We start from the raw sequence: 226,804 nt of genomic DNA on the forward strand, positions 1-226,804 counted from the left end.
TGGAGGACTTCTAAGCACAGTGGCTGGTTGATGGAGAGGCCTTCCAGGGGCTCCTGAGAATCCACTGTTTACCAAGTATCTATTGAGCACCCACTCTGTGACAGGCCCCGTGCTACGTGCTGCAGGGTGCCTGGTGATGAATGAAGCCCCCCTTTTCTTTAGATTCCAGGGATGGAGGGCAGATCGGGAAGGGACGTGGGAGCCATCCACTCCGGCCCATCGCTGCCTCCTCCTTGCCCCACACAGTGGCCTCGGCTCAGGAAGCCTGGTAGAAGTCCGAGGAAACGAGTCACCGGAAGTGTTAGCGGTTGTAGCCCGTGGCTGCCGAGGGGCGAACTTGACGTGATAATTTATTATGCCCATTCTCATAAACACATGACACTGGTCACAGTACATTTACTAGGACTAGGTCTACCGTGAGGAAAAGCTGACACCTGGTGACGTTGTTTTGCAGACGTCAAACGCTCCTGGAGCTGTCGTGACGGGCTAAGTGGCTCAGAGACGGTCATCGTCTTCCCCTTCTGGGACACCTGTGCAGTGGTGTGCGGACCACAGATCTGTGAGCCCCTCCCCCGCCCGCTTCGCGTCCCTTGTGAGCAAACAGGCTGGTGGAAATGGAGGGCCTGGTCCAAGGTCACAAGGGGCCGGGCCAGGACTCACACTCACACGTTCCCTCCCTGCAGGGTGTGGCCTGTGCTGCCGGAGGGACCGGACGGATGGCAACCAGACCTAGTGAGAGCTCACCTGCCAGGAGGGGCTTAGTCTGGGATCATGCTGCCTGTGGGAGGAGATCAGATGCCAGCAAAGGATAACGCTGAATCCTCAGGGGTTGCTCCGGAAATGACCTGCGGAAGGAAAAGGGGTATAGCCTGAAGACAAGGCAGTGCCCTCACCACCCTGCCCCCAGAGGCCTGGGGGTTGCTGGAGCCCAAGGTCTTGTCTGAATGTCTTTAGGACGGGGGGGTGGCTATCTCAGCATTATAGTGGGTTAAAATGGGCAGGAGCCCTAACTGGCAATTTTGAAACCCAGGTCAACAGCCACAAATGTTCCCTCAAACAGCTTTATATTAATGATGCGATCCAAAAGGTAATAACAGTGCAAATGGTGGCTTCCAATTTTAACTCATTCTACTTTTAAAATGTATGAAATATTTCAGTTGTACGAAAAAGGCCTGGAGGATAATGTAAAGACTGCCCGAACTACCAGCCAGCTTACAAGCGAAACATTACAGGCTCCTCAAAGAAGCTAAAATAGAATTAGCACAATCAAAACAAAAATTATAGGGGCACCCGGACGGCTCAGTTGGTTAAGCGTCGGACTTCGGCTCAGGTCATGATCTCAAGGTCTGTGAGTTCGAGCCCCGGGTCGGGCTCTGTGCTGACAGCTCGGAGCCTGGAGCCTGCTTCGGATTCTGTGTCTCCCCTCTCTCTCTGCCCTTCCCTTGCTTGTCCTCACTCTGTCTCTCTCTCTCCCTCGAAAATAAATGAACATTAAAAAAAAATTACAGATGCATTTGAAATGCCCCGATAGTCCTCCTCGATCCTGCTGCTCTCTCCAGAGGCAGTCACTATCTGGAATTCGATAATCATCGCCCCATGCACACATTTTTACCTTTACTAAAGACATATGCATCCGTAAACAATACGTGGTATTGTTTTACATGTTTTAAAACTTCAGGGGCGCCTGGGTGGCTCAGTCGGTTAAGCGTCTGACTTCAGCTCAGGTCGTGATCTCACGGTCTGTGAGTTCGAGCCCTGCATCGGGCTCTGTGCTGACAGCTCAGAGCCTGGAGCCTGCTTCGGATTCTGTGTTACCTCGCTCTCTGCCCCTCCCCCGCTTGCTCTCTCTCAAAAATAAACATTAAAAAAATTTTAAAAACTTCATATAAATGGATCATATGGTATGTATCCTCATTCAACTGATTTTATCATGTGCCATTGTTTGTGAGATTTAGTCCTGCCGATGCATGTGGCTGTCTATACTTAATTTTCATCACAGTGCAATATTCCACTCTGTGAACACACCACAACTTGTTTCTCTGTTTTCCTATTGCTGGACATTTAGGTGGAATCCCATGCTTTGCTATTACTCTACACCTGTTATGGTGGCTATTCTTGTCTCCTGGCCCACCTGTGACAGTGTCGTTAACCGTTTCCTGGAGAGGGAATTGCTGGGCAGAAGCACATACGTATCCCTGGCTTGACCAAGTAGTACAAAGTGGCCATCTCCGTTTCCACCCGCTGTGTGTGAGAGTTCTGCTTCCCCTGCATCCGCAACAACACTCGGTGTTGCCAGACTCGAGTTTTTGTTGGTCTGACTGGTGAGAGAGGGCATCTGATTGTATTTAATTTCTTCTTCTGGCTTTTACTGTTGAACCTTTGCTATGAAGGGTGGGTGTGTGTTGTCAACAGATAAATGGAGCAAATTGAAAATTGAAGAGTTTTTTCTTTAACGTTTAAAAAGTTTATTCACGCATTTTGAGAAAGAGAGAGAATGAGTGGGACGGGGGGGGGAAGGGCAGAGAGGGAGAGAGACTCCAAGCAGGCTCTGCACTGTCTGTGCAGAGCCCGACATGGGGCTCGAACTGTGAGATGGTGACCTGAGCTGAGATCAAGAGTCAGATGCTTGGGGTGCCTGGGTGGCTCCGTCCGTTAAGCCTCCGACTCCGTCTGGCTCAGGTCCCGATCTCGTGGCTCTTGAGTTCCAGCCCCGCGTCGGGCTCTGTGCTGACAGCTCGGAGCCTGGAGCCTGTTTCCGATTCTGTGTCTCCCTCTCTCTCTGCCCCTCTACCTGCTCATGCTCTCTCTCTCCTTCAAACTAAATAAATATTAAAAATTTAAAAAAAGAGAGATGCTTAACTGACTGAACCACGCAGGTGTCCCCAGAATTGAACAGTTTCCATCAATAGCAGGGTAGGTTGAATGCAGAATGGGTCCCCCATATGGTGGGATAATGTACAGCCATCAAGAAGGACAGGGCAGCTGTGTGCACACTGATATGGGAGCTATATTGATATTCTGATGTGCTAGAAAACTTTACATCTCAGAAGTATGGTTAAATAAAAAGAGGCATAAACAGCATGCAAATAAAAGGATATATAACACATGTATATTTTCATATATGCCTAAGATACCCCCGAAAGAGCAAAGAAATTGATAAAATAGTTCATCTGGGAAGGGAACTGGGGGGCAGGGAAACTTTTCTGCTCTGTGCATTTTTGCTACCTACATGCATTACTAATTCCCCCCCCCCCCAAAAAAAAAATCGGCCTGAAATAGGTGAATTGAGAGAGACAGAAAGTAGATAGAAGTTACCAGAGGCTCGGGGGGTTATTATTTAATGAGTATGGAGCTTCTCTTTGGGAAGACGAAACAGTTCTAGAAATAGTTACAACATTGTGAATATATACTTAAGCCACCGATCATACACTTAACAATGGTGAAAATGGTAAGCGTGATGTTACGTATATTTTACCACAACAAAAAACGTAGGAAAAAAATAAGCCCACAATGTAAACTTTTTTTTAATGGCACCATTAAAAAATAATGATGCTAAGAGAGATCTTAAAAGTTCTCATCACAAGAAAAAAAATCCTTTTTCTTTTTGAAAAAAAATTCTAACTATATGTTAACTAGATTTCCTGTGGTGATCATCTCACAATATATACAAATAGCAAATCATGACATTGTACCCCTGCATGAATATATGTCAATTACACCTCAATAAACCAATTATAATTATTGAAAACATCACTGCCTGTGTCTCCATCCCCTGAGACAAATCCTGATCCTGGCTCCATGGCCGGACAGTGGGAGACTGGAGCTGGCACCAGGACCAACCGAGGCAAGACTCGCCACAGGAGGGCACTGTGACTTCCGGGGCAGGGGGTGGGGGGAAGGGGCTCTTCTGGGCAGAGGCCACGGCTCCTGAGGCCTTGGCTGAGTACCGCCTAACTCCCCAGCGGGACTGTCCCCATCGGCCTGGGGCCTGGGTGCTCAAGCATCTCTGAGCTTCCCTAGCCCCAGGCTCCCTCCCACTGCTGGCTTCCCTCTCAGCCCTGTCCCTGTGTCTCAAAGATTCTTGCTTTTCTCTAAACAAGACTTCGGATGACCGGGCCTCCCCAACCATTTCACCGCCCTCTTCCATCCCTTGGCAGTGGAGTCCCCCAAATCCTTCTGAGGCTCCTGCCAACAGGCTGCATCCCAGCCTCCACTGATACACACACTGCCCTCCCTCGTCATTCTGATGGCTCCTGATGCCCTTGCCTGGCAACACAATGGACCCAGTCCTGGACCCCTCGACGGCCAACCACCTTCCCGGTGGCTTCATTTCGGCCACACTCCCCCATGGCCACACCCTGGGCCCTGCCATGCCCTGTGGCCACGTCAGTTCCTAAATCACACGTGCAGCCCAGGGATCAGACACCAGAGGCGGGGGCGCTGGTCCTGTCCTCACAGGACACAGTAGCATCCTCCACGCTCCCCTGCTGCTCCTGACTACTCTGTCACCTGACAGGCCATGCATCTCCACCTGTCCCAGCCTTCTGGGGTCTCCGGGTCTGAAGAACAGTTTGAAAACCCTTGGTGCCCTGTGAGAGTCCCACACAGAGCCAAGCGGTCCCCTAAACTGGCGTTCCCTAAGCTCTGTCACCTGTGAGGCAGCTTCTCAGCTGGGGCCTGCGTTGTTTACACTTTTCTTTAAACACCAACTTGCTTCGGGGCACCTGGGTGGCTCAGTCAGTTAAGAGTCCGACTCTCGGTTTCAGCTCAGGTCCTGATCTCACAGGTTGTGGGACTGAGCCCTGAGTCAGGCTCTAGGATGACAGCGTGGAGCCTGCTTGGGATTCTCTCTCCCCGCCCCCCCCACCCCACCCCTCCCATACTTGTGAACACGATCTCTCTCTCAAAATAAATAAATAAACATTAAAAAAATCAATTTGCTTAAAAAGTGCTTTAAATATTCAGCCGTGCTTTGTCCTCACAACAGTGTCTGTGATGGAAATTGATGTGCTGGTTACATTTCTCTACTGCGCATCGAAATAAACATATAATTACTACAATAAAATACTTCTCATTAAGCATATGAGGTTAAGTCAATTGCCCAAGGTCTCACAGCTAAAAAGAGGCAGGACCAACAGTTGAGCCCAGGCTGGTTTGGCTCCAGAATCCATGCCCTTGACCATCACCAGCCCCTATGTGTTCAGCCCTGTCACCCCGGGCTGTGACAGTTACAACACCCATCGACAGGCCAAATTTGCCACACATATTTAAGCTGAAGATAACCCAGCTCTTTGCACGTGTTGGGGGGGGTCTCGAGTCGGAATGAGGTTTGTTTCACATCCTCCATATGGTATCTACCAGCTCTGGGTCCATCCTCCCCTTTCGTGGGACAACTGCCCTGGGGCGCGCACTACTGTAGGGCAGGCCTTGGGGCTCACCCAGAGAACCCAGGGTCTGAGTGGGGGAGTGGGGTCGGCAGCGGCCGCCCCGCCTCCCCTGCCCCCACCTGCTGGGTCCCTGAAACCCAAGGCTGAGAAAGAGTTCAGCAAAGGGGGTGGAGGAAGCAGAAGTTTGTCTTCGCAGGAGGCCCGGTCTGCACTAACGTCGTCGCTGTGGGAGAGTGTGGCTGTTTGCACAACTGTTTGTGGTTGAGTCGGCTGGAGCTTGGGGTGTGCAGGGGGGCCCTACAGGGGTGGATGCCCTGCTGAGTGTCACACTGCCCCTGGATGCTGCTGACCCGCCAGTTCCGCCTGCTTCTGGGCAAGTGTGGGGAGCACTTCCCGGCACATGTATGTAGAGCCAGAGTCTGGGACAAATGAAGTGCTTCTTCCGGCTCGCCCAGCGCCTCTCCCGCTGCACGGTCTGGCGCCCAAACATACCCATCGGCGGGGCTGCCGTGCCTCTGCCCGCTGCCCTCACCCCTCCCCGATCACTCGGCACGCTCCTATGCTGCCTTCAATGCCCTGCTCAGGTGTTGTTCATCCCTGAAGCCGACGCAGGTGTTCTTTCCACGATACCCCCTTGTGGCCGTGCCTGTGACATGTTACCGGGCTTATCACACATCGCGTGATTTGGGTTTAAGCCAGTTCCTCTTCCAAAATATCCTTGCACCAAATCACTTCATGGGGGCGGGGGGGGCTCATTCTCACCTTTTAGATCTCGGCTCAAGACGGTCTCCTAGAGAGCCTCTACCAAAGCCTCTGTGGTCCGGTCCTGTTGTTTATTGTCAGGGAGCTCCTTGTAGGCAGGCACCTAGCACTGTGCCTGGCCCCTGGCTGGTGGAGTTCGCAGTGGCTGAAGGGAGGGGTCTGAGCACATAGGTGGCCCTGGCCGAACGGGCCCAGATCCGCCTGTGGGTGACACCTTGGGGTTCCAGGCAGGGCAGCTGAGCGGAAGGAGGCAGGAAGACCAGCAGAGGCCCCGCCAGCCAGCCGGCCCAGCTCCTCCCTGCCTGCGTGCCCTCCCACTCTGGGCAGGCAGCCTTGGAGACAGCAGCATTTAGAGAGAGGAGAGAGGAAAAGCACAGGTCATCCATCAGCAGGGAGACGTGGAGAGCCTGGTAAATCAGGGAGGCTGTCTGAGGCCCTTTTGCCAACTGTCTGCCAGCACCCAGGGCGTCTGGGAGCCTGGGGGACAGGCTGAGGGGCCCCTTCGTCCCAGCTGCCCCCATGGGGACTGAGGACAGCCAAGACAACCACAGGACCTCCCTGGTTGAGGAGAGAGGACCAAGGGATGCTCCATGCCCTGCCCCCCTCCTGCATGCTTCAGTGTGTTGACCACCCCCAGCCTAATTACTTATACAACCCTCAGTATTTAGAATTTCAATACATAAGAGTGTAGAGATTAACATAACAAACCCCAAAACCATCCTCAACAAAATGAACTTTTCTTTTCTTTTTTTTTTTTTTTTTTTTTGGAGAGGGTTTTTAACTTAAAGTGAACTATAAGGGCCACCTGGGTGGCTCAGTCCGTTAAAGTGTTGACACTTGGTTTCAGCTCAGGTCGTGATCCCAGGGTTGCGGGACGGAGCCCCCAGTCCGGTTCTGCACTGAGCAGGCAGCCAGCTTGAGTCTCTCTCTCTCTCTCTCTCTCTCTCTCTCTCTCTCTCCCCCTCTGCCATTCTCCCCAGCCTGCACTCTCTCTCTCCAAAATAAGATAAAAAGTAAAATAAATAAAAATATCAACACTGTAAAATATCACAGATATAACTTCCCCTTCCTGGGTCCCATGAGCGCCCCAGGGGCAAGCTTAATTATGCAGCTGATGTGGGTCTGCCTGGGGCTGCCTTTGATATTTTTATTATGCATATTTATATTCAAGAAGTATTGTTTTATAGAGTTTAAAACTTTTATAAATGGCACCAATACGGCATGTATTATTCTGCAACTTGGCTCTAAATGCTTTATTAAAAAAACAGCTTTATTGAGGTATAATTTATACACTCTAAAACGACCATGGTAAGTGTACGATTTAATGATTTTGAGTAAATTTACAGGGTTGTGCAACCATCAGCACAATCCAATTTTAGAACAGTTCCGTGCCTCCTAAAAAGTCTAAGTGTTTTTTTTTGTTTTCTCTTTTTCTCTAAATGCTTCTCGATACACATTTTAAGAACTGCCGTCACAAAGCTCCTACTGCGTGCCTAGCGCTGTTCTGACAGCATTCCGTACACGCACGGCTCACTTAACCCTCATAGCCCCTGCATAAGTTGAGCTCTCTTAGAGACAATGACACTGGGCACAGAGAGGGTGAGAAACCACCCGAGGTCACCTTGCTAGAAACTTACAGAATGCGCTGCGAACCCGGCCTCCTGACCCCAGAGCCTGCGATGCTTCGGTCCCACCACCTGAATGCACGAATCTGCCTGTGGCGCGCGGTGTCAGGCAAACACCCGTATCCCGTGATGGGACACTGAGGCTTGGTGTCCCTGGGATGGGAAATGGCGGAGCTGGGATTCAGTCCCAGGTCTGTGTGACCCCCAGGTCCCCCGGCCCTCTTCTAGTCCCCTCTGTGGCTTTTCTTTTTTTATTCCAGCAAAGGGAGAAGGGGAAAAAAAGGAAGGGAAGAATGAGTGGAAAGGGAGAGAGAGAGAGAGAGAGACAGGTCAGAACCAACTTTTAAGTTCTTTTGTGCTCATGCAGGTCTCCACAAACACACTTCTATACCAGCACCTGTGCATGCGCAGCCACACTTGCACCCGTGACCACACGCACGCACACGCGTGTACACACATCTGCACACACCTGTGCAGGTGCACACATTCATGTTTGTGCCCTCGTGTGCAGTGCACGCATGCTCAAAGGACCGGAGTCAGTGTTCAGAGGTCCTTTGTTGCTCAGAGGACAGAGAATGTCAGTGTGTGTGTGCGGGGGGAGGGGTTTTAGCCCCCCCACCCCTACCCACACTCCTCTCTTCTGTCCAGGTGCCGGCTGAGGGCCTTTGTTAAGTCAGGTTTCAGCGCAGGGGAAACGGGCTGGGTATGATTTCTGGGGACTTCGCTGGGCTGCTGGAGCCGTAGGGTCAGCCCGACCTTGCGCTGCCAGGAGTCCCGTCCACTATGTCTCTGCTCCCCGGCCTGGATGCTTCCCGTCCCCAAGGTCATTCCTGGCCCCGGACTTATTTGAACATACACAGACCTGCAAGGAACGGTGGGGAGCCAGTTTGCTCACTGAGTGAGCAAGCTCTGGGTGCCGGGTACACGTCCTCATGACAGACCCACGAGGGGTGCGTGTGGTGGTCCCTGCCATTTTAGGTGGGAGAGACTGAGGCACGTGGGCCTTCTGCAGGACCCTACAACTAGTGAGAGGCGGGCTCTGGATGCAAAGCCAGGCTGTGTCTCTGCCCCAGCTGGCCCGGGGATCCCCAGCCCCATCCCATGCAACAGCAGCTGCTCCAAACCCGAACCTGAACCCAGGAGTTCTGACATCTAGCTCCTGAGTCTGGATCCTGGCTGGTGCTTTACACGGGCTGGTAAGCTGACAGGTTCGTGACGAAGCCTTTACCCAGCCATGGCAGAATAGGAAAAGCAGAGGACAACACGGTGAGTTTTATACAAAGTTAAATCCACTTAATTGGAAAAAGATGGCCTTTTTTGTGATCTTTTTTCTGAAATGAGAATGGTCTTATATGGTGGTTCTGATTTAAAAAAAGATTTTTTTTAATGTTTAAAAAATGATAGAGAGTGAGAGAGAGAGAGAGAGAGAGAGCAGGGGAGGGGCAGAGAGAGAGGGAGACACAGAATCAGAAACAGGCTCCAGGCTCTGAGCTGTAAGCACAGAGCCCAACGCGAGGCTCAAACTCATGACCTGAGCAGAAGTCGGACACTTAACCTACTGAGCCATTGAGCTGTCCCTGGTGGTTCTGATTTTTTAAAAAAAATTTTAAATGTTTATTTATTTTTGAGAGAGACAGAGACAGAGAATGAGTGGGGGAGGGGCAGAGAGAGAGGGAGACACAGAATCCAAAACAGGCTCCAAGCTCTGTCAACACAGAGCCTGATGTGGGGCTCGAACTCGCAAACCATTAGATCATGATCTGATCCAAAGTCGGACCCTCAACTGAGTAAGCCACCCAGGTGCCCCAGATTTTATATTCTTACTTGGCAAAATAAAAATGTGGGTAACTGCACACCAGCCCCCAAATCCAGGGGAGATGTTTCTGGTTTGTGGCCCCCCTAAAGTTTGGGCCTCTTCTGGGTGCCCACCATTCGACACACCTCGAGCCTGGAATCGGGACTTCTTCGGTAGCTGTCCTCCCCAGTTTCATGTTTGTATTTACAAAAACAATCTAGTTGAGGAAATCCTATCCAGGATGTTTGAAATCTTTATGCCACCAGCTCAGACTCTGGATTGAGTTGACAACAAAATGGACAGAAACTCCCTTTCTCCTTCAGCAGTCAGACTTCAAGGCAACTTCAACCCTGGGAACTCAGCCAGTTCTGGGGAAGAGAAAGAATCAAAGGCCTCTGAACAGTAAAAAAAAAAAAAAAAAAAACAACCAACAAAAAAAACCTGCCTTTAGAACAGAGTTCAGTTGGGAGCCCAAGCTTTGGCCTTACTGCAAATTAAGAACAATGACTTGGTAAAGCTTGTTTATCTCCCGTGCACCATCCCTGGAGGGGGCAGCAGGCAGCAGATTCCGGCTGTCGACTGTCAGGGGTTGGGGGCGCAGGGCTGACCTGTTAACAAGAACATTTAGGGGGAAGGCAGCCGTCCCAGTGACCCAGGGCCATTCAGTGTGGGGACGAAGAGGTCTTATGTCTCTAGTCCAGCAAAATTGACAGGGCACTTACATGCTGATCTGGAGAAAAAGGGCGTTCCTAATACATTGCAGGAAGATTGCCATAAAAGTGGCTAAAAAGCAATCATAAAACCAAAACAAAACCCCAACAGCTAGGGGACCGGATGAACTTCAGTTATCCGGAAGCTTAAGAGAGTGGCATTCACAGCATGAAGGCCTTGGCTGGCAGGAGGTGGAGGGTCAGTCTGGGCAGCCCCCTCCCCCTCGAATTATCGGTGTCGGGCATGGGCACGAGTTTCCCTCTGCGAGCTGGCCCTTGGGGTGGGCCTGGTACCCCAGGGTCATGGGTCCAATTGCACTCTGTGTCCTCCCCTGCTGGATCTTGCACCCAGAGCCTGGTAGCTATTCTGTGCCCCCTCTGATCTTGGGAGTGGGCATAACCTGAAAGAGTGGCTAAGCCAGGGCATTTGCTGCTCTTACCACGAACCAGGCAACGTTTGAAGCACGCACCGTGCATTATTTCATGTAATCCTGTTGTTATCTCCAGGAGACAGTCTCAGAGAGGTTAAGCTATTTGCCTAAGGTCACACAGCCAGCTAGTGCCAGAGCTAAGAAGAGAACACAGCGTTGTCTAACTCCGGGGCCTGGGCTTTCTGCCCTGAACTCCCCAGCCTCTTCAGCCAGCTGGTGGCCAGGTTCTGCTGCCTGGGGCTTCAACGGAGACCGCGCCTGCTCAGGGCAGCCGTGTGCCGGGCCTGGGATTGACCTCGCATTCTTTCTCACCCCTGGGGCTGCACTGACAGCAGAAAGCAGAATGTTTTCATTTCTCTTTCCCCAGATGCCAGCTCTGACACCTCCAATTTCTACTGTGATCATAGTGTTTTCTGAGTCAAGCAGAGTAGAAGGAAAATCGCTCTTTCCCTGGAATAATTTATCATCTTGTTATTTCCATTAGCAGACTCTGTTTGAGCCTATTCCTTGCTGAGCTGTTTGAATTCCTAGCTTGGAAATCCCTGGGCTGGGCGGGGCGTGGGGGGGGGGGGACGGGAAATGCTGCTTCCCACTTTGGGAGTGGAGGAGAGAGGGGTTCTGCCGTCAGCTAGGGGACAGGGCATGGAATACAGTGGGGACAGGGCTAGGGATAAAAGCCAAGCCAGGAAGCAGGGGGCATTCTTGTTGCTTCTGACTCCATAGGTGTGAGTGTGTTGGAGCTCCACGGGGCCCTGCTGGGCTGATGGCTGGGGGTGGCAGAGGGCTGCTGGGATCCACAGCTAGGGGCCCGAGGAAGGCAAAGCCACTGGCAGGAATGGGGATCGTTCCAGAGGAGACCCAGGCCCTGGACCACAGCATGGGGTGAGGCGGCTTGAGGCTGCTTGAAGATGCTGATTTCCATTTGCCACAAGTCGAGCATCCTCAGGAGACCATGGACATGAGCACACAGCTTAAGAGCAGGGGCCATGGGTTCACATCCTCGCTCAGCCACTTGCTGGCTGTGTTATCTTGTGTAAACCACTTAAGCTCTCCCAGCCTCGGTCTCCTCCTCTGTCAAGTGGGAGGAATGATGTCTCTCTCCCAGTGTTGTCAGGACTAATGGAGGGAACGGTGTGAAGAGCCGTCTAGCAGCCAGCCGTGGCTCATGTGAGCCACATGTCAGCTGTTTACAGAGATGGGCTCTTCCCAACTTGCCTGGGAACTTTGCTGGTTTTGGCATTTTCATCTTGCGTCCTGGGAAACCCCTTAGTTGTGGGGAGACTGGGACGGGTGGTCACGCTGGCCCGTAGCCTCTACACTCCTCAGATCCCGGACAGGAGCCCCCGGAGCCCACTTTGGTACCTTAGCGGCACCGACGCAAAATCCTGAGCGTCGGTATCCCTCTGGCTCTGAGGTCTTGCTTTGGCTGAGTCAACGCCCCGTTGCGGGGCGGCCTTAAGTTTCCATATTCAGGATTCTGAACCACGGAGATTCCGATGTGAAATTCAGGCCCTTCTTCACCCAAATCCATCTCCATAAGCATCTGGGCATGCAGGTGACACGGGGGACGTTCAGGGTGAGGTGAGGAGTGGCTTTTATCCCTGTGGCACCAACAGCATCGAACGGAACATGCACACTAGTGATTCAGCCACCCCTGTGGGTGGGGTCATGTGGCCGAGTGGGGGGCAGGGGGAGCTGTACCCAGGCATCCCCCCTCCCCGCCTCACCCCACTGCTCTGGTTTCAGTCTCTGACCTCTCTCCCTACTCGAAATACCTGTTTGCTTCTTCTCTTTATTTTTAGTGTTTATTTATTTATTTTTGACAGAGAGAGAGAGAGCGAGAGAGAGCGAGCAAGCACACACAAGCAGGGGAGGGGCAGAGAGAGAGGGAGACACAGAATCTGAAACAGGCTCCAGGCTCTGAGCTGTCAGCGCAGAGTCCGACGGCGGGGCTTGAACTCACGGACCGCGAGATCATGACCTGAGCCGAAGTCGGCCGCTTAACCGACGGAGCCACCCAGGCGTCCCAATACCTGTTCACTTCCGATATCTCTTTTGTGGCCTTGGTCCCCTGGTGGAGTGTATTCTTGGGATCATCCGCAGTCATCCTTTAAAAGTATTTTCCGAAACCGAAACAGTTTTTTCCCAAGAGGAATTGTGGGGCCGACCGTTCAGATAATAGCAGCTGTGCCTCACAGGGAACTGTGTTGGGTCATCTGTTTAGACTTGGAAAGCCCTAAGCATTGGGAAAGGCCACGTTTGGGATCTGTTCCATTCCTCTCTCCATCCCTCCCTCCCTCCACCCGTCTGCCCACTCATCCACCTGCCCGGCTACCCATCCAGCAATCCGGCAATATTTCCTGACAGCTAACCAAAGCTGAATAAGCCACAGCTCCTGCCTGTAAGGACGGACTCCAGGGAACCCAGCCCTGCCACCCCTCATCTGGCAGCAGAGCCCAGGCAGCGGGCACAGGGCACCGGTCTGAGCAGGCCCTGCACGGGGAGGAGGGGCGCAGGATGAGAACACCCAGCCCTCCGTTTCCCCGCCAGCAATGAGCCTGGGCAGAGGGGTGGAGGGACAGCAGTCGGGAAGGAGGGAGGCAGAGCGAGCGAGAGGCTTCATTTGTCAGCTGCTCAGCAGGTACAGTCAGACTTAAAATGTCCCCAAAGAGTGTGTGCTGAGAGGCAGGGGGTGAGCACGCTGAATTATTTCTGCAGTAATTGGCACTGAAGGAGCTGCAGACATCCTGGGGTCTGCTCTCACACTCGCCTGCCTGGGTGAAGACGAAAGGGGCAGCTTGTCGGGGCCTCCTGGGGTTCTCCCCTCCCACCGGCCCACCCTCCCTCCTCCCCCTCTCCTGGGCCTGGGTACTGATGGGTCCGCAGGCTCCTTGACTCTGCACAGGTGGCCTGGGGGCGGGGCTGGTGCGAGCAGGTCAGAGGCCCACAGTCTGCAGAGCCTCGAGCCAGTTGCATCGGGGCCCTTCTCTGCAGGGAACAGCCTTGCCAGGGGCTCTGCCAACGCCTGCCTGGCGGGGTCCTTGTCCCCAAACGGTCTTGGCAAGGCCAGTGCTGGGTTTTCCTTTGGTCTCATCCCTCCCCTGTGCAGAAGAGCCTTTGGTGGTGCTTAGGATGAGCAATTTGAAACAACTGGTCAGTTTGTAAACAATTGAATTTTTCCATGTGTGTACGCACGTGTGTGTGTGTGTGTGTGTGTGTGTGTGTGTGTGTGTGTGTATTCATGATGTTTGGTGTCTATCTTCCCTGGTAAGTGTTTCTGGCTGGTACCTGGGGCACCCCTCCCACAGCTGGGCCCTCCACCTGGCAGCCTTATGCTGGAGGCTTCTCCTTCCTCCCCAGGGGCAGAGTGCGAGCGTGGGCAGCCTGGGGTGGGCGATCCAGACAGGTCACTTTCTAGCCGACCCTCATTCCTTTCTGCTGTGGAACCAAGCAGAGAGAACAGGTAAGAGGGGAGTCCCTATGTTGGCAGTAGGGGTGGGCATGGGTCCCAAACTGCCCCCTGGGACTTCCTATGCCCCAGCTCCCACCCCCACCCCAGGCTGGTCTGGGGAGCACCGTTAGAAAACTCTATTTAGGGCACCTGGGTGGGCTCAGTTGGTTAAACGTCTGTCTTCAGCTCAGGTCATGATCGCACGGTCTATGAGCTTGAGCCCTGCGTCGGGCTCTGTGCTGATAGCTCAGAGCCTGGAGCCTGCTTGGGATTCTGTGTCTCCCTCTCTCTCTGCCCCTCCCCCACTCATACTCTGTCTTTCTGTGTCTCTCAAAAATGAATAAATGCTAAAAAAATTTTTTTGATTAAAAAAAGAAAACTATTCAGTTCTCCTATCTCGTAGACGGGGAGTGACAAAGGCAGAAGGCTGGCAGCAGGGACAGGATGAAGACCTGTGTCCCACATTCCCAGTCAGGGGCTCTGGCCTCCAGCCCAGGTGGAGAGTCTAAGTATTCGCTTCATCAGGCCTTGACTGAGGACCTGGCTATACTTATGGTCTGCACCCAGAAAGAAGAGCCAGGCCAGTCAGGACCAGCTACATAATTTGCAGGGCCCAGTGCAGAATGAGAATGTGGGGGTGGGGTGCCTCGGTCGGTTAAGTGTCTGACTTTGGCTCAGGTCATGGTCCCACGGTTCCTGAGATCAAGCCCTGTGTCGGGCTCTGTGCTGACAGCTGAGAGCCTGGGGCCTGCTTTGGATTCTGTGTCTCCCTCTCTCTCTGCCCCTCCCCATTTGTGCTCTGTCTCTCTCTCTCTCAAAAATAAATAAACATTAAAAAAAGTTAAAAAAAAAAAAAAGAATGAGAGTGTGGTCCCTTGTTCAAAATTATTTTTTTAAATTTGTTTAAAGAATGTTTACTTTTGAGAGAGAGAGAGAGAGAGAGAGAGTGAGCGGGGGAGTGGCAGAGAGAGAGAGAGAGAGAGAGAACGAGAGAGAGAGAGAGAGACAGACAGACAGACAGACACAGAATCTGAAGCAGGCTCCAGGCTCTGAGCTGTCAGCACAGAGCCCGACATGAGGCTGGAAGCCATGAACTGAGACATCATGACTTGAGCCGAACTTAGACACTTAACCAACGGAATCACCCAGGCGCCCCATTGTTCAAAATTACTTTGAATTTGAAGACAGTGACAGCAGCGTATTACACTGAGCGTGGGGCTCTGTGTGACCATGCAGGTCGTGTGACCACGGTCGTGAGGCCAGCACCGTGCCCTTCGGGAGCAGCCGGGGTCTCTGGGTGACTGCCATTCCCCATGCCAGGAGCCAGAGGGGGCAGAGAGATGCTGGAGGAGAGCATACTGCCTTCGAAGGAAAGGCAGCCCCTCGTGTTCCCCTGGTGGGAACGGAAAACGGTGCAGCTGCTGTGGAAAACAGACGGGTGGTTCCTCAAAGACCTACACAGAGGACCACCACGTACTCTGGCAATGCCACTTCTGGGAGCATGCCCCGAACAATTAAAACAGGGTCTCGAACACACACCTGGCCACCAATGTTCCTAGCAGCATCATTCACAATAGCCACAAGGTGGAAATAACCCAAGTGTCCTTCCCCAGATAAATGGATAAGCCATGTGATACAGCTATACAATGGACTTATTGTATAATTGGAATTATTTATTCAGCCACAAAAATGGAAGGATATTCTGACATATGCTACAACGTGGATGGACCTTGACAACATTACATTAAGTAAAATGAGCCAGATGCAAAAGAATAAATACCGTATAATTCCCTTTATATGAGGTACCTGGAACAGTTAAGTTCATAAAGACAGAGGGGAGAATGCTGGCTAGCGGGGCCTGGGGGAGGGGAATGGGGAACAGGTGTTTAATGGGTATACAGTTCAATTTGGAAAGATGAAAAAGTCTGGAGATGGATGGTGGTGATGGTTGTACAACAGTGTGAAGGTAGTTAGCGTTGCTAAACTGTGCACTTCAAAATGGCTAAAATGGTCACAGAGCTAGAACAAACAATCCTAAAATTTGTATGGAACCAGAAAAGACCCCGAATAGCCAAAGCAATCTTGAAAAAGAAAACCAAAGCAGGAGGCATCACAATCCTGGACTTCAAGCTATACTACAATGCTGTAATCATCAAGACAGTATGGTAATGGCACAAAAACAGACACTCAGATCAATGGAACAGAATAGAGAACCCAGAAATGGACCCACAAACATATGGCCAACTGATCTTTGACAGAGCAGGAAAGAACATCCAATGGAATACAGACAGTCTCTTCAGCAAGTGGTGCTGGGAAAACGGGACAGTGACATGCAGGAGAATGAACCTGGGCCACTTTCTTACACCATACACAGAAAATAAGTTCAAAATGGATGAAGGACCTAAATTTAAGACAGGAAGCCATCAAAATCTTCGAGGAGAAAGCAGGCAAAAACTGCTTTGACCTTGGCCGCAGCAACTTCTTTTTTTTTTTTTTTTTTTTTTTTTTCAACGTTTTTTTTTTTATTTTTATTTTTGGGACAGAGAGAGACAGAGCATGAACGGGGGAGGGGCAGAGAGAGAGGGAGACACAGAATCGGAAATAGGCTCCAGGCTCCGAGCCATCAGCCCAGAGCCCGACGCGGGGCTCGAACTCACGGACCGCAAGATCGTGACCTGGCTGAAGTCGGACGCTTAACCGACTGCGCCACCCAGGCGCCCCATGGCCGCAGCAACTTCTTACTCAACACATCTCCAGAGGCAAGGGAAGCAAAAGCAAAAATGAAGTATTGGGACCTTAATAAAATAAAAAGCTCCTGAACAGCAAAGGAAACAATCAGCAAAACTAAAAGGCAACTGACGGAATGGGAGAAGATATTTGCAAACAACGTATCACATAAAGGGTTAGTATCCAAAATCTATAAAGAACGTATCAAACTCAACACCCCCAAAATAAATAACCCAGTGAAGAAATGGGCAAAAGACATGAATAGACACTTCTACAAAGAAGACATCCAGATGCCCAACTGACACATGAAATGATGCTCAACATCACTCATCATCAGGGAAATCCAAATCAAAACCACAATGAGATACCACCTTACACCTATCAGAATGGCTCACATTAACAACTCAGGCAACAACAGATGTTGGCCAGGATGTGGAAAGAGGATCTCTTTTGCACTGCTGGTGGGAATGCAGAGTGGTGGGAATGCCACTCTGGAAAACAGTATGGAGGTGCCTCAAAAAATTAAAAATAGAATTACCCTATGACCCAGCCATTGCACTACTAGGCATTTATCCAAGGGATACAGGTGTGCTGTTTCGAAGGGACACATGCACCCCCATGTTTATAGCAGCACCATCAACAATAGCTAAAGTATGGAAAGAGCCCAAATGTCCATCAGTGGATGAATGGATAAAGATGTGGTATATATATACAATGGAGTATTACTCAGCAATCAAAAAGAATGAAATCTTGCCATTTGCAACTACGTGGATGGAACTGGAGGGCATTATGCTAAGTGAAATTAGTCAGAGAAAGACAAAAATCATATGAGGACTTTAAGAGACAAAACAGATGAACATAAGGGAAGGGAAGCAAAAATAATATAAAAACGGGGAGGGGGACAAAAACATAAGAGACTCTTCAATATGGAGAACAAACAGAGGGTTACTGGAGGGGTTGTGGGAAGGGGGATGGGCTAAATGGGTAAGGAGCATTAAGGATTCTACTCCTGAAATCACTGTTGCACTATATGCTAACTAACTTGGATGTAAATTAAAAAAAAATAAATTAAATTTAAAAAATGGCTAAAATGGTAAACTTCTGTGTATTTTGCCACGATAAGAAAAAACAAAGAAAAAAAGGAAGGGAAGGCAGGTGGCATGGGAAGACAAGACAGTTGTAGGGGTGGTGAGATGTGCTGGGGGCTGCGGAATGGCAGCCTCCCCTTCCGGAGGTCAGGGGCCAAGTTCAGGGTTAGCTCCCAAAGCCCTTGGAGGAGCTGCAGGTCAGCCCAGAGCCAGGCCCTGGTTCCAAAGGCCCTGAGAGGCTACTTGATTGATAAGTAGGAGCTCTTGGAAACCTTCTAAGCCAAACCCACCCCTGCCATTGCCTATATCTTGTGGCCTGAAAAGACAGCCACCTCACCGAACCCACCCTGGGTGTCCCTGTGAGGGAAGATCCATGAAAGCACCCGGAGTTCTCAACCACCCTGGACCGTGGGCACGAGACAGTGTCCAACATGGGGGCAAAATCTCCGGGCAGTGACTGAGATTTGCTCTCATTTATTACATTAGCAGTGGGGGAAAGCCCCAGAGGGACAAGGGGCTGGCTTTACCCTATTCATCTAGAAGTTTGGATCTGTGCTGCTGACATAGCCTGGCTGCCCTTCTACCTGTGTCTGGATCGCTTGACCCTCGGCACCCTGATTCACCAGCAAACCCCCACCCTGCATCCAATGGCCCCACATTCAAATATGGGCTCTTTTGACCCTTCTGGGTCTTAGTTTCCTCTTCTGTAAAATGGGCACAATAGAAGTATCTGCCTCATAGGTGGGTGAAGATCCCTAAAGCTGATAGCAGGTGATTGACTCAAGAAATGGTATCCACGATGGTTATTATGCAGCAAAATGCTTCCTTTCTCCCTGGTCGGGGCTCAGTGGAACTGGGGGCTCTGCTTGTTGTCAGCAAACAAAATGGTGTGAGGAGGCGGGGTCAGTGAGGGAAGCGAGAGGGTCCTTGCTGGGCCTCTCTCCAGAGCCTGAGTCTGCCCTGCCGCTTCCCTGTCCCAGGCTTGCAGCACCCTGCACTCAGGCAGAACACAGAGATGGTCCACGGGAGAAGGAGAAACAGGCAGAGACAGACACAGGCTTCTGGGAGCCTTGAGATGCAAGGCCAGGAAGTGGGTGTTTTCTCATTTGGGAAAGATCCGGTCTCCACTTTGTTGTGCATTGGCTCTCACCTGCTGGGCCGTGGATGCTTTTGCCTCCAGGGCTAAAGAGGCGCATCTGTCCAGGAGCTGATGTGGCAGCAGGATTCTGTCTGAGGTTTGTCTCCTCGGCCTGTGGGGGGCTGTGTTTTTTCTGCCAGCCCCGTCCTCATTGTGGCTTCCCAGCCTGGGTCAGTCTAGGGATGGAAGTCCAAGGAAATGCGGGTAAACTGGTTCCACTACATCAGTCGTTCTTTCTCTTTTTCTTTTTCAATGTTTATGTGTTCTTGAGAGAGAGAGAGAGAGAGAGTGGGGAGGGGCAGAAAGAGAGGGAGACACAGAACCCGAAGGAGGCTCTAGGCTCTGAGCTGTCAGCACAGAGCCCGACGTGGGGCTCGAACTCACGGACCGCGAGATCGTGACCTGAGCCGAAGTTGGACGCTTAACCGACTGAGCCACCCAGGTGCTCCAGCTCCTTATCTTTTTGCATATCCTTGTATACCTCCTCTGTGCTCATGCTCCAATCTGGGCTGGCTGGCCTTGGCCTCTAGCCCAGCCACACAGCCACCGCCATTGTCCTAGGGACTCTCTTTGCCCCTTTCCCGTGCCGGCTCTCCAGTTTCCTGTGTCCCCGGCAGTCTGCTTTTCTCCCTTGTTTGGTTGGAGCACATCTTCTAGCAGCTGCCTGAGAAAGAATGTATGGGAGGTCAGTTTTTTCAAAACTCACAATGTCTGAAAATATCTTCATTCTACTATCATTGAGATTTGGCTGGGTACACATCTAGATTAGAAACCATTTCTGGGGGGCTTGGGTGGCTCTGTTGGTCAAGCGTCCAACTCCTGATTCCGGCTCAGGTCGTGCTCTCACAGTTCTTGAGATTGAGCCCTGAGTTGGGCTCTGCGCTTGGCAGAGTGGAGCCTGCTTGGGATTGTCTCTCCCTCTCTCTCATGCTCCTCCCCTGCTCATGTGTGCACGCTCGCTCTCAAAATAAAGAAATAAACATTAAAGAAATCATTGCCTATCAGAATTCAGAAAGATGTTCCTTCAAAATCTGCTTTGAGAATTTCAATGCCATCTAAAATTCCTGCTCCTTAGTATGTGACTTTTTTCTTTTCCCTCTTTGGAAAGTTTGAGGATTTAAAAAAAAAAAAAAATTTTTTTTAACGTTTATTTATTTTTGAGACAGAGAGACACAGAGCATGAACGGGGGAGGGGCAGAGAGAGAGGGAGACACAGAATCGGGAGCAGGCTCCAGGCTCTGAGCCGTCAGCCCAGAGCCCGACGCGGGGCTCGAACTCACGGACCGCGAGATCGTGACCTGAGCTGAAGTCGGACGCTTAACCGACTGCGCCACCCAGGCGCCCCGAGGATGTTTTTTATTTAGGATTTTTAATCCTGATGTCCTGAAACTTCATGATAAGAACGCTTGCTATAGTTCCTTAAATTGTTTTATTTTGAAAGATTTAAGATGTATAAAAACAATGAAAATATAATATCTAATGAAATATTATGATATAAATATTGCAAACCTGTCTATTCATCAGGGACATTAAAATATTATCAATAGGGGTGCCTGGGTGGCTCAGTAGGTTAAGCGGTTGACTCTCGATTTTGGTTCAGATCACGATCTCATAGTTCGTGAGATTGAGCCCTGCGTCGGGCTCTGTGCTGTCAGTGCGGAGCCTGCTTGGGATTCTCTCTCTCTCCCTCTCTCTCTGCCATTGCCCCGCTCACACTGTCTCTCTCAAAATAAATAAATTAAACAACAACAACAACAACATTACCAATATGTTGAAACCCTTCCTTAGCTAGCCCCTTCTTCTTGAGACGTACCTTGAGATCTGTTGTTTATCCTTCCTGTGCATTTCTTTATTCTTCTGCTGCATAAAATATATGTTAATATATGTCATTTCTCCATGTTTTACAATCTATATATAGATGGTGTCGTAACGTACACATTTTCCTGCCATCTGCTTCTTTGCTCAGGTTGTTCATGAGAGTCATCTGTGCTCAGAGTGCTGGCTTTCACTATTGCACGATATGCCATTGACTCCACCGTATCCCAGCTTCTGTATCTATTTGTCTGTTGATGTTATTTGGGGCGCTTCCAATTTTTGGCTGATAAAAAGGTACAGCTCTAAACATTCTGTACACGTCTCCTGGAGCCCACTGGGAAGAGCGTCTGTATGGAAAGGGTTCTCCGTTCTGCCAGCACCTTGGAGTCACGTGGGGGAGGTTTCCAAAATCATAACGTCGAGGCTGTGCCCCAAGCTGACGAAATCTCCCGGGGTGGGGGCCGGTCCAGTGTGATGTGCTTCTAAAACTCCGCAGGTAATTCCAATGAGTTCAGCCAGTGGTGACCAACAACGCCCTACACCAGCGCTACTCAGAGCGTGGTCCTCCAGCCGGGAGATCGCTCTATGTACGCTCTCAGCGCCCGACCCAGGCTGGGTGAACGAGAACCTGTTTTAGCGAGACCTCAGGGGGTGGACAGAATTTCAACAGTTCTCTCCCCTTTGTTTCTTGCTTTGAAATTCCTATCAGTTGGAAGTTGGACCTCCCGCATGGATCTTACTTTGGGTTGTCCAATGTTCTTGACTTTTCCCCTATACTTTTACATGTCTTTTTTTGTGTTTTACTTCCTGGGAGATTTTCCTCTCATCTTCTGTCCCTTCTAATGCATTTTTAAATTCTTTACAAAATTTTTTGAATGTACATTTATTTTTGAGAGAGAGAGACAGCAAGCAGGGGAAGGGCAGAGAGAGAGAGGGAGACACAGAATCCAAAGCAGGCTCCAGCTGAGCTGTCAGCACAGAGCTGCATGCAGGGCTGGAACCCACGAACTGTGAGATCATGACCTGAGCGGAAGTCAGACGTTTAACCAACTGAGCCACTCAGGCACCCCACATTTTTAAATTCTATTATATTAAAAATTTTTTTTTTAACATTTGTTTTTGAGAGACAGAGAAACAGAGCATGAGCAGGGGAAGGGCAGAGAGATAGAGAGAGAGGGAGACACAGAATTGGAAGCAGGCTCCAGGCTCTGAGCCATCAGCCCAGAGCCTGACGCGGGGCTCGAACTCACGGACCGCGAGATCGTGACCTGAGCTGAAGTCGGACGCTCAACCGACTGAGCCACCCAGGCGCCCCTATATTTTTAATTTTCAAGAGCTTTAACACTTCCTTTTTAAAAAATAACATTCTTTCCCTGTTTCATGGGTGAATATCTTCAGAGGGTTAGTCCCTGTCCCCTTTCTCCTATGTATTGGAGTCTCTGTATTTTCGGTTGTTGGTTTTGGTCAACTGTTGGTGCCTTTGGCGGTTCCAGCTGAGTGTGACACAGCCAAACTACTAGGAAACCGTACGTGTGGGTGGTGCTTGTGGACAGGGGCCTCCCGGTGGTGACTGGGAAGAGGATGGGAGATCGCCAACATTAGGATCTGTCCATCCTTTCTCTTTAGTGACTTTCCCAGTGATGAATTCAATCACATCTTGCCTTCAGGGTGGGTGGATGGAGAAAAAACCAGCTGTTAGTTAGGGAAGGGGACTGTGGATCTCTCCATTCATTGCTGTCTCACTCCAGCCTTTGGCTGGGCTTGGGCCCCTGGTCCCAAATCTTTCTAGTTCAATCTTGGCCCGCAGTAAACCCGTCTTCTGCCAGGGTCAGGGAAGGGCCACATAGGCTGGGAGAAGGAACCTGGCGGTCTAGCTTCTTCCAACCAATACTATTCTCATATGCATCCCAACTTCCACCTGAGGGACACCTGGTCCCTCCAAGTTCTGAGCACCTGGGGGACTCTGCAAAGCAAATGGGGCTTATTCATGGTTGGCTTTCTCCCTTGTAGACATCTGGGGGAGCTGGGAAGCTGGCACTCGACAGTCACCCTCTTCCATCTTCCAAAGTCTGCAGACCTCTCACCTGCTGCCATCCCTCTCCTCTCCTTTTTGGCTTTGCAATCTATGCCATTTTTAGTCCTTTAGGTCATTTTGGTGGAGTTTTGGGGGCAGAGGAAATACAAATGTGTTCGGTCCACTGTATTTAACCACAAGTCCTTGTCCATTTTACATATGTGCATATAAATTTGTACAAGTCAGGGCGCCTGGGTGGCTCAGTCAGTTGAGCGGCCGACTTCGGCGCAGGTCATGATCTTGTGATTCATAGGTTGGAGCCCCACATCAGGCTCTGTGCTGACAGCTCAGAGCCTGGAACCTGCTTTGGATTCTGTGTCTCCCTCTCTCTCCATTCTTCCTCCACTCACACTCTGTCTCTCTCTCAGAAATAAAAATAAAAATTAAAAAAAGTTTACACAGCTCATTTTGATTATATGTATACTTAATTTTTTTTTTAAACATCAATGGCCTTGTTTTTCCATTCAACATGAGGTTTGTGAGCTCTCCTAACACACATAGATCTAGCTCATTCCTTTTACTGTGGCTTAGGGAGTGCTCCAGTGACCAACATACTATGTTCCTTTCCATCCATTTCTCGATCAATGCATCTCAGAAACATAAACGACTGTGCTCTGTTGATCAACACACTGGCTCAATGCAAATTCTAATCTTTATTGAATTCTGAAGCATGATTTGTCACACAGAAACAGTCTTTTTATGTCTGCCAGCAGCAAGGGCAAAAAAGCTAACGGTGGGGGCCTGAGAGCCCAGAGAGAAGGCCCTTCCAGAACCAGGTATGGGGGCCAGTGGGAGAGTGGCAGGAAGGATGAGAGAAGTGGACGCACGCACGCACACGCACACACACACACACACACACGCACTCTCTCTCTCTCTCTCTCTCTCAATCTCCTTCTGTCTTCAGGGAAGGGTTTTCCAGAAGCAGTTGCTCACACTCTGAATTACTTATTTTTCATGCCAAACTGAACCTACTGAAGAGAAGTGAATTAAAGGCTCAGGGGAGCCTCGCACCCCAGCTGGGGACTCCACTGAAGGCTGGTCTTCAATGAGTGAATTCACAGTATCCACCGGAACCCTTCCCAGCTCCACCAGCTGGAGAGAGGCTGAGCAAGACTTGGGGAGGCCAACAGAGGGTTCCAGGAAACCTAAGCAAGAACCAGGTTTTAACCATAGTGTCTGGGCCAGCCCCGAATGAAGGGAGGATGTTGCTCCCACCTTCCAGAGTCACAGGCAAAGGGAGGGTGGGCAAGCCTCTCATCCCACACTCTCTGGACCCACTGCTCGTCTCTAGGGGCCAAGCTCAGCTCTGAAGGGCAACGTTGGGCTCTGCTTCCATTAATACAAATATGGAGAAAGCCCAGCCCAGTGCCCTCCAAAGCCACAGTGCACGTGGGAGGGCCTGAAGGCCCTTGCACCCCAACACAAGACAAGAACAAACTTAAAATGAACATGGAGGTAGGCCGAGGGAGGGTGCAGGCAAAGGACAATAAATAAAGGTCATGGTGAGCGGAATGGCTGGGGGGTGGGGGTGGGTGAGGAGGGCTCCCAGGAGAGAAGGGTGCAGAAAGGCACTGAGTGAGGGGGGAAGCAGACCCAGCCCCACAAACACTGGTTTGTTGAGTCAGAGGTCATATCCAACAGGGCTGGCCAGCTGAGGGCTCCGAGACCGGTCAGGAAGGAGCCGGGAGGGGTCTGGGGACCCTTCCAGCTTTCTCTCGCTCTCAAACTCTTCCACTGGAAAATCTGCTCCACGCACCAATCACGCCTCTGCCAGGGCAGACAGAGAGGAACTTCAGAGGTCATGTCAGCAGCGGGGACTCGCCCAGGTGTGCCTTTTGCCTTTAGGGGAGAGGAAAAAAAAAGGCCGCTCTAGGGTAAGTGGAGGCGGAGTCCGTCCCCAGTGACAGCTTGACCTTTGGGAATGAGATGGAGGTGACCGCAGGGAAGACAGGCTCCTTGCTGGAGTGACCCCACACCTGAAGCAGCTTCCCTTTCTGAAACTAAACAGGGATCTGCCAGGGAGGACTGGGGGCTGGTGCCCCGGCCAGAGCTTTGCTCCGTTTCATTGCATCGTTGCTGGCAAATCATCTACTCCCTGTGCTTCAGTGTGTCCATCGACACCCAGGGTAATCAACACAGGTGATCTTAGATGCCAGAAAGAGCAAATGGGCATGGCAATATAAAGCTTCTCTGTCGGGGCGTCTGGGGTGGTTTAGTCGGTTGAGCATCCGACTTTGGCTCAGGTCATGATCTCGCAGTTCGTGAGTTTAAGCTCCACATCGGGCTCACAGCTGTCAGCGCAGAGCCCACATCAGATCCTCTGTCCCCTTCTCTCTGCCCCTCCCCCGATTGTGCTCTCTCAAAAAAACAAAAAACCCCAAAACTTCCCTGTAGACCAATCCTCTTTGGGTTGTAGCATAAGCCCTGGAGGCTCTCTACGCTCTGGGCCACATGGCCTCCTCCATTGCTAGGTTTGTGTCAAAGACCTACTTAGGGCAGGCACTCCACACGGACACTGCATTTCACCCTCCCTGCAACCCCATGAGGAGCACAGGGGGTCCCCCCCCCCCCCCCCGTAGCAATAATGGAATTGGGCACAGAGAGATCAAATATTAGGTTGAGTCACATGATTGCCGATATCTGGCTCTTTCTCATCTATAAAAATGCAATTTCATATGGTTGAATTTTATGGTCTGGCCAAGTTCACATGTCTGGGAGCGGCAGGGCTAGGACTAAAATATGGCTGATTCCAAACTGTCCTCTGTGGAGGGTTTCAGGAGGCGGGAAGGAGGGGAGAGGGTCCACTCCACAGCCACGGCCACAGGGCCTCCCTCTCCCAGAGACCCGCCCACCCGCCACCTCTCTTACATGCCCTGCCCTGTAGCTTCCTGGCACCATCAAGGCAGGAGAAAGGGGAGGAGGGGAGACAGGGAGTGGGTGGGAGCTTCCACGAGGTTTCCTGGAGGGTGGCTGTCAGCACACATGGGCTCCCGCACCCCTAAATGCAGACTCCTGCATGGAGCTAACCGCGGACCGCAGACCCACACACGCACTGCGTGCCCACAGGTCTGCTGATCCAGAGGTGCCAGGTCTGGCTGGGGCTTCTTTCTTTCCTTTTTAAAAAGATTTTACTTAAAAAAAAATTTTTTTTTTAATGTTTATTTCTTTTTGAGAGAGAGCGTAAGCAGGGGAGGGGCAGGAGAAAGGGAGACACAGAATCCCAAGCAGGCTCCAGGCTCCAAGCTGTCAGCACAGAGCCGGATGTGAGGCTCGAACCCACAAACTGTAAGATCAGGACCTGAGCCAAAGCCGGACACTTAACCAACTGAGTCACCCAGGCACCCCAAGATTTTTATTTTTTAAGTAATCTCTATATCCAACATGGGGCTCGAACTTACAACCCCGAGACAGAGTCACATGTTCCACTGACTGAGCCAGCCAGGCAACCCTGGGTGCGGGGGCAGAACTGAGGACTCTCACCACGTGCCCCCCCACCCCCCCCATTGCATGGTGATCCCTAGTTGGTCAGACAGGGACAGTGGGCACGGCAGGGTGGAGCTTGGGTTCTTACCCTTGGTTTCCACACCTATCAAATGGGGGTAATAAGCCTGCCATCCACTACTCCAGTAGAATGCAAGGGGATCTTAGGGGCATCTGGATGTCTCAGTCAACTGAGCGTCTGCCTCTTGATTTCAGTTCAGGTTTGCGGGATTGAGGCACGTGTTGGGGTCCACACTGAGCATGGACCCTGCTTAAGATTTTCTCTCTCTCCCTTTGCCCCTCCCTGGCTCTTGTGCAAAAAAAAAAAAAAAAACAAAAAAAAAAAAAACCAAAAAATAATGCAAGGGGACCTTAGGGGTGCAAGGGCAGGCTAGGCTCTATGCCACCAGCTCCAGGGGTCCTGAATTCTCCCTCTGATTTAGGTCTGGACTGATTTGGGTGAGTTGATTCAGCTTCCTCAGCCACATGCTAGGTTTCTGGAGGTCAAGGACTGTCTCCCATCTGCCCACACTGGGCACACAATTGGGCTTGGTGAGGACTGGGGTGCCTGGCACACAGTAGGTGCTCTTGAAATGGGAGTTACTAAGGCCTCTGTGGAGATGGGGAAATGCTTTGAAAGATTACATGTACAAAGCAGTGGATGGTAACAACCATTGTTATGATTACTAAGAAGGGAGGGGGTGGTTGTCCTTATTTTGGGTCCCTCTCTGTTCATTGCAGGCAGGTGTGGGGTCTGGCTCACCTCTGTTCCCCCCAGTGCCTGGCATGGTGCTCAATAAACACAGAATTGCAAATGTCGTGTAGTACTCTCCAGTTTGGGCAGGTTGAGTCAGGGAGGAGGACCACGGGGAGCGGAAGAGGGAGAGGAGGAGGCTGGGTTAGAAGGAGCGGCTTGGTACTCACCGGGGCCCTTGGGGTCTGGCCAGGGTGGGGTGCCCAGCTGCGGGTCTGCAGAACCAGTCCCGGTCTCACTGGCCAGGTTTCTCTGGCTCTCCGAGAGGTGGCTGGGCTGGCAGGTGGGTCTCATCTTGGGGGACCCTGTGCTGCCACCTGGAAGAGACCACGGGTGGGCTCTTTGGACCTTGAACTGAGACCGGGATGATGTCAGCCTGATAAGGAGCTGACGTAAAAGCTTCTCATTTGAAACTGTGATGGGTATCTATGGGATTGTCTGCCCGGAGCCCCTTACCTGCCGCCCCCACGTGCCTGTCACGTTCTGGCGTGACCCCACCTCTGGCCAGTGCTGAATGGTCCAGGATATATAAAGGCCACTGCATGGGCCCTTAGGTCAGCTCAGTAAGGAACAAGCCACCCACATGAAAACTGGCAACAAGGAGGAGTCCTTCCTGACTTCATAGAATGAGGAGGGGGAAGGGCGTATACCTCCGTTAACCCGATGGGGTTATTATTTTTAAGTTTATGTATCTATTTCAGTAATCTCTACACCCAATGTGGGGCTTGAACTCACGACCTGGAGATCAAGAGTTGCATGCTCGACCGACTTAACCGACTGAGTCACCCAGGCGCCCCTCCTTCACACTTTTAAAAGATAGAATCTTTAGCCTGAGGGGCCTAAGAGATCATCCAGTCCAGCACCGGTTGTCTCCTGTGCTGCCTCTACCTACTGATACTGAACACTTGGATAACTGTGCCAAGGAGGATTCTGACGCCATGTCAGGCTCTGTGGGAAAGAGTATCATGATCCACTAGTAATGTCTGCCATGGGCACAGGCGTGGGAGTAGAAGTGCATGTGCCAGGCACCTGCCATCTCTGATCTAGCTTGAACTGCTGTCCCCACCGGGAGTTCCTTCCCTATCAGCCCTGGCAGATCACCCAGCCTTGGCCCCAGGACAGCACCGGAGGCATGTCATTCCAGTTTGGGGCAGTTATTATAAAGCTCTTTGCTTATGCCCTAAAACCAGCCTTCCTGAAATGTCTTTCAAATATCCCACTTCTAACCTCTGGAGTAACTCTGAATGACGTTGGTCCCCAGAAGGCCTTTTATGTGTTTAAAGGAAAGAAAAATATGCCCGAGGCCTTCTCTGCACCAGCCTCAAGACGCCGTTAAGGCTCTTTCACATGACAAGGTCACAGAGGAGAGCTCCAAGATGTTAAACTCAGAAGAAATTTTGGGGACGACCTGCTAAATAGATGGAAACAGAGGGGGCACCTGGATGGCTCAGTCAGTTAAGAGGCCGACTCTTGACTTTGGGTCAGGTCATGATCTCATGGTTTGTGAGTTTGAGCCCTGCATCTGGCTCTGAGCTGACAGGGTGGAGCCTGTTTGGGATTCTCTCCCTCCCCCCTCCCCCCTCCCCTCCCCCCACCCCTGTGCTCTCTCTCTCAGAATAAATAAACTTCAAGAAAAAAATAAAAAGAAGGAAACACAGGCCCAAAAGGTCAAGGTATGTGCTTAGGGCCCCACTGTAGTTTCACGGCAGAGCTGAGCCCAAAGAACTTCGTACCTGATTTTTGCAACCGTCATCACTCACAAGGCACAGTCTCATCTTGGGAAAGCTTGCAGTGAGCTTGGGGAGAAATTCTGGGTGTGCAGGCAGGTTGGCTAGATCCGCCCTCCTTGCCCCGCCCCTGCACATACACCTGGGGCTCTTTTTCCTCCTGCTCTGCAGTGGTGCTAGCGCTTCAGCTTGAAGCATCCCAGCCCCAGGCCCACTTCTCCTCCCTGATCTAGAACAACTCCATAGACACCTGCTGGGGAGCCATAGCCTGAGGAAGCAGCGAAGGCACTTGCACCCGGGGCCTTGGAAAGGAGCAGTGTACTGGCTATGCTTACCTGATTCCCTCTGGGGTTTGTCACCTTTGGGGGCCCTTGCCCCAGTCGCAAGGAGTCTGTCCTCCAGGCTGGAGGAGCTGAGATCCGAGTCACTGTCACTGTCACTGGAAACCACTGGAAAGAACAGACAGCAGCATAGGAAGTTACCAATACTGGTCACTACCAGCAGGCATGCAGGTTGGAGGGGCCAGGGCAGGCCTCCCCTCTGCCAGCACTTTCACATATGCTAACTCACGGATGCTTCACAACAACCCCTGGAAGACAGGGTTACCTTCGTTTCACACGTGAGGAAACCGAGGCCCTCGCTCAAGGCAGTAAGTGGGAGAGCTGGGATTAGTTCCCTAGCAGGCTGGCTCCACACCCTGTGTTTGTGACCACTCTGATTTTACTGGAAGAAATGAACTGGAAGTCAGCAGGCCTCGGCTCTCATCCCAGTTCATCCAGTAACTCGCACTGGGGCCCTGTGAGTGCAGAAGGGAGCCAGGCTGATGGGATTGGAGTCCCAGGAGAGGGGAGGAGAGGGAGCTCTCATGGCGGACACCTACTGTGTCCAGAAATCTTTTCTGGACTAAATGGGACCATATTTGGCTGGTTAATCAACAGTGGGAGTCATAATACAGGATACATTCAGAGGCTGAACATTCTATTTTAATTTTTTTAAAGTTGATTTTGAGAGAGCGTGTGCACATGCACACAGGGTAGAAAGAGAGGAGAGAGCGAGAATCCCAAGCAGGCTATGCGCTGCCAGTGTAGAGCCTGATGCAGGACTCGATCCCGCGAACTGCCAGATCGTGACCTGAGCCGAAATCAAGAGTCAGACGCCTAAGCGACTGAGCCACCCAGGCACCCCTCCATTTTCATTTTAAGCACAGAAACGTACGTCCATCCGCCAATGTTTTGATGTAGGGGTGGGTGCTTCTTTGAGATGGGCCCACACAATCTTCCATGTCTAAGCTGCATCCATACTGCACTGTGATCCCCGGGTTCAGTTTCTTTAAACTGGAGCACAGCTTAAAGACACTGGCAAAGCAGGAGGAGTGCAGAATCCGTCTCTGTTTTTTCCATTTCTTTCTCCTGCCTTTTACAGTCGTCCTGCCCACACCTGATTCAATAGCTTTTTTAAGCAAGTAGTTTCTATCAAGACTTTCCAAAGTCCTGGTTTTAATGAAATGACTGTCTTTTCTGGCTCTTTTCATCAGTTTATGTAACATTTAATTAAATGATGTAATTCTAATACCAAGTACAACAGCACAGAAAGGTTTGGGATCACAGGTAAGTAGCTCTCACAGGTGACTGACTCTGTGGATGGGGTAAGAGTCAGTGTGCCTTGGGGCGCCTGGGTGGCTCAGTCGGTTGAACGTCCGACTTCGGCTCAGGTCATGATCTTGCCGTGCAGAGTTCGAGCCCAGGGTCGGGCTCTGTGCTGACAGCTCAGAGCCTGGAGCCTGCTTCGGATTCTGTGTCTCCCTGTCTCTGCCCCTCCCCCCTCTCCCCCCGCCCCGGTCAAAAATAAATAAACATTAAAGAGTCAGTGTGCCTGGCCAGAGAGTACAAGATACCTGGTTCCAGAGGGAGGGTTGGAGGGGCTGGGCGTCCTCTGCCCGGCACTATGCCAGGTGCCTAGACAGCATTATCCGCCCATCAGCCCCGTGCCATTGGGACTTGTCTGGCGGGACACGGGACTGGAAATAAAACCAGTCTATGCCAGCGGTGGCTCATAGGTTGCGTCTGACCAGCTGGGCTGCTTGAGGAGCAACTTGCAGAGGGGGATCCTGAGGTGGCACCAAGAGCCCGCAGGAAGACCAGCCTGGTCACGCAGGGAAACCCAGAGCGGGCACAGGGGCGGGGCAGCAGCGGCAGGACCTAAGCCATGTAGCTTCTAGCCAGATCTCAGGCCTTCTGGAAAGCCTCTGTGCCTTCAGCCTGGGTCACCTTTCAGCAAAGGGAGTCACGGGTCCACAGAATTCGGCAACCAGAGGGATGGAGCTGGCCAACCATAATCAAGAGATTCTCAACCCTGCAGCTTCCATAGCAGAGCTCTTCTCTCCCCCTCATCGCCACATTCTGCCAGTTTCACCTCCTAAATGGTTCTCCAATCAGTGGCCTTCTCGCCATCGGTCACGGCCCCTGCCTAGCTCAGGGCCTCAGGGTCTCCGGTCTGGTCTCCCTCAATAACTTCCCACCCGGGCCCCTCCTTCAGGCACGTCCGTCTGCGCAGAGGGGAACGCTCCAGCTAACACACAGATCCTAGCTCGTCCGTCTTTAGGCGTTCCCTGTAACCCGCAAGCCCATGCTCCTGATCTTTGTCTACTTCTCTAGCTGCATCCTGCACAATCTGCTCTCTTGCCCAGGCTTCTCCACACTGCTCAGAGTTCCTACCAAACTGCCAGTTGGTACCTCCTGTGGTTACTCACTTCCCGCTGCCCAGAACGCCCTGCCCATGGCTCTTCTCCTGGCTCCTTTTTGTTTATTTAGTTAGTAATCTCTACCCCCAATGTGGGGCTCGAACTCACAATCTCGAGATCAAGACTCACATGTTCTACTGACTGCGCCAGCCGGACACCCCTCTCCCGGCTCCTTTTGGACACCATCTCCCCCAATCACCCGCGCCTGACTGGCTGAATACCTGACGCATTTTGGTATAGCCACTCTCGGCTTTCGGTGTGCGTGTGTCTTTCCCCCAGCGGACCCCCAGGCTCCTGGAGGGCAGGGGCCAAAGTGCACCCCTGATTGAGGCTGGTGAACTTCTCCTGCACAGCCTGACCCGTGTGGGTGGGGCGAGAGTGACGTCAACGTGGCAGTTCCCAGCTTTTCCTTCCTTTATCTGCTCAAGGAGTTTCCTTTTTCTGCTCTCTTTCCCTCCTGGCCTTCAAGAAAGAGTTCTGCCTTGGCTCTTTGGGCTTTTGTGACGTAGACTCAAAAGGAGCTGGGAACTCAGAGGGGTTGTGGTCCATATGCCCCTTCATAGTATTTGAGAAATGCAACGGCCTAATTGAGTTTGCCATTGCTTTGCAGGTCCCGGACTGGGTTTCTCTGATCACGACTCCACTGACCGAACCTCATGGGCGTTGGATTTATAAGCATTGACGTATTTTTGACTCAGTCAGCCTGACTAAAGTGACTAAACACCAACCCTGCGGGTCTCCAGACAAAGGGAGTGGGAAGTGGGCAGGAAGCAGCCAGCAGCCCCCTGTGTCTCCCTGTCTCCCCTGGGGCAGCTGCAAAGGAATCAGGGAGGATTCTGCCCCTCCGTGGCAGGGGGTCTGGCAGCCTGTTGAGCAGAGAGGAAGTCCCTGAGGGGAGCGGGGACTGATCTCCACATTGGCTTCCCCAAGTCTCTGGCAGAGATGCTTATGGGTAATCTCATTCTTCTTGACCTGGAACGTTCCATCTCTCTGATGTTTCATATGCACGATCTTCATAATTCTGGGCCAGCAGGGAGGGGGCATGGGGCTGGGGCAGCGGGGGCCTGGGGGACTTGTGGCTCCCTGATCTTGAAACAGTGCCTCAATCCAATGCACAGATGACAAAGGGCACAAAATACCGAGAGCTCCAAAGGAGACGATGGGAAAGGGTGTCCAGGACTCAGGTTATGGTGGTGAGTTTTTTGTTTTTTTAATTAAAAAAAAAATGTTTATTCATTTTTGAGAGGCAGAGAGAGGCAGAGCGTGAGCGGGGGAGGAGCAGAGAGAGAAGGAGACACAGAGTCCGAAGCAGGCTCCAGGTTCTGAGCTGTCAGCACAGAGCCCGATGTGGGGCTCGAACCCATGAATCGCAAGATCATGTATGGTGGTGAGCTCTTTATCCCACTTCTTTACCCTCCTCCCTGGTGTGTCGTCTGTCATACGTGCACAGTGTTGGGTCACATGAGTCCCGGAGTGAGCCTGAACTGTAAGAAGGACTATGCCGTGGTACATTGAGAGAGCAGCTTTTGTGGGGAGGGGTATGTCTTGTCCAAAGCATCCAATCTTTGGAGGCAGAGTTCGGGAGGCACCATGCTACGCAGTTCCCATGTGCCTGTGCTGTGCAGGGTTTAGAAAATACTAAATGTTTCCCAAGTTAGTCCGTTGACTTGTTCTTCGTCTCCTTTTATGGACCCCCGATGCCCACAGCCATGGAAAGGGGGGAATGGTTCCAGATGACAGGTGAATTTACGAAGGTGTCACAGAGCAGAGAACCGGCCAGCTGACAAGACTCCTTCCCTCAGGCTGTGTCTCCCTTGGCTGGCGCATCTTTGCTCATTGCATCTGGGATTTTGAGCCGGGGCCAGGCCTCAGCTTAGAAGAGGTCTCTGCAGTGCAAACCCGATCCCATTCTAATCCACTGTAATAAACTTTACTTGAAAGAAAGAAACCAAAAGAAGCCAGCAGCGTCCACGCCTGGCCTTGGCATTTCCTGTCAGTAGGAAAGAAACACACCAAAAGGACACTGCTGAGAATGTCCCTGGACAGGGTCCAACGCAAACGCCATTTGCCCAAATATTCCTCCAGCAGCAAGGGATGAAGTTTTTCTTCTTCCTCCCTCTCCGACTGTCACCATAAAACCCAAACCTTGGCTAATTTGCCATTCGATTGCCGTTGCCACCCTTCTCGCTGCGTAGCAGCTGTGATCGTAAATCTTCCAGGTCTATTAACGACGCTTTTAGGCTCATAAATCTTTTGGCCCTCGCTCTTCCATCCTCAACAAAACACTGTGTCTGAAGGCTGATTTTTTTCCCTTCGAATTCCCCAAAGACAGTCTAGGATGGCTTGGCGATGAGTGCTTGTATTCAGCCTACGCCTCGTTTTTCAGATTGAAGATGGGAAAACACCAGAGAGAAGACTGTCCCGCTAGTCTCCCAAGGAGGAGGAGTCGCCAAATGGATTCACTTGGGCTCTGCCAGGAGGCAGGGAGGAGGGAGGGCCTCCTGCCCCACGGTGGCCTGAGACCCCGGACCACTTGCTCGGGGAACTGGCATCCCTGAGATTTTCCCAGCATGCCCCAGAAGGGTGTCCCACTCTGCTCGGCTCTCATCCTCAGCAGCGGCTAGCCCCAGCGCCAGCCATGCCCACTTCTCTGGGGATAGGCCAGCTTTTTTTTTTTTTTTTTTTTTTTTTTTTTTTCCTGGCTCACTCTTAGATGGATTTGCAATTTGACTGTCACCATGGAAACTTAGAGTTTGGGTACATGGAGGTGGGGGAAGTCTTCCCTTTTGGAAAGTCTTTCCTGATTGCCTCAAAGGACATGTGTGGCAGCTGCCGTCCTGTGAAGCCATCCTGCCCGGGATGGTCCAGGGCACAGGCAGGATGCTGGCCGCTTGACCTCACAGCACTGCATTGGGTGGGGGCACCTGGCTCCTGGCTCTTCTCTGCCACCACCTTTCCTTGTGACTGTGGGCATCTCTCAGGACTTCATCACACAGAGACCAACCCAGGCAGCTACTGGGTCTGAATCCTAGGATTCAACTTCAGATCAGCTCTGTATCATCAGGGGAGAGACCCCAGGGTCCCTCTCTGGTTGAGAGGTGGGGAGATGGGACTTCTGGGCCACAACACCCGCCTGCCTGGCACAAGGACAGCCCGTGAGCTTGGGAGGCACTTGTGAGCTGCTGCTCTATTGGAGGCTCCCAAAGCCCCCAGAAACTACGGGGAATTAGAGAGGAAGAGAGATATTTTCAGCAAACATTCTGCCAAGGCAAAGCAGATGGTGGAAAATTTTGCCTACTAAAAACACAATAATTTTTTTTAACGTAAAGGAAAGATGCTAAGGCCCTGGGGAATGCACAGACATCCCCAATTAGCCTTACCCAGCCTACCAGGCTGCAGAGGGCGGTCGCAGAACTGTCCCTCCTGGGACAGGCGAGGGCTGCCTCACCTGCAAACAAGGCCAGGCTGCTGAAATCCCCCTGAGATGCCCCCCCCACCCCACCAAGTCTGGGGCTCTGTTTGGTGGTACCAGGAGGAAGGTACGGGCTGGTGGAGACGCACTCTGATGGGCTCCGATGGGTCCTTTTCTGAGCTGTGAGCATTAGCAAAGTAACACAGGCAGTGCCTGGAACATGGTAGGAGCTTTTATTTGAGGGGGTCATCCTGAACTCATGGCCCGCACCACCTGGTGCAGGGCTGGCCTCCAGGGTCACCGTATTTGGTGCCCCGGCCAACCTCACAGGGGTGGCCTGGCCTCTTCCAAGGGGCTGAGCTTCCTAGGTTGTGATGTACAGGTCACTGGGAACACTAGACGCCTTCAGGGGCCCTTTGCAGGCCAAGCTGGGATTTGAGCCCAGGCCTACCTACTGCTGAGATCTCTGTTCTTTCCTCCCCACCCTGCAGGCAGGGCACCCCACAGTCTGGCCTCACCCTAAGGGCTCTGCTCCCTCAGGAGTCCTGCCCTCCAGGCAGGCCAGGTCTCCCCTTATCTCCCCAACATGCCCGCTGTAATGTGAGAGACTTCTAGTTCACTCCTGACATCTAGGGTTGAGTTTTGGCCCTGCCTTGGACACTCCTGGGCAATGACCTTCATCCCTCTGAACCCCAATCTTCTCATTTGTAAAATGGAGACAATAATAACTCCCAAAAAAAGATCAAGGAGGACAAAAGGCATTGTAAGTTTAAAGAGCTATACACGTGCCTGGGTGGCTCAGTCGGTTAAGCGTCTGACTTCGGCTCAGGTCATGATCTCACGGTTCACGGGTATGAGCCCCGCGTCGGGCTCTGTGCTGACAGCTCGGAGCCTGGAGCCTGCTTCAGATTCTGTGTCTTCCTCTCTCTCTACCCCTCCCCCACTTGCCCTCTGTTTCTTTCTCTCTCAAAAATAAATATTAAAAAAAAAAAGCCATTCGAGACCATACATATTTTTAAAAATTAGATTCCACTTCATCCTCCAGGAACTCATCTAAATTGTGCCTCTACCGGAAAAGTCTTTCCAGCCCCGGAGAAGGAGAGATGGAATACAGGCCTTTGCTCACTCTCCCCACCACGGCTGGCGCGGCTCTTCTGGCCCCTCTCGGACCCCGCCTGGCATTGCATTTCTTTTCCTACAAGTGCCTGCCTTGATTTCCCCACCTGTACCAGGAAACACTTGAGGGTGGGGCCACGTCTTAATCTGCATCTGGCTCCTTCCCTCAGCCCCCAACACTGAGCTTTGAGTCAAGCAGGCACAAAGTGAGTAGCTGAGTGCTTTCTGAAAACACCCCCCCAGGAGAGGGTACAGCACCGTACAGAGACTGCAGAACCAACCGGTGGTCAGCAAGGTGGTGGCGAGCCAACTCCGGCTCCAGAAGGGGAGCACTTTCCCGAGAGCAGGTGCCTCCTCACAGCCTCCTCCCCCTTGAAGGACACTCAAGTGGGACAAGCTAGGCTGCTGGCGGCCTCAGCCGGAGCCAGGGACAGACTAATGAGGGGAGGAGCTGTCGGAGGCTGGTTGTCATGGGCAAGGGGTGAGCGGGGGCCTGGGTGGGGGTGGGGGTGGGGGGTGGGATGCCCTGTTCACACAGACTCTGTTCTTCTTTCAAATCCAAGGCCAGGCCACAGGAACAGGTTCTTCCTTTGTTTGGAAAACTCCCTCTAGGACTCCAGAGAGTCAGAGCCTGGACAAGGAGAAAGGGAGCCTCAAGGCTGGGGAGCCTGTCCTCATAGGAATGGGTCCTGTGAAGTCACAGAGGTATAGAGCCTGCCTCCCTCCCTCCTGGACCCCAGAGTCCAGGAGATCTCGGTGACCTGACCACCCCGAGCTTCATTTCCTCATCTGTGAGGTGGGGATATCACAGGACAACCTCAGAGGGCGGGGTGAGTGTGCGGCCCCCCGGGGGCTTCCTTCCTTCCTTGGTCTCCTTTCCGAGCTGCCACCAGGGACATCAGCAGGGACGGCCCAAACCAGGCTGGGAATTGACCACTGGGGAGTGGAGGGTTTCCTGTGCTTCTTTATTCATTCGCCATTGATTTTAATTAACTCCCTCCTTTGGACTCACAGACAGACAGGAGGCACTGGATAATGAAGACGAGTCTTCAAATCGATAGTGATGTGGTCGCCAGCACCGAAATCCTGTAGTCCTGCCCTTGCTGGAGGAGCTCCAGGTAGAACAGGAGATGGATGGATGATAAGGACAGCTTCCTCCAGCGAGAACATGATACTCTCTAGGGGAGGCAGACAGTGTTCAGGGAGAAGGGAAGTCAGGGAGGGCATCTCGGAAGAGGTGGCACTTAAAAATGGGCACAACTTAGACAGAAATGCTAGGGCTGGTGTGTCCCACGGGCAGGGCAAAGGCCAAGTGGTGGGCTTCTCTGGGGCCTGGACAGCCCCGCTGGCTCAAAGAAAGGCTCCAGGCTCAGGCACCTAGGGCACGAGGTCCGCACTGTTTCTCTGCGGCAGGTTATTGTTGCTGATTTACGGCAGAGAAGAAACAAAGTGAGTGCATATCTCCTGCCTTTGATGGGATGCAAAGTACGGCTTTGCTCTGTCCCTGACCACAGCTCTCTCTCTCCTTCTGTCTCTGTGGATCTCTGGGCCTTTGTCTTTACTTTGTCTCTTTGTGCCTCCTTTTTGCCGATGTTTTAAAAAAATCTCTGTCTGCCTTTGCTCCCCTTATCTTTCTTTCCCCGTCTTGTCTGTGTCGTATGTCTTTGTGTTCTGGGTCTTCCTGGGGTTTTCTCTCGTTTCCTTTTTCTGTTTTTGTCAGTTTCTCTCTCTCCAGTCTCATCTCTCAGCATCTTTGTCTGTCTGTCTCTGGGTCTGCATCTCTCTCTCTCTCTCTCTCTCCCCCCCCCACCCCTTCTCTCTCCCCAGGCCTCTCAGTCCCATTCTCTCAGGCTCCAGCCTTCTCAGCTTCTGGGTTTGTCCTTCTGGTTCCCTCACCTGAGCAGAAGCTCAGGGACATGGGGTCTGCGCTCAGAGCCTGGGTGTGGGGGATGGGCTGCCAGGTCTACCTGAGCCCCAGGGGGACCCAGAGGCAAGTGAGGCAGGAGAGGCCTGGTCTTGTTGTCCTGTATGGAGATCCGGGCAGACAGACTCTCCTAGCTTTGCTGTGACTCCCAGACCAGCACTCAGGAATCAACTCGTCCTGCCTGCGAGGCTGGCCTTGACCTATGATGGACAGGCGGCCCCAGGAGAGAGCTTCCGAACTGAGCGGAGCCGTGATGCCATCTCCTTGGACTTTACTAGAGTCTGACAGGGCAGGCGGGCCCAGGGTAATTCACTTTACCCAGGTCCCCAAAGGCTGAGAAATCTAGAGTGGGCAGAATTGAGTTGTAGGTGTTTATATGGTGAGACAGGTGAGCGGCTGGGGAGGGTGTGCATCACTGCGTGAGGTGGAGCCCAGCCCTGGCCTGGCCCACGGCGGCAGGAGCTCTGCGCACGTCATTCGAGCTGAAGCCAGAGGCTGGCTCGGGGGACAGGGCCCTGCTTTCCTGTCGGCTCGGATGCCATGGGAGTGGGGGCTGGGAGTCCCCAGCACCTTACAGCTGGAATCACCCGATCAGCTGAGACCGTCACTGGGTTTGGGCAAATGAGAAGCGACAGCCACGGCCCTGACCTCTGTGGTGTGGCTAATGAGGGCCTTCTGCTCTTGGGAAATCAATCCTCAAGCCAATGAGGATGCCCAGGACAGGCAGGAGGGTTGCTGGGGCAGGAGTGGCGCGTGGGAGTGGGGGCGACACAGCTTGCCGAAGCTTGGGGCTTCTGTCCTGGGGATGCCCCGCCCCCATTCACCCACACTGGCATCGGACTAGAGTTTGGCTTCACCAAGGGCTCTGAAGGTCAAGACAAATCAGTATGCATGGGCTTGTCTTTCAAAACACAGCCACATAAGAGGTGGCCAGGTCTCCACTTCCCTGGGAAAGGGCAGAGTTTCCCGGAAGGCCGAGGGGATCTTTCTGCCCACACCGAGGTTATGATGCAAGTTATTTGACCTCTCCGTGCCCTACTATAAAATGGGACAGCAGTCCAGCCCCCCACCCCCGCCCCCCTGTGTCAGAGGAATGCACGGTGCCCAGCACAGCCTGCAGTGAGCAACCACGCAATCCACGCGGCTACAATAGCTGCTGGTTTTATTTGGCCACTCGCCACTGAGGCCCAACGCATGCCTCTTTCACTGCACAGACCTACGGGCAGACGGTACCCCGGCCCTCAGAGCACGGAGCGCTGGCGGCCACGTGGGAAGCCCAACGACTGGCTGGCCGTTGGGTGTCTGCCCCAGTGGGGCCCACATGGGCTCGGGCAACTGGGCACCCTCCCCACTGCCTCCTCCTGCCTTTGGAGAAGGATGGCATTCAGTTCCCCAAATGGCTGGTGGAAGCCCCAGACAGCACTGTCTGTGCCTCTTTCTGGTTTACTTATTTCCTGGACCCGAACAGCAGACCGACCCCATGCAGACCTGAGTCAAGGGGTTCAGTGAGGGACCCACAGTGCCCTTCTCAGGTGGTGGGAAGACGGCTTCTCCCACCCTCCTCTCTAAACAGTCCTTCCCGGCTCGTGTGCACGCGTGCGTGTGCGTGCAGGGGCAGGGCCAGTGCTGAAACGGGGCTCACCACCTGCCAGACATTTCTCCAGAAAGTTTCATTCCCTTGGATTTGGAGCTCTAAGATAAAAGCTGGAAGAGAACAGACTCTGTCCAGGCCCCCTAGTCTCTCCATCCCACTCATGGGGCAACCAGGGCTCAGAGAGGAAGAGGAGCCGGCATTCCTAGCCTGGGGTCAGGGTCAGGAGTGGGAACACGCAGATGTGACACGCTCAGGCTCTGTCTTCCACTGGTGAGCTGGAGGGGCCAGTGGGTGAGGCGAGCCGGACATGATATTTGCTCTGCTCCATTTACGACGTTTCTGGATACGAGTATCGATTTCCACAGAGAGGTATGCTCACTTTTCTTGCAACAGATGTTCCTGTTGGTCTAAGTCCTATTCTCTCTCTTTTCATAGGGATGTGGAAACCAGAACTATTTCACTTTCTTCTTAATAACCCTGTAAGCGTGATGATCATAGCATCAAGAGACAACAGGGAGGGGTGGGGACTGTGGCAAACCAGAGACCACGCGGCCAGGGTGAAGGGGAAGCTGCGACTCAGCTTGTCCGATTTTTCCAGGGAGGGGGGCAGTACTGGCAGACTTCCTGATTTTCAAAAAAGAAGTCAGAATTTCACTTTTTTTTTTTTTTTTTTTTTTCGAGAGAGTGAGACAGAGCGTGAGTGGAGGAGGGACAGAAAGACAGGCAGACAGAGAATCGGAAGCGGGCTCCAGGCTCTGGGCTGTCAGCACAGAGCCCAACGTGGGGCTTGAACTCACGAGCCGTAAGATCGTGACCTGAGCCGAAGTTGGACGCTTAACCGACTAAACCACCCAGGCACCCCCCACGTTCTTTTTAATGAGGATTTTCCATGTTTAAAAAAGTTATCGGTGAGCATAAAGCAGGGAGCCAGATCGAGTCACTGCTTCACCAGTTTGCGACCTCTAACACCGGCGCGTGTCCAACCCTTGGCGGACAGATGGCATCCCGTTTCCCAACACGGACGCCCTCCTGCTCTGCTGTCCTCTGCCTCCTCCACGCCTCAGCCAGCCTGACCCCTCTGCCCATAGCACACACTCCCAGCTGCTCCGAAGGCTGCAGGGAGTTCACGCACTACGTCCAGGCCAACGTGACAGAAATGCCAAGGCCAGAGTCTGCTGGGGAAACACTGGGGGGTGAGCAGGAGGTGGGAGAGGGCAGCTGAGCGCTCTGAGGAGCTTCCAAAATGCCAATTTCTTAGGAACGGGGAAAGAAGGAAGGTGGCATAGCAACAGCTGGCTCTGGGCAGTGAGCAATCCTGTATGAAAATAAAACATTTTACAATCCACAACCGTGGCTCATTAAGAATGAATGGATCTACTGGTATAAATAGCACGCTGCGTTAAGAAGTCAGGAAACAGCATATGCGTTTGATGGAAAAAAGGCTGCCACGGAACTGCTTATTAGCCCCGTCGGCTGCAGCTCTGCACTAACAAGACAGAGGTCTCTGGTTCAACGCTTTGGAGGGTCATGTGGATTTCTTGACCTTGGGCCGTAGAATGCATCCCCATCTCCCCAGCCCCGGTCACAATATGGGGGCAGATTCTGGACACACAGTAACGAGCCCCTAGTGAGTTTCCCCCAGTTTCTAAAGCACAGTATCCTCTATAATATAAAGTATCCAATATGCTCTACTATAATATCCAGCCTCTGCTTGAATGCTCCCGGTGACAGGGAACTTGCTACCATGTCAGACACAAAACACCCCATTCTGGGGTTCAGTGGCTCCTGAGCAAGAGACCCAAACCCCCTGCTCTGTCCCAGCTCTGCTTTGCGGGAGGGCAGTCCTAGCTAGCCACGCCACCTATTATATCTGATGGGGTACAGGCTAGGTGCAACAGGGACAGCCCAGGTAGGAGTGAGTCGGGCCAATCACCTCTGCGCTGAGTGTGGACGCGGGGTCCCGAGAGCGGGGCCAGAGGAAGGGCGTGCAGATGTGAGGCTAGGGGACGCAGCTGATCCAAGGGCTCCCTGGGAAGGAGGAGCGGCCGCTGCCACACTCCTCCACCTCACAGGTCTTGCAAGCCTTGTCTCCTTCCCTGCTTCTGGGAGACAGACCTTCCCAGCAGCCTGGTGGCTATGCCTGTACAGGGGCTGCCTTTGGTGGTGGGCTCTGTTCCCGGTGACCAAAATCCTCTTGCCAAGTGACAGCTGGTGCGTGTGGTGATTTGGGCAACGGTTTATTCTGTGTTGAACTCAGAGGGGAGGGGGATGGGCTGGGACTCAGACACCTCTGGGCTGTAGCCTATACAGGTCGGATCGTCCATCACGAAGAACCACTTTTGCTGTCCGCAGCTGCCCCACAGGCTGTCTGAGCATCAGATGAGATAATGACCGTGAGCCACAGAACTCTGGCTGTGGCCAACACAGCACCCAGTATACTGGACGTGGTGGCACGGGCGGGTCAGCCGGGGTCATTCCGGAAGGGTGGCCCAGGGTAAACATGTGTAGCCTGATCTGAACCAGACTGTTCAACCCAAACAATCCTGAAGCTTGCTTTCGCTAAACTGCCAACAGAACCACAGTTGAGGATTTTTTAAAAAATCGTTTAAAATTTAGTGAACCAATGAAGTAGCAATGAAACCCCTCTGTTTTTCTCAAAACTGTCCAACTGGAACAAATCCAAAACCTTGAAGTACTTTTCTGGAACAGACCTTGAAGTTAACCTGTGTGTAAATCTGTTCAAATCCATCTAGGAAGCTTGTGCTCTGTTCGTAGGGGATGCCAGGGGGCTGGAGGTAGGAGGACCCTGGAGAGGGACGGTGACCCTGGCCTCAGCGGAGACGGGAAAGTGAACTTGCCTCACGGCCATGGGAGCTGTAGAGGTCTGCTTGTGCCTCAGCCAGGGGCCTTTTGGCCCATCGAGGTTTCTCTGCCATCTCTGGGGGGATGGAGTATGGAGGAAATGGCTGTTTATACCCCGTGGGTAAGGCTTTATGGTGACTAGGGTGGAAGTGAAATATGAAAAGTCCTCCAGAGTCTGGCCAGGCCACAGGGCAGTGATGAAGGCTTCACACAAGGGGTGCTCTCCCACCTTCCCAGCCCCAGGCTCCCAGGCAGAGGCAGGTAAGCAAAGCCTTACCAATCCGGGGGTCGGTCTCCCAGGAACCCTAGCTCTCTGGCTCCCATCTGAGAAAAGTGCACATATCCTAGAAAGCCCTTTGACCAATGCATGGACTCTAGACTCAGGGCTTCAGGTCCCCAATTTCAGGGGCTCAGCCCCAGAGGGGCAAGCTGGTGTAGACCAACCATTAAGCAGGTCCAGGGCAATGTTGCCTCAGTCAGAGCACTGCGGGCTGAAGAAAATAAGAAGCTTCATCATATTAAGGATTCTTGCCATTGGAGGCAGAGAAGCACAAAATCCTATCAGAATAATTTCCACAGGTAATGACTTCAGTCAGATCAGTTCGGCTCTCTGTCTAGGTCTTAAACGGAATTAGGCTCATCCAATGCCCAGTCTCCCTTTGACCTTTCTTCCATTCTTTGTAGAGAGTGACTAATGGCTAGAACCGCAGCAACCATCTTGTGACCACGAGGGAAAGAGCAAGAATTATAAAGACATCTGTCCTGATATCACCGAGCTGCTGAACCAAAGCGACAGGTGCCTTCCCTAAATTTTCTAGCATGTGGCAAAAAAAAAAAAAAAAAAAAAAAAAGGAAGCTCTTATTACCCAGATATGCCAGGTTAATATGGCACCCACCACCCCTACCACCAGCAAATATCTTTGCACTTGGCCCAACGGTGGGAATCCAGCTCAAAGGAAAGAAGTCTACGGAAGACGTGGGCCCGGCTCTAAAGGGATTAAGACCCAAGAACCCATAGTACTGGTTCCACATCTTACACCTTCCATTTCACAGGGGAACAGAGAGACCCAGGAGGGTGCCAAAGCTGGCTGTATTCATTGCTGCCGTCAACTTGGAGCAGTGGCCTGCCCGGGGAAGCAGCATGGAGCGCTCTCCATTTAGGCTGAGCAGGTGGGACTGCGCAGTCTCCCAGAGGCACGCAGATCGCAGCCGGGGCCACTCAGGCCGCACCATTCCCCGCCCCATCCTGGGGAAACAACGGATGTCCTGCCATAAACGAGCTGGGAGAGGGCTTACCAAGGGGTCTGTGGGCAAGTTCTTGGCCCAGATCAACAGCCCGTGTCAAGAAGAGGGAGAGGGCAGCCAGTCAGGTAGTCAGTCAACCGGCTGCAGGCCCCACAGCCTCAGCCTCGCCGGCTCTCTTTGAGATAACATAGCGGCAAAACCGCTTCTGATCTTTCTCTAATACATTCTCTGTGTTATTTTTAACATTTAGATCTTTAATCTACCTGCAGCGTGTTTCTGAATACACATGGAACGGGGTGGAAATCTAATTATGCTAATTTCAGTTGTGACATAAACCTGTTATTTTCCCAGTGAATTGAAAAACTACCTATGTTCAGCTTCCATACGTCCTTAGATCTCTTATTTCTCTATTCTGTTCTACTAATCTATTTATTTTTTCTATAAGTAAATATTCTATTTATTCTGGTGACAATGCTATACAATTGTATTGATTATAGTACCTTCAGAATAAGCTTTATTTGGTCAGGCAGCTCCTTCTACAACTTGCCATTCTTGGGGCGCCTGGGTGGTTCAGTTGGTGAAGCATCCGACTTTTGCTTTCAGCTCAGGTCATGATCTCACAGTTCGTGGGTTCAAGCCCAGCTTCGGGCTCTCTGTGCTGACAGTGCAGAGCCCGCTTGGGATTCTTTTTCTCTCCGTCCCTGCTCCTCCCCCATTCTCTCTCTCCCTCCCTCCCTCCCCCCACCTCAAAAATGAATATACTAGGCATTTATCCACGGGATACAGGTGTGCTGTTTCGAAGGTACACCGGCACCCCGATGTTTATAGCAGCACTATCAACAATAGCCAAAGTATGGAAAGAGCCCAAATGTCCCATCGATGGATGAATGGATAAAGAAGATAATGGAGTATTACTCGGCAATCAGAAAGAATGAAATCTTGCCATTTGCAACTACGTGGATGGAACTGGAGGGTATTATGCTAAATGAAATTAGTCAATCAGAGAAAGAAAAATCATATGACTTCACTCATATGAGGACTTTAAGAAACAAAACAGATGAACATAAGGAAAGGAAAACAAAAATAATATAAAAATGGGGAGGGGGACAAAGCATAAGAGACTCATAAATATGGAGAACTGGAGGGAGTGTGGGAGGGGGATGGGCTAAATGGGTAAGGGGCACTAAGGAATCTACTCCTGAAATCATTGTTGCACTATATGCTAATTTGGATGTAAATTTTAAAAAATAAAAAATAAAATTAAAAAAAGAATAAAGTAAAAAAAAAAGTTTATGCAAAAAAATGAATAAACTACCTTGCCATTCTTTAAAAAAAAAAAAACATTCTGGGGCACCTGGGTGGCTTAGTCAGTTGAGTGTCCCAACTCTTGATTTCGGCTCAGGTCATGATCCCAGGGTCGTTGGATGGAGCCCCACATCGGGCTTTGCGCTGAGCATGGGGCCTGCTTAACATTCTCTCTGTCTCCCTTTGTCCCTCTTCCCTGATCACCTGAGCTGTCTCTCTCTCTCTCTCAAAATAAAATAATTCTTAAAAAAGAAAAACACATTTTTGGGGCACCCGGGTGGCTCAGTTGAGTAAGCTTCTGACTCTACCCTCGATTTCGGCTCAGGTAATGATCTCACGGTTTGTGAGTTCAAGCCCCGTGTCAGGCCGTGGGCTAACAGTGTGGAGCCTGCTTGGGATTCTCTTTCTCTGCTCCTCCCCTGCTCATGCTCTCCCTCATCTCTCTCCCTCTCTCAAAATAAATAAATAAAGTTAAAAAAATATAAAATAAAAAAACCACATTTTGTTAAATTGAAATATAACTCACATACCATAAAATTCACCCTTTGAAAGCATATGATTCTGTGGTTTTTAGAATATTCATTAAGTCGTGCAATTATCACCACTGTCCATTTCCAGAACATCTTCATCACATGTTCTCTGTACCCATCAGCAATCACTCCGTTTCCCCTCTCCCCAGCCCCTGGCAGTCACGAATCTACTTTCTGTCTCCATGGATTTGCCTGTTCCGAACATTTCATGTAATTACAATAATATACTACATAGCCTTTGTCTCTAGCTTCTTTCACTTAGCATAAAGTCTGCAAGGTTCATCTGTATTGTAACTGGTGTCAGTATTTCAACCCTTTTTAAGGCTGACTAATATTTCTTTAAAAAAAATTTTTTTAAACGTTTCTTCATTTTTGAGAGACACACAGAGAGACAGAGAGTGAGTGGGAGAGGGGCAGAGAGCGAGGGAGACACAGAATCTGAAGGAGGCTCCAGGCTCCAAGCTGTCAGCACGGAGCCAGACTCAGGGCCCAAACTCACTAATCGAGAGATCATGACCTGAGCCGAAGTCAGACGGACACTTAACCCACTGAGCCACTCTGGTGCCCCAAGGCCGACTGATATGTCACTACATGACTATGCCACATTTTGTTTCTCCAATGGATAACGGAACATTTGAGTCCATTCCTTTCTAAAGACTCCACTGGGAATCAGATAGGAATTGTTACACTTAACTAATTTGGAGGGACCAAAATCTTTGTCTGCCTCTCTGTGTCTTACTTTTTGTTCTTTGGTAAGATTCTATAATTGTCTTCATGTTGGACCTGTAATTCTCTTTCAAAATTTGCTTCTAGGCATTTTGTAATTTTTGCTGCAATTATGAGTGAATTTTCCCATTTTTCCTTCTAATTAGTCAGCACAGAGTAAACTATTGATTTGTACTTGTGTACTTTTACTTTGCATCCTGTCAGTTCCCAAATTCTCTTATTAATCCTAGTGGGTGTTTTAGCAGGCTTTCTTGGGTTTTCTTGACATATAAGCATATCATCTGTAAGTAAGAAAATTTCTCTTTTCTAATAGTAACAGATTATTTTATTTTCTTGCCTTATTGCATTAGTTAAATACTACAAAATACTGTCAAATGATGGTGGTGATGGGGGTATTCTTGACTTGCATTTCGATAGAACACGGCTTTGGTGCTTTATCAGTGAATATAATATTTGGTGTTGGGTTTTGTTTCTTCTTTGGTAATTTCCTCATATGTAAGTAATTTCCTTATTCTCATTAGGTTTTTTATTTAGCGTATCTTTTTTTAACTTTGGAGAGGAAGGCATTTCAAAGCAACATGGGAAACATAGACACCATGAAACAATGAAAGACATACTTGACTTGACAAAAATGAAGAGAAGTCATTTTTGAATGGCAGAATAGTGTGAGTAAAGGCTGGGGTCGAAAGAAACGGAAAGTCAAGGAGGAAAACATTTGCAAGCCATCTAACATCCCTAACTTATAAGCAGCATCTATAAATCAAGGAGAAAATAAACCACTTAATACAAAATGAGCAATGGATTCAAACAGGCAGAGGAGTCCACACCCCAATGCTGGCCACTCCATTTCTGCCTGGCCCTGAGCTCAGCTGTGGCTGAATGGGGTGCTATAAGGGCTGGGCTTCCCAGATAGGCTCTAAACTAGACCTCAGACTATAGTTCTAACCCCAGCCAGCTGCCTAGCACCTGGGCACTGCTGATGGTCGGGCTGGGGAGGGGAGGCGACTCTTGGAGCTCAAGAAATGCTCAATGGTTGCCCAATCATCAGTGGTCTGGAAGGAAAGGTCCAGTGACGTCCCTATGCCAGATTTGCAAGGCTGCTGACTGGGGGCTGTCTGCGGCTAGGAGTCTGACAGCCTCGAGCCCAGCTTGAGAAGGAACCAGGACTGAGGCAGCGGCCCCCTGGCAGGTTGGGGGGCTTCCCAGACAGGTAAGGCAGACCTTTCCCCCGAGGTTGCTGCAGACTTGACTTCCAGGCCATGTATACCGACCAGGAGGAAGCCAAAGAAGGGCTGGCGTGGGGCTGACCTCCCCTTGCCCCCAGGCTCTGGACCAGCTGTGCGGATGGCTGCGTCTGGCTCGGGCCTCTGATCTCCCACAACTATCCCGTAGCCACCCGAGTGCCTCGGTGAGTACACAGCCGTTTCTGGGATGGCCAGGGGACCCAAACTCAGCCAGAAAGCACAGATCCTGGCTTCTGCATAGGCTAATCGGCGAGGACAACCATGGGATCAGGCTCGGAAGCAGTTCAGGGACAGTCGGCTTGTTTGTGGCCCCTGCTTACAAACCCCTGTGACGCAGAACCTCTCAGCTTTCCTCCTACGTCCCCAGCTGTTCCTCCTTTGCCTCCTCCACCAGCTCCTATTCTTCCTTCCTCGCAGGACTGTGGGTTTCCTCAAGTTCAGTCTGCCCACCACATGTACCCCATGCACTCCCGATGTACGCCTTCCCTGCATATATGCAGACACCTCCTGGGCCTCCCCAACCAGCTTGGGGCCATCAGCCCTCACCTTTCTGGTGCCCACGGTGAGACACAGAAGTCATCTGTCTGGGCCACCTCTCCCTGCCTGGGACTAAAATGTGGATCATCACAGGGCTGCAATGCACTGGCCCGGAGCCTTGGCGTGAAGGATGTGCTGCCTCGTGCTCTGGGAGCCTGGAGGCTTGTGACCCAGTCTTCGGAGGGACACCAAGCTCACATGGGGGCCTCTACATGGCGTGGCCTGGCCGCAGCACAAAGGCAGTTAATAAGCCGTGCCAACGGCAAGCGTGTGGGCCACTGGCCGCCTCGCCCACGTAATTAAAAGGCCATCTGTGTCTGCGTGGCTGAGGAATGGGGGCTCTGCCCTTCCCAGGGGTGTGTGTGTGCACACGTGTGCGTGTGAACATGTGTGCCGTGCGGATGCTGAGCAGACAGGGCGGGGAGGGCCCTCGGGGCCTCCCCTCCCCAACCCCTCAAAGCAACATTCTGTTTCCGGGCTGCAACTCCTCCCTGGGCCAGAGGGGCACAGAGGTACCCTGACAGGGCCCAGAGCACAAGACCCTGCCTTTTGGTCCCAGCTCTGCCATACAGCAGCTCAGGAAGTCCATCCTTCCCTCTGGGCCTCAGGCTACACGTCTATCAAACAGGGCTACTAAATGGCTGCCCGGACTGCCTCTGCAACTTTGAAACAAAATCACGAACGTAGAAGTGCTGTGTGAGCGAGCCATGGAGGGCCACCTACCGCAGCAGGTGCCATTATCACCAGTGGGGCCGAGCACCCCTTCTGATGCTGGCCACGGCAGCACGGCCTCCACAAATACCAAAGTGCCCTGGGCGCAAAGTCATTTTGCTCATTAGGACCAAGGACGTCCCGGGACGCCCTTCCCGGGACGCGAGACGGGTCCGAGAAGAGAGGGTACAGGCCAGCTTCGGAAAGACACATTTCGATACTTTGCCAAAAACCCCAACGGCTGTCACATTTCCGCAAAGATCCGAGGGCTCGTGGCATCCCCACCCCCAAACTGGTGCCTGTTTGGGAATCAGCCTCTGGCGGACCCTCCCCCTGCAAGCCGTCACTGTGCTAAGGTGCCCACGTGGGTGCAGGCGGGGGAGCTGGAGGCACTCGGGGACAGAGCACCAGCATGAGCTACACGGAGGGTGTGGCAGACGCTGGCCTGGTGCCTGTGGCACTGGCGGCTGGCTGACAGCTGGACTGTGACAGCTGCTCTCCTGGGAGAGGGAGCGAGGGGGACTTACCTCTCCCTCGGGCCCACGTGTAGACGCGGCTCGTCTCGGTGCTTCTGGGCTTTTGCTCGGTGGGCTCCATGGGCAACGGTCGGAAGTGGGGGTCATCGGCCCGGCCGGGGGTCTTCAGTGGCAGGATGTACTTAGGGAGCCCTCGGTAGAACCAGGCCCCTGACCTCTTCCAGACCTGGCAGGGGTGATATTTGCTTAGAGCGAGGGACACAGAGCAGCTCCCTGCACCATGCTCCCGCACGGGCCCGCCTGCCTCTCCTGTTGCAAAGTTGGAAAGTGCTCAGCCTGGTGGGCATCTAGAGGGTGCTCAAGGGGTGCCACCTGCCTCCCTGTCACCTGCCCCTTCCCTTGAGGCTCTGGGGCAGAGCAAGTGACAAGAGGCTAGAAGACATGGGGGGCGGGGGGCTGGGTGACAGCACAGTACTGGACCCAGAGCTTCCCAGGGATGAGTCTAGCTCTGTGAAGGCTCAGGGAGGGCCCAGGCCCCAGAGGGCCCCAGATTAGAATTCAGAGCAGCAAGTGAGATTCCTGAACCCTTAATGCCTACTTCACAAAACACCAAGCGCTCTATAACCTCTTTGCCATTGAAGGAAATACTTTCAGGGTATTTAGTAAGAGGAGTGGGAGAGTGTGAAGGAATGTGACCTTCTCAGAGAAGAGCGAGCCTTAGCGGTTCAGAGCAGACGGCCCTGGGTTTGAACCCTGGATCCGTCATCCCTCAGCTGTGAGATTTGGACACGTCAACCTTCCAGATCCCCAGTTTCATCACCAGTAGGTGGAATGCAGGAACAGCATCCATCTCACGGAGCAGCCATGAGGACTAGACTCTCAAACGAATGTTAAGGCTCCGCTGGCCAGTGTATGGCGGGGCGCAGTCACTCAACAGACCTGATGTGCACAACCATCATTGTCACCGCCACCCCCCCTCCCCCCATCTGACAAACGTGGAAGCTTTACAACCAGTGGACCAAGTTCCCTACTCAAAAAAGAGAATCAGAAGGCCAGGATGGCTCAGTTGGAAGAGGATGCGACTCTTGATCTCAGGGTCTTGAGTTCGAGCCCCACGTTGGGTGTAGAGATTGATTAAATAAATAAATAAATAAATAAATAAATAAATAAATAAATAAATAAATAAATAAAATGTAAAACAATATACATAGAATCTCAAGGTTTGTCCCTGACCTTCTGAGGCAGAATCTGCACTTCATCAATAAAATCAGAAGGCCAGAGTCTGCCCTGATTCTCTCTAGGACAGATTTTCCTAATCCTCAAACTTCCTCTGTATATTAGTTCTGTGGGATATTGACATGGCCGAACCAAAAAAATAAAATAAAATAAGGTTTCTGATCATGTACACTTGGGAAGCACTAGGTTAAACCAGGCATCACTGCAGGACTTCTCAGAGCCTTTAATACACCGATGTACTCAGGATTCTTCAACAGGGCCAAAGAATGTGGAGTACTTTCTGCTTCGGATCTACTCAGCAGGTTTTCCCAGAGAAGCTCAACCCTAGTAATTGATCTGCATAGACTCAGCACTTAACTGCAACAGTTACATCACTCAACTATCGTATGTCATCTCTCCATGCTTCAAAGTGCCAGGCATGGGGGGACTGAGTCCGAACCCTGTCCCTGGCTTGAATCACTCCCCCTCCCTCCCAGCTACCCTATGCAGAAGGGCCTGCTTTTGAGTGGCTCTTTAATAACATAGCACCCATCTGGTGGGATGAATGCCTCATGGATCCTTCTTTTAAAAACCCTTTCTGATCCTTTCACGGAGCCTCCTACAATAAATATTTATGTGAATTGGTAGCAGGTACACGGGGTCAAAAATCCATTGGGTGCGAAATTAAAGTCTCCTCCCCATTCCCAAAGGCATCTATCTGGGGATATAGTTCTTTGAGGAGTTTTGCTATTATCCCCACTTTCCAGATGGGAAAATTGAGGCTCCGACAACTTAAGCAACTTGCCCAAGGCTAGTCCACCGTTCTATTGGCCTCAGACACTGAAGGCCTCAGGGTCTCATCCCCACAGTTTACGGATGCAAAGGGGATGCTCAGGAAATGTGGCCGAGTGCTGAATAAATCCTCAGCAGGTCAGACATCATCATGGACTCTGCAGAGCTGCTGCATGGTTCCTGAGAACAGACGCCCAAGCCCAAGAGGCCATGGGGGGGCTGGCGAGGGGCTCATTCGGCCTCCCTGTGCTAAGTGAAGCCTGTGCACCCCACTGGTGCCGGCTTTGCCTGCCCTCCCCTGAGCACACCAGCCTCCTGCCTCCCAACACGGACTGGGCCTCAGGGGGACCAAATGAAGCAAGCCCTCAAGAGCCATCTGTATACCCTGCCATATACACAATTTTTTTTTTGAACGATCATATACATGCAACCCCATGTTTGTGCCACCCCACCCCCCGTCACTCAACTATAGATCATGGCAACTGTCCACCGTCACTTTTTAATGGCTTCATAGTTTGGATTTATTAAACTTAATCAAACCAGCCTTCCACTGATAGGCATTTATTTTATTATTATTAGTTTTTGATGTTTATGTATTTTTGAGAGAGAGAGAGAAACAGAGCATGAGCTGGGGAGGGGCAGGGAGAGAGGGAGACACAGAACCCGAAGCAGGCCCCAGGCTCCGAGCTGTCAGTACAGAGCCCGACGCGGGGCTCGAACTCACGAACTGCAAGATCATGACCTGAGCTGAAGTTGGACGCTCCACCGACTGAGCCTCCCAGGCGCTCCCACTGATAGACATTTAAATGGTTTCCGGATTTTCACTCTTGTGAGCAGTGCCACAACCATCACCTCTGCACCCACGTCAGACAGATGTCGTTTACTGCCTTAGAAAATACTCTGAGGGGTGGATCTGCTGGGTCAAGGGATGTGTATACATTTACACGATGGTACATATCGTCAGACCACCCTCCAGGAAGAAAAGTTGAGTCTGGAGTGGGGTGCTAAGTGTCTTCAGGGTGGGAACCCTGCACTGTACCTCCTGCTGGGATCTAGGGTCTGGTCTAGGGACCCAGCTCGGGAGCAGTTCCCATGGGGTGTGGGGGAGGTGCTTGTCAGGACCTGGGGCCACCAGTTAGGTGCCACAGGAGGGAAGACGGGGACCTCACTGTCACCCCTGGGGCACACCGTCACAGGTGGAGAGCACACCCCTTCAGGTGCCCTGTTTGAAGGGGAGTGGAGAGGACAACACTGTGGGTGATTCACTGTTGTGTGGCTCTCAGTGGGAGAGACCCAGAAACACTACAGAGATGCGTTCGGGACTTTCACAGGGCCAGACCCATTCCCAATCCTCATGGGGCCTCATCTTGGAGGAGCTGGGCCTACGGTTCTGGCCCCTGCGTGTGCATGCTCCTTTCTCTCCTTTTTTGTTTTAAATGAAAACAAATTTTAATTGTGGAAGGTATCCATAACATAAAATTTACCATCTTAGCCGTTTTTTTTTTTTAACTACTTTTTAAGTTTATTTATTCACTCTGAGACAGCACAAGTGGGGGAGGGGCAGAGAGAACACTTTACCGATCAGAGAGAATCCCAAGCAGGCTCTGCACTATCAGCGCAAAGCCCAATGCGGGGCTCGAACTCACAAACGGTGAGATCGTGACCCGAGTCGAAGTCAGAGGCTTAACAGACAGAGCCACCCAGGCGCCCCACATCTTAGCCATTTCTAAGTGTATAGTTCAGTAGTGTTAAGTGCGTGCACATTGTGTAGCCAATCTCCAGAACTTTATCTCGTAAAATAGAAACTCTGCACCCATGAAACAGCAACTCCCATTCCCCTGTCTCCCCAGCCGCTGACAGCCACCATTCTACTTCCCGAGAATTTGATTACTCTGGGTACTTCATACGAATGGAATAGTATTGATCTTTTTGTAACTGGCTTCTTTCGCTTCGCATAATAGCCTCAGGTTCATTTCTGTTGCTACATGTGTCAGAACCTCCTTCCTTTTTGAGGCTGAACAGTATTCTATCATGGGTACGTACTGCCTCTTATCTAGTCGTTCATCCCCTGCTGGCCACTTCGGTTGTGTCTACCTTATGGCTGGCCCTTTCGTTGGTAGAGACCATGAGGCTCTACCATCCAGGAGGGAGGGCCGGGGCACTTGGCTCACCATTGTGTCTTCAAGTTCCTAACACGTGCCTGACACATAGTAGGTGCTCAATAAACACTGGCTGACTGGCTGGATTGGCAGCTACGGGTAGTTTGCTGGAAAGTGTCCCAATCCATAGAGTTGTCACCTTCCTGCAGAAGTGGCCTGAGGGTTTCACCCAAGTTCTTGTAATTAATCAAGTAGATTTACTGTTTCAGATTAAAAGAGGGATCAAGCAAAGGAGCCTAGAAGGGCGTGCCGGTGCAGAGCAAGCTCCAGCGAACCTCCCCGACCTAACCTCCCAGCCCCTCCTCAGGCACCAGTGAAACCGAAAGCCCCGGCTGCCCCTGACTCCCCCGGAACATCATGGCCAGAGGGCCCCAGGCCCTCAGCCTCACCTCCTGCCGCAAGGATCCACCTCCGCCCTTATCCCAGGCTTAAACAAATACCGATCAATAAAGTGCTTTTGGGAAATAGGATAAACAGCCCAAGATCCAAAGTATGAGTCTGAAATGCACAAACATGCAAAGTTTTTTGGTATTCAATCATTTTTGACCTATAAATCCCCCCATTAATTTCTTATAATTCACCCTGATATTTATGCTCAGCAGGGCAATGACCCCACGGGACTGCCAGGCCTGCAGCATCTCCCTGGGGTCCAGTGGGTCCACTGTCACGGGGCCTGGGGTCTGTCTGCTTCTCTCATGTTGGTCCTGCAACCCAGGCGGCAGGCTTGATGTTGCCGCAGTGGACAGAGGTCAGAAGACCAGGAAGTCCGGTGATCCTCCAGACCGAGGAGCTGCCGTTCCTGAGGCCCCACGGGGGTGGGGTGGGGACCAGAGCACACAGGTGCCTTGCCCAATGTGGAGGGCACACCTGGGCAGGGGTGCATGAAACACACTATTTTGGAAAATGCCTTCCACATGGGAGAGCAGGACCGCCGAGGCGAGGAATGAGGGATCCCAGCTGGGCTGACTTCTGAGCTGCCCCCCTCCTCCCCTCCATGCCAATCCATGCACATCCTCAGACCTTCTCTCGCCTCGGTGCCTGCCCCCACTCTGCAAAATGCACCCCAGTAGCTTTTAATCGTGCGATTCTGCTCTGTGCATCCAGGCCCGACACCCCCTGCCTGGCCCAACACCCTCCCCAAGAACGGCAGCGGGAAAAGCCCTCCACAAATTGGAAAACCTTCACTTTCTAGAGAAGCTGTGGGATTCTGCAAAGCCCCACTCTGTTCCCCATGTGTGGTTTGCCGTGATAAGGCCAGCAAAGCAGCCAGCCTTGAAAATGCCATTAAATAAGAAAAGGCCCACACGGCCACCGTGGCCCTTACAGGGGTGGCCAGCGGCATTCAATCCTCCCCGTGGCACTGCTTTGTGCTCTGCTTCGAGGTTTTCATTAGGATTGCAGCTCACGGCCGACCCGACTGCAGACACTGATGGATATTAGCCAAGCTGTTCCCAGGGAATTTTAATTACCACGATAACAATCGCTAATCACTGCCATTTCCTAAATGGCTGTGGCTGGACAAGGTAGTGACTGCCAGGCCCTTCTGGAAAGAGGAGGATCCTAGGGAGGCCACTGGGGAGGATGCAAAGGGACGCCTTCCAAGACCTCTGTCCCTGCCCCTTGCCCCACCCCGTCCGCGTGTTACCGCCTCTCCCTGTCTCCCAAGCAACTCCGGAGTGTACCTCCATGAATGCAAGTGAGGCGTCCACACCCGGATCGGAGCAGGGATACAGTCTGTGGCATGTGCTGTGCCTTCCACCTGAGGTGTCCTTCATCCTTGTCTCCCACCAGGCAGTGACACTGACCATAGGAAGCTTTCTGTGCCACCTCGTGCAGAACCAGAGCCCCTCTGCTGTGCTCCTGGAGGCCATTTGGACCTGCTGCCCCGGCATCTTACCCGGTCAGGAAGCTGTGAGCCCAAGGGCAAGGCTGTGCCCGAGCCACCCCCGCGAGCCATCGCCGCCTTCCCAGGCCCAGTGGGGAGCCTTCGCGCAGCAAGAACGTTGCTGGCTGACAGAGTGAATGAACAGACGAAGAAGGCAAAGCAAAGGAATCATTCTCAGGGGACAGAACTCGGACTCTGTCTTCAGGGAGACTGTGTTCTGTCTGCTTAACAAGCTGGCCCAACCTTGAAAAAGCCACAGGAAATGGACTGTTATAGAGATGTCTTCTTGCTAACACTTTGGCCATTTTGTTTTTATTTATTTGTTTTCTTAAAAGTTTATTTACTTATTTTGAGAGAGAGAGGGGGAGAGAGAGAGTAAGCAGGGGAGGGGCAGAGAGAGAGGGAGAGAGAGAAACCCAAGCAGGCTGTGCACTGTCAGCACAGAGACTGACATGGGACTTGATCTCACGAACCGTGAGCTCATGACCAAAGTCGGATGCTTAGCCAACCGAGCCACCCAGGCGCCCCCACTTTGGCTCTTTTAAAAAGGGTCTCTTAAAGGGCCAACCCACCTGGCAGGCCACACAGCCTTCCCTAACCCGTTCCCCGAACACACACACATGCACACTCACAGAGTGGCCTCCCAGAGCTCCATCATCAAAGCCAAATTGCACAGCATGGCCAACAAGACCCCAGAACTCTGCCAGCTCCTGCCTCCCTCACCAGCCTCCTCTCTTGTCTCCTCCCACCCCAGGCTCAGGATCCGCCCGACACAGCCACGCTCAACTCCCCGACCACACAAAGCTGTCTCTTGCTTCCAGGCCTTTGTACATGCTGTTCCTTCTTCCCTCCCTAGGCTAGGACAAAGAAATGCAACCTTTAGGAAATTACTTTCATCCAGGGGCTTCTACAGAACCACGCGCGTCTCCCACTGCACGGCACACACTGTGAAGATTGCCTATTTACATGTCTGTTTCCTGCACCAGATCTGGCCTCCATTATTCCCACAGCCAAATTAATGGCCAAAGATGTGTCTTCTGGTGCCTCATGCTGGGTGCAGAGATTACTTAAAAAATGAAAAACCAAACATAAAATCGTTTTTTAAGTTTATTTTTTAACATTTAAAAAAAAGTTTCATTTATTTATTTTGAGAGAGAGAGAGCGCGCGCGCTCGAGCAGGGGAGGGACGGTGGGGGGGGGGGGGAGAGAGAATCCCAAGTAGGCTCCACACCATCATCATGGAGCCTGATGTGGGGCTCGATCTCATGAACTGTAAGATCGTGACCTGAGCCAAAATCAAGAGTCGGATGCTTAACCGACTGAACCACCTGGGTGTCCCCCCAAAAATAAAATCTTAAACCTCCATTCAATCCCAAGTCCACACTACCAATCACCTCCTTATGTAACTCTCACTCACCAAGCCAATATTCTTCTGCCTAAATCACCCAGGGAAGGCCCCTATGCCCCAGTGCTTGCCTAAATTACTTAAACTAGCCAATCCTCAGATATTTACCCTGCCCTGCCTTGTCTTTCCCATAGAAACGCCAATAAAGGCCTGGCCTCGGCTTTTCCTTCACTCCTTTCTGCCCCCTGACCACATGTGACCCTGTGTGGCATGGCATGCCCCTCTGTCTCAGAACTGTAGGCAATATATTGTTCTTTAATGGCATTCACTCTCCATGTTGCCACTTAGTCACTTTTAGAAATTAAGAAGTGGCACAAGTCACAGAGCATGGGAAAATCAATTATGGCTAAAGAACATCTTTTTTTTTTTTTTTTTTTTTTTAAGAGAGATAGAGGCAGAAGGAGAGGGAGAGGGAATCTTAAGCAGGCTCCATGGTCAGTGCAGAGCCTGATGCAGGGTTCGATCCCACAACCCAGGGATCGTGACCTGAGCCAAAATCAAGAGTTGGACATTTAGCTGACCGAGCTACCCAGGCACCCCTAAAGAACAATCTCAATGTACAATTCTGGCAATCTAGTCAGTAAAGGTATAATCTAGAAAAGGAAGGAGGTGAGAGCAGGCGAGGGAAGAACAAGGGCATTCGTGCCCACAGCTCACACGAAAGGTTGATGGAAGAAGGAAGAGGCAAATATTACATACAGTTACAAATTCCGTCAAACTCCAACACGTTTTCAGTTGCAAATAATAAAAGTATCAAAAATTAGGAGTGGGGGGAATCAGAGTGGCCCAGGTTAGCCAGCTCATCACCCTTCAGAGCTTGCAGTCAATAGACAGTGCCCGAAGTTCTCACCTGGTGGAAGTCGAGGCAGTGGTGAGCATGTGAACTACAACAGGAGGTCTGTACAGGGTGGGCTGGGTGAGGGAGAGGCTGGGCAGGTGGCTGCCCTTCTCCAGGGTAAGCTCTTCAGAATGAGTGAATTTTTCTTTCAACTAACTACATGTATCACTTTGATTAAGATCAAAGGATAACAGATTGGTAACTGGATGTCAACGTTATTCAAGTCCTGGGCTGCATGACAGGCAGGTGGATACATGCAGAGTCGGGCAATCTATGGCTGGTATATTGACCCTGGATGTGACTTAAGAGAGAAAAACTGGTAGCTCAGGAAAGGAAAAGAAAGCAGTAATTAAACATTCTGTAGTAGGGGCGCCTGGGTGGCTCAGTCGGTTGAGTGTCTGGCTTCGGCTCAGGTCATGATCTCACAGTTTGTGGGTTCGAGCCCCGCATCGGGCTCTGTGCTGACAGCTTAGAGCCTGGAGCCTGCTTTGGATTCTGTGTCTCCCTCTCTCTCTGCTCCTCCCCTGCTCATGCTCTGTCTCTCTGTCCTTCAAAAATAAATAAAAACATTAAAAAAAAATTTTTTTTTAAATTCTGTAGTAGAGCAAGATAGGAAAAGAACCAAGTTATGGTTAGCTTAAAAACACCTGCACAAGTTCATAATACTGAGATTTCTGTCCCTGAAGAAAGCCATGCTGCCCCTTGGATGTCAGTGTACCCACCTAACGTCCAAGAGTCAGAATTTTGACAATGGGAGAAACTTGGACAGTTTTTCAAAGGGAACCAGGGCTTCCAAGCATAAAGGCCGGCAGAGCTGGGTCCCCCAGAAAACAGGAAGTGCCTGGGGCCTCCTGCTGCTGGAGGGAGGCTGCCCTCAAATACTGCTGGGCAGTACCCTTGACCAGGTTTCCGTGGTGACCAGCTGAGTATGAAAAGCCCTAATTACAGCCAAGGGCGACAAGCTGATACTGAGCAAGGCAAGTTGACATGAGATGTGCTAATGTAACGAACACAGTCGTTTTTTAGTTCTAGTTCATGCCAGAAATGCTGCTGCTCAAACCAGATTGGGACCATCCTATCTGGAAGTTGTGGCTAACAGCTTGATTGCCTGCTGCCCTACTCAAGGAGAAAGGAGACTCAGCATTTATCCTGTGTGTGGGACTGTGGCATGGATTTGACCGTGTGTGTTTGTTCATCGGGAGCAGTGAGTGAGGGCAGGAAGCAAGTCACAGGGCCTGTTCCCACATGGAGGCAGCCCAGGAAGGCTGTCAGCCTTAATGCTTAGAACGGCAATCTCTATTTGCCTCAGTAATCAGGAGAATGGCCTCAGTTCTCATCTAGAAAAAGGTACTGTGGACCACATCAGCAAAAAAATATGAACGATGAATCCAGTCGTCTTAAAATATTGCCCGAAAGTAGAGTGCACTTGATCAACAGATGGATTAAAATAAAAAACTCCTGAAGGGGTGGGGCAGCTGGGTGGCTCAGTCGGTTAAGCGTCCGACTTATGCTCAGGTCACGATCTCCTGGTCTCGGAGTTCAAGCCCGCATGGGGCTCTCTGCCTGCTTCAGATCCTCTGTCTCCCTGCCCCCCCCCCCCCCCCCCCCCCCCCCCCCCCCCCTCCCCGCCCCTCCCCTACTTGCACTCTCTCTCTCTCTCTCTCTCTCAAAAATAAATAAACATTAAAAAAAAAAAAAAAAAGCTCCTGAATGGGGAACCCGTGGTACCAAAAATTAACAGTTATCAATGAAATAAAGACAGAAGTTAGTCTAAATAACCAGTGTAAATAGGAAATGATGCTTAAAATGTAGATATAAAATACTTAGTTAACAAAAATAATCTGACCCCAAATTCCAGATTGTCTCAACAAAAGCAAAAAGTGAGTGGGGGCGGGACGGGGCGGGGGCGGGAAGCATTGGGCTCCTCATTCTCAGTGGCCAGGGCAGTTAATGGACACTATTTCTACTGTAGTGTAAGCAATTGGACAAATATTGCGTTAAATATTTTAAAAAGTTATATATGCATTTACACACTCATCTGTCCATTTAAGACAACCAGCAGAATTAAAACTACAGGAAAAGTTTATCCTACCAAAATACATGATTTTCTGAGTATTCTTTTTCTTTTTCTTCTTCCTTCCTCCCTCCCTCACTCACTCCTTGTCTCTCTCTTTCTTGTTTTGTTTTGAAATTTTTCTCCCTGGAACGCCTGGGTGGCTCTGTCAGTTAAGCAGCCTATGCTTGATTTCAGCTCGGGTCATGATCTCACGGTTTGTGAGTTCGAGCCCCACATCGGGTTCCGTGCTGGCAGTGCAGGGCCTTCTTGGGATTCTCTCTCTCTCTCTCTTTCTCTCTCTCTCTCTCTCTTGAAATAAATAAACTTAAAAAAAAGGGAAAGAGAAATTTCTCCTTGTTCTTGTCGTTTTTTCTTTAGAGCAGCCATCTTTGCTCCTGGCTTGTTTCCCCTACCTCAGAAAGAAGAAGCTTACAACCAGCCTCTGAAGAGGAAGTGAGTAGATATTAATTCACTTAAATAACATTTCTTCAGTACCTCTACTTGTTAAGACTGAGGGAAGGAAAGAAAAGATCAAATGATTTTGCAAATGAGTGGCCCGTGGCAGAAATCCCCACCAGGCTGAGGTCCTCGGCTCCGTTTTTTTCTAGCACCAGAGACTGTGTTCCCACTCTGCCTTCGAGAGCTATTCTGTATGGCTTCCCTATATCCACCTCCCCACCCCCCGCCCCCCCCAGCACCTGGGGAGAAACCTTCAGTCTGCGGTATGGAGGTAAGTAAGCAATCCTGAGCCCACAAAGGGCTCTGAGAGGCTCCCCTCCTGCCCTGGGCTCTCCACTTACCCTCCTAACCAAGGTGTTAGCAGAAAGCTAAGGGAGACCTCTTCCAGAGTATTTTTGCATGTTTCCATTTTAAAATACTTTAAAACCTCCAGACGGGGGAGAGAGAGAGAGAGAGAGAGAGAGAGAGAGAGACAGACAGACAGACACACTCTGTGTGTGTGTGTATGTTGGTGAGCCAGGGAGAAAGTCTCCCCTCGCCCCCATCCTCTAGGCCCCAGCTCCTCCTGCCTGGAAAGCCTCCTGCTTCCAGGTTCTGCTGAAGGCCGGCTGGCTCCCCACACTGGGGCCGGGCCTGCCCTACCCCGGAGATGGGCTGGAAATTAAGCCCCAGCGAAGACAGAGCACCCACCTGACCCTTCCTCCGACCCCACCGCAGGCAGCTCCTCCCTGGGCCCAGGGAGCCCTTGCGGATTTTCTTTTTCATTTCAAGTGGGTTTTGAGCAACCAGGTCAGTCGGGGAGGAGAGCAATTGCCAGCACAGTAGAATGGAAAAAAGGCAGCGAGAAGAAATATTCTGAGGGTGCTATCTGTTTTCTTGACAGATAATTTAAACACCTTGGCTGGATTATTTCAGAACCAAAGGAAATGCTTTGGCTTCCATTAACCCCTGGCGAGGGGCTCGCTCCCGTGAGGCTTCCGCACAATTACCGGGGAGCGGCGTCTGCCAGCTTCAGAGAGACGTGGCTCCCGACAGTGGTGCTCTATGGCTGCGGGGCTGTGTGCCTCACCCCTTCCTGACGGCCTAAGCTCAGGCCTGGGTGCCCCCCTCCCCCATTACCTGTGATGTGGAGAGGCCCCTGCACGCCAGTGAGAACAGGGACCCCTGTCTTCCCTCTCCCTTGGGTCCCACAGGCCATCTTCTCCTGTATTCCAAATGGTCTCGAGAGTTCAACAAATCCATGTAGGCTAATGATGCTTGTACTATTGTCCTTAATTACTTGATTTGCCAACATTGCATGCAGGCCTCCTCTTACGCTTCATTTGCATGCAGCATGAAATCCCTCTGAATCCCAAATATTTAACTATCTTCCCTGTTCCAAGACAGATTTGAGAGGGCAAACGTGTTACGGTGGTGTTTGGCTGTGTCCCTGCCTCTGTCCCCAGATGGAGTGGGCCACACATAGGGAATGAATAGAGCTGGAATCAGAAAATTGGACAGGCCAATTATACCCAGCCAGGTCTTTTCAGAGGACCTTTGTGATTCTGATTCAATTCCCAGAACAACAAACATGCCTATGTTTAAACACAGTCTCAGAAACATATTCCAAATCCAACGTGAAATCGTTTCTGGGCTGACTGCGACCTGGCAGGGCTCATGGGCCTTGCAGGAATGCTTTCCTGGGTTATGGATTTGATTATTGCTTCACTTCCAATTGGTCTTGTTCCTTCTTGGGGAAAACCTGTAATTCTGAGGTTCTGTTGCCTTGTCTGTCTTCCAGATTCACCAATGTTTCTCTTATTGTTTTCAGCTCTCCCTGCCCCCCTTTCCCCCGGCATTCTGGGAGATTCCTGAAGTTTCTGTTCCTACCACTGATTCAAGCTTTTCTGGGTCTGATTTTAGTGATCCCTTGTTATCTCTAAGGTGTGTGCCTGTGAAATCTAGCATGTATACGAAAGTACATGAAAACAAAGTACATTTCAAAGAACCATAGTTGGGGCACCTGGGTGGCTCAGTCGGTTAAGCATCCAACTCTTGATTTCTTTTTTTAAAATATTTTTTTTTTTAACGTTTTTTATTTATTTTTTGGGACAGAGAGAGACAGACAGAGCATGAACGGGGGAGGGGCAGAGAGAGAGGGAGACACAGAATCGGAAGCAAGCTCCAGGCTCTGAGCCATCAGCCCAGAGCCCGACGCGGGGCTCGAACTCACGGACCGCGAGATCGTGACCTGGCTGAAGTCGGACGCTCAACCGACTGCGCCACCCAGGCGCCCCTCCAACTCTTGATTTCAGCTCAGGTCATGATCTCATGGTTGTGGGATCAAGTCCCACGTAGGGCTCCAAGCTGGGTGTGGAACCTGCTTAACATTCTCTCACTCCCTCTGGCCCTTTGCCCTGCTTGCATGTGTTCTCTCTCTCTCTCTCTCTCTCTCTCTCTCTCTCTCTCTCTCTCTCTCCGTCTGTCTTTCTCTAAAACAAAACAAAACAAAAAAACAAACCGAACCATAGAACCATAGTTAAGTAAACACCTGTGAACTCATGGAGAAATGAAATATTACCCAATCTGAGAAGCCTCTATAAACCCTTCCTATCTTCCAGAGGTCACCATTGGGAATCTTGTGTTAAATAATCCCTTCCTTTTCTATTAAAAACAAAACAAAACAAAACAAAACAAAAAAACTTATGTGTGCATTTCCAAAAAGTAAATATTTACTATTACCTGTTTTTGAACATCATATTTTTGAATCACTGTATATTCTTTGGTGACTTGCTTTTTTCCCCTTTGATCACTGTGTTTTTAAAAATATTTTTTTGCAATCGCCATCAAAATAACACCAGCATTCTTCACAGAGCTAAAACAAACAATCCTAAAATTTGTATGGAACCAGAAAAGACCCCAAATAGCTAAAGCAATCCTGAAAAAGAAAACCAAAGCAGGAGGCATCACAATCCCAGTCTTCAAGCTATACTACAAAGCTGTAACCATCAAGACAGTATGGTACTGGCACAAGAACAGACACTCAGATCAATGGAACAGAATAGAGAACCCAGAAATGGACCCACAAACGTATGGCCAACTGATCTTTGACAAAGCAGGAAAGAATATCCAATGGAATAAAGACAGTCTCTTCAGCAAGTGGTGCTGGGAAAACTGGACAGTGACATGCAGGAGAATGAACCTGGACCACTTCTTACACCATACACAAAAAGAAACTCAAAATGGATGAAAGACCTAAATTTAAGACAGGAAGCCATCAAAATCCTCAAGGAGAAAGCAGGCAAAAACCTCTCTGATCTTGGCCACAGCAACTTCTTACTCAACAAGTCTCCGGAGGCGAGGGAAACAAAAGCAAAAATGAACTACTAGGACCTCATCAAAATAAAAAGCTTCTGCACATCAAAGGAAACAATCAGCAAAACTGTAAGGTAACCAATAGAATGGGAGAAGATATATGCAAACGACATATCAGATAAAGGGTTAGTATCCAAAATCTATAAAGAACTTATCAAAGTCAACACCCAAAAAACAAATAATCCAGTGAAGAAATGGGCAAAAGACATGAATAGACACTTCTACAAAGAAGACATCCAGATGGCCAACTGACACATGAAAACATGCTCCACATCACTCATCATCAGGGAAGTACAAGTCAAAACACAATGAGATACCACCTCACACCTGTCAGAATGGCTCACATTAACAACTCAGGCAACAACAGATGTTGGCGAGGATGCAGAGAAAGAGGATCTCTTTTGCACTGCCGGTGGGAATGCAAACTGGTGCAGTCACTCTGGAAAACAGTATGGAGGTGCCTCAAAAATTTAAAAATAGAACTACCCTACGACCCAGCAATTGCACTACTTAGGTATTTATCCAAGGTATACAGGTGTGTTGTTTTGAAGGGGCACATGCACTCCAATGTTTATAGCGGCACTATCAACAATAGCCAAAGTATGGAAAGAGTCCAAATATCCATTGATGGATGAATGGATAAAGAAGATGTGGTGTGTATGTATATATATATATATGTGTGTATATATATATATATATATATATATATATATATACACACACACATACACACACACACAAGATGTGGTATATATATAAATATATATATATATATTTATACATATATATTTATATATATATATATTTATATACACACACACACACACACACACACACACACACACACACACACACAAGGGAGTATTACTCGGCAATCAAAAAGAAGCAAATCTTGCCATTTGCAACTATGTGGATGGAACTAGAGGGTATTATGCTAAGCGAAATTAGCCAGTCAGAGAAAGACAAATATCATATGACTTCACTCATATGAGGACTTTAAGAGACAAAACAGATGAACAGAAGGGAAGGGAAGCAAAAATAATATAAAAACAGGGAGGGGGACAAAGCATAAGAGATTCATAAATATGGAGAACAAACTGAGGATTACTGGAGGGGTTGTGGGAGGGGGATGAGCTAAATGGGTAAGGGGCATTAAGGAATCTACTCCTGAAATCATTGTTGTACTATATGCCAACTAACTTGGATGTAAATTAAAAAATTAAAAAAATTAACGTTCATTTATTTTTGAGAGCGGGGAGGGACACAGAGAGAGGGAGACACAGAATCCAAATCAGGCTCCAGGCTCTAAGCATCAGCACAGAGCCTGACATGGGGCTCAAACTCATGAACTGTGAGATCATAACCTGAGCCAGACACTTAACCGACTGAGCCACCCAGGAGCCTTGCTCATTGTGTTTTTAATTCACCCTTTGATGACTTTAGGTATAGTTCTTTTTTTCGCTGCTATATATTATTCCACAGCCATGATTTACCTATCCATTGTACCATGAAAGACCATTTGGGTTGTCCCCAGGTTTTTTTTGCCATCACAAAATATGCTGCTATAGGCACTCTTGGCCATGTCTCCTGGGGAGCCTTGTGAGAGTTTCTCCAGGTCGTATGGCTAGGAGTAGGGTGTGAGGTCGAGCATCGTGCACAGGAGATGACACTCATGAGGTGCCAGGTGCAGCATGGAAATGAACCAGCCAGGACTCCTACTGAAGGGGCTGTTCTGATTTAGTTTGTAGATAGGGAGCATCAGGACCTGACCCATGACATGACATGACCTTAAGTTGATGCAGGTTTAAGAGTCAAGGGGACAACCAGGTGCTGGGACCCCAAGCCAGGTTCAGACCGACAAACTGTTATTAGAAAATGGTCAGGGCCAGGAGGGCTTTGTTGTGGGTACATGGGCCCAGTCTGGGATGTAATGACTTACAAAGTCAAAGCAAGAAGAAGGGGGTCAGGGAGCCAGGAGTCCCCCAGAGCATGGGGGATGACTACTTTGGCAACGAAGGGGAGGGAGGCTGAGGGCCACCCCTATTCATCCATCCTGTCTTCCTCCAGCCCTCGAGCTGTCCTGGATTAGGAAGGAGTGAGGGCCTATTCTGGAGAACAGTGGTCACAGGTTTGGTAGAAAATTGGGAGCGGGAAGCTGGTCTAGTGGCAAGGTTCAGACAGCCCAGGTTCAAATCCCAGCTCTTCATGCGCTTGCTGTGTCACCTTAGACTTGTTACTTAAGGTCCTGGAGCTTCCATTTGGGTGGAAAATGGAGACACAGAGCCCCGCGCCTGGCCTAGAGGAGGAGCCCAACAAAACAAGTTGTTTTCTGGTTCCTTTTTTTTTTTTTTTTTTATAAGAGGGATTTTCTGGCACTGTAATAGGTCACGTGTCTTGAGTTATTTCCTTAGGAGAGGAGATGGGTGTGTTTTTCCAGGGCTGGGCACCACCTAGGAGTTTAATAAATATTTCCTGAAGGATGGAGTCACACTCTACTCCCTAGTCTCCATCCGCAAGACAGCTGGCTAGGGGGAAGGGCACAACTGTGCCAGCCAATGTCACTTGGCATCTGGAAAACGGGCAGGAAAATCCGATTATCCAAATTTTTATTCAAATTAATGCAGGAAACTGACCAAATTGTATGCTTTCTCCCTAGCTCACCTCCCTGGGACACATAGAGGAGGGTACCATAGCAGGAAAAACCAGGTCACAGAGGGGACCCATATGGGAGGAGGGGTGGGGTGAGCTGGGCTGTGGTGTCATGACACTGTTATACCAACACATCCACAGGGACAGTGAAGTGGTTCTGCACCTCGTCATACTCAAAATTGGTCACACAGATCACAGAGTCCCTAACCCCACAGACTACTGAGCACCCTGGGGTGGCTGAGTAAGTGGGGGGGGGAGGGAACACCCAGTGGTGTAACAGAGCCAAACACTAGAAGCTGTGGGCCACGTTCCTGGTAGGGCTTCACATCAGGCCACGTCAACCCATCTCCCTAGTCTCTACGGCCAAAGAGCCTCCTGCCCCCCGCCTCAGGGGAACCCAGGACCTTGAACGTGGAAGGTGGGGAATCTCATCGGCTCTATGCCGCTCTGTGAACACGACAGCACAGCGTGTCGCCATCCTGGACAGCCCCTCTCCGAGAGGGCCGCCGGCCTCTCTGCTGTACCCTTTCTACTTCATCTTCTCAAGAGGTCCACCCTGGCCAGTCGCCACTGGCCACATTTTAAACTGTGGTAAAATGTGCGTAATGTAAAACTCACCTTTCCACCCATTTTTAGCTGAACAGTCCAGGACCATCCAGAACATTCACATTATTGTGCGACTGCTACACCATCCGCCAGAACTCTTCCATCTTCCCAAACTGAAACTGTGTGCCCGTTAATGAACAATCCCTCATCCCCCCACCTCCAGCCCCTGGCAACCATCATTCTACTTTCTATGAATCTGACTATTCTAGGGACCCCGTGTAAGTGGAATCCTATAATGTTTGCCCTTTCGTGTCTAGCTTATTATTTAGCCTCACGTCCTCGAGGTTCTTCCATGTTGTAGCGTGTGGGGAATTTCCATCCCCCTCCCCCCCCCCCCCCGCCCTTTAAAGTAGGCTTCACGCCCAGCATGGAGCCCAACGCGGTACTGAAACTCATGACCCTGAGATAAGGACCCGAGCTGAGATCAAGAGTCAGATGCTCAACCAACAGAGCCACCCAGGCGCCCCATCCATTTCTTTTTAAGACTGGATAATATGAATAATAATCGGAAAGTACAACATATCGTTTATCCATTCATCCAACAGTAGACGCTTGGGTTGCTTCCACCTTTAGGCTGATGTGAGTAATGCCACAAGGAACACTGACGTGCGAGGTCTGCTTGAATCCCTGCTTCCAATTCTTTAGGGGATATACCCAGAAGTAGAACTGGTAGGTCATTAATTTGTGGAGCTCCCACCAAGCTGTCTTCCAGAGTGGCTGCATGATTGTACGTTCCCCCCAGCAGTGCGCAAGGTTCGAATCCCTCTATCTCCTCACCAACACTTATTACTTTCTGCTTTTTAAATATCAGCCATCCTGACTAGCGTGTGATGTGGGGACTGGTCTACTTTTAACCCTGTAGCCTCCCTCCCCACCCTGCACCCAACACTCCTGATCCCTCTGCCCTGTTCTACTCTCTTCCCCATTCAGAATCTGACATCCTATATGATTTGCTTATTGATCAGTTTGATCATTTTTATTGTCTGTTCCCTCTCTCCTCTTCCTGCCCCTGCTAGAACATAAACTCAAGGTAGAGGTATTTGGCTTTTTGTTCAGTGCTATTTGCCAAGGACCTAAAACAGTGCCTGGCACATAGTAAATACTCAATGACCACTGAATGAATGAATGAATGAATGAGTGAACGAATGAATGAACAGCAAGTAGAGCTGTTAGAAGTTTTCGAGGCAGACACACCTGGCTCCATCAATTACCACCTGGTGTCTCTGGGCAAGTGACTTCCTTTCCCTAAGCCTCAGTTTCCCCATCTGTCACATAAGGGCAAAAATGAGTACTGCACTGGGCTCCTGAGAGGATGATGATTAATATTCCCTGTCTGGTCCACAGTGGGTGCTCGGTTAACATCCACTGCTCAACGCCAGGCTGGACTCCTGTGGAGTGCATGGGCAGGACCACTGGCCCAGTGGACTGGAGCGCAGTGGTGAGGAAGTCCTCTCGGACTGGGCAGCGTCTCGGAGAGGAAAGTTCTTTCTCCGGTGCGCAGATACAGGCGCAGATAGGCACCCCAAATAAGTGGCAGAAAAGTGAGCGGGAGACTACTCTGCCAGCCCCCACAGGAGGAAGGCGTGCTGGAGGGCCCCACGATCCCACTCCCCCTGCCACTTCCACATGCGTGGGAGGCCAGGAGCCTACGCTGATGGTCCGCTTGGCAGAGCCACGGAGTGTGGGAGGTGACCTACACACTGAGGAAGTAGGACCACCCGGGTCCCCCAGGGACGCTGTGACAGCAGCCCAGAGCCAGACACAGATGATGGGGCGCTCAGGCAGCTGCCCGCCCGCCTGCTCCGGTGCCAGCCACCCACTCCTGAGTGCACTCATGGGCCTCCAGAAGGGCCCTCTGGCAAAGCTGTTTGCAGCAAAAATCAAAACTGTAAGTAACAGCAGGAGCAGGAGAGGACCAGCGTGGGGAGGCAGATGGCAGCCTGCAGTGAGCACAGGCTGCCCGCCTGGAAGGCAGGTGCCACGAGGCCTCCGGGCTAGGCTGGCGAGGCTGCTTCCTGTTGGTGCTGGCTTGCAGCGAAGGGGCCCCTGCTTCTCCTGGCCTCCTGTAGGTCTGTGCCAAGGTGGACCCTTCCCAGGGGCCCCACTGGGTCATACTGGTCACCCTCCGGGTTAGGCAATTTGGAGATGAGTTAAAGACCATCATGTGAAGCTACTTTCCTACTTCAAAAATTGCTCTTTTCAGTCAATCATCAAATGGGAGGGAGGGGCCAAGAGATGAGAATACAGACCCAGCATCGATGGGCATCAATGTGGGACCCCAGCCAGGGCCAGCTGTGAGGAGACTTCAGGGAAATCAAAAGCCCCCTGCTGGGGAAAGGGTCTAAAGTGGTCTGAACAAGGAACCGGCTTTCCTTTTTTTGCAAATGTCTCTTTCAATCAGCAAACGTTTCCTGAGCACCTTTTATATGCAAAGCACTGCAGGAAACACAGTAAGTGTTGGTGCAGCCCCAGACTCCGCTGAGTTATAATCAGGATGCGGCATGAAACTGGGAAGGCAAAGTGAACGCTCTAATTGTATTAATCAGCTTTCAATTGCTTACAAATTGGTCTTCTCCCCTTTCTAGCTCAGCCCCCTCAGAGAACGCCTGCGTCCTCAAAGAAGCCTTCTTATTCCAAAGGTACAGCCTCTACAAAGAGGCTCGAGGAATGGTTTCTGGAATCCTGGGGAATTTAGATTCTAATTAACTTTTCTACAGATTACAGTAGAACTTTGAGTGAGTCACTCTTTCTTTAAATGAATTGGGATTAAAGGCTAAACAAGCAGTGAAATAGTTTCCGGCTTGCAACATCATGTGCTGAGAAGCCCCCATGCAGCCCCTCCTGACCTTGCACTAACACAGTCATGAAAGCACATGAAGAAAGGGCACAAGGACACCAGCACAGGAGGGATCTGACAGTCAGCCTACAGGTGGTTGGTCTCCCCTCCGACAACAGAGTGGGCCAGATAGAAAGTGTGCGTCCCTGGGCCACCAGGGCCTTTCCTGCCTGGTAGGGATCAGGGGGCAGGGTGCAAAGCCCCCTGGGCAGCCTTCCTGGTGTGGCATGTCTGTGGGTTTCTAGCGCTGCACAGGAGCACATCACTCCCCCAGCCCTGCCTTTATACATGGGAGACAGGCTCCCAGAAGAGAACCAGGTGTGAGTGGGAAGGAGCTGCCATGGTGAATTGCATCTGGAAAGGTGCGTTTCCCTGAGGGAGGCTCAGCAGTGGGAGCAGGGACAGGCAGAAAGAACCAAACCAGGCCTGTAGATGTCTCCACCCTTCCTGGTCCCGATGGCCGCAAGGCTGGGTCCCAGGAGCGCCATGGTGCGTCCTCCGTGGAGCAAGATCTCAGACCCAGGAAAGGGGTTATGAGCAGCGTGCATGCTGCCTGGGGTAAATCCTAGTCTGCAGAGTTCACAGCACCTGAAGGTGGATGTTGCACATTTGTACGCACAAAGACAAACACAGGAAACCACCAGAGTCATACAAATAACAACAACAATAAAAAACCCCAAAAAACCAGGATCGGTGATGTGGAAGGAAAGCTTTAAGATTCTTCAGAATGGAGGAGTTGGAAATGATTTGGTAGAAGATCATGAATACAGAAGACAGGATGGAAATGCACCCTTCAAATCAGAAGTGCCCCCAAGAAGAAACCAGAAGAGCTGGGAACAAAGCAATCAGCAAACACATAACTGAAACCCTTTTTGGAACGGAAGACCCAAATATGCCTCTTCTAGAAAAATAATCAATGAAAATGACCTAAGCATATCCAGACAAAAATGTTAATTTCCAAATACATACATATACACACCACCGGGTTATTTAAAGAAGAATAAAATGAGCCAAGTCTGGCTTCAGACTTCTCCCCCATGTCTCTGAGCTTGCCTTGAAAACTGTCTGTTGTGCATTGGATCCTGTCATCCCGCCTTCTCTTTTTCTCAGTTTTGTCTTCACGGGCTCCTCGGGCTTGTAGCCTAAGCTGTCTCCCCGAGTCCCCGAAACTGTCTTCTGGCTCACGATGTCCTTCCTGGAGTTCTGTGGTGGTGCCTGATGTGCTATTTCACCAGTCCACCCAGCTCTTTCATCCCCCTTTCTTTATATCTTGAACACATGTCAGAGGCTATTAATTTGCCCACAAGGAAATCGGGAAAGTGACTGCAGACGGTGGCTGCTCACAGAGGGAATGGGAACGGTGTGGGGCGGGGAGTCCGGGGAGCAAATGCTTCCATGGCAGCAAGTTGAAAAAAGGCTAATTGGGTAAGGGCTGTAGTTTTGTGTGGTCACAAAAACATCATATTCACGACAGCTGGCACAGTAGAAATAGGGACTCAGTGCTCCAGGCTGTTGGGAGTTTTAACCAGGGATCAAAAATTTAAAAACAATCAATAAGAACCAAAAAATAAGGAAACATACGTGGCTGTTAATGGGAATGACAAGGTTCATTGTTCTAAAAAATTACTGAAGTAGAGCACAATTGAGTTTTAAAATTTATTAATAACATTTTTCATTTTTAGAAATGAAAATGGTTCCGTGGTTCTTTTTCAAATTTGCTGATTCTTTCTTCAAAGGTCCTATTTGTTCAATTTGGTTTCTGATCTTTCTCTTATCTCTTTTACTTAACTAATGAAAAAAAACCCCATATTTATATCTCTTTTAGCTTCTCTATTATCTCTAGTTCCCTGGACACCAACCCTAGTTGTCACCTTTGCTGACCCTCCCTCATGGTGATTCTTTTCATATGCGGTTGGCAGACAACAGGGCAAACTCACAGAACTGTGAATGGGAAAGAGTATGATCAGTCCTATTACCAGTGAAGTTGTCTCTATGGTATAAAGGCAAGAGCTAGTATTGGATAACAAAAGATTCCGAAAGCATACCATCCACGGGCCCATATTTAAGATGACCTAAAATTACACACAAGCTAATTATGATATAAATCAAAAGTAGTAACTCAAAAGTGTATAAGAGGGAATATAAATGCTGGTGTTTATTCTTCTCTTCCAAGAATCCATTCTGAAAATATAATTAAAAAAAAAAAACTTTTTAACATTTATTTATTTTTTGAGAGACAGAGACAGAGTGTGAGCAGGGGAGGGACAGAGACAGAGGGGAGTCACAGGATCTGCAGCAGGCCAGGCTCTAAGCTGTCACCACAGATCTCGACGTGAGGCTCGAACTCACAAACTGCGAGATCATGACCTGAGTTGAAGTCGGATGCTTAACCAACTAAGCCACCCAGGTGTCCCACCTGAGGATATAATTTTAAATGTAGGCAGAGAGTTATGCACAGATATTCTGTGGTTAGTAAGAAGGAAAAAAAGGAAATAACTTAGACATCCTAAATTAGAAGTAGCCATATGACAGAATGTTTATAAGGAGTTACCGATTATGCTGAAAACAACTTACTATACGTTAATTTTGAAATGTAGGTTAGTAATATAAAGAAAAAAGATCAGAAGAAAACATGTCAAAATGTTAGCAGTGATTGTTTCTGGATGACAAGATTATGGATTTGCGGGTGTATGTATTTCTTTGTGCTTTTTGATAACACTGTAAATGTCAATGATCCATATTGATTTCATAATCAGAAAAGAGTAAAATGTATGTAGCATTTAAAAAAAAGAAAATGAAAACTTGGGGCGCCTGGGTGGCTCAGTCGGTTAAGCGTCTGACTTCGGCTCAGGTCATGATCTCACGGTCTGTGAGTTCGAGCCCCACGTCAGGCTCTGGGCTGACAGCTCAGAGCCTGGAGCCTGTTTCAGATTCTGTGTCTCCCTCTCTCTGACCCTCCCCCATTCATGCTCTGTCTCTCTCTGTCTCAAAAATAAATAAACGTTAAAAAAAAAAAAATTAAAAAAAAAAAAAAAGAAAACTTCGGGGCACCTGGGTGGTTCATTTGGTTAAGCATCCGACTCTTGCTTTCGGCTCAGGTCATGAGCTTGCAGTTTGTGGGTTCGAGCCCCGCGTTGGGCTCTGTGCTGACGGCGCGGAGCCTCCTTGGGATTCTCTCTCTCTGCCCCTCCCATGCTCCTGCTCACTCCTGTTCCCTCTCAAAATAAATAAATAAACCTTAAAAAAAATTAAAAAATGAAAACTTCTAAGAGTAACAACAGTTAAGGACTTAAATATCTGGGTAACGTTAAATGCGAGAGCTGAAATGCCATCACCCTGACGCGGACATTATAGTGCACCATTCTCAAAACAACAGCCGGAGCATCCTTTAAAAAGAGGGAGAGGATTCAGGTCCTGTCTCTCCGCTACTCAAGACCCCCCAGGGGCTCTGCATTTCACTCAGGGTAAAAGCCGAAGTCCTTACAAGAGTCCACAAGGGCCAACACGGTGTAACCCTCTGCCATGTCTCTGAGCTCCTCTTCCAACTCTGGCTAAAGCCAGTCACACTGGTCTCCTTGCCGTTCCTCAAGCGGTTGCAGTCACTGTACCCTCCTTGTGGAGTGCTTTCCAATCACATATCCATATAGCGTGCGTCAGACCTCTGCTCAAGTGTCATTTCATCAGTGAGCCCTTCCCTGACCCCCATACAAAATGGCAGCTGCCCCCAATGTTTGCAGCCCCCTCCCCTTCACCCTGAGCACGTTTTCACCATCTGTGACACGGCAGAATTCACTTTGCTGTGTTTGTGGTCTCCCTGTCCCACGAGAAGATGCTCAATAGATGTGTGCTGAATGCTCGGATGAATAAATGCGTTAGACTAAGGGCTGAAGCTCACACTGCCGTACCGCTGAAGCGCACAGACCAGGCAGTGACACCAGCCCGAGAGCCCCAGGGACACAGAACCAGCGTTCCGCTCACTCCAGAGAAAATACTTACAATTACAGCCAGAGAGGACAGAAGGGAAGTGTCAAAAGGAAAGAAAGATGGAAGTGTTAGGGCACAGCGGTATGAAAGTTTCCGTCAGAGAATTCAAGTGCTTCCATCAGGATGTGGCTTCGCCGCAGGACAGAGCTCCCGATTTTTGTCACAGACTCCGAACCAGCTCTCTGTGTCACTTAAAATGACATTTTAAATGCTCTTTCTATTTAACTATCTCTTTGTTGTGATTAGATAATTTTTCTAAGACACAAAGGTACGAGGAAACCAATTACCCTGTCACTCTCACACCCCCAAAACAGGCAGGAAAATGTAGCACCTGGGTATGGTACACACTGGCACCCGATGCACCCACATGTGCGCTTTCATGGCCAGTCTGCACCTCCTAAATGTCCACAGTAGGCCTAGAGGGAATGTGGACTTTTTTTTTTTTTTTTAATATTTCTTATTCATTTTTGAGAGAGAGACAGAGAGACTGAGCGTGAGCAGGGGAGGGGCAGAGAGAGAGAGGGAGACAGAATCTGAAGCAGGCTCCAGGCTCTGAGCCGTCAACACAGAGCCCAGCACAGGGCTCGAACCCACGAACCACGAGATCATGACTTGAGCCGAAGTCGGATGCTCAACCGACTGAGCCACCCAGGCGCCCCGGGGAATGCGGCCTCCTCTCGCTAAGTTTTACTGGCCTCTAGAAATTCAAGGACAAACTGATAGCATAATGCACAGCCTCATATTCTTTGCCTTAGAAGAGATAAGAAAATTCATCCTAAGCTATTTCAGACTTTTCTGGGCACCAGAGCGCTCTGGAGATTAGGACGGGCCGGTGGAGGGCCCCGCACGTGGCAGCTCAGGATGGTTAGGGAGTGTGAGGGTGACCTGCGGGGGGCTGGGCAGGGGCAGCTGCCTCCGGAGCGCCCAGCTAAATCATTACGTTTGCTAAATTCGTCTTCCACCTCCTCTTCCCTGACAGCTCCTTCCTCTCTGTCCTCTCATAGCTGACCACCATTTCATCCTGCTAAGAATCTGCCACCAGACACTTAGCAGGAATTTCCTCTCTCTCTCTCTCTCTCTCTCTCTCTCTCTCTCTCTCTCTCTCTCTCAGCAGTGGATTTCTGCATCTTAAAAGGGAACCCTGAAGACACCTGAAGGACTTCGGGTTCAAAGTGAGAATTTCTGGCTGGGTGAGAGAGAGGCCTCTGATATGATGAAGTACCTATTCTAAGCCAGACGTCTTGTGCACTTTGCATACTTTAATGACCTTGCTGAATTCCCACAGCACCTCTAGGCAACAGGTGGTATCATCTCCATTTCAGGGTGAGAAATCAGGGACCTCCAGACAAGACAGAATGTTAGCTCATACTTTGAGTATCTTCCCTGTTCTTTTTTTTTTTTTTAATTTTTTTTTTAACATTTATTTATTTTTGAGACAGAGAGAGACAGAGCATGAATGGGGGAGGGGCAGAGAGAGGGAGACACAGAATCCGAAACAGGCTCCAGGCTCTGAGCTGTCAGCACAGAGCCCGACACGGGGCTCGAACTTACGGACCATGAGATCGTGACCTGAGCCGAAGTCGGACGCTCAACCGACTGAGCCACCCAGGCGCCCCTATCTTCCCTGTTCTAAAACACAGCAGTGACCGATGAAAATATTCTAAAAACAAAACATAAACTTATCCATATTTAAAAATAAAATGTATATGGGGGCGCCTGGGTGGCTCAGTCGGTTAAGCATCCAACCTCAGCTCAGGCCATGCTCTCAAGGCTTCTGAGTTCAAGACCCACATCAGGTTCACATCTGTCAACACAGAGCCTGCTTCAGATCCTCTGTCCCTCTCTCTTTCTGCCCCTCCCCCACTCATGCTATCTCTCTCTCTCTCTCTCTTTGTCTCTCAAAAATAAATATTACAGGGGCGCCTGGGTGGCTTGGTCGGTTAAGCGTCTGACTTCAGCTCAGGTCATGATCTCACGGTCCGTGAGTTCGAGCCCCGCGTCGGGCTCTGTGCTGACAGCTCAGAGCCTGGAGCCTGTTTCAGATTCTGTGTCTCCCTCTCTCTCTGCTCCTTCCCTGTTCATGCTCTGTCTCTCTCTGTCTCAAAAATAAATAAACGTTAAAAAAAATAAAAAAATAAATAAATAAAATAAATATTACAAAATGTTTAGGGGTGCCTGGGTGGCTCAGTCAGTTAAGCGTCTGACTTCAGCTCAGGTCATGAACTTGCAGTCCCCACATCAGACCCCACGTCAGGCTCTGTGCTGACAGCTTGGAGCCTGGAGCCTGCTTTGGATTCTGTGTCTCCCTCTCTCTCTGTTCCTCCCCTGCTCGTACTCTGTCTCTCTCTCTCTCTCTCTCTCTCTCTCTCAAAAATAAATATTAAAACAATTTTTAAATGTTTATAAAACATTATGTATACATATGTATATGTATACATTATATACAAAACATGTATATATATATTTGGAGTTTCTGATACATATATATATGTAATATATATATATATCAGATATGTATATCTCAATGGATCAGAAACTCCAAATAGTTACTATTTTGAGGGGCTGAAGTTACTATTTTGAAGCCTGCTGAGCTCTGGGTCCAGAAGCAGGTGGAGGCAGCTGGGAGCTTAGCCTTCCAGGGTACAGGAAGAGGTGGGGCACTAGAGTCAGAGTCACTGAAGATGGGGGTTGGTGAAGGGACTTCCCGCCTGGGAAAGGAGGCTGAAAAAAGTGGAGACTGTCCCCTTGTCCAAGACTAAGAATGTGAACACTGAGGGAAGCTGGAAGTAGCACACACACAGCCAGGGCCTGGCCACGCTGCCCATGGCAGTAATGATCAGCTCTGGACATAATCCCATCATCATTGGGGTCACATAGCCCATCGCTAACCCAGGACATCTGGCTCTGCACTGGGGTGGGGGGGGACCCAGGACCTGTGGAGGAAACAGAATCTCAGCTGGGTGGAGGTGGGGGCAGGGGGAGAAATGGACTCCCACTCAAGACGAGCGTACAAACCCAAATGCCAAAATGCCTGAGGAAAGCGGACATTAGGGAAGACAACTAACAAAACCAACAGTTGGGAGACAGTCTCAAAGATTTAGTGAAATGGAAGGCAGTACTAAAGACTCTACCCAGAAAGTATGCCTGAAAGATAAAGAAAAAAAACAGGAAAGAGCAGTTGGGAGCTATGGGAGGATGACCGAGGCTCTATAATGTGTCCCACAGGACCTCCAGAAGAGAAGACACGGACTAGCAGGATAGCAACGTTCAAGGACAGCATGGCTGAAAATTCCCCGTAACTGAAGATGTTTTATGGATCCATAGATTGAAAGTGTGTATCATTATCGAACTCAACACCCAAGAAACAAATAATCCAGTGAAGAAATGGGCAAAAGACATGAATAGACACTTCTCCAAAGAAGACATCCAGATGGCCAACCGACACATGAAAACATGCTCCACATCACTCATCATCAGGGAAATCCAAATCAAAACCACAATGAGATACCACCTTCACCTGTCAGAATGGCTCACGTTAACAACTCAGGCAACAACAGATGTTGGCGAGGATGCGGAGAAAGAGGATCTCTTTTGCATTGTTGGTGGCAGTGCAAGCTGGTGCAGCCACTCTGGAAAACGGTATGGAGGTGCCTCAAAAAACTAAAAATAGAACTACCCTACGACCCAGCAACTGCACTACTTAGGTATTTATCCAAGGGATACAGGTGTGCTGTTTCAAAGGGGCACGTGCCCCCCAATGTTTACAGCAGCACCATCAACAACAGCCAAAGTATGGAAAGAGCCCAAATGTCCATCGACAGATGAATGGATAAAGGAGATGTGGTATACACACACACACACACACACACACACACACACACACACACACACACACCAGAGTATTACTAGTCAATCAAAAAGAACAACATCTTGCCATTTGCAACTACGTGGATGGAACTGGAGGGTGTTATGCTAAGTGAAATTAGTCAGAGAAAGACAAATTTCATATGACTTCACTCCTATGAGGACTTTAAGAGACAAAACAGATGAACATAAGGGAAGGGAAACAAAAATAATATAAAAACAGGGAGGGGGATGAAATAGAAGAGACTCTTAAATATGGAAAACAAACAGAGGCTTACTGGAGGGGGTGTGGGAGGGGAGATGGGCTAAATGGGTAAGGGGCACTAAGGAATCTACTCCTGAAATCATTGTTGCACTAAATGCTAACTAACCTGGATATAAATTAATAAATAAATAATTTTTTTTTTTAAACTGTGTATCAGTTGCAAAGTGAAATAAGTGAAAAAATAAATCCACATCTGGAAAACCAGGGGTGTGCTCCCTTGTGCCTGGCTCATTCGGTTACCACGATCCCTGTCCCGTGACCCTCCACAGAGAGGAGCTGCCTGCCGATGTCCTCCTGCCTTGACCCTGATCCTGGTACCGTGAAGAAAGTCCTGGGTTTGGGGTTAGGAGATATGGTTTGAGCCCCCTCAGAAAGTTCACTGAGCCTCGATTTCTTCTCCTAAAACGGGGTCAGCACCAGAATTATAGAAACTTAGCACCGGAAGGGACTTTGGGGTGGCTCATCACAGCAGACCATGGCTGTGTTCGATTTCCAGCTCTCCCACTAACTGGCAGCTGTGCCCATAAATTACTTAATCTCTAGTGTCTCCATTTCCCCATCGGCAAAAGGGGATAATAAGAGCACCCGCCTATGGGGTTGTGTAAGGACGAAACGAACTTGTATCTATAAAGAACTTAGCGCAGTGTCAGGTGCACAGTAAACATTCAACCTAGGACGGCCATTGCTATCACTGTAATACAAGCCTCACAAAAATGCTATGCGTACCTACACTCCGTGAGGGACTTCCCACTGAAACCACAGATCCCAGGCAAGGCATGCCACCACTGCACTGTGGAACAGGCGAGCTTTCCACCCTTCTCCCTGGCCGCCCGTGGTAGGTCCTCCTTGGCCTCTAGGGAAGCCCCTCCCGGCGACCAACCATGAATTTCCCCAAATGCAAGTGTGCTCAGACCCGCCCCAGCCCACCCCCACCTGCTGCCCTGGGCATCCTACCTCTCTCTGCTCACTGCAGATCTTACACAGCCACAGAGGCCGCTTCTGGCCGGGGGAGGCCTCGATCCCACATTTGGTGCACACTTTCTACAAGAGAGAGGACACGAGAATGTAAATACTTCAGCCACTTCCTCCTCAGCTGAGGGGCTGTGAAAACGAACCAAGGAACGCTTTGGCACCTTCCAAGGGGATGGTGTTTGCTTCAGACCGTCAGGGTACATGACTCAAAGGGCACAGATCATCTGAAACCCATAGCGGGCTCTGGGGCACAATGGACGTACCCAGCCACGGATCGCCATGGTATAAATTCACCCCACCCCTCATTACATTCTGTTAGGATCACATAAAAAAACTAAGCTTGCTGGTATTCACAGCTGCATCATTTTCCACCGCAAAAAACTGGAAACAACCCAAACGCCCGATGCCAGCAGAAGATCCAGGCAAACGTAACAGAGTACGTTGTGGCCTTAACTCATCAGCAGATTGTGTCGATACCTGGTAATGTGGGCAGGAAGTGATGTTAGTCAACAGAGAAAACACGCATTTGTATACAACCTCACAAAAAACTCACCTGTGTGCCTGACAAGGTGAGAAGATGGTCTGGTGAGAAAGACCAGTGACGGCTTTATGCCATGTTGCTCACGGAATGACTCCAGGAACCCCATTATGGAAGTATTAGGCCCATTTCACCGGTGAGCAACCTGGGGTTCAGAGCAGTTTGAAAATCTGCCCAAGTTCATGCAGCAGGTAAGTAATGGACTCAGGTCTGACTCTAGAGCTATTACATAATTTTCCCCAGACGCGGAAGTGGCCAGAAGCTAGTTTCTGTGTGCTTTTCCTTCTATAGTGTTGCTTAAGAGTATAACTTCTGCTGATGCATAGGGGCACCTGCACCCCAATGTTTATAGCGGCACTCTCAACAATAGCCAAATTATGGAAAGAGCCTAAATGTCCATCAACTGATGAATGGATAAAGAAATTGTGGTTTATATACACAATGGAATACTACGTGGCAATGAGAAAGAATGAAATATGGCCTTTTGTAGCAACGTGGATGGAACTGGAGAGTGTGATGCTAAGTGAAATAAGCCATACAGAGAAAGACAGATACCATATGGTTTCACTCTTATGTGGATCCTGAGAAACATAACAGAAACCCATGGGGGAGGGGAAGGAAAAAAAAAAAAAAAAAAAGAGGTTAGAGTGGGAGAGAGCCAAAGCATAAGAGACTGTTAAAAACTGAGAACAAACTGAGGGTTGATGGGGGGTGGGAGGGAGGGCAGGGTGGGTGATGGGTATTGAGGAGGGCACCTTTTGGGATGAGCACTGGGTGTTGTATGGAAACCAATCTGACAGAAAATTTCATATATTAAAAAATAAAAAAAATAAAAAAATAAAATAAAAAAATAAAAAAAAAAAAACTAAAACAAAAGGAAAAATCAGTAATACCAACCCTAAAAAAAAAAAAAAAAAAAAAAAAAAGAGTATAACTTCTGTTAAGTTTCTCAAAAGCCACATATGAATGAAAACATATGGTATCTGTCTTTCTCTGCCTGGCTTATTTCACTTAGCATAATACCCTCCAGTTCCATCCGCATTGCTGCAGATGGCCAGATTTCATTCTTTCTCATTGCCAAGTAGTATTCCATTGTGTATATAAACCACATCTTCTTTATTCATTCACCAGTTGATAGGCATTTAGGCTCTTCCCATAATTTGGCTATTGTTGAAAGCACTGCTATAAACATTGGGGTACAAGTGTCCCTATGTATCAGCACCTCATGTCCCTTGGGTAGATTCTAGCAGTGCTATTGCTGGGTCATAGGGTAGGTCTATTTTTAATTTTTTGAGGAGCCTCCACACTGTTTTCCAGAGAGGCTGCACCAGTTTGCATTCCCACCAGCAGTGCAAGAGGGTTCCCGTTTCTCCACATCCTCACCAGCACCTGTAGCCTCCTGGTTTGCCCATTTTAGCCACTCTGACCAAGGGGGAGGGGAAGGGGGAAAAAAAGTTACAGAGAGGGAGGAAGGCAAACCATAAGAGACTCTTAAGGACTGAGAACAAACTGAGGGTAGATGGAGGGTGGGGGAGAGGGGAAAGTGGGTGATGGGCAGGGAGGAGGGCCCTTGTTGGGATGAGCACTGGCTGTTGTATGGAAACCAATTTGACAATAAATTATATTTAAAAAAAAGAGTATAACTTCTACACATATATTTGGCTTCTCTGAAACACACAGCAACAGGCCGGGGCGGGCAACGCCAGAAGAAATTCCCGGGGAGGCACGGGGGACTTCGTGGGGCTGAGACGGGTCTCCAGCTAACCCAGGCAGAGTATGATTCAGCGACAGCACAGCGGATCCTCCTCCAGAGGAGTGTCCCACCGGCTAATCAATCTTTCTGCCAGGAGGAAGCTACTTGGTCCTTGCTGGGCCGGGGGCTCTCTCCTGCCTCCCGCCGCTGAGGGAAGGCTGGATCTGTAGCTTGGCCTTTTCCGCAGGCTGCCAACTGAGCAAGGAACACACTCTCCTCAGAGAGGAAAATGTCACCGACTTGGCTTCCCAGAGCATGTCGTCACCACCCGGTCAGGTGGCTGAGCCCAGCACCGCGGGGAGGAGGGAGCCAGCTCTCAGCAAAGGGAAAGCTGTGATACATTGGTGGGGGGTATACATTTGCTACCATTCAATGCTCAGGGACGAGAAACGTCATTTTTATTTATTATAAAATGTAATCTGCTTCAAGCTCTTGTCTGTCTGGGCTGGCAGAAAGTCCATCCCAGCCACAACTGGGGCTCCTCCCTGGCTCTTATGAAGGTCCTAAGCTTGGGGTCTTTGGTGGTGCAGTCCAGCTGGGAAGGGGTCAGTGAGTGCCATCTGGGGTGCTCACTGCTGTGCTGCTCTCCCTCTGGGTGCCCACGATCCCTTGGAGGGGCAAGGGGTCTAGCTACTTCTGTACCAGGTCTGGGTTTGGGATCTGTAACAGGCTGGGGCTTAGTGTCACCAGGGGCCAGCAGCCTGTCTCCCAGGAGCCCTGAGCTGCCATCCCTGACCTGGTCTGGAGATTCCCCTTCCCCTCCCAGTACTCACCCTCAACCCTTCTATCCCTAGGACAGGGGGCCCCATAAGTCCAGACGGTGGGCCTCAAAACAACAACATGGGCCTCTCTTGCTGAGGGTAAAGAGACAGAAAGGAAGCACTGAAGCCAGCTGGCTGCTTCCCTTGCTAATTCCCACCATCCTGTATAAATGGCACATGTGTGGCCCTCTCAGAGAGGTGAGATTTTCCTAATGCTTATAGTGCTGGATGACAACTCACCTCAAAGCACCCTCTGCCCTCCCAACGAGATGAAGGTGCTAGGCATAAGGAGAGAATAGAAGACCAGTTGCTACCATTTCCTGAGCAATTGCATGTGCCAGGCACTGGGACCCTGGTGACAAAGTATGAAGGAGGCAGGTGTTATGATCTCCATTATAAGGATAAGGAAACTGAGGCTCAGAGGCGTTCAAGACTGCTCAAGGCCCCACAGCCAGCTAGGGACTATCAGGATCTGTGAGCATCCCTTCTCCCAGACCTCAGGAGAGCTGGATAACGCCCTCCCTTGCCTGCGTGCCAAGCTGGTATCCTGCTCTCCAGGGAGCTGGTTCATATCCCTGGGAGTGTGGCTGATACCTCTCAAATAGACAAAGAAGGCAACAAGGGTGACCCTGGGACGAGGCTTTGCTGGGATTGGGGTGCAGCCACACTGCTTACCAGCTGCATGACACTGGTTCTAGGAGCAAACACTTGGACTTGAAGTGAGCCTTGAAGGATGGGCACGCACATGCCCTCGAGACCTATCGTCCGGTTGAATGAACATCCGTGCCATCGGGGGATAGGCATAACAGCTGTGTTGTCTTCTACCCGCGGACCTCGGGACACAGAAGCACCCAGCCTGGGGACAGGAGCAGCATGGGCCCGTTGCCCTCCAGAGGCTGGGCCAAAGGCTGTTCATCAATTACCAGTCTGGAGGGCAGGAAGAGGGATGGGTTGCACGTCCCAAATGTCCCCTTTGCTTCTTGTCCTGTGGAATGCTGTGTGTGTGTGTCGGGAGGGCGGGGCGGCGATCAGGAGTGGCACGACAGGACACACAAGCCTGTTTTCAGGCTACCACAGGCCATCACTGGTGGAGCCCACAGTCCGTTCTTGCCATCTCTCGGTCACCTTCCTGCGCCTGCAGTGTCTCTGGCTGGGGAATCCGGGCCAGCAAAAGGATAACGTGCTTCAGTTCAAATCATACATAATTGCTGCTCCATTAAATCTCGGATCAGTAAGAAAATAATGCACCTTTTCTCCTTATGGGCTTGGTCTTTGTTCTGGGGTTCCAATAAGGGAAATTAGGCAGGTGGTGTTTGAAAAAGCCAGTGACAGAGAGGGTGAGCCAGCCATGACATCAACCCAATGCAAAAGGCATAGGGCACCCTTATGTCAGGGACAGTCTCGGGGCCTGGAGATGGGCTTCCACTGAGTGGAATTGCCCCGGGGGTGCGACCACCAGCTTCCTGGGCTCGGCTGTCCCTTGCTTCCTGCAGCTTGGACCTCAGAGCATTAAACAAAACACGCCTAGCTCCTGGGCCTGCCTCAGAGCAGAAGCAACAAAGCTCCAAGCCTTCAGCCGCACCTGCTCTCTCTCCTTTCCCTCCATGCCTGCCTTTTGCAAATATGTATTCCAGCCCAGACGGGGTGGCTCAGGGCACAGTCCACAGGCTGTGGGGGCAAGAAGGCACAGCCTGCCATTAAGACGCAACCTTGGACTTGTTTCTAAGTTTCTCTGAGCCTCGTTTCTTCGCCCGTAAAATGGTGGTACCGGGCGGATTCCTGCCACAGTTGGGAGATGGAGGGAGATGATTCATGAAAGTGCTTAGAACACCACGTGGTCAAGAGCAGCAACACCGCAGTTCTTTCCTGTACACCTGCCTCAGTGAAGGGTGCCAGCACCCATCAGTCACACAGCCCAAATGCAAATCATCCCTGATCCTCACTCTCCCTCATTCCCACCAAACAATCCACCTCCAAGAATGCTACATCTCACTGGACGCCGTTGCCTCGCCTCCACCGCCCGCCACCCCCCCGACCCCGCCATGATCCACACCGTGGCTGTCTTCACTGCCCGGACTGCACCGTGGCCTCCCAGCAGATCTCCTCACCCCCACTTTGGCCAGCCTCCAGTTGGTTCCTGGCACAGCAGCAGGAGTGATCTTTTCAAGATGCAAATCTAATCATGTCATTTCTCCTGTCCCTGCCAGCTTAAAAGCCTCCGAAGACTTCCTGTTGTTCTCTGGATGAAGACCGCCTGCCTTCACGTGGTATGCGGTGCCTGTTGAGGCTGGACTCTCCTTGTCTGCCTCAGTTCACTCTCCCCGGCTTTACTACCTCACTCTCCATGCTCTGAGACCCAAAGGACCTGCCTTTAATCCCTGGTCCTCACTTGCTTCTTCTGCCACAGGACCTTTGCATATGCTGCCCCCTCTGTCTGGGATGCACTTGGCCACACACTCTCATTGTTAACCTATGCATTCTTCAGACCTCAGCAAAAGTACCACTTCTTCAAGGAAGCCTTCCCTGCCTTCTCACCTCATTGGAGCTTCCATAACAGGCTCTTGCCTCTGTTTCTTCCACTGTCAGAGTCAAGATTTTTACCCTCAGTTATGTGGTGACTGTCACTTCCTCTACTAAGCTGTCAGATCCCTAAGTGCAGAGGCCATGTCTACGTCTGTTCACCTTCCTGTTTTCAGTGACTGGCACAATGAATATTTGTGGAATGAATGAATGAATGAACAAATACATAGGTATAACTTTTAGTATTATAATTGGGAAGACAAAACATAGTCCTTTCTAGAATGTGCCAATCTGCTGGGGACACAAGACACACACAGACAGGAAACAGCAGCACAAGCCAGGGTGTGCTCCCATCCACACCAAGTGATGCTAACCAGCAGGGCAATGGGAGAGCCCATACATGGGGTAGAGTGCCTGGGGTAGGACTGCTGGACGGGTGGGCCTCACTCTCAGGGTATGGGGCACGAATCCAGGCCTCCCTGGCCACAGAGAAAATGACGCAGAGGGTCCTTTGTTAAGGATGGGGGGAAGGGATGTGTACCCTGCCCTCCACGTGACCGCTTCCGCCTGCTTTCCCAAGGGTACATCCTGCCGGCCACCTGTGTTTGCAGACCCATTCCAAGGTCTGATCAGGGGCCCTCTTTGACATCCTCACAATCCAGGCCACTTTGGTTACCCCTTCTACTCCCTGGAGCCCCCACACTGCAATCCAAACCTTTACCTTCCCACACCGCAGTCAAGAAACAGAAAGTACAAGAAAGTCTGTGAGGCCACGTGCGCCAGAGCTCAAGCACTTTACTCCCAGGTCAGGCCTTCTCATCCTCACTGTGAACCCCCGACCCCTTTCAGGCAGAATCCGTGCTTCTCGGGGGTCCCCAAGCTGCTGCCAGTTAGAAGACGGGAGGGACACAGTGCCAGCGCAGGGCGGGAACGACACTGTTGGGCACGCTCTCCAACCCTTCCCAGGAACAGAGGTCTGGGGGCGTCCGCCAAGCAGGAAACAGCCACACTCCCCAAGATGGGTCCTGAGGGCTTTGTGGTATGATCAGATGTCACACAGAAAGCCACTTTTGTGATGCTCAGTCAAGGAAAAAAAAGACGGAAAGGGACCCAAATGTTCCATGCAAGGAGCCAGAGAATGCACACTGTGCTGCGGAAATGAATATCGAAGACAGTTCACTTTAAAATATTTGGTGCTTCAATTCAACGAACGTTCAATACTGGGTATAAGGCTCTGTTCTAGGGAGGAAGAGGATGAACACGGCAGGACCCTTTGTCCTCAATGACTCAGTGAGTGTCCCCCTGAACCGAGGAGTTTACGAACTGGTAAAACTCATCTGGAAAAGGACCTTCTGGACAGTTCCAATCATCACCTGAAGGTGGTTTGGAGGTGAAGCTGCCCCCATCAGGACCCACACTGCCGTGATGCTCACGGAGCGGCAGAGCTAACCCCGGGGAGCAGGGGCAGGAGTGGTTCCGCACGAATGACTATAGCACCTGCACGAAGCAACGTAAAGAAGAAAGCCCGCAAGTGTGCCCCTCACCACACAACGTGCTCCCGGGGCTAGAGCCCCAGTCTGCAACAAGGAGCGATCTGCTTGTGTTCTGTGGAAAGCTATAGCGATAGAAATGCTGACAATGCAAACCAGAAGAAGTGAAGACAATCACAGCGAAGCTGTTATTTGTACTGAAATGGAACAACATTCACAAGAAGTTAAATTTAAAAAGCATGTTATAAACAGCATGCATAGTGTGATGCTCTACCATATAAATATGTATAAGTGCCTACGTGTGTTTAGAAGCCAATATATGCACAGAAAAATATATGGAACGATAGCGCCCAAAATGTAAATCAAATTGTGCTAAGTCAAAATCTATTTTAAATGGATAAGCAGAGCTCCTATTTAAAGGAAGCCTGTGCTAAATGCTTAGGGAAATCACTAGCCCCAAGTTCGTTTTTTGACCAGATCTCTATTTTGTGGGTCAGGATGGATTCAAGAAGCCAAAAGCACATGTACAAATAGGCAGGAGACAGGGCTTTTTGGTTGACTACGGCTCAACTGGAGACAGTCAGCCTTGTCCCCCAGCCTCTCCCAGATGGTGTCACTCAGTCACTGAGTGACTGATCATACGCTCAGCCGGGCTAAACCCCAGAGACATCATCAACCAGGTTTGGAGGTGCATCAGCAGCCCCCATGGGCCAGGAGTACAGGGGCTAGAAACGGCCTTGTTGCCATGGATTCAGTATCTGGAACCCAGGTCCTGCTGCCAGATGACTTTAAATAGCTTAGATACTGATGTACATATTATAAATACTTACACGCTTTACTGAGCACTCATGCCACACCAGACACCAAGCTAGATGTCTTACGTGGAATCTTATTAATTTGCGTAATAGCCTAGGAGGTGGACGTTATTGTCCCTGTTCCATACACGAGAGATCTGAGGCTCGAGGTTAAGTAACTTGATCGCAGGGAGCTGGGATGTGAACCCCATGCTATATGAGCCCTAAGTGGCTGGCCAGACAGACACTTATCCCCTACCTCACCCCCAACCCCCAGTGACGGCAGAGCTGGTCCCTCCTCCAGAGTTACAGACTAGGTCAAACCTCAAGTAGGAGAGGCCATTGCCGGGCGCCACCTCCTTCCTGCTCACCAGGACACGGCCTGGGAGTCAGTGGGGCTGAGGGCACACTGACCTTAGCCCTGACTGCCTGCAAATCCCGAGTCACTGGGCCCAAAGATGTGCAGCCTTAAGAATGCCAGCCATCTGCTGCTCTGTCTGACACAGAAGCCAGGAAGCGACTGGAGAAAAATTTCAGAAGGAAGGCAGCTTTCTCTGTGCTTTCCACCCTAATGCCGGGCCAGGGAAACACCAGCAGTCTCCAGCCCGGCTGTGGGTAGCAGGCTCGTGACCACGCGGGGCCGGGTCTCTGCTCTTCACACAGGCTTCCGGAAGGCTGCATGGCCGGCTTTGGGCAGGCCCACCCCCACCAGATGAGCCACTGACCCCCGGCCCCCAGCTAAAAGGAAGCACCGCAAATTTCAGGACTAGCTTCCAAAACACCTCACTCCAGCCAGACAGCATGGAGCGCTGAGTGGAGAGCGGGGGTTGAAGAAAACACCAGAGAAAGCTATGGATTATTAACACTCACAAGCACATGATAAGACATCATGCTCGGATGTGGCTCGGGATCATCTCTGTGCCCGTGCCCCACAGAGCGCGTCTGATGGGGGAATGGGCTACTTCGGGCAAGATAAAGCTGCCAGGCTGGCTGCGAGGGCCCAGATGCTGCCCCACCTGCCCCTCATCCCCACTGACTCTTCCTGGTCCTGCTTATCCTCAGCATCACCTCTCAGGCCCCAGACGGAGTGCCCAATTTGTATCTCTTTTCCAGACAAACGTGGGAAGCAGCGTGCGTAAGACCTCCACTCCTCTGAGAGCGGTTTTGTCAGGGTCCTTGAACACAACCCTCCGAAAATCTCCAGGGCCTGGTGTGCACCTCAGAGCTCGCTCGGCACTGAGCCAACCTCCCGAGGGAAAAGGAGGACACGTATGGTCGATGGAGTTCTACCATCAAGCTTTTCGTAAGCTCTGAACACAGCCTGCTCCCCGCTGCCTGGCTCTGACAAGTCCTGCAACTTCAATCCCTGAGCCCTCATTCGCTCCTTCCAGCCTAGGGGAAGACCTCCTTGCTTCTGTGCCCTGCTTGCCAGCCTGGGTTCCCGGAACTGACGGCGCCTGAGCCATGCCTGAGCGTATCTTGTCCCCCAGGCTCCGAGCCACGGGTCCACTGTGCTCCACCTGAATCCCCGGGAGGGAAGGGGCTCTGGCCAAGGGTCTCTCAGGACTGCCATGTCACACGGTGGCCTGCAGCCTCCAGCTCCCCTCTGTCAGGAGGGAGTCAGGGCAGGGAAAGGCCCAGGTGGTAGAGGGAGCCGACTTACATCCAACTTGCTCCCTGCTGCGTGGTTACTTAGAATTACGACTCATAATAACGATAATAGCCACCATTTATTGGGCACTTTATTCCATGCCTGGCTCCACGCTCAGTGCTCAACACGCATTATCGTTATCATATTCAATCTCGTTTACGTTCAACACAGTCCTGTGAGGGTGGTTTTATGATCTGAATGTCATGGATGAGGAATCGAGGGCCCAGAGACGTTGGGTAGCTCGGCCAGGTTGATGCTACAAGGAAGTGGCAAAGCCAGGGTACGGACCCAGGTCCGTCATAATAAAAGCAAGAGCTTATATAATATGCACTGCATGCTGGGCACGGCATGAGTGCTTTACCTGGATTATTCATTTAACGACGACGGGAGCGGGGCGGACGGCTTAGGTAACTGGTCTGGGGTCACACACTTGTCTCAGTCTGGACTGGGGTCCTGCTCCCAGCCCCACCGCTCGCCCGTGCCCTCTGCGACCCCCTACTTACAGGGCCCAGGAAATGGACGTCACCGGGAAAGAGCAAGTGGACAGAGTGGTCCTATGAACCACGGTGTCCTGAAAACAAACGGCAGCTCACTTTCTGAGATACACAGCATCCATGCCAGGAACAAACACGAGGAACTGGAAGTCCCAAAGCCAGTCCTGGCCTCCCTCGGCCCAGCCATGGCTGCAGAATCCACCTCTGCTGCCCAGAAGCCCTGGGCCCAGGCCTCTCACAGACAGTTTCTGACTGGGGGGCATGCCTGCCACCTGGTAGAAATTTGGCTCGGGTTCTGTTAAAGGAACATGGCTGAGGAAGAGACTGGACCTTTTTTTTTCCCTTTTTGTCCTCACCTCCAGCACCTTGAAAATGCCCTGCGCCTCTCAGCAGCCCCTGAACTAATGGCTGCAAATAGGCTTGGCTCCTTGGGGGCTGCCACAAAGCCACACCTTACAGGAGGGTACCCGCGGTGATCAGCACTGGCCACGCTAGGAGCCCTTGGCCAGGTCTGCCCCACAGATCCTAGCTCGGAAACTCTGTGGTCCCAGGGCACGTGACCAGTGTGGGCCTGACCCCAAAGATGCTGAAGTCACAGCCCCGCTTGCGGAAGGCTTGAAATCTCCGTGGGAAGGCGAGGCAAGAGGCTCCTGCTAAGACTCCACCAGCCCTTTCCCTCGAATCTGGTGGGCAGCAACGTTAGCTACAGGCCAGGAGCATTCAGCAAGCACTTCCCAAGGCCCCGCTACCACCAGGTCCCGGACCAGGCTGCCCGCACAGCGAGGCTTCCAGGTGAGGGGCGGAAAGAAAGGAAAACACCCGCACATGCACCTGACAACCCCGCTCCTCGGCCCCCACCTAACCCTCCAGCTCCTCCAAGCCCACCCCCATGCCTCAGTGTCTGCTCCTAACACCCTGGATACTTCCACGCCTCCATGCTTTTTCCCAGGCTCCCTTTGTGCCTAGAGAACTTCTGTGTATCCTTCAGGCACAATGCAAACGCCTCCTCCCTCAAGGCTCCTTCCTGGATTTAGCCCCGAGGGGAGCACTGGTTACTCCCTCCTGTGCACAATGAGCTGACATTTCTAGACTGATGACTGCATCATACTGAAATTGTCTCTCCCGTGATTGTGCCCCCCTCCTCCGACCATGAGTCCTTGGAGAAAAAGGACCTCGTTCCCATTCAGATGCCCAACTTTAGCAGGTAGCTGGCATGAATGAAGTTGGCCGGGAAAGGAGGGAGGGCCTGAATGACAAAGCACAGTGTGCCCCAAGGCTGGGATGCCACTGCTTTCAAAGAGGGGACAGATCAGATCTGGGTTTCAGAAAAAGTACCTCTACCGAATGGTTCAGTCACCTTCCTGGTCCATCTGTCCTCTGAAGTCTCAGCAAAGGTTCTTTTTCCAGACCATTCCCGGATGACTATGGAATTCCGGCTCCTAGCTGGATAAGGGAGGTGAGGCAAGGAAGGGCTCCAGGGTCATTCTGAGGCTGCTGGTGGGCAGTGGTGACGTTAACGGGGCGTGGTGAGAGGCGGGGTGCGGGGGGGGCTGGTAACTGGCTTTGGACACGCTGATCTTTGCAGTGTGAGCGGACTCCCTTGGAAGAGCTGCCCAGAGGTACTTGATACACAGAACCAAGGCTGGGGAGGAAGGCCAGGCAACCTACAGAAGAGGGAGGGCTGGAGCTTAGGAACTCAAGGGGAGTGGAGAGGTCTCACAGACCAGCGAACTTTCCATATTGATCTGTGTGCTGTCTACTGTCGATTTCACCACCCCTGGAAGGTGCTTCAGGAGGCCGAGGCTTTGCCTGCCTCGTTCCCTGTGGGAGCTCCAGAACCCGGACTGTGCCCAACGTGCTCAATAAATGTTTGTTCAATCTGAAGGGGACTTGAACACCTGGATTCTCAGTGATGGAGCTGGTGGAAAGGGAGAGCAGGGTAGGGGAAAAGGCTGCCACTGAGGCCAGTACCTGGGGAAGGCACAAGATGACCCGGAGCACTGCCATGGGGCCCGAAGCTGGATGCAACCGCCAGCCGTCCCACAAACTCGTTGCTCAGCCAAAGAGACCAGGGTAGGAAGCAGGGAAGGCTGGGGGAGGTTGGGGAAGGCTGGTGGGGGTCCGCCAGAAGCCAAGTCAGCACCAACTGCCTCCTGGTTAAAGTCGGGAGACCCCACCCATCCCCCAGCCCTGCCCCCACTAACTCAGCATGGCACATTTCAGCCCCTCAGGAGCCCCACCTGTCCCTGGGGTCTGCACTGCCTTCTCTGACTTTACGGGATTATCTTAAAGGTCAGTTTGTGTGAAAATACCCTCTCCCTCCAGTGCCTGGGACACAGCAAATATCTTTGAAGCCAAAAAATACCTGTTATTGGGACTGATTTTTTTTTTTTTCCTTGAAAAATACAGCAGACTAGACAAACATCCTAGGGCTTCAAGGAACAGCAGCAGTAATGATCAAGGAGGGGCCCTGGCGATGCGCAGGAACAGAGCGCCAAGGAGAGTGGTCACCGGTCTGGGCCAGGTGGAGTCAGGCCCAATCCCTGGGTATTTCACTTATGCTGCTAAAGGCAGCAGCTTGTGCCCAGGGAATGGACTGAGAGCCCTGGACATCATGTGGGGGCGGTGAGACTTCATTCCACAGGCAGTAGGGAGCCACGGAAGGCACAGGGAGGAAGGAGCACACCGATCACACTTGAGCAAGACGAACGAGCAGAGAAGCAGAGCATGATCTGGAAAGCAAATGAGATGCTAGGGCAGGCCGTCAGGAGCTGGGTGGGGAGGCTCCGTAGTGCCAGGCGCTCAGGCCTCTCTCCCTGGCAGGCCCCATCCACACTCCTGTCTGCACCTGGAAACTCAGCAAGGCAGATGTGGTTCCTGCACCTTGAAGGAAGGGGTCTCTGGAAGGCCTCCCAGGCTCAGTTTGCCCATCTGTAACCTGGGAGACCATCCCTCCCACAGAGGGTGGGATGACAGGGTGAGGGAAGGGTTTGGAAGGGAAGTCACAGAGCCTCCCAGCCCCCCTGTGACAAAGGCCCGATTCTTGGTTCAGAAGCCCAGCCTAATGGGAACCACAGGAGGAGAGTCAGCTCCCCACTCTCTCCTCAGCTGCTCCCATCAGCACGAGAGGCGCCCTGGGCTCCCCCCGTGGGGGAACAGAGGACTGGCTAAATCCACCTCGAGTTAAGGTCAGTGAATACCAAATAGCCGTGAGGGAAATGTCGCAGGAGGAAAACAGAGGCCATTTGAGAGCGATGAAGAATCACAGGCCGTCTTAAGTGTGGCAGCTTGCAGGGTGCAGCCGGAGAGGTGAGGGCCACACCACTGCCTGGAAATGTCATTATCTGTTATTTACCACAACAGAGGACAAGAGGCTGCACAAAATTACTGTTCCTGGTAACAGCCGCCGAACAGATTTGCCAACACGGCTTCCTGCTGCCAGCGTTCTCTCAAAGCTAGGCTGACCAGACCCGGGCCAAAGAGCCACTGAGCTCGGATGGCAAGGGGCCCACGGGGTTGCTGGACGTGTGTCCTTGGGGAAGAGGCCTGGCCAGGGGGTCCCCAACACCCCAACCCAAACCTGCAGAAGCTTTCACCCACTCGATGAGGAGCTGACCTCACAGTGACTCTGGTCCATACCCCCGGCAGACCCCCTACATACGTCCTGCCACCCAGATACCTCAGAGGTGTGACAAAGCAGGTTGAGGCCTCAGGCTCACTCTGCGATGGGTATGCTTCGGGGGGGGGGGGCAGGTCTGGGGATGGGTGCTACACCCTACTATGGATGGCCCACTCTAAGGGCTACACACTTAGTCAATACCCTTGGTACCCCATTGGCAAGCTGGCACCAGGCAGCACCTTCCTTTGGGGGTCTCCTACATGTCTTTAGCTCTCTCTACTTCCCACAGGATATGTGGGCAAAGTTCTGAACCAAGCAGTGAGAGCAGCTCTCTCTTGGCCTATTTCTCTATCTGGAAAATGGGTATAATCACTGTCTTTTGTGTACCTACTTCTGGCGGGGGTGGGGGGCTTGCCGTGAGGGGCATATGGCGTCAGAGAAACATCAGAGGCAGAGGGGCTCTCAGAAGCACATGCCAACCCCCACACTGGCTTCCCCCTGCTAAGAGGACACGGATGCAATCATAGTCTGAGCCAAAGCAGACCGGGAAAGAAACTGATGACGGCTTTAAAGCAACAAGCCGAACTGCATTCGGGAGGCTTGAGAAATGAGGTTTAGCTCTCGGCTGCCGCTCCCTGATCTGTGAGGCCAGCGCAGCCCCTGGGGACCAGGTTCTGGGGTGGCAACACGACAAGGGCTGACTAAGCCTGGGCTTCACAGGAGGAAACTGCTGGAAGGGCCCGAGAGACTCTTTCATCCAACGGTTTCCTTTCACAAGGGAGGACAGAGGCCCAGAGGGGGAAGGGAATTTTACCCGGGATCCCAGCAGGGATCAGAACAGAGCTGTGGCTGTGGCTGGGTCTCCGATGCGGGGTCCACTCGCTGCAGGTGAGCGAACAGTAGGCGGGTAGCGCCAAATGTACTTCACCTACAGATTTAGGCCCCACGGTCCCACCCCAGCCCACGAGCCGTGTCCATCCTCTGATTCCCTTCTGGGAAAGAACCTGACCTAAGGCCTTGACTGGATTTCAGGCACAGGGGAGGGGGGGGGAGCCTGAGCAGAGGAAAGCCAAAGGAGCTAACCGGCAAAGCCGCAAAGCAAGCGGCACGTGGCCCTGGGAGAGGTGGGATGGACAGAAGATGCCAGAACTAACGGGGAGCTGGGGGAGAGATGTCCAGAGTGAGGGGTGGGCCCAGCGTCCTGCCCGGTCATGATCCCCAGTGGGTGTGTGAGCAGCCCCAGAGGGGCCACAGGGAAGTGTGAAAAATTCCCTTAAATCATACAGCTCCTAAAGATGGAATTAGATTGCCAGGTATAGACCTGAAGCGGGTGGAGGGGGTGGGGGGGGGGGTAATCTTTGATGTTATTAAGTGGGAAAAAAAAAGGGAAAATTACAGAGTAAAGAGCCTATTACGGTCCCATTTAAAGTTACGTATGTAGGGGTGCCTGGGTGGCTCGGTCGGTTAAGTGTCCGACTTCAAGTCAGGTCATGAGCTCACAGATCGTGAGTTTGAACCCCCCACATTGGGCTCGCTGCTGTCAGCGCAGAGCCTGGAGCCTGCTTCGGATCCTCTGTCCCCCTCTCTCTCTGCCCCTCCCCTGCTCACGCTCGCGTGCTCTCTCTCTCCCTCAAAAACAAAGAAGCATTAAAAAAATAAAGTTATGTGCCTACGTACACCTGTGTGTGCTTGCATGCATGTGGACACAGAAGGGTCCAGAACACAAACACCCAGCTGCTTAAGGATGGGGCTGGGCAGAGGTGAATTTTGCAGGCTCTATACCGTCTGAGTTTTAGAACATGGCCAGGCATTGCTTTTTTTTTTTTTTTAATTTTTTTTTTTTAACATTTATTTATTTTTGAGACAGAGAGAGACAGAGCATGAACAGGGGAGGGTCAGAGAGAGGGAAACACAGAATTGGAAGCAGGCTCCAGGCTCTGAGCTGTCAGCACAGAGCCCGACGCGGGGCTCGAACCCACGGACCGTGAGATCATGACCTGAGCCGAAGTCGGCCGCTCAACCGACTGAGCCACCCAGGCGCCCCAGCCAGGCATTGCTTCTAAGAGCTAACCATATACTTCACTCATTCCAACCCTCTCACCACCTCGTGAGGCAGGGGCCCTTGTTATTCTCAATTTCCAGGGGAGGAAACGGAGGCAGAGAGGAAACTTGCCCAAGCCAGGCAGCCCAAAGTCAGGGCCCTTAACCTCTATGCCACGAAAGTAGGACCAATGCAAGTCAGGGGATACCATCTTACTGAATATTCTTTAGGGCTCTGGAGCCCCAGCAACAACTCTGGCCCCCACCAACACGTAACAGGGAGGGGAAGGAAATCACACCCCTTCTCACGCCAGTGGCCTGGTGCCCTGGGTCGGGGCTAACGGGTTAGGACAAGGGTTGGCATACATTTTCGGTAAAAGGTGAGAAAGCAAAGATTTTACGCTCTCTGTCACAACCACTCAACCGTGCCACGGTCAAGCCAAAGTAGCCATATGTAAATGAGTGGGCGTGGCTTGTCCAACAGACTTCACGGACACCGAAACTGAAATTTCGCATGATTTTCACGCGTCACGAGATATTCTTCTTCTGATTGTTTCCCAACCATTTGCAAATGTGAAAACCATTTTAGCTCAAAGATTATACAAAAAAATAGGTCATCAAGTGCCACCCAGCGCTCGGGGCCCTGGTGCAGGAGAGGAACAGGGCAAAGGCAGGGGCCCCAGGATGTTTGGAGTAGGGCTCCAAGGTGCACAGCCCGGGACAGGACAGGAGTCGTGAATTCTGGAAACACAGTCGGGGTAAAGCCGGAGGTGCCGGTACTGGCAGTCAGGGCTCAGGGTAAAGCCCGAGTTGAGGCACCAAATTTCAGCTCTCAGATGGAGCACTCAGATGAAAAGCCCTGAGCTCTTGTGGCCCTTCGAAGGCGGCCCCACAAGGGCCAGTAAGGAGGATGGGGTGGTGCCTCCCTCACAGCTTAAGGGGCTGGGCAGGGGAGAACCACCCCTCCTGGAGGCCCAGCTCTCTCCAACCTTCTAGGCCCCCAACACCCTACTGGGCAGCTTCCCTGCCATTTATATGGATCAATCCTTCTCAGTGTAAGTCCGCTCACTCCTGGGTGACCTGACTGTATGTAGCAGGTGCCCAGTGACCCTGGTTCACTTGCTGTATAGACAGGCCCTGACATTTCACAAGCATGACACCCACGTAGGAACAAGAAGTTGCAGAAATGTCTCCAGAAGGTCATTTAGGCAGGTTCAGGGGGAGAATACAGCCGCCCCCCCTACCCTCCCGCCGCGCACGTCTTCTCAACCCAGGCCTTCACTTTCTCCCATACGAATTTGGTTGCCCCCCACTTCCCACCCCCGACATCCACCTCTGGACTGCCCATCTCCCTCCAGGGACCCTCTTCAGATCCACGGCCCGGGATCCTGCCCACAGACCACGAGGTCCCCATGGCTTCCCCAAGTGACCTCAGTCCCCTCTGCATCAACAAGCCCCCCGGCCCGTCCCCATGCCTGCTGCCGCCCCAGCCACACCCTGCACGGCAGGCTACCTGAGCACAGGCACAGCACATGGGGCAAGGCCATCAGACCCTGCCACTGACCCTCATGTGGCCAGGCAAGGGACTAACCTCCACACACTTGTTTCCTCACCTGCAGGGTGGGGATCATGACCTCCCAGGGTGGCTGGTAATTAAGCCAGCTCTCAATCACTGGCAGCTTTTGTTATTTGTAATTCATTAACTGTCTTTCAAGTCTCCATCCTGGTTGTCCCTCTCTGAATTCAGGCCCTTGCTATTGCTACTTGAGTAATGCAGCATCCAGCAGGCTCTCCAACCCACTACATCTTCCCTCCTCCAAATCTGCCCCTGGATGTCATCCCCAAAGACCTGCCTGGGTGTCATCCCCTGCTGTGCACACTTTGATGGCTTTGCTGCCTACAAGATCCTCAGCAGCCTGGCCCCGTTCTTTCCCTCCCCCCTCTTCCTCCTTCCTCCACCACCCTCCCCTGACCCACCGCCCCCCACCAGCTACAGCCACCAGCCCCAGCTCTTCCTCTCACCCTGCCCCTGCAGAGCTCCCCGGCTCCTCAGTGCCCACCCTCCCAGGTCTAGGCCTGGCTGAGAACCCACTGCACTCGGCAGCCTCTCCCGGGGCCCTGTGCTCCTGATCACCCCACACCTCTGCCTACACGCTTCTCTGGGTGCTGCACTATCTGTCGCCGGCGGTGAGCGGGGCTCGGCAGGAAGGTAGACTAAGTGGGAGAGTCTCCGGAGGGCTGCAGGAAGGCACCCAATGGCCATAACCCCGGTGTCTCTCTGGGAAGCTCTGGGCTTTGACGTCAGGAGGCTGCGTGGTTCCCAGGGGCCACCCTCGCTCGCTCTCTCGCTCGGCAGCTCTTCTGCTGCCTTTGTCCTGACGACCCTGAAGGTCAGTGGCAAGACAGGGTGAACAGGATGGGCTCTGAACTGCACAAAACGGCAAGGAAGGAGCTAGGCTTGGGGAAGAAAAGTCGTGGCGCAGCCTCCAGGACGGCCAGAGAGAAGTGTGCCTTAATGGAGATATTCTGTTCCTTAGATTGCGGAGCAAGGCAGATGTTCCAAGATGCTGCGTGGTGTCTGGTCCAATCCTCCGATCTTGGCAACGGCAGCCAAGTCGATTCCTGCCAAGCAGCCTGGGTGACGCATCGGCAGCCAGAGCAGGCCCGCGGGGCAGACGAATGAAGTGACTTTCCCCGGGAATTTAGGAAACATGAGTAGTTGAATGAAAAAATCCATCTTTGTAATGAGGCACACAAACGCACGTCTTCCACATCTGAACTGGGTCGAGGAGGAGAGAGGACACGGGGAGGCCAGTCTGGAGGCAGCTCGGATGGAATGAAACGGTTGCTGCTTTTGTGGCCGCACCGCGGGACGGAGCCGCTGGGGGCTGGGTTTGGAAAGGGAGTCGGGGACGGGGACACGTGGACGTGGACGACCTTCACTGGGAGTCCACACGGGAGGCAGGCTCTGCGAAAAACCGCCCCCTCCTAAACCTCACGCACCTCTGGTGGGATTTGCGAAAATGGTGCAGCCACCATGGAGAACGGTTTGCCAGCTCCTCAGGAAATCGAACATAGAACTATCACGTGATCCAGCAATTCCACTTCTGGAAAGAACTGAAAGCAAAGCCTCGAAGAGAGAGTCGCACACCCATATTCATAGCAGCACTATTAACAACAGCCACAATGCGGAAGCAACCCACGTGTCCGTCGACCTAACGGATCAACAAAATGGGTTACGTGCACATGGCAGAATATTATTTGATCTTAAAATGGCAGGAAATTCTTTTTTTTGGCGGGGGGGGAGGGAGAGAGCATGTGCATGTACATGAATGCAAGTGGGGGAGGATCAGAGAGGGAGAGAGAGAGAGAAAGAGAGAGAGAGAGAGAGAGAGAGAGAATCTTAAACAGGTTCCATGATCAGCATGGAGTCCAACATGGGGCTCCATCGCACAAACCATGAGATCATGACCTGAGCTGAAATCAACAGTCAGACATTTAACCAATTGAGCCCCCAAGGCACCCCAGAAAGGCAGGAAATTCTTACACATGCTACCACATGCATGGACTTTGAAGACAGTATGCTCAGCGAAAGAAGCCAGTCAGAAAAAGACACGCACTGTACGATTCCGCTTACACGAGGTACCTAGAGTAGCCAAACTCATAGAGACAGAAAGTAGGTTGGTGGATGCCAGGGACAGGGCAGAGGGGTGGGGGGGGGGGGCATAGGAGTTAGTGATTAATGGTACAGACTTTCAGTTTTTCAAGATGAGAAAGTTCTGGAGATAGTGGCGGTGATGGTAGGACAACAATGTGAATGTACTTAACGCCCCTGAACCATACACTTAAAAAGGGTTAGGGGCCCCTGAGTGGCTCAGTCGGTTAAACACCTGACTCTTGATATCAGCTCAGGTCCTGATCTCGTGGTCATCTGATTAAGCCTCAGGTCAAGCTCTGTGTTGCCCGTGGAGCCTGTTTGGAATTCTCTCCCTCCCTCCCTTCCTCCCTCCCTCTCTCTCTCTCTCTCTCTGCCCCTTCCCTGCTCACGCACTCTCTCTCAAAATAAATAAACATTTTTAAAAAAACGATTAAAATTAGGGTGCTTGGGTAGCTCAGCTGGGTAAGCATCCAACTCTTGATTTCATCTCAGGTCATGATCTCATGGTTTGTGAGTTCGAGCTCCACATTGGGCTCTGTGAGCTGACAGCAAGGAGCCTGCCTGGGATTCTCTCTCTCCCCGCCTCTCTCTGCCCCTCCCCCACTGGCACGTGTGTGTGCTCTCTCTCTCTCTTTCTAAATAAACATTTTTAAAAAACCTGTTAAAATCATCAATTTTATGTTACGTACATTCTACCACAAATTAAAAAACATGTTTTTTAATTGCCCCCTATTTTGAGGGACTCAAGTTAATTCAAGGACCGGGGGGGGGCAGCCCCCCACTATGTGGGCCCAACGAGGGCCAGACTAGAGATTTGAAGGGTCATTTGTGAGGCCCTCTGCCTCCCCAGATCCCTGGCCTTTTTCCTTCCGTTTCTCACTTGTGCCCTGCACTTCCTCCCACAGCACCTCGTCCCCGCACCCTCTTGGCCTGGGACACTTTCTTTAGATCCGACTTCAATTTCTCGTCATGGTCCCAGTGCAAATGTCATCTCATAGAGGCCCACGCTGTGCATCCAAAACAAAGTCGCTCCTTCTTACTCCCTCCCTCTGCGCTCTCCGTTTCTGCCTGCAGCTTTCTGAAATTATTGTATTTAGTCGTTCCCATCCATCTCACCTGTCCAGGTCATACACTCCACGGAGGAGATGTAGGACCGCAGTTCACAGCCAGGATGCTCAGAACCAGCCTGCTTGGTTTCAAATCCTGTCTCCGCATCTAACTAGCTCTCAGCTAGTTAGACCCTGCCCTGACCCTGGGCAGGGTTTAACCGCTCAGTGCCTCAGTTTCCCCACCTGTAAAAGGGTGACGATAACAGTGCTGCCCCACAGGGTTGTTAGGAGGACTGAATAAGCTAATGCGTGAAAAGCCCTCAGAACCGTGTCCGGCACGGGAAAGTGAGGCAAGTACTGATGCTCAGTGTTACCAGCAGGGCTCACAAGGGGCAGGCTGCCTCCTGCCTCGTTCATCGCAGGTACCGCCAACCCAAGACACACGGCAGGATGAATGAGGGACAGAGTTCTGCAGAGAGGCAGCGCTTCATGCAAGTCCATTTTCATTCGCAAGGACAGGCCTAGGGCGCTGAGCTGGCTCCAAAAGAGGGGAGGGTCCCCGAGAGGACCGCTCTTCTCTTGCTCGCACGGGCCCTTGGCCGAGGTGGGCCCAGCTCAGCCGCAGGTATTTAGCTTTTGCCCTGGGAACATCCTGAGAGCATTCAGGCTGCCCCTGAAGGTCCTGGGGAAGTGGCTCAAAAAGGTGTTTCCCCCAGTGGTGGTCGGGGCAGCCAGCCAGCCACACTGCTGGCACCGGGCAGAGTCCAGGTGGGAGGGCGGCCCCCAGACAGGGCCATCCGGGTGTACGCAGGGTCCCCACAGGCATCTTCCATGCTAACACAGGCACCCCCTCTTTGACTTTAAGCGACTTCCCCTGTATCCTTTTTTGCCTATCTTTCCTCCAAAGCGTTTATTTTTAATATTTTTATTTTATTTTTGAGAGAGAGAGAGAAAGCAGGGGAGGGGCAGAGAGAGAGCGGGACAGGGGAGCCAAAGCAGGATCGCTCTCAGCACAGAGCCCGACGTGGGGCTCGAACTCACAAACCGTGAGATCACGACCTAAGCTGAAGTCCGACACTGAAGTGACTGAGCCACCCGGGCGCCCCTCCTCCCAAGTATTTGTAATTTTACCCTTTACATTTAAATCTATATTCAATCTAGAATTGACTTTTGTGCCTACTATGAGGTAAAAGTCAAGATACATTTTTTTCCATATGCATATCCCAATAGCTTTGCATCATTCATTCAAAAGACCATTCTTTTCCCTCTTGCATCTCAGCGTCTATTGTCATAAATTGGACTTTGTATTTTCTCTCATTTTTGCCTCAGATGTATGGAAATACTGATTTTTTTACATGTATATTAAACTTGTATGCAATAGCCTTGCTAATAAATTCACCTACTAATTGTAACCATTTGTATTTATTTACTTTTTAAAATTTCATTTATTTTTGAGAGGGAGAGAGAGAGAGAGAGAGACAGAGCATGAGCAGGGGAGGGGCAGAGAGAGAGGGAGACAGAATCCGAAGCAGGCTCCAGGCCCTGAACTGTCTGCACAGAGCCCGACGCGGGACTCGAACCCGTGAACCATGAGATCATGACCTGAGCTGAAGTTGGACGCTTAACCAACTGAGCCACCCAGGCGCCCCGTAACCATTTGTATTTAGATTCTTTCAGATTTTTCTAGTTGCATAATCATGTTATTCAGAGATAATGACGGTTTTAGCTATTCTTTTCCAGTCCTTGTACCATACGTTTCTTCCCTTGCCTGATTGCACTGGCCAGGCTTCTAGCACAATGTTGGATAAAGATACACAGCACTTGTTTTATTCCTGATTTCAGAGAAAGTTTCTGATATTTAACCACTGAGTATGTTTCTTCTTCTGTGTTCGCTACAAAGATAGCCCTGCTTCTCCAAGGAAGGGAGACGATGTGGCTGCTTTGGTCTGAAGAAATGAAGGAGCGGCAAAGCACGGTGCAGCGAACACCCCCCGGGGAACCCAGCTCCCCACTGCCTGGCTGGGTCACCCAACTGGGCCGCATGACCTCAGACGAAGCCCCCTGCTCTCCTTACGGCTTTGTCCTGAGGCTCAAAAAGGTTTGCGAAACAGCTTTATAAACCCTAAAGGATGTCACAAAGTGAGAAAGACACGGCCTTGGGGCCCACGGTTTGCGAGAGCGAGGATGGCCTGAGGGAGGGTGCGGGAGACCCTGAGCTGGGGCGTGTGGTGTGTGGGTGAGGAGGTATGGGGGGGAGGTGTGGGGGGATGTGGGGACTGGGAGGTGTGGGGGAGGGCAAGGAGAGGGAGACAGGCAGAGGTCCTGGGCCGGGCCTGGGGCTGGGACCTTAGAGCAGAGGTTTTCAAACCCAAAGAGAATGAGCATCCCCTGGAGCCCTTGTTACACACAGGTCAGTGCCCCCACCCCCCAGGGTTTCTGTTCAGCAGGTACCAGGGGCTGAATGTGCCCCCTCAAAATTCATGCATCACCGTCCTAACCCCCACGGTGATGGTGTCTGGAGGGGGCCCTTTGGGAGGTGATCAGGGTTGGATGAGGTCATGGGGACTAGTGCAGGGGGTGGGGGTCACTGCCAGCTCCCCCGAAGGACACACCTCCTCAGGGCCCTGAGCAGGGGCGGGGGGGGGCAGGAATGGGGTTCAGGGCGTGGCCCCTTCCTGCCGGGCTTCCCTATCCTGTGCAGGATGCCTGACCCCCAAGAAACTGGACTGTCCCTAAGGGCTTGAAGCAAAGTAGAAAGAGTCCCTCTTTCACATGGACTCAGAGAACACATTACAGAGACCTCTGTTTCATGCGCAAGCCCCTCTGGGTCCGCATTTTGGCCGAGACCAGACAAACCGTGACTGCTTCCCCTGCACAGTGACAACGCCGTCCTGGGCTCAGGTGGGTTCTCCCGCAGCCCTGTCCGCCCCCGCTCCGCCATGGTTGGTGAAGACTCTCCATCAAACCGAAAGCGGGCTGACTCAGCGCCTAAGCAATCAGAAGCACCAGGGCTCTCTAATTAACCAGCCAGCCCCTTTCCCTTCCCACCACAGCCCTCTGGTAATGAGGGCTGGCAGCCTGGGCGTGCAGACCCAATTACGGAGGGGACATTGCACCAAGGACCGGCATGGGTTCTACCAGCACACTCATTAGCTTGTGACTGCTGAATGCGTCAGGGCTCTTGCTGGGGACAGCTCCGTGTGGCCAGGAGCGCCTGCGCATGTGCCCCCCAGGCTTGGATCTGAACACTTCCCGTGTCGGAGGTCTCCCCAGCATCCCCTCTCTGCAGCCTGCCCACGGTCGCACACCTCCCAGCACCCAGGGCTGCAGGCAAAAGGCGAGAGGGTGGCCAGTGGATGTGGAAATAAACAGGGGAAGCTCCCTAGAAATTGGTGAGCCCAGAAGGGAGGGCTCCTGATGCCCCTCATTAGGTCCAGTGCCCTGTTAGAGCTCTCTCAGTCCCCCAGGGTCGCCTCAGTAACCCCAACCACAACTGTAATTAATTATCCATAATCCTTTAACACCCCCTCCAGAGGGTAGGGTCTGTGTGTCTTTACACTGTATCCCCAGTGCCTGTACGCACAGACCTACAATAAATATTTGATGGATAAGTGAAAGGAGGACACCGTCCCTCCCCTCCCAGACACTGTAGAGCCCCTGCAAAGCTTTAACTAAACCCTTAACTAGAACAGGGGCTCTAAGGTTAAGTCTGAACCTCCCTCCTGATTCTCTTGGGACTTGGCTGTAAGTGACCACCACCTGGCAGAGTGGCCCCACCCTGGCAGGGGGTCTGCACCTCTGTGGCCATTTCCCGGGGGACCCAGGGCCATATAGACCTGCCTACTCTGCTCAAATACAGCTTGGCCCTCAAGACACCTCTTCCTTCTAATGAGCCCCATCTCCTTCCAAAGATGTCGGCCCTGCCCCCACGTCTTCAAGTCCCCAGGATCTTGTCTTGTCCCTCCCCCAAGGCTCCCGTTCCCCAGTCAAATCTGATGGCTTCTCCTACGTCCTTCCTTCTTTCAGCCCACTTCTCCTCGTCCTCGGGGCTTGCACCCTTATCATCAAGTCCTTGCCCAGCCTGTTTCCAGCTATGTGCCTCTGCTGTGCTGTTCTCCCCTCCTCGAAATGCCCTTCACTCTGCTCTCAGCCTCTCAGAAGCCCAGTCAGCTTCCAGGAACCAGCTCCTACACGCAGACCTCCCCACTGCTCTCCTCCTGGAACCCTGGTCCAGCCGTATTGAGCATCACTCTAGACAATACAGTCTGCCCACCTTGACTGTCAGGACCTGAGGGAAGTCACTGTTCTAGACACCTCTCCTTTTGGATTCCTCTAATCCCAAATTAGCCCACACCAGTTGTGTAAGTGATTGAGTGTTAACATTTATATGAAGTACTTGACAGAAACCAAGGCATCTCCCTGCTGACTCAGGACATCCAACGCTGAAGAGCTACAAAGACATCTGGAAACTTTTATATGAATTATCAAAACTATACGACTAATTGTGGGAGCTCCAATTTTAAGTACAAGAAAACATGAGTTCTAATAAAGAAAATGTGGGGTGCTATGGACTGAATTGTATCCCCTAAAAATTCAAATACTGATGGAGAGTATCATCAGTTAGCTCTCCTAACCCCCAATATGACTGTCCTGGAGACAAGGGGTCTTTAGGAGGTAATTAGGGTTAAATGAGGTCATAAGGGTGGGGTCCTGATCCAGTAGGATTGGTGTCCTTATGAGAAAAGAGAGGCCAGAGCTCGCTCTCTGCCAGGTAGGACCCAGTGAGAAGCCAGGAGTGTTCGAGCCAGGAAGAGAGTCTGTACTAGAAAGTGAATCAGCCGGCACCTTGATCTTGGACTTCCAGCCTCCAGAACTGTGAGAAACAAATTTCTCTTAGGGCAGCTGCATAGTCTGTGGCATTTGGTTTTGGCAGCCTGAGCTGAGACATAGGGTGTCACTAAATCTATCTGAGATATGTGGAAGGTCAGCTCCATCCTGGGTCTGAACAGCCAGGACCCCGAAGTGGATGAATAACAGCAACAGGTATCCTTTACTGGGTCTTTGAAATGGATCCTGCACTCTGCTAAGGGCTTCCGCCGCCTTAGCTCACCTCCTCCTCACACCCACCCGATGATGACGTAAGAAGCTTTATTACCCCATTTACAGGTGAAGAAACAGAAGCCCAGAGGTTAAGTTCTAGAGACCTTGTACAAGGTCCCGGTGCTGTGGTCGGGCTGGGACGGCAACCCACGACCATGTGCACAGGAACGGCACTCACTGGCAAGCCCAGGAGGACCACTGCCCCTTTATCACACAGGGCAGACGGAGTGGCCTCTTGCTCCGGCCCATCTGCAGCCTAGGACCTGCTTTCCCTCCCGGGACCCTAGATCACCCTCTGTAACCCGTCCCCACCTGCTTAGATACAGTGAAAATATGTGACCCCCAGGCTGCGTTGCCTCATCTCCAACCCCACTGTCTCATCCCTAATGACAGGCAGTGCCTAACAGGTCTCCCACTGTCACTTTATCTCCCCCTGCAACCCACTCGCCAGACGGATTAGGATGAGCCGCCAGCAGCTGGGCTCATCACGTACAAAGACAAATCAGATCACGTCACACCCTTGCTTAAAACACTCCACTGGCATCCTATTAAACTTAGAACCAAATCTCAACTCCTGACCTTGACTTTCGAAGCTCTTGTGGGATCGGCACGCCCGCCTCTGCCCCAGGTGTCTTCGTCAGTTCCTTGAACATGCCCCAGCTGGTTTCCACCTCAGGAACTTCATGCTTGCTGCTCCCTCTGCCTGGAACACTTTTCCACCCGGATCTTCCCAGGGCTGGCTCCTTCAGCTCTGAGCTCAGAGAGGCCTTCATGGTCATACTCCACCACACTGCCCTGCTCTAATTCACGGTGTGTTTGTCTGTTGTCTCTCTTCTCCCACCCCTGGAAAAAATCTCCACGGGGGCAAGGGGTTTGTTTGCCTTTCTCGTTCATGGTATTGTCAGCACCTAGGACGTAGCACGTAGGAGGCCCGCTACTGTTTGCAGAATGAATGGATGGATGAATGAGCGAATGACACAATCTTCTCAAGGATGGATGAAGAAAACCTCCAAATGCCCATCGTTCGTCTGTGGCCCCAACTAGCACCCTCTCCTCCACTTCTACCCAGGAGCAACTCCCCTCAGAAACTCAAAGGCCTCCCACCTCACCACCCAAGCCAAAACCAGGTCATCAGCCTGCTGCAAAATAAGAACAATTTCAAATGGAAATGTCTCTGGACCAGCCCAGTGCTCCAGGATACCATGGGGCGGGGCATCTAGAAGAATATTTTGTACCCTGTCCACCCCCATGCAGCTGAGGTCATTCCCCGGGAACACCACTGTTGCCTAGGAAATGGCTCTCCAAGGACTCTTCAGCAGTCAGGGCAGGAGCCGGCCTCTATAGCAGAGGTCCCAGACTTTTCCAGGGGAAGAGACAAGGCTCTGCCCCCTCGTCAGGGCCCCACAAACCTGGACATTTATAGCAGTTGTGGGGGTAGAGGGGCAGAAAGAGGAAATAGGCTGCTGGGCCCCGTTGTCCCAGGCAGAAGTCACAGAATATAACCGAACCTGCCCAAGGGCTGGGAACAAGGCGTTCTGAGTCCCTCTGCCTACTACCTATGTTGGTATCTGGTCCAAGGCCACGAAGGGCTTAAGGGGGAGCTGACACACAAGTGCACCCCACCCCCTGCCCTGCCGCATCTCCACTGTTCTTGGGACCTTTCACCAGCGAATCCACACTCCTTAGCCCAGTTCACCACATGTCACAGACAGGGGAAAAGTGACCTTATCTGAAATCCTGGCTTTCCCACTTATTAGTTTGGTATATTGACCTTTTTGCATCTTGGTTCTCTCGTCCAGCTTTTGAATGCGACTCAAAATGATCTTATCAAGGCTGCCGATGGCCTCCATGTGGCCAAGTCCATGTTTACTTCTTTGACTTCTCTATATTCTACAGTCCTCTTGTTCTAACCACCCCACCCCACCCCTTCCCCGATCTTCTATCCCGTTACAATACATTCCCAGAATGTATTATGTCCTGAAATATTCTTATTTGATCATTACTTGCTTTCGGTTCCCTTACCCAGTGTAATCTCAAGAGAGAAGTTTCTATCTTTGTCTTGTTGACCAAAATAACTCTAGGCTTAAAACACATGGAAGATGGGTGCCAGTAAAACTAGAGTGAAAAAAACAAAAGAAAGAGGAAGATATAGTAACTTGGGAAAAGTGTCTCTAACCTAGGAAGGCAGTCAAGGGAAGTCCCGTGATGACAGCTATGCAGCAACTAGTCTGGCCTGGAGTTAAGACTAAGTGTCTCGAAGGAAAAAAATGTAGGCTCCATGCCATAGAGAGTAAAATTGAGATGCTAAATAATCCTGAGGATTGGAAGGCACATTATTCTTGGGTCAATAAGAAAAGAAAGGTAATTAGAAACTCCAGGAAAAACAGTTACTTTAAGAAGTTCTAGGGGCGCCTGGGTGGCGCAGTCGGTTAAGCGTCCGACTTCGGCCAGGTCACGATCTCGCGGTCCGTGAGTTCGAGCCCCGCGTCAGGCTCTGGGCTGATGGCTCAGAGCCTGGAGCCTGTTTCCGATTCTGTGTCTCCCTCTCTCTCTGCCCCTCCCCCGTTCATGCTCTGTCTCTCTCTGTCCCAAAAATAAATAAAAAACGTTGAAAAAAAAAATTAAAAAAAAAGAAGTTCTGGACTTAAGGCGCCTGGGTGATTCAGTCGGTTAAGCGTCCGACTTCGGCTCAGGTCATGATCTCGCAGTTCATGAGTTCGAGACCCTCATCTGTCTCTGTGCCGACAACTCAGAGCCTGGAGCCTGCTTTGGATTCTGTGTCTCCCTCTCTCTGCCCCTCCCCAACTCACACTCTGTGTGTGTGTGTGTGTGTGTGTGTGTGTGTGTGTGTGTCTCTCTCTCTCTCTCAAAACTAAACATTAAAAAAATTAAAAAACAAAAAAAGAAGTCCTGGACTCAATAGGAACCAATTTAATATGTGGCACAATTTAGAGTAATCTGTGGAGTATAAGATAAGGGAAAAATCCATTTGACTTTGCAGCAAAAATCATTCTCATTTGAGGGGCCAGGGATTGAGAGCAGATCAACAGAATAAGAAGTATTATCCTAGCACACTGGCCCTGAGGTGGATTTTATTTATTTAAAATGACTAATAAAATTTATTGAGTACTTATGTGCCAAATAAGGTTTTAAAGAGCTTTGCATGTAATAAATAATCCTCACAACTTTCTAGGGTACATATTATCGTTATCCCTATTTTACAGATGAGGAAGACGAGACTCAACATATTAAACAAGTTTTCTGGGGTCATCCAGCTGGTGGAAGAACTGAATTCATACCCAGGCCTGAGAAATCCAGAGGTCCACTCCCCACAGGTGGCCCTAGAAGACAGGCCATTTGACCTAAGGCCTCAGTTCTTCTTGCCAACCAGCACAGGATACTGTGTGCACGCAAAGACACACACAGACACACGCAGTAGACACTCCCGCAGAGCAGGGCCAGACTGGGTAGGCAGAGCAGGGCCTTACCTTCCTGCAGTCTTTGCAGAACACCGAGGAGCTGCCCAGGAAGCCCAGCATCTCCCCACACAGCAGACACTGGGAGAGGCCATTCCCCATCACGTTCCGCCTCATGGTCTCCAGCCGCTCCACCAGCCGCCTGCAGCACAGGACAGAGTCAGATGGAATGTGACCAGAGTCAGATGGGATGTTTCCTGTGCCCAACCTGACCACTGCCCGGGTGTGGCTGCCACGGGGCCCCAGCGCTATATCCTGCCCCTTGTGCTACTCCCTCACCTGGGGTACTGTTCCCTGCCCCACCCCTTTCCCAGGCCAGCTCCTAGTCATTCATTTGCTCGCCAACTATTGAGTACCTACGATGTGCCAGGGACTGGGAATATTGAAGCAAACAAGCCAGAGACAGACACGGTCCCTGCTCTCACAGAACTTATGTTCGGTAAAGCGAGGAAGTCCATGAGGAAGTCAACGTGCAAACTGATTTCAGACAGAGGGCGTGCTATAAAATCAACTAAGTGTGTGGGGAGAAGTCTAAGGGGGACTGTATGCCCAGGCATGTCCAATGGTGATCAGTGACGGCCTCTCCGAGAACGAGAACGTGTGAACTGACAAGGCCAAACCACGTGAAGAGCGGGGGAGGGGCACTCCAGGAGGAGGGCAAAGGCAAAGGCCTTGGCACCTTAGAACAGCAGGGTGGCTGGTAGGACCACCTCCCTGTGAGCCAGCAGGAGCCTGGGATAAAGGGGGCTGGAGGGGCGAGGAGGGGACAGATGACAAGGGTTTTGTAGGTCACAAAATAGAGTTTGGATTATATTCTAAGATCAATATGAAGCCTCTGAAGAGTTTTAAGGAGAGGGGCGATTTGATCCAAGTGACATTTTTAAAAGCTCACTCCAGCTGTGGGTGGAGAGCCAGGACTGGGGTTGGCAGGTGGGGGGGGGGGGGAGGGGGGAGGGTAGTGCAGGTGAGGAAGCCAGCAGGAGGCAGTGGGAGGTCCAGTGAGGGGGGACCAAGACTGGCATTACTGGAAATGGGGCGTGAGGGTGGGGGTAAGAGGGAGATCCGGGATGATGTAGAGGTTTTGGTTTGAGCAAGTGGGTGCATGAAGAAACTGGAGGAAGAAAGAAAAAGTGATCTCTGAACCTCTGATGCCGAGTGTCCGGGAGCCTCCCCTGAGCCCTGCTAGGATAGGTCACTCTCCTCAGGGCCCCAGGCCCCTCAGCCCACTGTGACTCCCTCCCTTCATGGCAATCCTACAACACCCACGAGGCTGGTGGCCACTTCGGTCTTATCGGCCACTGTATCTCTAGTACCCAGGGGACACTCAGTGGAAACTCCTGAACGAACAAATGGAGGACAGATTGCAGATACGTTGTCTCAGCCCCCTCCCCCAGTGAGGAGGATGCTATTTTCCCTCACTTTAAAGAGGAGAAGATTGGGGCACCTGGGTGGCTTAGTCAGTTAAACATTGGACTTCAGCTCAGGTCATGATCTCACGGCTCCATGAGTTCGAGCCCCGGGTCAGGCTCTGTGCTGACAGCTCAGAGCCTGGAGCCTGCTTCGGACTCTGTGTCTCCCTCTCTCTGCCTCTCCCCCACTCATGCTCTGTCTCTCTGTGTCTCTCAAAAGTACATAAACGTTAAAAAAATTTTTTTTAATAAAGAGGAAAAGATTGAGGCTCAGAAATATAAAGTCACTTTCCACGAGAGTTATACAGTTCCTAACAGGTGGAGCCCAGAACCAAACACCTAGGCCTCTCTCTCATGGCAACCCTACATTCTCCCCTGAGGTGATCAGGCTCTGCCTGGGACCAAGGGGGAGCAGACTGCACAGAAGCTGCCTCTACCTACGCGCCCTCCAGAGAGCACTTCTGCTCACATGTGCCTGGGCTCACGTGTCCAGAGAGCACTTCTTACAGAGGGGCCTTCTGAGGCTTTGCTGGGCTGGGTTATGCATCTATATCCCGGGGGCACTGGGGCAGAGCAGACTCACTCTGCATGGTGACAGCCAGCACGAGGACCCAGAGTGTTGATCTGACACTGAATGCCTCTGCTTCCCTCTCCTGGATCCCGTCCCAGCTCAGAAGCGGCCCTTACCCAATTCTCTGCTGCTCCAGGACGTCCAGCCGCTCTGCTCTCTGGATCACCTGCAGGATGGCCTCCACCTCGGCGGGGCTGAGGCACTGGTTCTTCCTCTGCTTCTCCGTCTGATAGGTGTGCACAGACCAGCCCGTCTGCAGCCTGGAGAGAGAACACAGCCGGCCTTGAGGCCACCACAGTGCAACCCCAGGCAGCCCTGCCAGGTCACGAAGCCCCCCTGGAAACAGTCTGGGGACGGCCCAGGAGCCGTGTGTCAGGAGGAAGGATTCAGGGAACAGGGCAGACGCTTTGAAAGCTGGCTCTGACACCTGCCAGCCACTGGGTCCCGCACAGACGGCAGTGCTGGCTTAGCACCGTGGGAGGCAGGAGCACGGAGTGTGGCCTCCGGACGGATGGAGAAAGGCCACGGCCACGGCATGTGAGGCTTCCGAGGGAGGAACACGGAAGATCATCGAGACTGAGATCTGAGGCGTATAAGTGAAACGGAACTTGACCACGGGATAGGAAAGAGTGGCAATTAGGTTAAAAACAAACCCTGAAGAGAAAAGGAGATGCACACAGCAGTTTGAAAACTAGAGGGTTCGAGGGCAGGAGGGTAACACAGCAGTGTACCAGGAGAGGCGGCGAGGGCAGGCCGGGTGGTGGGGCAGAGCTGGGGCACAGCCGGGGGACCCTAGAGTCTCCACGGCCATGGGCTGCGAGAGCGCCGCCTCCTGAAGCTGTGACCAGGGGCTGAGGGCAAGAATTCACACCCGTCCCATCTTTCTGGATGGAAAGGGAGTGGCGGCAGCAGACCGAGCCCCAAGTCTCTGCCCAGGGTCCCAGCGTCTCTGAGACATTCTGAGCCAAGTGCTGGGGACACAGAGACAGGCAAGATGGCAAGTGGCCACCTCGAAGAACTGTAACGTGCTTGGGGACACCGATGCCCAGTCAGTTACACCAGTATTTACTTAATGAAAACCAAGAAGAGCTATGCAGTCAGCACATATTTGTTGGGTGTCCACTGGGGCTCGTTAGGTGTTAGGGATGTGCTGCTGGGTGGGACATGCAGGCGGGCATTAGGAGGACGTATAAATAAGAGAACTAACCTAGTCGGGCTATGTTCTGGAAGGGCTTCCCTAAAGAAGTGACAGCAGGGGTGCCTGGGTGGCTCAGTCGGTTAAGCATTCGACTCTCGGTTTCAGCTCAGGTCACGATCTCACAATTCATGGGTTCGAGCCCTGCACAGGGCTCGGCAATGGCAGCGCGGAGCCTGCTTGCAATTCTCTCTCCCTCCTCTCTCTCTCTCTCTACCCTTCCCCCACTCTGCCCCCCACCCCCCGTCTCTCCCTCTCTCCCTCTTCCTCCCCCCACACTCACTCTCAAAACAAACACACTTAAAAAAAAAAGAAGTGACAGCAGGCAAGAGTCTTAGATGCAGGACACAGAGAAGGAGGGTGAGGATATAGACGCCTTCCGGGTGGTTCCCTGACACAAGGTGGACACCGGTGGTCTCATATCACTGCCCCACTCAGGCTGCTACAACCAACAGTTCTTGCACGGTGGGCACAGTGAGTGTCAGGAGGGCGAAAGAGCGCGTCCTCCCTCCGCAAGTAGAGCAGGCTGGTTAAGGTGAAGGACTCAGACTGGAGTCTGCTGGTTTTTACCTTCTGGCTCCCTCCCTTCCCAGCGGTGAGAATGCAGGCAGCTGTTCACAGCCGGATCTCCCGATCTGCCTCTATAAAGGGCGCCATGCAGATTAAACGAGGCAGGGTAGACAGGGCGCTCTGCATACAGCAGATGCCCAATTGCTTAATCAGTGGTGGTTACTGATGATTACTATAATCACCACGGGTAGGACCATCAGGAATGGCTTGACCAAAGAGGCAGGGCTTGTGCAGGATGAACGGGCGCTTCCCCAAACGGAAAGAGGGGGACGGCGTTCAGGCAGAGGACCCATGCGTGCAAAGGCTCAAAGACATAAAATAAAACAATATGCTGTACTGAGGGTCTCCAGACTTCTAGACTGCTTATGTCTCCAATTCAAAAAGAAGCACAGCCCTAGACCAACACTTTCTCAAGCTGTCCTCACGGGGCTGGGGGAAGCGAACAATAGGAAAGGGGCAGGACTGGGGGGCAGAGGAAGGGAGTCCAGTCCTTGGAGTGGGCAAGGGCACGCACCCGCCTTTCCTCTGTGCACTGGGCAGACTCAGGCCCTGAAAGGCAACACTCTCTCACCCCAACCTGCAGGCTTTCTCCACCTGAGCATTTCAAGGACTCAAGTGACTGGCCAGTCAAGTCACTGTCAAGTGACAGGCCTCCCACCGCATGGGAAAAAGAAAAGCCAAGCAACACAGAAGCGGGAGGGCACAGCACCAGCAACTGCCATCCATCCTGGCGGGTGCAAATCCTACCCAGCTAGCTCTGGGCCTGGCTCCGCCCAGGGCACGGCAGACCTCTTCGCGCCGGACCCTCCTGCCATTCTATAAGGCAGTCTCCCCATTTCTCAGTGGAGTAAAGAGACCGAGTGTAGTTAGATAGCTTTCTAAAGGCAAGTCAGAGGTGCCCGAGTGGCTCAGTCGGTTAAGCCTCCGACTCTTGATTTCAGCTCAGGTCATGATCTCACAGTTTGTGAGTTTGAGCCCCGCATCAGGCTCTGCGCTGACAGCCTGCAGCCTGCTTGGGATTCTCTCTTTCTCCCTCTCTCTGCCCCTCCCCTACTTGTGCACGCACACACACGTGCACGCACACACACGTGCATGCACACACACACACACACACACACTCTCTCTCTCTCAAAATAAATACATAAACATTAAAATAATAATAATAAAATACACCATAAAGGTGATCAGAGGTTGGTTGGCCTCCAGATCCAAGGAGCCCATGGCCAGCCGCTGCTGACAGCCCCCTGCCAGGCTTCCCTAGGGCATCCTTCAGGCCTCCATTTCTGCCTCCATCTGGTCACCTACCAAGCCCTGACAAGCTGTTCTCTCAATCAACCTCCTCCCTGGGCCCCTGCCTCTGTCCAGTCAGGATGCAGCTCGTGCCTATGGCCCTGGCTGCCTCTGAGTATCTTGTTCCCCGGAATGGCCCTCCACACCACCAAAGGTGGCCAACTCGTGGCTGCCAGATAATAGGCATGGTTGTAAGCCCCGAGGAAGACTCTTCAGTGGCGACCAGCGCCCATCTGTACATCCCCCCCATACGGTGGCCTCAGCTCTCGGCTGGCCTGGCCTCACACGGTGCACCAACAACTGTTCCTAGTTCCTTGCGTTCTAGGCTGCACGCTGTGTCCAGGCCTTTGCTCACACTGTGCCCTCCACCTGCAGCGCCTGCCCCTCTCCCTAAACCCCCTTTTCCACTGGGTCGCTCCTATTCTTTTTAAAGTCTTCTTTTATTTTTTATTTTTTAATGTTTATTTAATTTTGAGAAAGACGGTGGGGGAGGGGCAGAGAGGGAGGGAGACAGAGGATCCAAAGTAGGCTCCATGCTAATAGCAGAGAGCCTGACGTGGGGCTCAAACTCACAACCTGTGAGATCATGACCTGAACCAAAGTCGGATGCTTAACCAACTGAACCACCCAGGTGCCTCAAGACTTCTTTTAGATGCATGGTGAAGATTCGCTCCAAGGTGGGTCAAGAGTCCATTCTCAGAGTTCCCAGAAGGCCCAGGCATAGCTCCATCACAGGGCTTAAACATTACCTCAAGGCCGGGTGGGAGACCCTCTGTCTCCCCGTCCAGAATGTGAGTCTAGGGGACCAGCCCTGCCCCATCTGGCCCCTGAACACTTCCCCAACTTCCTTTCCCCCCTTTTAGCACCTCACTCTGCATTCAAGCCACAGTGGCCTCCTATCAGGCCCTCTACATGGCATGTTCCTTCTACCTCAGGGCCTTTGCTCATGCTATTCCTTCTGCCTAGAAGCTCCTTCCCCCTATTTCCATCTAACATGTACCCCTCCTCCAGGACTCAAATTAAACATCACCATTCTCAGGGAAGCCTCTCCAAATCCCTGGATTAAGTTAGCACCTGCCTTCTTCACCCCACTGCCTGCTTCCACTGTCAAAGTAGCTACACATGGGTAATTTCATGTATAATGTTCACCTCTCCCTATCAGTGCCTTAAGACCAAGCACCATATTGGTCTTGTTCACTGCTGTGCAACCAGTGCCTGGCACCTGGTAGGGGTTAGAAAATGTCTGATGTCTCAGGACAGACCTGAGCTGATGCCCGGGTGGTAACTTCCCCGGGCCTCCCAGAGGAACCGTCAGGGCACAGTGCCCAGTTGCAGGATTTGTGGTATTCTTCTTTACGGAGCCTGGCATTACAAGGAGCCTGGTATTACAAGGCAGCACACCCTGGGGAGGAGATAAAAGCATTTGCTCTTCTAAAAGACGCTACAACAGCTTCTGGCTGCTGCTGAGCACAAGACAAGGTCAGGGAAAACTCAAAGAAATGCCAGAGGGGTCATCAGGGGTCACACCAGGCCCTGGTACAAGAGCACAGCTCTCTTCATATGCTGCCAAGGAGGACACATCGTCTTGCCTGGCATCGAAGCAGAGAGGGACAGGGGCTGGCTTCATCCCGGGTCTCTCCCCTGTGGGGGGGCTGTGCAGGGGCTGAAAGGAGCTGAGCCACCCCAGTGAGAGGGACAAATTAACTACTGCACGGAGATTCCTGCAAATCATGCAGGGCTCCACTCTTCTCGGGCGTTTTGGATTAATTTTTCTATCCCTCTTTGATGTTTCAGCTCTGTCTCCCTGCAGGCCTGTAACATCTAATTGCAAATTTCTTGAACTTGGTCCCGTTGGGGAAATGCCGGCTCCCATAACTGACACTGTTTGACAGATCGAAGGGGCATTCTTGGGCTTATCAGGCACTGGGGACCGCAAAATCCTCAGATGGATAGGGAAGACTGGAAGGCAGGACAGGCATCCGGGAGCCTCTGGTCTCCAGCCACAAGGGGACATTGAGGAGAGATGGCCCAATCTAACTGGATCTGAGGGATCACCAGGCTGAGGGTAACAGGAAAACTGGGGCTCTCAGGGGATAAACCAGCATCAGAGAGGCCCTGTTAAGGGCAGGGAGGAGACCGGGGATGCCTTGAGGCTGGCTGTGTGTTTCAGCCTGGGCAGGGAGGTGACGGGGGCAGGGGCTCAGGGACTGAAGGCTCAGTGACAGGGGGATTTATATTCTTAACCGAGAAGGCAGAGGAAGCAGTTTGACACCCGCACTCCCAGCCTGCTGTGATAGAAAGAACACAGGCATGGGAGTCAGGGGAGCCTGGGTGCGGGTCCCAGGCCTGCCACTCACAAGGTGAGTGCCTTGGGCAAGGAGCCCAGCCTCGTTTTCCTCATCCAAGAAATGAGGGTAAGTCCGACGTGGCAGTTAAATGAGTGAATGGCTGTTAAGTGCCCAGCTCGGGCCTGGTGTGCCTTAGTCACGCACTTGTCTCCAAACTTCTCTTTCTGGGTCCCCGATAATGAGTCTTGTCCAAAAATGGAGGGAAGCAGGGTTGGAGGAGGAAGGGAAGGCCTGGCGGGGCCTTGGGGGACTCACTTGGCTCGCAGGGCAAGCTGCCGATCATTGGGGCAAACCCACTGGTCGTTCCCGCTGCCGAAGATGGTGTCGGCCATGGCCTGGAGTGCCCAGCCGGGGCAGGGAGTCACATCTGAGATGAGAAGAGGGAAAGACAAGGAGCGTGTCATCAGCTGGGGGGGAGATGGCGCACCAAGCGCTGGCACTTCCGGCGCGTCCCCGTGCCAGGCCACCTGCGGACGCATCGCCCACAGAATCCCTTCTCCGGCTAAATACCGTTCCCTCAAAGCTCCTCTTTCTCCTAATTCTGGGAGGGATAACTACGTGGCTCATGGAGCTAAGTGATAAGATTGGACATGACTGGCCGGACATCCTGGGTTAGAAGCAGAAAAGGGAGGAGAGGCACATCTCAGTAATCTTCAACTTGGCTGGCAGGCCCTGAGGGCATTTGACTCCCGCCCCTCCCAAGTACAGCCCCTACTGGACTGAGCACAGTGCCTAGCAGGAGGGTCTGGGGCCAGGGGGGCACACAGCCAGATAGCCCGGGCAAGCTTTACACCACCCCCAAACCTGGGGGTCCCATCGCAGCAGCCCAAGGCCCATGGGTGCAGTGAAAGTTGGCCACCCTCACGGGCTCTGCTCCCCACCACGTTCTGCTGACCATCACAGTGCTCCCCAGAGCAGGAAGGAGGGCAGAGAGCAGCGGCTGCAGCCGGACTGCCATCCTGCACAACTGTAGGGGGCACGGTCCACCAGGACTACAATGACAACGGCAACCTCGGGCATCCTGCAGGGAGGCACCCTGGCTCCAGAACTTCCTGGTGGTTTAACTGGTGCAGCCCAACTTAGCTACCTTTCTCCTTGCCACCAAGGATAGACCAGCTCCTTGATTATCTAGCATGAGGATTATCTAGCTCATGTATTCTGAAGGGTGTGTGTGTGTGTGTGTGTGTGTGTGTGTGTGTGTGTGTGTGTGTGTTGAGGGGAGGGAATGGAAAAGAGAGTAACTCAATCCCAGAGCAAAGATGAGGGATTGCACTGAGTTATCCACACCCCCCTGAGCCAATCCCATCTAGACCAGTAGATCTCAAACATAGGAATCTTTCATACTCCTAAAAATTACTGAGGTTGGGGGCGCCTGGGTGGCTCAGTCGGTTGGGTGTCTGACTCTTGATCTCGGCTCAGGTCATGATCTCACGGTTCATGAGATGGAGCCCCACACGGGGCTCTGTGCTAACAGCAAGGAGCCTGCTTGGGATTCTGTCTCCCTCGCTCTCTGCCCCTCCCCCACTCATGCTCATTCTCTCCCTCTCTCTCAAAATTAATAAGCATTTTTAAAAAAAAGTTACTGAGGTTGGAAATTAGTCTAGCAGTGCTTTCAATGTTAAACAGAGTTACCATGTGACCCAGAAACTCCTTCGAGGTATATACCCAAGAGAACTGAACATATATGTCCATACAAAACCTTTTATATGGGTGTTCATAGCAGCATTATTCACAACAGCCAAAAAGAGGGAACAATTTAAATGTCCACCAACTGAGAAATGGATAAAATATGCCATATCCATGCACACTGGAATATTATTTGGCCATAAAAGAATAAAGTACTGACACAGGCTATAACACGGCTGAACCCTGGAAGCATTATCCTAAGTTTCAAGAGTCAGTCACAAAAGACCACATATTGTACGATTCCATTTACAAGAAATGTCCAGAACAGGCAAATCCAGAGAGGCAAAAAGTAGATTCATGGCTGTCAGGGTCTGGAGTGCGGGTGGCCAGAGGAGAATGAGGAGTTTCTACTACTCAGTTCAGGGTTTCTTTTGGGGGGTCATGAAAATGTTCTGGAATTAGGTCACGATGATGGTTGCACAACTTTGAGAGTAAACTAAAACCAATGAATTGTAACCTTCAAGAGTGTGAATTTTATGGTATAGGAACTATACCTCATTAAACTCATAAAAAATTCTTTCCAATGGCAAATGATGTGAGCTTTATCTCTTCATATTTACATTAGAAATTAAAACTAAAAAAATTTTTCATTGTAATTCATCAAAAAACAATAAACCCATTAGATGTTCACATATTTTATGTATGTATGTACGTATGTATGTGTGTGTGTTTATATTTAGGGGCGCCTGGATGGCTCAGTGAGTTAAGCATCTGACTTCAGCTCAGGTCATGATCTCACGGTCCATGAGTTCGAGCCCCGCCTCAGGCTCTGTGCTGACAGCTCGAAGCCTGGAGCCTGCTTCGGATTCTGTGTCTCCCTCTCTGCCCCTCCCGTTTGTGCTCTGTCGCTCGCTCTCTCTTTCTCTTGCTCTCAAACATGTTACCTTTCTTTTTGAGAGAGAGAGCACGAGAGGGGGAAGTGTAGAGGGAGGGGGACAAGGGATCCAAAGCAGGCACTGCACTGACAGCAGAGAGCCCAATGTGGGGCTCTAATTCACAAACTATGAGATCATGACCTGAGCCAAAGTCAGCCACTCAACCAACTGAGCCACCCAGGCTCCTTCTCTATATTTTATTTAAAAATATATTTTTTCAGAACAATTAGTGAGAATGGTATTGCTTTACATTTTAAAAAATCTGCAGGTGTGCCTGGGTGGCTTGGTCGGTTAAGCGTCCAGCTTCGGCACAGGTCATGGTCTCGTGGTCTCATGGTTTGTGGGTTCAAGCCCCACGTCGGGCTCTGTGCTGACAGCTCAGAGGCTGAAGCCTGCTTCGGATTCTGTGTCTCCCTCCCTCTCTCTGTCCCTCCCCCGCTCGTGATGTGTCTCTCTCTCTCAAAAATAAATGTGAAAAAAATTTTTAAATAAAAATAAAAATCTGTGTAATATTTGGTTTAACAAAAGTCAGCTGGGTGTTCATATCCGATTTTTTTGTTCAATCTTTTGTAATTATGTGGTTTTGTTAAACTGTAGGAAGGATATCCAGATCCTCACAGATATGTACTACATGTGGAAAAGGGAGGAATATCTTAATCTATGTACCTACCTACCTATCTGTTTAGTAGGCTTCATGTCCAGCACAAAGCCCAAGGTAGGGCTTGAACTCACGACCCTGAGATCAAGACCTGAACCGAGATCAAGAGTCGGATGCTCAACCTACTGAGGCACCCAGGCGTCCCAAGGGAGGAGTACTTCAATAGTCTTCCTAGATAATTGTGGATACTCTTTCATACTGTACCAGAACTCAACAGATGGTAGTTTCCTAAAGATTAGTTTCAATTGTGGCTTCTGGAACCGCATTAATGAACTTTTCATTTTCAGTACATTTGTGAGAGAACAGGATGCAGTATCTTATTACTATCGGGAAAACAGTTTTGACCTTGTGAATTTCCTGAAAGGTACGGGGATCCCCAGGGATCCTTGGATCATGGTTTGAGAACTACTGTTCCAGACCAATGTCACCGATTTCTATGATGACCAGCAGGGGGCAGCGGGTGGACTGTAGCTAACTGACCCACATAGAGACCAGGCCCATGACCTAGAATGCAGTGGTCTCCCTATCCCACGCAGCACATCCAAGTACCTGTGTTCCACTGTGGGCCACCTGGGGAGAGAGACCTGAGCACCTCCAGACCCTAACGGGACCCCATGGCCAGGCCCAGCACTGGGAGGCCACCATCACCAAAGTCCTCCTCAAATCGAAAGCCTTGATCTTCTCCCAAATGAGGCGAATATATGATCCAGGAAAACACAGACAGGGTCAAGATGACACTCATCAAATAAGTATAAACCAGTGTCCCACCTCCGGCCTTCAGTGCTCTATGGTTTGTTGTTTTTTTGAAATTTCTGTTATCTTGTGATTAGCACAATCACACTGCCACGTGGGTGTGAAAAGCATTACCCTGTTCCAAGTAAACATTTAGAACATACTACAATTCATTAGCCTGCTCATTATTTTTTTTAAAAAATACTTTGAGGGGATGCCTGGGTGGCTCAGTCGGTTAAGCGTTCCACTTCAGCTCAGGTCATGATCTCACGGTTTGGGAGTTTGAGCCCCACACTGGGCTCCTTGCTGGAGGTGTACCTGTAGCACTTGTAGAGTGCTGTAGAGTACCTGTAGTACTCTGTAGAGCTTGCTTGGGATTCTCTCTCTCTCTTCCTCTCTCTCTGCTCCTCCCCTGCTTGCTCGAGCTCGTTCTCTCTCTCTCTCTGTCTCTCTCAAAATAAATAAATACGAACTTTAAAAAAAAAATACTTTGGGAGCTGCAAGAAATGGAAACGATGGGGGTCTCCCTGACCCAGAGGGACCGGACTGTGTCTGGGCAAACAGGGTGTCGAGGAGCCACCGCTCCTGCCACAGCCTGCAGGGGGCGCCACGTCCCCGGCCACTGCTCCCAGGGCTGGAGGGTCCTGAGCCTCTCCTTCCGCTCTACCACAGACACCCCCACAGAAGCGGGGGCACACGAGGGGTGACCCCCAGAGGGGGTGGAGCCAGCCAGGGAACCTCAGGGTGGCTATTCCATCTTCTGGACCAAAACTGTGTGGAGCTGGGCAGGGGGAGGTGAGGAGAAGGAAGGGGTCCCAGGCTCTCACGTGCCCACCTTCACCTCCTTTAGTGGTGGGGACAGGTGGGGACAACCCAGGAGAAGACCGCAGAGGTCAAGATTTCAACAACAGTTCCTCACAGGCTGAAATCAGCCTTTAGGGGATGAAGCCCTTTTGTCTCCTGTGGGTCACTCCCTAGGGGTGCCAGAGTTTGGGGATCACTTGCAAGAGAGCCCCAAGCTAACATTTCTCTCTCCTCTGACCCGTCTGAGTTCTGTTCCTCTTCTTTTTTTTTTTTTTTTTTCCTGTTTTTTGGTTTTTTACTCTTCTCTTCTTTTCAAAACTTTGGCAGAAATAACTCTGCCGTCGCCACAGGTACTGTTCTGTTCTCCCTAAATCTAATCAGGACAGAAGAGAAACAAGAGAGGTTAAGAGAAAAGGTCACACAGCTAACTGCGCTGGTCTACTAACCCTTACTTCAATGTTAATTTCTCTGCACTGGGTCACCTTCTGCCGTAGGGCGGAGGGAAGCGTTTTGGGTGGTGAGGAAGGGGGAAAGAAGACTCAGCTGGACAGAAACGCCCAGTCAAAGTCTGGCTTTTATGCACACGTCCTGAAAGCCCGGGAACAAGTCAGTTGTCTTCTTTGGGCCCGTTTTCTCAGAGGAACCCGAAGGGGCGGAGACAGGCTGGAGGGACTGCCCTGGGCAATTCCGACACCTGAGTCCACCCTGCCGAGTTGCGGGAGGGAGGCACAGGTGGCAGATGGGGGACTGGAGAAGGGTCCTGGGGCAGGAGGCGGGTGGCTGCTCCAACCTGGGAGGTGGGAACTGAGCCCCACCCCAGCCTAGTCCCTGAGAGGGTGGGGCAGGAGAAGGAAGGCATTCCCCTGTCCCCCACCCCTGTCACTGTGCTCAGGAGGCTTCAGGGAAGATGAGCGGATGGCACCTTCGAGGCCCTGGGGTTGTGAACGCTGGCCGGCAGGGTCTTAGACGGTGCCAAGTTTGCGGCCGGGCTTGTCCACAGGGGTGTCTCCGAGGGAGAACTGGGGCTTCTGCCCAGGCTGCAACCCACATCTCGCAAGGCACAGCTGTCCCTCGTCTACAAAGAGCAACCTTGGGACAGATGCTGAGAGAGGAAGGGCAGCTCGAGGAGCCACATTTTAGGAAACTGCCAACAGAGCCAGCTCAGGCTTTCCAAATCTCTTCAGTCTGAGCCAGCTGCCGGCTCCCTCGCATCACCAGCCAACCCCTGTCCCCGGCTTCCCGAACGCTCTTCATCCAGGGGGCTCCTCTGCCAAGCTGCGTGCTCACCACCAGCCAGCACGCACCGCCTGGGTTCTGCTCCCCTCCAGCAGGGGCTCCAGGAGGAGGCCCCTCCCAAAGCCCATGCCCTCTTAAGAGCTGGGTCCTTAAGGCTTCCGAGGAGCACTACCATGTGAGTTGAACGCATTAACAAGTGCCAATCTGTCCCGGCCAAAAATCAACTGATGGAACCGAACAGGGCCTTACAGAAGGCCAGTGAAAAGGCAGGAAATGCAAACCACACACACTGGAGGGAAAAGCGAGACTCCGGCCTAGAGGGAAGCAAGGTGGCAGGGTCCGCGGAGAGAGGGCTGCATGGACCCCTGGCCTGCTCTTGAACAAGCAGAGAATAGGTGGCCGGGGCCAGGCCTCCCTCTGAAGTCCTTCCAGCCGTGAGGGGGAAGAGCCTGAAGGAGAGGCGTATGTGGTGTGCGCGTGTGTGTGTGTGTGTGTGTGTGTGTGCACGAGCGTGTGTGTCCTGCTGAGAAGGGAGACTGGTCCTGGGGGAGGTGGGCGTCAGGTCTGGGAACCCAGGCTCCCATTTTACTGACAACACACTCCCCCCTCCTTCCCCACAGGCCTGTGCCCTCGTCCCCTCTCTGTCCCCGGGGCCCAGCACAGGGCCTACCACAAAGCCGGCGCTCAACTGATTTCCTCAGAGAGACGGCCGTTCCCAGACAAGGAGAGATTCAGACAACAAGGCAGAGTAGCTCAGGGCAGCCCGTGCTCTGCGACTTGTTCGCTCACAAAACAGTTTGTTCCTCGGGACTCCCCGCTGGGTAGTCAGCACCCAGTGGCTCCGACGGCTGAGCCACCTCCCCACTTAACCCAGAGGCCAGTGTGCCACAGGGCCCCCGCTGGGACACTGGGCCTCCAGGTGCTGCCTCCATCCTGGACTCAGGGGACCCTTCGGGGGACAGGGAACAGGGAACAGGAAATGCATTTCCTCAGAAAATTCCACAGGGTGGGGGGCGCCTCGGTGGCTCAGCAGGTTGAGCATCCGACAACTTCAGCTCAGGTCATGATCTCACAGCTCGTGGGTTCGAGCCCCACATCAGGCTCTGTGCCAACAGCCCAGAGCCTGGAGCCTGCTTCGGATTCCGTCTGTCTGTCTGTCTCTCTCTCTCTCTCTCTCTGCCCCTCCCCCGCTCACACTCTCTCAAAAATAAATGAACATTAAAAAAATGATCTTCCTTTCTTTAAAAAAAGAAGAAAGAAAGAAAGAAAAGTCCATGGGGAAGGAGGTTCATAAGCCCCAGGCAACTTTCTGAGGCAGATCTGTGAAAACAAACTCGTTTTTACAGAGAGTTCCAATTGTCTCTCCCTAAAGTCCAAAGCTTGTCACTCTGGGTGTTAGTCACTGTCGACCGTCTCCACTGGACAAGCCACAATGCAACCGCAGTCGCCTTCTGGACACTGCAGAATACAGGACAGAAACCAGCCTGCACTCACTCATCACCCACCCCAGATGAATACTCTTGACATCTCAGTGTAAGGCCTCCCGATTTTGTTCCGGATATTTCTGTAGAAATTCCAAATAAAATTGGGTTCTTGCTACACATCCTGTTTGCTGTTTTCTTATCACATGGTACTTTCTCACATTATTAAAATGCCTCAAAAAACCATGATTTTTAATTGTAACTTAGCATTCTGGATATATTTTGTCATTTTCCTCTTTGGGAGCACACAGATGACTTGCAGTTTTGTTCTATTATATTTATATTCAACACCAAAATGCGTATCTGTGAGATAAACCTCCGTGCCTGTCTCTGATTATTTCGTTAGGATCGATTCCTTTTGTTCTCTCACAGTGGCTGTTTGGAAGCAGCGTCCTGCTCTTGCTGGTGACTTGTGTTTGCCTTTGCACGTGGTGTGCAAAGGGGAAAGTATACTTTTGGCTAATATATTCTTGAGACAACTTTTACTGTTCACAGCCGCTCAAAGCTGTCAGTTGCAGGCCTCAGCCTGCTCTCTCCGAGGTGCTTCTAGAATGGTTCACCACTTTTCGTAGTGACAGAGTTGCATCTCTTTCCCATCGGTCTCATGTGGATTTTGGATTTTCGGTCCCAGAAGGCAGATGAAAGAACCTGTCTGGAAATCTCCAATAAGCTGGTTTTATAATGCACACAGCCAGGGGTGCCTGGGTGGCTCAGTCGGTTAAGCATCTGACTTCGGCTCAGGTCATGGTCTCACGGCTCATGAGTTGGAGCCCCACATCAGGCTCTGTGCTCGGAGCCTAGAGCCTAGAGCCTACTTCAGATTCTGTGTCTCCCTCTCTCTCTGCCCCTCCCCTGCTTGTTCTCTCCCTCTCTCTCTCAAAAATAAACATTAACAACAAAAAATGTATAACACGTACAGCCCTCTAATCACTAAAAAAGGCCTCTGCTCCACAAACATTCGCATCCACTTGAAAGAAGCCTTAAAGGGCTTCGTGTGCTCAGAATCCAGTGAACACAGAGCCCTGAGTGACCCGGGTACTCATGTAACACCGCCCCCCCTCCAGCCAATGTTCTCCTCCGAAAAGGGGCGGGGGGCTCCAACTCCACCACAGCCTCCTGGTGAGGAGGAAATGAAAGGGCACTGCCGTGAACTCCACACAGCAGCACGAATCGTCACTAATCCAAGAAAACACTGCTGTCGGACCCCCGTCCCTCCAAACTCACACGTGCTTTAACACAGTACTGGGAAATGCTGCGGCTGCAGCTGTCTCCGAGAGGGCGGGGGCGGGGAGGTACAAAGCAACCTGCCCTTTGAGAAGGATTACACACACCCACGGGGTCCTCTGCTCTGCCTGCCAGGGCCAGGGTGGGGACACAGGCACCTGCCCTATTACCAAAGCTAATCACCTTTCCCTGGGGTGGTTATGTCTCCCACCTTTAGACCCTGGCATTTTCCACCTCCTTGATTTTGTTTCAGGGAGCATCCACTGATACAGCTGGGACGATGACCATCCCCCCCGCCCCCCCCCCCCAGTGCCCCCGGGTGTGCTGTGGATAGACAGCCTCATGGGAGAGAAGAAATGATACCGAGAGAACAGTGGGAACGGAGCCGGCAGAATGGAAGGGCTGAAAGAAACCACAGGGTCTAGGAGGGGACACCTCGTGCAAAGGCAAGCACAAGTCGCCAGCAAGAGCAGGACGCTGCTTCCAAACAGCCACCAAGAGAGAACAAAAGAACGTGTGCGCGAGGCGTAGGAGGTTTTCTCTGAGTTGCTGAACCAGGATGAATGAAATGCAAGGTCTAGCCAAGAGCCCTGGCTGACCCATGGACTCAGGAACAATAAATAAATGTAAACCACCAAGTTTGGAGGTGCTTGTTACGCAGCATCATCGTGACAAATATATAACTGATACAAATGCTATCTGGTAAATAAAATCCCAACCCTGACCTCAGTATCCAGCCCAACCCCCTCCCAGAGCTGTTTAGAGTTTGGTTTTCAAACTTGTGAGCAGTGGAAAGGCTAAAAGACCAGATGAGGAAGGCAAACTGGAGCCACAAGAGGCAAACAAGACCGCTCTGCTCCCCACCCACATGTCAGAGTAAGGAGAGGGGACTGGGGAGGGGCCTAGAGCCTTGGCAGGCAGCCTGTGCAGGGCTGGAAAAGAGGCCTCATCCCGGTGCCAAATCTGAGCCGACACGGAGAGTGCTGAACTGGGCAGGATTCAGGGCCTGCATTCAGCCTCTGGAGGACAGACGGCTGTGATCCTTTCCTCATGCCTGGCCTGGGCGGGCGGGAAGAGTGCCTGTACACCCTCTACTGCCCAGTCTGCCATCCCAAGACAGCTAGCTGTGATGGGCCAGGGTGGCAGGTGAGTAGACGAGGGTCTAAAGGAGGAAGGAAAAGCAGGGATAAATAGCAAAAAATACTTGCCACCAAGCTGGCGCCTCCCGAGGTCTCCAAGGCACCGTATAAGAGCCCTCAGTTCTACACCCAGGTATTAATATTCCAGGGAACCCTTAGCAACAGGCCCTGACATCTGTTCTGTTACCATGATACGGGAAACATGCTAATAGCAAGATAAGGTGAGCTGAGACATCCGCATTTCCTCCACCTGTCACGCCACACCGGAGGATGAAAGATCCAGACAGGAAGCCTCGAAGGCCTGTCTGAAACCAGAAGGAACCTCTCTATGGTGTCTTGGGCTAATTAAGCATGAGGCAGGGCTCGAGGGTTTGGGAGATGAGACAGGACCCCTGAGGAAGCTACTGCCTGACAAACGTCCCTAGAACTCACCCTGTCAGCAGGCATCCTGCCAGATCTGCTTCCTTGAGGGACTCTTCCCTCCCCTGCCTATTCAGTCCTCTTCCTCTCTTGCTCAGGCTGTGGCAAAACCTTCCCAGTTGGCCTTGGGACCTCCTGGGGCCCACTTCACACCCTTCACTTGCAGCCAGAGAGGTCGTCCTTAAAGCTTAGGTCAGGCCCTGTGATTCCCTTGCTCAAAAACCTTAAATGGCCCCCCCACTGCCAAAGGAAAAGACCAAGGCCACACTCGAGGTCATCCATGATCTGACCCTAACTACCCTACCAGCCTCACCTGCCACCACAACCCTCCACAAAACTCATGCTCTAGTCACTGGGCACCTGGACACATTCTGGCTGCTCACCTCTGTCTCCAGAACTTCTCACATGAAACATCGTTCCTGCACGTTGCCTGCCTGCAGAGGCCCAGTAACCACCTCCTCTGGGAATTCTCTAACTCCTCCCCACCTAGCTCCTGTTCAGAATCCACCCCTCCCTCCCTCCCCACAGCATTTCATTCCCCTTTGTATCCTGGGAGGGGGAGGGTCTTTACCTCTGTTACCCGTATGAAGGCCACAGCCCCCAGGATGTGCCTCCGTGTCCCTGGGCTAGCATGGTGCTCTGAGCATGGCGGGTGTCATTGCACCTTTATGGACCTAATACTAACCTTCAAGAGTTTACCACGGCCCATGGAATAATGCCCAGCCTCCCTGGCCTGGAACTGAAGGCCCCACATTGCGACCTCGGGCTTCCTTAACCACACGCAGGCCCACCCACCGCACAGGCCTCACCTGCCCTGCCTCTGGCCCACTCTGCAAAGTGGTTTCCACCAACTAGAATGGTAGGAAACCTAGAAAGGACCCCAACTCTTGAGGAGTGGTCAACTCAACAAGAGCACACCCAGGCACAACGTCACAGTCAACATCACAAATGACAAATGACCGGGGCGCCTGGGGGGGTGCAGTCAGTTAAGTGTTTGACTCTTGGTTTTGGACCAGGTCATGATCTAACAGTCATGGAATCGAGTCCCACATCAGGTTCTGTGCTGACAGCGCAGAGGCTGCTTGGGATTCCCTCTCTCCCTCCTCTGTCTCTGCCCCTACCCCGCTCGCATGCACGCTCTCCCTCTCGAAATAAACAAATAAGCATTTTTTTTTAAAAAGCAATGAAAATAAATGACAAAAGACCTAGAAAAGGGTTTATAGCCAGATCAGGAATAAGAAGTAGGGTAAGTGGTAGACACGACGACAGCACAACATACCGATCGTGGGAGGTGCAGAGCTCACGCGTCAGAGGAGAACGATTTGACATCGTGGGTGAATGGATTTCTGTAATCCTCTTCTCGGGTAAGTGAGGCACCCTACCTGTCCTTGCGGCTCCCGCTCGGATTCCTCCTCCTGGGAGGGGCTCGCTAAGACCCCGCGGCCCCTGCTCCCATTCCTGCAGCCTCTCTCGTCGGTGGCCTTCCGGGACAGCCAACCCTGGGCCCCCTGTGGCCCATTCGGGAGCACATCCCCATGGACTCACAGACCTAGGAGCGTGCTGGGGTCCTCAGAAAGGCAAGCAGCGGCTACTTTTGGCTTCGCTGCCTTCACTCGTTCGCCAAGCAAGCATTGAGCATTGACCGTGCATCGGACTTTGCTGCAGGGGGAGCTGGGGGCTGTTCTTTGTGCCCCCAGAAGGCCTCGTGTGGTAGGAGGCCTCCGCAAGGAAGGAAATCCTCACCCAAGATGCCCACTCTGTGGGGCCCAACCCCCTGCCTGTCTCTTTGTCTCACCGAAGCCACTCTCTCTTTCCCAGGCTGAAGTGCTATGGAAGGCCTCCAACCGAAATGAGATGCGGAGCAACCCACTTCTTCCCCCCTCTCACTCCGAGTGCCAGCCCTCCAATTTTAACAGCCACAAGCTCTGCCGACATGTCTCCAGAGGCACAGCTCACTTTTGTCATTTCCAAAAGGCCTAAAACCAGGCAGGTACAGGTCCCAGACCAAGGCGGTCAAAGTGGGCGGAGACCCACTCCAGGGTAACCAGATCCCCTCGGGCGGGATCCTCAACCCGCAAACACACAGGAAGCCTCCCAGGTCGGCTGCCAGGCCCCCAGCAGCGGCCCATTCCCCATCAGACCACAGGCTATAGTCTCCTAGTGCTGCTGTAACCATTTACCACAAACTGGGAGGCTTGAGCAGTTCTAGAGCCCAGAAGTCCAAAACCAAGATGGTGACAGAGCCAGTTTTCTCTGAAGGACTCGGTGAGGAATCTGTCCAATGCCTCTCTCTTGGCTTTGGGTGTTTGCCCAGCAATCCTTGGCGCTCTTTGTCTTGAAGTTGGATCACTGCAATCTGCCTTCATTTCCACATGGCCTTCCTCCCAGGTATCTTTGTATGGTTGTCTCCCTGGGCCTCTCACCACACTGGAGTGAGACCAAGGACATTCACGTATGACCTCACCTTAACCAATGACAACGGCAATGCCCCTATGTCTAAGTAAGACCACAGTCTAAGGTTCTGAGGGTTGGGACTTCAACATACCCCTCTGGGGGACACAATTCACCAGGTAACACAGGGGGAAAGTGGAAACCGGGGCCCTCCCCTGGGGGACCGCGACAGCAGACTCGGGGGCCCTTCAGTGTGTACGCACAGAAGCTTAAGTTGGTCTAAAATGCACCCTGGAGTTCCTAGGTGCTGAGAACTAGGAGACGGGTCTAAATCTAAGAGAGCTGTCATGGTTGGTGCAAAAAGCGGATTCAAGAAAACATCTCCTTTGGGCACTGCTTCTCTTGGGAGTTCTATCAGGGGAGTTGTGACCTTGGGTGGGAATAAATTATACCTTTATTTCCATTAACCTGCAACTGAAATTGTCTATTTTCTTTCACTACGAATGTAGGCAACACATCAGAGTCAAATTATTAGTACCTGTGGCTTGGTCATTAATAGATCAACGGTATTTACATATCACAGAGTTACAGATATCTCAAAATATTATTTATGTTCATCACTACATAAGTTATATTTAAAATTAAAATAGTTATTAGACCTACTGTAAGGTGGTTTACCTAATGACTCAAAAATGAAGCACACGGATTACTATGTCAAAACTTGTTTTTTAAAAAATACTCTGAGAACTATAAGTCAGTATAAGTGGCTCCTATGTAATCCTGTTTGTACATTAAAAATCATTATCTTGAGAAAGGTTCCACAGGATTCACCAGACTATCAAAAAAAAAAAAAGGGTCGATGGCACAAAAAAAGAACAGGAAACAGAATTGGAGCTCGATTAAGGTTACCAGAAGAAAACAAGTTTTCAGGTAATCGGATGTCTGTGGCCCCCAGGGACTGTGCTCAGAAAATGCCCAAACCCCCCCCCAGGGGCTGCTGGCTTGGGGTGCACGGTGAGGGGTGTTAGTGCTGCTTATCTTTCAGTGCAGGAATACAAGCCTGCTTCCAAGTGTGCAGTGTGTGTGTGTGTGTGTGTGTGTGTGTGTGTGTGTGTGAAAAGTCCTAGGCAAACAATTTTTGCAAAGGAAATCTGATTTTAGTTCGAACCTAGGAGTAGCTTGCTGGAGGAACCCAGTAGAAACTTCTCCATGCAGCAGAGAAGCCTCTAGAAAAAAGGCAGGTCCAGCCCTTCTCACCTGCTTGGTCAAGTCCCAATGTTCAGGTGTGCTGACAGGGGCAGTCCACCGGGTCCCCGGGGCTTCCACACTGCTGCCACCCCTAGGGGCCTCCGCAAGGCCCCACCAGGACACCAGCTCCCTGGCGGTTCTTCTCAGGCTCTGCCAGGCACTTCTCCATGCTTCTCCCGCCCACTTCACCAGAGCCTGGGCGGGGACCTTGGCTCCGGCTATTTGCTTGAAGCCAGCAGCCAAGGCAACCCCCAGCTGACCTAGCCTGCTATCTGCCAGCCAGCTGTCCCCTCTCGTTCATGGAAACACAAACAGACGTTTCTCTGTTCCAACTCCAAGGTTAAGTACTGCACTGCCAAGCACCAGCTGTCAACTTCTCTGTGCACTCCCCATTCCCCTGGCTGAGGCTAAGACCCCAGACAAGTGGGGGCGCCCGTCATGAATGCCCATGGTAAGGACTGCCAAGGACTTGGGCAATCGGTGGGGAGGGACATCAGGCGGTGAGAGAGGGGACCAACCCCAGAATGCGGTACGGTACAGAGGAGATGAGCTGGGGAAAGGTCAAACAGAACCACCGGCATCTTGCCGTAGTTTTTGAGGCTTTTAGGAGCAGTCTGCAAATTAAAATATACCTGCAAACACTCAGCCTGGCCCTGAGCTATCGGATGGGGAAGGGAAAGCAGCTGGCTTCATGGGGTACAACCTACCTGTGGGTACTTGCCACAGGCTGACCAACTGAAATTCATCCCAGTCCCAAGGGGATGGCTTGATCATCATCCCTTTCCAGACAGGAAATTTGAGACTGACGCTTGAGGGGTGCAGCCTCAGGGCCACGCAGCTGGCCCCTGGCACTTTCTGTCACCTCTGTTCCCCAAGGAGCCTGGGCTATGGCGTATGGCGTCTAATGAAAGCAATAGACCAGGGAGTGTCTCCAACCATCTCCCCTGCTCCCAGCACTATGGTGTGTGCCAGGAATTCTCGGAAACTCGGACACGCAGAAATTGGCCAAACAGGAGTTCTGAGAAGGCTCAGGATTATGTGGGCCACAGCAGCCCGCAGGTGCTGCTATGGCTCACCCTACGGCCCGAGGAGTAGTGAGGCACAGAGGCACCATCTCTGATGGCCCCTGCTCCCCACCATTCCCACTGCCTGACCCAGGTACTCACCCAAACCCCAGTCACCCTATGATTCTAAGTCGTTCCCTGTCTCCAAGCTCCTCCACACAGACGAGCCCTGCAATGGCCCAGCTCTACTCAGACACTTCCAAATCGAGCCCAACATCCTCACCTGCAAGTTCACGGCCATCCACAGGCTCTGCCCCACCTTGCCAAATTTGTCTGCAGACACACAGAAACAATTGGCATCATCCCCCATGTCTAAGCCCACACTCCCTCCAGGCAGCCCTCTTCCTGCACCCGCCCTCCCATTCCACACCCACTGCCCCAGCCTGAAGCAACTGCTCCCTCTCCGGCATCTTCACAAACACCTACATTTTACCCCTTCCCAACACTTGCCAATTTCCGGTGGTTATGAATGTGTCTGACCTTTCCTACCGGACCAGATGCTCCCTGAGAGCAGGACAAGCCTCGTGCCTGGACGATGCTCAAAACATGTGCACGGGAGTAGATCTGAGAGTCCTGGGATAAACCCATACATCTAGGATCAACTGATCTGAGACAAGGGTGTCAAGGATGTCCCCATTCAGTGGGGAAAGGAGACTCTTTCAAAAAATGCTGCTCTGACAACTGGGTAGCCATAGGCAAAAGTATGAGGTTGGACCCTTACCTCACACCACTTAAAAATTTTACCTTTAGGGGCACCTGGGTGGCTCAGCTGGTTAAGCGCCAGACTCTCAATTTCAGCTCAGGTCATGATCTCGTGGTTCGTGAGTTCAAGCCCTGTGTTGGGCTCCATGCTGACGGTGCAGAGCCTGCTTGGGATTCTCTCTCTCTCCCTCTCTCTCTGCCTCTCCCCACTCGCTCCCTCTGTCTCTCAAAATAAATAAACCTCAAAAAAAAATTACCAAAATTAACTCTACATGGATCAAAGAGCTAAAACTATAAAACTCTTAGAAGGAAATGTAGGGGTACGTCTTCACAGCCTCACACTTGGTGCTGGTCTCCTAGAGGTGACACCAAGAGCATGAGCAACAACAACAACAACAACAACAACAGACCACATAAACTGGACTCCATCAACATGAAGACCTTTAGTGCACCAAAGGACATCTCAAGAAGGTGAACAGATAGAGAATGGGAGAAAATATTTGCAAATCGTGTATCTGATACGGGTCTGGTATTTAGAATAAATCATGAACTCTTACAGCTCAACAATAAGAGACAACTTACCTAAAAAATGGGTAAAGGATTTAGACATTTCTCCAAGGCAGACAGACCCAAGCCCAAAAGCACATGAAGAGATGTCTGACATCATCAGCCATCAGGGAAACACAAACCAAAAGCACAAGGAAATGCCACTTCATACCTACTTGGATGGCTAAAACTTTGTAAATGGGAAATAACAAGTGTTAGTGAGGATATGGAGAAATCGGAACCCTCTTATGTCCCTGGTGGGAATGTAAAATATTGCAGCCACTCTGGAAACCAGTTGGGCACTTCCTCAAAGAGTTAAATATAGAGGGGTGCCTGGCTGGCTCAGTCAGTGGGGCGTGTGGGCTCTTGATCCCAGGTTTGTGACTTCGAGCCCCATTTTGGGAGTAAGATTACTTCAAAATAAAATTAGGGGTGCCTGGGTGGCTCAGTCAGTTAAGCATCTGACTCTTGATCTCAGCTCAGGTCTTGATCTCAGGGTCATGAGTTCAAGCCCCATGGTGGGCTCCGTGCTGGGTCTAAAGCCTACTTTAAAAAAAAGTCAGGGGGGCGCCTGGGTGGCTTGGTCGGTTAAGCGTTCGACTTCGGCTCAGGTCATGATCTCACGGTCCGTGAGTTCGAGCCCTGCGTCGGGCTCCGTGCTGACAGCTCAGAGCCTGGAGCCTGCTTCAGATTCTGTGTCTCCCTCTCTCTCTGCTCCTCACCTGTTCATGCTCTGTCTCTCTCTGTCTCAAAAATAAATAAACATTAAAAAAAATTAAAAAAAAAAAAAAGTTAGGGGCACCTGGGTGGCTCAGCCAGTTAAGAGTCCGACTTCATCTCAGGTCATGATCTTGCAGTTCACAAGTTCGAGCCCCATGTTGGGCTGTGTGCTGACAGCTCAGAGCCTGGAGCCTGCTTCGGATTCTGTGTCTCCCTCTCTCTGCCCCTTCCCACTCACACACACACACACACACACACACATACACACACACACACACATACACACACACACACACTCTCTCTCTCTCTCTCTTTCTCTGTTTCTCCCTCTCTCAAAAATAAAATAAGCATTAAAATTTTTTTTAAAAAGTTAAATATAGAATTACCACACAACTCAACAGTTCCACTGCTAGGTATATTCCCAAAAGAAGTGAAAACAGGTGTCCCCAAAAAACTTGTACACAGATGTTTGTAACAGCACTATCCACAATAGCCAAAAGGTAGAAACAACCCAATGTCCATCAACTAGTGAACGATGGTAAAACCATACAGCAGAATGTTATTTGGCTACGAGAAGAAACAAAGTACTGATTCATACGACATGGATGAACCTTGAAAACATAGTGCTAAAAGAAGCCGGCCACAAAAGACTGCATAGATTATTCCGTTTACGTGAAACGTCCAGAACAGGCAAATCTATAGACAGAAAGTAGACTAGTGGTTGCCTGGACTTATGGGGAAGAAGGCAGGTAACAGGATATAGGGTTTACCTTTGCAGTGATGCAAATGCTCTAAAACTGGCTGTGATGACAGCTGCCCCATCTGTGAATATACTAAAACCCACTAAATTGTACATTTTTTACAGTTGGCTCCATGCCCAGCGTGGAGCCCAATGTGGGACTGGAACTCACAACCCTGAGATCAAGACCTGAGCTGAGATCGAGAGTCGGACGCATAACCAGCTGACCCAACCAGGCAACCCTGAATTGTACATTTTAAGTGGGCGACCCATATGGCATGTAAATTACATCTCAAAAAGCTGTTTAAAAAATCATGGGGCACAGTGAAGAATGAACCTGGGGTCTGAACAAGACAGCCAGGTACACAGTCTCCAGGGGGCAAAGAGCTGGCCACTGACACTTTACCATCAACCCTGATGGTGTAGGGCCAGATTAACTGTAAATTAGCCTCAAAACACGCGCGCACGCGTGCACACACACACACACACAACAGATGGTGCATTTGTGATAACACTGCAGGAGAGGGGCAGGGGAGAGAGAGAGAGAGAGAGAGAGAGAGAAAGCAAATATGGTCAAATGCTAAGAATTACTAGATGTCAAGTGGAGGGAAGACAGGTTTTCTTTGTATTATTTTGTCCAGCTTCTCTGCAGTGGTTGAAAACCTTCACAGCAAAAACTTTCATAATGTACTCTCAATGGTTAAAGCTGGAATGATTTGGGCAACAAAATGACAATAGCATTGGATTATAACCCATAAAATAAAATAAATAGCTATGAGTCCTTACATAGATAATTGATTAAATAAATAGGGAGAGAGGACAGCTCTTTCTCGCAGAAGAGCTCTAATTAATAAATGCAGAAGGATGGACTCCAGAAGAATCACCATTAAAACATCTCAGTAATAACTGTTACAGGGAAGATCTGTGGATGGATTCCAAAATTAGGAGGCCAAAGCTTGAGGACAAACAGGATATTTGCATCATCCCAAAGTATCTCCCCCAGAGTCTTAGTTGATCACGAAGGAAAAAACCAGTAACTTTACAGGGGAGAAACCAGCAGATACTACCTTAACCAAATGGCCAAGACTAATATCACCAGCGATAACACAAAGGGACATCGTGTACCTCCTGATACGATGCACTGAGAAAGACATATCACTTCTGTGAGATTCTTACCAGAATGTATCACCCCAAATGAATCATAAGAAAATACCAGACAAACCCAAACTGAGGACATTCTCTAAAATAATTGACAGTGATCTTCAGAAACGTGAAGGTCATGAGAGATCAGGAAAAAATTAATGAGAAGTGGTCATACTGTTATATAAGCAGGGTAAAAGGGGTACAGGAACTCTCTGACCCATTTTTGCAAATTGCACATGAGTTTAAATGATCTCAAAATAAGAAGCTTTTAGATTTTGCATAATTAAAACACAACTTTGGGGGCGCCTGGCTGGCTCAGTCAGAAGAGCATGTGATTCTTGATCTCGGGATTATGAGTTGAAGCCCCATGTGGGGTGTAGAGATTACTTAAATAACAAACAACTTTGTATTAAGGTGTCTACTGTTTAGAATCACTTATACCAAGGGATATGCAGGGTGATGTGGCTTCATAGGACAGTGACTTCTGGAGGAACATCCCCTCCCTGCCTGAAGCAGTAGCTGAGGCCCACTCAGGAAAGGGAGGGGCTCAAGATGTGACAGTGGGTCCCCCTGCCCCAGGGAATCTGGGCTGAAGGGAGCAGGAGTTAACCAAAGGGTCTGTCTGTCAGGGTCTGTGCTTATTTCTGAGACAGAGGAGGGCTCCCCCAAAGGAAGACAACAATAGTTAAGAATTTCACAAACGGGACCTTTTTGATGTCAAGCAGTTTATATGACTTTTATTGTTTGAAACTATTACTCTTGTATTATCACTATTTTTGTAAGTTTACTTGTTTTGAGAGAGAGGAAGGGGAGAGAGAGCGCACAAGCAGGGAAAGGGCAGAGAACCAAGGGTTCGAACCCATGTACCGTGAGATCATGACCTGAGTCAAAATCAAGAGTCGAATGCCTAATGGACTGAGCCACCCAGGCTCCCCACACTTGTATTATTTCCATACTTTAAGATGACATAGATTCAATGCTGGGTGGCGTTTTTATTTTTTTTATTATTTTTTTTAATGCTTATTTATTTTTGAGAGACACAGAGAGAGACAATACAAGCAGAGAAGAGGCAGAGAGAGAGGGAGACACAGAATCCAAAGCAGACTCCAGGCTCTGAGTTGTCAGCACAGAGCCTGACACAGGGCCTGAACCCACGAACGGCAAGATCATGACCTGAGCTGAAGTTGGCACTTAACCAACTGAGCCACCCAGGCGCCCTCCCGAGGATGGCGTTTTTTATTTTATTTTATTTTAATATGAAATTTATTGTCAAATTGGTTTCCATACAACACCCAGTGCTCATCCCAAGAGGTGCCCTCCTCAATACCCATCACCCACCCTCCCCTCCCTCCCACCCCCCATCAACCCTCAGTTTGTTCTCAGTTTTTAAGAGTCTCTTATGCTTTGGCTCCCTCCCTCTCTAACCTCTTTTTTTTTCCTTCCCCTCCCCCATGGGTTTCTGTTCAGTTTCTCAGGATCCACATAAGAGTGAAAACATATGGTATCTGTCTTTCTCTGTATGACTTATTTCACTTAGCATCACACTCTCCAGTTCCATCCACGTTGCTACAAAAGGCCATATTTCATTCTTTCTCATTGCCACGTAGTATTCCATTGTGTATATAAACCACAATTTCTTTCTCCATTCATCAGTTGATGGACATTTAGGCTCTTTCCACCATTTGGCGATTGTTGAGAGTGCTGCTATAAACACTGGGGTACAAGTGCCCCTGTGCATCAGCACTCCTGTATCCCTTGGGTAAATTCCTAGCAGTGCTATTGCTGGGTCATCGGGTAGGTCTATTTTTAATTTTTTGAGGAACCTCCATACTGTTTTCCAGAGCGGCTGCACCAGTTTGCATTCCCACCAACAGTGCAAGAGGGTTCCCGTTTCTCCACATCCTCGCCAGCATCTGTATTTACCAACAGGCACGTGAAAAGATGCTCAACGTCGCTCCTCATCAGGGAAATACAAATCAAAACCACACTCAGATACCACCTCACAACAGTCAGAGCGGCTAAAGGATGGTGTTTTTAAATAACATTCTGATCTATTTAGTAACTTGTTTTAACTAGTTTTGCTTCAGTGAGTAGGGTCATCCATGGCCCTGAACCTCCCCCATCAACCTGGTTAATGTAGATCATCTTTTTCTCATGACCACTGTCTATGCTATTAATGTATTCTCTTCATGGAAAATTCATAGTGTGCTCACTGACCCACCGGGCAGAGACGATGCTGACCTGAGTTCCAGAAAAGGGAAACAGAAGTGCAGTGAAATATCAATAATAGAATCTAAGTGGTGGGCATGTAAGTATTCGCCATAAAACTCTTTCACCTTTGCTTTACGCTTTTGATTTTTTCAAAATAAATTATTATTTTTTTTTAAAAAAGGAAAAATTACAAATGAATATTTTAGGCATTCAAACCGTAAACCCAGATTCACAGCCTTGGTGGGAGAAAGCAGACGATGAGCCTTGGAGGCCCCCCATTTGCAGAAAACTCAGCCCAAGCTCTTTCCTTCTCCCCACAGGTGTCTGCAGGGGACAGGGCTGCCTGGAGGAGGGAGAAGCAGCGGAACTTCCTGTCACCGGCAAAGACCCGGGGCCTGTGGAGACAGTCTCCCTGGAAATACATCCAGCTCTCCGGGTTCAAACCAAGTCAGAAAACGGAGCAGCTGCCTCCCTGTTTTTATCAGCTCCAAATGAATTTGGCAATGGATGCCCGGGCTGACCACGCAGGCCCCAACCTGGTCACATACCCCAGGTGATTCTGCCGAGGGGCGGCTGAATTCGCCTTTTCTGCCAGGTAATAAAGGGCAGCGGTTACAAGTCTGTTCTTTGGATCAGGTGTCTGGGGTTTGCATTCTGCCCTGTGAATTATTAGCTGGGCGTCCTTGGACAGCTTCCTTTATTTCTCCCAGCCTTAGCTGCCTCATCTGTAAAATGAGGAGCTGCCTCCTGGGGCTGTTGAGAAGAATAAATTAGATCAGTGGTTGTGAATCAGGGTGATTTTGTCTCCCAAAGGACATCTGGCGCATTCTGGAGGCATGGGGGGAGGGGGGGGCGGTTGCCACTGGCCACACCAGGATGCTGCTAAATGTCCTGCAGCACGCAGAGAAGCTCCCACCCCCCACATAAAATCACCCAGCTGAAAACATCAAAGCGCCCAAGTTTGAGAAAGCCTGATTTCAATGGTGCGGGTCACACATCCAGCACAGGACCTGTAACTCTGTGCACTCTCAGTGCGTGATGGTGGCCATCATCACCGTCACTGTACCACCATGACCGCCACCACCATCACCTTCATCATCATGGTCATGGTCAGTATTAGCAGCCCTCCGATTCGCGGTACCCAGGAGCGGGCAGGTAGGGGGCATCAATGAGTGCCACGGTACCAAACTGAACAGGTCGTCCCTTTGGGTTAAGGATCGCCCGCTTCCAGAATGCACCTTCACGCGCCTAAGCTCCCTGAGAGACCTGCAGCAGTCTGAGGCAGGGAGGGGGAGATGGGAAAGGGGGGACAGACGGGGAAAAGGGGAGAGATGGGGAAAGGGAGGGGGAGACAGGAAAGGAGTGGGAGAAGGGAAAGGGGGGAGACTGGAAAGGATGGGAGACAGGAAAGGGGGGAGGCAGGGGAAAGGGGGGGAGGCAGGGGAAAGGGGGGGAGGCAGGGGAAAGGGGGGGAGACAGGAAAGGGGGGGATACAGGGGAAAGGGGGGGAGACGGGGAAGGGGGGGGAGACGGGAAAGGAGGGGGAGACGGTAAAGGGGGGAGACGGGGGAAAGGGGGGGAGATGGGGGAAAGGAGTGGGAGACAGGAAAGGGCGGGGAGATGGGAAAGGGGGGAGACGGGAGAAAGGGGGGGGAGACGGGGGAAAGGGGGGGAGACGGGAAAGGGGGGGATGGCAAAAGGGAGGGGGAGACGGGAAGGGAGGGGGAGACGGGAAAGGAGGGGGAGACGGGAAAGGAGGGGGAGACGGGGAAGGGGGGGAGATGGGGGAAGGGGGGGAGATGGGGGAAAGGGGGAGAGATGGGGGAAAGGGGGAGAGATGGGGGAAAGGGGGGGGAGATGGGGGAAAGGGGGGGAGATGGGAAAGGAGAGGGAGACGGGAAAGGGGGGAGACGGGGGAAAAGGGGGGATGGGGAAAGGGAGGGGGAGATGGGAAAGGAGGGAGAGATGGGAAAGGAGGGGGAGATGGGAAAGGAGGGGGAGATGGGAAAGGAGGGGGAGATGGGGGAAAGGGAGGGGAATGGGAAAGGGGGGCGGGGGGTGCTCCGGGGAAAGGGTCCAAACCAACGATGAGGATACCGCTGACATCCTCATTTAGCACCGACCTTGTGTGAGTTCTATTCATTTCACACGTATTAATCCAACTCTTTCAATGACGGAAGGAGGTCAGTTCATAACAGAATAATATTATCTCCCCTCCCCACCATGATGGTAACTACTGAACTGTGCTTCCCTGGCGGGAAGGAGCAGTGTTTCACAGAATTTGCCCTCTGCCTGTGGCCAGTCCTGCCACTTGTCTGACCTCTGTACAAAGAACCTCAGAATGTCGATGGTTTCCGAGCTTTCCATGCTGTTTTGTGGGAAATGCCCCAAAAGCATCATTTCTGGGCAGGGCAGAAGTCTGGGGAGAAGAAAGTCTATCTCCTGGGGAAAGAAACCAGCAGGAGGGGAAAGGCCATACGGCTTTCCTGACAGGCCTGTAGGGGTTGACGGTTGACCCCCTATGACGAGCCAACTCCAATGCCCATGTCTAAAGGAGCCAGGAGCCAGGCAGTCGGGAGCCACTGCCGGGAGGCCTCTGCCAGCCTGGGCACTTTCCCACCTCTCTTGACTTTTCCTTACTGCCATAGCAGGAACTCGCTCAAACAAGATGGAGCTGGGGTTCATCCCCAGAGAAGTCAGAATGAGGAGCAGCGAGGATGTCAACACTTGTAGCCAGGCTTAGAGCAGCAGCTCAGAGGACACGGCCCATAGAAGGAATCTCCAAGAGAAGGTGAGTGGAACAAGTCTGGGGCTTGTAACAAGGCAAGTCAGGGGAGGCCAGGGAAGGGCTGAGATCTGGGAAGTGGGTGTCTGCTAGGGCATGACGTGCCTCCCATATGCTCACACTTCCTAACTCTGCGCTGTAAAGATAAGTGGGATTCTAGCGGGCTCTGGGGTCTCAAAGACCAGGACACAAGGGAAACATAAAATGTCACACGGGAGAAATGAAAGGTATGCATGTTAATTATCTAGTAGAAGAACCACCGTTTATCGAGGGTTTACTGTTTGTCAAGCTTGGTACCAAGTACTTTAAAGAATCACCTCCTTTATTTTTCACAGCAGGTTTTAACACGCCCATTTTACAGGGGAGAAAACTGAGGTTCATAAAAGCAAATGATTTACCCAAAGTCACACAGTCAGTAAGTGGCAAAGCCCAGGATTTGGACTCTAAGCAAAAGCTCTTCATTTCAAGGGTATCCCAACTGCTTAACACTAGACAGAAGTGTATGTGTTTTGGGGTCAATCACCCCACTCATACACACAATCTTTCTTCTTGATCCTTTCAGGTGAGTCAGAGATGATGAGTGAGATTCCAAATGGGGATCCCTATTTTTTCCAAAATAAGAAAACAACCCAGTTAAAAAATGGGCAAAATACCTGAACAGACGCCTCACCAAAGATACACAAATGGCAAATATTAGCTTAAGAAAAGATGCACAACATCATGTCCTTAAGGAATCCCAGATTAAGATAACAATGAGATACCTACATACCTATTGCAATGGCCACAGTCCAGAATACTGACGACACCAAATGCTGACAAGCATGTAGCGTGACAGGAACTCTTATTTACTGCAAAACTGTCCCAATTGCTTTGGAAGGCTGTATTTTACAAAACTAGATAGGCTCTTGCCATATGAGCCAGCAATTATACTCCCTGGTATTTGCCCAAAGAAATGAGAACTTATATCCACACAAAAAAGAGCACACTAATGTTTATACCTGTTTTATTCATTACTGCCCAAACTTGGAAGCAACCAAGATGTCCTTCAAGAGGTGAATGGATAAACTGTTGGATGTCCATACAGTGGAATAAAATTCAGTAGTAAAAATGAGCTTAAACCATGAAAAGACATGGGGGAAACTTAAATGTGTACTGCTAAGTGACAGAAGCCAATCTGAAAGGCTACATGCTGTATGATTCCAACTACATGACATTCTGGAAGAGGCAAAACTATGGAGTCCGTAAAAAGATCAGAGGTCTGGGGGGAGAGAGGAAACGATGAACAGGTAGAACACAGGGAATTTTTAGGGCAGTGAAACTATTATTCTATAGGATACTGTCATGGTGGATATACTCAAATCTGTCATTTACATTTGTTAAAACCTAAGGTCCAACACCGAGAGTGATCCCTAATGTAAACTATGACTTCAGTTAATAGTAAATTCTCCTTTTCCAAAGAAGATATACAGATGGCTAACAGACGCATGAAAAAATGCTCCACATCACTCATCATCAGGGAAATGCAAACCGAAACCACAATGAGATACCACCTCACACCTGTCAGGATGGCTAACACTAACAGTTCAGACAACAACAGATGTTGGCAAGGATGCAGAGAAAGAGGATCTCTTTTGCACTGCCGGTGGGAATGCAAACTGGGGCAGCCACTCTGGAAAACCGTATGGAGGTGCCTCAAAAAACTAAAAATCGAACTACCCTACGACCCAGCAATTGCACTACTAGGTATGTATCCAAGGGATATAGGTGTGCTGTCTCGAAGGGGCACATGCACCCCAGTGTTTACAGCAGTGCTATCGACAATAGCCAAAGTATGGAAAGAGCCCAAATGTCCATCGATGGATGAATGGATGAAGAAGATGTGGTATATATATACAATGGAGTATTACTTGGCAATCAAAAAGAAGGAAATCTTGCCATTTGCAAAACATGGATGGAACTGGAGTGTATTAGGCTAAGCGAAATTAGGGAAAGACAAAAATCCTATGACTTCACTCATATGAGGACTTTAAGATACAAAACAGATGAACGTAGGGGAAGGGAAGCAAAAATAATATAAGAACAAGAAGGGGGACAAAACAAGAGATTCTTAAATATAGAGAACAAACTGAGGGTTGCTGGATGGGTTGTGGTGGGTGGGGGGGCGGGGGGAGGATGGGTTAAATGTGTGATGGGCATTAAGGAAGAAACTTGCTGGGATGAGCCACGGCGTGTTACATGTAAGGGATGAATCACTGAAATCTACTCCTGAAATCATTATTGCATTTATGCTAACTAACTAGGATGTAATTTAAAAATAATAATAATAATGCTATAACTTGTATAATAAACATTGACAATCATTTGTTTTTAAAAAAAGTAATGTCTCAATACCACCTCATCAATTGTCACAAATGTTATCAATGCAAGACGTTAATAATGGGAACCCGGGGGCAGTAAGGGGATATGTGTGAACCCTCCATGCGGTTTGCTCAATTTTTTTCTGTAAACTTAAAACTGTGTTTACAAAAAGTCAGGGGCCCCTGAGTGACTCAGTCGGTTGGGCATCTTACTCTTGATTTCGGCTCAGGTCAGGATCCCAGGGTTGTAGGATCAAGTTCTGTGTTGAGCTCTACCCTGAGCATGGAGCCTGCTTAAGATTCTCCCTCTCCCCCCACTGCCCCTCTCCCCTGCTCTCTTTTTCACTAAAATAAAAATTAAAAACAAATATTTTTTAAAAAGAACCCAATAAATACCATCCTGTTTTTTTTAAAAAAATCAAATGCTATTAATGCAATGGAAAAAAATTTTTTTAAATTTTCTTCTACAGAGAGAGGAAAAAAAAAAACTATACCCTAATCTTCGTCAATGGGAAAGAATCTTTCGATACTGCCCCCATGATTAAAATTAAATCTGTAAAACGTATCTGACCCTTCAAATGTTTTGGGGCCAATTAACGATTTGATGTCATCCCCGACTACAACCAAGGAAAGCGCGTACTGCTCGCGCCTTTATTCCATGAACGTCTTCTCCGTCCCCACAACATGGCCCACATGGGGACACAGCCTATTGCAGAAGGCTGCAAGGTCAACAAACACTAGCTTCCCGATTCTCCTTCTTCATCGCATGTATCACAATTTGAGTGTGTGCATCTATTTCTTTGTTAATCTCCGCAGGGTCCTCGGGGAGAGGGGCCCCCTCTGTTTGGCTCGCTGTGAATACCCCGTGCAGACTGCACGTGAGCAGGATGAATCCTGAGTGAATCAGACAATGACTCTAATAAATGCTGGAACCGTACAAAGAACAGTGAGAGCAAAGAGCAGGCGCAGTTAGGATTTCTCTCTGCGGCAATCCCGGAGGGCCTCAAAGAGAAGAGTCTGGTGGAGAGTGGAAAAGAAAAAGTCGGCGGATATCAGGCAGGCATTCCAGGAAGGGAGTCATCCTGGTAGAACGGCCAGAAAGGAAGAGGCCTCTCTGAACTTGAGAGCTGGGAAGTAATTCAGAGGATAGCAAGTTAAGATCACATTCATTCAGGACCCACAGCTCCCAGGCACCAACTCAGGACGGGTGAGATCCTGGGACCTCCTAGGAGCCCATGAAAACAGCAGAGTGCGCCTTGATTCTCAGGCCTTCACCTAAGTGAGGCTAATGACAGAAGAAAGTGAATACAGATCCCCCACCCCCAACCCCCTGGCATCCAGGGACCGGGAGTGTGGCCAGAAGCAACCAGCCCAAAGGTGAAATACCTCTGATGTCAAATTCCCATGCTAGGCCATATTATTAATTATTTTAAAATTAAAACAGTGTTTCTCCCTCACCTTAAGTGATACTGTCCCCAAAATGTCTTCCAGTAAAATTGATGTTCGGGATTGCATAAACCCTGGGTTTATGTAATAATGGTAGCAGCAGCTGATATCTATTATCAGAACGCACATAACCCTCACTGCCACGCTGTTTTGGGAGCTGTCCGTGCCCACATTTTACAGATGCACCCCAGCACACCACAGGGGGCTGCCCCACACACAGGCAGAGGAGCACAGACAGGGACGTCCTTCTCCCAAGTGACAGATCTCGTCCACAGTCTCATTCCCAGACAACACCAGCGTGTGTATGGAATCAGGCTCTGCAGTTAACTGGCTACAGAACTGGGGATGAGCTGTATTTCCCCACACTCTGTTCCCTCCTTCATACAAAGCAGGGAATAATACTTTCCCCAACAGGTCTTGTCCAGGTTGAACTCTGGTAACAGGGTCAAATTCCAAACACAGTCCCTGGTATATCGTAGGTCCTCGAGGGGGAAAACAAAAACTCTTGTTCTTTAAACCAAGCTTGTCTCTGAACTCCTGGTGAACTCCCCTGCACTAGAAGGGAGAAATGGGAGAGTTAAACAAGACAGCGGACCCAGAAGACTGGCCGCTGACGAACGAAACCCTCGCCTGGGGCTGTCAGCCAGGCTGCCCAGGGCCAAGCTGTAGGGCAGGAAAATGCCTGCTTCCTTCTCCCGCAGGAACTGGGAACTCTGGCCTGGAGAGGAGCTTCCTTCAGCCGTCCCCACCCATTTCCTCCAGAACATTCCACGCTCAGCCAGAAAACACCAAGAAGAGGCCACTGGGACCAACTGGGAGAGGTGGGCAGAACCCCCCTTCCGGGCCTCTGCACGTGACCTCTGACCTGCACCTTTGTCTGGCCCCCACTGCCTCCCCACACAGAGACCAAGAGTTGATTCGTCTACCCCAGGCCCGCCACTCTCCAGCTTCTCCAGGCTGCTGGCCAGAGCTGGCAGAAGACAGCCTGGGAAGCTAGACTGCTTGTCCTCAGCCATGGCCCTAGTTTGGCCTCTCACGCTCTCTTTCCTTAGGTCCCTGACTGGTCGTCAGGGTGCCCTGACTGGTACCTCTAGTCCTGGTACCCACTACAAGTGAGTCTCTTCAACGGCAGTCACGAACCTCTCCCCTCCTCAAGCACCTTCAATGTCTCCCACTCTCCACTGAATAAGTTCAGAGACTCCACCCTGGGATTCACTGTCTTCTCCGATATAATCCAAACCCACACTCCAGTCCCCACAGGACTGATACTGAAATAAATCATACCAGGATTTGCATACGCATTTCTGGATCTGTGATATGGATTCACCCTATCTGGATCCCAGCTGGAGCCTATTCCTCCCCCTCCCCCCACCTGACTCTCTCATGAGCCCTTTCCCTTCCTGGTCTCTGAATCCGTCTAGCACGCTGCTCCCAAACCACAGGCATCCCGTGACACCTGCCATCTCCACATGGTTCCCGCACTATTCTTTACTTAATATTTTCCTCAAAATCAGCTCACTCTTTCACTTAAATTTATTTTCAAAGGAAACTCTGTATCTCCACCATAAACAGAAACACATATCATTTGCCATAAACAGAAGGCAACTGAAGGAAACAGTTATATTCTAACCGACATGAAAATAATAAGCATTAAGTGTTTTAAATGCTCATCTGTATAACATACTTTTTGCATTTTTTTAAATTTTAGAGACAGAGTGAGCGAGAGCAAGTGGAGGGGGGGCAGTGGGAGAGAGAGAATTTTCCGTTTATTTTTGAGAGAGAGAGAGAGAGAGAGAGAGAAAGCAGGGGGAGGGGCAGAGAGGGAGACACAAAATCTGAAGCAGACTCCAGCCTCTGAGCTGTCAGCACAGAGCCTAATGCGGGGCTCGAACTCACAAACCATAAGATCATGACCTGAGCTGAAGTTGGATGCTCAGCCCAACCGACTGAGCCACCCAGGCACCCCAGAGAAAGAGAAAATCTTAAGCAGGCTCTGCAATGAGTGTGGCTCAGCCCCCCAGTGCAGGGCTCGATCGACTCTGGGATCATAACCTGAGCCAAAATCAGTAGTTGGACGCTCAACCAACTGAGCCACCAGGCGCTCCCCTATCTATATAACAAACTTGATATTACTGTTGAATATACTTAAAGTCCTCTCACACCCTAAGAAACACTGCCTTGGCAGTTTATTTTTGCCTCTCGTGGCCCTTGGTTTTTCTGACCCTATCACACAGTTATCTGGGGACTTGTTTTAGGCTTGTCCTGGTTGACCCCAAATGTGAGTACTTCGGGGACACAGATCCTGCCACCTCTCTCCTGGTGGCTACATACAGCGTAATGTGCCATAAAAATATTTATCAAACCAAATGTTCCAATTAGCCGGTTGTATTAGCGTGGCCCCATTCTCCACCTGGTCCTTAGCCACTGCTGCTCAGCTTTCCACCAAAACACACATCCTTTTCGTCTACCGCCCCCAAATCGATCTCTGTACACTGGGTCTCTTGGACGATGGCACAGACAGTGACTGTCGAGGCAGCACTGGGCGAGGACCCCTGGAGCAGCAGGACCTGGGCAACCCAAACCCGGAAAAGCAAGTCTCCGGTTAACCATTAAGCCATACTCTCCCGGCCCAGACACACACCCTGCCCTGGGAGTCAGCAAGCTTCTGGGAAAACCCCTGCATGAGCTGAGCCCCTGGCTCCAGGAAATACAAGTCGTCTTCCTGTCCCCTCGGAGCCAGAGACCCCAAAACACCTACCAGGAATGGAGGGGGGCTTCGCCGGGCCTGGCCCTGCTGGCGCCCCAGACAGGAGGAGGTCACTCTCCCTCCCACCACGTGTTGTCAGGGGCGACCCCGAGGAAGATCTGAATCACTCAGACTTAAGTCAATAAGTGGCAGCTGCCGGGGAGGCCCCAGCTGCAGCCAAACCAAGGCCTGGATTCTCCCGAGCAGACGGAAGCCTGGACGAAGCCAGCCCACGGCCAGTTTGCTGGCGACCAACTTCCTGGACCACACAGTCTTTTCTAAAATTGAACAGACTCAGGCCACTTCCTGTCAGAGGGAGGCCTCCTTTGGGAATGTTTATGATCTTTTTGGTACTACTTTTGCAGTCTGGTCACTTTTATGAATTTCAAGGATTTTTTGTCGTTGTTAAAAAAGGGTACATTTCATGGAAAGGTATCCAAAATGTTCATTCTAGACAGTGGTCATGCATGAGACATGACCACCTCATAACTTTGGGTGTGGTTCCCCAGGAAGAAGGCAAAGTGAGGAACAGAGAACTTAACCAACACTGTAAATGGAATGGCCTCCCAAATGGAGCTTGAGGAGGACAAGCATAACGGAGAGAGCCCCTGCGTAGCCGGGGACCGTTACGCACCGACGCCTGGCCAGAGTGAGAGAAGGAAGATGGCGAGGATCTCCTTTTTGACCTTTTCATGGTGCAAACAAGTTAATGACAGAAAAAAGTGTGGTGGTGGGAAGAAAAACACCACAGCTAGCAGCCTATCGCTCATGGGGAGCAAAGGCAGATGCCACTAAAAGGGATGGATGGCCACAATCATGAGGAGGTTCTCAAACAGGGTTCCAAGGAGCCCTGGGGTGTCACGTACCCCTTCGGGGCCGGGGATGTAGGATGGGGGGGAATATAGAGTGTGCGTTCCAACCCAACCCAGAGCAACATGGCTCTTGGCCCACTTCATAGATTGATTGGACTTTCGGGGAGGGTTTCATTTCAAGAAAAGAACAGCTGGGGCGCCTGGGTGGCTTGGCTGGTTGAGCGTCTGACTTGGGCTCAGGTCATGATCTCGCGTTTGTGGGTTCGAGCCCCGCGTCGGGCTCTGTGCTAATGGCTCAGAGCCTGGAGCCTGCTTCGGATTCTGTGTTTCCCTCTCTCTCTCTGCCCCTCCCCTGCTCGTGCTCTGTCTCTCTCTCTCTCTCTCTCAAAATAAAATAAAGCGTTAAAAAAAAAAAAAAGAAAAAAAACAGAACAGCTGACAATGTTGAAAAAGGCTGATGTGTGACACTGGTGGTATCAAACAGGAGAAGGTGACATAAGTTGTCTCTGAGTTTGTGGGAAGCAGCTGCCACATAGCCAGGTGTGCCGGGAACCAGCTGGTCCCACACCCGGAGTGTGGGCTCGGAGCTCAGGAAAAACGAAGGACAGGAGCCTTCTTTGTGGGTCCAGCCTGGCCACTTTGCCCCTCCCCTGGCCGAACCACAGGCTGGAAAGTGTAGGTGACACCAAGATCAAGCCATGCCCAGAGGGGAGTCAAGATGCAGAAAGGAGACTCGAACCTCAACAGGCACAGGGTCAAACGTGGAGCCAGATTTGTGAGTCCTGCGACCAGAATTCCAGGACCGGAGGCCAAAGAGCCACGAGGAGTGGTGTCCGTTACTGTAGCCGATCTTGGGCAAAGACCTGGGACAATGCAGTGGCCAGAGGCTGGTTTCCGCACGCTCCTAGCAGCTTGCTGCAGGCACAAGGCTGGCTTGGATGAACCAGACCCGAGGATGCAAAGAGGCCTGAGTGGGCATATTCCCCCCAAAGACAACAGGCACGTTATCGCGGTGCTACGCAGATGCGCCCTTGACTCCAGACAGCCGCGTGCCCGTGTGCAAAGGCAGAGGCTGGCCTGAGCAGACGTGTTGTTTGCCCACCATTCCTGTCTTTGAGAATGAGTCCTCCTCCAGGCCAAGGAAACCATGCCCAGTCCTTCTCATGATGGTGATGGCGGGGGACGTAACAGGGGATAGGACACAGCCCCTCCTTCCCCTTCCTTAGGGCGAATGTGACTGGGGCCGACCGATTAGAATACCCCCTCCCCCCTGGGCACAGTGACTGGCTCAGGACTGAGCGTATGACCCAGCCCCAGCCATTCCGGGTCCTCCGCCAGGGTTCTCACTAGAGTTACTAAGAAACATACTCTTGCCCTGTGCGAGGAAGCTGTGAGGACAGTGTTGGCTTGGGATGGCGGGTGGCCATCTCACCACCACTTGGAAACAGCCTGAGAATGAAACCAAGCCGAGCTGAGAAATGGACACAGATAACCTAAACGGCATCATCAGTCACTGGATCCAGCCATACCTGAGTCACTATTTTGATTCCCAGGCTGCCAGGTCCACAGAGTCTCCTCTTTGCTTCAGGTAGTTTAAGCTGGGTCTTTGTTGGCTGTAATGAAGAGCCCTGAGTAAGGCACCTCTCCAGGAATGGGAAGGAACGGAAACACATACGCTAACTTGAGTGAACTTGGCATGTTAGCTGAAACGCCCTGGAAATGAACTTCCTGCTCCAGGGCTCAGCTGCCCCCGTGGAGGTCCGTGCCAGCAGCAGAGACGCCAGGGCGGTGGCTGCTCCCCTTTGAAGTGCCCCGTGATCATTCCCAGGTCTGCTTGGGTTCCTCTGCAGCGTCCCCATGCCCAGAGGGAGCCCCTCCACGGTGGGCTTCTTCCACGGCCCCTGAATGGTATGGCAGCCTCCCTGGTGTCACCACGAGTGACCTTTTCCCCCGGCATCCACACAGACCGCTAAGGGAGGCTCACCGCCGTTCGCGCCCTGGGATACGTGAAGCTGGCCCAGGTCATCCCAGACCCCGGTTCATCTGCCAGGCTCCACGTCTGGGCTCAGGCTCCGCCGCTAACCACCCCAGGTCTGCCGGTCTTCGGGACCAGTACCACCAGAAGGAACGTGGCAAGGAAGCCTTGCATGCCAACTCAAGAACCTTCCACACGAACACGTGGGGAGTGTGAGCAGCCTCCGGCATCTCTGAATCCAGCATCATCCTGTGACGTGGGAATCACAAGCAGAAAGGCCCATTGGCTGCATCCTCTCACGCTCCAGTCCCAACCTCACCGGACGTTTAGATGTGAAAGTAGGTACCAAATTGTTCAGTGAGTCCGTATATGAGATTTGCAAGACGGAGGCCAAAAGGGATAAACTGAATGACTCATACATGAAAGACAGTAATTTGATAGATGATATACACAGGAAATAAAAGTTCCCTATGTAAGTGACTAAAAAAAAACACCTAAAAAAGCTGAAGAGGGGGTAAATTAGGAAAATAAATCTGTTTCTGGAAAGTAAGAGCAATTAAAAAAAAGCCATGTTCAAGAAAACGTGCTACAAATACGATCAATACATATTCTATTTTAAACTGGAAAAGTGTCGTGCAGTGACCCAGCTGGACAAAGCCCATCTGGAGAGCCAGGCCAGGCCAGCAGGGGGTGGCAGGCATGGCCGGGGCTCAGAGGAGGTCCTGGGCCCCCCAACGTGCCAGAGGGTGGCCCCCCAGGGTTGACAGGCACAGGGAGGCAGGATGTAAACCGAGACTGAAGAGTGAAGGCTGTTAGGTCCCCCCAGGGACTGCCTTCACCACTCCTGGGGCCGACTTGGCTAATTTCCCCAGCTTTCCTCCCACCTGCCCTGCCTGCCTCAGGTCCCTCCCACCCCATCCCTGCTCCAGCCACAAATCTGCCGCCACCCCCTCAGGAAGCCCGTGGGCACAGCCCCAGCAGCTGCCTCCCCATCTCCCCGCCACTGCCCTAACAGCACTGCCCCAAAGTAATTCTGGCCCCTTCTCGCCTCCAGCTCTGCCTCTCTGCCTTGGCTCCGGCTGCCCCCAGGGCCCCAGATGTCCCTCCCTGCATCCCTGCAGACACAGCGAATGGTGCGACACGACACCGAGCCTTCCTTGATCTCCCTGTCCCTCTGGAAGCAGACTCTCCTCCCCTGAGGTCCCTTAGCTCCTCACCGTCCCCTCCCTTCAGAGCTGAGGACCTGCCCCCTGACGTTGGTATTCGTCCACGTCTTTACTTCCACCAGACAGTCCGCATCCGCTCCGTCTTGTGCCCTCTTTGTTCTTTCTTCCAGTCATTCCACAATTATGGACCGAGCGCCTTCTACGTGCCACACCTGTGCTGGCACTGGGGCCGAACAAGACAGACACCGGAACTCAAGGGCAACAAGGCCACCGAACAAATCAACACAAACGAATGGATCAGTCCAAGCTGTGATGGGGCCATGAGAGAAAGGTGCAGAGTGGGACAGTGTGTGAGCTCTGGACTAGAGGAGAAGTCGAGGAAGGCGTCTCTGAGGAAGTGACCGGCACCGGAGGGGAGAGGACAGTAGGTCAGGCACGCTTTCTAGGCAGATAATAACAGGCATTTGCCAAATGTCTGAGGAACACATGAGTGACCGTAGTGAGTCACTCACTGTAGTGAGTCAGAAATTCCTAGTGTGCCCCTGTGTCCTTCCAGACACGTTTGTCCCCTCTTATCACCCTGACGGGTCACTCCAGCTGGCACCGAGCAACTCTATCTCCGGCGACGGACACACAGGACAGGTCCGCCTGTGTCACACCTGCAGAAGTGCTTGTCAAGACAACGTGGCTCTCTACTCAGAGTCCCCTCCTGACTCCCGACACTGCCATCACCCCCGGTGTGGTCATGGCAAGTGGGTTTCATCTGGCACGTCGACTCCAGATCACTGGTGATGGCTGCCCGGAGCACATGCTAGAAGGATGGAAAAGGGCCATGACTGCTGATTAGTGACGTCTGCCACGGGAGCAGGAGCAGACAGCGACGGCAATGGCACCCGCGTCCCGTATTTTCTTTGCCACCCGGGGTCCCGAAGATGACCACCCAGGCAAGAAATTTCCTTCAGATCTAATTGCCTGGAAAAGCACTTGGCATCTGGTATCCTTTTCCTTATAGATCACATGAACCATGCAAATAATATTATTTTCCTGCTTTGACTGCTCATTAGTTCAGAGAGAAATTTGTGGTTCGATGTAGCAAACTGTGTACAGGTCTATGGCCTGAGTATGTAGTCCGACTCTCTTCCTGGTTTTGACCTTCTAGTGAATCTGCATTTTTCCTGATCTTATTTTTATGGGTTTGTATTTAATTACAGACACATATACACAGATGTTGTGTATAAATAAAACATCCACATATAGGTCGGGCATATAGTATCTACTTTATGCTTTTATTATAAATACCTACCTCTGTATTTCTTTTATATTCAAGATGTATAGAGAAAGCTCTAGTCTTGTGGGCATCGTGATTCCTTTATGGAACAAGATGGAGGCATAAGTAGAGAGATGGGTAGACGGCACACAGGAAAAACCAGGAAGGATGAAATAGAGTCTTTGCCTGAAAGGACTCAGGACACCGCCGTGCCCCGCCGTGAACACGGGCCGGGTTCAGAGATGAGAAGCCCGGCTCTGTGTCCGAGCTCTGATCAGCAGTGACTGTACAGGAGAAGAACTACTCACACCCCCACCCCCACCCCCACCCCGGGCAACCAGAGGTTTTACCAACTACTAAATGCACATAAAACAATCTGCCCCACTTGCTTCGCTTGGTTGTAACAGAAAGTAGATGGAAGGTTCGTGACTGCTAATCAGCGGTAAGCCCCCAGCTTATGCTGCCAACATCATTATCAGCACTGAAAACAACATTCTGGGCAACCAGCACCCAGCCGTAAGTAAGAAAACGCCACGCCGCATGGCTTCCTCTAAATGCCGCAGGAATTCAAAGAGAAAGGAGCCTCAGAGCCTCCATCTGCATGCAGTGTCCTTCCTCGTCCCCCCCCCCCCCCCCCCCCAGATGTCTGAGAGCAGTGCCTGCCTGAAGGACTTCAATTCCCTGCTTCTCACAGCAAGAGAAAAAGCACCATCCAGATCGGTCACACTCCTTGGGGCTGGAAATGGCGGCGGCCGCCTCCCCCTGGCTGGAAGGGCCAGGGGCTCCAGGCCGCCACGCATCAGGGAAAGAGCAGGGGCAGAGGCTGGAAACCGTGGGTGGGTCGGAGCCAGGTCGACAGCGACCAACCCTCACACACGTCTCTGCCGACTGCACAGGCGTTTCCTGTCCCTTCCCGTCCCCAATCAGAGGCCCATTTATGCCACAATCACCAGGGTTTCAGGACACCTGAATCAGGGCCACTCATTTCAAACAGCAGGTGAAAGTGAGACAATGAAAATAACTCCGGTCCTTTTCAACCAGTTTGTCAGCAGGGCATGGGTTAGGACTTTCTTTTCTGGGGGAACTGACAGAATTCTCAAAGGTGGTAAGACTAATTCCAAATTCTAGAATGTTCTTTTCTGGGGGAACTGACAGAATTCTCAAAGGTGGTAAGACTAATTCCAAATTCTAGAATGTTCTTTTCTGGAGGAACTGACAGAATTCTCAAAGGTGGTAAGACTAATTCCAAATTCTAGAATGTTCTTTTCTGGGGGAACTGACAGAATTCTCAAAGGTGGTAAGACTAATTCCAAATTCTAGAATGTTCCCTGCCCAGTCAAGAGCTGAAAGTGAAGGCCAAAAGAGGAGAGGAGGCAGGCAGTCAGGGGGCTGTGTCTGCAAACCAGTTCAAGTGACAAAAGGTCTCATGTAGTTTTATCCCTGGAGGGGCAGACCAGTCCTAGGCAGTGAATCATCCAAGGCGGGGGTGGGGACATCCTGTCATAAGATAACCTGGCATCCCATCCAATGTCCCTTCTCCTCCCTGGCCTTCCCATAGCTGCCCAGCTGCCTTTAGAGGGACTGCAGAAGCCCAGTGTTTACACTGTGACTAGCCCCCTGGACCCAGCTGACCCCCCAGGGGTGCACCCAGCCCAAGCTGGCATGTTGAGGTCCTTCCTCTTGACAATCTGAGAAATGGGCTAAGAGACTCAAGTCTCAACTTAGCTGTTCTCTGGAACAATAAGATGTAAACCTAGGAGCTAATGGAGGGGCCATTTTCCACTTGTAGAGACACCCAGGAAAGAGAAGGGTGGTGTGCAGTGAGGGAAGCGAGAGATGACCTAGCGGCTAGTGCAAACACGAGTCAGAGAAGGGGCTCTTGCATTTGTCTCTGGTCCGTGTGCTTGATTCAGACCTTCCAGGGGCCTGTATTCAGTGAGATACTCCAGTGCCCTGGCAAAAATTCCCGTTTTTGTTCAATGTCTACTGTTTGCCACCAGCTAGCCCTAGTCAGCCTGATTAATATGAGGCCCATTCCCTACCACGCTCCCATTACGCAAGGAGATCTCAGCCGCTCTCTGGGTTGATTAAGAATACCCGGGGCAGGGCACCTGGGTGGCTCAGTCGGTTAGGCGTCCAACTCTTGATTTCGGCTCAGGTCATGATCTCACAGTTCAAATAAGATAGAGCGTGGAGCCTGCCTGGGATTCTCTCTCCTCTCCCTCTGCCCCTCCCTCCGTCTCTCACTCTCTCTCTCTCTCTTAAAAATAAATAAACATTTAAAAAAAAAAACATTGGGGCGCCTGTGTGGCTCAGTCAGTTAAGCGTTGGACTTCGGCTCAGGTCATGATCTCATGGTTGGTGGGTTTAAGCCCCATGTCGGACTCTATGCTGACAGCTCAGAGCCTGGAGCTTGCTTCAGATTCTATATCTCCCTCTCTCTCTGCCCCTCCTCTGCTCTCTCTCAAAAATAAATATACATTAAAAAATTAAAAAAAAAAACAAACATCCAGGGGGATTCAAATCAGTGACCAGTGGAGAGGTTTCTGTGCCAGAAGGACCCAGGTCTGGCTCCATCTAGCCAGGGGACCCTGAACAATAACCTCCCTGAAATGCAGGTTCCTCCCAACTGGGCTACCGCAGATGCCTCCCCAGACCTACTGCTGACCCTCTCCAATCTGTTGTCACTGTGCAGCCCTGAAATGGAACTCTCTGTGCAAATCTGCCAGTGGCTTCCTACTGCTCTGATGATAAAACCCAAATCTTCCTCACTAACCCACCCCAGATCAGCAAGCACTCCCCATTCCCCCCTCCCCCCAGCCCCCAGGGACCACTAATTCCCTTCTTTCTCTGTGGCTCTGCATACTCTAAACATTTCATATAAATGGCACCACATAATAGGTGGCCTTTTCTATTCTTTCATTTTTCTGTGCTCTAATCTTTATGATTTCTTTCCTTCTGCTTGCTTTGGATTGAGTTTCCTCTTCTTTTTCTAGTTTCTTAAGGTAGAAGGTTATTAATTTGAGGTCTTTCTTCTTTATTAATACAGGCATTTGTAACTACTAATTTCCTCCTAAGCACTGCTTCAGCTGCATCCTGTTAAGTTTGGGTATGTTGCATTTTCCTTTTCATACATCTCGAAGTATTTTCAAAATTCTCCTGTGACTTCCTCTTTGACGCATCGGTTATTTAGGAGTGTTTGCTTTCCACATATTTGTGAATTTCCCCAATTCCCTTTTGTTACTGATTTCTAATTTCATTCCACTGCAGTCAGAGAACATACTTTGTAGGATTTCGATCCCTTGAAATTTAATGAGGCTTGTTTCATGACCCAGCATATGGTCTCTCCTGGAGCACACTTTACCCGCACCTGAGAAGAATGTGTATTCTGCTGTTGACGGGTGCAGCGCCGTACGGACGTCTGTGAGGTCTGCCTGGTTTCCAGTGTTGTTGAAGTCTCGTGTTTCCTTGCTGATTCTGCCTGCCCCGTCCATCTATCACTGAAAGTGGAACCTTGGAGTCTCCAGTGATTACTGTCGAATTGTCTAGCTCTCCTCTCATTTCGGTTAGTTTCTGCTTCATGGATTTTGGGGGGTCTGTTGTTAGGTGCATACATGTTTATGATTATTATGTTTTCCTGATTGATCAACCCCTTATTCACTACAAAATGTCCTTGTTTGCCTCTAGTAACTTTTTTTGTCTGAACTATTTTGCCTGCTGTCAGCAGAGCCACTTCAGCTCTTAGTTACTGCTTGCGTGGCATATCTTTTTCTACTCCTCTACTTTCCACTTATGTGTATCTTTGAATCTAAAGTGTGTCTCTTGTACACAGCATAGAGCTGGGGTTTTTTTTTTCATTCTAGTAATCTCTTTTTATTGGAGTATTTACTCCACCTGCATTTAACATATTTACTGATAAGATTTATGCCGTTTTGCTATTTGTTTTCCTTTTCTTTTCTTTTTTTAATGTTTATTTATTTTTGAGAGACACATAGAGACAGAGTACGAGCTGGGGAGGAGCAGAGAGAGAGGGAGATACAGAATCCGAAGCAGGCTCCAGGCTCCGAGCTGTCAGCACAGACCCCGACACGGGGCTTGAACCCATGAGCCGAGAGATCATGACCTGAACTGAAGTCAGACGCTTAACTGACTGAGCCACCCAGGTGCCCTACTATTTGTTTTCTATATGTCATAGTCTTTTTACTCCTACATTCTTGCATTAATGCCTTATAGGGACATTCCAGCATGGCATTTTAATTCTCTTTTATTACATATTTTTTAGTTATTTTCTTAGCGATTGTCCTGGAGATTACAATTGACATTTTAACTTAAAATGGCCCAGTTCTAATTAATGCCAAATTAATTTCAACATACACAAAAACTTCATTATAATATAGCTGTTTCCTCTCCTTTGTGCTGTTATTGTCATACAAGTTACATCTTTGTATGTTATTACCCTGCCAACACCGTTTTGTAACCATTGCTTTATGCAGATGGAAGGAAGGAGTTACAAACAAAATCTATTTATAGCTTTAAAGGTGCTCCTGATCTCTTCCTGTGGACTTCAGTTCCTGTCTAGGGGCCTTTCATTTCAGCCTGAAGAACTCCCTCTAGCATTTCTTGTAGGGCAGGGCTGATAGCAACAAATTCAGTTTCCGTTTATCTGGGATGTCTTAATTTCTCTTTCATCTCTGAAGGATAGATCTTTTCCTGGATATAGAATTCTTAGTTGATGGTCTTTTCTTTCCGCACTTTGACCATCATCCCACTGCCTCCTGGTTTCCATGGCTTCTGATGAGAAGTCAGCAGTTAATCTTATTAAGGCTCCTCTGGCTAATTAAGTTTTCCCCTTCATTTCTGAGCTCAACCATGTCTTCCTCTCTGGATGAGGTCAGGCCCTTTTATACCTACCCTCCTGTGCTCTTTACTTCTCCTTTGAAGTGATGATTACAGCTGTAATTAAATAATCCAGGACAGAAGTAGCTCTTTTGTGTGTGTTTCCACCACTAGAATATAATTCCACAAGACAAGAACCAGGCCTGCTTTGTTCACCACTCTATTCCCAGGGGCAGCACAGTGAGTGGCACACTATAGTCTTTCAAAAAAAAAAAAAATTTCCTGAGCGAATGAGTGAAATTCATCCCCAAGTAGGCTGAATTATTGATGTCAATTCTTCACTCCCGGCGATAGGATGAGATAGCCACACTCCACCACGGCCTGATGGCGGGCAGCGTACTTCCCCGCCCTTTGGCTGGGGATTGACCACATGGCTTGGGATTGGCCAACGGGATGTCAGCGGATATGATGTGAGCAAAGGCTTGAAATGCGCTAGTGCAACTGAGCCTGCTCTCTTGCCTTCCTGCCTGTCACCGGGACACGAACGTGCCCTTGGTGGCCACTGGTCCAAGTGGGGTGAGAGACACAAGGAACACGCCTAAACCCAACTCACAGCCTGAAGCCAGTAAGTCCCACTGAGAGCAGCTTAGGTCAGCCAAACCTCACCCAACCCGCAGATACGTGAGGAGGAATTAACACTTACTGCCATATGCTGGTGGTTTTTGGGGTGGTTTGTTATGCAGCAACATTGTGGCAATAGATGACTGAGACATATGTCTTGGCAAGTCTGAAGAGCACAAGGAAGTCCTGGGGAAGCTCTTCCATCCGGTCCTTCATATGGCCCACCATCGGGTCTAAGCTGATTCTATGGCAGATCCACAGCCCTCCTCCAGACTTACAGAATGAACTGCCCAGAATTCTACCATCCCACAACTGGGATAATCACCTCTCGGAGCAGCCTCCCAGGGCAGGCCGGAGTGGCTGAGGCGCCTGGAGCAGTGCCGGGCACACAGCAATGCTTGATGAGAGTTAGTCTTTTCCTCCTCCACCCACTGTCCCACCAACCCCCAAGAGGCCTGACGGTGCCTCTCCACAGCCAGAAGAATCTGGTTTTTCTCTCTGCAGTGGGGCTACGGAGGGGGGTGCACCCTAACCTGTCCCAGGGACTGGCCCTTCTTGCTGCCTCAACCAATCCCCCGACTCAGGTACAGAGGAGAGGGCGGGGCACAGGCAGGCGGAGCACACCTCCTTACACTGTGACTCTGATTCCACGTATGATCTCAAATTATATTTATGTACTCAAGATGCATAACTGCCTCTTGCAAGGAGGGCTTGAGGCAGCTTGAGGGCTAAATGCAATAACAAATAAACAAGTCAGGGATCAAAGAGAACAGAAGCCAGGCAGAGAGCAGAAAGAGGAGATAGATGCCACCTGAAGTCTGATGATTAACCTGAGCCACACATCTGACTCAGCCTTGCAGCCGCAGAAACAGGGCGAGCATATGGGTCACGGATTCAAGATAAAATCAAAGCAGCAGCTCTCGTGTCTGAGCGTGAACCTCCCCCTGCAGGCAGCCCCGAGGCCTAGACACACCCGTGAGGCCAAATCGGGGAGGCGATCAATACTACCGATCGTGACAAGCACTGTCCACGTGCCAACCACTGTCCTACGTGCTCGCGCAACACTTCTCATTTAGTCCTCGTCGCAAGGCGGAGACTCTCGTTACTCCCATTTTACAGGTGAGGAAACTGAGGTCCACAGAGGCAAAGCAACGTTTCAAGGCGTTGAGACGTTTGAGGTGAGAGAGCATTGCAGGCAGGATGAAACCTGCAAGCCTCAACCCAGAGCCCAAGCCCCTCACCAGGAAGCGATCCCCTTCTGCTCTGCTCAGGTTGGCCCCACCCACATCCTCCAGACGCTGAGCACTTCTGGCTCTGGGCCAGCTTCAGGCGCCCCTCTTCTCTACTGAGGCCTCATCCCCTACACTTCGCCGGCCCAGCCTGTGTGTCAGGACCCCACGAGCGCCTGGTGAGCCTCCTGCAGAGAACCTGCCTGGATTCCCACCTGCCGCCTTACCTTCTTATCCCCACGAAACCTGCATTCCCAGCACTCACGCCCCCTTGCCACCTAGCCCTCCTTCGAGTGCAGCTCCTTCCGGGCTGCCTCAACGTGCTGTCCATCCCACGCGCCTCCCCCCCTTCCAACCGTAATGCTCTGAATCCACGTTCTCCATCTGTCAGCAGGGCTCGCCATCGACAGTGAAGCACGGTGAACCTGCTCTAGGGCAATGGGCCCTGGAGTGCAAACCTGCAGCCCCTGACTGGCTGCTTGGCCCATGCTCTGGACAGGTCTGCACAAAGTGAGGTTCGGGCCCAGCTGAGGTCCAGCTGGTCCCTTGGCCTGTCCTGTCTGCTCTGACCTCAGAGGGTGACCTGGATGCAAAGTGTCAAATCAGCGAAGGCAATTTAGATTCCACACAGGGCCTTCTTACTCCTAAGTTGCCTCCTTTGCCAAGTTATCCCCCGTCGCCCTGTCGAGGGTGACCCCGTTCATCGTACGACCCAAACCTGAAGATGGGCTTGTGGAAAGTCTGAGGCCATCCCGGCCCGTGACGTGCTTGTGTGCCACGAGAGGAGGCTGCTTATCGGAGGTGCTCCTCTTCCACCTGTTTGAAAATCATCGCAGTAAACTGAGCACACGAACACAAGACACTTCACGTCCATTTGTTAGAAACTCCTGTCATCAACCACGTACACCGAAGGCCTGCTCTGTGTGATGCCCTCGTATGACGCTCGGCTTGCAAAAAGGTCTTTGGCAAACCCACCATGCCCACAACCACCTGCAGCTCTGGCCGAGCAAGATACTCAAAGTGGGGCGCCTGGGTGGCTCAGCCGGTTGAGCGTCCGACTTCGACTCAGTTGACGATCTTGCGGTTTGTAGGTTCGAGCCCTGCATCGGGCTCTGTGCTGACAGCTCAGAGCCTGGAGCCTGCTTCGGATTCTGTGTCTCCCCCTCTCTCTGCCCCTCCCCCACTCACACTCTGCCTCTCTTCCTCTCTCTCTCTCTCAAAAATAAACATTAAAAAAAAAAAAAAAAAAAAAGATACTCAAAGCAATTTAGTCACCTGTTCAGCAGTACCCTCAAGACAGGGAAAGAACCATGTCCTGTTTCTGCTGAGCTCAAGTCACAGGTGTAAGGGCCTAACAAGCCCGGAGAGTGTGAGAAACTTCTTCGTGTGTAGGCCAGGGTCATCAGACCCCACAGTGATGGCTTCTGCAAACAAGGAAAACCACCATCAGGGTTAGAACCGGTGGAAAGAGATCGCGACGGGAACCGGCTGTCCAGCAGGGCGGTGGGATGGAAACTGGGAAGATGCGGGCCACTGGGGTGGCTGCTCCCAGACACAGCAGGCTGGGCTGGTTTTCATCATCTGGGGTTAGACAGAATTTCACATTCATCTCTGACCTTTTCTTCACGAACTTCACCCATGGCACTTTCCCCTTGATCAAATACTCTCCCAGACCCTGACATTAATGAGGACAAGCACTGTGACAACCCAGATGCCAGTGGAAATTGGGTCATTTCCTGTCACTAATCCGTGGGATTCGATGACATTAAAAAAGAAACCAGAAGCGAATTCATTTCCTTTCTTACTTTTAAATGAGGCCCCACTTAGAGCAGAACGATTTGGATGTAGAGCCTTCTCAAGCAAACGGTCCCTGAGGGGTGGTGTGGAAGAACTCAGGGTCTGGCCCTCGTGTTGTGGTCACCGCCCTGAATGGCCTCACCTTGCCCCCCAGCACTCTACATGGAGAAGCAAGAGAAATGAACCTGGTTTCCAAAAACGAAGTCCAGAAAATCATACACACTCCTATATTTCACCTGCTAAATTAAGCGTTCTCCATTAACGTTCCACTGGGGATGGAGAGAAAATTGTTGTAAAACTGCAAACTAAATTTAAAGTTAGAGGGGAAAAAAAAACCAACAATTCACTAAACTCAAACGTTTGGAGCAGCTTTGTAACCAACATTTAAATTAGAGATAAAGTGGGGCGCCTGGGTGGCTCAGTCGGTTGGGCGACCGACTTCGGCTCAGGTCACGATCTCGCGGTCCGTGAGTTCGAGCCCCGCGTCGGGCTCTGTGCTGACAGCTCAGAGCCTGGAGCCTGTTTCGGGTTCTGTGTGTGTCTCTCTCTCTGACTTTCCCCCATTCATGCTCTGTCTCTCTCTGTCTCTAAAATGAATAAACGTTAAAAAAAAAAATTAAAAAAAAGAAAAAGAAAAAAAAAATAAATTAGAGATAAAGTGACTACCTGTTGGAGAGCTCACCTCGTCAGCCCAGGAATCCAAGGGTTCAAAAGGGGTCGTGTAAAAACTCAGGGATTGGGGGCGCCTGGGTGGCGCAGTCGGTTAAGCGTCCGACTTCAGCCAGGTCACAATCTCGCGGTCCGTGAGTTCAAGCCCCGCGTCAGGCTCTGGGCTGATGGCTCGGAGCCTGGAGCCTGTTTCCGATTCTGTGTCTCCCTCTCTCTCTGCCCCTCCCCCGTTCATGCTCTGTCTCTCTCTGTCCCAAAAATAAAATAAAAAACGTTGAAAAAAAAATTAAAAAAAAAAAAAAAAAAAAAAAAAAACAAAAACTCAGGGATTGGTTAAAGGCAGATTCTACTGCTAAGATGATGCTAGCAATATGAGGGACACAATCCACTAAAAGGTGGGGGCTAGTGGTCTGGCATGCTGTATCCACCGGAAGTCTGTGGTTGTGAGCAACAGAAGCCAGGTCTGGCTGATGTGAAAGCACAAAGGAATCCATGGGCGGGATGGACAACCGATAGCTCAGACTCCATGGCAAAGCTGAAGCTGAAGTGGAAGGAAACAGGAACACTAGTAGCCACGGGAGTCCCGGCCTCAGAGTCTCTTCAGCTCCCCTGCAGAATCCTTTCCCTCCTTGCTTCATTCGGCACAAGTGCCAGGTCCCAGAATGGACAGCCCAGCTGACTGGCCCAGCGTGGGCCAAGATCCCACCCCTTGAACTGGATGATGGCAAGGTGGCTGCGTACACTTTGCAAAAATTATTCAAGCAGTACACTTAGGATGTGTGTGCTTTTCTGAATGGACCTTATTCTTAAAAAAAAAAAAAAAAAAAAAGTTAGGCCTAACCTATGACCCAGCAATTCCACTCTTAACAGAAGTAAGACATGTAAGAGAAAATATATATAAGGGCACCTGGGTGACTCAGTCGGTTAAGCGTCCAACTCTTGATTTCGGCTCAGGTCATGATTTCATGGTTCGTGAGATCGAGCCCCACATCGGGCTCTGCGCTAACAGGGTGAAGTCTGCTTGGGATTCTCTGTCTCCCTCTCTCTCTGCCCCTCTCCCACTTACACGCTGTCTCTCAAAAATAAACATTGAAAAAAAAATTTTAATAAATAAAAATTAAAAATAAATAAACTTTAATTGCTTCTCAGCCTTTTGGCTAAGATCAAGTGTAAAAATAAATAGACTTTAAATAAATCAATAAGTAAAAATAAAATTTGGAATCCAGTGTGATTCAATTGATAAAACTTTGAACGCATACAAAAGGCAAACAATGTATTGTTTAAGGACATAAACCCATATGGGAAAGCTATAAAGGACAGAAGGTTAATAACTGTAACAAAATCCAGGTTAGTGCATCCCCAGGAGGTAGGGAAAGAGGGAGATCCATTTAAGGAGAGGTGTAAAAGCAATTTCTAAAGGTGTTCTATTTCTTAAGCTGGCTAGGCATATGTCTGCTTTATTATTCTTATTTAAACTGTAAAAAAAATGTTTTATGTGCTCTTTTATACGTCCATTTCACAATAATTAAAAAAATTTTTTCTCATGTTTACTTTTTGAGAGAAAGTGAGACAGAGCGCAAGCGGGAGAGGGGCAGAGAGAGAGGGAGACCCAGAATCCAAAGCAGGCTCCTGGCTGTGAGCTGTCCGCACAGAGCCCCACAACGGGGCTTGAACTCAAGAACCGTGAGATCATGACCTGAGCCAAAGTCGGATGCTTAACCGACTGAACCACCCACATGCCCCTCACAATAATTTTTTAATAACTTCTTATATTCCAACATATCCAGGTGAAAATAAAATGTTTATAAAAAAAAAAGATCCTATTCCCGAGCAACAAAAAACATAAACCACCTAGGAACAAACTAAAGAAGAAATGTTTACAGTCTTCATAAAGAAATCTATGAAACTTTACTGCATGCTACAAAAGAAGAGATGACTGGAAAGAAAGCATAAATAAATACAGGACAGACCATATTTCTAGATAGGAAAACTCGATGCAGTTATTATTTTATACAATTTAATATAATTCCAAATTTGAGTCTCTTGATATTTGTAGAAAAACAATGAAATGATTATAAATTTCATACAGAATGAATAAACAGGCAAGCATAGCCAAGCAAATTTCAACAAAGAATCTGCACTACCGGATGTTAAAATTTATTTTTTAAAATAATTTAAAAAATTATTTTAATTTTTAAAATTAAATTAATTCGTGGCACCTCGGTGGCTCAATCCATTAAGTGTCTTCAGCTCGGGTCATGATCTCATGGTATGTGAGTTTGAGCCCCAAGTCTGGCTCTGTGCCTGGAGCCTCCTTCGGATTCTATGCCTCCCTCTCTCTGTCCCTCCCCTGCTTGCACTCTGTCTCTCTCTCTCTCAAAAATAAATAAACGTTAAAAAAAATTTTTTAATAAATAAAAATAAAAAATGTAATCGTAGAGGAAAAAGAGACAGGTCATGGAAGAAACAGAAAGCCTGGAAGCTTATACGTTTGTACACTATAATAAAGCCCCCATCCGGGTTTTTTTTTAAGTTTTTATTTTCATTCCGGTTAGTTAACACATAGTGTGATATTAGTTTCAGGTGTGCAATTGTATCTGTTGAATTTTGAACAACAGGCTCGTAACATATACTCAAAAAATCCACTTAAACTTAAAATATAGCCGGTGGGAAAAGAAATTAAATGGAAAGAACTGGTGACAGTTTGTAAAGAGATAAAATCAGGGTCTTATCTTACATGATAAACCAAAATAAGTTTCGATTGGATTAGAGTTGAACGTAAAAGAGAGCGGTGAATGGAAAAGCAGACACCAAATAAAGAACCAGAAGAAAATACAGGTGGATATTTATCTGACCTTGGGGTGGGGAAGTCCTTGCGAACCCTCAAGCAGAGGAAGAAATCATAAATGAAAGGACTTAGCCACAGTTATCAGTCAGCTAGGCTGCCTTAGAGACTGGGCAACCTACACAACAGATGTTGATTCTTTGCAGTTCTGAAGGCTGAAGTTTCAAGATCAAGGTGCTGCCTAACTTGGTTCCTGGTATGGGCTCTCTTCCAGGCTGGCAGACAGGGGCCTGACTGCTGTGTGCTCACTTGGCCTTTCCTCTGTGCAAGGAGAGCAGAGAGAGAGAGAGAGAGAGAGAGAGAGAGAGAGAGAGAGAGAGAGAGAATGACAGAGTGGGAGGGAGGGAGAGGGAGAGGGGGGAAGCTGGTCTCTTCTTATAAGGACACTAATCCCATCATGAGGGCCCCACCCTCATGGCCTCATCTAATCGGAACTACCTGCTTGAGCACACCATCTTCAAATACCATCCCATTGGAGGTTAGAGCATCAACATATGAACTTTTTAAATTTTATTTTATTTTTAGTAATCTCTGTACCTAACATGGGGCGCAAACTCACAACCCTGAGATTAAGAATTGCATGCTCTTCTGACTGGGCCAGCCAGGTGTCCCTCAACACATGAATTTGGGGAGAACAGAAACATTCAGCCCACAATACCACACAGAAACTTCTCTATGTTTAATAATAATGATAGGAAGAAGGAAGAAGGAAGAGGAGGAGGAGGAGGACACTGAACAAAGAAAAATGTGTTACATATATGTCAGTCACTATTGTTATGGATGAGTAAACGAAATGCAGGTTGTAAAATCACTAATATAGAATGATCTCAATTTTTAAACATTAAACAACAGTTATCTCTGGGGGTTCGGAATCACTGGCTTTTATTTTCTTGTGTTTTTGTGTATTTTCTAAATTTCCACGATCAACATGAATTATTTTTGTAATTCAAAAGACCATTATGTTGAAGAAGTGTTACGTCATGGTCAAGCAGCATCAGGGACAGAGGGCCGTGTTCTGCAAAACTTGAGGACGTTGGCTGATGAACCAGGTGCCCAGCACACTTTAGGTTCTGGAATGCATGACCCGCATTAGCCCATAGTCTACAAAGGACACCTTTAGGCAGAGAGTATTTGTGCCCAGAGGAGTCAGGCATGAGAGGGATCTTGCATCAGTGAAAACCCTGCCCCTTGTAGAAAGGAAGACTTGTTTGAAATGGCTCCAAAAGGACAGACTCAGAGGCAGAACAAGAAAGAGGCAGATCTCAGCTCAAAAAAGGGAAGAATTTCTACCTACACAAGCTGCCCTTAAATGCAAAACACTATGTGGAGAGCATGTCTCAGTCCAACTGAGCTCAGAGATGCACTGAGGAAAGTTTTCTTGTATCACACGGCCACCCTTCCTGGCTACGCATATCTGGTACCATGGGATTCTGTTTATATAAAGGTGTTGGAAGTCGGTGTAGGGGGTTCCTGGGCACGAGGAAGGTTTCTGGGAGGCTGGTAATGTTTGTTTTCTTTAGCTGGGTGTTGGTCACATAGGTGTGTTCGCATTGTCAAAATTCATCAATTTTAATATGTGTACTTCTGTGTGTGTGGATAAGATTTAGCAAAACCAGAAGAAAGGCAGCAGTGACCCTAACCCCGGGACATGAATACAGACCCACCATTCTTTGACTTCACTGTACCTGGAACCTTGGATTTCTAGTGACAACTGGGAGGTGACATGAGAGTGGGTGCCCAGGGTCTGGTGGGAGGGAGGGGGCGGGAAGCTCTGGGGATGTGCAAGCAGGGCCACATCAGCTCTGGTTTCTTCCTGTCCCCCGCCACTCTGACGGGTTTGGAGAGAGCTTGCTAAGCTAGGACGTGGCTTGTTGGGATCTGCCAAGTCAGTGAAGTGGCCCTTTTCTCACTGCCGTGATGCCTGGGGGCCAGCGAGGCGATGCGTATCACCTTCTGTTGGTTGTGGGGTGTCAAGTTGGCCCGGAGAAATGGCAGAAAACAGCTGGTGTTATAGCCCTCGGCACAGACATCCTCAACCCTCTGACAGCAATGAGCTGCCTGTAAAACATCGGCATTTCAAGGACCACGCCAGCCTGTAAAGTAAGTGGCATTCGCTGGGAGAGCATCTCCTTTCGTATGGCAGTTATATGCTGCTAAAAATACCAGAGCACCTTATGCAAGACCGCCGTTACAGAGCGAGCACCTTATGTAAAAGCACCTAGTATAGCATGAGCAGTTAATCGGTTGGGTGTTGCAGTAATGGCTGTTGGCATCATTACAAAGTTATGGTGTGTTTACCTGGTGAAGAGAGTGAATGATCATCAATATCCAGCCTTGGGGGGCACCCGGGTGGCTCACTGGTGAAGCTTTCGACTCTTGATTCTGGCTCAGGTCATGATCTCACAGCCCATGAGATCGAGCCCCGCATCGGGCTCTGTGTTGACAGCACGGAGCCCGCTTGGGATTCTGTCTCCCTCTCTCTCTGCCCCTCCCTCCGTCTCTCTCTCTCACAAAATAAACTTAAAAAAATATATATATCCAGCCCTGCCTGACTCACATAGCTGTGCTCATGACTACTTTATGTGTTAGGGCTTTTTCATCTTTGGATGTGATTGTCGAAGCAGCTGAGTTGATGCCGGAGTTTATAAAGTTCCCTCTTGCTTGGTCCCCACCCCCTTCTCATTCACTGATTATACATCCTACGACTCCCAGAAATGTGGCATCTTGGATTTACAAGGGCCTCCTTCCCAGCCAAGAGTCCCCTCACAGAGTAGCCAGGAGGGGGAGCCATCTGGCCTGTGCTTAGAGTGACCAGGGACGGGCCATCGCATTGTTGGGTGATGATCAGGAAGGAAGAGCAATGGAACAAAACCAATGCCAGCGAGACCAAAATGCCTGCCTGAAACTGACAAGAGGAAATTTCACAGGGATCAGATTGATGAAGCCATGGGATCTGAGGCTTGGAAAGGAATGTCACAGTGGACATCAATTCGTTGAAATGACAAACGCACCTGCCCTATGGCACAGGGATTCTATTGCTCAGGATCTGCCCTAAAGAACCCCCGGCATGTGTGCACACGTGGAAAGTTCTGGGACAGTCTCTGTGGCAGTTTGCGCCGGTGAAAAACTGTGCAGTCTGAACATTCGCTGCTTGTGGAAAAGCTAAGTAAACTCAATTACTTGGCTTATGTGACTCAGCCATGTTGCTTCACATTGTTCATCCTCGCTTAGAATGTTCCGCTGTGTTGGGGCGCCTGGGTGGCTCAGTCGGTTAAGCGTCCGACTTTAGCTCAGGTCACTATCTCGCGGTCCGTGAGTTCGAGCCCCGCGTTGGGCTCTGGGCTGATGGCTCGGAGCCTGGAGCCTGCTTGGGATTCTGTGTCTCCCTCTCTCTCTGCCCCTCCCCCGTTCATGCTGTGTCTCTCTCTGTCTCAAAAATAAATAAACGTTAAAAAAAAAAAAATTAGAATTTTCCGCTGTGTGTACTCCCCCCCAGTTTATTTGTCCGTCCTACTGCCAGTTGGGCATTGGGTGCTCTCCAGTTCTTTGGCTGTTACAAATAGTGCTGCTATAAACATTCTAGTACATGCTTTTTTACCACCGTCTTTGCCCATAAGACATAAAAAGTCGTAAACTGGAAAAAAAAAAAAAAAAAAGTTTGAAAACTGCTGCTTTAGGCCTCCAATCTTGAGAAAGACAACCTGTCCCACCTCTCCAATTCACCCTTTTGTTCTTTCAACATAGTCCTTCCAGCTTCTGCGTGGCACCAAATAAGGGTACTGCCATAGGAGTCACACTTCCTGGGACTATTGCTGTGTGTCCTTGGGCAAGCACTTAAGTTCTCTATACATCAATTTCCTTACATATAAAATGGGGATAATAATAGTTGTTGTTTTTTTTTTTTTTTTTAAGCAGGCTTCACATCCGGCGCACAGCCCAACACAGGGCTTGAACTCACGACCCTGGGATCAAGACCTGAGTTGAGATCAGGACACTTAACTGATTGAGCCATCCAGGTGCCCCAGTAATAGCACTTTTAACTTCGCCTGGTTGAGGATTAAATAAGGGAACGGTGTCCGCGCACAGTAAATGCTCCATCAACGTCAGTTGCTATGATAACCGCCAAAGGCACCCTTTCTTCGCACCCCTGAGGCACCCCACTTTGGGCGGCCCCTGCCAGGAGAGCTGAGCAAGACTCCAACACAGGACACAGCAGCTGAAGACAAACCATTTCACCACCTCCAAGTGGAGCAGACCTGCACCCAAAAGCCCTCCCTACCACACCACACCGCTCTCTCCCTCTGCCTCCCCAGGCCCCGAGGATGTGCCGCGGCCACAGCCACTGTTCAATGGATGCCACTCAAAATATGACCTAAACCAGGGGCACTGTTCTCGAGTTATTATTAAGGGTATGTGCCGGCAGGCCAGTGACAAGCTGCCAGAGCATCGACATGGCCCGGAAATCACTGCCTGAAAAAACAAAATGTTGTAACGTCCACGCAAAAGGATTGTGAAACGGAGTAGTGTGTGTTTTTAGGAGAAGAAGACGGAAAAAGCCCCTGGAAGCTTACAGTGCAGAGACCTAGGAGCAAGAGACGCAGGGCCTCACACTAGTGGTTACCATGGCAACTGTATTTCACAGCAGGAACTCATTTTCATATGACAGTGACCGGCAGAGGGAAGGAAGGACTCGGAAACTTAGTTGAAGGCCTTACTGTTTGGGAGGGTGGGGTTGATTTTGTTTACCAAAAAAAAAAAAGCACGTAAAATTGCCTTAAGGGACCGAAAAGACCCAAACTATCCACGGGCGCTGCAGGGTTCTCTGTACCACAACTTTTACTTAAGACACATGTACGCGCACACACACGGAGACAAACACATAGGCTGTTTCTAAGGCCTCGGGGCAGATGTCACAGCCTCCCTGAGTCACTTATCCCACCATTAACCATCTGTTCTGTTACTAAGTCCTTTCCTGGAGTCCCCAAGCAACCAGTTGACCAGGCCACCAACACATCCCACACACCTGGGCCAGGTGCCAAGAGGACACAGAACACGCCCTGGACTGAAGCATACATACGCTTCCCCGAACTGCAAATCCTAGCACTGAAAAAGTCTTGGGAGTCAGACACCCGAGTCCCAACCTCCACCCTTGCCCACCTACAAGCTGTGTGATTTAGGTAGGTCCCTGAAGCTCTCTGGGTTTGAGCCCTCAGGGGCATAACGAGACAATAATCGCAGTGCCCACCCCTCTGGGCACTGAGAGGATAACACACACAAGGGAACTGCCTGGAAAGATCAGCACACCGCCCCATTCCTAATGACCACTCAGTAAACAGCTGCTATGATCAAGAGCCGGAAAAGCATCTCTCACGCCCATGATACAACTGGAGGCTAATGGCAGAGAACAAAGTATTAAATTGGGTGGCACAAACTGTAATGAATCCATCAGTAACCCAGCAGGAGTGTGGATGGATGGGAATCCGGAACACTGGAACAGTCTAGGATGGAGGTGGACTTTCAGCCAGACCCTGAAGGACGACAGGGAGGTATTCACAGACGTCTGGGGGTGGGAATTCCTTTACTGAGTGTTTATGGGGTGCCAGGTCCTGGGGATCTTCAGGGACACGAAGGGTTGGAGACCAGCAGGCAGACAGCTGCATGAGGGCATGGTAGACAGGGAAGGCCAAGAAAGGGGCTCCCAGTGCAGCCAGCTTTCCCCAAAGCTTTCCCAGGGGAACAGTGACCGAGCCGGATCCCAAAGGGCAAAAGGGCTGACCACAGAGGGAGGGAAGAAGTTGCACGACTGGAAACTGGTTTGGGAGAGCGAGGACACACGACCGAGGGGCCTTCAAATCTGGGAAGAAGAGCTAGGCTTTGTGCGGGAGGAAACCCAGAGCCTCTGAAGATTTCTCAGCGGAGGAAGGTCAGAGACAGAGCAGTCAGGGACCGTCACTCTACAGGTGACTTGGCAGATGGACCGCAGAGGCTCAGACACACTTCGGGAGGGAACCCCACTGCTGAGGAGCAAATGAGAGCAGCTGCCTGGGAGGAGGCCAGACTCCAAGGTGCCGAGTTTGGGGTGTCCCGGGGCACCCAAGGAGCCAGGACTGGAGCCAGAACCCAGAGAGGGCAGCTCCCCTGAGGGCTCCCGGAGACAGCTCCTGCAGAGGCTAAGCACAGCACCTCAAAACACACCCCGCTAAAGAGGGAAGAGGGGTCCAAAGAGAAAGAACAATAGAGAAGGACAAAACCAGGAGAGTGGGGTACCCCAGAAATCACACCAAAGAAGCTGCAGAGAAGACACAAGCACACGGGGGTCTGCTCCCCAGGCAGAAGGACGAGGCCAGCAAAAGAGCAATGTTTGGAAACAAGATGACTTTCAGGAAAGCAGTTTCAGCAAAGTGGTGGGGCCAGGCTGCGCCAGGCTGCAGAGGATTAAGAGGGGAGGCGTGGAGCTGAGAGGCAGGCGGCAGGTGCAGAGCACTTGTCTGGAAAATGTGACAGTGAGAGAAAAGAGGAAATGAAGCTTAGGGCTCCGATGCGTGTTTTTCCCCCCAAGAGATGGGAAGCCAAGTGGATGTCACAGGCAGGAGGATGAGGGGCGTGGAGACCCCGTAGGGGCACATTCTCTCAAGGAGGCGGGGAGGGACTGCAGCCCTAGCTCTGCAGGGTGCCACAGGGCCACCCCTGCCTCCTCCAACCCCCAGCTGCTAGGAAGATCAAAGGTTCCCATGGAGCAGCACAGATGGAACTTGATCTGTCACCACAATCTCCCTGGCCCTGATCTCACTGAGGATGGGTTTCCATCTTCTGCATCACACCTGTCCTTAGAACAACCTGGGGTGTTGAGGGGCGGGGGGGGGGGGGGGGGGGGGGGTACACAGACCACCCAGACGGGAAAATCAGGTCCTCAGCCTTCCAGCCAGGCAAGGGACAAACGTCCCAGATCTCCCAACAGAGCCCTTGCTAGAGCCCTAGAAAGGAAGAAAGGGGGCTTCCGCCGCCATAGTGCTGTGTCATAGGCACCACTATGAGCCCAGAGCCTTCATCCCGAAAGCAGCGAGGCACCCTGGTTTCAACGCTTCCTCCAAGTCTTCTGCCTGGGAAAAACAGGTGGCTGGAGTGGGTTTCCGGAGAGTTAGAAAGCAAACCCAGGGCAAGATTCTCAGGCCGAAAGAGGTGGGCAGAGTGACAGAAGAATCCCGTCTGGCCAGTGAGAAACACCTCCATCCCGCACTCACACGCTCCTGGGCACCAACGTGTCATGGGAATCCCACTCCCGACCACCTAACTACGGGCGAGGGCCCAAACGTCTAGGGCCGGGGCCCACCGCGGAGCCCCAAGCCTATCACCCGGAGAGCGGGATCCTCAACGAGGGCAAGGTCGAGCGCAGAGGGGCAGTGGCGCGGCGACACCGAGGCCCCTCCCGCCGCACGTGCGCGCCCCGGCGGGGCGACCGGCGGCGCAACCCGCGGCGGGTGCTCGGTAAACACGGCACTTGTTGACTCGCTCACGGGGAACGCTCACCCCAGCGCCGCCTGGCGTCTGCGGCCGCACTCGCCCGCCCTCCCCCTCCCCGCCGCGGCCGCCCCCGCCTCGCCCCCGCCGCCCCCCAGCGCGGGGCGCACGACCCGCTCCGCGAAGGGCCCCGGGCCGGCAGCGGGCCAGACGCCGAGCGCACGCCGTCCCGGGGCCCGGGCCCGGGCGCTGCCCGCGGCCGCTCGGGTCCAGCCCGGGCTCCGGGAGAGACCGGCGGCGAGCGCGGCGGGGAGGGGAGCGCGGCGCCAGGGCCTGCCAGCGCCCCGCCGGCCCCCGGGGCTCTCGCCCCCGCCCCGAGAGCCAAGAGCTCCCAGGCCCCGCCCGCCGCTCCGCGGCCGCCCCGCCGGGAGCCAGACGCACCCCCCCGGCCCTCCGAGACTGGGCCCCGGACGAGAAGGCGGCCCCACTTTGGCCACACTCACCTGGGGGGTGGGGGGCGGGGGTCGGCCCTGCCGCCGGGCGCGCTCCCTGGCTGCCCTCTGCCGGCGGCCGCAGGTACCCAGGCGCCCGCCCCGCCCCGCCCCGCCCCTCTCCGCCCCGAGACCTGTTGCGGCGCGCGCGGGAGAACCGGGCCTGAGGTCACCTGGCGGGCGAGGGTCCCGCTGCACCGCGACGTTCGCCGCGGACGGGTCTCCAGGGCCCCTTCTTGTTGTTGGTTTGCAAGCATCACTCTTTTCCACAAGCAGCTTCCAGTCCCCAAAGCCAAAAACGAGCCGTTCTAACAACCCCGGGATGCCAAGGGAGGGCGGGTGGGAGGCCTGAAACGGTACCCGGCACCCGCCCGAGCTCCACGTCAGTTTGTTGAGTGGACGAATCCTCCATTGATGGAGAGGCAAACGGAGGCAACTTGCTCCAGTCCTTGAGGGAAACAGCGACGAAAAGCTAAAGCTTTCATCGGCCTGGGGTATTGCCTCCACCAGTTCAAGAACCTGTGCGATCAGTGTTCTCCATTTTCATTGCCTCTGAGCCTCAGGGTGGGGGTCAGGGAAGAATGGAGGGGCCACGCTGAAGCTCTTTAACCCTTCACTCTACCAGGAAAGCCATTAGACAAAATAAATAAATATATATATATATATATATATATATATATATATATATACATATATATGCATATATGTATATATATATATGCATATATATGTATATATATGAAATAATTTCCTGAGATAATCCCAGAAGTCAGTAGTCGAGTGATAACCAAACCTGAGAGTCCTGGTTTCCAGACACACAGCAGCCCCCACCAGTCCCTGGGGTTGACTTCCATTTCGGATCTGGATCTTCCCCGTGGGAGTCGTGATCTTGGCCATGTGAGCAAATCTCTCTAAGCTAGCACTGTCCCGCAGACTTCCTGCAATTAGAGACATGTTGTACTGCTATGCTGTCCACCAGCCACTAGTCACATGAGATGGATTCTTAAATTTCATTTAATTGTGCTTAATTTAAATTGAAATCACCAAGGCAGCTAGTGGCTAAGTCTCCGTTTCTTTATTCCAGAAAGAGACCTCATAATAGTCCTGCTGTAAGGATTGAATGACCAAAGCTGCAGGGATTCCACAAGTGCTACCCCACCTACCGGCCCCAAAACCGTCCCCCCCAGGAGTCGCCCACATGCTGCTTGCGTAGCCTGTGACAGTGCACTTACCATCTGTGGGGGGACCTGACTTTTCTCTGGATCGCTGACCACCCAGAAAAGATTTATACCTGACACTTCTATGTGCATAGATTTGGGTGGAGAACTCAAAGAAGTGTTGAGTTTCAAGGGCGCACAACAGCCAAGGACAGGGCGAGGCCCGAGGCAGAGAGCCTTGAAAGAGCAAGTGCCTCAAATTAGGGACGGAGCCTGCTTTCATTTCAAGGCTTGGGGGAGCCCCAGCTGACAACCTGGTTATTAAGAATTATTTCCCAGGGCGCCTGGGTGGCTCAGTCTGTTAAGTGTCCAACTTCGGCTCAGATCATGATCTCACAGTTCATGGGTTTGAGCCCCACGTCAGACTCTGTGCTGACAGCTTGGAGCCTGGAGCCTGCTTCGGATTCTGTGTCTCCCTCTCTCTTTGCCCCTCCCCTGTTCACGCTCTCTCTCTCTCTCTCAAAAATAAACGTTTAAAAAAATTTTAATTAATAGACTATTTGTAGAAGAGCATTAGATTTACAGAAAAATTGAGCTTACACAGATTTCCTTAGTTTTTGTCTAATATCCTTTTTATGTCCCATCCAAGATACCATTTTACACTTAATTGTCGTGTCTCCTTAAGCTCCTCTTAGCTACGACAGTTCCTCAAACTTTCCTTGTTTCTTTTTTTTTTTAATTTTTTTTAAACGTTTATTTATTTTTGAGACAGAGAGAGACAGAGCATGAACGGGGGAGAGTCAGAGAGAGAGAGGGAGACACAGAATCTGAAACAGGCTCCAGGCTCTGAGCTGTCAGCACAGAGCCCGACGCGGGGCTTGAACTCACGAACCGCGAGATCATGACCTGAGCCAAAGTCGGACGCTTAACCGACTGAGCCACCCAGGCGCCCATAAACTCTCCTTGTTTCTGATGACCTTGACAGTTTTGAGAAGGACTTGCCAGGTATGTTATAGGACGCCCCACTGTTGGGATTTGTTTGATATCTCTTCGTGGCTACACTGGAGCTATGGGTTTGAGGAGGTGGACCATAGAGGCAAAGAGCCATTTTCCTCCCATCATATCAAGGGTTCATGACTGTTGCCATAATTTATCACTGTCGATTGTTGGCCTTGATCACCTGGCTGAGGTGTCCATCAGATTTCTCCTCTCCAAAGTTACTCTCTCCTCTCCAAAGTTACTCTCTCCGTGGAGGTCACTATGCAGGGCCCACACTTAAGGAGTGGGATGTTCTGTTCCTCCTCCTTGAGAGTGGGGTAGCTACATAATTTATTTGGAATTCTTCTGTATGGGAGATTTGTGTCTTCCCCGCCATGATACTGTGATATAATAAGAAATATAGGGGCACCTGGGTAGCTCAGTCGGTTGAAGGTCCGACTCCTGATTTCGGCTCAGGTCACGATCTCACGGTTCGTGACATCGAACCTTGTGTCAGGCTCTGCGCTGACAGCGGGAAGTCTGCTTGAGATTCTCTCTCTCCCTCTCTCTCCACCCCTCCCCTGCTTGCATGTGCTTGTGCGCACACACTCTCTCAAAAATAAATATTTTCTAAAAAGAAGAAGAAATTCATATGTTGGTTTTCTTCCTGACTCCTGACCAGAGCTCCTAAAACCCGTCTATGTTTCCTAAGTGATAAGAACTCTAGGGCCATCTTTTGTTATGATATTTAGGTTTTGTCCCAGGCTCCTGAAACAGCTCCAGAGGGATAGAAGCGAGAGAGCATCTTTTCTGGTCCATAACAAGCCCCTTTCAAGCACACCTGAGTTTACGTTAATGAGTGACTTTTGGAAAGCCCCTAAGGATGCCCTAAGGATGGATGAGCCCGTTGCCAGGGGAACCAACCACGTGATTAGAGGGTTGGCCCTTTTAGCCCCACCTCTGGGGAGCAGAGAGGGAAAGGGACTGGAGACTGACTTCATCATCAGTGGCCAATGATTTAGCCAATCGTGCTTACATCAGGAAGCCTCCACAAAAATCCTAACTGAAAGGGTTTGGAGAGTTTCCAGGTTGGTGAAAACATGGAGGCGCTGGGAAGGTGACGCCCCAAGAGGGCGTGAAGCTCGGCATCCCTCCCCACACCCCTTCCCTATGTATCTCTTCATCTAGCTGTTCGTTTGTATCCTCTATTTTATTTTTGGTTTTAGAGAGAGAGTGCACGAGCAGAGGAGGGGCAGAGACAGAGACAGAGAGAGAATCTCAAGCAGGCTCCACGCTCAGCACAGAGCCCAACGCAGGGTTTGATCCCACCACCCTGGGATCATGACCTGAGTCGAAATCAAGAGCCTGACGCTCAACCGACTGAGCCACCCACGCACCCTGCATTTGTATCCTTTAATATATCCACATATCCTTTGTAATAAATTGGTGACCCCCCCCCCCCCGCCAGTTTATAACTGATCAGTTTAAAGCATGGGTGGTCTGGATCTGTATTGGCGTCTGAATGGGCGTGGGGGTAGAGAGGTCTTGTGGGATTGAGCCCTTAATTTGTGAGGTCTGTGCTACCTCTGGGCAATTAGTTTCAGAATTAAATTAAATTGTAAAACACTCAGCTGGCGTCTGCCGAGAATTGGAGACTTGGTTGGTGTGGAAAAACCCATATATCTGGTGCCAGAAGTGTTATGTGTTTAAAAGGAAACGAAGCAAAATTTTCCTTCAGTTGATGTCAAAAACAAGTGGGATTTGCTAGAATGGCCCTGGCTCGTGGGTGTAATTTGGGAAGAGAAGGATAAAAGGCTGGGGGTGAGGAACTGTGGACTCCTAGGTGGTCCCCGATGGTCTGAATCAGTAGCTGTGCTCAGTTACTAGAGGTAAAAGTTACCAATGGAATTTAGAGAGAGCTCCAACTCCCAGGGAGATGGTTCACAGGATGTATAAGGAAATGCAAACTAGTAAGAAAAAGGCAAAATACTCAGTCCTTTGGTTACTATCTGTAATAGCTAAAATGAAATTCAGAGTTCTGGGATGGACCTTAATGCTAGGCTAAGCTCAGATTTGGGTCAGTTTAAATTTCGGCTACTAGCCTCGAAGCCCCCCACCAAAGGAAAAAGTATGCAGTGACAACAGAAAGGATTTCTAAGACTTCACTGGCTACCAGGAAGGTAGTCAATGTCGGGGGAGGGCAAAACCGAGACACTTCTGAAACCAGGGGTATAGTATGAAGGAGCTGTTAAATTTTATAGGTTGGTATCGTCAGCTTCCAGAGGAACTTGAAGCAAAATGGATTGTGGAAGTAACTGATTTGGGGGCTTTGTCTTTGGTTTTGAGTGCTGCAGAGTAGAAGAACATGCTGGGGTCGATGCAGGACCCACGGGTCCCTAGGGAACAGCACAGCCTACTTGATACATAACCCAGACACAAAACAGCTTACTCCCAAGGGAACAGCCAGCCTGGTGGACTGGATAAAAGCCACTGTAAGGTCTGTTTACCCTGAGAATGGGACAGGCTGTCCTCTGCTATGAATGCCAAGTAGAGCACCGCAGACGAAGCAGCAAGTCATGGGGGACAGCTTTACAATGCCCCGGATATTCACTGCCCATTACTCAGATCATGATAAATGCCAGGGTTAATGGAGTGACTGTTACATGGGCACCCCATAGAACCTCACTGCTATAAAACTGAGGGTAGGTTTGTAAGGGTTAAATTGTACTGTAGGGCTAAGGCTTAGCTTGAAAGACAACAACTTTGTTCTGACACTGAAGGTCAAAAGATAACAGCCTTGCTTTTACTCTTGTAAATCATACTTCATACTCATGTGAATCAGGCTTTACCAACGAAGGAAACAAAACCTCAAAAAAGAGCGTCAGAGACAAGGTCAAAGAGATCCACTGGTTGCAACTTAGCGGCAGAGAGTCTAAAATAATCACCTCATTCGATAACTGTTTCTGACTCATCTGGCAACTGTTTCTAACTCGTCTGGGAACTGTTTCTCTGTTCTGTTCCCAGATAATGATAAAACGATGTGATCGGCTTTAAAAACTCTGTACCCTGGCTGTTCGAGGCCACACTCTTGTCAAGAGTGTTGGTCCCGATCGGTCGGCCACACTCTTATCAAGAGTGTTGGTCCTGATCGGTCGGCCTTGCCTCTCATTGTAATAAACTTTGTTGCAACTGTCACTGGTGCCCGTAGCATTCTGTTTCAGGAGTCGCGTGGATGCAACAGGTTCTGGAAACCTTATCAAATTTGCCGCCGCCTCAGCTTCCCCTCATGGGTCTTACTGACACTAGTAAAAAATAGTAAAAACTAGTAAAAACATTAGGTTAATTAATGAGAGAATGGGGAAAGGCAGAGCTTAGGCACTGGTTCAAGTATGGTGGAAATTTTTAAATGGTTATTAAGAAATAAGACGAGTCAAGTAAATATTTATAGGAGCAAAACAAAGAGGAAACAGAAAGGAAAAGTCATGGGACTTACCCAGCAGAATGGAAACCTTTGGATGGTTATTAAGAAGCAGGATGAGTGGGGATGACTGGCTGGCTACTTGGTAAGGCACGCCACTCTTAATCTCAGGGTTGTGAGTTCAAGCCCTACGTTGGGCATCGAGCCTACTTAAAAAAGAAGAAATGGGGCGCCTGGGTGGCTCAGTCAGTTAAGCAACCGACTTCAGCTCAGGTCATGATCTCAAAGCTCGTGGGTTTGAGCCCCGCATCGGGGCGAGTGACCGGTTCGTGGGTTCCAGCCCCGAGTCGGGATCTGCTGACAGCTCAGAGTCTGGAGCCTGCATCAGATTCTGTGTCTCCCTCTCTCCCCGCCCTGCCCCGCTCGCACTGTGTCTCGTTCAAAAATAAACAAACATTAAAAATTTTTGGAAAAAAATGAAATGTTTGAACAGGCTTTTTGTGAAGTGCTGAGGTCTCTTTCACCTGATTGTATTATGAGGATGTGTCAGAGGCTGCGGTTAGTTAGGCTTTTTAACCGGATGCCTGGAGGCCAACAAATGGGGAGTTGGAGGCCGAGGCTGCTATCGGGACAGTTAACAACCTGCCCTCGCAGCATTCCACAGGCAGGGCCACAAGAAGCCAGATCAAACCAGACAGGCCCCAGACAAAGAAGGCCTTGAGACCCTGACCAAGTAAGGAAGAAGAATTGCAAGACTCTGCTCCCAAAGAAATCCCCTCCCCAAATAATAAATATTCCACTCTACCCGTAGTTAACATTGTCAATGAAAGAGCCCCCAAACCCTGGGTGCAGCTGACTCTTGCGGTCTCCTGCTCTCACATCTCCAGAAGGTGCTCTCTTTTTAATAAACCCTTCCCTCGCACTGCTCAACCACTCTCTGGTCTGTCCTTGAATTCTTTTCTTGGGACAGGAGTAAGACCCTCAATGATGTCTGGTGGATGGGCTGAGCGGACACCTCTGGGTCACCCAGCATCAGATGGACGTTGTGTCTGACTGGGGAACGTCTCCCCTGCCTGGGGTTGTCAAATAGAGGAGAGGTGAATCCACCCTGCAAGCAGTAGTAATTGGACATGCCAGGGCGCCTGGCTGGCTCAACTGGAAGAACATGTGACTCTTGATCTCGGGGTCCTGAGTTCGAGCCCCATGTTGGGTGTAGAGATTACTTCAATAAAACTTTGATTAAACAATGTATAAAATAAAAAAAATTAATTAGACATGCAAAATGGGAACAAATAAGATTGTCTGCACCCACCCAGTGTAGAAGAAAATGTGGAGTGTTGGTGGGGACAAATGCTCTGTGTGGTAGCCCTGTGTAGGGCATAGACAGGGGCTTATGGCATAAGCTGGTGAGTGCCTCTCAGCAGTCTCCTGGGACTCGAGAATTTCCACCTGCAAGGCCTTTACCAGCTTGCTCTCTGACATTTATTGAAACTGCCCCTATGGCTAAAAGACAAAAAATAATCTTGAAGCCCGAAGTATGCAGGATGTCTTGGATGATGTCAGAGAAGCACTCACTCCCATGAGATTGGCAGTGCTCAGAGAGTTCCAGAACAATACGGAAATGGCGTATGTAGGATCGTGCTGCCTGGGGAATGCATGATGCTGTTGGAGTTTCTTGGGCAAGGGGTCATTACTGTGGGTGTTTGCCTGAAGAAGGCTTCTGGTTGTCTGTGTATCTATTTGAGAGAATATGTTTGTTTGTGTGTGTGTGTGTGTGTGTGAGAGAGAGAGAGAGAGAGAGAGAGAGAGAGAATCCCAAGAAGACTCCATGCCCAGCATGGAGCCCAACACAGGGCTCATGACTGTGAGATCATGACCTGAGCCAGAATCAAGAGCCTGATGCTTAACCAAGAGAGTCAGGGAGGCACCTGGAGAGGCTATGTTTATACTTCAAGCCAATTTCTCAAAAGTGGTCTCTTGTGTCAGAAGCACCTGAGGGCTTGTTAAATATGCAGATTCACAGGCCCTGTATTGAATCTGGAGGTGGGGCCCAGAATCACATTTTAACATACTCTCCCAAGGATTCCGATGCACACCAAGGTGAACCCTATCAGGAAGGGCTGGGAGTCCACTAGCAGGAGACCACTGAAGAGAGAATCTATGTTCTTCTACAGAGGCCAGCCTGATTCGTTGTTACCTTGGTTCTTCTTCCGCCACATGTAGAGCATTGGAACAGACACATCGCTCAGTTGCGAGCCTCTAGTAACCTCAGCAGGAACAGCCTCCTTGACTTCTACCTTCCTTTTGACAAAGACTCGTACCTTGACCAAATTTTATTAGGCTCCTCTGATCCTACTTCTGGACGAGGCCTCAACCTTGGCCTGTAAGAACTGCAATTTTCAATGTGAACAAGATTGTCCACTCCCTCCACAAGGAGACTTGAAAAAGTATCTGGTGTGGCTTGTAGCAGCCCAAGGTCACCATGTCACCCGGATGACCAGCCCTCCTTGAGTTCCTTAAGTGCCTTTTTTTTTTTTTTTTTTTTTTAAGTAGGCTCAAAGCCCAGTGTGGGTCTTGAACTCACGACCCTGGGATCAAGCTCAAGAGTCACATGCTCTACTGACTGGGCCAGCCAGGTGCCCCTTGAGTTCCTGTCTGAAAAGCTCAAGGCTGCCAAAAGAATCTGCCATTTGTCTGGGCGCCTGGGTGACTCAGTTGAGTGTCTGACTCTTGACTTCAGGTCTAGGCATGATCCCAGGGTTGTGGGATCAGCTCTGCCTGTGTTGGCCTCCACACTCAGCCTGGAGCCTGCTTGAGATTCTCTCTCTCTCTCTCTCTCTCTCTCTCTCTCTCTCTCTCTCCTCTCTCTCTCCCTCTGCCCCTTACCCCTGCCTCACACCCTGTCTCTGTCTCAAAACAAACAAACAAAAGAATCTACTATTAGTGCCACCTAACATTTGCCGTAGGCCCCTGTCCTCCGTTTTCTTAGAGCATTTATTTTAAAAACTTGGTATTGTATATTCTTTCTCTGTCCCTTTCAGATGTATGTGTACCTTCTAGAACCCAGGAGCATCTTCCTCAAGGACCTGGGAGTCAATCCTTTGCAATATAACCATCAGGAAGGACACGGTCCCTGGGTCCCAGTCTCTGTGGAACAGTAGGAGCCTGTGGGTAAGTGCCAAATTAAAGGCCTAATCACTTTGATATTGACAACTTTCTGGCCTTTGGTAATTTTTTTACTTTTCTGACTCTGCTCAAGCCTCCACTTGCTCCCTGTCCCTACTCCCTCATTCTCCCCCCCCCACTTTTTTTTAATTTTTAATTTTCTATTTTAGAGAGAGAGAGAGAGAGAGAGAGAGCACGAGTGAGCAGGGGAAGGGACAGGGGGAGGGAAAGAGAGAGAGAGAGAGACAGGAGGGGGGAGAATCTTAAGCAGCTCCATGTTCAGGGTAGAGCCCACGTGGGGCTCGATCCTACAACCCTGGAATCATGACCTGAGCTGAAATCAAGAATTGGACACTCAACCGACTAGCCACGCAGACGACCCATTCTGTTTAAAAGACCATGTCACCTGTACACAGCTCAGAACCAAACTCAGTTCTATATTAAAGCAGACTCTTTCCTCTATTGCTGTACTATTGAAAATCTGTCTTTACCACCATTAACTAATAACCAGCTTTATTTTTCTGTAACACTTCCCAGGAATGTTCTGGGTAAGATGGAGCCTTGGGGCTCCCTGCCACCTTAGAATGAACAGGCCTTGTGACTCAGCCATTAAGTATCAGTCCACAAAGGCAAGCCTGAGGGCAATAGGTCAGCTGTCAGCCAATAAGGCCTGGATCTCATACAAAAGGATCTCCCTTTGCCCAGTCAGGGAGGCCCTAGAGAGGCAACAAGCGTCCTACAGAGATGGCAGCTGTCCTTAACAATAACTAATACAGAAAGAAACGTGGATCTTCTGAGTTCTGGAAACAGTGGGGGGGGGGGGGGGGGGAAGGGGGAGGAGGGTGCAAAATGTGGATGTAATCGCTTAACATTCCAGAGGAAACTACAGTCACAGAAGGGTCCCAGCACTTAATTACACAGAGTCTGGGGAAGGGGCCCTGCAAACAGACCCACAAGTGTGTGTGTGTGGGGGTCCCAACTTCCTGGGACTAGAGACCTGAAAAGACAGCAAAAATGGTCCAGGCGTGAATAAATAACAAATCATCCCATTCGTGGAGCACACAAACCCCGAGTAATTACATTCCGTGCGTTATCTCTGAGGTGCCATTATTGTTCCCATTTCACAGGTATGGGGACCAGGGCTTGGAACAGCTAAGCTCACTTACCCAATGTGAGAAGTAAGGGAGATGATTCATTTTCAGAAGTACCAAATAAAAGCGCTGCTGTCTAGCTAACAGTAGGTTCACAGCCTGCTGGAAATATGTATGAACTCCCCACAACGGAGTCCCAAACCCTTAGACACTTCACTTCCTGGTTCTTCTCCTCTCCATTTCGAGGACTTATTTTTATTGGTTTTGCAATGAGCGTGCGCCAAAGAACAAGGAGAAGATGGACTGAAAGTCTCTGCATCACCTCAGGGAACGTACCTTTGTTCCAATCGGACTACTTGTTGCCTTACATGGGCATAGGCGATATCCGGGTAAGGCTGTAACCTCTGTGGTACTCAGCCAATGAGGAATCAGGGGAGGGACTTGCAGGCTAGGAATAAATCATCTGCTGAAAATGCCCCCCCCCCCCCCCCCCGCCCCAGTGTGTCTGTTCATTAGACACCTGCTCTAGCAAGGACATTGATTAAAGCCTCATTTCACTGTGCTCAGAGCCTCTGCGTCCCTCCTTTGATTGAGTCGGTGGGCTTATTTCTCACACCCAAGGTCACAGAGCTAGTAAGTGCTTGGCCTAGGGTTCCAATATGAGCCGTCTCTAGTGCTGGCTCTTCTCCATTCCAACACACTGTCTGCTTGGTGCCAGGGCAACACTGAAATGCATCAGCTCCCTCGCTTCTGCTGCTGGTCTAGGAGTGGAGAAGAATCCATTCATCACAAACCTTCTTCAGACCCCTGATCCTGCATTCCACCAGCAGAGCCCTCTCCTGGGTTTCCATGACACCCAGGCTGTGCAGGACCTGAAGGCCACGGTGGTCGTAGTCAGGGCTATTTGCTCAGGGCTACCCGGTGAATGACAGGTGTCATTTCAAAGCTCCCTGTAGTTACAGGAAGGGAAATACTCCAGGAGTATCCAAGCACCCACCTCCGGGCCAGGCTGAAATCTTCATTGGGTGACTGTGATTGCAAGGCAGAATCCTGAGGAAAACACCCATAGTGCTAAGGCCTGGTGACAAGTGTCCCTCTCATTGGCTTCCACACATTGCACAAAATGTTCTGAAAATCGTGTTTTCCAGAAATAAACGTCATTTCTAGAATCAGCCGGGAGTTGAGAATGTCTTATCACTGATACTGCACCCAGGCCATTTTGTTTAGAGAAATAAATATTGATCAGAATGACATGGACATGGGGGGCGTGCAAGGGCACCTGGCTCTAGGGTGTCAGTAAGACCAGGTTCAGCCCAGGCCGCTGATGACAGAGTGGTGGTAAAACAAGAAAGTTTCTCTCTCTCCCTCTCTCTGCCCCCCCAAACAGATATAGATAGATATATAGATGATAGATAGATAGATAGATAAATTTTTAAAAAGGGGGCACATGGGTGGTTCAGTCTGTTGAGCATCCATCCAACTCTTGACTTCGGCTCAGGTCACGATCTCATGGTTTGTGAGATTGAGCTCTGAGTGGGGCTCTGTGCTGACAGGATGGAGCCTGCTTGGGATTCTCCCTCCCTCTCTCTGCCCCTCCCCTGCTCCTGCACTCCTCTTTCTCTCTCTCAACGTAAATAAATACATTTTAAAAAAGAAACAAGAAAGGAATTTATTTTCTGAGGTCAACACTGGGCAAACAGTGGACGAGGGTCTCAAATACTGTCGCCAAAGTGCCAGAAATACTTCCAGGTTTCTATCAGGAAAAGGTAGGGCAAAGTGGGTGGGTAGGAGCAGGTAGGCAGTCAAGGTCAAATATTCACAGTCTTAGAGTGAACCACCGGCAGGGCCTTGCTGGCTCAGGGCAGTCCTTGTCTGAGGGGGTAGTTTCGGTTCCCATCAGGGGATGGTTTGCCTGCAGGGTCCTCCGCCTAAGCCAAGAGACAAGATGGCAAGACGATAAACTATAAAGTTTGAAGCCAAAATGGAAGCAGCTGAAGACCTCTTTCATGAAGTTTAAAGCAAAGCAGAACAAAACAAAACACGACACTATACATGTGATGTTGGCAGGCCAGCTCTGGGGACCCAGTGGGGGTCCCGCAGGACCAGCCCAGAGGGCCCTGGCCGAGCACAGGATGGAAATCAAATGCGAGCCAGCAGAAGGTGAAGGCAGAGTTCATTGTACAGAGAGAGGGCAGGTATGGAGTGGGACACTCAGAAAGGAAAGGACGGAGTCTTGCCTTTCTGTGTCGGGTCTGGGGGGTTTTACTGAGGACGGTGGTCTGGTGTGTCTGTCCTCTCAGGCATCCAGGAACTGGTTAGGACAAAGACGGGAGCCCAGGTGTTACTCCACGGAGCTGGGGGACTCGATGTGGAGACGTGCAGTGCTGGTGGTCTGCAAAACACATGTGATAGCTTCTTCCTGACACCCTCGCATGGTCCTTCCTTAGACATGTTCTATCCTAAAGAAATCATTAACTCCTAGTCCCTTATAAGGACGACATACACTATTTGCATTCTCAGGCGTGTATAAAAGTGGGGGTGCAGGTCCTGGCAAGAACAGAAGCAGGAAAAGGAGCAAAAAGCAGGTTTTTATGCAGTGCTTTCCATTTCCCTATCTCACGAGCTGCGCTAGGAACTATGTTAAAAGTTTTTCAAACTACTCATCTAATCCTCTCAACAACTCTAGGATGTGAGTACTCATAATCACAATTTAAAAGATAAGAAAACGGAGGCACAGAAAGGTCAAGTATTGCCCCAGGTCACACAGCAAGTAAGCAGCAGAACCAGGATTCAAATCCAAGCAATCTGGTCCCAGAGCCCATACAAGTAACCAGCACAGGACACAGCCAGCCAGGGTGGGACAGGTGGGTAGCTGGGGGCCTTCCCACATCCCCCAGGTCTTCAGTCAGCCCCAAGCTGGTCTCCAAGCTCCTAGCATGATCACTGCCAGTTTCTCCCCCTGGAACCCCAGCTCCTACCTGGTCTAGGTCCAGATCTGAAGATGGGTTTTTAAAATGCTAAAAACAGGAGATGGGAGGATGAGTCTTTCAGCCAACGCAGATCCCTGGGCCTTCCCACCCTTTTCTGTGCTGTATTTTGTCTGCTCTGGTGGCTAAACATAGCAGGAAGTCATGCAGTGAGCCTCATATAAGGTGGAAGATGGGAAGTGGAGAGGGAAAACTGTGGCCTGTGGGAAACTGGGGGGGGGGGGGGGGGGAGACAAAAATCCATATGAAGTCTACTTAGCCTAACACAACAAAGAACCACAGACCGGGGCGCTAAAACAACAGCATTTTACTTCCCACGTTTATTGGGGGCAGAAGTCTGAGATCAAGGTGCTGACAGGGTGGCTTCTCCTGAGGCCTCTCTCCTTGGCCGGTAGACAGCCCTCTTGATGTGTCCTCACATGGTTGTCCCTCAGTGCATGCCTGTGTCCCAGTTTCTTATAATTATGCCAGTCACATTGAACTAGGGCCCACTCTAATATCCTCATTTTTATTTATCACTGTTTTAAAGATCCTATCTCTAGGGGCGCCTGGGTGGCTCAGTCGGTTAAACATCCGACTTCAGCTCAGGTCATGATCTCATAGTTGGTGGGTTCGAGCCCTGCATTGGGCTCTGTGCTGACAGCTCAGAGCCTGGAGCCTGTTTCAGATTCTGTGTCTCCCTCCCTCTGCCCCTCCCATTTGCACATGCTCTCTCTCTCTCAAAAATAAATAAACTTTAAAAAAATGAAAAAAAAAAAGATCCTATCTCTAAATACACTCCCATTCTGCATTACTGGGGTTAGGACTTCAACATATAAATGGAGGCAACACAATTCAGCAGATACTAGGATCCTAAGTAAATGGATAGGCTGGAGTTGTGTGAGGTTTTGAATTGCTTAGAAAATATATATATATATATTTTTAAGTAGGCTCCATGCCCAAAGTGGGGCTTGAACTCATGACCCTGAGATCAAGAGTTCCACACTCTACTGGCTGAGCCAGCCAGACAACCCTGCTTAGAAAATATTTTAGACAGGGGTGCCCGGCTAGCTCCATTGGAAGGGCATGTGAATCTTGATTTTGGGGTCATGAGTTCAAGCCCCACACTGGGTGTAGAGATTATTTAAGTAAATAAATAAAAGTAAAAACTTAAAAAATATTTTAGACATACTGAAAGGTATAAAGAATAATATAAACTATACGTATATGACGTACCCACTACTCACCTGAAGAAATGCTCCTGGCTGGCTCAGTCAGTAGAGTATGGGACTCTTGATCATGGTCAAGATCTTCATCATGAGTTCAAGCCCCATGTGGGATGTATTTATTTATTTATTTTTAAATGTTTGAAAGAGAGCCCTCAAGCGGGGGAGGGGAGGGCAGAAAGAGAGAGAGAATCCCAAGCAGGCTCCGTGGCTCTATCCCACGACCCGTGAGATCATGACAAGAACCAAAATCAAGAGTCAGATGCTTAACAAACTGAGCCACCCAGGTGCACCAGGATGTAGAGATTACTTTAAAAAGAAAAAAAAAAAAAAAAAAAAAAAAGATGGGGCACTTGGATATGCTCTGCTCAGCATGGACCCTGCTTGGGATTCTCTCCCTGTTTCTCTCTGTCCCTCTCGTAGTCTCTTTCTCAAAATAAAGAAACTTTAAAAAAAAATTTTTTTTTTTTAATTTTTTTTTCAACGTTTTTTATTTATTTTTGGGACAGAGAGAGACAGAGCATGAACGGGGGAGGGGCAGAGAGAGAGGGAGACACAGAATCGGAAACAGGCTCCAGGCTCTGAGCTGTCAGCACAGAGCCGGACGCGGGGCTCGAACTCACGGACCGCGAGATCGTGACCTGAGCCGAAGTCGGACACTCAACCGACCAAGCCACCCAGGCACCCCGAGTATGGGACTCTTGATCATGGTCAAGATCTTCATCATGAGTTCAAGCCCCATGTGGGATGTATTTATTTATTTATTTTTAAACGTTTGAAAGAGAGCCCTCAAGCGGGGGAGGGGAGGGCAGAAAGAGAGAGAATCCCAAGCAGGCTCCGTGGCTCTATCCCACGACCCGTGAGATCATGACAAGAACCAAAATCAAGAGTCAGATGCTTAACAAACTGAGCCACCCAGGTGCACCAGGATGTAGAGATTACTTTAAAAAGAAAAAAAAAAAAAAAAAAAAAAAGATGGGGCACTTGGATATGCTCTGCTCAGCATGGACCCTGCTTGGGATTCTCTCCCTGTTTCTCTCTGTCCCTCTCATAGTCTCTTTCTCAAAATAAAGGAACTTTTTAAAAAATTTTTTGAAAAGAGAAGAGAAATGAAATGTTTCCAATCCAGTGGAAGCTCTGCTTGTAACCTTCACAGTCATGACCATCTCCCAACCTCCAGAGGTAACCGTATCTAGAATTTAGTGTTTCCAGTTTCCCCCGGTGTTCCTTTATACTTTTACTATATACCTGTGCATCCTAAAATGATATATAATATTGTCTTTTTATGCCTTCAACTTTATGTAAATTGTAACATTCTCTATGTTTTTTAATTGAGGTTAAATTCACATAACATACAGTTCCCAGTATTAAAATGTACAATGCAGTGGCATTTAGTGCATTCACAGTGTTGTGCAAACACCACTTCTCTCTAGTTCCAAAATTTTTCATCACACTAAAAGAAAACTCCACATCCATTAAGCAATTATTTTCCGTGTCCCCCTTCTTCCTCCCCACTGGCAACTACGGATCTGCTTTCTGTCTCTACAAAGTTGCTTCTCTGTGTTCTTTTGCAATGTTTTTGTTCAGCATTTCAGACATCCATCCATGTGGTCACCTTTGACCATTGTTTGCTTGTTTTTCATTCCCGTAAAATAAAATCAGTCCCATCATGGGACTCAACCACATTTTTCAAGTTCTTAGTTCTTACTCCTATTGATGAATTTATGGAACTTTAAAAAAGTCATTTGAGGGGCACCTGGGTGGCTCAGTTGGTTGAGCATCGGACCCTTGATTTCGGCTCAGGTCATGATCCCAGGGTCATGAGATCAAGCCCAGAGTCCAGCTCCATGCTGAGTGTAGAGCCTGCTTAAGATTCTCTCTCTCTCTTTCTCTCTCCCCCTCTGCCCCTCTTCCCCCACCTCTCAAATTAAAAAAAATCATTTGAAAAATAAGTATTATATGCATGTGGCCACAAAGTCAAGCATCACAAAAGAAAATAAGGTGAAACTGTCTTTTCCCCCCTTTCGAAGAGACAACCACTTTACCTGTTTTTTTCTTTTTAAGTTTATTTATTTATTTTGAGAGATAGAGAGTGTGCATGCACACCAGTAGGAGGAAAAGCAGAGAGGGAGAGGGAGAGAGAGAATCCCAAGCAGGCTCCATGCTGTCGGCACTGCGCCCGACCTGGGGCTCAATCTTGGAACTGTGAGATCGTGACCCGAGGCAAAATCAAGAGTTACACACTCAACCAACTGAGCCACCCAGGTGCCCCTATTTTTTTAAGTTTATTTATTTTTACTGATCTCTACACCCAATGTGGGGTTTGAACCCACAACCCCAAGATGGGAGTCGTACACTTCACCAACTGAGCCAGCCAAGGCCCCCTGATAAGTATTTACTGAGTGCTTGTTGTATGTAAAGCACTGTTTCAGGTTTTGGAGGTCCAGCAGTGAACAAAACAAAGCTCCCAGCTCATATTCTAGCAGAGACAGACACAGGAGGCACACATAAACAACTAGATGTATATGTCAAAGGGCAGTAAGTGCTCTGAAAGAAAATAAAGGACCCTCAGGGACAGCAGTCAGGAAAGGCTTTCCTGATAAGGCAATATTTGAATTGTAGAGGACGAAACATCTTTTTCTTTCTATCCTCCAAGATTTGGTAGCTAGGACCTGTGAATTAAAAACTGATAGAAGACAGGTTAACAAGAGAATAAAAGTTTTAATTAGGTGCACACCAGAGTTTACATAGAAAAAAATGTGACTCAGGAGGGTCCAGGTGCTTGAGACTTATATACCATCTGAGGCTAAACAAAGGAAAGGGGATTTTGGGCTTCCGTGTGGGGGGGAGTATGGGAAGGTGACCAGCAGAAGTATGGTAAGCAAGGGTTGCCTAGTAAGGTCTGTTATGTCTATTTCAGCCAGTGACTTCTCTGAATTAAGAGTTCACTTCTGGAATGGGAGAGGGAGACCTCTCTACAAATGTAAATTTCTTTTATAAATGTCAATTTCCTTTACAAGAGCTTTTTAGGGCTTTTCCTGTGTCTGCTAGTTCTCAATGGCCTTTAGCTCAAAATAAACCATATTCTAAAGAGATCTATTTGCGGGTGGCTTATTCTGGTACCCTTTGGAATAAAGGCAGGACATCTAGAGCAAGAATGTTCCGGGGGCAGCATGTGTAAAGACCTGAGCTGAGAGTCTCAGCATGTTGAAGAAGCAGCAAGGAGCTCAGTGGGGCTGAAGGGAAGTGAGGGCGGGGGTAACAGGTGTTAGCAAACCATTTATGCTGCTCTGCACTTCTCCATGAGCACTCTCTTGGCCTCTGTCCCGAATCAGCCTAAATCAAACTGCCTCATTCTGTTTCAGAAGCTCCCAGGGACTCCACCATATGGATACAGTGCAATTTATATAACTGGTTGTAGGGTTTTTCCTCTATTTTTTTTTTTTTTTTTTTTTTTTTTTTTAGATAACATGAGGTATGAAGCGTGTAAAAAAGAAAACCACAGGTCCAAAATGGTGTCACTTAGGCCAAGTCATCTAACCAAGGCTTAATACCTAACCTAACTGCAGTTTCAACGCCCCAGGAATGTAGCTTTTAACCAGGCCACATGGAATTTCCTGGTCAATACTAGGAAATATACTGATAGACCCCTTCCTCCCGCCTTAGGAGGGCAATCTTGCCTAAACAATGCATTTCTTGCTAATAAATTTCTTCCTTCCTTCCTTCCCTCCCTCCCTCCTTCCTTCCCTTCTCTTCCTTTCTCTTTCTCCTTTTTCCCTCCCTCTGTCTGCATTTAAAAACTTTTCTTTTGTTTAGCTCAGCTCAGCAGACATCTCTCTACTTACTAAATGGGATGCTGTCCAATTCACAAATAGATTAATAAAACCAATTAGTTCTTCACATTTATTCAGTTGAATTTTTGTTATTTAACAACTGAATATCAGGAAGCGGTCAGAGTGGGTTATAAAAGGAGGAAAGAAAAGAGCAGACCTGCTCTTAACAGTTGTAAAGCCCGGGGCAAGAGTGGAAATGGAGGCCCACATACCATATGTCTAAATATTAAAAGTTATAAATTAAATGAACATACTGTTAAATAAAATATGCACTATTTCCTACCTTCATAACAATCTGGAAAGCTAGATTTAAATTTAAAATCTCAGGGCCTTTGGGGTTCTGCACCCAGCCCGTGGTCTGCCCACTCTTCTTACCATTCCCGGCTCCATCCTGCACTGACAAGGTCCTTGAATGCATAGGTCTGGACACCTCAGTCAGCTTAGGAGTTTCCATCTATGCTGCCCTTGGCCTAGAGCTACTTGGGAGGATAGGGCCAGGGAAGAGGCCCAGATAGCCCCTACACATGGGCTGGGGCCATTTAGGCAATAAAGTCCAAGGTGCCAGGGACTCAGATGATGGGCTAAAAGGGTGGGGGAGGGCACCTGGATGGCTTAGTTGGCTAAGCATCTGACTCTTGGTTTTGACTCAGGTCATGATCTCACGGTTCGTGGGTTGGAGCCCCGCATCAGGCTCTGTGTTGACAGTGCAGAGCCTGCTTTGGATTCTCTCTCTCCCCCTCCCTTACATGCGTGCTGTCTCTCTTTCAAAATAAATAAACTAAAAAAAAAAAAAAAAAAAAAGGACGGGGGAGAGGGACGAGGTTAGCAGAACCACTTAATTCCACAGACTTCCTGCTCTTTAGGGAGACAGCTGGAGGAGAGTCAGAACAGGGTCCTGTGAAGTACAAGACCCAGGGCAGGGTCTCCACTTGCCCAAGTCTAAGGCCAGTGCGGCTGAAGAGTAGAAACTGCCTAGTGGCCTTGGGGGAAAAAAACTAACAGAATGGAGAAAGTGGGCTGGGCAGGGCAGAGCAGAGAGTGGGAACCATCAGCCCAGCCAGCTGGAGGGACCCGGCTAAGCGGGTAGCAGGAAGGGATAAAGTCCCAAGCTCTCCAAGGCATGCCCACATCGGGGCTGGCCAAAGGGAAAACTTGACCCTTGTAAAGGAAGCTCAGCTCTTACCTGCTCAAAACAATACCAGCCACTGAGACCACAAGAAGAAAGTATAAACAAGGAAGCTGAAACAAGTAATGAAAATACTATCATCCTCTTCTGTTGGTCAGTGACCATCATTGTAAAATCAACTGATCTCCTGCAAGAGATATAGAACTAGGAATGTGGATTTTGTCACCAGCAAGACCCCAAGACCTGACCCTTGCATGTACCCACTCACCTTTGTCCCACATTTCCTTAAGTCTTCTTTCCAGCCTATTTTTCTTTAAGTAAACTCTAGCTCCAACATGGGGCTCAAACCCAAGACCCCAAGATCAAGAGTCACATGCTGTACTGATTGAACCAGGCACTCAATTTCCAGCTTTTCTTTTAACTCAGGCAAAAAATCCCACGGGCATAGCATCCCATGATAAAAACTGAAAGGACAGCCCTGACCACCCAGACTAGTCTGAGCTCAACCACACTGTGCAGATGGGCCCTGGAGTAACCAACGGTTGTCTCTACCTCATTGTAATTCTAAAATATCCACCCAAGAAGGAGCTGAACTTCATTAACATCACACACAATGCGTGCATAGGCACTTTTCCCTGACCTTATGCCCACCTCTACCTACAATGACACAACTCCTCTTTCTGAATATTCATCCTACCCTAAACAAAAGAAACCCACATACTCGTGCTTGGGAAGTCACAGCTTCCCAAGTTACATTTTTGGAACTTACTCCCCTGATCTCCCGATTTTGCTGCAAACAAAGTTTCCTTTCTCTGACACCTTGAGCTGGTGTAGTCTCTACCTGTAACTCACCAAGGAGGGAACTCACATTAGTTCAGTTACAATTTCAGGCCCAACACGGTAGCTAATTAACAGAGAGAGATGGAGCAAGTCACTTTGCATCTCTGATTCCTCATCAGTCAAATTGGGATATACTTCCCCAATCTCTACTTGCAAGAGCTTTTTATGATCATTCAACAGTATGTTCCTTTCCTGGATGTGAATTTTCTCTTTCAAAGCTGACTGGCTGGCTCAACATAACCTCTATGCAACCTTCACTAAAATCAGGAATCAAAATGGTCAAGCTGCCTCCTGCCAGATGAACATCCAGGCACGGAGGACCAGCTGAGAGGAAGACCTGCCAGCCTTTCTTGGAAAGGAAGAGAAGCCAGCCTTTCCAAGCACCTGTCTACAAGCACCAGGGGGAATAGGGCAGAGTACCTGGAAAGCCAACCCTGACGTCTCTATTGGCAGGTGATCATTTGCACAAAGGGTCTCTGTCATTTACATTTCACTTAACTCCTAGGGACAAAAGCAGACAGGCAAAAGGCAGATTCCAAGCACTCGGTATGTAGAGTTGTGCCGGACACATTAGGGAGCTTGCCAGTGTCTGAGAGGACTAAGGACATACCTACAGAACAACAGAACAGTCCTTTACAGAGGAGTAATGCGTCCACACATGCCTGTGTGTGGATCAGTACTAATGACTGTCATTACTGAGTAAAAGAGTGCCGTGCCAAACCTGATAGATGTGATGCAATCCCCATCAAAATCCCAGCAGGCTGTTTTACGGAAATAGACAAGATGATTTAAAAATGTATATGGGAAAGCAAAAGCTCTGGAATAGTCAAAACAATCTTGAAAATGAACAGAGCTGGAAAACATACATGACCTGACATCGACATTTACTGTAAAGCGTACAATAACCAGGACAATGCGGTATCAGTGGGAGGAGAGACAAATAGATTGATGGAACAGAATAGAGTCCAGAAATGGATTCAGACATATACGTTAGTTGATATTTAAAAAAAAAAAATGCCAAGTCAAGTCAATGGGGAGAGAAGTGTCTCTTCAATGAAAATTGCTGGGAAAAAAAAAAAGAAAAGAAAATTGCTGAAAATATTGGAAATCCATTTGGAAAAATAATGAACCAGGGAACCATAAAGCTTCTTGAAGAAAGCAGAAGACTATCTTTGTGATTAGGAGTAAGGAAAGAAAAAAAAAAAAAGGAGTAAGAGTAAGGAAAGACTCCTTGGGGAGGATATTAAAAGAAAAAAAAAAACTGATAAAATGGCTTCATCAGCATTTTAAATGTCTGCTTTTTTTTTTTTTAACGTTTATTTATTTTTGAGAGAGAGAGAGAGAGCACACGCCAGGGAGGGCCAGAGAGAGGGGGACAGAGGATCCCAAGGAGGCGCCACACTGACAGCAGAAAGCCTGATGTGGTGCTCAAATTCACGAAGTGTGAGATCATGACCTGATCCAAAGTTGGACACTTAACCCATTGAGCCACGCAGGTGCCCCATAATGTCTGCTTATCAAAAGACACAAGAAAATAATTGACAAGCTGCAGACCTGGAAAAATGTCTTTGCAGCCATAAAACTGAGAAAGGATTTATAGCCAAGACATGTAAAGAACTCTTACAAATCGACACTAAACATATAAACATTCCAATTACAAAATGGGAAAAGACTTCAACAAACACTTTCACAAAGTAAGATACACAAATGGCCAATAAGCAGTTTAAAAAGTGCTCACTGGGGCTCCTGGGTGGCTCAGTCAGTTAAGCATCCGATTCTTGATTTCAGCTCAGGTCACGATCTCACAGTTTATGAGTTCCAGCCCCAAGTCGGGCTCTGTGTTGACAGCATGGAGCCCGCTTGAGACTCTCTGTCTCCCTCTCTCTCTCTCTCTCTCTGCCCCTCCCCTGCTCACGCTCTCTCTCCCCAAATAAAGAAAAGCATTTAAAAAATAAAAAATTACTTCTGAGGGAAATGGCATTTACAACCACAGAGAAATACAACTTCATACACACTAGTGATGAGGGACCATAAGGCAAGCTGAGGGCAAAGCACAAGCTAGCACCTCCCTCCCCCCAGGTGGGAGGTGCGTGATATTCCTCAGGCACCCCGGCTGCCCAAGGACAAAGGAAAGGAAAGGAAAGAAAACAGATCACAGTCATGCAGGACATGAGTCTCCATCAGTTTACAAATATCGCAGTAAATTACAAGAAAAAGGCAATCTTATCAGTAGCCTCATCTCCAGAAACCTGTAGACTCAGATTCCTGGAGCCCCAACATCCCCCTTCCATAGTGATGTGGGAACAAAGGCAAGAAGGAAATGGCAGGTAAAATTAAATTTCCTTATAACCTGCCGCCCATTGACAAACACTTGAGGCAAATACAGAGTAGAACACTTCTCCAGAAACGCCCTACTGTCCTAACGTTAATGTCTTACTAGAGGGAAAACAACCTTAGCTAGACAACAGCAAGGCCTCAGGCATCTTAGGTGTCCTCTTTAGTGTATCAAAGTCCCTCTAGAGGCCTCCCTTGTGTCTTTACCTCCCCCAATTCCATAGTATATAAGCTGTCACTCTACACGACACCAGCGCAGCTCTTTCTGCCCGCGGGTCCTGTCCCCGTGCTTTACTAAAATCACCTTTTTTCACCAAAGACGTCTTCAAGAATTCTTTCTGGGTCGTCAGCTCCGAACGCCACCACCCCCACCATCACCCCAAAACCTCATCACTAGAATGGCTAAAATAAAAAACTGATGTGCCGGTTACCTATTGGTGCATATCTTATTACCCCAAAACTTAGTTTTGTCGACAATTACAATCGTTTTGTCTCTTACAACTTCTTTGGGTCAGGATGTCAGGATGGGCTTGGCTTCGTGGGGCTGGCCTGGGCTGGGGGTTGGGAGGCGGTCTGCTGTTGCAGTGAGGCTACGGCTGGATGTGGAAAAGGGGGACTGGAGCAGCTGGGGCCTCTCTCTCTTCCTTCACATAGTTTTACCGTCTCTCCATGTGGTCTAGTTTGGGTTTCTTCCCAGCATGGTAGCCTCAAGGTATCAGACTTCCTTCCAGGGGGCTGAGGTCTCCAAGGCTAACATGGATGCTGCTGATTACTTTGCACTACCTGGCCAAGAAGCCACAGCCGCACTTTCCTCCCATTCCATGGGTTACAAGTGAGTCAACCAACCCACCCACATTGAAGGGGCATGGACTTAGACTCTGTCTCTTGATGTGGAAGTGGTAGGAGGCTAGAAGAGCACAGGAGGATGAGAGATACTCTCGCACTCATTTTTGGAAAATAATCTGTGGTGGATAAGTTCGGCAAGAAAAGCAGATCACACCAGGCCTCGTAAGCCACACTAAAGTTCAGTCTTTTTTTGACAGAGAGAGAGAGAGCGAGCGAGGGAGGAGCAGACATAGGCAGGGGACAGAGGATCCCTGTGCTGACAGCAGGGAGCCAAGAGAGCCTGATGCGGGGCTGGAACTCAGGAACTATGAGATCACGACCTGAGTCGAAGGCAGTCGCTCAACCGACCGAGCCACCCGGGGCACCCCTAAAGTTCAGTCTTGCTAGGTATTGTGATGGGGGGGCCCACTGGAGGGTTTTAAGCAAGAGAGTGAAATTTAGCCAATTGTTTTGAAGAGTTCATTATAGCAGGTTGCGGATAAAGAATTTGTGAGGAGGGTTTGGATGCAGAGAGACCATTTAGGTGCGAGGTCCAGAAGTTCAAGTGCCAAGCATGACCGTGAGTCCAGCCTAGGTAAGGGCACAGGGAGAATGTCGGGGAAGGTTTCTGCCCCTCCAGCTGCTCTGTTCCAGGAGAACCATGGGGAAACAGGTTTGTTTGAGACGCGTTGGGCTTGCAAGGCCCGGGGGGACGTACCGAGACTGGAAGCTGGGAGATAAAAATTTAGTAGACAACCAACAGCATTTTAAAAGGCACAGAAGTGAACGTGTGCGTCAGCCCAAGCTTTAGAATCTCTCTCCTCCTCCCGGACTCACCGCGGACGGGGCCAAGGTCTCACACAGACTGAAAGGCGCATGCGCACGCCTACTCCCACGGGCGGCCCCTGGGCGGCAGCTTCCTGCTTGCGCACGCGCGATGTGCGGCGGTCGCCATGGAGACGCGTGGCCCTGGGCTGGCGCTTAGCTCCTGCGGCCGCGGGCTCGGCTGCCGCGGGTCTTGGGCTGCCCCAGGCGCAGGTGGCGGCCGGGAGGGCGGATGGACTGCCGCGGTGGGGCCGGGGCATCCGGGTACGGCGAAGAGGGCGAGGACGACGACGAGGAGGAGGAGGAGGAGGAGGAGGAGGAGGAGGAGGAGGAGGAGCGAGAGGGTGACACTGCGAGCTCGCAGAGGGCCAAACTGCCCCCCATAGCAGGCAACGCCTTAGAACTGAGCAAACAGAAGGTGAAGAAGAAAAGGAAGAAGAAGACGAAAGGGTCGGGCAAGGGGGACGGTAAGAGGCGCAGCTAGCGCGGCAGCCTCAGCTCCCGTGCCAGAGTTTCTTTCTTTTCTTTTTTTAAAATGTTTTAATTTACATGTATTTATTTTTGAAAGAATGAGACAGAGCATGAGCGGAGGAGGGGCAGAGAGAGGAGACACAGAATCTGAAGCAGGTTCCAGGCTCTGAGCTGACAGCACAGAGCCTGATGTGGGGCTCGAATCCACCAACCTCCAACCTCGGAGATCATGACCTGAACCGAAGTCAGACACTTCACCGACTGAGCCACCCAGGCGCCCCTCCCATGCCAGGGTTTCTTCTCCAAGGTCACCTCTCCCCACTCCTCCCAGAGATCCCTCATCTACTTGCAGGACCACTTCAGACCAGAAACAGAAACTCGCCAGTCCCAAACAGAGGTCCTCCCACTTAACGCGACACAGTGATGCCCCAGCCCCACCCATAAAAACCATAGGTGTCCACAGAGACCCCAAATCCTGCATGGAGAATTCTCTACAGCCTTGGAGACCCTCTACCCCACAGAGATCCCCCACATAGCAGCATTATTCCCACAGAGCGTCCCAGCTCCACAGCAACTCAGCTTTGCACGGACACCCTCTCAATTTCCTAATCCCTCAGCTGGAACTCAAAATCTTAAATATCCCCGCCTTGCCCACAGAAATTTCAAGCCCTCCTGCAGAGATCCCCTCATCTTCACACACACACACACACACACACACACACACACACTTTCCCCAATCCTAAAATACTAAGACACTAGTGACCAACATGCTCAGAAACGCAGGCTTTTGCCTTCTGTCTCGTGCTCGGGACACCTGCCCTAGATGTTAGACATCCTGTAAATGCATATAAAGTATCTTTACTGCACAGACTGTCTTCCGTCCCCCCCCCCCACCTTTGCCAGGGCCAGCCATCAGCCACACACACACCATCACACTAGTCACTGCTCACTGCTACATACTCTTATACTCCCCAACACCCTCAACAACAACCCCCTTATATCAGTATAACCACCAAATAAAACTCAAGTACAGATACCCCATCAGGCACAGCCTTTCCCAGTCTACACATACACATGGGTCCTCTGCTACACACACACATTCATAAACCCCACCCCACCCCAGACACTTCCTGCACGCATGTGACCCTACGCCCTCAGGTTCTCCAGCTTTATGGACACCTCACATACATACACACAGCAACACATGCCACAATCCCACGGGCTACCTGTATCTCACAAATTTCCTCTCCCAGAACCGCCCATCCCCCCCGATTTGTCAACAGAGGCACTGAGCACCCACTTTATGGAGAGTGCAACCGTGACATGGAATGCACCTGCCTTTGTCACTTGTGTGGTCCCCCTCTGGGGACCGTCCTTGATCCTGGCACAGCAGCCCTGACCTGCAGCATGGTTAGTCCCTGGTTCAAGTTCCTGGGCCCTGGCCCGTTGGCCTGCAGAGCTGGTACCCCCTGGCAAGCTGGGGGCAGAAGGAGTGGCAGCCTTCCCCATGTCGTCCTTGTATTTGGGGGAGGGAGCCACCGGAAGATTATAATGGCTCCTGCGGGTGGAATCTTCACAGAAAGGTAAGAAAGAAGTTCTGGAGTTTAGGTCCAAAAGCCCCATGTGTATCTCCAAAACCAAACTGGGAAACTTCTTGTCTTTTTGGCTTAGCTTCTGACTCGAGACGTTGTAATGGCACGTAACTCATACCGTCAGCAGGGGACACCGAGTTGTTTTTGAGGAGTAGGAAGATACAGAAATGCCCAGACGGGATTTTTTTTTTCTTATTTTCTCTTGTTTTGGGAGGGATTTCTGTCTCCCCAAAAGTAGAAGGATGAGCTGATGAAAGAGCCGTAACTTATAGTATTTTATATGAGTATTCTACAATTCAGAAATGCTATTAATGTAAGAAATATCAGTACAAGCCACGAAGCAGAAGTCTTTCCCGGCTTGGCATAATATTGCTTTCCACAATCAGATGTAGGGAGCGTCTCTGTTGTTCTCCATTTCTCCCATCATGAAGAAGTCTGCACTAGGGGGAGAGACTCCTGGAAGCGGAAGGTACCTCGGTGTGCATGTGGAGCACGGTGGAAAGAACAGGGCACTGGGAGTCAGGCCTGTGTTCAAATCCTGGTCCTGCCACTCACTATGTGACGTTGCTTGAGTTAGACTTTTTTTTCTTAAGTATTTATTTATTTATTTATTTATTTAGAGAAAGAGCACGAGTAGGGGAGGGGCAGAGAGAGAGGGAGAGAGAGAATCCCGAGCAGGCTCCGTGCCGTCAGCACAGAGCCCAATACAGGGCTCGAACTCACAAACCATGAGATCATGACCAGAGCCAAATCAAGGGTCGGACGCTTAATGGACTGAGCCACCCGGGTGCCCCCGTTAAGACTTCTGGAGTCTCAGTTTCCTCAGCTGGAAAATAGGGCTGATAGACTTTATCCAGAGGACCTGGCCTACAGTATGTGCTCAATAAATGGTTCCTCCTCCCCGCAAAATGACCTGACAGAAAGCATAGAGCCAGTGCGTGTGTACAGGTTGGTGGGCTTGGCTAGCTGAGCTCTAGGTCCCCAGGGGCCTCCACCCCCTCACATCTTTGGTGACTCCGGCATCGCAACCGAGCAGGCGGAGGGCAGGCAGCAGGCTGACAATCGCTAACACCTTTCATCTGCTCAGCAGATAAACATCAGGGTCGAGGCCTGAAGAATCAGCAGCTGTCCTCATCCTTCCACAACATCTTAAGGCCCCGCAAAGATCCCGGCCCGAGGCCAGAGCGCAAGCAGGACAAAGCTGAAAGCAAGCCCACGCCCCCTTACTCCTCCACTCGAAGTCTCCGCTCGGTCGCTGAAATAGAAGAGCACCTCGCCAAGCAGGTCAACGAAAGCCTGCGTTGGGATGGAATTCTCGCCGACCCGGAGGCAGAGAAAGAAAGGATTCGCGTATATAAACTGAACCGGAGGAAGCGGTACCGGCTCTTGGCCCTGAAGGGCCTCCACCCTGACCCGTGCGCCGAGGAGGACCCGGAGAGCCGACCCTACCTCCCGGAGACAGACCGTGGCCCCAACGGCAGGAAAGCCCACCACCCCGATCCCTTCTTCCGAGGCACTGTCACACATTCTGACCTGGCTCTGCCAGAGTGACCATCCACCCCCGACACCGACCGGCTTGCGCGTTGTCCTCCCCACAGGTTTACCCGTTAGAAAAGAATAATAAAAAGAAATCGGACCTCCATCGGAAGGAAGCGGATGTCTGCTGTGTCGGGCGGGTGGGCCTCTCTCCTTCCACCCGGGCGTCCGAATCGCAGTCCCTTAACCTCCGCAGTGTAATGGACAGAGCTGCTTCAGGATTTTTTGTTTCTTTCTCAGACAAGTTGGCATCTCTTTCTTACTTAATTTCTCGTCGCAGATGTCTGTCATCTTCCCCTCAGAAAGAGAAAGTGTGTAGATGATCTCAGTTCTAAATCTTAAGCTAATTTAACGGGTAAAACACAGCATGCTTCTCTGGGCCCGAGAAAAGTGCCTCAAATATCCTGGAGCCTTTTTTTTTTTTTTTTTTTTTTTTAAATTACACACACTCCCTGCCCTGATGTGGTTGTCAAAATAACTGAGTTCCAGAACTCCAACCCTGGGAGATAATTATGAGAAGTCTCAGAAGGAATATTGCTTCTCTTCTAAATATGGTCCTCCCAGAGAGCAAATTGCTGGTTGCCAGAGGGGAAGGGGTGGGGGCACGGGGGAAATGGGTCAAGGGGCCCAACTGCTCAGTGATGGGTGGTAAGCACACTTGTGGTGGTGATCACTTTGTAGTGTGGGCAAATACTGAATTATAATGTACACCTGGAACGCCGTAATGTTATATACCAAGTTTACCTCGCTTAAAAAATATATATATATTGTCCTCTAATCCCTTAAAATGGGATTTTAAGCAAAGTTCTGGAGGATTAAAAAGACCTTACTATGCTACTCGTCCTAAATTAATATCCTTCCCTCGCACGAGTATTTATTGAGTGAGGGCCATGTGTTGGGTTAGTTTGGGTTTTCCAGAAGCAGACCCCGAGACAAAGACCCAAATGCAACTAGATTATTTGGGGGGTAAAGGAAAGGTCAGTAGAGAAGGCACAGGAGGGAAAGACCATCAGTCCAGGGACACTGTTAAACCAGTTTCCATACTGGGTAACGGGAGCTTATCCAGCCAGAGAGTGAGGGAGCTGGGCTGTTATACTGCCCACAGGCATTGGCTGAGGTGTGGTGCTGGGGGGGGGGGGGTGTTAATTTCCTGTCATTTCCAGCCTGCCAAATGTGTGGGCCTTGAGGCCTACTTCCGTTGGGGGCACGGGGATCACCCTCAGGCACAAAGATGCAGCCCTCGCGAGGGGTCCAAGGGATAGGGTAGTTTCTATGCAGCATAGTGTAGGGCCCAAGAGGGTCAGAGCAGAGGTCTGAGATCAGATCCCTGTCTTCTGAGGAATTAAAGACCTGCAGTGTACTCAGGAAAAGTTGAAAGCCAATACAAAACATCACAATGCCTTTTTGAAAGTTAAGCACAACTGGTCATCTTGGTCCCTGTTAGCCCCAGCTGACCGAGCAGCCTTCTTCCTGCCTTAAACGGCTGCTTACAGAGTTTTCACGTTTGGAAGAGGCCTGTCCTCCCCTGGAGAGCCCCCCTGGCAGGGGCCCTCGAGCAGACAGCAATGGCCCTCTCTGCGTGGCCATCCAGGTTGAAGGGCAACCATGGAATCACGTGAAGGGAACGTGGGCTTTGGCGCGGCCCCAAGGGGAGGAGGACAGGGGACGTGTGTTAATGCTCAGCCACAGGACCTTGCCCGACACCCCAGTGCTCAAGGTGAAGACAGCAGAGGGTGGAAAGCTGGGCTGCACCTCCCGTGGTCTTCGGGTCAGCCACAGTGTGCCTGAGGGAGTGCGGCGCACGGAAGAGTCTGTGGCCTCAGGATGTCTTGGTCGCTTTGCATTAGAGCTTTCTTTCCGTGGGTGGTGAGAGTGGGGATGGCCTGTGGTCACCTTTCTGCTATGAGACAGTCTGGCATAGTGGTGGAAATGATGAGTTCTGACGTCAGAGCTGAATTTCTCTCTTTCCCACTATATGTGCGGGCTGTGTCACCTCGGGCACACGGAATGGCCTCTCCAAGCACGAGTCACCGTATCTGGAAAGAGGGACGCAGATACCTACCTCAGTGCCGTGAGAATCACATGCAATAATTACGTAGGGCATTTGGCATAGCGCCTCGCCCCCTGGGAAGCACGCAATCCATAGAGTTCTGGCGATGATGTTTTGGGCCGGGGTAACTCCGCAGCTGTTGGAGAGACCGGCCTGGTGCTGGTGTAGAGCTCACCTCATCAAAGGGCGAGCTTCGCAAAGAAATGGGGATTCAGTGGCTGGCCAATTCAAAGAAGCCACAAAACAAATTCCTGGGGTGCAGCCAAGAGGGAATGTGGGAGGAGTGAAGCCAGGGTCTCAGAGTCTGGTGTTTGGGGGGCCTTGGGGCCGAACAAAAAAGTGCCTACTTGGAACTTGGGACCTTTTTATTACGAAGTGGTTTTCCATCTTGTGAATATACGCCACAGACATTTCAGTCACTGTGAAATGGACACATTGCAGTTACCTCATATGGCTCTTGTGAATAAAACTGTCATGAGTGTGCTCCTTTTTGGACACGTTTTCATTTCTCTTGGATAACTATCTCCTGGTATTTCGTTGTGGTTTTATTTGGCATTTCCCTGACATCTAATGATGTTGAACACCTTTTCGTGTGCTCATTTCGCATCCATGTATCTGCCTTTGTGAAGTGTCTGTTCAAGTCCCTTGCCCATTTAAAAAATATGTATGTATGTACTTTTAATGTTTATTTTTGAGAGAGAGAGAGAGAGAGAGAGAGAGAGAGCGTGTGAGCAGAGGAAGGGCAGAGAGAGAAAGAGAGAGAATCCCAAGCAGGCTCTACACTGCCAGTGCAGAGCCCGACGTGGGGCTTGAACCCACAAACCGTGAGATCATGACCTGAGCTGAAATCAAGAGTTGGATGCTCAGCCGACTGAACCATCCAAGTGCCCCCATCGCCCATTTTTAACAGGGTTGTTCATCTTTCAATGTTGACTTGTAGGAGCTCTTTGTATATTCTGGATATAAGTCCTTTGTCAGATGTAAATCTTTTTTTGTCTGGATTACCTTTTATTTTCTTAAAGGAGTCTTTGAAGAACAGAAGTTTATATATAGAGAGTTTGATGTATCTTTTCTTCAGATTTTCTATTTCATTGTGTCAATTTGGTAAGATAAGTTTGTCAAAGGAATTTCCCCTTTTTAACTAAGTTGTCAAATTCATTGGCATAAAGTTGTTCCTAATATTACCTTAGTATACTTTCGGTGCCTGTGAGATCTGTATGCAAGTCATGGCATTGGTAATTTGTGCTATTTCTCGATCGATCTACGAGTGGGAACTGCCCCACACAGTGACTGATAATTGGGGTTACTGCAGGGTCCCCTTTTTGTTCTTTTAGCCTGCTGACACCTGTGTGATCAATCCTCTGTATGAAATCCCCTCTGTTGGAAATATCTAGTATGATTTGGGCCTTGCTGACTGGACTCTGATTGTCATACATGGTTTATACCAGCATTTCTTAAAGTGCATTTCAAAAAACATTAGTGCTAGGTTTTTTAGTCCTTCATTGGTCCATGAAATGCTCCTGGGTCCTCTGGTCCAAGGAGTTTAGAATATTCTGCAAACTAGATTTTCCCTATTGAAGATTCTCCATCCACATTATCATATTAAAGGCTAGGGTAGTTTATTGCACAGCAAATATTTACTCCTCCCACATTCATGGGGGAAGTATGGTTCCCTGACCCACTGATGTTAGGTTTGACCGTGCAACTTGCTTTGGCCAATAGAACATGCATGGAAGTGACTGGGTGGCAGTTCCTAGTGCAAACTTTAAGAGGTTTTGTATGTTTCTACTTGCTCCTCTGGGATCTTTTGACCTCTTGCATGAGAAGAATGTGCCCCAGATAATCTCTCTAGCCTGCTTCAGAGACAAGTGGAATGAACCTGAACTCAACACCTGACCTTGGGCAGAACTGCCCTATCAGGCCTATAAACTTTTACACAAGAAATTAATGCTGCTGTGTGCCACTGCGCTTTTGTGGCTGGTAAGCAGCAAAAGCTGACTAATGCAGGTGTTCTAAACACTCGCGGTTTTGTTTTGATATTTATTTATTTTTGAGACAGAGAGAGACAGAGTGCTAGTGGCGGAGGGGCGGAGAGAGAGGGAGACACAGAATCCGAAACAGGCTCCAGGCTCTGAGCTCTCAGCACAGAGCCTGATGAAGGGCTCAAACCCATGAACTGTGAAACCATGACCTGAGCCGAAGTCAGGTGCTTAACCAACTGAGCCACCCAGGTGCCCCACTAATGTGGGTGTTCTAAAGAGCCCTGCAATGAACATATTTTCCCAAACTTATTTTTTTTTTAATGTTTAATTCATTTATTTTGAGAGAGAGCAGTAGAGGGGCAGAGAGAGACAGAGAGAAAGAATCCTAAGCAGGCTCCATGCTGTCGGCATTGACAAGAGCCCAGTGTGGGACTCGATCTCGTGAACTGTGAGATGATGACCTGAGCTGAAGCCAAGAGTTGGACGCTTAACTGAGTGAGCCACCCAGCACGCCTTCCCAAACTTATTTGATCACAGAACCTCCTTTTGGTCCATAGAAAGAATTCTGGGAAGTAGTGTTATGCACAAAACACTTTGTAGTGATTATACTCTAAAACAAAATTATTAGAATTTAATTTTGAGGGTCACCTGGGTGGCTCAGTCAGTTAAGTGTCTAACTTCGGCTCAGGTCATGATCTCACGGTTCACGTGTATGAGCCCCGCGTCGGGCTCTGTGATGACAGCTCAGAGCCTGGAGCCTGCTTCAGATTCTGTGTCTTCCTCTCTCTCTGTCCCTCCCCTGCTTGCACTCTGTCTCTCTCTCTCTCTCTCTTTCTCTCAAAAATAAATAAAACATTAAAAATTTTTTGAAAAGAGGCGTTTTTTTTTGCAATATGATTTGTTACCTAATCAATAAGGTCATTCATTTTTCGCATTTCTGGGAAGTATACCAAAAAGGCTTCCTAAGATTTACCATATTATTAGGGGTGCCTGGGTGACTCAGTCGGTTAAGCATCTGACTCTTGGTTTTGGCTCAGGTCATGATCTCACAGTTTCGTGAGTTTGAGCCCCACATTGGACTCTGTGCTCTCTCTCTCTCTCTCTGCCCCTCCCCTGCTCACGCTGTCTCTGTCTGTCTCAAAAATAACAAACTTAAAGTAAAAAAAAAAAAAAGATTTATCATATTGTTAATTACACCTACTACTTTTTCCCTTGAGATACCAGCTTAATCTGATATTCTCAGAAAGATACTTTTCGAGGGAAAAGTGAAATATTAATTTCAACATGTATTTGCTTCTCTCTACACACACACACACACACACACACACACACACACACACGTACACAATTATAGCTTTAATCTTACTTTAAATATTTTTCCAACAAAACCTTGAAACTGCTATTAGCTCATTCATTTTATGGGAAATTTACACTATATAACCTAAGTGGCAATATCAATTCTTGTTGTCATCCCTACCAGCCAAATTAGACTTCATTTCTGTTAAAAAAGAGACTGGCTTTAAATATATATACATATGATAATATAGAAATGATAACATGCATTCCTGGGACATACTTGAGTTGTAACTCGAGGACTAACAGATAAGGCACAGAGCCTTGCCGTGAATTTGACACTTGAATGAAATAATACGCCTTCACATTTCTTATCAATTTTCTTCTTATCAACACTTTGCCTTCAGGGAAGGCAACAGTCTGAGATTGAAGAGACTGTGGGTATTAAATGAATAGTGTTATCACTTCAACTGCCTCACTTTATGAGACGTCGGAAGGAAGAACTTCCCAACACAGGCCAATCTTGCTTCTGGTACCATACTTTGTTCTTGACGAAATTATGTGTAGTACAATGACAGACATGAATCCCTCCAGTGGGGTTTTGGTGCCCCGATACCAAGGTTTCTGTCCCTTTGTCTAGTGCCTATGGGTTTTTCCAGCCCAGAGCAACATCCCACCATAAAATTAAGATGTGTTACACTAACACATGTATTTCTTCTGCAAAATGGGAGAGAGGCCATTTGAAAGGGGAGGTGGGGAGGAAGGACCGGCCCAGTCACAGCTGCAGGGCAGATGGGTTTCAGGAAAGAGTACACATTGAATCTGGGAACAAATTCTTTAAAACTGCGTGTGCCGAGGGGTCCCTGTGAAATCTTCTTGTACGCCTAGGGGAATGCATTCTCCCGACAGAAATGTGATATGATTAGAGCACAATCACGTCTTAAAATTTCTCAAGTTGAGGAGCTGTTCTTCTCACGTTTCTTCACCAAAACATTACAATTTTACTTTAAAAAAAGAGAGGCATCTCTAAGTTTTGTTTCTTTAAAGATAATTTATTGTTAAATGAAGAAGTCACAAAGCAAAATGGAACGGGACAGATGTCAAGATAAATTGAAAAAGTAGTTTTTGTCAAATGCTCTTCTGGATCTCCTAAGGTTAGAAACAGGAAAAGAGTTGAATGAAAAGGTAATCGTTCTTTTTAACAGGTCTGAATTTGAAAAGAAAACTTTTGTCCGAAAATACACATCCGCTTTATTACGTGAAAGCTATAAGTTAAGAGACTGAGAAAAAAGACATTTTTTTTTTTTTTAAGTAGGCTCCATGCCCAATGTGGGGCTCAAATTCACGACCCTGAGATCAAGAGTCGCGTGCTCTTCCTACTGAGCCAGCCAGGTGCCCCAAAGACTTTTTACTTAAGAAGTAAACTGTATCTCTCAGATATGCTTAGGAATGTTTGGTGTTAATGAGCAAGTTTTAGAAATCATTGCTTCCACCTTGTAAACTAACACAGATCCACCAAAGATCAACGTCATTTATTCACCAAAGTGTCCCGTCACATCTTCATATGCTTCCTTTCTTGCAACTTGCAGAAAGCAGGTATGAAGAAAAAGAAAAGGTGAGACAGAACTACAGTTGGTTCCCTAGTGAATAACTTAAAACCTGCTTTTCCATTTGTATTACACATTCACAATCGATCCCTTCTACTTACTTTACTGATACATTTCAGATTCTCTCCACACCTGCAATGATTTTCCCGAACTTAACCCAACCCCCAAAACAAACAAATCTCGTATGGACATCTCAAAACGCGGCTGTGTTCAAAGGCTATGTTCTCCCACATGTCTCTCCTGCCATGCTGTCCACAGTACTGTTCTGAGTTCATTCAAGTGTCCCCACGGGGCCAGAGCAAAGCCTTGGGAATTCTCTTAACATAACTTAAAAATTACATTTACCACTTGTCTTCAATGATAAGATTATGAGATCAGAGAGGAAAATTCGTGTTTGTCAAGAAATGCCAGGTAATTTTCCAAAAGCAGACAGCACTTGTTACTCTGCATGACGGAGCGGGGTGTGGAATCCCAGGGGGCCCCTTTACGGGTTCCGGCTCAACTTCGCTACAGCACACTCAGGACCATGGACCCGACCACGGGTTCCACCGAGAGATGCGTCCCAACAGGGGCACGACAGACCAAACATTGTTAAAGCTGAAGAGGACACCGGACAGATTGGTTCGAGAGGCTTCCGATAACCTTAAAGGAGAGTGATTATCAGCACACCTGCTCTCCTCAGAACAAAGGTCCCTGCTGTGGCTCCAGGGTACTTACAGAGTTGTCAATTTCGCTCTCAGGACACACAGAAACCATCAACAGAAACCCAAAGATACAGCGGGAATCCGGATTTACGATACCCTATAAGCCTCGAGCACATGAGAGAATGTGGTTGTATTCAAAGGAAATATCCGTGGAATGTTCTTTCCAATAGTGGAAGATCAAAAGCTATCTGCCACCTTCTTCACTCAAAAACCTCAGGGAGAGGCAGGAAGAAGTACACGCTGGGGCAGGGAGGAGGCAGGGTGGGCAGGGAGCCGAAGCCAGAGACAGCCTGGCCCACCGCACCCTCCGGCCCATCGGCCATTTCTGCTTCTGAGGCCAGTTCAGCCGAATTCACGAAGTGTCTTCCGTCCGCACCTAATGCCCTGATTGTCACTTACACTAAAATAAGCACTTTCGAGAAATATGTACCATCGCGACAGTGCCCGGGTTTTGGAGTTTGACTTGTGACATTAACCCCTATCCTGAAGTCACCCTTCCTTCACCCGGAGGGGGGATGGAGTGATTTTCTTGCTTTTGGGCTTAGACCTAAGGCACTGGTGGAATTCTCTGCAGTGTGGATGCCGTCAGTCAAAGTCTGAAAAGCAGTTGACCCAGGATCCCTGGAGAGAGGACAACCATCCTGATGAAACAGATTACCAGAAACATCTACCTCTGTCCCCTCCCAGACAGCGGCAAGTCCTAGGTGTGGCCGTCCATTCCCACCGTGAGCAAAACTCCCTCGTGGAATCCCCAAAAGTAGTTTCCCTAAGCATTCTTTAAAAATGCTGTTTCTCTCAAAAGGGCCCTCTGCTATGTTTTGCCTTATGAAAAAATAGGAAAGTATTTGGAAACCCCAAAATATATATCAGGAGAGTTACACAAGCCTGTGGACACATTACCAGATGCCAAGGGTTCAAGGCACTTTGCCAGAGCCCAAGCTTGGAACTAATGGGTGGAAGGAATAAGAACAAAGCCGTTGCTCTCAAATTGGCCAGTTTGACCTGACTCTCCTGAAGAGGTGAGAACAGGGTGAAACTTTTTCTCTTTCTTTCTTTCTTTCTTTCTTTCTTTCTTTCTTTCTTTCTTTCTTTCAAGGCAACTTATATTGTGGTTTGGGGTTTTTTGATATCATGAAAAAGATTTCGAGAATTCCGAGAGTTTTGGTGAACAGGAAATACAAATGGAAACGGAAAAAAAAATATGGCACGAAGCTCGGCTCTCCACAGATTGAACCCATATGGATGTCACAGCTCACTGAATTAGCACCGCTTTCAGGGAAGACACCTCAGGCTGAAATGTCTCCAAACTCACTTTTTCCGTCCCAGAGACTTTCTCCACGGTCTTCCTCAGGCCAGCTGACCAATAGAAGAAGAGCTCGCTCCTCCCTCCCTATTTCAAACTGGGGCCGTTTTCCTTTTGCTTCAGTTGGCTTCCTGTTTTCTCATCAGATTGAGACTTTGGGGAAACCGGGCAGCAGCAAACTAACAATATACTCCTTTTGAAAACAATTTGACCATTTGTAAAAACCAAATTCTCTCAATGGTTCTAATACGAGGCCGTGACATTTTTTTCCTTCCCCGGGCTGGGCTTAGAGGTATCTCTAGGTCAGACTCCTCTGGGGCACGAGCCACGAGCCACACTCGAGGGCAACGGAGGAGCTGGTCCAACCCCACCCAGGCTTGAGTCAGCACTCGTCCGAGAGGCAATCACTGCCCGGGAGCTCTGTGGCTTCGAGCTCCACGCTGGACAGGAATCTCCTCAGTGTCTTGCGGCAGTTGTAATCCAGAGTGGTGGTGTAGACGGTCTTGGGGTACTTGGGGTAGACGATGGTGGTGCTGAGGAAGCGGGTGGGCTTGTGGCGGGGTTCGAAGCGCACCTCGGCCTTATAGTTGCGCCACGTGCAGTTGGGGATGCAGGTGACTGTCTGGCTGCAGGAGGTCACTGCCAGGCCCAGGGGCAGGTGGACGTCGTCAATGAAGTGCCTCTCTGAGTCGTACTTGACCGAGGAAGTGTACCTGGGAGGGAGATATAAGGCAGCACGAAGCCGTTCCCCTTGAGCTTGGGGCTCAGGGGTCCCTACCGTGACCTTGATCCTCTCGTGTGGTGCAAACCTTGAGATGTGGCTACTCTGGTCAGAAGCAGCAAGGAGCTGAAGCACTTACTGTGTGGTACAGTTCTAAGCACTTCACTTCCAGGATCTAATTTAACTGAACCAACTACCCTGGGAGAGAAAACGGAGGTGCAGAGGTCAAGGTCACAGTGGGAGTGAGTAGTGAGTGGGGCCGGGGTTTACATGCAGGGGTGCAAGATCCCAAAGTTTACCCTGCACGCACTATTTCCCTTTGCGGGCCGCAGCCCCTGGAGTCCAAGAGTTTTGGTGAATTTAAGCTAGGAGAGCTTGGTCACCTTACTTCCCCAAGCCTTGGTTCCTCTTTCTGCAAAAGGTGCCCAATAAGAACGGAGCAGAGTATTAACACGCAGCAAGTGCTGTTGGTGGTGTAACGAGGTGGATTCTACCTTTACTAGGGGTGAACGGTTTGTATTCTCTGTCCCCTGAAGTCACCATCAGCGTGCTTGCTTGCTTTATTCCTTCCTTCCTTTCTTTTTTTTTAATGTAAGCTTTATGCCCAACGTGGGGCTTGACCTCACAACCCTGAGATCAAGAGTCACACGCTCTACGCTCTACCCACTGAGCCAGCCAGGCACGCCCACCATCAGTTCTTTAATGAGAGGAGGACAGAACCCAGGAATCCTGAATGCTGGTTCTGAAAGTTCAGTGATACCAAGTACTAGTACTTGGTCCAAACTTGGCCTTCGGTTTGGAGACCCCCTCAAACCAGAGACTCCGATATCTGACCTTATCAATCAAAGCCAATTACAGTCTTGATTTCTATAAAATAAATTAACATCCATAGTCTACTTTTTTTTTTTTATTTAAGTCCTTCTTTGCTAACTTGGAACCTACCTTTTTTTCTTTTCTTTTCTTTTTTTTTCTTAAACGTAAGCAAAGCATTAGTTCATTTTACTGAGTAATTATGGCAGCTTCATAGATCTTGAAATAAGAATGAGCATCACACAGCATTACCCACACCAGTGCCCCCTACCCACCGGTCAGGGGGTAAGAATTAGCATTCTTTTCAATGGAGAGGATGAAAACACGTATTCTCCTTAGGCAAGTAGGTTCGAGGCTGGTGGAAGCTAATGTCATGAAGTCATGTCCTCATTTTGTTCAAAATACAAGCTCCCCAGGAATAAAGGACTGAACCGCTCACCTCCAAACTGGTGAGCCGCCTTTGTTCCCCATAAAAGGGCCCTTTGTATTAAGGGAACTGAGACTCCAGCAAAAAACCCACCAGCTACCAAAAGTAAAATTCCTTTCTCTGAAAAGACAGATCTTTAACAGAGGCTCTCAGTGAATCTCTGCCCCCAGGTAATCCTGGATGAGATAAATTCCCAAAGGAAGAATGGTACTTTCAGGTTGCAAGTGAAATTGTAATTGGAGACAAGGTTATTGCACCTTGAGGCAGGGGTGGGGAATGGGGGTGGGGGGGAGCAGCTTCTGAAAGAAGAATTATTTTATTACAAAATTGTAAATATCTGATGGTCATGATACACAAAATGCAAAAAGCAAGGGGCGGACTTTATGTATAACACGATCTCGTTCTTATTTTAAGAGCTGTGTCTATGTATTTAATTGGTGAGAATACACAAAGAAATCCGAAATGGTACCCAATAAACTATGAAAAGTCTTTGGCACGCTTTTGTGGTTAACTCATTTTTTTAAAATAACAAGCATTACTTTCTGGACCAAAACATGAAAAGTGACAAAATCCAATCAGACCAGGGCCTGCTATATTTACCTTACTTCTGTCGGTGGTAAGGGGTCAAACTCCACTCCTTCGCCAAAGGACAGGGGGCAGAGCCTTGGCGAGCAGGCGAAGGCCAGGGGGCTGGGGAGAGATGCTGGATTCTGTGAGGATGGAGAAGGCAGTTAGACCACAGGCCGGTCTGACGCGTCCCCCACAGAGGTCCTGGCTCTGAGCTTCCTGCTGATGGACCTGACTGTGATCTGTGTCCTCCTCCTGGCAACGATGCCGGAGAAGGGCTGCCCCACAGCATGGGAAGAGCTCTGCATGGGGAGCCAGGAGATCTGGGTCACATCCCATGCCCTGTCACTTTATCTGCACACCAAGGGGATGCCCCTTTCCATCACTGAGGTTTTGTGAAAGGCTGAGGAGCTCAGTGTCACAACCTTGGTCAGACCCTGGGGCTGCTGCGTCATCGCACGGCAAGGCGATGAGAAAACCTCGATGAACGGGGGCCTCACTAACCAGAACCCTCAATTACGTGTCCCCCAACGCTGTCATTGTCTCAGCAATACTTCAGAAAAGGCCAAAACAAAACTAAACTAAACTCTACCAGGAATTTTTTCACACTGGAAGATTCCAACTTCCCCGCCGCCTTCTCTGCCTCTGGGACTGCTACATTTACACCCAACAAAGATGCAGAGATCCATAAACTCACTGGGAAGATGAACACCCCAAAGGTCTCGACCCCATCTTCCACCATTCAGAAACCAGAGCATGGCATTCCTGGAGGTTAACGGGCTTCTAGCCTGCACCAAGCCCCGAACTTTGATTCATCAAGTAGCCTGAGTAAGGGGGACAGTCCCGTCCTAGACACAGGGGCTAGTTTTCACCCGATTTGACTGGAATTGGGCTTCTGTGTTAAGTGTTCACGGGAAGCAGCCTTTTGGAGTCCCGGGTTTACAAGCGATCTATCATTTTCTCTGCCTAATTTGAGAGTAGGAGCCACACTCCGGCCAGGATGTGGAGGTGGCGGCCCGGCCCCCACATCTTCCAGGATAGAGAAGGAAGCAGACATTTTTAGAAGGTAGGCTCTAAGACTGTTATCATGTTACCCAGGCAGAGTGTCAAGTGAGGGTGTAGGGTAGAAACACCAAAGTCAAAGGGGACCATGGCAGGTGAGGGAGGGGCAAAGGGTCCAGCTCCTGAACTCGGGTGGAGAGCTTAAGAAGCCTTGGCTGGGGGAGGGGCTGTGGTTGGGAACTAAGGTCCGTGGGCGGGGGGAGGAGGGGCAGGGGAAGGTGTGGGCACTGGCTGCTGCAGAGCTGCGGAAACAGCCCCCAAGTGGTGGCAGGGAGGCCTACTCTGTCCCCAGCTCTCCTCAACCCAGGGAGCGCCTTCAGGCAGTGCTGAGGGCCGCAGGACGCAGGATGACGGGGAGTGGAGGTGTTCAACTCTTAACACTCACACTGCAGCCAGGAATCCACACAAGTACTCAGTTCTCTTGCCCCTGCCTTGCCTTCTCAGCTGCCTCACCCTGCCCACTCAACAGACACTCCCTGAGCACACCCCTTGGCCCAGGTCCAGGCTGGGGACGGTGCACGCAGCAGAAGTTCCAACAGACGCTTGAACAAGGTGCCGCCAGGGAACGGGGACCACGCCACTGATTTGGCCTGGCTCAGGGAAGCATCAAGGAAGGCTTCCCAGAGGAGGTGACAAGTTGAGCTTGAAGGGCCAGCAGAGCTCTGATAGGTCAAAAAGGCAGCTGGGTGTTGGGGGAGGTTGGAGGGGATGGGCTCGGAGGGAAAAAACATGCCAGGTAGAGGGAGCAGCATCGGAGGCACCAATGCATGTATCTGCCTAAGGTCAGGGGTGTGCCAGACAGCAAGGGTTCTGAAGGCCAAGTTGAAGCAAGTGCTGCCTTCCAACGGAAATGAGAGAGTACACGGAGGTCTCTGAGACAGGGTCAGTGGGGCAAGAATTCCACGCCCATGAAAGTGCATAGGTCTTTAAGGAACAGCAGGAGCCACTGACAACTCCACCCCCCCCCCCCACCCGGGAGAGGCTGTAAATATCCATCCCCAAGGGGAAGGGAGGGGGGCTGAGAGCCCCACTTTGGGCCTTGGCTCTAGGCAGGATGTGGCTTCCCATGAGCTCTAGGGAAAGGCAATAAACACCACCTGAGTGATTCCTGAGGCAAAAAAGTCTAGGTGTTTTTTCTTTAAATACAAATTTTGAAATAAAAGAAAAGAACTCCTTTTTGAAAGTTTCCTCCCACCCATCTAGAGTCAGACAGGGGTTAGGTGACAGGACAAGGTGGGGGAGGGGACACCAGGAGGCCAGAAGCTCATGGGGTAACTTTTCTCAAAGGCTGTCTTCCACGCCACTGACATGGTCCCCAAAGGCTGCCCGCCCCCTTGCTCCCTGAATCAGGGAGCTGAAGCACACCCTTCTCCCCCAAGACCAGCCAGGAGGAGCCAGGCCCTCGGGAGGCGCCCCCCCCTCTCCCCCCGTAGGGGCAAAGCCGGGTGGGGGCGGGGGGCGGAGGTGCCAGGCCCGCAGTACGGAGGAGGCTGGGGTTCCTTCTCCGTGTCCCGGGCCCCTCTCCGGCCGGACCCGGGCGGGAATGTGGCCGAGTTGTAGACTCGCAGTCCCGGGGGCCGCCACCCCGAAGAGAGGAGGCGGCGGCGCGCCTCTCCCGGGGCTCCCGCGCCTCCCAGGCGATGACAATTTTCCAGCCACCGGCTCCAGCTGGCCAGGCTCTCGCCGCGCTCCCGCCCCGGGCTCCCGGCGATGGCCACGCCGTCCCGACGGGCGGGTGGCGGCGCCGACAGCGCGCCCCGAGCGGGCCGGCGGGGCTGGCCGATGGCCCCTCGGGAACCGGCTGCGGGTGGGATGGGGAGGGAAGGGGCCGGAGCGGAGCCACTCACCGGGGCTGCTGGGGTCGCCACCGCGTCGGGCTCCAGCGTCCCGGGTGCCGGCGCGCGCTCCCCGCCGCTGCCACCGCCCCCGGCCGCCGCGAGCCCCCAGTGGCTGGGGCTGGGGCTGGGGGGCAGCCCCGAGTCCGGACTGTCCAGGACGCCGTCGCCCTTCTTCTTCGTGTCCACGAGCTCGGGCACATCCTGCAGGCTCAGCCGGCCCACCATGGCTGTGAGCGCGCCGGGGCCGGGGGCCGGGGGCCGGGGGCCGGGGGCCGCGGGCGAGCGAGGGGCGCGAGGAGCTCACACGCGGGCCGGGGCCGCTGCCCGCCCGGCCGCCCTCCCTGCCGGCTGCCCGTGCGCCGTCCGGGTCTAGCCGGCAGCCGCGATCCGGGCCCCGCCCTCCGCCCCGCCCCGCCCGGCGCGCGGGGCCCGACCCGCACTGGCCCAGCTGCGAGCCTCGGCGCCAGGGGCCGCTGCGCTCCCGCCTTGCGTCGCCCGCGCGGCGCTCCGCACCGCAGCCCGGCCCGCCCGCAGCTGCCGATCCGGGCGTGCCGGCAGCGCCGGACGGGCCTCGCAGCGGGAGGAAAAGCGCCCCGGCCCCGACCGGCCCCGCGCCCCGCTACAGGTGCTGGAGCCTGCTCGCCCCAGGCTCCCGATGGCGCCTTGTTCCCTGGCCTTGGCCCCGCAGAGCCCGGCGGGCGCTAGTCCTGGCGGTCGGGGGAGCCAGAGTTGAGTCCCGGCCTGTAGAGAGGCCTGGGGAGCCGGCCGAACCCAGCGAGCAAACAACTGGAAATTATTAATAGTTAATGCTCTTCGTATGGCTCCAGCCGCCTCTTGGCTCAGCAGGGCGGGCTCTCAGTGTGTCTCTGGCTCTCATTTCTGCCCCGGAGGGAAAGAGGACCTACTCCGAGTATCCTCAGGAGATTCGGGGGTGGGGAGACACCACCCCCTGGCCTGGCTGCTCTGCTGAACAGGCTGTGACCACACCAGACAGGGAAATTCTGCAGTGGGCGCGAACCGGAACCTTGAAGGACTTGGACAAGCTCAGCAGGCTGCCCACGGGCTGTCCGGGGGGCCGGGGGCTCTCCGGTGGGGGCCACAGCTTCTCATTCAGGGAAGTTCCTTTCTAAAAACCAGATTGGGGGATTGCTCCCTCCTTTGGCTTGACAGAGAGGCCCTGAGTGGGAACTCGTTTCAATAGCTGTCAGCTGTAGCTATTCTCAAATCTAGTGCTTTTGCTCACAGAGACCTCCGTGATTATCAGTTACGTATTGGAAGCTCGCACCCCCACCAGCCCCCCTACCCTGGGAGTTTCTGATGGGTGTTTAGCTCAGAGCCTCAAGCAGGAGGTGTGCCTAGACCTAGCTGGCAGGTGCCAGCTCTGGGCGGAGGTGTGTCCTGGCCGGAGGAGAGGCGAGCTCTGTGCATGCCCCACGATGGCAGCCAGTCTGCATCCTGGCAAAAACAAAGGATACTTGTCCTGCCTGGGACCTGTTAAAGTCAGAATCTAAAGTGAGTAGATGTTAGAGGTCTGCTGGCAAACTTCAGCCCTCCTACCCTCCTTACCTCATCATTTTCAGGTAACAGAAAAGGGGCTTGACTCGGTCCAAGTCACATAGCTGGTACAAGGCACCTTGTCTTGGATGGTCCCCAAGGTTTCATCACTGGAAAAGAAACCTGGCAGGTACCTCTGTACTGGGAGGTCATTCTTTCATTTAGGGCCCGTGGGAATAGATTACAAAGTCAACGGAGCACAGTGTTAACTCAACGATGGACTGTTAGCAATGGGCCTTGTGAGATGGGCCAAGTAGGTGGCTATGTTGATCCCACCATGTGCACACCCCAGACTGCCCTGCCTCAAGTGGGGCATCCCAAAAGGGTTGGCAGTGCCTCTTGGGGTTGTGGCAAGCATGGGGTGTTGGCAGTAGGAGGACTCAGCGCCCTGGAGGGAACTCACCCCCCAGCATTCCCAGGTAGGTCCTAAGAACTCTTCCCTAATCCTGGTCAGGTTAGGAAAGGTGTCCAGGAAGATGGAAGTTGCTCCAAGGAGGTGATGGCCTTCAAGGTCATCGGCCAGGAAGAGGTGGAGTGTGAGACTGTGGAACGTTGGCATGTTAGGCCAGTGCCCCAGCTCTCTCCATCGAAGTGCGGTCTGTTGTGGGGAGCTTGGGAGGGGTCTCCACCTGCACCTGCTAAAACCCTGGAGCCCAGCACTACCACCCTCTGAGGGAAATTCTGAAGCATTTAGATTATCCACATTCTGACAGAAGATCCACAGAGACATCAAAGTTGCCAAAGTGAGCCAGGGGATCTGAACCTCCTGGCTTTGTGGGAGCCAGGCAGATCAGAGTGACGCCTTTGAGGCACCCCTTCCTCCCTGGCTCCAGGGTCATCAAGCAGATGGCCCAGGATTTCACATAGTCCTCTTGGCCATCAAAGTGGACCCGAGAAGCATCCACACACTGACCTCAATCCTGCCAAAGTTTTGTCTGATCCCCAAGAACAGCTCCTCAAATCTACAGTGGATATCAGGAACTCTTCAAGTAGAGCTCAGTCAGGGCTTTCTGAATCCAGAGGATATCCTTGGCCCTCACCCAGGACAACTACCAAGGAGTTCCCGAAGCATAAGCTGATGGCCCACCACGGCCTCCTTCCCCACAGAGAAACCCAGCATCGACACACACAAGAAACTGGAGGGGCTTGAAGAGGTATCCAGCTCCGGGTCTGGACACTGATGGCGGAGTAGAGTTGGAGACCAGGGTCCCAGACAGACTCCCGTGAAACAGGTGCACCCTCTCCCAATAAGCTGCACCAAACTCTGACCCTCCATTGGCTCCCAGCCAATCGAAAGACAAAGAGGAAGGACCCAAGGTTTGTACACTCTTGCTAGACTGTCCTTGAAGAGCTTCAAGGTAAGTCCGAGCTGACTGGAAGCCACATGGGGACCAAGGAGAGGGTGGGGAACATCCTGCCTGCACAGGCATCTCCATCGACTCATGGCATTCCTGATGGAGATGAGCAGAGGTTTTCTTACAACAGAAATTATCCAACTTCAACCTGACCACGTGTCCTTCTGGGTGGGAGAGCAGGGGGACTTCCTTTGTAACTCAAAGGGAGCCATGTAGCTCAGACTGGAAATCAGTTGTATTTCCTCAGCCCTGAGCAATGAGTTCATGCTGTAAATGTACTGTGGTCCTTTGGAAGATCCCCACTTCCCTGGGCTCATCATTGTCCTACATCTTATCCCAGATTGCTTTCCACGGGATGTTTCTTTAAAAAATCTCTAACCAAAACTTGGGAGGGATGATGGATTCCACCTTTGCCCCCTCCCGGTCCAGCTTTGAGGCCTTCTTCTGAGGCATAGCTGGGGCACACCTAGAAATCAGGGGGGAGTTACACGAAACAAAACAAGACCATGGAGCCTGCTTAAGAGTGGACTCTTCTCAAAGCTGTCTTTTCAGAGCGTGCCAGGGCCATCGTCCCCCTGCCTGGTTCACAGAGACCGGTGTCCTCAGAGGACTTGGCTTCTGGCCTGGGGCCTTTCTCAGCAGGGTCTGAGGAAAAAAAGATGCCTAACAATGATGCCAGTCCTGCATTTTCCCTTTTTCTGCACTAAATTAAGCTGATGGCTGAATAGAGTTGAATCAGACAAGAACAGGGCAGGACCCCCACAACTGCGGCTGTTTATTGTTTTGGAACAGCCTGTCTTCAGTAAACCCAGCCAGCCAGAGGATTAAAAACAGCGACGGCTCCAGCATGCTGGCCTGTGCCCCATGCCCCATGCCACCTTGCAGTCCCAGCGCATTGGGCCCTGGAGTTCTGGAATTCACAGAGCAGTGGATTTGCCTTGGTGTTGAATCAGGTCCCCCCCTTTCCTTCACATGCACCTGTATCAACCAAAATGCTTTTTTTTTTTTAAATTAAACTTTATTTCCATAAGTATTTTGGCATTAAGATTAGAGTTTTCAAAGAACATTGAAAGGGACCTGCCATATTCAATAAAAAAAAAAAAAGGAACTGAATAAAAAGATATACTCACAGGAGTGTGTGCACAGGCATTGGTGAGGATTGGTCAGGTGAGCCCTGACACTCACAAAGGTGGTGTGAGCCCCATAGAGCCAAGGGACACCCAAGTTCTGGCTTAGCAATTTCAGGTTGAAGTGGGCCTGAGGGAACAGGTCAGTTCCTCTTCTTGTTTTTTTTTTTTTTTTTTTTTCATGTTTTTTTAAATGTTTATTCTTGAGAGAGAGAGAGACAGAGACAGAGACAGAGCTTGAGCAGGAGAGGGGCAGAGAGAGACACACACACAGAATCTGAAGCAGAATCCAGGCTCTGAGCTGTCAGCACAGAGCCGGACATGGGCTCAAACTAACGGACTGTGAGATCATGACCCGAGCTGAAGTTGGATGCTTAACCACCTGAGCCACCCAGGCGCCCCCCCACCCCACCCCCCCGGCTCAGCTCCTTTTGTGACCTTTCAACTGGGAGACCACCTGGTCAGGTGGGAAGACACCTGGTCCAGCACAGCTGGCGACACTAACCTAGAAACTGCATGCAGCTTGGGATGGAGTCAGGCTGGTGTCCCCTGGGGGGAGAGCCCTGTGACCCCAAATACGACTCCGTCCTTGAGGGCTCCTGATTTGTAAGCTGAGAGCTGTGCTCCCAAATGCTCCCTAGTTACACAGAAAAGGGCCGTGGCCTCTGCAAAATAAAACCCAGATGGGATTTTGCAGAGAGCTGGGGCCCATGGCCTCCTTGGACCTGCGTCAATACACTTGCACTCTTGGCTCCGTTCTGCGTATTCACACTGGACAGGACTTGCAGCCCAGAAAAAGAGCCCTTAGTTGAGCAATTGAAGTTAAGCCCCTTGGCTCCTTGGCTGAAAGGCATGATAGAAGGGTGTGCTGTCACTGTCCCTGGGCAACAGATGGCCGGTCCGCGCTGCCACGCTCCAAAGGCAGCCTCGAGACGCCATGGTGTTTCAGGACCACCCGGGGACGCCGGCCTGCCCGGGCTGTGTGGGAAGAGATGGTGAGTGGGAGCCCGTGGAGGTGGCCAGTTGGCTCCACAGTGATGGTCTGACCCATGGTGTCCTTCCTGGGAGCCAGGGCCCCTAAGTGCTTTCCTCTCCTCCCCCAAATTCAAAGCAGGATACACGCAGGCAGGAGGCGGCTGTGGTTTGCAGCTATGTACAACTGGAATCTCTTGATACTTGCTGAAGACATTTACGTGCCTTTGAAGAAATGTTTTTCAGTTTTGAGTCTTTACTGAAAATTAGCCAGGGGTGGGGGAAGGACTTGATGAGGGAAGAGAGGTCGTGAAGAAAGTGTGTCTCCTGTTTTCCCAGGCAGTATCGCTGGGGGGTAACTGGAATTTGACCTTGCACTTTTGCAGGATGACCCCAAGCACGGACAAGCATTTCTGGAAACTTCTGAAGGTGTCTCTCATGTGCTCATAAATAAATCTGGTCATACACATGGGATGCCTGCTATTAATTTCCCTTTTCCTGCCCCTACCGCCCCTGCTTCTGGTTCTGCTAAGTCATGTGACAGTGTCCCACCACGGTCCCCCAGCAGGCTGCCCTTGTGGAGACCACCATCAGCCATGCCGCTGCCCCTTACCAGGCGCTACCCGGAGCCCTGAGGGCTGCTGCTGCTGCCAACACGGGCGGTGGGGGGAGGCTATATTTGTAGTGCGGTCCTGGAGCAGTGTGGCTTCCTTTATGCCTGCTTCCTGCCCTAGGACTCAAACTTGAACCCTGAAGGTCTAGGCCAAGAGGCAAATAGTAAAACAAACAAACAAAACCAAAACCCCCCTTTGAATTCCAAATCCCTCTCCCCTGAGTCAGGCCTGTCCTTCTGGCCCCTTCTCTTAGAGGCTCCGGGGTCCTGCATGGAAAGAGGTTGTCTGGACCTGGGGATGATGAAGATACTCAACTCTAGCCTCAGCTGGGGACCTCTCCTCCACCAGACAACCATCAAATATCACCCAAATCCCATCTCAACGTCTTGTTTTTGAAGACTGAAAATTGGACTCTGATATCCCAGGGAGATCAGCTACCTTCCTTTACATCAAGGCTGTCTGTCTGCCTGGCAGGCTTTTCAGGCCAGAGCCGCCAGGTAAAGTATCAGAGAAAGGGCCTTCTGGTGTTAGTGGGTGGTATTGGAAGCAGGAGTTTCTAGAATGCCAGACGCCATCACCTTCCACATCCCAAGACAGGCCTTCTGCATAGGACACAATGCCTGCCTGTCCTTCTATACGCTTGTAGTCAAAAGAGCAGTTAACACAAGCTCGGCCGGGCCTTCCATCTCACACGGACAGTAAAAAATCTGGGTTCAGGGGTGCCTGGGTGGCTCAGTCGGTTGGGCGTCCGACTTCAGCTCAGGTCATGATCTCATGGTTTGTGGGTTCGAGCCCCATGTCGGGCTCTGTGCTGACAGCTCAGAGCCTGGAGCCTGCTTCGGATTCTGTCTCCCTCTCTCTCTGCCCCTCCCCTGCTCATGCTCTGTCTCTGTCTCAAAAATAAAACATTAAAAAAAAAAAAATCTGGGTTCTGGGCCCCTCACTGAAATACTATTTACCAGCAATCTCCTGGCCTTGTTCCACCAGAATGCATTTCACTTCTACTCCCAAGGCTGGTAGCTCTTACCAAAATCCGCTTGGGATTCATTTGAGTAAGCCTGCTCTCCCACAAGACCCATTCATTCAACCAGCACCTACCAAGGGCTTAGTCTGTGAGAGGCAGGGTGTGGGAGCACAGAGGGGGCTCCACCCGGCCTGGGGAGGAAGGGAGGCGAAGCTTGGGCAAAGATTTCCGGAGGAAGTAGCATGTGTGCTGATCTTAGCACACCAAGTAAGAAACAGGCGGGCAAGGAAGGGGCGGGGAGAAGGCAGAAGGAACAACAGGTGAAGGCTGGGAGCTCTGATGGTCTTTGTTGATTACCGAGAAGTAGACCCTAACGCATCCTCTCTACCAAATGCTACCTGCTTCGTGGTCAACCTGGGGACCTTTCTGGTGGCCACACCCAGGATAAACTGCCTAAACTGGGGATAAAGGGCATGTTGGAATCCAGTCACATTTCCTTGAGTTTGCCTAACAGTCTGGGACTAGGTCTTGAGACCTCGTCGCAGAGCTTTGGCGGTCATCTTTCTCTTCTGCCTTAACTTCACTGGGTAGAGAGCACTGAGCGCTGCAGACCTGGCCAGGGCTCCAAGTTCAATCCCTACTGGAGTCAATTAGTTCCACTCCCGGACATGCATCCTGCAAAGATGATCGAGGGAAGCAAAGGTTAGGGTGGCTGGCTTAGTCTAGACATGCTCTCGGCTGGAAATGCCATGTCAAGTACGCGGCCACAAGCTGTTAGTTTTCTTCTTCACTTGTAATGGGGATTGTTTTGTGACTATATACACTGGCAGACGAAAGGTTAATACTCTTTTAATTTTTTTAACTGGACTCAGTTTAGCTCCTATGCCATTTTCTCTCAATGGAAAACTGTCTTGCTAACTCAGTGTAGTTTCTTCTCTTCTGGAAATGACTAGTGGCTTTGGGTAATTAATATTCTTGTCTTTCTCTTTTGCCTGGGTGGCATCTGGAGGGGTTGATAGAACATCATGGCAGCAAGGATGGGGTGGCTGGGATGAGTGCCTGGTCCACGGTCATCTTCCTCTCTCTCTGGCCTCCACTAAAGTATAGCTTGTTTTCCTGGGCCCTGGAATGCTACCTTCTGCTTTCAGTATCCATAGGCCACCTGTTCCGCATCACAGTTGCCCTAGCCTAAGGTATCTTCCAATGAGCTGGCCCTTTCACTACTTCTGGGAACTCAGGGGGCTTGGGAGCCGTCACCTCCCCATGATGGGAGTGTGAGGGACTCTGTGAGGTGCACCTCTGTCAGGCCTGTCTGTCTACATAATACCCTCACACACAGTTTCTCTTCCTTCGGGTGCCTTGTTGAACGCAGGGCTTCTCTATGGGGTCTGTGGTCTCCTAGGTTGATCACTGGAAGCCGGGTAATGGCTTCTGGATCAGGACTTCCCTCAAACTTATGGGGGGTCTTTTCCACCCCCAGAGGGCTCAGCCCAGAGTGGTGAGGTTCTGGATTTCTTTTCAGTGACCTTCAGCCTCTCTGCCTAGTCATATTCCCTCTAGTTTTTCCTTTCCTGACCGTCAAAATCCTCCTTTAAAATGGAAGAAGATACTTATGTCAAAATCCACTGTCCTGTGATGATAGCGTGGATTGTAAGCAAAGTTCTCCAGAATTTTGGCTCTTAAAATTTATTTTTTTAATGTTTATTTATTTATTTATTTATTTATTTAGAGAGAGAGAGAGAGAGAGAGAGCAAGAGGGTGAGTGTGAGCAGGGGAGGGGCAGAGAGAGAGGAAGAGAGAGAAAATGCCAGGCAGGCTCCAAGCTGTCAGCACAGAGCCTGACCCAGGGCTTGGTCCCACGAACTGTGAGATCTTGACCTAAGTCAAAATCAAGAGTCAGATGCTTAACCAGCTAAGCCACACAGGCGCCCTGGCTCTTAAAATTTAATGGTAGGGGCACCTACCTGGCTGGCTCAGTTGGTAGAGCATGCAACTTTTGATCTCAGGGCAGCAAGTTCGAGCCCCACATTGGGCACAGAGATTACTTAAAAAAAAATTAAAGGTACATGTTCAGAATAAGAAACAAGGGGCACCTGAGTGGCTCAGTCGGTTAAGTGTCTGATTCCGGCTTAGGTCATTATCTCACATTCGTGGGTTTGAGCTCTGCATCGGGCTCTACACTGACAATGTGGAGCCTACTTGGGATTCTCTCATTCTCTCTCTCTCTGTCCCTCCCTGACTTGCACTTTCTCTCTTAAAATAAATAAATAAACTTAAAAAAATACTTTACAAAAGAGAGTAAGAAACAAAAACAAAACAAAATGCTATCCCAACACTCTTGCGTTGCCAACCACGGCTGTAAAGACCACTCAAGACTTTCCTCTCTACTACAAAATCACAAAAGTCTATATAGGTCTGAAGCTAGGAATTTAAGCTATTCCATCTCTATCCTTTCCCCCATTCGCACCTGAGGACAATGCACACAGGACACCCTGCCTGCTCCCGGAGTGGTGGGGAAAGTGGAGAGGTACAGAGGAATAGGAAGGATGCCCAATTTAACATCAAACTATCACCTCTCTCATGCACAGAGGATAATCATTGCTGTCATGAGGGACCCAACAAAGCACGTCCTCCAGCAGCCCTGACCGTGAAGGAAGCCACAGGTCATTCGCTTAATGAGAAAGCTTTCTTGCAACATGATACGGCACCAGTTGGGTCACATTGGGTTTTATGCAACAAAACCCAAAGGGGAACTTCTGCTTCCTGGGTCTCCTTGGGCACAGCTGCAACCACATCCTCTAGATCAAGGAGCAGGAAAAAATATCCAGGGCAAGTGATGTGGAGAAGTGGGCACACACACACACCATCGAGGACAGTGTGCAACAAAACCATCTCTGTGGAGGATGTTTTGGTAAAGAGCTAGCAACCTTCTAAATGTGCATATCCTTTAAAGGGGAACAGGACAATTTTAGAAGAGTATCCTACAAAAAGACGAGAACAAGTAAGCAAAGATACTTACACAGAGCCTCACTGATGAGGTGTTTCTAACAGCCAAAGAATACAAACCACCTGTTTATAGATTGATGGGAGACTAGCTAAATCAACAATGATATATCTGAACTACAAAATACCAGGCAGTCACTTAAATCAATAGATCTCTATATGCTGAAGAACAAGATGTCTTAAATTCTGTTGTTAAGCTGCTTACTATTGACTTTTTTTTTTTTTTTTTTGGCAAAAGCCCCTCTTCCCCCCACCTCCCACAGTATAGAGACAAAGTCTAGAAGAAGAGCAGGACTTTTGATATCTTGCCACATTGTTGTTGTTTTTAATTTTTTTATGTTTATTTTTGAGAGAGACAGAGAGCAAGGAGGGGAGAGGCAGAGAGAGAGAGGGAGACACAGAATCTGAAACAGGCGCCAGGCTCTGAGCCGTCAGCACAGAGCCCGACGCGGGCCTCGAACTCATGGACCGTGAGATCATGACTGGAGCCGAAGTTGGATGCTCAAATGATTGAGCCACCCAACCCTGCCTCCCCTGTATCTTGCCACACTGTTTTAACTTATTAACAGCAATACCGATATGATGCTTTAAAGAGGAGTATTACTGTTGCAACATTTTATAAGGTAAAGAAAATGGAAGCAGCAGCCCAGGAAACACTCAGAACCATCAGTGTTGCCAGTTAGGAGACAGGAGACTGGCTGGAGTGAGGTTCACACCAGCTCCTTCTGAGAAAGCCTCGGAACGAAGAGGAAGTCCCTGGGCCCAGTCGGGAGACCACGGAGAGGGGCTTCCCCATGCTGAAACCCCACCTCTCAGGCCTTCCGGGGGCCCACAGTCTTGACTTGTTGGGGCAAGTTGCATTTTCTCTTGATTAATAATTCAGAGATCAAGGATCAAGTAACCGTATTGGTTGACAGTGAGAGTTGTCAAGTGTGACTGAGTCTAAGGCTTGGTGATGCAGGAGCCAGGGAAGGGAGGTGGTGCCACAGAGACATGGGGGGTTCTAGGAAGGCGGCTGAGCCTACCTGGGGGTTACACAGGAGCTAATGATGGGACGTGAAGGTGGGCTGAGGGGAAGGACACCAGCTAAAAATCTGAGAAACCTCGAAGGCACAGCAGGTGTTTGCACCTGTGATGAATACATTGCCTGAAGGAATCTGGAGTGAAGACCTTGGGGCCTGACCACAGTCAAGGCTCACTCAGGTCAAGAAGAGCCAGTGAAGGAGACCAAGAGGGACTGGAACAAGAAAGCAAGGCATCACGGGGGTTTCGGGAGAATTCCCGGGGAGGGGTGGGGAGGACTCATCAAATAAATGGAGAGTGCACAGAGAATGGAAGTTTAGCAAGATCATCAGCGACCTCCAAGAAACATTTCTGGAAAGTAGCTGACTGGATACCTTATAAGAGGAAACGCGTGTGGGGGATGCAGGCAGAGGCTGTCCCTCTCATCTGAAATGATAACAAAAACAACAGCAGGAGCATGGGGGCTGGGAGGGTGGTGGGATCATAATGGGGAGAAAGCAAGTGTTTGAAACGCTCAGAGCCTCAATTTCCCATCTGCAAAAGAGAATTTGACCGACGTTCCAAAAACAAGTAAACATGCTACCTAATGCTGATGCTCCGATTTGGAGCTTCCCGACCCCAGAGCCAAGCCACTGCTACAACTAATGCGCAGCAAATGACCACACCGATCCCCTCAGCAATGGGGCTGTGTGTGGGGGCACCCTGAAGCAGCCACAGTCCCTGCGCCCATCACCTCTGGCCTTAGCACTCCATTTGCCCAAGCGTGAGGTGACAGAAGCACAAATGTTACCATTTCTAGGTTTCAAGTCCCAGGGGGTTGGGGAAGCACCAATACACAGGTGTAACCCGTGGGGCTCGTGGGAGATTTGAAAGAAGGATGGGCTTCCCCTCAAATGGTGCCCAAGCCTCCGCCGTCCCTTCCAGTTGGCACGGTTTTGTTCTTAGAGCACAGCTGCCTTGCACGGGGGTTTCCTTGCCTTCTGATGTCCTTCTTCCTTCCTCCCCCGCTCCCTCCCTCCCTTTGTTTATTTTTGAAGGAGAGAGAGATAGAGTGTGAGCCAGGGAAGGGCAGAGAGAGAGGGAGACACAGAATCCAAAGCAGGCTCCAGGCTCCGAGCTGTCAGCACAGAGCCCGATGTGGGGCTCGAACTCACGAACTGAGATCATGACCTGAGCCGAAGTCGGACGCCCATTGGACTGAGCCACCCAGGGGCCCCTGATGTTCTTCCTAAAGGTGGCAGGGCCAACCCCAGGAGGTGGCCTCCAGGGTTCTCCACATGGGATTTGGGTGATGGGTCAGGTGTGTTGCTGACTGGGTAGTGAATTTCAAATGAAACGGTGCTCTCTCCTGTACAAAGGTGACGCTGCCCCCCAGCCCACCCCACTCCACCCTGAGGTCAGAAAAGTCATGCGTGGCAGCTATTAATGAGGGTAGCAGCTTCCAAACTGACTTCTGGGCGAATCTGGAGTTCTTCAGAGATGTTCTGGTGGGCAAAGGAGCTCCACAAAGGTTCAATATTAACTTCTGCCTAAGAGTGCATTTTAAAAAAAAATTGTTTTTTTAATGTTTGTTTATTTTTGAGAGAGACAGAGACAGAATGTGAGTAGGTTAGGGGCAGAGAGAGAGGGAGACACAGAATCCGAGGCAGGCTCCAGGCTCTGAGCTGTCAGCACAGAGCCCAATGTGGGGCTTGAACTCAGAGCTGTGAGATCATGACCTGAGCCGAAGTCAGACACTCAACTGACTGAGCCACCCAGGCGCCCCCCACTAAGAGTGCATATTTAAAACCAATTCTAAAAACTAAACATTTGGGGCACCTGGGTGGCTCAGTCAAATTAAGTGTCTTGACTCTTGATTTCGGTTCATGGTTTGTGAGATCGAGCCCTGCGTCGGGCTCTGAGCTGACAGTGCGGAGCCTGCTTGGGATTCTCCCTCTCTGCCTCTCTCTCTCTGCCTCTCCTCTGCTCACCTGCTCTCTCTCTCGCTCTCAAAAATAAATAAATAAACATATTAAAAAATACCTAAATATTCAAGACTGTAACACTACAACATGCATCCTCAAATGTGTCTCGGGTGCAAATGTACGATGATACAGACCCTTTGTGTGTTAACCTGTGCCGTTAGGGCTGCTCACGTACCCGTAGACCTCAGGATCAAGAGTCCTTGTCACGTCTGTGTAACTGAAGAGTGTCTGGGATTGCAAGGAGGGCTGTTAAAACAGAACTGTGTTAGCTGCAAATTCTAAGCTGGATTAAATCAAGCTTTCTGTATTCTGTACAACCAAAGCCAAGCACAGAAATAAGTTGGATGCCGGGATTGATAAAGTGTCATCCATCACCTGAGATTTAAAATGCTTTCTATTTACTGCAGTGGTTTCAATGCTCTCTCTGATTTGCTTTCAAAGTTACTTGAACTTGTAACACGTATTAATAAAATACTTGTTCTGCAGAGCGAGAGTCCCACGTAAAATGGTGTCTCGTGAATTTGAAAGCCACAGGTGTGGCACAAAGAGCATGGGTGGACCGAGACAGGAGTCAGACCCTGGCACCACCACCTGCTGGCCGTGGCAGTGGCATCTGCCTTCCAGGCCTCCAGGTCCACGTCGACACAATGGAGCTGGCCACACCTGCTTAGCGGCGATTTTGATCCCACGAGGTAGCACCCCGTATTCAGGATGCAGTAAATACTCAGCAGCTGGTGTCCGTCCAGATACAGAGAGCATGGAAGAGTGCAGACCCCTTGGTCCCCCTCACGATCAAAGAGATGATCTGCCTGCCCGACAGTATGGGTAGCCAAGGGCCCGGAAGAACCCAGCTGGGACCTCACCTACAGTGGGCGCCCTCCTGTGACAGCACAGCCAGCCACCTGTAGTGCCAACGGCATGAATACTGTAAGAGCCGTGCCAGGGAGGCAACAGGCATGGGCACGAGGTCGTGGGGTGTCTCTATGTGTGAATTCACGTTTTTCTTTCTACAACATTGGCTATTTTTCTGTCTGCCTGCTAATGCTCTTCAGGGTCTGCTCCAGGCAGCCCAGCCACAGTGCTTTAGTTTGGGAATAATTCTGGGGCACGCGGTCTCTCCAGCAGCTGGTCTGCTTCCCTTCTCCCCGAGAACCGCTTTTCTTTTCCATCAGCACAGAGCAAACATGCACAAGAAGATAGTGTTTCTCCCCATCACTTCACCTGGCTCTCCTGAAAGTGGCTGCCCGCTTTGCAAATAATTTCCTTGGCCTCAGAAGCAAAGGAAGGTTTGTGGAGAAGCTGTTCTTAATTTCTCACTTTTGAAAAATGACCCCAAATGGGAGGAGGCACGGCAATTGTACAAATTCCATTTGCTTACTGAGCAGAAGCTACCAGAGCCCTGAGATTAAGTGATAAACATCCCTAGGGGACAAAGCACTGAACCCTGTTTAACTTTAATATCCCTCTATCACTTAGCATTCTCTGTATCAATATCCCCAAAGCGGATTGAAAACCCAGATTATAGGGATTCAGCTGGCCTTGGGAAAGGTCTAAACTTCTTTGAAAGGCAACTGTAAAGTAATGCAAATAGCTGGTGAACCTCTGCCTGTCCCAAGATATTCTTACGTAGTTTTTTGGGTATTGTAGGAAAGGGGAAAAAAAAAAAAAAGGAGGGCAGGCAGGAATTCTGTCCCTGCCATGAATGGCCAGTTGAAGTCTGGTCTATGGACACCGGACACCGTATTTAAAGAATTTGTTTGGAAGGGAGCCTTTGGCAACCTTTCTAATTTGCCTTCAGAGGAAACGTGCCACATTTTCCACAACAGGCAGCCCAGCCAACACCACCAGGAGGGAGGAAGCTGTTTTCTGTCTGTAGGGTTATCCCTAAATACTGTGGAAATAGCAGCTGTT

At 50.5% G+C, this 226,804-nt stretch overlaps 3 protein-coding genes and 1 long non-coding RNA gene across 5 annotated transcripts; 1 reads left to right on the forward strand and 3 right to left on the reverse strand.

Annotated features, from left to right (window-relative positions):
* Positions 1 to 349: 349 nt before the first annotated feature.
* LOC122205816 lies at positions 350 to 6,401 on the reverse strand. The gene is made up of 3 exons (XR_006196279.1): positions 6,150 to 6,401; positions 745 to 845; positions 350 to 530 (listed from the first exon to the last, which is right to left on the reverse strand). It is a non-coding gene; the product is annotated as an uncharacterized LOC122205816 (long non-coding RNA).
* A 17,236-nt stretch (positions 6,402 to 23,637) lies between these two features.
* RPH3AL (rabphilin 3A like (without C2 domains)) lies at positions 23,638 to 159,358 on the reverse strand. Its single transcript, XM_042914393.1, is given in 11 exon segments — positions 23,638 to 24,842; positions 27,408 to 27,437; positions 27,439 to 27,554; positions 29,300 to 29,413; positions 49,438 to 49,612; positions 78,708 to 78,794; positions 107,681 to 107,810; positions 109,765 to 109,908; positions 115,307 to 115,418; positions 158,029 to 158,126; positions 158,586 to 159,358. Coding segments are annotated over 11 exon segments (1,476 nt in total). The 5' UTR covers positions 158,714 to 159,358; the 3' UTR covers positions 23,638 to 24,500.
* Positions 159,359 to 194,502: 35,144 nt separating this feature from the next.
* Positions 194,503 to 198,059, forward strand: CE1H17orf97 (chromosome E1 C17orf97 homolog). 2 transcript variants are annotated; one of them, XM_042916570.1, is made up of 2 exons: positions 194,503 to 194,821; positions 197,505 to 198,059. In XM_042916570.1, the coding sequence occupies exons 1-2, from the start codon at positions 194,587 to 194,589 to the stop codon at positions 197,966 to 197,968; spliced, it is 699 nt and encodes a 232-aa protein (XP_042772504.1). In that variant the 5' UTR covers positions 194,503 to 194,586; the 3' UTR covers positions 197,969 to 198,059. The 2 variants fall into 2 exon arrangements, with proteins under 2 accessions (XP_042772504.1, XP_042772505.1); XM_042916571.1 differs by having other exon boundaries at positions 197,508 to 198,059.
* Positions 198,060 to 204,309: 6,250 nt separating this feature from the next.
* RFLNB (refilin B) lies at positions 204,310 to 212,606 on the reverse strand. The gene is made up of 3 exons (XM_042915646.1): positions 212,327 to 212,606; positions 209,451 to 209,560; positions 204,310 to 207,605 (listed from the first exon to the last, which is right to left on the reverse strand). The coding sequence occupies exons 1-3, from the start codon at positions 212,540 to 212,542 to the stop codon at positions 207,275 to 207,277; spliced, it is 657 nt and encodes a 218-aa protein (XP_042771580.1). The 5' UTR covers positions 212,543 to 212,606; the 3' UTR covers positions 204,310 to 207,274.
* Between the last annotated feature and the right edge of the window lie 14,198 nt (positions 212,607 to 226,804).

This window comes from Panthera leo, chromosome E1 (assembly GCF_018350215.1).
Source record: "Panthera leo isolate Ple1 chromosome E1, P.leo_Ple1_pat1.1, whole genome shotgun sequence".
Taxonomy (NCBI): Eukaryota; Metazoa; Chordata; class Mammalia; order Carnivora; family Felidae; genus Panthera; species Panthera leo.

Bases quoted from the DNA above. Each gene is read 5' to 3' on its own strand.
- CE1H17orf97 (XM_042916570.1), top strand. From the start codon at position 194,587: ATGGACTGCCGCGGTGGGGCCGGGGCATCCGGGTACGGCGAAGAGGGC. The intron at 194,822-197,504 runs GTAAGAGGCGCA...TCATCTGCTCAG, and splicing joins AGGGTCGGGCAAGGGGGACG to CAGATAAACATCAGGGTCGA.
- RFLNB (XM_042915646.1), bottom strand. From the start codon at position 212,542: ATGGTGGGCCGGCTGAGCCTGCAGGATGTGCCCGAGCTCGTGGACACG. The intron at 209,561-212,326 runs GTGAGTGGCTCC...CCATCCTCACAG, and splicing joins TGGCGACCCCAGCAGCCCCG to AATCCAGCATCTCTCCCCAG. The intron at 207,606-209,450 runs GTAAATATAGCA...TCTCCCTCCCAG, and splicing joins TTACCACCGACAGAAGTAAG to GTACACTTCCTCGGTCAAGT.